The sequence below is a fragment of the Sordaria macrospora genome, chromosome 2, assembly GCF_033870435.1.
Source record: "Sordaria macrospora chromosome 2, complete sequence".
Taxonomy (NCBI): Eukaryota; Fungi; Ascomycota; class Sordariomycetes; order Sordariales; family Sordariaceae; genus Sordaria; species Sordaria macrospora.
In genome coordinates, this window is record NC_089372.1 from 3,046,748 (window position 1) to 3,278,245 (window position 231,498).

The 231,498-nt window shown below is 52.3% G+C and overlaps 60 protein-coding genes and 4 non-coding genes across 64 annotated transcripts; 35 read left to right on the forward strand and 29 right to left on the reverse strand.

Annotated features, from left to right (window-relative positions):
- Positions 1-2,267: 2,267 nt before the first annotated feature.
- Positions 2,268-4,144, reverse strand: SMAC4_03943 (uncharacterized protein; the record flags this gene model as incomplete). Its single annotated transcript, XM_003348049.1, has 2 exons — positions 2,268-3,443; positions 3,506-4,144. The coding sequence occupies 2 exons, from the start codon at positions 4,142-4,144 to the stop codon at positions 2,268-2,270; spliced, it is 1,815 nt and encodes a 604-aa protein (XP_003348097.1).
- Positions 4,145-10,363: 6,219 nt separating this feature from the next.
- SMAC4_03942 (uncharacterized protein) lies at positions 10,364-14,985 on the forward strand. Its single transcript, XM_003348048.2, has 4 exons — positions 10,364-11,380; positions 11,609-12,784; positions 12,846-13,385; positions 13,438-14,985. The coding sequence occupies exons 1-4, from the start codon at positions 11,369-11,371 to the stop codon at positions 13,666-13,668; spliced, it is 1,959 nt and encodes a 652-aa protein (XP_003348096.1). The 5' UTR covers positions 10,364-11,368; the 3' UTR covers positions 13,669-14,985.
- Positions 14,986-16,740: 1,755 nt separating this feature from the next.
- SMAC4_03941 (uncharacterized protein) lies at positions 16,741-19,991 on the forward strand. The gene is made up of 3 exons (XM_003348047.2): positions 16,741-17,055; positions 17,139-18,320; positions 18,387-19,991. Exons 1-3 carry the CDS (start codon positions 16,855-16,857, stop codon positions 19,119-19,121), a joined length of 2,118 nt encoding a protein of 705 aa, XP_003348095.1. The 5' UTR covers positions 16,741-16,854; the 3' UTR covers positions 19,122-19,991.
- Positions 19,992-20,245: 254 nt separating this feature from the next.
- On the forward strand, positions 20,246-20,334 carry SMAC4_13248. The gene is given in 2 exon segments: positions 20,246-20,282; positions 20,299-20,334. It is a non-coding gene; the product is annotated as a tRNA-Phe (tRNA).
- Positions 20,335-21,057: 723 nt separating this feature from the next.
- SMAC4_03940 (uncharacterized protein) lies at positions 21,058-23,193 on the reverse strand. The gene is made up of 4 exons (XM_003348046.2): positions 22,675-23,193; positions 22,455-22,522; positions 21,903-22,285; positions 21,058-21,795 (listed from the first exon to the last, which is right to left on the reverse strand). Exons 1-4 carry the CDS (start codon positions 23,018-23,020, stop codon positions 21,153-21,155), a joined length of 1,440 nt encoding a protein of 479 aa, XP_003348094.2. The 5' UTR covers positions 23,021-23,193; the 3' UTR covers positions 21,058-21,152.
- A 495-nt stretch (positions 23,194-23,688) lies between these two features.
- Positions 23,689-26,931, reverse strand: SMAC4_03939 (uncharacterized protein). Its single transcript, XM_066090025.1, has 5 exons — positions 26,624-26,931; positions 25,709-26,274; positions 25,231-25,506; positions 24,299-25,168; positions 23,689-24,233 (listed from the first exon to the last, which is right to left on the reverse strand). The coding sequence occupies exons 2-5, from the start codon at positions 26,105-26,107 to the stop codon at positions 24,150-24,152; spliced, it is 1,629 nt and encodes a 542-aa protein (XP_065946116.1). The 5' UTR covers positions 26,108-26,274; positions 26,624-26,931; the 3' UTR covers positions 23,689-24,149.
- A 5,716-nt stretch (positions 26,932-32,647) lies between these two features.
- On the reverse strand, positions 32,648-40,552 carry SMAC4_03938 (uncharacterized protein). Its single transcript, XM_003348044.2, has 4 exons — positions 38,605-40,552; positions 37,668-38,502; positions 37,397-37,485; positions 32,648-37,344 (listed from the first exon to the last, which is right to left on the reverse strand). Exons 1-4 carry the CDS (start codon positions 39,034-39,036, stop codon positions 33,493-33,495), a joined length of 5,208 nt encoding a protein of 1,735 aa, XP_003348092.1. The 5' UTR covers positions 39,037-40,552; the 3' UTR covers positions 32,648-33,492.
- A 1,258-nt stretch (positions 40,553-41,810) lies between these two features.
- Positions 41,811-43,348, reverse strand: SMAC4_03937 (uncharacterized protein). The gene has a single exon (XM_003348043.2). It carries the CDS (start codon positions 43,029-43,031, stop codon positions 41,853-41,855), a length of 1,179 nt encoding a protein of 392 aa, XP_003348091.1. The 5' UTR covers positions 43,032-43,348; the 3' UTR covers positions 41,811-41,852.
- A 157-nt stretch (positions 43,349-43,505) lies between these two features.
- SMAC4_03936 (uncharacterized protein) lies at positions 43,506-45,341 on the reverse strand. The gene is made up of 2 exons (XM_003348042.2): positions 45,092-45,341; positions 43,506-45,019 (listed from the first exon to the last, which is right to left on the reverse strand). The coding sequence occupies exons 1-2, from the start codon at positions 45,179-45,181 to the stop codon at positions 43,604-43,606; spliced, it is 1,506 nt and encodes a 501-aa protein (XP_003348090.1). The 5' UTR covers positions 45,182-45,341; the 3' UTR covers positions 43,506-43,603.
- Positions 45,342-45,487: 146 nt separating this feature from the next.
- On the forward strand, positions 45,488-47,471 carry SMAC4_03934 (uncharacterized protein). The gene is made up of 4 exons (XM_003348040.2): positions 45,488-45,836; positions 45,917-46,957; positions 47,011-47,209; positions 47,270-47,471. Exons 1-3 carry the CDS (start codon positions 45,734-45,736, stop codon positions 47,067-47,069), a joined length of 1,203 nt encoding a protein of 400 aa, XP_003348088.2. The 5' UTR covers positions 45,488-45,733; the 3' UTR covers positions 47,070-47,209; positions 47,270-47,471.
- Positions 47,472-47,505: 34 nt separating this feature from the next.
- On the forward strand, positions 47,506-48,898 carry SMAC4_03933 (uncharacterized protein). Its single transcript, XM_024655596.2, has 3 exons — positions 47,506-47,791; positions 47,852-48,660; positions 48,733-48,898. Exons 1-3 carry the CDS (start codon positions 47,750-47,752, stop codon positions 48,752-48,754), a joined length of 873 nt encoding a protein of 290 aa, XP_024511471.1. The 5' UTR covers positions 47,506-47,749; the 3' UTR covers positions 48,755-48,898.
- A 2,514-nt stretch (positions 48,899-51,412) lies between these two features.
- Positions 51,413-53,647, forward strand: SMAC4_03932 (uncharacterized protein). The gene is made up of 4 exons (XM_003348038.2): positions 51,413-52,194; positions 52,262-52,617; positions 52,690-52,800; positions 52,872-53,647. Exons 1-4 carry the CDS (start codon positions 51,677-51,679, stop codon positions 53,477-53,479), a joined length of 1,593 nt encoding a protein of 530 aa, XP_003348086.1. The 5' UTR covers positions 51,413-51,676; the 3' UTR covers positions 53,480-53,647.
- Positions 53,648-53,973: 326 nt separating this feature from the next.
- On the reverse strand, positions 53,974-55,657 carry SMAC4_03931 (uncharacterized protein). Its single transcript, XM_003348037.2, has 2 exons — positions 55,286-55,657; positions 53,974-55,221 (listed from the first exon to the last, which is right to left on the reverse strand). Exons 1-2 carry the CDS (start codon positions 55,610-55,612, stop codon positions 54,226-54,228), a joined length of 1,323 nt encoding a protein of 440 aa, XP_003348085.1. The 5' UTR covers positions 55,613-55,657; the 3' UTR covers positions 53,974-54,225.
- Positions 55,658-60,827: 5,170 nt separating this feature from the next.
- On the reverse strand, positions 60,828-62,792 carry SMAC4_03929 (uncharacterized protein). The gene has a single exon (XM_003348035.2). The coding sequence runs from the start codon at positions 62,735-62,737 to the stop codon at positions 61,022-61,024; it is 1,716 nt and encodes a 571-aa protein (XP_003348083.1). The 5' UTR covers positions 62,738-62,792; the 3' UTR covers positions 60,828-61,021.
- A 576-nt stretch (positions 62,793-63,368) lies between these two features.
- Positions 63,369-65,501, forward strand: SMAC4_03928 (uncharacterized protein). The gene is made up of 5 exons (XM_066090024.1): positions 63,369-63,807; positions 64,034-64,062; positions 64,182-64,308; positions 64,372-64,460; positions 64,544-65,501. The coding sequence occupies exons 1-5, from the start codon at positions 63,641-63,643 to the stop codon at positions 65,131-65,133; spliced, it is 1,002 nt and encodes a 333-aa protein (XP_065946117.1). The 5' UTR covers positions 63,369-63,640; the 3' UTR covers positions 65,134-65,501.
- Positions 65,502-65,577: 76 nt separating this feature from the next.
- SMAC4_03927 (uncharacterized protein) lies at positions 65,578-67,704 on the reverse strand. Its single transcript, XM_003348033.2, has 3 exons — positions 66,695-67,704; positions 66,325-66,596; positions 65,578-66,194 (listed from the first exon to the last, which is right to left on the reverse strand). The coding sequence occupies exons 1-3, from the start codon at positions 66,953-66,955 to the stop codon at positions 66,020-66,022; spliced, it is 708 nt and encodes a 235-aa protein (XP_003348081.1). The 5' UTR covers positions 66,956-67,704; the 3' UTR covers positions 65,578-66,019.
- Positions 67,705-67,849: 145 nt separating this feature from the next.
- Positions 67,850-69,890, forward strand: SMAC4_03926 (uncharacterized protein). Its single transcript, XM_003348032.2, has 4 exons — positions 67,850-68,074; positions 68,142-68,201; positions 68,315-69,124; positions 69,183-69,890. The coding sequence occupies exons 1-4, from the start codon at positions 68,072-68,074 to the stop codon at positions 69,687-69,689; spliced, it is 1,380 nt and encodes a 459-aa protein (XP_003348080.1). The 5' UTR covers positions 67,850-68,071; the 3' UTR covers positions 69,690-69,890.
- A 3-nt stretch (positions 69,891-69,893) lies between these two features.
- Positions 69,894-71,499, reverse strand: SMAC4_03925 (uncharacterized protein; the record flags this gene model as incomplete). Its single annotated transcript, XM_003348031.2, has 1 exon — positions 69,894-71,499. The coding sequence occupies one exon, from the start codon at positions 71,497-71,499 to the stop codon at positions 70,090-70,092; it is 1,410 nt and encodes a 469-aa protein (XP_003348079.1). The 3' UTR covers positions 69,894-70,089.
- A 621-nt stretch (positions 71,500-72,120) lies between these two features.
- Positions 72,121-72,226, reverse strand: SMAC4_13249. Its single transcript has 2 exons — positions 72,189-72,226; positions 72,121-72,156 (listed from the first exon to the last, which is right to left on the reverse strand). It is a non-coding gene; the product is annotated as a tRNA-Met (tRNA).
- A 958-nt stretch (positions 72,227-73,184) lies between these two features.
- Positions 73,185-75,000, reverse strand: SMAC4_03924 (60S ribosomal protein uL13). Its single transcript, XM_003348030.2, has 5 exons — positions 74,961-75,000; positions 74,569-74,704; positions 74,331-74,384; positions 73,995-74,253; positions 73,185-73,920 (listed from the first exon to the last, which is right to left on the reverse strand). The coding sequence occupies exons 1-5, from the start codon at positions 74,979-74,981 to the stop codon at positions 73,782-73,784; spliced, it is 609 nt and encodes a 202-aa protein (XP_003348078.1). The 5' UTR covers positions 74,982-75,000; the 3' UTR covers positions 73,185-73,781.
- A 968-nt stretch (positions 75,001-75,968) lies between these two features.
- Positions 75,969-77,042, reverse strand: SMAC4_03923 (uncharacterized protein; the record flags this gene model as incomplete). Its single annotated transcript, XM_003348029.2, has 1 exon — positions 75,969-77,042. The coding sequence occupies one exon, from the start codon at positions 77,040-77,042 to the stop codon at positions 75,969-75,971; it is 1,074 nt and encodes a 357-aa protein (XP_003348077.2).
- Positions 77,043-79,645: 2,603 nt separating this feature from the next.
- Positions 79,646-80,939, forward strand: SMAC4_03922 (uncharacterized protein). Its single transcript, XM_003348028.3, has 2 exons — positions 79,646-80,060; positions 80,397-80,939. Exons 1-2 carry the CDS (start codon positions 79,745-79,747, stop codon positions 80,669-80,671), a joined length of 591 nt encoding a protein of 196 aa, XP_003348076.3. The 5' UTR covers positions 79,646-79,744; the 3' UTR covers positions 80,672-80,939.
- Positions 80,940-81,061: 122 nt separating this feature from the next.
- SMAC4_03921 (uncharacterized protein) lies at positions 81,062-82,749 on the reverse strand. The gene has a single exon (XM_003348027.2). The coding sequence runs from the start codon at positions 82,253-82,255 to the stop codon at positions 81,080-81,082; it is 1,176 nt and encodes a 391-aa protein (XP_003348075.1). The 5' UTR covers positions 82,256-82,749; the 3' UTR covers positions 81,062-81,079.
- Positions 82,750-84,415: 1,666 nt separating this feature from the next.
- On the forward strand, positions 84,416-88,506 carry SMAC4_03920 (uncharacterized protein). Its single transcript, XM_003348026.2, has 4 exons — positions 84,416-86,039; positions 86,140-86,871; positions 86,926-87,037; positions 87,105-88,506. Exons 1-4 carry the CDS (start codon positions 85,239-85,241, stop codon positions 87,851-87,853), a joined length of 2,394 nt encoding a protein of 797 aa, XP_003348074.1. The 5' UTR covers positions 84,416-85,238; the 3' UTR covers positions 87,854-88,506.
- An 884-nt stretch (positions 88,507-89,390) lies between these two features.
- SMAC4_13250 lies at positions 89,391-89,479 on the reverse strand. The gene is given in 2 exon segments: positions 89,391-89,426; positions 89,442-89,479. It is a non-coding gene; the product is annotated as a tRNA-Tyr (tRNA).
- Positions 89,480-90,227: 748 nt separating this feature from the next.
- SMAC4_13251 lies at positions 90,228-90,333 on the forward strand. The gene is made up of 2 exons: positions 90,228-90,265; positions 90,298-90,333. It is a non-coding gene; the product is annotated as a tRNA-Met (tRNA).
- An 852-nt stretch (positions 90,334-91,185) lies between these two features.
- Positions 91,186-92,837, forward strand: SMAC4_03919 (uncharacterized protein; the record flags this gene model as incomplete). The annotated part of the gene is made up of 2 exons (XM_003348025.2): positions 91,186-91,744; positions 91,854-92,837. 2 exons carry the CDS (start codon positions 91,186-91,188, stop codon positions 92,804-92,806), a joined length of 1,512 nt encoding a protein of 503 aa, XP_003348073.1. The 3' UTR covers positions 92,807-92,837.
- A 32-nt stretch (positions 92,838-92,869) lies between these two features.
- On the reverse strand, positions 92,870-95,308 carry SMAC4_03918 (uncharacterized protein). Its single transcript, XM_003348024.3, has 2 exons — positions 93,999-95,308; positions 92,870-93,941 (listed from the first exon to the last, which is right to left on the reverse strand). The coding sequence occupies exons 1-2, from the start codon at positions 94,997-94,999 to the stop codon at positions 92,930-92,932; spliced, it is 2,013 nt and encodes a 670-aa protein (XP_003348072.2). The 5' UTR covers positions 95,000-95,308; the 3' UTR covers positions 92,870-92,929.
- Positions 95,309-96,523: 1,215 nt separating this feature from the next.
- On the forward strand, positions 96,524-98,490 carry SMAC4_03917 (uncharacterized protein). Its single transcript, XM_003348023.2, has 3 exons — positions 96,524-97,329; positions 97,429-98,090; positions 98,176-98,490. The coding sequence occupies exons 1-3, from the start codon at positions 97,139-97,141 to the stop codon at positions 98,349-98,351; spliced, it is 1,029 nt and encodes a 342-aa protein (XP_003348071.1). The 5' UTR covers positions 96,524-97,138; the 3' UTR covers positions 98,352-98,490.
- Positions 98,491-98,606: 116 nt separating this feature from the next.
- On the reverse strand, positions 98,607-99,365 carry SMAC4_03916 (uncharacterized protein; the record flags this gene model as incomplete). The annotated part of the gene is made up of 1 exon (XM_003348022.1): positions 98,607-99,365. The coding sequence occupies one exon, from the start codon at positions 99,363-99,365 to the stop codon at positions 98,607-98,609; it is 759 nt and encodes a 252-aa protein (XP_003348070.1).
- A 298-nt stretch (positions 99,366-99,663) lies between these two features.
- SMAC4_12728 (uncharacterized protein) lies at positions 99,664-100,620 on the reverse strand. The gene is made up of 2 exons (XM_024655594.2): positions 100,152-100,620; positions 99,664-100,070 (listed from the first exon to the last, which is right to left on the reverse strand). The coding sequence occupies exons 1-2, from the start codon at positions 100,418-100,420 to the stop codon at positions 99,869-99,871; spliced, it is 471 nt and encodes a 156-aa protein (XP_024511469.1). The 5' UTR covers positions 100,421-100,620; the 3' UTR covers positions 99,664-99,868.
- Positions 100,621-101,155: 535 nt separating this feature from the next.
- SMAC4_03915 (uncharacterized protein) lies at positions 101,156-102,580 on the forward strand. Its single transcript, XM_003348021.3, has 3 exons — positions 101,156-101,624; positions 101,751-102,239; positions 102,328-102,580. Exons 1-3 carry the CDS (start codon positions 101,493-101,495, stop codon positions 102,448-102,450), a joined length of 744 nt encoding a protein of 247 aa, XP_003348069.3. The 5' UTR covers positions 101,156-101,492; the 3' UTR covers positions 102,451-102,580.
- A 1,536-nt stretch (positions 102,581-104,116) lies between these two features.
- Positions 104,117-106,621, forward strand: SMAC4_03914 (uncharacterized protein). Its single transcript, XM_066090023.1, has 2 exons — positions 104,117-104,241; positions 104,299-106,621. The coding sequence occupies exons 1-2, from the start codon at positions 104,204-104,206 to the stop codon at positions 106,538-106,540; spliced, it is 2,280 nt and encodes a 759-aa protein (XP_065946118.1). The 5' UTR covers positions 104,117-104,203; the 3' UTR covers positions 106,541-106,621.
- A 374-nt stretch (positions 106,622-106,995) lies between these two features.
- On the reverse strand, positions 106,996-108,228 carry SMAC4_03913 (uncharacterized protein; the record flags this gene model as incomplete). The annotated part of the gene is made up of 1 exon (XM_003348019.1): positions 106,996-108,228. The coding sequence occupies one exon, from the start codon at positions 108,226-108,228 to the stop codon at positions 106,996-106,998; it is 1,233 nt and encodes a 410-aa protein (XP_003348067.1).
- A 1,872-nt stretch (positions 108,229-110,100) lies between these two features.
- SMAC4_03912 (uncharacterized protein) lies at positions 110,101-113,284 on the forward strand. The gene is made up of 2 exons (XM_066090022.1): positions 110,101-112,026; positions 112,078-113,284. Exons 1-2 carry the CDS (start codon positions 110,601-110,603, stop codon positions 112,776-112,778), a joined length of 2,127 nt encoding a protein of 708 aa, XP_065946119.1. The 5' UTR covers positions 110,101-110,600; the 3' UTR covers positions 112,779-113,284.
- An 821-nt stretch (positions 113,285-114,105) lies between these two features.
- On the reverse strand, positions 114,106-115,185 carry SMAC4_03911 (uncharacterized protein). Its single transcript, XM_003348017.2, has 2 exons — positions 114,666-115,185; positions 114,106-114,489 (listed from the first exon to the last, which is right to left on the reverse strand). Exons 1-2 carry the CDS (start codon positions 114,973-114,975, stop codon positions 114,410-114,412), a joined length of 390 nt encoding a protein of 129 aa, XP_003348065.1. The 5' UTR covers positions 114,976-115,185; the 3' UTR covers positions 114,106-114,409.
- A 147-nt stretch (positions 115,186-115,332) lies between these two features.
- On the reverse strand, positions 115,333-118,126 carry SMAC4_03910 (uncharacterized protein; the record flags this gene model as incomplete). Its single annotated transcript, XM_066090021.1, has 2 exons — positions 115,333-117,654; positions 117,738-118,126. The coding sequence occupies 2 exons, from the start codon at positions 118,124-118,126 to the stop codon at positions 115,776-115,778; spliced, it is 2,268 nt and encodes a 755-aa protein (XP_065946120.1). The 3' UTR covers positions 115,333-115,775.
- A 3,678-nt stretch (positions 118,127-121,804) lies between these two features.
- SMAC4_03909 (uncharacterized protein) lies at positions 121,805-123,585 on the forward strand (the record flags this gene model as incomplete). The annotated part of the gene is made up of 2 exons (XM_003348015.2): positions 121,805-122,379; positions 122,462-123,585. 2 exons carry the CDS (start codon positions 121,805-121,807, stop codon positions 123,159-123,161), a joined length of 1,275 nt encoding a protein of 424 aa, XP_003348063.1. The 3' UTR covers positions 123,162-123,585.
- Positions 123,586-124,381: 796 nt separating this feature from the next.
- On the forward strand, positions 124,382-127,549 carry SMAC4_03908 (uncharacterized protein; the record flags this gene model as incomplete). The annotated part of the gene is made up of 3 exons (XM_003348014.1): positions 124,382-125,197; positions 125,253-126,246; positions 126,297-127,549. The coding sequence occupies 3 exons, from the start codon at positions 124,382-124,384 to the stop codon at positions 127,547-127,549; spliced, it is 3,063 nt and encodes a 1,020-aa protein (XP_003348062.1).
- A 963-nt stretch (positions 127,550-128,512) lies between these two features.
- Positions 128,513-131,020, reverse strand: SMAC4_03907 (uncharacterized protein; the record flags this gene model as incomplete). Its single annotated transcript, XM_066090020.1, has 2 exons — positions 128,513-130,061; positions 130,140-131,020. The coding sequence occupies 2 exons, from the start codon at positions 131,018-131,020 to the stop codon at positions 129,257-129,259; spliced, it is 1,686 nt and encodes a 561-aa protein (XP_065946121.1). The 3' UTR covers positions 128,513-129,256.
- A 3,377-nt stretch (positions 131,021-134,397) lies between these two features.
- Positions 134,398-137,826, reverse strand: SMAC4_03906 (uncharacterized protein; the record flags this gene model as incomplete). Its single annotated transcript, XM_003348012.2, has 1 exon — positions 134,398-137,826. Exon 1 carries the CDS (start codon positions 137,794-137,796, stop codon positions 134,398-134,400), a length of 3,399 nt encoding a protein of 1,132 aa, XP_003348060.2. The 5' UTR covers positions 137,797-137,826.
- Positions 137,827-141,643: 3,817 nt separating this feature from the next.
- On the reverse strand, positions 141,644-144,830 carry SMAC4_03905 (uncharacterized protein; the record flags this gene model as incomplete). The annotated part of the gene is made up of 2 exons (XM_003348011.2): positions 144,386-144,830; positions 141,644-144,138 (listed from the first exon to the last, which is right to left on the reverse strand). The coding sequence occupies exon 2, from the start codon at positions 143,969-143,971 to the stop codon at positions 141,644-141,646; it is 2,328 nt and encodes a 775-aa protein (XP_003348059.1). The 5' UTR covers positions 143,972-144,138; positions 144,386-144,830.
- A 541-nt stretch (positions 144,831-145,371) lies between these two features.
- SMAC4_03904 (uncharacterized protein) lies at positions 145,372-147,642 on the forward strand. The gene is made up of 3 exons (XM_003348010.2): positions 145,372-146,377; positions 146,529-146,887; positions 146,963-147,642. The coding sequence occupies exons 1-3, from the start codon at positions 146,242-146,244 to the stop codon at positions 147,008-147,010; spliced, it is 543 nt and encodes a 180-aa protein (XP_003348058.1). The 5' UTR covers positions 145,372-146,241; the 3' UTR covers positions 147,011-147,642.
- A 1,510-nt stretch (positions 147,643-149,152) lies between these two features.
- Positions 149,153-156,071, forward strand: SMAC4_03903 (uncharacterized protein). The gene is made up of 5 exons (XM_066090019.1): positions 149,153-150,265; positions 150,327-154,276; positions 154,342-154,956; positions 155,077-155,259; positions 155,344-156,071. The coding sequence occupies exons 2-5, from the start codon at positions 150,331-150,333 to the stop codon at positions 155,925-155,927; spliced, it is 5,328 nt and encodes a 1,775-aa protein (XP_065946122.1). The 5' UTR covers positions 149,153-150,265; positions 150,327-150,330; the 3' UTR covers positions 155,928-156,071.
- A 3,036-nt stretch (positions 156,072-159,107) lies between these two features.
- SMAC4_06529 (uncharacterized protein) lies at positions 159,108-163,164 on the forward strand (the record flags this gene model as incomplete). The annotated part of the gene is made up of 4 exons (XM_003345927.2): positions 159,108-159,735; positions 159,781-161,000; positions 161,051-161,936; positions 161,988-163,164. Exons 1-4 carry the CDS (start codon positions 159,164-159,166, stop codon positions 163,162-163,164), a joined length of 3,855 nt encoding a protein of 1,284 aa, XP_003345975.2. The 5' UTR covers positions 159,108-159,163.
- Positions 163,165-165,317: 2,153 nt separating this feature from the next.
- Positions 165,318-168,991, reverse strand: SMAC4_06528 (uncharacterized protein; the record flags this gene model as incomplete). Its single annotated transcript, XM_066090468.1, has 2 exons — positions 168,704-168,991; positions 165,318-168,626 (listed from the first exon to the last, which is right to left on the reverse strand). The coding sequence occupies exons 1-2, from the start codon at positions 168,782-168,784 to the stop codon at positions 165,318-165,320; spliced, it is 3,390 nt and encodes a 1,129-aa protein (XP_065946123.1). The 5' UTR covers positions 168,785-168,991.
- Positions 168,992-169,259: 268 nt separating this feature from the next.
- SMAC4_06527 (uncharacterized protein) lies at positions 169,260-170,800 on the forward strand (the record flags this gene model as incomplete). The annotated part of the gene is made up of 2 exons (XM_003345925.2): positions 169,260-169,866; positions 170,089-170,800. Exons 1-2 carry the CDS (start codon positions 169,718-169,720, stop codon positions 170,798-170,800), a joined length of 861 nt encoding a protein of 286 aa, XP_003345973.2. The 5' UTR covers positions 169,260-169,717.
- A 55-nt stretch (positions 170,801-170,855) lies between these two features.
- Positions 170,856-174,010, reverse strand: SMAC4_06526 (uncharacterized protein). Its single transcript, XM_066090467.1, has 5 exons — positions 172,936-174,010; positions 172,714-172,871; positions 172,123-172,654; positions 171,904-172,069; positions 170,856-171,851 (listed from the first exon to the last, which is right to left on the reverse strand). The coding sequence occupies exons 1-5, from the start codon at positions 173,203-173,205 to the stop codon at positions 171,760-171,762; spliced, it is 1,218 nt and encodes a 405-aa protein (XP_065946124.1). The 5' UTR covers positions 173,206-174,010; the 3' UTR covers positions 170,856-171,759.
- Positions 174,011-176,110: 2,100 nt separating this feature from the next.
- On the forward strand, positions 176,111-181,219 carry SMAC4_06525 (uncharacterized protein). The gene is made up of 4 exons (XM_066090466.1): positions 176,111-176,677; positions 176,750-176,932; positions 176,986-180,598; positions 180,657-181,219. Exons 1-4 carry the CDS (start codon positions 176,510-176,512, stop codon positions 180,914-180,916), a joined length of 4,224 nt encoding a protein of 1,407 aa, XP_065946125.1. The 5' UTR covers positions 176,111-176,509; the 3' UTR covers positions 180,917-181,219.
- A 1,637-nt stretch (positions 181,220-182,856) lies between these two features.
- On the forward strand, positions 182,857-186,562 carry SMAC4_06524 (uncharacterized protein; the record flags this gene model as incomplete). Its single annotated transcript, XM_003345922.2, has 3 exons — positions 182,857-183,425; positions 183,519-183,595; positions 183,703-186,562. Exons 1-3 carry the CDS (start codon positions 183,390-183,392, stop codon positions 186,560-186,562), a joined length of 2,973 nt encoding a protein of 990 aa, XP_003345970.2. The 5' UTR covers positions 182,857-183,389.
- Positions 186,563-187,236: 674 nt separating this feature from the next.
- Positions 187,237-191,084, forward strand: SMAC4_12950 (uncharacterized protein; the record flags this gene model as incomplete). The annotated part of the gene is made up of 1 exon (XM_066091182.1): positions 187,237-191,084. The coding sequence occupies one exon, from the start codon at positions 187,237-187,239 to the stop codon at positions 190,660-190,662; it is 3,426 nt and encodes a 1,141-aa protein (XP_065946126.1). The 3' UTR covers positions 190,663-191,084.
- A 6,223-nt stretch (positions 191,085-197,307) lies between these two features.
- SMAC4_12951 (uncharacterized protein) lies at positions 197,308-199,471 on the forward strand. Its single transcript, XM_066091183.1, has 6 exons — positions 197,308-197,633; positions 197,729-197,880; positions 198,053-198,094; positions 198,419-198,513; positions 198,574-199,019; positions 199,084-199,471. Exons 1-6 carry the CDS (start codon positions 197,433-197,435, stop codon positions 199,321-199,323), a joined length of 1,176 nt encoding a protein of 391 aa, XP_065946127.1. The 5' UTR covers positions 197,308-197,432; the 3' UTR covers positions 199,324-199,471.
- A 2,759-nt stretch (positions 199,472-202,230) lies between these two features.
- On the reverse strand, positions 202,231-203,366 carry SMAC4_13252 (uncharacterized protein; the record flags this gene model as incomplete). The annotated part of the gene is made up of 2 exons (XM_066091331.1): positions 202,231-203,136; positions 203,187-203,366. 2 exons carry the CDS (start codon positions 203,364-203,366, stop codon positions 202,231-202,233), a joined length of 1,086 nt encoding a protein of 361 aa, XP_065946128.1.
- Positions 203,367-204,997: 1,631 nt separating this feature from the next.
- Positions 204,998-206,514, forward strand: SMAC4_09851 (uncharacterized protein). Its single transcript, XM_003343090.3, has 4 exons — positions 204,998-205,458; positions 205,533-205,781; positions 205,846-206,277; positions 206,373-206,514. The coding sequence occupies exons 1-4, from the start codon at positions 205,055-205,057 to the stop codon at positions 206,464-206,466; spliced, it is 1,179 nt and encodes a 392-aa protein (XP_003343138.2). The 5' UTR covers positions 204,998-205,054; the 3' UTR covers positions 206,467-206,514.
- A 2,456-nt stretch (positions 206,515-208,970) lies between these two features.
- SMAC4_09743 (uncharacterized protein) lies at positions 208,971-210,130 on the forward strand (the record flags this gene model as incomplete). The annotated part of the gene is made up of 1 exon (XM_003343476.2): positions 208,971-210,130. The coding sequence occupies exon 1, from the start codon at positions 209,021-209,023 to the stop codon at positions 210,128-210,130; it is 1,110 nt and encodes a 369-aa protein (XP_003343524.2). The 5' UTR covers positions 208,971-209,020.
- Positions 210,131-211,948: 1,818 nt separating this feature from the next.
- On the forward strand, positions 211,949-212,092 carry SMAC4_13253 (uncharacterized protein; the record flags this gene model as incomplete). The annotated part of the gene is made up of 1 exon (XM_066091332.1): positions 211,949-212,092. One exon carries the CDS (start codon positions 211,949-211,951, stop codon positions 212,090-212,092), a length of 144 nt encoding a protein of 47 aa, XP_065946129.1.
- Positions 212,093-213,122: 1,030 nt separating this feature from the next.
- SMAC4_13254 (uncharacterized protein) lies at positions 213,123-213,350 on the forward strand (the record flags this gene model as incomplete). Its single annotated transcript, XM_066091333.1, has 1 exon — positions 213,123-213,350. One exon carries the CDS (start codon positions 213,123-213,125, stop codon positions 213,348-213,350), a length of 228 nt encoding a protein of 75 aa, XP_065946130.1.
- A 1,544-nt stretch (positions 213,351-214,894) lies between these two features.
- SMAC4_09417 (uncharacterized protein) lies at positions 214,895-215,578 on the reverse strand (the record flags this gene model as incomplete). Its single annotated transcript, XM_003345477.1, has 1 exon — positions 214,895-215,578. One exon carries the CDS (start codon positions 215,576-215,578, stop codon positions 214,895-214,897), a length of 684 nt encoding a protein of 227 aa, XP_003345525.1.
- A 2,369-nt stretch (positions 215,579-217,947) lies between these two features.
- On the reverse strand, positions 217,948-218,862 carry SMAC4_09416 (uncharacterized protein; the record flags this gene model as incomplete). The annotated part of the gene is made up of 1 exon (XM_003345476.1): positions 217,948-218,862. The coding sequence occupies one exon, from the start codon at positions 218,860-218,862 to the stop codon at positions 217,948-217,950; it is 915 nt and encodes a 304-aa protein (XP_003345524.1).
- Positions 218,863-220,369: 1,507 nt separating this feature from the next.
- SMAC4_13255 (uncharacterized protein) lies at positions 220,370-222,193 on the forward strand (the record flags this gene model as incomplete). Its single annotated transcript, XM_066091334.1, has 2 exons — positions 220,370-221,728; positions 221,880-222,193. 2 exons carry the CDS (start codon positions 220,370-220,372, stop codon positions 222,126-222,128), a joined length of 1,608 nt encoding a protein of 535 aa, XP_065946131.1. The 3' UTR covers positions 222,129-222,193.
- Positions 222,194-222,304: 111 nt separating this feature from the next.
- Positions 222,305-224,852, forward strand: SMAC4_10122 (uncharacterized protein; the record flags this gene model as incomplete). Its single annotated transcript, XM_066091036.1, has 3 exons — positions 222,305-222,619; positions 222,704-223,392; positions 223,553-224,852. 3 exons carry the CDS (start codon positions 222,305-222,307, stop codon positions 224,850-224,852), a joined length of 2,304 nt encoding a protein of 767 aa, XP_065946132.1.
- Positions 224,853-225,827: 975 nt separating this feature from the next.
- Positions 225,828-227,415, forward strand: SMAC4_12960 (uncharacterized protein). The gene has a single exon (XM_066091190.1). The coding sequence runs from the start codon at positions 225,964-225,966 to the stop codon at positions 226,936-226,938; it is 975 nt and encodes a 324-aa protein (XP_065946133.1). The 5' UTR covers positions 225,828-225,963; the 3' UTR covers positions 226,939-227,415.
- An 8-nt stretch (positions 227,416-227,423) lies between these two features.
- On the forward strand, positions 227,424-227,795 carry SMAC4_13256 (uncharacterized protein; the record flags this gene model as incomplete). The annotated part of the gene is made up of 1 exon (XM_066091335.1): positions 227,424-227,795. One exon carries the CDS (start codon positions 227,424-227,426, stop codon positions 227,793-227,795), a length of 372 nt encoding a protein of 123 aa, XP_065946134.1.
- A 752-nt stretch (positions 227,796-228,547) lies between these two features.
- On the forward strand, positions 228,548-228,903 carry SMAC4_13257 (uncharacterized protein; the record flags this gene model as incomplete). Its single annotated transcript, XM_066091336.1, has 1 exon — positions 228,548-228,903. The coding sequence occupies exon 1, from the start codon at positions 228,571-228,573 to the stop codon at positions 228,901-228,903; it is 333 nt and encodes a 110-aa protein (XP_065946135.1). The 5' UTR covers positions 228,548-228,570.
- Between the last annotated feature and the right edge of the window lie 2,595 nt (positions 228,904-231,498).

Below are 231,498 nucleotides of genomic sequence, written 5' to 3' on the forward strand. Positions count from 1 at the left end.
TCTACTCAGTGCTATCCGGCCGTTCAGTGCTTCCGTTTGCTCTAGGTGACTTCAACTTCCTGTTACAAGTTGTGCACTCTTTCGCTCACACATCTACAGTACTAAAAGGTATCTACGAATAGCAAATAGTGGGTGGGGTAAGCCAGCACAAGCCTGATCCAACCAATCACGGCCCGCATTTGCGCCTTTTGATGATCGAAAAAGGAAGGCGGCCGGCCCGTCAGTTCAGTTTGGCGGCGATCAACAAATCGGTAAGATCCGCACAGTTTGCACTCTACAGTACACTTGAAAGCCCAACGGTGACCCCGCAAAAAGTTGATCGACTCCTCTTTTTGGCTTGGCGGCTCGTTAAAGTGTTGTTAGCCCCACCTCCACTACCTTTCCGCTTGGCGCTAGGTTGGATCGGGGACTAGCGGGAAAGCTTGTTCAGACACCGCTTTTGATATTGGACGGACGGTCGGTCGGTCGGTCTGCTGGTCAGGGTTTCGTGTGACAACTCAAGGGCTGGTTGACGGCAAGACGGCGAAATGGGTTTAGATAGAGCTGTGATGTTATTTGGAGTCGCGCAAGATGTGGGATATGATTACATATTAAGGACCATGAATATTAACGTCCTTTGGATGCTGATGGCGACGTAAGACGGCTTGCGCGCATTTTGATGAAGTGGAGACTTTTTGCGAGTACTTATCCGGGCTGATGACGTTTCAGTCCCCGCACATTCATTTTATACAGTACGCTGCACGCGCAAGGATGTTTTTGTACACATGGCTGACCACAACCAAAGAACTTGACGAGAAATTGATATACGACATTCGAGAGACAAGTTTATAAGTTGTGCTTTCTATAGTCTATATGGCATCGCTCTAGCTAAGCATCCTCTCCTCTGGGTGCTGCCTGTCCTGGGTCGTTATTTACGTCCGCGCTCTTATCTTAAATTGCCTGTTTTGGCTAGAAACTGGTTTGTGCGCCTTGTATATAGAAAAGACTTAAAAATTAATATTGAAATTAATTACAATACAAAGATAGAATAACTTTACAACAATTCTTATTTGCTTAGATTTGAATCTGGCAATTTACCTAAAACAAAAGCCCCTTTTATAGCTAGAGTAGGCGCGAAAAGGAGTATTCCAGCCTGGCGTTTGCTGTGAGAAGAGTGCTGGAGTGACTTGCCAAAAGAGGCAATTCAGGATAAGAGAGCGCGGACCTGGATACCGTTCCCCGCCTGTCCCTCCTCCCCAGGCATGTCCATCTCACAAATATCATCAGTATTACAAGTGTCGCTGGCGCAAACTTCGCACTTCTCCGGTTCACCACTTTCCGTGCGCATAAGAAGGAATGATTGCGCTGCTTGCGTATACGAAGTTTTAATCACTTAAGTGATCGCGGTTGCTGGAGCATTCGAGGTGATCATCATCATCGCATGGGTTTAAGTATAATATTGCTGCTCTTATTGTCTTTTGACTGTGTGAGTACACAGCCAGAGAGCTAAGCCAATGTTTGGTAAGGTACACTGTTCAGGAAACATTTTCGCTGGTAAAGACTAAGTGGAAAATACGAACAACCGCCTTGCACGTTCAACTTCCCGATGTCGCTGGCTTCTAGTTCAGGTCGTCTCACTCGGCTTCTTCCATACTCCCGTTCGCCCGTTCGTGCGCGTTGCTGGAACAGAAACATTTTCGCTGCGTAAAAGAAAAAAAAAAAAAAACGATCCTTCAACTTCCCCATCTCTCAGGCATTCAGACCAGAACACATCAGCCCCCTGCTATGGTTGTCTTCAGTTTGTCCGCATTGCTTAAATATCCGACAACGGCGTACCAGAGAAGTGCTGTAAAATCATTTGACAGTCTGCTTCGAATCGATCATCTCCCGAAAAACATATGACATTGGCGCATCTCGCCCATCTCTTCTCACTCCGTCCGAGGGTTTCCCATCTCATCCCTAGTGCAAGTATCAAAGTACCCAAGAAGAAAACTGCACAGCCTCCCATTGCGAAAACCATACTGACTCAAACAAGGACAAAATCAACTGAATTCAGAGGTGCTCAACGGCTGATCGCGGAACGACACGCAATAGATATAACAATGGTAAGAGAAAATGGATAGGTGAATTTAACTTTTGCCGCGCTGCCCAGGAAGACTTTGGAACAGAAAAGAAAGGGGGCCCAGAGACATGATATGAAGCACTGAAGAGATGATATGAGGCACCGAAGAGAAAGCTAGACTTGTGGATGATGAAGCAGACCCGCATTCGGACCATCATTAGCGACATCACCTCTTGCGCTTCCTGCTCTTATCGAGTGCCGATGAATTTGGGACCGAGCCCAGAACCCCCGCGGGGGCGATTAGAGCGGCCGGCAATAGTGTTGCCGGAGCCGACGCTTCCTCCTTGTTCACGGAAACAGGAACACCCATGTGGCGACCATAGCGGCCCTTCCGGCCGTTACCCTCGTCTTCGCTAATGCATTGCTCGGCAGGAATGCCGGCATCCTTGCATCTGCCGCAAGGTCGTTGTCTGTCACATCCCTTCTTACTCTTACGACACCGTTGGCAGCGTGGCTTGGTAGAGAGATCAGGCTGTTCCTCCTCTCCATGAGGCGCCGAGTAGGCCGAGGTTGACACGACTGACTGCTTGCGGGAGGCAGGCATGGATGCGGGTGTCATAAGAACTGGATTCGCCGATGTCTTTTTGGTCTTCGGCTTGGTGGCCTTGATTGGCTTGGGCTTGCTAGTTGACTGTGAGCGTGCCCTAGAGCCGTTCAGGGAACCGGATCTGGGTTTCGGATTCTTCAAGAGTTTGGGGGCGGCCATCGTGCCCTGCTCTACGCCATCTCCATCCTCGTAGTCGGCGTCATCACCGCTCACTTCGGCGCCATCTTGCGGAACTGCAAAGTGGCTCTCCGTTGTCTGGAAGACACTCTGATTCCCAAACCCATCCGTCTTCGTATGCGCAAGCGGCATCTCGTCTTCGCTTTCGCTCTCGCAGTCGCTCGTCGTACCGGTGGAGCAAGAAACATCTGCTCTACCGCTGAACGTATCATCAAGTGTCGAGCCTGATGATCGCCCATGATTTTTCCAATCTCCCTGAAGCAGCATAAGTTGCATCGCGACGTCCTGTATATCTTTGTCCTCTTCCGATACACAGCTTCTCACAGTAGGGTCAGGTGTGAGCATCGTTCTTTTCCCGGTGGCAGCAACCGAGGCATCATAGCCAATGCTACCGCGGGAGCGACGGTCGTCAATGGCTGGCGTCGCATACGTACTAGAAGCCGCGTAGTGGTTGTGGTAGTTCGGCGGGGTTTGTAGAGGACGAGGGTTGCTGAACGGGTTCTGAGTGGCATTGCTGAAAGGTAGGGGGGGTCGGTGCGAGTCATTATGTCGGATGGGTGAGAATGAGTGATTGGAGGTAGCTGCTGGCATCTGTGGGGGAGCAAAAAGCGGCAATTCCTAGACAAGAGGTGTCAGTACTTGACGACAGCTAGTGAACTCAAGAGCCATGAAAAACTTACCGAACTCTCGAACAACTTGGCGCGCTTCCGACGTCCTCCTTCGACGATGTTTTCAACACTGATGTCGGTGTTTCCGATAGGCTCCTTGTTCTTTCCTGACACCGAGCCCGATGCATCATCTCCACTGCTATAACCATTGACGCCGTCGCCGTGGTCACCATGCATGGTCTTGAAGGACCGAGACCGCTTTTTCTTTCCGGCAATGGCAGTTGAGTCGCTACGACGCCCTCTGGTACCATGGGGAGAGTGACTACGGATTCGTGATGTTCGCAGTGTGGTTCTGGGTGTGTAGTGGTTGCTCTCGTCGTCATCGGCATGGTTGTAGCTCGGTGATAGCCCGCGGGGGTTGTCGATGATGCGGACATGGACGGACTGGTGGTCGACAAAGTTTTCGTACCGGGCAATCATGGTGTTTCCTCGCTCGTCCTCAAAGCTGATTCCCGCGCGCTCATTGTAGTATAAACCGTAGAAATTCTTGACAGTGGTAATGATGGACTCGGTGGCGTCGTGCGGGTAGATTGAAACTCGGAGCGGTATACGGGCTTCGTGAAGAACAAATGTGACTTGCTTGGCTTCGGGTGTCGTGCTCATCGTCCGTGGCGACACATTACAGCTGTTAAACCCGTAGGCGGTCGCCATTGATGCGAAGGTTGTCAAGATGTGCTTGGCTCGCGGCTCTACGGTGAACTAATTGCGGTTAGATTGGAAAAGGTAGGGGTCGAGAGTGATACTGGTTCGAAAAGGAGAATCGAGGTTGGTCAAGTAAACAGAAGGGTAGAGATTGGGGAACGAGTCGGACGAAAGAAGGGGGAAGAGAACGATGAGCGCATGGCCGGTATTTGAAGAACGGCCTACACGATTCCGCCGCGCCGACGATCGACGCAGACACGCAGGCCAACTGTCCCAACTGTACCAAACAAGGAGTAGGAGGGAGCTATATGCATTGACCAAGTAATCGCATAACGCTTAAGAACAGAAAATACTCACCAGAAAGTACGGTAAGGGTGGTGGTGATGGTCAACCGGTGGCTTCGGTCTCGACTCTTGCGCACGCAATATCGGGCGAAGCTTGCAATCGTGAGCGACCGGAGCTCCAGCAGCAAATTGAGGATCAGGGACGAGGCAGCGCGGGAAGCGGGACTCGACTCGAAGATGACTTTGAAAAACGAGAGCTTGATCTGGGCGACACACTAGGAAAGAAAGAGAAAGCGTTGACGAGGTCGAAGGTGGGAGGTGAGTGGTTGAAGTAGTAGGACGACCGGGGGAAATCCGCTTATGTGCTGGGAGAATGGAGGTTTGGTCAACACAAGAGCACGCATGTCCGTTTCGCAAGAAACTGAGTCTGCACTTGCAGTCGGACTCGCAACCCCCCTTCACCACCAGGCCTAGCGGGCCCACTGTGCCCTGCCGGTCTGGTTCACTGCAGGTGCCCAAATTCAGCTGTCTGTAGGTGCTTTGTCCCAACGATGGCCCCGCTGACCAAATTCTACAGCGCCAAATGTTGTCAGCTACAGGGCGGACGTGCATCTAAGGTAGGTATTATTTACGATTAGATATGTCGACTGATGTCCATTGCAGGTTTGCGGGGGGGCTTTTGAAAGAGCCTTTTTGCCTGTTATTTTGTGGCTACCTACCTTATCGCAAAGCTTCTAAGTGCGTAGGTAGGTTCGCGCATGCGCATCGCATTGACCCTTTTGCGAACATGGAAATGCGACAGCGTGGAGCTGGTGGAAGGCGTGGACCCCAGCGGCTCCGTTCCACGTTCTTTCCATTCCGACATGTGCAGTTCTTTACGAGGTGAACGGAAGCACTAACATTACGCCTCTATTTCTCGGTGGTCTCATGTTAGGGCAGTGAACGAGTCGGTATCATACAACGTCACCCGCCGAACCTCCTCCCATCGGGCTACACTGACCGGGACGAATTGCCGTCGCCTTTTATTTCTCGGTAACTTGGACAAACTCCCAGGAAGCAAAGATGAAGACGCGGAATCCACGACTCATAGGTAGCAGATGCATATTGTGCCGACCAGAAGCTCCTCGAGGTTTTGGTTGGCTACGCGATACTTACGTAGAGGTAAACCAGAATCAATTGCCTTATTTTGGGTCGCTAGATCAACGTAGTTGTCTTCCGAGTTGCAAACATTGTTGGAACCTCTTCGGTGAAATAGGTATGCGACCTGGTTGACACTATCTGAGAGGAAAGTTGAATAATCTTAAAGGCTTGGCGCACTACCTACTTCTCGAACCGTGAACCTCGCGATATCCCGATTTCCATCTCTACCACTTTGACCTACCTACGGTTCGTACCAAAGGCAGCTTGACTAAGGAAGAGCTTCAGGCATTTTACAGAGCTAACTTACCGGCGAGAAGCGGTGATGGAAAGCTATAGAGAAACCTCCATGTCCAGCGATGACGACGGGGGGAGGTACAACGGTGCATGCTCGGACACTCCGTCGCGCCGCCGGTCTCTGTTGTTTCCTGTCTGGATGCTGGCGAGGGGTCGCTTTATTTATTGTAGGCAGTTGACATTCGTTACCTATTTACCAAACCGACCCTCCCGTCGCGTGCGTCGAGCGCAGGTGGCCACCAGAAGCCACTGGATGAGGATGCGCCAGATAGCCATGTCGATGACCCTCCAGACAGCCGTCGCGAGCGCTCCAGACAGCGACGAACCAATGGCGTCAGGGCCAGCAGTGCCATCCTAAAAACAGGGGTATGTTGCCCGTCTCACTGCAGGTCTCGTAGGGTTAGTAGACCCCCCTTTGATGCTGCGTGCACCAGCTAAGGTAATCCGAGCATTCGACAGACGACTTGAGTCTTTGCATAAAAATACATCATGTGCGTTCACAGTTAGTCGCCTCGATTGCCTCTACATGTGTATGTAATCTTAGAACTGGGCTGGGGTAGGTCCGTATAAAGGGAAAGAAATACCCGAATTTAGCCAAACGGGGGTTTTCTGAATGACGGGGGTCAACTTTTACACTTATTGCCGTGCCTTTACTTTTACACTGTCGCAACCTGGAGATCCATCGCCAGGGTGGTGCCGCGACCTCTTTAAACGGCTTGGAACGTTCGCTTCTGTTCCCTTTTGGGGCGATCAACTTCTTTGCAACCCAAGAAATACTGTGATACTGCCCGAATCCCACACTCGAATGCGCTTCCGTGCACAAGTGGGAAAGTCTGTCTTCAATCTTCCATCCGTCGCTTCACCATAGGTAGACTGATCAAAGTATAATCAGAAGCTTGATTACTAGAGGTATCCATCACCTGCGTGCGTTTCGCCTTGCGCTCCGTCTTCGCCAGCTTTCCCAGGTTTAATTTCGCCCTCAGCGCTCCCTCTTTTGACCTTTCACGTTCCCTTCTTCCCTGTGCGAACCATTCTGGATCTTCCCGCAACGCCGAGCCCACTCTGCATCCTCTCAGTGGGCCAAACAAGTGCTGGTGGAGCTCTAAAGCAATGGCAGATTGGATGCACGGCAGTGCCCTGGACAAAATGGAGCCATTTCGCTCGCCGTCAGGTGAATTCGTATGACAAGTGGAATGCCGTCCATCGGATGGAAGGTGGGCGAACTTGTCGCTGTCCTGGGTCTTTCCAGATGCCGGAAATTCTCACCGGAGGCTTGACATGTCCTTCAAGACACAGCTTGAAGAACTGAGAGGGGGAAAGAGTCCAAACTCGAGATGAAGGCCATTCTAGCGAAATTTCGGGTACAAGAGTCCATTAGCCATCAGAAACAACGGTTGGCGACAAAGTGACAAACGCCCAATTCTATGTGTAAAAGTCAGGACTCGGAACCACTCCCGCATGTGGTGCAGTGGCATGGCGGCTTGGCCTTTTCGATCGAATTGGCTCCGTCTAGGTTCAGACTTGTCAAAAGTTGCAACACAGTGTCTGCCTGCCCGACGGGTTCACCTCCAGGATTTGACACTCCACGATCAATCCCATTCAAGCTGCTAGGTTTTTGCATTTTTACGATATTCTACCCCAACTCAGTCTCAACGGGGTTGTGAGGACCTTGGCTCGGTTGGCGATTAAAATCCATAAGTTGAGTGGACAGACCGGAGACTGACCTCCTGTGTCCTAGATGCGCTGGCAGAGCAAGAAACGGTTTCAAGTGCACCCCCGGGACCATCTACAAATTGCGCCGAATCATCTCCCCTTGTGAAGAATCACACACTTTTTTTTGTTTCTGGTCATTTCCTCTTCGTCATCAGATAATACGATGATCCAGAATCAACTAAATCAAGAACGATCAAGCTGTTGAAAGCCTCTCCGAGTTGTCTACGCCCATCACCTCAAACCCTCCGACTCTCTCATGACTTCGGCTCCGGTATGCGACGGAACGAAGTACCGTGCCTGAACGTATGGGCTTGTCGATTGATACTGTGTGGCCGCGAAATGTAGAAACATCGCTACCTCTACGCACGTCAGCCATTGCAGAGCGTCTCTCGTGCCCATTTGCCGGGATCGAAGTGTTTTCATTGAGTCGTTCCACGCCAACGTGAAGCTCATGCATCACTGCATTGCTGTGGCCTGCATTCGAAGGCGGAGGTTTTCCTGCGGTCTCCTCTCCGACAGGCAATTATTGCCAACGGTTGTCAGCGAGTCACCCCCCTTGATGAACCATTTGGGAGGTTGGTTTAGACGGCGTTTGAACCCATTTTGTTGGAATCCTCACGGGAACAGGCATGAAGCGAACAGATGGGGTTGTACTAAAAAGGCAACGGTGATGGAAATAACACAAAATCGAGGTTAACCGAGTCACCCCGGGGAGGGTCCAGAACTCGAGATCGGTTCTCTCACGAGCCAGTCGGCAGGCGAGGAAGGTGAGGTTAGCTTCAACACAGCCGAGTCAAAAGCATTGCATATTGTCCGCCGTTGTCTTTGGCGACGGGAACTAAGGATACATGGACATCACCTTCCATAAACTTCCCATTCAGTAAGATTCCGTACATGCTGCCCCTCGTGCATTACAATATATTTTAATCAGGTAGGTAACTGTTGTTGCTGAATACCCTCTCCGGGCAGCGCAGACACCGTACACCTCGAGGTAAGAGCCCCGTGAGGCGCGCATGAAAGTTAGGTACTGGAACTTGAGCGAAAATATTCCGAGAAGCACTGCACCCGATGTTTCTCTGCGTCACTCTTTGACATTTCCTGTTTCCTCTCTGTGCGACCACGAGATCAGTCGTTCCTGATATTGGGTGAGGCCAGCACGTGTAGAAGGCCCTGGCTGGCGCGATCGACACCCCGGGTCAAACCGCCCGAGTGGGAGTCCTACACTCGCAAGATGCATTCCGCACTCATTTTGATGTGAATTCGCCACGTCCAGCGAGAATCAATAAGGTCGTCGCCCACAAGAATCATTATTTCGTTTGAACTGATGATAGCACAAAGGCAAAGTGTTTCGGGAGAGGAGGAGAGTTAACCATGGATAAGAACCGACACTCGACTGGAGAGCAAACAGTGAGATAAATCAAAACCACGGTTACATGTCACCATAATTGTTCATCCGCACTGATGTCTATGTCATGAGAATCGGGGGCATTCAAAGCCGTTGTTTCCTCCTCAGGTCAGAACTAATTGACTTCGGAAGGCGTGTCTCATCTTGTCGGAAGCGACCATGTTTGAGATTTCTGTGTCGGCCGGGCGGTCCATGGTAACAGCGCAAGCCACGAGGTTATACACGCGCGCGCGCGCTCCCGCACAAAGGTCGCGGATGCTTTCAAAGAGGTAAACTGTCTTGGAAACGAACAAAGAACAGTTGCGACGGAAACGCAGAAGCTATTCACCTCTTCGTTCAAGAGTTGTCGTTTCAAGGTGCTGGTGCAATTGCGCGGGCATGTTCACTGTGGTACCGAAAGGTGAAGGGTCGTCAGTCGGGTCAAACCCCTGAATTCCCGAAACGAATGGTCCACAGACAGCGCGCCCCAACAATGTCTCGACGCTGGCGCCGGTTGAATAAGCGGGGTGGTATTTTCGTTTGATCTTGTGTCTGTCAATGATGGAATAGTATCCGACTCGCTTTCATCGAAAAGTGAAAGCTTCTATAGTTTTTATCATGAATTGCCATTGGCATTTCAACTTTGTGACTTGATAGGGGCATGCCAAAACAGAGGCAGCATCGCTTCCCATCAGCCCTACCCATAATGAATTGCTTGAAGTGGAAGCTGACACTTCCGAAAGTTTCATTTCAGCGTTGAATCCTCACATGCTTAGTTGAAGTGTTGCAACTCGCAAGTGCCGCGCGCAAACAATTCGAGGTCTGGGCTCGTGTGTGATCGTATCAAAGCTTCATTCGGGTAATTGAAACCACTGCAGGGGAAAGTATATGACGCTGGAAGTGGAAGTCATCAAGAGGGTTGGGTTCATTCAAGATTCCAACGCTCCCCACTCCGTCATCAGTGGCACGTGCAGCCGTGAAGGACTCGCGTATGAGCGGAGAACCCTGTTACAAAGTGCGACACCGAAGTCTTCGCCATAGCTGTGACTCCGCAACCTGCGAAGAGCAAGATTATGTGGACTGCCTGGCTTGATAATGAATCTTAAAGTATTCGGAAACAAGTGAAATTGAAGTAGCAACTAAATTGCGGATGGCGCGCTGTTTGACCTGTTCGTCGCCGGGCGTTGGTTGACGCGTTGAGCGTGCCTGCCCCGCGCCCTGAGGAATTTGAGCGGCATCCCTCCAATGGGATGTTACGTCATGGTGGGAGCGGGTCCGGAAAGGGGTCGGGGTTGCACAGACCAATCTGGCGGTTTTCAGTTTTGTGTTTTAGTGTTTCCTAGGTTACCCCATTCCTATCGCTGTCAATAAACACACAGTCGCAAGCAAGGGAACTGAACATTCCCAGCACGTCGGGACGCTGCGACCGGCCTTGCAAAGACGTTCGCCCACAACAAACCCCAGCACCTGCCCGGGCCCTTTCCCTTTCCCAACCACCTTATCAACTTGAAAGCCTGTCACGCCCGATTCGTCTTCCTCTTGCGACATCCACAACCTCGCACATCGTGGAGCAAGCACCACTGCAGCCCGAGGATCGCAGTGCACCGCCACAGCTAAAATAGCCTGCGCGTCCATTCTTTATTCAGTCACTCGTTTACTCGTTCAGACGTTGAAGTTGGACTTTTCGGTTTCCTGATATTTTCACGTTCGACTTTTATGCGTGTATATCACCTGCAGGTCGAGGTGAAGTGAGCGTTACGGTTACGGTTACGGCACGCAAGCTCCACCGTGGTAATCTCCGCCCTGGGGCCCTGCCCATCAATCCGTCGCCTGTCCCCATTCCTTCTCCAGGTTGGTGCAAGTTTCGCCCGAACGACTTTGGTCAGTTTGGACCTGTCGCGCCGGCCACCAAGTCTCACCAGTCTCGCCAGTCCAGGAAGGATATCAAGTCCCGGGTCGCAGGTCTTGCTCTTCGCGGGTCGTGCTTTCAACTTCTTCAACACGCACTCCCTTCACTTCCTCCGGTCTGAGGCACTGGGCGCATCGCTTCCCAGTTCTTGGCTACACTTTAGGACTCCTACTTTGTTGGCTGTCGTACAGAGCGAGGCGCTCTACTGCAGGACGGTTCTTTCTTCGCCAGCGCTCACAGGTCCTTTTTAAACCAACAGTCGTTTCCACCAACAATAGCCACCAGCCAGCAGCACCAACGCTTCATCTTCTCCGTTGTCTATTAGAGAACTCGGTATAACTTCCACTTCAGCTATTTGCCATCTGGACCACTTTGACCGTCGACCCACGCTAAGCGCGTCGCGTGTTCAACGTCACCCAGCCTTCACCTTTAATACCATCTCTCAAAGTTCAACCAGGCACCCACTCAGCAAACCATCATCCCGTATCTATTTAGTAATTTCCGTCAAGATGGACGCAAAGGTACGTGACTGAACCTCTTCTTCCCCATCAAAGTTCGGCTTTCTCCTTCCTGATCACGAGTTCGTATTCCACCCCACACCTTATCACAGATTACACATCCCGACTAGGCCACACAATTTACCTTCCCTGCTGCAAATCATTGGAGGCCTTGGTATCACCCCAGGAACTCAGTGGGAATGGGGACCTGTTTTCGTTTGCTTGATATACTGACTGGTACCTTCAATCCAGCCCCAGCGTCATCTCTGGGCTCCTCCCGTTCGATACGGCGATGAGAACATCCCACCCGCCGATCCTATTCACCAACGCAAGAGGTCAGACAGCAATATCAAGGCAATGATGACGGTCAATGGCACCTTGAATGCGCCACCCAAGAGGGCTGCGTGCTTCGACAAGAGCAACATCTCGAAACCACTGGCCCACGGCGGGAACAAGGAGTCGTTCAAGAACAGGGTGAAACCGATGGTCACAACCAGCAGCACTCGGGACCTACGGTCGGACGGCAGGGAGAACAACCGCTCGGCAGTGGAGGAGCATTATGCGCGGCCGACGGCGGCCTCCAAGGCAGCATCACACGGCCAAAAGTATCTCTCGACGGCTCCCCTATCATCCCATACTGCCAGCGGGGCATATGGCGGCATTCGCTCCCACAATACCATCTTGAAACCCTCTGCACCGGTCAAGAAAACGACCAACGTTTACCGCGACAACAAACTCAAGGAGGCGAGCACATCGCATGCGCCCACTTCTTCGTCAGTTGATGACCTTGTTGCGATGGTCGACAAGCATATCAAGAATCCACGTCACTACAAAAGCCAGCCGCAACTCAAGTCGGACCAGCAGCATACCCTACACCGGAATCAGAGCAGATATATGCCCGATTACGAGAACCTGAATGACGTAGAGGATCACGACGATTTGGATGACGATTTCGTTGAGTCTTACGAGGACGCGGTCGAGCAACTGTCCAGAGATCTTGATATTCCTGCAAACACCGATGCTGCGCCTGTTGTCCATTCAAGCCACATGTCAATAGCCCAAGCCAGCTATGACCTGGTGCCTCATGGTGCACCGCTCGCTCCCTCGAAGCCAGTCAGGGCCCTTCCCATGCCCCCCAACATCTCTGATCCCGAAGAGTATTCTGAGGACGACGACGATCAAGACCTCTATGAAGACCAAGGATATACAACCGCCCACTCTTATCGATCTCATTGCGATAATACCACAGGAGGACCTACCACACTAGTCGCGCCCAGGATGACATCGGACATTGAGAAGGAACTCGACATCGCAAAGGCGTGGGTTTTAGAGCATCAAACGGAAGATGAGGTTGAGGAAGAGAATTGGGATGTGAGCATGGTAGCCGAGTACGGTGACGAGATCTTCGAGTACTTGCGCGAGCTTGAGGTAGGATACGTCGTTGATGCTTTTTCTATATCGCCGTAACGCTAACCAATCGTTGAATTAGGGACGGATGCTACCAAATCCACACTACATGGACATCCAAACCGAAATCCGGTGGTCCATGCGATCGGTCCTTATGGACTGGCTAGTACAGGTCCACCATCGCTTCAGTCTTCTCCCAGAGACCCTTTTCCTCACAGTGAACTACATCGACCGCTTTCTTTCAGTCAAGGTTGTGTCGCTGGGCAAGCTCCAACTTGTTGGCGCGACTGCCATTTTTGTCGCAGCCAAGTACGAGGAGATCAACTGCCCCTCTGTACAGGAACTAGTGTACATGGTGGATCAGGGATACTCCGTTGAGGAGATTCTAAAGGCGGAGAAGTTCATGCTCACCATGTTGAACTTCGAACTTGGGTGGCCAGGCCCGATGAGTTTCCTTCGCCGCATTAGCAAGGCCGATGACTACGATCTAGAGACTCGGACTCTTGCAAAGTATTTGCTCGAAGTGACTATCATGGACGAGCGGTTTGTGGGCTGCCCTCCGAGCTACCTTGCTGCTGGGGCTCATTGCCTCTCCCGCTTCTTTCTGGCAAGGGGACCATGGGTAAGTCCTCCTCTCATCATGACATGATTGATTGAAAACTTACACGTAACAGACACTCGCTCATGTCCATTTTTCCGGCTACACGCTGGCTCAACTGAGGCCCCTCATCACTACCATCCTCGAATGCTGCCAGGAACCACGCAAACATCACGGCGCGGTATACGACAAGTATTCTCATCAGAGGTTCAAGAGCGCGTCTACTTTCGTGGAAACCAAAATTGCGAAAGGTTTCGTGTTGCCGCTTCAACTCAACGCTTCTATCAGCGCCAGTGCGCAATCATAAACTTGCATGCCTTCCACTCATTTGCTAGGGCATGGATCTTGGACGATGGAAACATGCTGAGGCTGAGGCGGATCATTAACGGCATTGTTAGAGAGAAACCGCAACGATAGCGACCACTCTCGCTCATAATATGTCCATTAGAGGATATGTACGGACAGTTTTGGCGCTGCTTTATCAACAACGGCAGCACCTGTTTCGTACCCCGGGCCCATGATTAGCATATTCTCCTTTCGGACATCCGGTACTGCGGCTTATAGACTATCCCGGCGCTGTCCGATCTAATTATTGACGCTCCACGGGCCCGGTGGTACCATGTTTACGCGAAAAGAAGAAAAAGACTACCAAAAGGGAAACAAAACGTTGATGATGAAGCGACGAAGTACGACATCTTTTCCCCGTTTACCTTTGCAGGTTCTCTTTGCCTTGATAAAAGGTTCCGTTCTCATTTGCACTTGCGGTGTCGTTTTCCACCACAGGTTTTTGGGCAAATTGCCCCTTTTTCTCAGCGGCGTTTTAAAGGAGGTTGGGATTCATGCCGCTCCAACTTTTCCAGGCGCGGTGTTGGAGGCAATCGTCATGCATGGTCTTCTAAGGCTTTTACATCAGGTTAGGGTTTCAGGCGAAAAAAAAGGCAGCTCATTTACAAGGAAACTGGAACGGCGTCTGCTTCAGGGATTCACACCAGAGCGGGATGGATGGGTGAACGGACGGTCGGTCGGACAAGGGGGATGGCGTCGGTGCAATGGACATGATATCTCAACGAGCTTTAGACTTAATTGCAAGTGCATGGTCTTCTTTCCCATGTTCTTCCGGCATTTTATTGTATAGCTTGTTTTATTTATCTTGCTTTGCGATAAAGGCGACAGCTCGGAGCAGCTGAAAAGGGATGGTTCGCATTTTCTGTTCATCTTGCATTTTTATTTTATCGCCTTGGCAGAAGTCGTTGAACACGCCGGGCACGAAAATGGTAGGAAGGAAAAATGGAACTGGGTCAAAGTGAGGAGGACAGCAAAGCATGATAGCATGTTCATGATGTTCTTCTTTGGCTGTTTCTCTCGAAATGCCTTGAGTTTCTTTTTCAACTCTGCGCCATGTCTGGTGTCGGCGAAAAAAGGATTTACACCCAATAGGTGCTAAGGTACTTGATCAATTGGGAAGATGAGCTGGCAGAGCATCATTCCGGGTTGGTACTATCAGCATGGCCTTTAGACCGATAGTCTTACTTATACAAGATGGGTTCTGTAATTCGTTGTTCTGCCGGATGACCTTGTTCCTGGGATGATTAGTTTGAGTGAACATCTTCCTCGTTCCCCAACGCACGTTCGATCTAAGGAACGAAAGAGGTCATATGATTCGTTTCTGAACTCAAAGACAGTAACATAATAACATCAACAGATTCGACGCTGCCTTCGGAGAACGTTTGCTCCTCCGCTTGAGCCACGAAGCAAACAGTGAGCTAACTCCACTTTTATAATTTACGATACTTGAGATGATAAAACGTCGGATTACGGTGTATATTTACTTTCTGCAATGCGGAAGTCGGCAGTTCGTCCCACCATTGTGGTCATCCTGATTGCATACATACGCGCTCTTAGATACCGAAATTTGCAACACGCTTGTTCTTTTGATATTTCTATTCGGTATCAGTCAAGTTTTTCCGAGGTCATCCATCACATGTGTCATAATGGCATTCTTGGCTATTTTCCCATGCAATATCGGGTCGATCAAAAGCGGAATTGGATGATCACAAACCCTCGGCGCCAAAGTTCGATGAATTCACACAAAGTGGATTGTTGATGATGGTGGACGGCGGGGTTCACGATGGAGTCATTCTTTAGGGGTGGGGCTTCCGTTAACTTTCATGGGTGGGGACGAGACCGGAGCGGAGTGGCTGGGGTGGAGTTCGTGGATATTTCCCAGGTTGAGTGGAACCACCGCTTCATCCGCTCAAAGGTTAAAGTTAGGTCCAAAGTTGGGTTTGCTTGGCAAGCGGAAGGGCCGTAAGTGTAAACTCGGAATATCAACGGCGGGAGTGATGGACCTGGCCGAAGCCCGGCCTGGACCGCGGCTTCGATGCTTGGAGTTGAGACGGACTGGAAAGGAAAAAGGAGACAATTTGTTGTGTGTGCGTAAGACCTTCGTGGGTGTTGTGTGACTCGACGGTACCTGGGATGAACAAATCTCGGGACGGCAGGGGCAATCAATCGTAACGGAACGGCGGATTCGTGAAACAGAGGAAGGCACGGCAGGAACCTTCACCAGAATTTGGATCTGGCAACCGGAAAGCCAAGAAGGGGGATGAGGTCTCGGCCACACGTAATTTATAATTGAAATTTTCTTTTGCTTCATTTTTCGTCAACCACCTCATTGCGCGATCGCATTCGCATCTCCAGAGGTCCCCCACCTTCACGACAACAACCACTCCGCATCTCACTCTCTTCCATCTACACTCGCTCTGGAGCGTTACCTCAGTTGTTACGGCAAAGTCATACATCATTCATCACTCTTTTATCGTTGAACAATATCCCAAGCCGGAGGGTTGTGGTAGTCGTGTCGCGTCTCCCTCACCTCACTCTCACTTCGCCAAGGGTCCCAGACTCCAGAGACCTCAAAGCGCACCCGTGGCCTCAGCTGTCGTCGGCAGGATTACCCGCGTGACGAGTTCCGTTTTTTCCTCGATCGAACCGGGGTTTATTTACTGGGTGCAGTCTTCGCCAGCGATCCCCCTCTTCCCCGCCGTGGGCCGTCCAACCGTTGCTCCGTCGCATTGGGCTGCCGTCACATCGTGTCCAAAAAAAACTGGCTCCGTATCCGCTACGGCCTGCGGTCCGCCTGCGATATATCCCGAGCTCGGCCTGCACCTCCACGAGTCCACAGCGCTGTCTCGTCCTCTCTGTCCCTCCGTTCGTCTCCAGCCTCGAGGATTCTTGTAACCCCATCCGAGGCCCCAGATCCGATACCCTGAGACCCACCCGCGCCGACAACTTTGAGGTGCAGCCCCAGTGCGTGTGCGACAATTCGCGACGCATTTCACCAGCCGCAAGCCCGCAACCTTGACAGACGCAAAAGCTTTGACTCTTCGCGCACAAGATCGTCCCCTGCGTCGCATACCTGCTCTCTGCTTGTACAAAGTACCCAGCCTGTCCGCGTACCGCGTAGAGCGCTTCACTGCCACACAGAGTCGCCATGTCCACAGCTGCGGTTAAGGAAGCGGTCAAGGAGACCCTCATCGGCTCCGATGAGCACGCCGCCGCCGGCCAGGTGCAGCCTACTGCTCAGACCAAGGCGCGTTTCACTCGCTACGCCGTCCAAGATTCCGAGACGGGGGAGCTCTTTTTGGGACCTGATCAATTCATCGATGCCGTGGCCCCGCCTCATGAGGATTACGTGAGTCACATCCCAAGAGATTCTGACCTTATTCTCACTTGGCGACAAGTTGACTAACTCGCGCCCACCTTCTCGAAATGTAGCATAAGATCCAGCGCGAGCAATACAGCATCCTATTCAGCGTCGCCGACCGAGCGAACAAGGGCAAGGTGACCCTCTCCGACTGGACATATTTCGAAAACTTGCTTGAAAAGCCCGATGCCGAGTACGAGATTGCCTTCCGCCTGTTCGACGTCGAGCGTCTCGGTACCGTCAAGTATGAAGACTTCCGTCGTCTTTATGAGCTCAACAAGGGGCCCGATAGCATCCCGTTCGACTGGGATTGCGAATGGGCCAAACTGTATATCGGTAGCAAGACTAAGAGGCACAACCTGGACTACCAGCAATTCTCCCAGATGCTTCGTGGCCTCCAGGGCGAGCGCATCCGCCAGGCTTTCCAGTTGTTCGACAAGGATGGCGATGGCTTCATCGAACCCGAGGACTTCGAGCGCATCATTATGGAGACCTCAAAGCATAAGCTCTCCGACCACCTCCTCGAAAACTTGAACACTCTGTGCAACATCTCGCAGGGCAGCAAGGTCTCGTATGCGAATGTCAGGGCCTTCCAGAACATGATTAAGGAAATGGATCTGGTTGAGCTCATTATCCGTAAGGCTTGCGAGAAGAGCCAGGACGGCAAGATCACTCGTACCGAGTTCCTCAACCAGGCGGCCAAGATTACCCGCTTCTCCCTCTTCACCCCAATGGAAGCGGACATTCTGTTCCACTTCGCGAGTGTTGGAAACCCCTCCGGCCGACTTGGTCTCGAAGATTTCGCCAAGGTTCTTGACCCTACCTGGAGGAACCGCCATGTCGCCGAGGCCAGACTTCTGCCCAAGATTGCCCAGACAAAGGGCCAGCAGTTTGCCCACCAGGCGGGCGAGTCGGCTTACAACTTTATCCTCGGCAGTTTATCTGGCGCCTTCGGTGCCTTTATGGTCTATCCCATTGATCTGGTCAAGACAAGAATGCAGAACCAGAGAGGCGCTTCGCCCGGAAGCAGACTCTACGACAACTCCATCGATTGTTTTAGAAAAGTCATTCGCAACGAGGGCTTCAGGGGTCTTTACTCGGGTGTCCTTCCTCAGCTTGTTGGTGTCGCGCCCGAGAAGGCTATCAAGCTGACTGTCAACGACCTTGTTCGTGGTGCATTCACTGATAAGCAGGGCGACATCAAATTGATGCACGAGATCATTGCTGGTGGTACCGCTGGTGGCTGCCAAGTCGTAAGTTCTCTTCGAGTTTCCTCTGTGTTAGCTGTCGACAATGCTAATTGTTTGCGTGTGCAATAGGTCTTCACCAACCCTCTGGAGATTGTCAAGATTAGACTGCAGGTCCAGGGCGAAGTTGCTAAGAGCGTTGAGGGGGCTCCTAAGCGCTCCGCCATGTGGATTGTCCGTAACTTGGGCCTAGTCGGACTGTACAAGGGCGCCTCTGCTTGCCTCCTCCGCGATGTCCCATTCTCGGCCATTTACTTCCCCACTTACTCCCACCTCAAGAAGGATCTCTTTGGCGAGTCACAGACCAAGAAGCTCGGCGTTCTCCAGCTTCTCACGGCCGGTGCCATTGCCGGTATGCCCGCTGCTTATCTTACGACACCCTGCGACGTCATCAAGACTCGTTTGCAGGTCGAGGCCCGTAAGGGTGACACGCAGTATACTGGTCTCAGGCACGCCGCTAAGACTATCTGGAGGGAGGAAGGCTTCAAGGCCTTCTTCAAGGGCGGCCCTGCCCGTATTCTCCGTTCCTCGCCGCAGTTCGGTTTCACCCTTGCCGCTTACGAGCTTCTCCAGGGTGTCCTGCCTTATCCTGGACAGAAGGCCGAGAGGATGCACCAGGGCGTTGCTGACGCTGTCTCCTTGGTGCAGGACAGCGTGGCTGGTGACAGCCCGTACACGAGGTCCCGCAACGCTCTCAAGATCCTCCTGGATCTTGATGAGCATTTTGGTCGCGTTAAACTTGATGCTAATGCGGCTGGTTGGAAGGCTCTGCCCACATGGATGCAGAACCCTCCCAAGACCGCGTAAGGTGGCACTTACGAAGCGTTAGGACCCAACCGCTATCGAAGCTGGTATGGGGGTTATGAGTGTGGCAACTCAGCAGATTGTCGGTAAATGCAGCTGGCAACTGCATGAAAAGAGGTGACCGAACGGGTTTCCGTTACCGGCCTCTATTCCGTTACACTTTATTTGGTCTCGATCAAATAAACCCCATGGCACTCATCGAACGCCTGTGGCAGGGCTAGTTGCGCAAGCTCCACCGACGTTACGCAAATGCACACTACGCCGCCTGAGCTTGTGCGAGTACACCATCACGGTGACCATCTCCCTCCCCTTCATTTATCCTTCATTCTTAGTTTCGGCATATACTTTAGAACGATATTGGATTTGGGCACAAGATCAGACAGGGGTTTAGGTGCACTGTTAGACAAGATGGTGGGGAAAAGGATTCTCATGATATCAGTTCAGCGAGCATGGAGTATGAGAATACAAAACATGAGGCGTTCAAGGGAGAAAAGGGCGATATGGGGTGGTGGCGTGTTTTCATTTTCAGTCGTTTTTTGTCAGATTTCCGTATATGGTCGTATTTTGCACATGCCAATTTTTGCAGCGAAATGCTTAGGTTTTCTTTCACTTGCTTTTCTCAAACTTCGGACTCGTGTTCATATCGGAGACTGCCTTTTGCCCTTTCCCGCTTCCAAAGTTTACTTAGAAAAGGGGGCAAGGAAACGGATCTGTATCTATGTAGACATAGCTTCCGTTTTCTTCGGTCTTTTCTACTCTCGCGTCTTCTGCCCATCATTCTCTCCTCGGCTCCTGTCATCCTCTGTTGGTATTGGCTTATAGAGTTTGACTACCCTAGAGCAATCAGATATCTTCACAGTTCACAACACCTTTTCTTGCGTGGGATAGAGAAAAAAGTCATTAGGGGAGGGTGGGAAGATAAACAGCTAGTAGACTAGGTAGAGACAGAAGCGTGTGTCTTACAATGAAAATCTCTCCTCCATCCTCAAGCTTTGTGCTCATGTGAATAGTAGGTGAGGGGCATGTCTTAAGCATATGCTGAGATCACCAATTGAAACCTGCGTAACTGTCTGTCTGGGTAACAGTTACACTACATAGGCAAATGTTGCGGTTATAACAACCAATCAGCGGGTTTAGCTCAGTTGGGAGAGCGTCAGACTGAAGTCCACTTCACTCATAAATCTGAAGGTCGTGTGTTCGATCCACACAAACCGCAATCTTTTTGATATTTTCTATACCTCAAATTCGTTTCTTTTCTTTTTACATTGAATTTTTATTACGTCTTGCTTTTCTTCGTGGCTCTTGGCTTCTTTCAACTGAGACCCTGGATATATATATTGTCTTATCACGCTAAACTATTTACATAGTCTACCTACCCAGTGGGTATGCGGTGCTGCTTCCGTTCTTAGTCGGTGGGGAAAAACCGTACCGTAGCCGGATGAAAACCCTCCGCTTCTCTATTGCAACGACGCCGTGTCGACGCCGTGCCTTCGATGTTTATCTTCTTCTCGGTATGACCTCACCGTCGATCTTTGATTCCGCTGCGTGGTTCCCGACCGTGCTCCCGCTCTCCAGAATCAAAGATCAATCTGAACTCCCCAGTAGCTCTTCTGCTTCCTTCGCTTGTTCGATCTTCACTGCCAGCTTGTATGTACTCCTGCAGCCGTCCTAGTCGAGATCCTGGATAGATAAGATGTTTGAAGCATTTTCTTAGGTTACAATTTTGGCTCGGTGACATATTCCTTTCCTTTATTTGTCAATCAATAACTTCTTGACTTCATCATTCCCAATGTCTCTTTCTATCAGTCAATTGGCAAACCTTTCCCAAGTAGTCTTAGGTATGCATTTCTTACCACCGCTACATTTTAAACATCACAAACCCGGACATCACTCGACGAACCCGTCTTGTTTCTCCAATTGTTCACTTGGGAGGAAAGATACATTCAAAAGCAAATTTGATTATTAGGAATCTCCAAAAAGTAAATCAATGTGCAAAAAGCATACATGACCACTAACTGTATGTAGCAGAACATCTCAGCTGACCTTCGGACACATTGTAACTAGTTTGGTGGTTACCGTCTCCTCCGATTTCCACGACGCCTCGCTACCCGTGCTCAAAACCGGTGATACAGGACTCAATTCCTGCGAAACCGCGTCACACTCAATGGCGTTGACAGACAATGCATTGCCTCTCTCCGAAGTTTCGTTTGCCTCCGTCAGATCCCCTTCGTCCCACCGACTTTGGCTAGAAGACGTATACAGCCAGCTCCATGAACCCCTTCTCTTGCATTGTGCCATCGCCATAACCATCGGCCTTGTCGGGGTTGAACCGATAGTAGGCGGGCCGTCACCTACTTTACCTTTTGGGGACACAACACCTTGCAGGTTCATCATCTTCCTCGGGGATTGCTTGCAGAAGTGCTGCGCCTCAACGTCCGAATCCACCACGTCACTCTTGCCGCTGCTGTCCGATTTCGTCAATCGTAGGCGCCCGAGGCACCAAAAAGTAGAAATCCGGTCGAAGAACGGCTTAAGAGTCATGCAGCATGCCACAACAACGGCACCGTTGACCTCTGAGCAAGTGAGGTAGGCGATGCTGACGTTGTCAAAGGTGAAGTCTGGTCGAGAAGCCTCGGCGACGAGGTCCCAAAGGCGGATGGTGGATACTAGGCAGACTCTGTTGTTTCGATGAGAGGGTGATTGTTTGGTTAGCAGATTCTCTAATTTCTAATCTTTGCTTGGGGGGGGGATAGAGGGAGAAAGTCACGAAACAGATAGACTCACAAACCACCCAACCCCAGCACCAAAAACAGCACAATCTTCCTTCCCCACCCAACCTTCAACTTCACCAACACCGGCAACGGCAGGATGTACAGCAGCAAGTCCGTCCCGATGTGCAGACCCGTGTTGGCGTACCAATATGCCACTCCCCTACACCTGAAGGGAATGGAAACCGATGCGGGATCCCAAAACGCCCACAAAGGATCGCAAGCAGTCACCACCGTGTACAGAGTCCACACCCCGTTTGTGGCGACCACTATCCCGAGGATCAGGTAGACGAGGTATCGTGCGTGTTGGTAGGAGAGGATGCGGATGTAGAGGAGCAAAATGGAGATCTTGGTGAAGAGGAGGGAGAGCATGTAGTAGAGGATTGTATACCAGCCTGCCTGATTAAGGAGATCCGTACAGGGTTGTGTCAGCTTCGTTGTATTAGGTACACTTGGAAGACACTCACTCCGTCGGAAACTTGGGATGGAGGTACCGATCGATACCCAGAATGGCAAGAATGGTGAAAAGAAGATTGGCAAGAACGAAAGGAAATAAAGAGGTGCGTACCTTTCCCATCGGAATAACCAAAGCGGGATCAACATCCAATGCGTGTTTGCCTAATCCGTAGATGGCTTCTGTCATGGTTGAAGGAAGGTCGACCCGTCAGTACAATGTGCACCTTCTCATCACCATCAATCTGCTCCATCCCCCGCCTACTTCTTCTCTCTAAAATCTCCAGGAGAGCAAAAAAAAAAAAAAAAGGAAGAAACAAATAAAATAAACATACGCTCAATCAACCCCCCGCTAGTCAACCCACTCATCACCAACGCCACCAACAGTACCCAGTCCTCGGCTCCCAGAACCTTCCCCTTCAAAAGAAACCCGCGAGTGTAGAAGCGAAGACCGACGAAGAGGGCCGAGAGGGACCATGTGATGACGGCGCAGGCGATGATGCTTGACTGATGGGATTCTTTGGGGTTAGAGATTAGCTGGGGAGGTGAGATTTGTGTCCGGGATGGCATTGTAGAAAGAATTATGTTGATGTTGTTGGAAGGTTGTGGGGTAAAGGTGTCTCTCCTCTGTTGAACAGAGACTATGAGCAGAGATGGTGATGACAACTGAGGAAGGGACATGGGATGGGTGCTTTCTTAAATGCCCGCTTCTTGGGGAACTTTTTTGTGCGTTCACTATTCATGAGGTCCACTACAACTTCATGGAGGAGGTGAAGGTATGATTGTGTCGGTTTCTGAGGACCTGTCATCATTTACCGAATCTTGAAATTATTCCCTACCAAGAGATATTATCGAGCAGTGCACAGTAGGTAGGTAGAGGGAGGTGGTCGTGGTGATGGTGGGTGGGTGAACTTGATACACCTCCACCGGGTCTACTCTGGCCCGACCAACCCAACCAGGCTACTCACGCGCACCGTATTTTCTGTAAGTGTGTCTGGTTTCCCATCCGTGCTTGCAGGAATGTGATCACTCGCATTTACCCTAGATCACCCACCCACCTACCGTTGGGTTTGACGTCTGTGATGTAACCTTATCAACCGGTGATATAGGGTATGAAAACGTCGTTCAGTACCGTTGCTGAAGATGTCACTGCATGAATCTCCCGACCGTGTGGCCTGGGTAGGGGGCCGGATATAGTCTGATGTATATAAACCGATCATTATGCGTCAATCATCGATTGGGCTGTGTATGTCCTGTTTGCGGTCGAAGATGGGTGGCTTGGGCTGGACCGAGAGGCCAGCAATATACTCTCGGGGTGAAATCACACGTGGACAACAGGACGACCTCTTTGTATGACCGTATGAATCTATTCGAGAAAACAATGAAAAGCTATGTATCTCGGCATTTTTATTTTCTTCTTCTTTGCAGTATTGCATCAAAACACCTACTACGACGATACTCATGCGCGGCAGGTAATGACAGGGTAACGAGAATAGTAGTAACACAGTATTGCAGTCATCGAAGACGTCGATGGCAATGCAGACAACAAGTTGGTGGACCAGACTAGACTAGACCACCTCAGAACACAATTCCAATCCAAGCAGGTTCCTCTCGTAACATCATAACACCTTTTGCCGGCTCATACCATGTCCGACATAGCGATTTGGCCATATACATACTGGCCTCCAAGACTTCTGCTTGGTGGCCAGGCTAATCAGTGAACCCGATTTCGTTTCTTTTTTTTCCCTTTTGGGCAATGACGCTTTCAAAAAAGCAAACCATTCCATATCAAGATAGAATCTCGTCTCTCCTAGAATACGGTGCCGTCACTATCAATAAGGATAGGAGGCTCCTTGGTGTTTGGTCGGCTGACTTCGGCGATTTCACGGCCACCCTGAAGCGATAGTAGTTAGCATTGGGAATTCGAAAATTAGACAAAACAATAGGGGTCGAACTCACCTTCCAGCTGCCAGCCTCCAACATTTGAGCAAGGGTAAGCTCGTTACCCTGCAGCTCCTTCTCCAAGGCCTTGTTAACCTCAACGCAAAGCTTGTCGAGGAAGCCAACAGTGACGCCTCTCCACTCCACAATGACATCGTCACTGGGCTCAAACATGGGTGCCACTTCGTTCTCCTTGGTGCCGGTACGTTCGCAGTACGAGGTGTAATGTGCCAAGCCGCGATCCATATCCTCTTTCTTCAATGTTAGGACACCGAGATCGATGAACAGACCACCGTTGCGATACTCGGGAAGACCAGTAAGAAGCTCCTGGCCAGCAAACTGGATCTTCATAATACTCTGCATGGGCTGCATGAGCGAGTAAGTAAGCCACTGGGTAAGCTTGTGGAAGGGAAGAATGCTCTCCCAGGGCGCAACACCGTTGGACTGGCCAGAGGTGTTGGGGAAAGGAGAAAATGTCGGGCTAGAGGGCGACTGCGCCGGCTGAGGCATAGAGCTGCAGGGCCAAGCATCGCCCAAAGAAACGCCATTAATGGCAGTCCTCGATGGTGGCCAGACAGGAGCAAGGCCGCTCATGAGGACGTTCCACAAGACGGGAAGAGGAACAATCAAGCCGTTCGTTGCCTGTGTCGAGGGGTGGTCAAGGATGTGGTCCAGCATGTTTCCAGGCCGGCCGTCCGCGCCGAAGAACTCTGTCTTTTCCTCCAAAGCCTGGCCCAACCTAATAAGGAGGTGAGCGCGGCCTTCGATACCAGCCATCTCGTTGCCCGGTCCAGACTGCAATCCCTGGGCGAGCTTCTCGACGGTGAGGCTCGCCAGGCCATCCTTGTCAACCTGGTACTTGTTGTTCTTGTTACCAGAAAACAGACCCTGATGTTTGTGTCAGTCTAATGCGCTTCCGCGAATCTACCAAGACTTGGAATCCAACTTACAGTCTTAAACATCTCCAAACTAGCAACGGCAATGCCCTCAGATCGCCTGTAGATCCGGCCGTTCTCGTTGCTCTTGTAGCTCCACTGGGTGCCCGCACCGGCGTCTAGCAATACACTGACAAGGAAGAGATCGATCATGCGCTTGCACTTTTCCGTGTTGTCGACATCTTCAGGGAATGTGGAGAGAAGGTGAGCGATGCGGTCACGGCCGCCGATGGCGAAGTGCTGGTGACGGCCGTGGCCGGGAATGGACGTGAAAGGAGCGTCATAGTCTCTCTGTATCGCAGATTGTTAGTTATCCATAATGCACTTCCAAGCGCAGTGTACCTGTTCCACACTGAAGCTCATGTCGGTGCGTTGTGCGGGATGACCCGCTGTCATCTCAACCCCCTTCGGGTCGCACTAACACCGCAGGGTACCCCGCACAGCCAACAACAACAACACCTCTTCAGAAGAGCAGGAAGCAAAATCGACTGACCTTGATGATATTGGCAACAAAAGAGACAACGTCCTCAAACTTGTGCATGTCGACATCAAAGTGGTTAAGCTCATTGCGCAGAGCCTTCTCGGTGACGATCTTGCAGCGCTCACGGACGGCGCCCAGGCTCCTGAGGTATCCAACAGGGTCGAGCTGCGGGTCGGGAGGCTTGGGAATGTCGATCCGGGGGACGCCCGGGTTGAGGCCGGGAGAGAAGGGCGGTGTTCCTGGATTGCTGCTCATGGTGGCGGCTGATGTTCGGTTTAGGATGCGAGAAGTAGAAAAACCGGGAGACTTGATGCTGGACGAACCCGAGGTGAGGGAGGATTTTGACTGCGATGCGCTCAGCGTCGGCGCCTCCGTCTTCGGCGCCTTATCCCTCCGCGAAAAGAGACCCATCTCTGCTGATCCGGTGGTGAGTGGTGGTGAAGTGATGCGGTTGGCTCCTAGTGGACACAATCGGTAGTCGGCCAATTCCTATGGCTGTCTCGATGTCGATGTTGCACTCTGGTTGCACTCTGAGGGCGTAGCTCGGAACGGGAGTGCGCAATTGGCGGGGTACAGGGCTGTTGATTGGCTGTTAGACACTATCTATGACTGGTTATCGAGGCCTATGACAGTCGCCATGCGCCCAGAGGTGATAAAGGTGGAGGAGGAGGATCGCGGGAGGTTGCGTAGGATGGGTTGCACCAAATCGACGAGACAGATTGGTTGAGATTGGAGCAATGGGAGGCTCCGAGGACCAAGTTGTAGTAATGGATTCTCCCGTCTGGTCGGCCGTCTGGTATCGCCCGTGGGGTATTGTTGCAGTACTGCAGAGTTGCAATGACAGGTGGTCGGGCGATAGTGTAATGATAAAGCAGTAATAGGAAGGTAGAGGCAGGTAAGCAAGAGGAGGAGGTAAGGATGTATTACCTAGTAGGTGAGTGATAGTCTGCTATAATATGACTCCCGTCTCGTCTAGTGTCTACTTTTGATAGTATGCTGGCCGGCCTTGCTGATAAAGATGGTTTGTTGCGAACGAGGGTCGGGTTCGGGTTCGGGTCCGAAGTATGGTTTGTTTTAGTTGACGAATCAGTTGAACGAGTGACTGGTTAGAATGAGAAGAGGAAGAACGAATGAACCTCGACTCGGGGACTTTTTGGTTTTGAATTCAGAAGACGGACACCGGCACCTTTTGTTTCAAAAACTCGCAAAGAGCCCTGGTAGAAAAGGAAAAAAACTAAAAAGACGTGGGACGGGAAGGAGGAATGAAAGAAACTAAATGCAATGAGACGGTCACATGGACCTCCACAGAAACCGACATGGGATGGGATGATGGATGGGGATTGTATGGGGACCGACGGCCTGCAAAAGGGGGGGGGGTGACCTGGGAGAGAGAACCTGGGCGCGAACCTTGACGACGGGAGGTTCGAGGTACCTGCCTGGCCTGCTGCCCAGTGCACCTAGTGGGCGCAGAACCTTGAGTGTGTGTGGGCGCGAGCGAGATGGGCACACTGGCACCGGGGTGGAGGTACCTCCCCGCCCTCTTACAGTACGTTCAAAGGCAGGAGCTTGCCTGAAGGACGGGAGCTTGAACCACCCTCCGACCCTGCAGTCCACAGTCCACGAATCTGGCAGTCTGTCCAGTGTGAAGGCAGTCGCATAACACCTGCAGTCACGCACAGCAGGCGGACCCCTGGACACGGTGCCTGCATTTCTTCCATTGCTGCAGCTGCCTTTTTGCGTGGGAATGCATGCCTGCTGGGTGGGATCGAGTGGACATGCAGTGGGATTGGTGGTCTGTGCTGACCCACCTGGCTACGGGAAAGCAACGGGAGGACGTTCGCTCAGAGTTTTTGAGTTGGGCAGCGAACCTGGAACACCCAGACAGCCTTCGGTTGAGCTTCAGTTTTGCTGAATATTACGACATAGCTCGACACCTTCTGGCTTCCGACGCCCAGTTTCCACCAGCCGAGTGTCAAGATGTAACCGAGTGACGAAAGGGTGTGTGACGGGCCCCTTATCGCCTGCAGAACGAACATCCTTCTATTTGATCGGCCGTTGTCCAGAAGCAGCGACGTCGCCGCAATGAAGCGCAATCATGGTTGCAGTATCGATGGGACCTTTGTCGGACCCGACTGGCCGCCTTGAAAAACTTTTTACTCGAAGCCCCGTCTCTGCCCCGTCTCTGTCCGGGGTGCTGGTGGAAGGTGGATTACATCTGGATTCCAACACAACAACTCGACACCCGCCGAGCGCTATTCTTTTCAGAACTCGTACAATGAACGACTCGAGAGTTCCCGACATGGGCTGATCACCAACCGTTGAGGCCCGTCTGAGGAGGGTCGAAGAGGGCCACAGAGGGTCTGGAGCGACCAAGCAACGACTAAAATAAGCCCCACCAGGCGCTAGAACCACTCGCTCTGCTTGTCGCCAGCGGATCCTGGGCCAAAAAGGCAGTGTTGTCCAGTGTGGTGCTGCGCTGAGAAATTGACGCAGCGGAGGCCGGCGGAGGCCAGCGGAGCGTCGAGCCCCATCCAAGCTCTCTGCTCCCCCCCAAGCCCCAAGCCCGGAACTGAAAGGGTCCTCTCTCCCCCGCGGTGCACGGAACATCGAGATCCTTTCCCGACACGGTTCCTCTGCCGACACTATGCTATATCTCTAGCTTACGGCCTCTATACTGGCCCCGATGCACAATTCTTGTTGGCAAATACCTGGGCCGAGACAGACATGAGAGCAGCCACAGCACTGCCATGGCCTGTCTGGAACTCAGAGGACTGCCCAAACGGTCGAGAACAATGAGCGAGGTCTCTGTCTCTGTTTCTCTGTTGCGGTCCCCGTCTGGTTCCAGCGATCCGGACAAAATGACACCCCCTGCAAGCCACCTGTCCGGGAAGACTTCCAGTTGGCCGGATAGAGGGCAATAAACTCCAGAGCAACTCCAGCGAAACTCCAGTAAACTCCAAAAACAGGGGTCCTGAGTGGGCGCCACGGCCAGGAACAGGCAAGGCTCTTCAGCGGTATCCCGGCTGCCAGCCAGGAACCGAAGCTCTTATGCAGGTACATGTAACCTCAGCAGGCCTCCTCGCACACCACCGGACCGTTAGGATTCTTCGCGACACCTTGTCACCTTCTGGAAACACAAAATGCTCCGGAGGAAGATCCGAACGTGGGCCGGCCCTTTTCCACTTTGGTGCTGTTCAGCTTTCATCAAAAGAGAAACCCGGCACTCTGGTAATGTCAGAGAACACCGTTCCCCGAAAGCACGCGCTCGCGTGAACTTGGAACGAAAAAAGGATCGCCATCACGTTCTCCGTGTACTTGCATTCGCAGAGCGTACAGTCTATATCGAGGTCTACACTAAACGGCAAACTGTTGTTTTGACAGCAACTATCGGGGCAAACTGGCGGCGGCCGTTGCAGTCTATCCAACAGATGAGCTTTCACACCCGCCCACCCTGTCCGCTTGCACATTCAATCAATCTGGCAAACTACCGTGCCGTGTTCACACATGTAGATAGTGCGCCGGTGGGATATGCACGGCACTGCAGTTGCATTCGATCGGAGTGGATTGCTTTGACCGGAATCACCACCAATGGTGGCCCATCCACCCAATAAATTCACTATTTCACCCTTTCGCTCTAAATGCCCACAAAAACCACGATGTTCACACGTGTGCAGCATGCGAGCGTCGCTGTGCCTCCTCCACCGCATCATATGCACGCACATCAGCACGTGTACACGGCATTACAAACATTGAAAAAAATGCACAACACGACCGCCAGGATATCAAGACCACCTCTTCGACTTCACATCACAACCTCATACCATCCCTCGCTTCGTCTCGCTTACTGCGCCAGCCCAAGCACGGATAACAAACCCACCCCCCCCCCCCCCCCCCCCCCCCCCCCCCCCCGCAAAAAAAAAAAAAAAACACCGAGGTCGCTGTTTCGCTACATATCCATGCCCATGTCATCCATCATCGAGTCCTCTCGTTTCGGTTTCGGCTGTCTGACATAACTCGGGCCTAGGTATGGACCATAGTGTGCACTGTACAGCACCGGCTACGCTTTCCATATCTTGGGTCCATCAAGAAACTTCGCTTGCCATACCCTGTTTGTCATGGTGTCTCTGTCGAGACCCATCATAACCCATACCAGCCCATCACAGCCCACGACGTCAGCCGCGGCTCCAGCAGAGACCCAGACCAGACTCCTCCCTAATTTGAGCATTTGCAAACACCATACCTTTTTCGACACGCGCACATCAGCCCTCTGCCCGACTGGCTGTGCCCGGACATCATCTTGATCAAGGCAAAAAGAAAGTGTAATCGGCCGATAAGAAGCTTGCTAGGCGACCCAACGAAATCAGAACCGACGTGCTGGTACCCTAACGGACCTCATCCGTGCCATGCCCTGCACGCGAATCGTCTTTCTCGGGTGCGCCTTCCCGTCCTGAAGAATGGAATCATCAAAAGGTTGTCTATCGAATTGGCATCACATATCAGACTGTTCATATTGAATCACCCTCTCTCTTGAGCAGATCAAGACCGCCAGGTACAAAGAGAAATGCGTGCTCGTTTTCGGTTGGCCAAGAAAAGCAATGTGAGTCAAGACAACTCATATGGGATACATGCCCCAATCATATCTCCCATTCACCTCTCCCACCCATATCTCCCGCTCACATTCACGCACTCTCACTTCGCTCACAGACTTCTGATGTCCATCATCCCACCTCCCCTCCGGGACCGCGACCCTGGTGGGTACCGACCGACGAAGACCCCGGGCGAGCCCTACCGATATTACGTTCCGCGCTCTGAAGGCCGAATGGAGCCCGAACGACATTACATGCTTGCTTGATGTCTTGAAAGCCACACATGCTCTCTCTATACACCACTCAACCGTGATTAGTGCTTCATCAAACCGGGTCGTGAACCCTTCCCCCCGTGTCCATCTCCTAAGCGCATCAGGGCTCCTGGGGATCTACGGAGGAAGCCCCGACTACATCTTGAGAACCACTCGGGACCTCTCCGTCGTGTTGCGCTCTGCTTGCTGCTCTTAACATTCACCCCGCTTGCTGCTCCTAACCTTCACCCCGTGCTCTGTGTTAAACGCTTGCTTTGCGCAACAACCTGCTGCTTAGTACTTTAAGGCGAACTGGAAGAGCAAATACCAAGAGTTCGTCCTCTTTCCCCTCTTTGCCGATGGTATGACTCCACGAGTAGTCCGTCCCATCAAACTGGTAACGGTGGACTTAAATCGGTGGCAGGTGGATATAGTGGTGACTGATCGGCACTTCAAACTTCCCTCTTCAGTAAACCGGGGATATGGAATACCTTTGGTTTCCTGGTCTTTCTCTGAGAAACCCTTGCCCTGAAGATCGGTATTTCAACACGTGTTTTGCGAGAATATCCATTCCGCTTTTTTCTTGTGCCAACTGCTTCCCTGTTGACAATCACCATCATACCACAGTACACCATACCCCTTGGCATTTCCTTATATCGTTTCGAAGCCTCACTTTTCCTGTTTTTCTGCCCCAGCGAGCATTGCGTGACCCTGTCTGTACGTAATACTAAACGGCTTTCTCCGTGACATCATCTTTTGTCCTTGCTACACTAGTAGCGTAGCGCTATTGCTCATGTTGCTCACCAAATGGTAGCGTACCCTGAGGAGAACGAATCCGCCTCCCTACGTACCTTTCTTGATGCAGCAGCGTTGATGGCAAAAGACGATCTTCACCAACGGTATTAACGGCGTACAACCGCAAGGCCCCTAACGCCTTCCCTCCAAAGCACCAAAGTCTAGACCTTCCGGGACATACAATAGGGGTCCCCCGAGTTATGGCGATGGGTAAAAGAAGCTATAAAAAGCTCGGATAGGGTAATTACCCCTTCTCCTGCAGTGTACCAACGACAACCGACGAAGCCGTTGAACCTTAAAAAGTAGCTTTGGTCCCCTTTTCGTCTCTCGTTCGCTCGTTCATGATCAAAAGAAGGGTACGAGGAGGGGTAAAGCATCCGTGCTTTCCGAAGTACGAAAACATTTCCTTTCGGTCGATCGGTCTCTCTCAGTCGGTCGTTCGGCGATTCGGAGTAATCGTAATAATGATTGTTGCTCACACGCCACACGCAGCAAACGATAAGTTGTTTGCTGGGGAGGGACTCCTCGATAGTCTCTGTTTCGTCTTGTCTTGATCATAGCGTGATTATCAATCTGTTTCAAAACCCCCCCAAAAACGCCCGTTTTGGGCGTTGACAGTGTCTCTCCGGAGTTTATTCGTACGAACTCCGGGACGTGCGGGGGAATGGGAAGGGGGATGGGCAATTCATCACGAAAATATCATCAAGGTCAGCCAAGCGTGGAAAAGAAAGAAAGAAAGAAAGAAAGAAAATCAAAAGCACAAACGCGTGTGTTCATGATACAAAAACAAAACGTGGCAAGAGCGGTCGAAATAACGAAACGAGCTATGGAGCGGGCGCTGGAGCGGGCTCACGGGTGACGGGACAAGACACGGCCCGGGCGGGGCCGCCGGGGCGGGAGCGGACGGACGGAACGACCGGAACGGGAACGGGAGGGGGATATGAAAATGAAAAAGAAAAATACGGGGGAGCCGGGGAAGTGAGCGGGAAACGGGAAACGGGAAACGGGGAAACGGGAAGGGGGAAATGGCGAAGGGGAAAAAATGGCGAAGGGAACCTGACTGAAGTGAACGGAAGCGGGTGGCAAAAAGGGGATCAACTCATTATCACACACAGACCACCTAATAACCTACCCTTTATGTTGGGATCATGCTGGTTTGGTGTTTTTCTTGGAAAAATATGGGACAAAACAAACACACAAATGAGAAAATGCGATTTTAATGTAGTCTGGGATGAGGGGATGGAAATAAATCAAGATCGATGAAGAGGAAGAGATTTGCGAGCATCAAGCCTGCATGCAGTTTTGTGGATGGGCTAAGTATTCTATTTGTCTGTTGCCATATCGATCTATCATGCCCGGTAGATACGATGTTACTCATATTCCAACCGAATCAACTGCTTTGTTTATATTGTACCCGCGCATTATCCGGCCTAGACACAATATGAATTAAGTTTCTAGTGATTACCAGTTTCTTCGTGCGTAGCAGTAGTAGTGTGACCAGATCCACCCAGAAACGACTTAGTTGAGGTAAACCAGGCAAGCTGGCTGCATCGGAACAGATTACATCGCTCGAGCAACCAAACACATACGAAGGCGTCGAGAATGAGTAAGGATACGGCTGGAATTTGAGGATGAAGGTAAGGATGAGGATATTGTGCTGTGCCCACCAAGCACAACCAAAAGACAAGAACACAACGCGGATGAAACCAACTCCATCTCCTCCCATCCGTCCGCCTTTCTTAACCGTCGTCACCAACCCATGTACGTGACATAATGCTGCCTACGAGAGACACCACCAGGTAAACAAAGAGGTAAAACAACGCGAACATTTCTTTTTATGCGACCAGAACTGAACCAAACCAACCAACCGAGCCAGACCGACCAAACCGTTACAATGAGAAAGAATACACCACTTTGACACCACTCCGTTTAAACCTTGCTCTAAAATATCATCACTACACGCCGCCAACTAAAACATACGAAGGGACCTGGCAACGACCCTGACAGAAAGCATACATCTCTGTGATCACAACCGATATGTAATCACAACGTAAACGAGCTATTGCCCACTCCTCTTGAGAAAAACAGAGGTCCAAACAAATAAGACGCCAAGGAGGAACGAGAACGGACACACAAAGAATCAGCCATGCCAGATATCGGGATCCTACACCTCCAACAGGTGATCGTGATCCGTCTCCATCTCATGGCGGAGGTGGTGATGGTCAGCCACCAGCTCAGCTGAAGCCGTCGCCGCCCTTCTCCTCTCGTCCTCTTCGTCGTCATCGTGGACCAAGTCGATGAACATGTGATTGTCCGCCACACCTTCGTCAGCAGGCGGGCCAATGCCCATAGGGTCGTTCTCCGTCACCAGAGCGGACGCCGAGGGCCTCTTGGTTGTAGAACTGCCGCTCCCCCAAATGGAGTCACGGAACTTGGCTCTGTTGGCATCTGCGTGGTCCTCGTTGTCGTGGTGATCGCGGAGTATCCGGTCCTCGATGCTGAGTGCCCCGCCGGACGCGCTGTTGTCTCCGTTAAAGTAACTCGAGTGCTGGAGAGGCGAGTGATGGGATAGCGATCCCGCGCGCCCATTCAGCGTGTTGGAGGGCGACACAGAGTCGGGTCCTCGTGAGGGGTGGGCGTGAGAGCTGTTAGTCATCGACAAACCCGGCGTCTGGGGTTGAGCTGATGACTGTCGCGAGAAGTAAGTGTGACCGGGGCCGAATGGGTGCATACCGGGACCTGGACCCAGGCCAATGGTATGAGCCTCGGCGTTTTGAGCTTTACGCTTTAAGCTGTTAGCTCTCCCCCTAACATCTTCAGGCAGGTCGTCCGGGTCTTGTACACCATGTTGTTGTAGCAACTTCTGAAGCTTCGTTGGACGGGGCTTGCGGGTACTCTTGGACTGCTCCAGGATCGGAGGCGCCTCGGGTGCGACGGGATTCCATTTATGCAGTTCCTGTCTCAGATAGTTGGTCTCGTATGCGAGCAATATTTCAGCACCTTCGATTTTCCGGAGATAGAAACGTTGGTTCTCCGCATCGGCAGCGTTCGAAAAACCGGAGCACAGAGGAGAAATGTGTTTGCGGAAACGTTCGGCCATGTCGATGATGTCTTTCAAGACACCCTCCTCTTCAGGCCGGAACGGAAGGTTCGGTATCTCTTCGTACCAAGCGATCAAGTCTTCCAGCTTAGGTCGCGATGCGTCCCGAGGGATCTTGACTCGCCAGTCGCAGATCGGGCAGGTGTACTTGTCGTCCTCCTTCACTTTACCCCGGGCAATCTTCAGACACTTGCCATGATACCACTCACGGCAATGCTCGCACTCGATCATCATACCCGCTTCCACACGGCGGCAGATGCAAAACACTTGTCTCGAGCCACTTTCGTCTTCGTTGTCCGAATCGTCATGCTCCCCATCCACGCTGGGCTCCCTGGATGCTGGCTCAGCGGGTGATCTTGGCGTGTCCTCGACAGTGTTGAAACACCACTTATTTCGGTCAAGGACGTAGTCCATGTGGCTCTTGAGAATGTGCAATGGGGCGTTACTTTTTCCAAAAAGCTTCTTTCCCTTACGCATCCAGTCTTCGTGGCGCTTTTGTTCCTTCTCAAGGTCGAGCGTGCCGGCAGGTTTAGCCTGCAGTTCTTCGACCTTCTTCATCACCTCGGCAACCTCATTATACTTGGGTCTTTGAGTATAATCGGGATCTGCGGAGCGCTTGTTCAGCTCGATGATCTGGCGTTGGGCTTCTCGTTGTTTGTATAGTATCGCGTCAACCACATCCAACGTCCCCTTAGAGATTGGCAGGTTGGCGTGTTGTGCTTGTACCGACAAGGAGTCAAGTTGCGAATAGTTCACAACATCGGCGTTGATCAACTCCCTAGCCTTCTTTTCCCATTCGCGACCCTTTTCAAGCTTTTCCTCCAGGTATTTGATGTTGTCCTCGTATATTTGTATACCGAGGCGCTTTCCCTCATCTACCAACTCTTGCGCCTCATCGAGGGTCATGAACTTGGATCGACTCTCCCGGGCCTTTTCGTCCCATCTGAGTCTCTCCAGCGCGCTGTAGAGCTTTTCTACCTCGGGGATGTCGACGTTGAAATTTTGGCCTTCCTCAAGGAGCTCTTCGACGGTGCCGATCGGCTGAAGGTCTCGTGGGAGATCCAGCATCTTCTTTGCACTCTCCTGGAACGCCTTGATCGCCTCGGCTCGCTCCCGTAATTGTTGAATCTCAGGGCATTCGAACCCGATCATCTCCGCGTCGTCAAGGAGGCGATGGATGTTGGCAACGTTGCGCATTTCCCGCTCCTTTTGATCGTGTTCAGCGTTTCCGACGGACTTTCGGACGCCGACTGGCCAGGCCTTTTCGCTTTTTCGGCGATTCTGCTGTTTGCGGATAGTGTAATTAGTCGCCTCTTCTACCCAGTGGTTACAGCGATCGACGAAAAGTTTGAGGGTGGAAAGCGATGGCAACTCGTAGGGAATCTTCTCGCCTTCGCTTAGCAGATTGCGTAGCGCCTTGAGCGACGGTTTTGCTTCGTCGTCTAAAAGTCTTTGATATTTTTCCTCCCATGTCTCCGGCACATTTGCCTTGTCCGTAACCCTTTTAAGGGTAGATGCCATGACCTCGTCGGATTTCCGATAGTACAGGGCGTGTTCTTTGCCTAAAAAGCGGTCGGATTCCTGAGCATCGCAACATTTATGACTTCCAGCGTGTAGTAAGCATAGTACCATGCCGGTCTTCAGGCAAACAAACCGGGAGAGGTAGGTGTATGCCTTGCAGTAGAAACAAGCATACTCCTCTTCAGGCACGTCCACGTCATTAATGGCAAACTGGATCGGGCACTGCTCGCTCGTTTCTCCGTTGAAAACGCAGGGATGGTGCGGAGACGGATGTTTTGCGTCGAGATGCGTGGCGATAAAGTCATGCTTACCGATGAACTCTTTACGCTGCGCCATCTCCCGCTGATGGATCCGGTCAAGAGCAGGGGCGAGCCATTTCGCTGTTTGGATCGTCAACCCGGTACCCGTAATTCCATCTGCTGCGGCCGATAATAGCTCGTCATGAGAAAAGCATGGTTGCCGTCGGAATGTCTGAAGTCGCTCCACTCCAGCAAGACCGAATGGCTCCCAGTCATTAGGGGCGAAATTGACGGCTTCATTGAAGTTGAAGCCATGGTTAAAACCCGCATGGTATGCTTGGGGGAAGGTGATAACGAATTGACCGGCCCGTTGATCCAGGGCGTATACACGCACGCCTGCCTTCTTGAGCTGTTCGGGTGTGAGCAAAGTGACTAACTGGAACAGAAGATCCGGTTGCGTCTCAAATAGCTCCGGAACCGCTTCGCGCATCGCGGCCTCAAACTTCTCGGCATCCTCGCCGGGAATGCCATACCAGGTCTTTGTCGCTCCAAAATGCTGGTAGTTGGCAGAGTACGCATAGTGATCTTCGTTATGCCAACAAAATGTGGAGAATATCATGCCCACGTATACCCAAGGTACCGTCATGCCAGAGATGTCGGTTTTGATATACCTGAAGAGACTTTCTGGATGAAGGGGCAGGAGGTTCAGGTTCCAAGGATCGGTTGAGTAGGGATTGTTGGGGTTCTTCTCCACCGTCGGGAACCCAGAGCCATGTGTCGTGCAGTGAATATCTGCGCCATACTCGACCTCGACGGTCTCCTCCAGGTCTGCGACTAAGCGCCAGAACTCACGCTCAACGTCATCCTCGGTAACCGGACGGTGGCAGTTGAGAACCGGATCGAATGGCATCTTGTTTTCGAAATAGCCTTGCTTGAAGTCGGCAGCCTTCTCCTGGAACTGCTTGAGCGAATAGAGACCGCCCTCTTCGAAGCCAAACTGGCCGTCTCCGACGAGACATCTTGGGCAATTCCATTCATTCTCTGGTTTGCTCTTAAGAGGGGGGTCCAAGCACGAGCCATGGTAGTGGCTATCGCAGGATTCGCAAACCAGCATGAATGAGCTCTCCTCGCTACCCTTTCCGCATTGTTCGCAATTCTACCACCGTGTCAGTAGGGAATATCCATTCAGACGTTGAGATAAGACCTACCTCTCCCGAACTAGAGTCCTCTCTTGGAATTCTGGGTGCCGAAGGGCGAAAGAGGGACATGTGTGAGCCAGCAACTGTTGGTACCGAATCTGTCATAGAGGTCACGTTAGCATACGAGAGCCATGAAGTGTCCTGGACTCGGAGCACAGATTTTAAATGAAATGAGACGACATATTTGCCTCGAAGACAATGAGACTGTGTACAGCACCACATTCCCTTGGCTCGCGAACATTGACACGCCTGAAGGTGAGGGGAAAATAGTATGACGTACCCTTCTTCAGCCTCTTGCTACGACGACTCCCTGCTTCTCCATCGTCCTTGTCCACTGAGCTTTCCTTCTTGGCGGAATCCGACGTACTGTCGAAGCTTAGTTGCCGCTTCAGTGAAGACGAGCCAGCTGCTGATGTTCGAATTTCAGGAGTATTTTTGGCGGAAGACAGCGGAGTGATGGTTTCTGATGCCGGGGCCAGCGGACGATTTATACTTGTAAACCCTGAATTGATTGCCGTGAAGCCTCCAGTGTTGATGGCTGTGAAGCCACTTTTGACCGGTGGCGCTGGTATCGAGGGGGCGTCTATCATGGTGACATCCCGGTCAGGATCCCTGACATGCCCGTTGACTGCTGTCTCCATGGGGTGCCGAGATGGAGATTCACCACGGAGGTCTGATGGGGTCTGGGCGTTGGATCGCTTCATAGGGCTTGGGGCTGGGCTGGGTGTTAGAGGCCCGCCATATTCCAGCTCGAGTTGCTGATGAACGCCAGGCTTTGCGACTCGCAAGTAGTCTTCGTACGGACAAAGCCATTTTTGATACGAATTTTTCAGCGACGTCGATAGAGACGACATTATCTTGCCGCTATAGCCCAGGTCACGCCCGATTTCCGCCCATTTTTTGAGTTTGCACACCTTGTCGAACCCTCCCCTGGCTTCAACGGCTTTCTTCAACCGAAATAAATCAAGCGGCTTTTTGTCGACATACGGAAGTCGCGTGAGGTTGTTCCCGTGTTGTCTGTGAAATTTCTGAAGGGCGTCGATATAGTTGATATTGGCGCGCGAGCTGCCTTCGATCGAGTTTAGTTCCTGCTTGCGAGTGCGAAAGTGGAAACTCTGTGGTACACGGGTCAGCAAGGCCATCCGTAAAAGTACTTGTTCAACAAGATTGCGTGGTTGCAAATGGCATCACGGCTGTTGACGGGCGAGCGAGCGTACCTCGGTGTCAATTGCAAAGTCGGGGTTCCACGACTCGGGCGGAATGATCTTGCAGATACCATATTTGCTGGCTTCTGGCGTGATTTTGCGGATGTACTCAAAGGGCTCCTTCCATTCTTCCTCTGTTGGGCAATAAGTTGGTGCCTCTTCGAGACCGTGTGGTCGGCTCTTCTTCTTTGAGGGTTCCTTGCACGCGGTAGGCTGGCCGCGTCGCTCCACCGAATTCAGATCGAGAGGTTCGCTCTTCATGAAGCTCAGCGGAATCTGGGGTTTCGGAGGATGGTAGCCGTTGGAGTTGACTGGCGCCGCCTTGGACTTTCCGTTGCTGGAATGGGTGGTAACAGCAGGGGAGGCTCGCGCGCTTGCATTGTTGCTCGACGTTCCGGCAGCCGCCACAGCGACAGACCCGCCTCCAGAGGGGGTGGACACCATGGCGGGTGGAGGCTTGTCTTGGAGGGCGAATTGATAATCACACAAGGCGAAGATCGGTGGTGGGTGGACCGAGACGCAGCAGTAACGTATTGGCGTTTACGGAATCGGAGAGTCTCTGTCTTATCGAAATATCGGACGCATCGTAGAATACAATGTTTAGAAGCTGGTTCGGGCGAAGAACGGTCGACAAGGCGGGACCGCGAAATGATTTAGCGCTGCAGGGAGTTGTGAGTGAATTGAGGTTACGATATTCGGTTCTGCGCTGCTGCTATTAGTTGCTGGCAGGGTCCGCGCGGACAAAGGGCCGTGGGAGAGTCCCGGCTGAGCACAGATTTCCTAGGGAGCGAGCCTTGGAAACCTGAAATTCAGGAGCCGGAGGTCGACCGAGAGTGAAGTGTATGTCGTTCCTGTGTGTGTGTCGCAGAAGGAAATGCAGATCGAACCTCTTCTGTGTTCCTCCACAACCTCAGTCTACCGTGTTAGGGTTGGCTGTTTGTACAAGCACTCCGTATGTATATACCGTGAGTGGCAGCAGAACCAGCCAGGTTCGTTGTTGAAAAAGGCGATTTGGCCCGGAATCTGTTCGGTGACAACCAAGAGGTTTGCCGTCTGAACTATTCAAGATTGCGGTATGGGGTGGACAACTGGATGCGTTCGTAGTGAGGCTGGTTGGTGATTTGTGGGAATGAGTGGATTGACCCGGAAAGATGGAAGGGTTGGCCGAACAAAGGTCCAGATTGTTCGGAATTTTGCTGTGGTGTTGTGTTGTTGAAGATGGGGAGTGTAGGTAGACTGGAGAGAAAGAGAGGGAGTTGGAAATGGAGACGGAGGCCGGGGCCAGGCGGAGACCGGAAGGGAGTAAGTGAAGAAGTGGAAGTGAACGTCGGGTGGAAGAGATGGCCGGGACCTGGACGGCACGAGGCGATGTGAATGGTGAATGGATAGAATGTGGTGTGAGGATGAGGTGTGTGGACGCCTAGACAGTGAACTGATTGATAGCAGCTCCCCCCGGTCCCGCAGTCTAAAAGTATACAGTTTTGAGGGTTGTAGGTGGGAATTGGGATATCAGGGAGAGGGCATGTCGAGTGGGCACATTCCACTTGCACAGGCTGAGACGACCAGTTTGACGGGCGGCGGGAGACGGACGGAAGACGTTCAAATCCAGCAAGGACCACAGGCAAGGCGGCGCTGCGGCAGCTGTCGGGACGAAAGGGGAGGCGCAACTCTTGCAGTGCGGTCACGGTAGCAGCGACGCTAGACATGATGCCGCCCGCCATCCAACTTCAGTCGCGGTCTTCCGGCATCTGGTGGGTCTCCACTAGACCCTTCTAGGCCAAGTACCTCTGTATCTTCCATTTTCATCAATGTCATCGATCGGCTCGGGGCTCCGTTGAAGTACAACCACCAGAGTCGCACCTGGTATATTAAACCGTCTGTCTACCTCAGCCACTCTTATATCAGTCGGGGGAAAGTTCTCTGGTGAAAATCTCATTTGCGGCTGAGGTCAATAATGACAGCCTTTCCGCACTTCTCTAGTTCTCCATCAAGACTGCCCTGACCAGAGCGGTGCGTCGTCGTCGACTGGAAACTGCAGTGCGCTAACATATTAGACGTACCTACCTACCTCTAGAATGTCGATGTGTTGTAGGTATTGTCTCTCTTTTTCTCCGCTTCATCCATCTTGGCGATTTCATGGTAATCAGTCATATCCCAAACCCCCGTAGTCTCATCCACCATCCGTCGCAAACAAAAGTGGGCTCCTGCAAATTGTATGTGTTTGATCCCCTCGAGATATTGGCAGGGGTGAAGGTCCGAGCTGCGGTGTAAGCATCAGTGCACGCCATCGCAACTCCCATGTACATGGAAAGATGAGGAAATCAACATCGAGAGGTCAAAAGCAAAAGAGGTCTGATTCGTTTGAAATCAGAATGCTATGGCCTCGGAATAAGAGAAGGCAGTTAATCGAACAGAAAGAGCGGCGGGTGGTCAGCGTGTGTGCATCTGGATACATATGCTCATGCTTTCTATTGCTCGCTTTAGGAAACCAATGAATCACCACACACTGATAGCAAATATGGTCCGATTCCTTTGGTTCCTCGCAGCTCCTATTCGATTTTGATGGCCCCGTGGCCAACAAAGAAAACCAGTTGGTCGTTTGGTACACGATCCAGTCAGCCAGTCAAAATCGCAATCGATCAAAACATCAAATGTAAGGAGCACGAATCTGCATGTCAGGTACCAAATCCTTGAACGTGAAGAATCATCGTTGGACAATGGGAATGCCGCAAGCGGCCATATGCGCATCGATGTGGGTGGAAGTCCGACTCGGGTTTGGTCGGAGACAAATGTGGAAGGGAAACCAAAGAGGGGACAGCGAGAGGGACTCGATGGACCCGGAAAAGCACTGATTGAACCGAAAAGATTCTGATATCGACAGGGGTTCGAACGTCAGCCGTCGCACCGCCTTCCAATCACACAAGACTTGACGTTGGAAAAAGTGCCAAGACCGCAAGACTGGGGCGATTTCGCTGCGCTGGCGGGGCAGATTTGGATGACTCAGCAAGCACGTGAAACCGCAACCGGCACCTCTCTGTCAACCCTCCGAGCCTCCTCCCAACGACACCTGTGGCTCACCGTGGCTGATTCTGTGGCTGGTTTGATGCTTTGGTTCGATGCGTCAGCTTGGGGTCGACCACTGCAACTTGACGTTTTACGACGCACATGAAGATGGAGTCTCCAGAGTAGAGCTCCATCAATCCGAGCATAATGTGGTAAGGGTATCACTCAATTCTTTAATATCCGACTTCTTTGGGCGACTAGAGATGCGCAATATCGAGGAACTCGCTGTCTTCGCTGGCCTCACTATCCTCCACGATCATCGGCTGAGGAGTCGTATTCACCTCTGTTTTCCGCTTCGCATTGCTTTCCTTCTCAATGGCCTTGTCTTTGCCCTTCGCCTTCACCTTAGCCGCCGCCCGTGCCCTCTTCTTCTTCTTCAGCAGTTTATCTACCTCCGCCTGTCCCCTGATCCTCAATGTCAATTCCTTCATCATATCCCTCCAAAGGACCTCGCCGTGACACTTTGGACACTCGCCTTTGACTGGCAGTATCTCGTCCCCTTTATCAGTTCCAGCCCTCTTTGCTTCCTGCTTCAGGAGACACCGACTCCAGCAATCAATATGCCCCACAGCTTCACAGCCTATATTCGGGCAGATGGCATATAAACCCCTTCCCGCCTCCATTGCTTCCTTACACACGACACAGCCCCCCTGTCTTTCAAACTCAAATATCTCCTGACCTTTGGTGACGTATTCCTTTATTGGCATGTAATCGAGTGGTAAAGCATATATGCCGTGCTTCTTCCCGTCCTGTGCGTCGTCATTGTCGTCATCGTCTCCATCGGCTTCTTCGCCCACCCCTTGTAATGCCGTTGCCAGACCTCCAAAATCCGTAACCACCTCTGCCCTCAATCCTCCATCGCTGTTTTTCCTCTCCCAGACCCTCCACACCTCCTCTTCAAAGAAATGCACCCTCAAACCCCACCTCCCAAAACTCTTCACCCCAAGTAACATCCTCAACGCCTCCATCACCCCGACCAAGCTCTTCCTCGGCCTTTTGAGGTGTCCCGTCTTCCTCCTGCCCAATCCTTTGACTGCCTCAGACCGCTTGTCGGCAGGGATCAGCAGCGACTTGTGCGGATTGTTCAGCGCCCACTCGAATTTCAGCGCGGCGATCATGCTGGGGAAACCGGAGACAAGACAGACCATGTCCCACGGCCGGAGCGACTTTTTGGAGGTGCGGTAGGCACCCCCCTTGGCGAGCCCGTTGTGTTGGGAGAGCCGTCGGGGTGGGTGCGGCGTGGAACCGATGTAGAGGGAGGCGTGCCGGGGCTGGGAGCGGAGGATGTAGACTGTGTAGAGGGCGGGGATGGGTTTGGGTTGGAGCTGAGTGGTGTTAGTGGACATCTTTGCGGTTTCCTTGGATAGTGGTGGCATGGTTGTCTAGTATCAGGTAAGGATGTTGTGATATTGGGCTTCTTGTCGTCGTTCACGTTAAGGACTCGTCTTTTTCGCTGCTAATCCCGTTGGACGATTTGTTGGTCGATACGTATCAAGGTAGGTGAACAGAGCGACGCGTCAGTCAGGGCAGTCGCCAAGTAATACTGAACACTTTCTGATTACTCCCATTGGAAAGTGCGATTATTGTGCGGAAGTGTAGAAAGCTAAAGTGCGACTAATTCTTATATATGAGACTGAAAGTGGTGACCGTGAAGAAGTGAGGTTGTCGTCTTTGTTTACAGGAAGGATGTTGTTCGTTCATGGCCGCAGTAACCCGGAATGGCTGCCCAATGAATTTACGCGCTTGACCTCACCCAGCCCCATTTAGTGGGTCCAAGCTCCATCGCGCCTGCAACATATGACATGGGATTCGAACATTGACGTGTTTTACGGTCATAGTAAAAAATCTTTGGGTACTGTTTTGGGTATTATAGTCTAAGCTGATAAGCAATTTTTAGTCTTCAGAAACCAAGAAACAACCACATATCTCATCCATCTCCTGATGCCTCTCAAAGCAGACCCTGCTTCTGCAAATCGAGATAGACCTTCTCCGGCATGACATTGCCCTCAGCGTCCTCCATCTGCACGATCGAACCCTCATCCACATTGACCTTTCTCGAATCACTCTGAATCTTGTTCCAGAGCCTCACCGCCTCCTCTATAGATGTGATGTCTCGGAAAAGATGTGTGTTTGTGATACCCAGACGCTTCAGGTTGGTGATGTGATTCGTCTCGTTGAAGTGCTTATCGAAAGCACGCCGGCCGCGGTAGACGAAGTTGCCACAGATCTCGCAGGGGAATTCCTGGCCCAGACCGTGCAACCTGTAGAGCCAGAAAGGAATCGGCTTTCCATCCCAGGCCAACGGTAGCTTGAGAGGGTTGTAGATCTTGTCGTCTCCACCATCATCCTCATCTTCCTCGGCCTCCTTAGCCTGTCTTTTGAACGTGGTGTTGTAGAGGTTCTCCAGCTCTTGTTGCCTCTCACGCTCCGTCATGCCCTGCCTGCGTTCGACGTTTACCCTAGTGTCGTCCCGTTCCGTCTTCATGGCGCTAGCAAGTTTCTTGATGCGGAACTCCCTCTCGGCGACCGCCCGCTCCTTGAGGCGATGCGCTAGAGGGGCAGCTGAGCCGTTTGTCGTACCGTTGACCGAGTCTCCGTGAAGCACCGCCAGCACCTCTGCGGCCTTGATGTGCTTCCTGCCCGTAAGATGGTTCTTGTAGACGTTCTCATTTTTAAACTCCTTCTCGCATGCCTCGCACCAGACCGCATCGGCGCTGCTCAGGATCCTATTTGTCGCAGAGCCCTTGGCAGCCGGCTTCTCCTTTCGCCATCCTTCAATGTCATCCTTTTCCCAGGCTGAGTCGAACTCCTTGTCCCAACCACCAAACACCTTTTCGAGATTTTCGAGTGGTCGCGTGCGTCGAATGAAGGATTCCAGATACTCCATCAACTCGCCGAGATACTTGAAATATTGGTCGGTCAACTTGTCGGCCCGCTTCACTCCACCATAACCGGGCTGGAAGTTGTCGAAGACTTCGAGATATTGCATGTACGGGAGTCGCTTCACATTCGGAAGATTGAGGTAGGATTCGTGACTGGCGTGCAAATCGAAAAAGCGGCCGTATGCCTCTTCGCCCGAGAACATGCTTTCCACAAGGAATGGCTGGTCGTCGCCCTGCTTCCGTGGCCGGTACCAGTTTTCCGAGTTCTCCGCTTGCTCATTTGGGTATCGCGAGTGGTGTTCCTTGATACTGGCTACTTGTTTGTAGAATTCCTCGAAGGGATCGCCACTGCCGATCTGCAAAATCTCCTTGGAGCGCACTCCGGACTTGTCCTCGTATAGGGGAAGAAGCTCACGGGACTGATGTTGAATCTGGTCGAGAAGTTGGGATACCTCATGGTCGCGATTGAGACGTTCATGGATCTAGGAAATGCGTCAGCACAGGGTGCCTAAAAAGGCGCATGAACTGGTGAAAATTCGCGTGGAAGGACATACCTGTTTTGGCTCGTCGCGCATACGGTCCGCAATACCCTGCTCGAGGCGCTCGAGATCCTCGTGGATGTATCTCTGTTCTTCTAACAGCATGTTGGCAGATTTTGAACCCGCAAAAGTCCCCTAATAAATAAAAAGTGAAAGCTGCGTGTAGGAGAGCCGGACTTGTCGCGCCGGATGAAGAATCGGGAGTGGGAAAGCTAGTAAGATGTTTCCTCGATTCGAGGTTGTTGAGACGTGCTTTTTCGGCGCCACCAATTGCTTGTACGAGACCAGAAGAACAGCAAGGAAACATGTCGCGGCAGGCAAAAATCACCCGGCAAAGGACTTGGCACAATCCGCCAACTGCCCTGTCAAACATCCCCGCTGTTCCATCAAATAAGGTTGGCCGACGTTGTGCCGAAGCGGACCTTGGCGACTTTTTTTGGTGGAAAGCTCCACTCCAGTGCCGCCAACACGTCCATCGCATCCATCATCAATCACTTGTCGCGCTTTGGTACAGTGGGCTGTTTTGTCTCAGGTGCAAACAATTTCCAACAAGTCTAACACTTCAACATCATCGTCAACATCCGCACCCACAACGTCGCAGCCTTAATCCCGACGCACCCCAGAACCCCTTCAATCTCATACACATAATCGCCCACCATGGCTGACGGCGGTATTGATCGCAAGGCCGATGAGAAGATTCAGTTCTCCACCTCGAAGGAGGTTACGGTTCATCCGACTTTCGAGTCGATGTCCCTGAAGGGTATGTCTTGTCGCATCGTGTACTTTTGGGGTTATCGCGGCTCTTTTGGTCTGACTGAAACTGACTGGTCTCGAAAACAGAGTCTCTCCTCCGCGGTATCTACGCCTACGGATATGAGTCCCCCTCCGCTGTCCAGTCCCGCGCCATCGTTCAGATCTGCAAGGGTCGCGACACCATCGCCCAAGCCCAGTCCGGTACCGGTAAAACGGCCACCTTCTCGATCTCTATGCTTCAGGTCATCGACACCGCCGTCCGCGAGACCCAGGCCCTCGTCCTTTCCCCGACCCGCGAACTTGCGACCCAGATTCAGAGCGTTGTGATGGCTTTGGGAGACTACATGAACGTCCAGTGCCATGCTTGCATTGGTGGCACCAACGTTGGAGAGGATATTCGCAAGCTCGACTATGGTCAACACATCGTTTCCGGTACTCCTGGTCGTGTTGCCGACATGATTCGCCGCCGCCATCTCCGCACCAGACACATCAAGATGCTGGTTCTCGATGAGGCCGACGAGCTTCTTAACCAGGGTTTCCGCGAGCAGATTTACGATGTGTACCGCTACCTTCCGCCTGCCACTCAAGTCGTTGTCGTCTCCGCCACTCTCCCTTACGATGTGCTCGACATGACCACCAAGTTCATGACCGACCCCGTCCGTATCCTGGTCAAGCGTGACGAGTTGACCCTCGAGGGCCTGAAGCAGTACTTCATCGCTGTGGAGAAGGAGGATTGGAAGTTCGATACCCTTTGCGATCTCTACGACACCCTTACGATTACGCAAGCCGTTATTTTCTGCAACACCCGCCGGAAGGTCGACTGGCTGACCGACAAGATGCGCGAAGCCAACTTCACCGTTAGCAGTATGCACGGCGATATGCCCCAGAAGGAGAGAGATAGCATTATGCAGGATTTCAGACAGGGCAACAGCAGAGTTCTTATCTCGACCGACGTGTGGGCTCGCGGTATCGATGTTCAACAGGTCAGCTTGGTCATCAACTACGATCTCCCCAGCAACCGTGAAAACTACATCCATCGTATCGGTCGTTCCGGCAGATTCGGTCGCAAGGGTGTCGCGATCAACTTCGTTACTAGCGAGGACGTGCGCATCTTGCGTGATATCGAGTGTAAGTTCGAACTATCCGACCGTGGCATCTTCTTTTGCTAACATGCGATGCAGTGTACTACTCGACCCAGATTGATGAGATGCCCATGAACGTTGCCGATCTTATTTCTTAAGACGCTCGAATGGCATGTCTCAGGTACACGCTATTTCGAGATGAAAAGGGGCAAGTCGGGTCCAGGATTACTTGGGCCACAAGAGATGGCTTCAAGAGGACAAGACTGAAGTGGGAGGAAAGGGGCATGTCGGCGTTAAGGTATGGTAGCCTTCCACGATCCTGGCTCGTTGTACACATCTTGCTGACATACACGACAAGGACGCCTTACACAGGTTGGACAACATATCTAGGGGATAGCACGCGCACGAGATATCAACGAGACACGAAACGGGTCCGCTTGAATCACAGCCATGAGGTTATTCATGTCAGTTTTATACCTAGCGTGCAGTTTAGTAAGCGATAAGAAACACGCTCAGCCCTACCGGGCTTTATTTCACATGTTCAAACTGAGTTGCATACAGAGCTGTCTGACGTTGCACACGTGAAACATTGCTGCTGTAACATGTCGTTACGATACAGACTAGCGAAGTGCGGGCTGACTGGCGGATTGATTGATACGGTAATTACGAAACGGAACTAAACCCGTCAATGTTGTCATTGTTCTAAGAAGAGTGGAGACTCGATGATCAAAGTCAACAACATCAACCGGACAACAAGGCGTTCATCTCACTCTCCAACACAGACAATAACTACCCACCTAGTTCTTGGATCGCATTACCTTACGCAGTGTTAAAAGCAATGTCCGAAACCGTGACCGACATGCTGAGCCGCAGAGTTAAGGTATCTTGAACTTCACAACCACCTTGAATCTCACTTACCTACCTGCTCACACACACAAAGCTCTCCAATGGCCTCTCCATCCCCCAAATCCAACTCGGCCTCTACATGATGTCTGGCGCCGAAACCACCCGCTCCGTCCGCTGGGCCCTCGGCGGCGGCTACCGCGGCTTCGACGGCGCCCAATGGTACGGCAACGAGCGTGAAGCCGGCCAGGCCATCCTCTCCTTCCTGTCCTCATCCACTGAGAATACCGCTGGTCTCACCCGCGAAGACATCCACTTCACCAGCAAGCTGAAAGATAACCGCACCAACTACGACGCCGTCCGCGCGTCCATCTGCAAGTCAGTCAAGGAATGCGGCCTAGGCTACATCGACCTGTTCCTGCTGCACAGCCCGCTCGGCGGCCACGAAGCGCGGTTGACCAGCTGGAAAGCCGTCGAGGACGCGGTGCTCGCGGGCGAGGTCAAGATGGCGGGCGTCTCGAACTACGGCGCCAAGCACATCGAGGAGCTGATGGCGACGGAGCCCAAGGTGAGGCCAGTCGTGAACCAGATCGAGTGTCACCCGTTCAACACGCAGACGGAGATCAGGGCCGCGTGCGAGAAGTACGGGATCGTGGTGGAGGCGTACGCGCCGCTGGCGAGGGGGATGCGCATGAGGGATCGCACGCTGGGCGCGGTGGCGAAGAAGTATGGGGTTACGCCCGCGCAGGTGTTGGTGAGGTGGTCTCTGCAGAAGGGGTTCGTGACGCTGCCGAAGAGTGTCAAGAAGGAGAGGTTAGTGGAGAATGCGGATGTTGGTGGGTTTGAGTTGGCGGAGGAGGATGTGAAGAAGCTGGATGGGTTGGATGAAAAGTTGGTTACTGATTGGTGAGCTCTCCCTTCCCTCAGGATTATCGATGTTAATGGTGTGCTGACTCGCTGATGATTGATGGTGTTTAGGGATCCTACTGATGCGGACTAAATACTCTTAGTCCGTGTTTACACCTTGCACAGGTATTTTTGTATCTACCAATCACGGCGCCCGCTGCTCGCAGATAAGTCCTACGAAAACCCAGTATCTATCATGCTCAATTCAAGCTTCGGCTGTATTCGCCATCATTATCCATTCCTACTTGCCTTCTATTTTCATGTCTTTTTCCCTTGCTGTGGTGATATTGCCCCGGCCCTATTCGGGAGCCGCAGGTTGACGGAGTCTCCTGCGAGGTGAATCCCTCCTCCTCTGGATTCTCACTTACTTAGGCAGCAGAGCACTGATCACGGAAAAAGATATCCATACCAGTGAAATAGACGTTCGGCTTACGCCGTCACTAATAACGTATCAGTCCGCCAAGCCCGAACCTACATTGCCGACATATCACCGTCAAGGAATCAGGAGTTCAGTCTGGCGGTTGATACGAGCCGAAAAGGAGGCATTCGTGCATTTCCAACCCACATCTGGCGTCGTTCACAAAAAATGGATGTTGGGCGCGTGTGTAGCCATCCGGGGCTACTGGACTACCGCATGTACTCACTCATAACAGATATGCCTCCCGCAGCCACCAAGCTTCTTATAGTAAAGACTGGCCCCCATCTGTAAGCCCGCTGTAACCTCTGGGCGCTGAAAAGTGGGCGGCATGGGTCATCTGCAATCGGCTGGCGTGGCTGGCAGGGGGTGACAGCTGGATGGCGCTCGCTTAAAGACCCATATCAAGTATGGCGGCCCGCTAAAAGAAAATAGGCATATCTGTTATGAGTGAGTACATGCGGTAGGCTGGCTTACAGGTATGTTTCTGATTGTATGTAAAGTGGAAAACCTTCCACATGAGCGGTGAAGATCATCCAAGATCCAGGTGGTTTCGAGCAAAAGAGGAAGGTGGTTCAATGTTCTGGGCGGACAGTGACCTGTTTCACCAGCTTACAATACCGTGTGCCACCTAAAATGCACGGAGTGTGGTTGGTGTTACCTAAACTCGACCCCCAAAAATAAAGGCCTGAATAAGGTGCTGATCAAGAAAACCAGGTTCAGAAAAATGATCAGTCAAACCACCCGAAGACATCCTATCAACTTTCATTGTCATCGAGAGAACCGGTGTGGCAGCACTCATCATCTGCTTCCAACTCGGCTTCAGTGATGTGAGAAAGAGAGCATAGACGACGCATGAAGACGCTGAAGAGATTGTTTAGCTGGGTACCTTATGATTTTTCTCTGCAAAATGGTTGGATCTGGTACGATACGTCCTCATCCCTCTGGCCGGCCGAGGTAGTCTCAACGTTCATGATGCAGTGAAACGTTGTAGGAACTCAAGTTGTCGGATTAAGTCATCCGAAGCTACGGTGAAATTTTCTGCTGTGATGCAGTAGCGTCAGGCTCTTTCAAATGTTGCCGCCAACATGACTGGGGCCCCGCAGATAAGATCGTCACCACCAGAACTTTTCGATGCCCTACTAGATCTTCCGAGAATTGTGGGAGGGTCAAGGCGTCTGCCACGCGTTATTGGTGATCAACGCCATGTGGTGGCATTTTTTTCTCAGCTCATCACCTCGAACGATCTGGAGATATGGTTCCGTTTGTCTCTCCGTCTTCCCCGGATCCGCGCCAGTTCTGGATCTGTGTTCGACTCTGGCCTGTGGTCAAGACTGGAGCATGGCGTTATCTCGGGCAACTCATGGCGGTCCATAATCACAAGTTCCAAACTCCAAAGAGATTTCCACTTCCCCGCAAGCTCGAACTCCATCACAACCCCAGAGTCCCCATAACGGTCTGGACGTCAGCGGCTTTCAGTGGCTGGGTTGATGTGGAAAGCCTCTGCGAGGCCGCTGCGGGAAGTGGTCCCCTGAAGAAATCATGGAATACCATTGGGCCGGTTGGCCTGGGGAACCGCTAGGGAAAACCATAAGCACATGTTACCCCTGTCTTCAGAATCTTGTCCCCAGACACCCCAGAGTGCCCAGGCCCGAGCCAGGTTCTCCTCACTTGTTGATCAACCGCCAAGTCTCGCCCTTTTCTTGGTGCCGGAGCTTGTCGAGCTTGAAAGATATCAAGCAACTGTCAAAGCAAGCAAAGCTTCCCTTGGCAAGCCACTCCCGTCGGCCAAGAGCGGCAACATTGCCTCCCCCATTTCACCAGGATATGTATTCCCCGAATTGGCATCGCGTGTGACCCAAAGGCAAACTGACGGATGCCAAGATAGAGGAGGCTGCCAGATGAAGTAAAGATGTAAAGATGGAGGGAGGATTACTAGGGAAAAGACTTACCCGAACAACCACCGGACACGACTGTCCGGCAAGCAAGAGTTGTATCAGTGTCTTGATATCATTCCCACCCTGCCATCCATCTGGGACATCAACACCCCGACCGGCTGTTCTTCGGCTTGCTCTGCTTGTTGAAGTGGCTGGCAATGGGATCATGACCGGCCATGAGGAACATGATGGCATGCGGGGGATTGCCTGCACATCCCTACCGGAATCTCTCGAAGGTTACCTGGTAGGTCTGGCACATGGCTGGTACTACCACCCAACGCATGTCGGTATCCATCTTGCTTTGGGTGCAGGATGCCCGGTTGTATGAAAGATAAATGCATGCACACTCGCCCCGAGAGGTAACGGAAGTCCGTTGCATTTTTATTTTATTTTTGCACATCCTGGGTGCATATATTATTTTGAGACCGACCGGGAGCAAGTGATCCAGGTTCAAATTGGTGTCTCTCCCATCTCCATCCGGGTCTCGTTTTTTCATATTTTTCACACCTTTCTCTTCGCATTCTCCCCTAGACCGGTTAACAACTTTCGAGTAATTGTTCCGGCTTTAAACAACCGCACTTCGTTGTGGGAGTATACATCCCAGGTATCAGCACCGCGGTAATAAAAACATTTCTTCATCCAGTCGTCAACAAGAGCCTCAACCATGGAATCAACCCACGAGCCCGCCGACCCCGTCGCCAAGGGCATTCTCCCCACTGCCCGGCAGTCATGGAAGGACCTCTTCATCTGGAAGCAGCGCGTCGTCGTGACCAACGTCTACGGCGAGACCGCAACAGAATGGGCAAAGCCCGTACCCCTCAAGAACCCCATCAGCCTGATGGCTCAGCTCTCTGGACGTGACTGGCTCAACTTTATCGTCGGTTTTGCCGCCTGGAGTGCCGACGCCTTTGACTTCCACGCCTTGTCCATCCAGCAGGTCAAGCTGGCGGACTACTATGGCGTTAGCAAAACATCAGTATCGACAGCAATCACCTTGACATTATTACTCAGGTCGATTGGTGCCGCTGCCTTTGGCCTGGCTGGCGATCGATGGGGGAGAAAGTGGCCTATGGTACTGAACATGATTGTGTTGGGCATCTTGCAGATTGCTACTATCTACAGCTCGACTTACTCACAGTTCCTTGGTGTGAGAGCTTTGTTTGGATTGTTCATGGGTGGCGTGTAAGTTTCTTTTCTTCCTCAGCATCCTGTTTTCGAAGATTGGTTTTGCTAACAAACTCCTAATCAGGTATGGTAACGCAATCGCTATGGCTCTGGAGAATAGCCCGGTCGACGCCAGAGGTCTGATGTCCGGTATCCTCCAACAAGGTTATAGCTTTGGATACGTGTGTGCTGCGTGTGCCAACCTCGGCGTCGGTGGCGGTACCGATAGTTGGAAGACCGTATTCTGGATTGCTGCTGGCTTGTCCATCGGTGTTGGCATCATCCGCTGCTTCTTCCCCGAGTCCAAGCAGTTCCTTGAAGCGCGCAAGAAGGGCAAGGCACAAGCGAACCCATCCCAGTTTTGGAAGGAGACCAAGGTGATGCTTCGCCAGGAGTGGAAGATGTGTGTCTACTGCTGCATCTTGATGACGTGGTTTAACTGTGAGTTTACCTCTCCCCCTTCTGCTTTGCAGCCACCCATCGAGCCACTCTAACCGTCCTTGCCATCAACAGACTACAGCCATACCAGCCAGGACAGCTACACAACGTTCATGAGAACGCAAAAAGAAATGGACAACACCGGCGCCAGCCGCGCCTCTATCATCATGAAAGCCGGCGCTTGTGGTAAGCTTACCTACCTAATCAAATATTCTCTCACCGAAATGACGGCTTTCTAACTTGTGATGAACAAACAGTTGGCGGTACTATCATCGGCTACCTCAGCCAATACTTCGGGCGAAGACGCACCATCATCGCCTCGGCACTCCTCAGCGGTTGCATCATCCCCGCGTGGATCCTTCCCACTTCCGAGCGCGCGCTGTCCGCCACCGGCTTCTTCATGCAGTTCTTCGTCCAGGGCGCCTGGGGCGTGATCCCCATCCACCTGAACGAGCTTGCGCCGCCTGCCTTCCGCTCCTCGTTCCCCGGTATCACGTACCAGGTTGGCAATATGGTGTCGTCCCCGTCCGCGCAGATCGTCAATGCCGTGTCGGAGAAGATCCACATCATAAGCCATACTGGCAAGCTGGTCGAGGCATATGGCCCGACTATGGGCGTCGCTACTGCAATCATCGTGATGGGCATCGTGGTTACCACGGCGTTTGGGCCTGAGAAGAGAGGTAGAGAGTTTGAGAAGGCACTGCCGGCTGGTATGAACCTCCAGCAGCAGCAGCAACAGAAAAAGCAGGTGGATGATTTGGAGGCGGGTGATATGGAGAAGATGCCGAGTGGGCTTGATGATGATGAGAAGAGGGAGGCAAGAGGCCAGCACTTGGAAAACGTTGCTGTCCCTGCTAAACAATAAGTGTGAGTGTGGTTTCCATGAGGGTGTTGGCAGCTGTGGAGATATTTCCGGGTATAGCGGCCCTGAACGGCATGCGCATTTTGCATGAGGATCTCTGTACTTGATACCAAATGTTAAATGCTAGTAATTTACTGCCTTTTGCGGGCTTACGTACAAGTCCGATACTGGTTTATTTCTTTGTCAGCTTGAGACCTCGGGCCAACTCCCCTACGTGTTCCCATAACTAATTGACTGGTTTCGTTCTTTGAGCGAAGCGTAGTCGTATGTTTGGAGTGTGGGCCAGTTCAAGACAGATCCCGTCCCGTATGCTAGGATTACCGAGGTAACGAACAAACAAGCCTTATATTTTATGCTCAAGCTTTGAGTTTAGTAATGTTGAAGGAAGGGGGTATCTTGATAAGGCACTTAGGTCACCTTCCGCTAAATGAACAGTTGCCCATCATCTTCCATGTGTGTCAGGTCACGCTTTCATGTCTACATTATACGAAGAAAGATTTTCCATTCAATTTTTTCCCATCACTTCAATACTCTATGATACTATGACAACTGAATTTTACATCTCTTCCAGTGTATTAACTTGGATTTCGTTGAGTGGATTTTCATTTGTATCCTATTCCTAACTCGAGATGCTTCTAACGGACTTGTGGCCCGTGCATTTCTGCATAACAGGCAGGTGCTGAACATATGCGAGTTGCCAACCCCACGTGCAGTCAATCTCTCCCCCGCCTTCTTCCATCACCGTGACTTCACAAGTCAACCTTGACAGCAACCACATTGCTCGACACGAAACCCGTAACAAACAGCCAAGCCTTTCGCCTTCCCCCTTCCTTCTCTGGATCAATAGCCACCAAAACCGCCGCGCTCGCGCTCCTAATCCTGCTCCCATCATCCTCAAACAAAAGTCTCTTCTCCCAAATCTCACCCCCATCAGCTTGCTTGACGGGCTTCGCAAACCACACCATGACCGGGTCCTTGGCCTCCGGATTTCTGGACGTCTCCGCCAGCGTATGCGCCTTGCCCAAACCGGCCACGACAAACCCGCTGTGGTCAACGCCGTCCGCCATGCCGGCGTAAGGGTCGGAGAAGTACGAGGGGTTGTCGATGGTGGAGTCGAATTCGATACGGTTGAGCACCGTGATCATGTTGGACTTTGATGTCGACGCCGATGGAAGCTGGCTGATGCTCAAAACCCCCGAGGCGGCGCTGGCGATGGCCACTTCATCGTCGTATCGGCCGTGGCCTAGTCCGTTGGCGTTATGGAACTTGCCGAGTGCCACGTGGGCGGTGACGCCGGCCAAAGCGTCGGTCTCGGCGGGAGTGGAGGGGGCTTCAAGGGAGAACTGCAAGTAGATGACGTCGGTCCATTTGGCGTTGGCGTACATGTCTTCCACGAAGCGCATGGCGCCGTGGTCCCGGTAGAAGTGGTCGTTGGTCACGTAGAGGGACGTGGGGGAGGTGACGATGAGATCGTTGGGGGTGCGGATGAGAGGATGCCAGATGGAGCGGATGTGAGTCGCAGTTGACGTGCCTATCACATGGTGGAAGACCTCGATTTGGGATCGCGCTTTGGGGACGTCTGCCGGTGGAGGGTGGATGGCTATGACGGGCTCGGGATTTGGGAGGTGGTTGACGGCGTAGATGTACACGGCATTCGGTTGCTCGGGGTCAATAAGGACTTCGATGCCATGGGTGATGAATGGTCCCTCGAAGTTGTCCACGACAAGACGTCGTGATTTCTTCGTCTACGAAAATTGTAAGTGACTCGGTTATGCGTATGAGTGTGGGGATAGGGTGTTTTGGACTTACTTCGGGGTCAATCACATGCAGAGAACCATGGTAGGTCTTGAGGATTGACGAATTGTTGAAGTTGGTCAAAGGGGGAAACCATTGGAAGCGAGTCTCGGGATGGTCCTCACAAGCAGTGAAGAGGGTCTTGCTGGGGCCATGGTAGTGCAAGTCTTCACAATGGACAGTGTCCGAGATGTATACAATGTCCTCTTGTTGGACATGAGTGCTCAGAGGGTTGGTGCGAAGGAAGCCAAACACGACGGCATTGTGGTATATAAATGTGCCCCAAGAGTAGATGGCATACGCCAACAAAGCGGCGGTAACAGACGGCCCCAGCAACTTCATGGTGGGAATCAAATTGGCACGAGGTCAAGGAAGGTGAAGATGGGACCGATGGACAAAATTCCGTACCCGAGCTTTATATGATGGTCTGCCTCCCCTGTCATCTTGGCCATATGCTGACTGTTACCATTGTACACTAGGAACATGATGCTTGGCATGGACCAGAAACGAGTTCACTGCCTCGATTCCTTCCTTGGAATCTCACCTCGGTCGCTCTTGTCAACGGGTTCTTTGTGGCCCCGAGCTGTTGACGGATCGCCCTGCGGGGTAGCTGTACGGAAGCGTAGCATGTTGACACCATATACGCAATAGCGCAACGGCTAGTAGGCTGTCATACCCCCCATGTTAGCGGGTTCGCGTACGCGGGGTTCGGCTATGAAATCCTTGTGGTTGAAGATCTGGGGTGTCGGGTGCGCCGTTCGGGTAGCACAACCTCTGCCTTTTAGCTTCTGAAACCCTCCGGATGTCTGGCAAGACACTCGAATTCCTGAGCCCGTCCACTACACACCTAGCAACATTACTAAAACCAAACATGTGTACGTGATTACATGTCGAAGATGTCGCATATCTTCTTTAGTCCACCGACAACAGCAACAAAGTATGGAGAAGCTTTAGCACAGCTGTCGGGAGGTGTACCTCTCTTGAAATGATCAACAACAGAACTGACCAGACATTGAAGTGTGACAAGCTTCTCTTGAGCCTCAAGCAAGAATTCAACAAATAAGAGTTCAGAAGGGGTTACGCGAGGAAGGGGCCAGAAGTTAGTAAATCGAAGTCAGGCGTGCAGGCTGGGGCCGTTCAGGGACCGGGGATCTGACCTGCCCGAATCTGGCGCTCGTTGAGGATTACGGTTCATGGCTCGATTAAGTTGGTCCAGCTTGCCAAAAATAAGCTCTTAAACATGGTTCGACAGGCTGACCCCACTGCACTGTTGAACAGACCGATGTTGTGTTTAAGAAGGGACTTCACGTCATACCTCTGCTTTGAGATCCCTTTCAGCAAGTTTCTAGACTGCACACTACCAGGACCTATCCAGATCTCTTTGAAGTCGAACGCGATCAATATGAGTAGCCGGGGTCTTTCGAACGTTAAATTGGACGTTTTTGCCAAGAGCAATGCTCATCTGACTAGGTACTACAACTGTGTAGTGGTAGTGATCACGAAGATCCATCGCGATGCACTGATTGAGAGTTCACCGCCGTCGCCCTTGGATGTCATGCAGTCTTCACTACTTACAACTGTACCTGCCTCACTTCTACATTCTCAACTTCCATCACTATTCTGTTCCTAGTTGCTATCCGTTTTGCACGAGACGTTCACCGCATGCACGTGGTTCAGCTTCTTCGGCATGGCGTCTCCCACGGCCCAGCTTCTGTTGGTTCGAATTATTTTATGTGCCACATATAGGCCAATAACGATACCCATCGCTTTGCAGTAATGTCTGCGAAGATGAACTGGGTGGTCGCCCAATTTCCGCTCCTAACACGTGGCATACATTTGTTCTCGGGTTGCCTACGATGAGCAGAAGCGGTAGATAAGTTAAAGAAGGCTGTGTTGAGCTCTTCTCTTCATTAATGCTGAAACATGAATAGGTACCCGTCCGTTGATAGCCGTGGATATCCAGTCCTCAAAATGTCGGAAATTACCTTACCTAGCGATCATTTCCTCATCAATCCCGCATTGCGAGGGATGGAGCCATCCGTCATGCCGTCTTTGGAATTATTCGCTGCAGGAGTAATCCCGTGGAAGCCTGCCTGATTAGCCTGCTAGGAAGAGGTACAAATGGTTCGACGCCATTCTGTAGATGGCCCAGTCATGAGTTGGACCACGGACTTAGTATTCCGGAGGTATAGCCGTTCGAGTCTCGCACCGCAGCCTCGAAAGCCATCAATATGATCGTCCAGCAGGAGAAGCTCATGTAGCCTTGAATATTTGCCTTGTACGCGTAGGCAACTCTCTCTCTTCGCACTTCAACGCTTTCTCACAACACAGTCTTCCACCTAATTTCCCCAAATTCTTGGCCTGCTGCTTCTTCCCGTCTTTGTTTGCATTGGGCACGCCTTCTGGCTGTAGGTCGACGATGTTGCTGTTCATACTTTCAACCGGCTGTGGAAAATGAATGAGGCTGAGCCGAGTCTGTCTCCAGAGACAGGACTGTGGCCGGCTGACCTATGGGAGCAACATGTCTTCGTCATCAACAAGTCGTCTTCCGATACTATACCCTCTCGACGGATATGTTACACCATCACCTCCTTTTGTTGACAAGTCCGCGAAACTCTCCCCATGCATCAAGAGTCGGTGTTGATGGAGACACTGCCCCAATGAGCCTTATCAGGATACTCAATGCTCTGTTAGGGAGAGCGAGAAGTGGACCTCGGACTCAGGAACATCTCAATCTCAACGATGGAGGCTAAGAGAGCAGGTTGGATGGAGCGACGTCAAAACCCTCGACCACATATATTAAGGGAAATCCCATCTCTGGTGGAGAATGGGGAGATATTAGCTTCACAAAGTCAACACTCATCTTCAAACCTTGATTACTCAGCTCAACACCATCCCTAGACAACAATTCAACCCCTCAACCTAGCCACTCTTCAACATGGCTGGCACAAGCAAACCACACGACCTGAAGTTCATCAACACTTTCGAAACCGACTTGGAGAGAAATGCCGCTTTTGGAGAGGGAACTGGCACGGACTATATGAGTATCTCGAACTTTGCCAAAGATGTCGATGCCACTGGCAAAGGTAGGTATCGGACGCATCCTTGGAGCCAATAAAACGGACACTAAACGGCCATGCCAGGGTCATCTACCACTACGACGACGACTACCACCGCCACCACCATCAACGGCAACGGAGCAACACCAAACACGACTGAGCCTCAGGCTAACGAAGATCCTGCCACTGACACTCCGCGTGGACACGAAATTTGCCCAAATCCGCTCCCCTAGTCACCTCATCAGCACTTCCATGGCCCTATGTGTGGCTGCCGCGACTCGGACTGGACCCATGGTGGCATGACGGCTCACGGCCAGGACGAAACGAACGCGCCTTAGCCAGAGCCAACCATGACGGACGCAGGGCACTGGCAAACACGGATGGGAGGCGAACGGTGCCAGTGAATGCCGGCTGGGGCTCCTCCGGGTTTTTGTCATCTGTGGCCTCCGTTCGGCGCGTCCACCAGACCTTCTCCTAGAGCAGCAGAAGATCCTCAACACTTTCAGCAATCCACCGGTCCATTGGCCAGAACATAGGATGCCGAAAATACTGACGGAAGAAAGCCTAAACCCCTGTTATATACAGCGAATCGGATCATCCCGGATTGTTTACTTTTGATCCGGTCACATAGGCAACAATCCTTTTCTCCAGACCCGCGGCAAAAGGTCAATTCCCGCGGACTGGCTCGTCATTGGAGAAAGCGAATGGAGGCATGAAACGAGCCTTGCATCTCAACAACAACACCCTGTTTATCATCCAATGAAGAGGTGGTGTGGACTGGGGAAAGGGGGGCCGGTCGGCCGGCCGGCCGTCGCCAGTTGACCCGTCTCCTAGGACGAGACTTTGGGATCTAAATGTTGAGGAGAGGAGGTATAGGTGGTTTTCATGATGTACCTAACGTGAATTTAGAAAGTTAGACACATATGTTTACCATATGTTTACGCTTCTGCAGATAACATGAGTACTTGAGTGGGTGGCTTGGTGCCTCCGTAGGGTAGCTCATTTTATATCCTGGTTAAACCCTAAACAATCCTGGGAGCTTGGGGGCCGCGACGTGTGTGGCCAATGGGTGCTTTTATTGTTATTTTATTTTTATTCTTATTAGGGTCTGGCCCGCATCTGCTGAGCTCGTCCATATATAAATACTGATAATTTCCCACTTTGCGTATCCTTTTACTCTTCCTCCTCATCTGTCTTGCAAACCACGATAGCGCCGACGTCTCGATACAAGGGCCCCCGTCCTTTTCGCCCCCATCCACGCAGCCACATAGCTCTTACGCGTTCGCGTACCCGGTAGGTCTTTATTCCTTATGAGGTAGAAGATGGGCAAAGCTGAGTGTCAACGGACGGATCATTCACAGGAGATTCGATGTCAAAGGCGAGGGGAAGGATGAAAGGTGCATTGATCTCTGGACCTTCTCCTCAGAGAAGGATCTGCCGGCTATTTGTCAAGGTTAAAACAGCGGCCTATGACTGTGGTGTAGATTCTTCATCTTGATGTACCAAGCCACTGCGACGCGACACCTCAATTTTCTCTATTAACCCTCGGAGGTCTCTGACCGCGACACCGGCTCCCACGAAAGAATCCCCAGGATTATCGGGACTGATTTTTTCCGGTGTTGTCGACATTGATACTAACATTTTCTCTAAGCAACCACCTATTATACCGACCAATTCCCTGCAAAACACAACCAAAGCACCTACCTTTGGTACCGTACACATCATTAAGAACAGCCATGAGTTTTGATATGAACTCTCCAGCTATGGGGTGGACCACGCACATTATTCCATGCATCAAATACATTGCAGAGCTCATCTCCTCGGCTCAGAGATCCGAGGCAGCAACAACAAGGAAAGATACCTTAGAGGTGACGGCAAATATGGGAATGGAGTATGTGTTGGTTCTATGTTTTGCCGGTCTGATGTACCTGCTGGTCCTCACGTTTTTGTTCGTCGTCTGCATTTCGACTTTCGTTTTTGAACTGAAGGAGAAAAGAGAAAGACGGGAGTACGCGGACTCGGACGAGCCATCACCTGATGAGGCAGGTAGGTAGGTAGGCAAGCATGAGTCAACTATGGTAGTTGACGACTGCGACATAAAGACCGGGGCGGTTGGTACGTGTACCAGCTTGTGCGTTCGGGGTAGGGGATTCAGAGGGTGTAATATTTTCTAGTGTCTGGGGAGGTAGGATCACATAATATGAGGGTACTGGGATGGTTAGACTGTTTTCGGTTTGGCATTGGGACATACAGTGAGCAAAATTGTTACCCTTATTACTTAGAATATATATTTCACGGGGCATTAGAGGAATATTCTCCCCTTTTTTTTCTTTTAATCACCTTTTCGCTCCGTAATGATCAAGCGCAAATATATCAACATCCACGATCGTGAAGTCTAATTCAATAAAGCACCGTAAAATGCGCCGAGGACGATTGTAGGTGCGAGAGAAAACAAGGGAACGAAGCTGGGGAAAGACTGGGTAGCAAGCATCTGTGCCCAAGAACAAGGTCCATTTTGTATTTGATATTGACCCCAAGGGTCACCAACTTCCAAAACCGCACATCAATCCTCAAACGCCTTTCCCGCCTTTATGCAACCGCTTGCGCCTGTCCGATTGAACCATAACAGAAGCCCAACGCCCTCATATCCTTTTTTGTAAATTCACTCGCAGAGTACCAACCAGTACACCTCCTACTCCTCAGGCCCGGGCCTGCCATCGAGCCACTTGGACATGTAAGGCCCATCGAGCCAGTATCCGAGCTTCCTGTAGTAGCTGCGCACACCGACACCAGAGATAACGCTGATCTTCACGCTTCCATGCTCGTCCCTCGCGATCCTCTCGGCCTCCTCCATGAGGAGCGTACCAAAACCCTGATGCTGGAACTTCCTGGGGTCTCTGACGTGCAAAGGCACAGCCATACCGTAAACGTGCAGCTCGCGGACCAGACTGGTGGGCTGGCCAACCAGCTCCTCACGGAACGTGTACTTCTCGGAGCACTTGCGCAGACGGAGCAGACCGACCAAGATATCCTGCTTGGGATCCTCGTAGGCCAGGAACGTCTCCCAGCCACCGTTGGCGGTGTAGTCGCGACGGACAAGCTCAATCTGGTTCGGCCTGATCTTGTTCTTGACCTCGTTCACACCAACCTCACGAGTGCGTACATCGCGGCAGGTGGTTCCAAAGTCCTTCATACGCGCCAGAGCCAGCTCGCGCAGATTACCGTTCTCGACGCCGGATGTTACCAACGGCATGGGAATATCACGCTGGACGCGGTAGATACGGGTCCAAGGAGGAACGAGGGCCATTATCCTTGCCACGAGGTCGATCAAGCCGTTGGGCGTGTAGTTCTGATACCTGCCTGTCCTCCACAATTCGTACAGGCCCGTTCCACGGATGACAAGGGTGGGATAAATCTTCAGGCCATCGGTGCGGAAAGCTGGGTTTTCAAAGTACTCCCGGAACTGGTCGAGATCTCTCTCCATACCAACGTTGGGAAGATCGGGCATCATGTGACTGACCACCTTGAAACCGGCATCCTTGGCGAGGCAGAAGGTCTCAGCGACGGCAGCAACGGTGTGGCCACGGTTGGTATCGCGGGCGACGTCTTCGTAGAGGGACTGGACGCCGATTTCGAGACGGGTGCAGCCGTAGCGCAGCATGCTTGAAAGATGGGGCTGAAGACAGTAATCTGGTCTCGTCTCTATCGTGATACCCACGCACTTGATGTTGCTCTGCTCTCCCGACCTTACCGCCTCGTCCACGTTCAAGGTTCCATAACCGCTCAGGGCGTTGTGTAGTTGAGAAATGAACTCGTCTCTGTATGATTCGGGGAGCGACATAAAAGTGCCGCCCATGATGATGTATTCGACCTTGTCTACCGAGTGACCCAACGACTTTAGCTGATCAACTCGTCCTCTCGCCTGCTCGAAGGGGTCGTAGCGAGCCCGGATGGCTCTCATCGATGTCGGCTCATATCCCGTGTATGACTGTGTGCTGTACTCGAAATCGGAGTCTGGGCCACCGGGGCAGTAGACGCAAATGTTTCCGGTATACGCGATATGGGGGCATCGATGGGGCTTGCACATGACAGCCACTACAGCGATGCCCGATGAGGTTCTGATGGGCTTGGCGATGAGTCTGGGCAAGATGTACTTCTTGTAATGTTCGGGGACGGCGGCGATGATGGCGGTCAGTGGCGGGACATTGTTGATCTTGTGCTTCTTCGCAAACTTGGATCGCAGGCTGTTGAGGTTGATGTCCTTTTGCGGACGGCCGTTCTGGGCGGCTTCATGGTCTTCGATGAGCGCGTTCGCGATGTCGGCGCAACACCTCAGAAACCTGTCGTTTTCGGACGGCAAGTTGGCGTCCTTCTTACTGCGACTTACTGTGACCGTTGTTGTCGCCATGTTTGCGCTGTCTGGCTGGCGACCCTCGTATCTCGTTATCGTCGGTTTCGGTATTGGCGTTTAGACAATTATTTGAATGTTTTGGCGGGGCAAATTTCAGGACGCTTGTCGTTGGAGCTGCCGTACTATTCACGGCTGCCGTGGCTGTAACAAATATGCCAGCCGCATGTGCTCGTCTTTGTTCGAATTGCAGAGTGTAGTACTTTGAGGTCATGCACGTGACTCGGTACCAAATTGCGGCTGAACTAGACCTCCAGCCTCCCGTTGTTGAGCTGTCAAAGTGTGGCTTGTACCTCGGCGCGATCTGACAGTTTGACCCTGAGAATCCACCCGGCACCCACTGATACCTTGGCGAGCTCGGCGAGACAGGAAGGTACATTTGATACCGATCGGTACTTCGTGACGTACGGCTGGAGTCGGCTTGGCCGGGTTCCCACCGGGGCAACTGGGTCAGGTTTCTCACGTTAGGGGAGCGGCGGGGTTGAGTGTGGTCATGCGCGACAGTTTTGACAGAACGTTAGCGCAGTGTACCTGGCTGATAACGATGGACCCCATGAGCTTGAATTGCCGCGGACCCTGCCGTGGGCGGTGGGCGGTGGGTGTTTGTGGGTCCGCGACAGGAGCTGTGGCTCGCGAGCGGATCCTGTCATGGTGGCCCGAAGAGCAGTTGGAGACTTTTGACGAGGAGAGGGTTCCGTTGGCTGGCAGTTGGAGAAGCTCGAGCCGTCGACGACCTGAATTTCTACGTGCGATCCCGTGCAAACTGGAAACGAACAACAAAATCCCCATCAACGACATCATCGGCTCCATTGGTCCTCTCGCCCATATTACTGCCCTCTCCCTCCTCTTTCCTCCGGCGCCCTCTTATCCCTACTTTCGCATTCTTCCCCACACACATTCACAATGCAGGCTATCGCAAGGCAAACACGGCCCGCGGGCAAGCTCGTCCAGCAGCTGTCCAAGAGGACCTACAGCTCCAACTCGTCCCCCTATGCTGCGACCATCAACAACTTGAAAATCAACAGCGACACCAAGGTTATCTTTCAGGGATTCACGGGAAAGCAGGGAACGTAAGTTAGAGCTGCCTCCCCTGCCTAGAGCCCCCCTTCTTCCCCGTTTTCCCCATTGCGCCCTGCTTGTCGTGACTCGCGACGCCGATGACACGACTCGGGCGCATCTGGGGAATGCTCCACCTCCACACATTTGCCCATTATCACAAGCTTTCCAAGACCAGGACACCATGGGATGTGAATGACGATGCGAAATTGACTTGGCTGACGTTGGCTTGTTGTATAGTTTCCACGCTCAGGGTGCCATCGAATATGGTAAATCACCACCACCTTCAATACCACCATCCCATCCTTATCTCACGCTTATCGGCACCGATTCTCGGTCGCAAAATGTCGCAAACATGGAGTTCTGACGCATTGCGCCTCTGTTCTAGGTACCAAGGTTGTTGGCGGCACAAACCCCAAGAAGGCTGGCCAAACACATCTTGATCGCCCCGTCTTCAAGAATGTGAGCGAGGCCGTCAAGGAGACTGGCGCTACTGCCACCGCCATCTTCGTTCCGTAAGAAACCTCTCTGGATCACAAGCGCAGAAGGGCATTTGCTAACAATAAATGTGAAAATAGCCCCCCTCTCGCTGCTGCCGGTATCGAGGAGGCCCTCAACGCCGAGATCCCCCTCGCCGTCTGCATTACCGAAGGCATCCCTCAGCATGGTTAGTACATTGGGTCGCAAGGACAAAGCGCAAAAGAAAAAAAGCGAGCATAGGAAGAAAAACGGACTAACAGGGAGTCGCAGACATGGTTCGCATCACCTCTATGCTCAGGACCCAGTCCAAGACCCGTCTCGTCGGTCCCAACTGCCCTGGCATCATCGCCCCCGGCCAGTGCAAGATCGGTATCATGCCCGGTTTCATCCACAAGCGCGGCCGCATCGGTATTGTCTCCAGATCCGGCACCCTCACCTACGAGGCCGTCAACCAGACCACCCAGGCCGGCCTCGGCCAGTCCCTCGTCGTCGGCATCGGCGGTGACCCCTTCAGCGGTACCAACTTCATCGACTGCCTCAAGGTCTTCCTCGAGGACGGCGAGACCGACGGTATCATCATGATCGGTGAGATCGGTGGTTCCGCCGAGGAGGAGGCTGCCGATTTCCTCAAGGAGTACAACACCAAGAACGGCGGCAAGCCCGTCGTCTCCTTCATCGCCGGTATCTCCGCTCCCCCTGGCCGCCGCATGGGCCACGCCGGTGCCATCGTCGCCGGCGGCAAGGGTGATGCCAACTCCAAGATCAAGGCCCTTGAGGCCGCCGGTGTCGTTGTCGAGCGCTCGCCCGCCAACCTGGGCAAGGCCCTCCGTGAGGAGTTCGTCAGACGCGATTTGCTTTAAAGGGAAAGTTTGAAGGAGCATAATTCTTAATCTTTTGAACCTTATCTTTTTTGTCTTATTTTCAGGCGGGACGGATGAATAGTAGCAGCGGCCAGCCAACCACCAGAACCAACCAACCAAAACATTCTGTATAGCAAGGTCAGAAGGAAGCAGGGAGTGTTGAGCGTGTTTCATGTGTGACTGTGTGTTTGGGGATGATGATGAAGCTTGATATAGACATTTTGCCATCCCTCTTGGGCGTGGGAATAGGGCGTATACCGTGGTGCATTTATATCCTCTTTGCTCATCTTGCGAGATTCTGGTTGATAGATAGAGGTGAAATCATGGCTTGGGTGCGGGCGGTCAGGTTTATATAATTTACATTTACTTTAAAATATCTTCCACGGTGCAGCTTTGGCCTTGACAGGCTCAGGTGTGGCGTTTACGTTGGTCAACCGAAAACGCAGTTTATTTACTTGCCTTCACCTAACAGTACCAAGGCATCATTTACATTGTGTTATGGCTACGCTGTGATTTTGCTAGTATCCAAATAAAGGCAGAAGGAAAACCCAAAACAGGGAGGAAACGAAGAATCAGTACTTGAAAGAAGCCAAAAATTCCATTGCTCAGTTGAACCCTTTGCCATCCGTAAAACTCCATATCCGAATGCGGCTGATGCATAGACTAATAACAGAGAAGCCGGGCCAGCCTGTGTACCACCGATCAAACCAGTCAATTACCAGACCCCAGTTGTTGGGTTCTCCATCCTGCGCTTTCACCGTCCGCTATCAAGAGTCTAAATCCTCCTGGTGCCAGAGTGCTGATATGCAATCCCATATTTGCATCCCAAATAGCGCTGTGGTTGTCGCTCTCACAGCCCATCACCCACCCTTTGGAAGATGTGTTGTTACTGCTCGCCGAGGAGCCGTGCGGTGATATCGCCCATATACGCTTCCTCGAGTTCGTAGTCGTTGCCTCCGTTCCTATCAATACCAACGAAGATAAAAGCCTCGACCACCTTGTCAACGTCAAATCCCATGTTGACAAAACGGTCCACCAGGTCCTTGTTGTAGCCAGCATATCTGTGTTTGGTTTGCCCCAAGGTTAGTCATCCCTGACTTCTCATCCCCGAGTTTCCACACTGTTGTCCATATGGCTCTTTGCTTATCTTAGACTGTTCAATGTCCTGGGATGTTAAGAATCGCAACGTACCGGCTGGCATCGTTCCTTGAACCCTCCTTTGAACCTTCGTCATACTTGAGCGGAATCGCTTCCACCCTGGGCGCGCCCGCATACTTGACGGCCCAGTCGTGCGCCGTTCGGGCGAACAGCTTCGGGTTCTCGATCAACATCTTGGCGACCTGGGCGTCCTGGGGATCCTTCGGGTTCGGCGATTCGAGAAGCATTCGAATGGCGAGCAGCGCTGTCTTGATGGTACCGACTGGCGACCATGCTGTGCCGAGAATATCGAGACAGATGGCGCCCTGTGGGAAGAACATGGAGGTTAGTTTAGCCTTGGTGAAACCTCCAGCCCACATCTTGACATAGATCACAAACAAGGGTTACAAGGCAGGGAACGTACAGTGACGCTGCTGATGTTGGGGTGCCAGATCTTCGTCATCAGATACATGGCGGGCGGCTTGAACGGGTACTTATCGGGAATCTGAATGTCGACCTCGTATGTACCCCCGGCGTAGGGCGAGTCCGGAGGGCCGCTGAAGGAGCCTTTGAGGTGCGACAGGTTACTAGAGTTGAGGGGTTCGGCCATGACACCCGATGCCTCTCTGTCATTCCATATGTCCTGTAGTTCCTTCGCAACGCGGCGCTCGCGGGTAGTCGCCATGGTCAGTGATGTGGTGTCGGTGCAGCGGGATAGGTGTATGTAATGTGCTGCAATAGAAGCGAGTAGAGTTTATGGTATGCCAATAAAATCGTAGGAAGAGAGAAATGTTCAGCAGGATAAGTAGAATAATCACTGATAAGATAAACCTTGTGGAGGGGTCAAGGAGGTCCGTGAATAACGTTGCGAGGTGGAAGGGTTTCCAGGTGATGGAGGAGTTGGTAGTAGAACACTCAAGTGAAGGAAGGTTGTCAAGTTTCCATCCACAACTGTTCGAGCTTCACCAAATCGACGGGGGCTCCTCGGTTCTGAATGCGAGGTGAATGCAAGGCTGCAAGAATTTTCGCTGACCAGCTGAGATCCAGATGGTCGTCACTTCCTGTCGAGAGAAAGGAAAGTGCAGAAACGCAACTTCCGTCAGTGAAGAGTTGAGGTGGGGCGCCGCGTCCGTAGAGGTACCCAAAAGTGCCAAGACTCGAAATGCTCACAACAGTTGCCGAGCGTGGTGTGCCTGCTACAGTGTACTAAGGAGATGATACGGATTGTTTGACAGCATCAACCACGCAATGTTTATTTCCTCGGTTTACGGGCAAGGTCGGCTCCAAGGAACACACAGTTGCGACGGGGCAGGATAGAAGCAGGAGGCTCTGCCTCGGACTGCCCGCTGGTCCCTGGACTGGGCCCCTCCCTCGCTCAATGCCGTGGCCATGCGCTGTATGGGAAAACAGCCCGTCAAACAACACAAGCAATGCAACTGCCAGTGTATGGTCATTGAACAAGTTGAATGCAATTGCACGGTGAAATACCAGGAGCGCTCGAACGGCCCGCATCGTGCTGTTGCCCCCGGCAGCTTGATAGCTGCGATGGTCTGTGCGTCAGGTGTGCGACTGGACGACTGACGGATGTCGCGTTCACTGGGGGCCTGAACTGGAGCTCGCCATCACAACCTCAAACGGGCACTCCGCCAACAACGAACTCCAGGACAACCATTTCCATCACTGCCGCCCCGCTCAACGACTTAATATCGTGCGGCGCTCTTACGACTTGATATTATAATTCCAAACACACCGTCAAACCCCCTACCACACTCCCCAGAGTTGCGCAAGGCGAACCGTCAACATGGTCAGTTGGCCGCAACACGGAGCTCAGCTCAAGCTTGCAATGTACCACATACTGACTAGCTGCGCAGGGTCAAAATCAGTCTGGCATGGGCGGAGGCCAGGACCCTTCAAAGTCCAAGAAAGATAAGGTACGGTAGCTTCATCATTTTGATGGTTTCTTCGTTGCGCTGGACGTTGTTATCTTGCGGGACTCGAGCGCTGACATCATGGACATCGCTAACCTCCATCGCCACCAAAACAGAAAGATAAGCCCAAGTACGAGCCGCCCCCGAAGCCCACCACCCGCATCGGCCGCAAGAAGAAGAGACAGGGCGGTGCCAGCGCTGCCGCCAAGCTCCCCTCAGTGTATCCGACGAGTCGATGCAAACTCCGACTGCTACGAATGCAACGAATCCACGATCATCTGCTGCTCGAGGAGGAATATGTCGAGAATCAAGAACGTCTACGCAAGGCAAAGACCGCCAAGGACAGCAACGCTCCTGCGTCCGAGCTCGAGTCTTCCGACCGCATGGCGGACGAGCGCTCCCGTGTCGATGACATGCGCGGCAGCCCCATGGGTGTCGGTGTCCTGGAGGAGTTGATCGACGACGACCACGCCATCGTTTCAAGCACATCTGGTCCTGAGTATTATGTTAGCATCATGAGCTTCGTCGACAAAGACCTGCTGGAGCCCGGCGCCAGCGTTTTGCTACATCACAAGAGTGTTAGCATTGTTGGCGTGCTCACCGATGACACGGATCCGGCCGTTAGTGTCATGAAGCTCGACAAGGCGCCCACGGAGTCGTACGCGGATATTGGTGGTTTGGAGCAACAGATCCAGGAAGTTCGTGAATCAGTCGAGCTTCCTTTGCTTCATCCGGAGCTCTACGAGGAAATGGGTATCAAGCCGCCCAAGGGTGTCATTCTCTACGGTGCTCCCGGTACCGGCAAGACTCTCCTTGCCAAGGCTGTGGCAAACCAAACTTCGGCAACGTTCTTGCGCATTGTTGGTAGTGAGCTTATCCAGAAGTATCTTGGTGACGGTCCCCGACTGGTTCGCCAGCTTTTCCAGGTATGTAAAGGCTTTTTTGAGTTACGCCCTTAAGTATAGACTCTAACATCTTCATTAGGTTGCCGCCGAGAATGCCCCATCCATCGTGTTTATCGACGAAATCGACGCCATCGGTACCAAGCGTTACGACTCAACATCGGGCGGTGAGCGTGAAATCCAGAGAACTATGTTGGAGCTGTTGAACCAGCTCGATGGTTTCGACGACCGTGGAGACGTCAAGGTCATCATGGCCACCAACAAGATCGAGTCGCTCGACCCTGCTCTGATCCGTCCTGGCCGTATCGACCGCAAGATTCTCTTCGAGAATCCCGACCAGAACACCAAGCGCAAGATCTTTACGCTTCACACCAGCAAGATGTCGCTCAACGAGGATGTTGACCTGGAGGAGTTCATTGCCCAGAAGGATGATCTTTCAGGTGCCGACATCAAGGCTATCTGCTCCGAGGCCGGTCTTATGGCCCTTCGTGAGCGCAGAATGAGGGTGCAGATGGCTGACTTCAGAGCTGCTCGTGAAAGAGTCTTGCGCACGAAGCAGGAAGGCGAGCCCGAGGGCTTGTACTTGTAACATAATCGCATATTATCAGGTCTAATTTGCAAGACGTTTCAGATCTGGGCGGATTACGAATGACATAAGGATCTGACAATCCAGCTTTGAGATGGCGGTATTCGGCCATCACTAAGCGTACCTTGGCTTGGGTGAAGATATAGGGATACCGTAGCGTTTTATCATAGCGAAAGATTCAATAAAGGTTGACTCATCTTAGGGTATGTTTTCTACTCCTTGAAGTCTTGATTTGGTCATTCATCATGAAGTCCAGCTTCGTGTCAATTTTGTTATACAGACCATCAAGGCTACGACCGCCTCTCGTCTCACTACCTATGCTTTGCCCCTTACCTCTTTCGCCTGCTGTCCTTCCATACTCAACAGGCGGCGTCTCGTTTATCCGTCTGTGCCTATCCCTTTCTCAATCCTCGTACGCCCATTCATCATCCACTGCCCTGCTCGAACACCCATGATCTCCATTACGTTCTTTCCTCCTTGCCTGCTTATCCACCGTCCTCAAAGTCTCCATCAACCCCATCGCGCCCTCCGGCCAAACCTTCTTACCATCCTTCCCACCTCTCCCTGGTTCCGGCCAAGGCACATCGCCCCTCAAAATCTCCTCTACGCTAATCCCCCTCCTCCCATAGAACTCCGCATTCGCATCCCCCCTCGGCACCACCACCGTGCCATCCATTGACACCCCCGCATACAACCCTCTACTCTTGATATAACTATACACCAGCGGCTTCCCTTCCTTGTTGTCCCTGTCTTTTTCCGACATGGAAGAAGAACCCGACCTCAAAACACCCTCCACGCCCGCCCCGGCCCCCACCGGCCCAGCAACGATGCCTACATCCCCTCCCAAACTCACACGGGAGCGCTCGGCGAAAGCTCGCACCGCCGCTGGTGTGCGTAGAACGCAGATACAGTCGTAGATATCGATACCGGCTAGAAGGCCAGCACCCAGGGAGTGAATTAGGAAACCCGAGGGCGGCGACCATGATGATCCTTTTCCAGACGTTCCACCAGAAGGTAGGCGAGAGATGACTATCCCCGAACCAGAAGAGCCGGAAAGATGTAACCCCGTGCGAAAAACGGTGAAGATGGCTAGGCCGGAGCAAGTGGTTAGGACGCGAGGGGGGATTTGGAGGAGGCTGCTGCTGCTGCTACTGCTACTGCTGCTACTGCAAAAAGACTGAATGATACGTGCAGCCTTGTCGCATTCTTGATCCATTGTCGATGGCCAGAAGGCTTCGGAGCCGAGGGCGTTGGTTAGTTTGTTGATGGGCGTGCCGGCTTTGAGGCTTAGTTGGTGGAGTCGTTCGCTGAGTGTTCGTTTGTCTTTGTTGGGGTTGGTGCTGTTGTTGTTGATGTTGTTTGACTGTGAAGAGGAGCTTAGTCCTGTTCCTGTGGGCATGAGAGCTCCTGACATCAGTCCCGCACCAAGACTAGAACCGGGCTGATGTGAGATCACCGGCCTTGGAGGCTTTGGTGGTGGAGGGGGTGAGTATCGACCACTTCCATGATGTTGTTGTGGTGGTGGTGACGGCTGTGTTGTTGGTTGATGAGGGTTATGGTAAGTGTAAGCCGGCGGAGGAGCAGAATTGTATGCTAGGCCTGGCTGAGGTGCCGCTATAGGTTGTGGCGCTACTGGTGGTGTAGAAGGGTGATGATGGTGATGATGGTGTTCATCTCGACGACGCCGTCTCCGCCGGCGATGGTTCGGATCTCCTGAGCCACCATCTCCATAGATACTAGCTGTCTCCTGGTAATAATCGGGATTGGTACCGCCCAATGCGGGTATGCGGCCTCGATCTGCTCGTGATGACATCTGCGGAACGATGGTTTTCTAGAAACAATAGTAGTGTAAAAGGGAACGTAGGTAGTCAAAGATCGTCAAATCACAATTCTCTGTTTAACGGTGGAAATGGCTATGATACAAAGAGGAACAAAGATGCTTGTGTCAACAACGTACGCGTCAAAGAAGCATACCATATCATCTCGGAACCAGTGATCTACGACCATACAAACTGACAAAATACGACCGAGGTTGCCGTCAATTGCGCCTCATCTTGAGGCAGCACCAATGTTTTTCCTTCGCCAAGCAACCCAGGACACCAAGTCGACAACCACTCGTTCCCCAAACCTTCAAAGTTGTGCAGGTCAGCAATTCATCACCACCAAAGACTTCGCGGCAGCGCGGGGCAGTGCAATGATGTCATCGGCTCATCAAGCCTTACGGTGACCGGTGTCTCCACACTGTCCGGAACTTAGGTCTAGGATTCGAATTCGCACCGATGGCTCGTGCATGATTTCGAAATCTGGACCTTGAAAAGAGGCCAGACAGAAAGAAACTGCTTGGCAAAAGAAAGAAAGACAAGGATGGTGAGATGGGAAGGAGAAGTTTCGGGAGAAGTCAACACCGAAGATCGGGCAAAAAAGAGAATGGTTTTGGGACCTGGGAGGCTCGAACTCCCGACCTCAGGATTACTCTGATGTTTTAACCAGATCATATGGGAATATGAGACCTGCGCGCTAGCCAACTGCGCCAAGGTCCCGATGTGAGTTGAGAAACAGCGGCTAAAATTGTGTTTATGTTATCTCCATCGGCACGTTGCCTTCGGAATATAATGCTTAGTGAAGCTTGCAGCTATCATTGTTCACTTTGCAAGCTGAACGTCTGAGAGACGGACCGGTTTTAAAAAGAAAAGTAAAATCATGTCTTGAATGGAAAAGGGAGAAAGGACGACGAACGGTTGAGAAATATTGTAAGGAAACATGATAAGGGGATTGATGTGCATAGAGATTGGGGAGATAAATCAAGAGTGTTGGTTTACACTCATACATTTGCACATGGCAACAGCACTGTTAACACCATTGCCATTCGGTTCCAACTGACGAGAGATACTTCCACATGATTCTGATCTGAAATCTTTTGTTAAATTGCAATTGCACTACAAGTGGTAAAGGTGTGAACCCATGTCAAGCCAGGAACACTATAATTAGCGACTTCTTCTTTTTCACAAGTGATCCAAGTGATTCAAAAGACACAACGTAAACGTAGATCAGGAAAGGACGCCTCCTGGAGCTTGAAGTACATTCAAATTGGTTTATAATGCGAAGTGGAAGAAATACCAGTAGATGTACACCATAGGTGGATGCCTATCGTGTCTGGTTCTGTAGAGAGAAATTCATTTGAAGTAGAGTGTCGTGAAGCGTACGCGTTAACGTCAGTTTGCCCATCGACGACGAGGGACAAAACTACACGTGAACCATACGCCGCGTCTGCTTCATTACTACCCAAGTCTCAGATAAGTGGTTGAGGAGGTTTGTAGACTGCATAAGTTCCTCAGGGAAAAATGAGCCCGAAGTCACAAAGTGATGAGAAGGTCATTATTTGATCAAGTTGCCGTGTGCCTTGATATAATACACTGGGGTGTCGGGTTGTCAAGTTGTCAACTAGACGAAGACTTCATCAGTTAGCTGAGTTGACACTCTTAAACCAATCCAACAGTTAATGCCTAGTAACACAGTTAACACAGGCCTAATAGTGAGCTGTCATAGGCGATATCAGACTTGAAGGTTGGCTGGCAAAGAACTTGTCTTGAGTTGTTGACTAGAGGCCGTAATTGAGGCTTGGAGATAAGAAGTTATCCTGTAGGCACAAAACCATGACATCAGAGGTTTTAGTTCGTAGACTAGTTGGCATTATTTGGCTAAGTACGCAGTAGTCATTCATCGGCTTACTTCAGCATGTTCGGGCTTGTGGACGGGGTGCCGCTGGACGGCATGGTCATCATCTACGAGACGCATAGGTCCCTTTCTGTCATGAGAACACGCCTGGCACGCACCACACAAAGGTCCCGAACTGCATGCTGAACGCCCGGGGGTATTTGTCTTGTTTCTTCCATTCATCCCATGCATGATCTCTCCATTGGTTGTGTGATCTCATCATTTATTCGTATGAGGTCCCAAGCCTGGGACAAACTGCGAGTCGGAAAGCCACTGACTCCTCCACATTTCCTCGCAGATGTTGATGATACCCTGAACCGCGCCAATCTAGAGTGAAAACGCACAAAGGATGAAAAGTCGACGAAGCAACAGTTACTATCTCTAGTAACCGAACTCCTTGAGAGCCTCGGCGGTCTTGTCGTTGACCTTGGCGCTCTTCTTGGCCTCGGAAAGCTGGCGGGCGGCGAGCTTCTTGCGCTCGTAGTAGGCGGCGCCCTTGGCCTTGCGGCGCTCCTCGAGTCTATCAAGCTGTTAGCATCAAACGGCGCGTGGCTTCGGGGGGCAAGAGCTGAGGCTCTTGCAGAACCAACGTACCTGGCAACAACATCCTCGTACTTCCAGCCGACCTCAGAGCTGAGACGGCCAACGGTGCAGAACTTGCGACCGGGCTGGAGTCTCAGGACACGGAGAGCCTGGGGAACGACCATCTTCTTCTTCTTGTCATAGGGGGGAGGGACACCCTCGAAGACCTTGAGGCGCTCAAGGGCAGCGGCGCCACGGGCAGTCTTGTGGGGAATCATGCCGCGGACAGCCTTGTAGAAGATGCGGGAAGGAGCGCGGAAATGGAAGGGACCTGCGGGCAGTCAGTATCGTCTGACTGAGAATGTCGACTGTCGTCGTCGTCTTCGTTTCGGGAGGGCTGTAACTCACCACCGCGAGTGGGGTTGTACCGGGTCATCTTGCGCAGGTACGAGTGGTACTTGACTAAAATGGTGGTTTCGTGTCAGTTTGACTGTTCTCTTCTTTCGGTCCTCTTTGTTCGTTTCGCCCATGACTGCGATTCCCAATCTGTCTTCTTGCTGTGTCCAATTCCAATATCCTCCCAAGTTCGTCCATCGTCGCAGTCATGTCTCTCTCGGTTTCGTGTAGGAGTGAAGGTGTAACGTACGCTTGGCGCGGAAGAACTCGCCAGAGATGTTGAGGGCCTCGCAGCGGACAACAACGATCTTCTGGCCGTTGAGGAGCTGCTTGGCGACGATGCTGGCGAGGCGACCGAGGAGGTGGCCCTTGCCGTCGATGACGACCTGTAAATCAACAGGTTAGCCATCACAAAACTGCTGCTGCCGCACCCTTGCCGTTAAACGGCCCGTCTCGGTGTGCAATGTCCCTGAGTTCCTCCGATTCCATATCCGTATCCATCGCCGTATCGAACATGTCGTCTCCATCTCGTTCGGTGTCGCTGCAGCGGTCGGCAACCTAGCCATTCGTCGCGATACGGATAATGGAACCGGTGGAAACCACATCCATCATAAAATCGGTATTCGGGGATTCGCAACGTACCACAGACTCGAAAGAAGACATCTTTGCCGGGGAAGACTGGGTTGACAAAGAAGGAGGATTAGCGATCTGTCCGTCAAGCTCCGGCAGATCAAATGGGCAGCAAGTCTGGCTCTTACCTCGCGATGGTTGACGGTCTGCGACTTTTTTGTGTGTGCTGAAAATTGCCCGTGTGCTTGGTGTAGTGAGAGATGCACTAGTCCGTTTTCGGAACCGGTGGAGGCTTGCCAGCCAGTGTGGCCTTTTGCTGCCTGAGGCGTTGGGGTAGGGTTAGACCTACAGTCTGCAATTGGTGGGGCTGGTTTTGCTTCGCTTCCCCGTGTCTTGGCACTCCTGTGGCGCGAGACAACCACGCTGATAACCTTATCACGGCCCCCTTGATTCAGTCCAGGTTCCAAGGTGCTTGCAGTAGTTATCTCATGGGCACAATGACGGGAATTATGATCTCATTAGAGCACACTGATAAGTTAATTGCATTTCAAGTCGATGGTCATCAATGTGGTTTTGTGGCCTTTGCTATCTTCAGGTCATCGCATTGAGCAACGTGTGCTCACAGCCAACAGCCTGGTCGATCACCGTCACGTCACGTCACTAGCCATCAAGGTAGTTACCAACGGGTGTTTGGATGCATCGCGAACCGTGAACTGGGATTTTGGGAGGGACGCCAGTCAATTACCATCTATGACCTGGCCAACAACTTCCCACCACTTCTGACCACGCTCTATGCACAAAACGCTAGACTCTCTTTAACTTCCATGTTCTCTTGTCACACCACTGAACACGGTTGCGCGAAAGCTTCGACCTGGAACAGCAATTAAAAAGTGCAAACGAACCGAACATGTGTGGCTGTTGAAGTTACACCAGCAACCTTGATACGCCTGGCAAATGGCTGAAATACCGAAGAAATGTCGACTTTATAACGACGAATCGCCTAAATCCTTCCATGCTCATGCCGACCAAGAAGCCTGAAATGATAAAAGGTTCCGGGCACTGCGCTTATGACCGTCCACACTATGCCTTGAGAGCCTCGTCGAGCGTCTTCAGAACATCTTGGCACTGCTTCACCATCTCTTTCCTCCTGGTGCGAACTGCGACATCTCCTCCCGTTTCGATATCATCAAACTTTAGGAGAACCTGCTGTAGGATTGTCTCTGATAGTTTGAGGTGCTCCTCTGATCTCTTCTTAGGATCCGAAGGAGGATGGGCCGCAAACTGTCGGCACAATGGCAGGAGTGTGTTGTTGAAGTGGGCGGCGATTTGATCGAGCTTCTCGATGGGACCGCCCGGGGCAACCGAGGCCGGGCTGGCGCGAGTGACGCTACCGGCCGAGATAGCAGAGATAGCCGAGACCCCGGACACTCCGGATGCTGCTGAAAAGCCGGACTCGGCTGAAGGGGAGTGGGATCGAACTCGTGAAGCTGCCCTCTTCCGAGGGTCTTCAGTCGGCACTCTGAGACCAACATCTGAAGCACTCTCTTGCGGGCTCTGAGGGCTGCGGGCACCACGCTCGTCTCTGGTCCTGCCTCTGCGCTTCTTGCGGTGCTTCTTGGAAGGCTCTGGTTCACCGCGAACCTCGTGCCCGTCACGATCAACGATGACAATCTCATCGCTCCCCACATCACTGCTGCTCTCGGATTCGCGCTCGCTTATCGTGACCGTGATCTCGCTGTTGTGCTTGGCGCCATACTCTCTGACAGGCTTGTCATCGTCCCTCAAGCGGCGGCCCTTGTAGTACAGACGAATTCTTCCGTGGCGGTCAGAAATCCCCAAGATCAGCTTCACTCGCTCCTTCACATCGCTGACCAAGAGTTTGCCGTCGCCAATCGAATACGCAGGAAACCCCTCGGGGTACACGGCGTTCTTGTAAACAATGTTTAGAGCGTCGTCTTCAGGTTGTTCGTACCTGCTGATAGCCGGAACGGCAGCCGGTGGTGACCGAGTGTAGTCATAGCGTTGACTGTAGCGAGGACTTTCAAGATCCTCGGTAGTGATATAGCTGAAATCTTCCTCAGTCACACTCGGCACACCTCCTTGGCCAACACCCGAGTTCCAAGACGACAAGCTGGGGCGTCCCCACCAAGACATCTTTCCTCCCTTTCTGCCTTTGAATCTCCGGGTGGCGATGACGGGGATGATGCTCAGAGCGAGGAGTGTACCGGCGGTGGCACTGTAGACCTGGTTGGGAGAAAGACCGGTCGCTGACTGAAGATACTCTGAAGCTGAAGCCAGATGCTCAGCGGTCGTCTCGAGATAAGGCTGCAACTGAGTCGGGACTTTCAAGAAGGACGTGATGTTGGCAAGCTGGGCAATCAAGGCACCTGACGATGCCGAATCTCCTCCGGAAGCCACCTTTGCGACTATGGGCTGGTCCTACGACAGTATGCCGTTGACCTGCTACAAAAGAGAGAAGAAAAGGTGGAAATCCGAAAATCTATTATAGTTGATCTGGCCGGTTTGGGGGGTAATTGGGTTGACGTTCTTGACTGGTGAGATTGTATGTTACGGCGCTGTTATCGACTTGGCCGCAGGTGTCGAGCAATCAACGGCGGACAAGATCTAGATGGACAGAAGGGCGTGAGACCAATCGCGAAGCTAGGGCTGTAATTTTCTTTGTTCGTGGGCTGGCGAAGAAAGGTACGAGAGACCAGTTGTCCTTGACACCCGTATCCAAAATCGGTAGGGAAATGACGATTAGAACGACGATCACTGCCTCGGGGTCCAAGGGTCCTTTTTCAGGCTGTTGCGCAGATGCGGGAGTGGGCGTCTTTGGCAACAGAACCGATTGGGTTGGACAAGTCTAGCAGGGCCGGTAAGGTTGGGTGCGAATGGTGTGGATGGTGGCGGACAGGGTGGGAAGACGAGGTTCGGGTTGATGTTTGAGGTTTGAGGGTGCAACTTGAAGTGGACGGTGGCGGTTGTTCGTGTCAGGACAGTTTTGAAGTCAGCAGGAGAGGTTGCACATGGAGCGGGAGCTGAGTCTGAAAGGGCGACCAGGATCCCAACTTTTCATCTGAACACCCCGTCCGAAAGGGAAGAACCCACGGAGCCGCTAAAAGTGGTCCCAACTCCCAAGGCCAAGGCACGCCCGGGCTTTGCCTGTTACTTCTGCCCCGGGGCGTCCCTTCTGCAAACTGCTCCCATTGGAACCACATTAGTATCATTAGGTAATCCATCATGACTTGCACATTCATCGATTGCTTGGCTCCATGGCGTTCATCTCATGAGCTCAACGGCCTCTCCGGACATTGTTCATAGAATCCACACTACTTCCAGACTTCTGCTACGACGACATGGGAACTCCGTTCAAAATACTTTTGGGTCTTTTGGGGTCTTGCATCATGCCTTGTGGTTATGTTGGCTCCCTGCAAGAAGCCGCTTCAGGGCCTCGAATCGGACAGGACAACAGTAAACTCAACGGGATGTCGGTGTAAGTGTGAGATTAGAGACACCAACTCCAGGCATTGCCTCATCTTGAAAAGGATAATCCATCAATTTCGGATAACGTCGAAAGAAAGAAGACGCTAGTTTTCCGTTCAGCCCCTCTTCGTCTCGCTTTCTAGTGCACGTTGGAGAGCTCAACTGGCTGGAAGCTCACCACGAAGTCCATGATCACCGGCAAGCCTTGTTCACACTGCCGAACCAGGAATATGAGCGTCGGGGTCACTCACGTGCATCGCTTCCCAAGACCCGTGGAGCCGCCTTGCCCTCTGCTCTGGGGAAAGTGGACTGTCTGCAAGCCAGGAATTACGATGCCGTGGCGGCAACAAGTCAATGACATGCATTTCCTTTCCAGATGAAGTCATGGCCGGGTCCAAGGCTGCTGACCTCCTGCTCGGCTCACATGCTGTGAATAGCTTCACTGCTCCAATGGGAAACGATGGAAAGTCCGCCTCGCCAGAAATTGCGATCTGGCCCGATTCGAGTTCCCGTTGAGCACAGTGTTGGAGAGGACCGGGCTTGCCAGGCAGGTTCAGGGTATGGAGTGTGGTATTCGCTTCACCAGGCCGGACACTAACTGCTCCGGCCGGCCGTGGCTGAAGTCAACGTCCCGAGTGGAACCCTTGATGGCGGCTAACCTCGCTGTTTTCGGACTGCTCTCTTCTTGTCGCCGCGCCTACAGTGGCATCAAGATCCTGGCATTATCAGAGAAAGCAAAGATATTGCACATGTCTGAATGGTTTGGAGCGATCCGAAATCATTCTGTGGTGCAGCTTTCATTTTCTTTTTTCACCATTTGCGCGGAGACTTGCCGAATCTCAACACAGATATCGTGGCCTGAAGTTTGGGGAAGTGGGGTCATAGGAAAGGGGGAGTTAAGATAACGGCGGGGAATTTGATGATGGCTTTCTGGTGAATCGTGGGTGAATCGCGCGGTGGGAAAGGTCTTTGCGTCATTGGGTTCTTTGTGTCCATGCAAGCTCCCAGGATGAGCCGTGTGGCTCAAGTTGAGACGGCAGAGATTTGAACTGCTGAGCGCGAAAAACAGAGATGATGGCGACATTCGTCCCTCGAGGTCCCTGTATCTGATTCTCAAGACACAATGTGAGACCGGCGAACTTCAACCGGTAGGACTGAACTGTTCTCATTGGTAACGCGGAAACTGGAATTACTCTGCAAATATTCTGCTCGAGTCGGTGACTTTGCAGCATCTTCGCGTGCCAAAGTGTGCAGAAGCCGCACAGTGTCGGGCGTCCCTCATCCCCGATGCTCTATCAAATGACCCAGTCCTTGAACTGCCCCCGATATGAGAGCCTTCCAAAACTGGAGTCGTGACAAATTCACACCGAATGTCGCAATCGCCATTTCCACCCCTCATATCCCGTTGTGCCCACCCTAGCTTGACACACGGTCACACACGCTTTCCAAAAGCTTCGTTTTCCGCAGTGCTTAAGGTAGTTTCCCCCAATTTGCCTTCCCCAACTGTTCTACCATATAAATCCTTCCCCTTCCCCTCTCTGTATATATATATCGCTCCCTTTGGACCTCAACCCCGCGCAACCTCTATGTCCTTCATCTTCCGCCGATTCTTCTCCAGCACAACATCCACCATGTCCGACGCCGCTACTCAGAAGGCTAAGCAGCTCATCAACGACAACGCTGTCGGTATGTGACCGCCCCACGTGTTTAGCTGTCTTATGTGTTCCCCTGCGCACTGGCGGCATGAAGTCGCGCGAGGTCATCAGCTGCATCGGCACGGGCCGCTACACGTGCGCTCCATGTGTGTGCGCGAGTCCGGCGGCCTGGTGCATGTGGCCATTCGCTCGCGGACCCTTTATTGTGTGTCTCTTGCAGAGACTTGCAGTTCCGGTCTTCGGTCTAGCCCTTGTCGCTGAGAGGAACTTGGAAATCAGCTTAACTCCTGTTTGCCTTGATGGCAGCCATTTCGCTGCTCGTCGCATGAAGGAAACCGTCGCTAACGAGTCTTTTCGTCGCCAATAGTTGTCTTCAGCAAGTCTTACTGCCCCTATTGCTCCAACACCAAGCAGATCCTCGACGGTCTCAATGCCAAGTACACCACCTACGAGCTCAACCAGGAGAGCGACGGCTCCGATGTCCAGGATGCCCTTCTCAAGTTGACCGGCCAGCGCACCGTTCCCAACATCTTCATCGGCAAGCAGCACATTGGCGGTAACTCCGATCTCGAGGCTGTTGTCAAGAACGGCAAGAACGGCAAGAAGATCCAGGAGCTCCTCCAGGAGGCTGGTGCTCTCTAAATCGCCCCTGACAGACATTTGTGTTTTGGTGGTTACGAAGAAACATGACGGGAAGAAAGTTGGGCAAAGAGGAAAGCAGCGTTCAAAAGGCTCACGTTATGGGAGACATCACGGAAAGCCCGAATGTGCGTAGCGCAACGGGGCACTGCTTCTAGTTTTAAAATCGCGGGATGGGATATCCAAGGATCTATCATACGGCGGCTGTTCGTCTGAAGCATTTTGCGGAAACAAAAACATTTGAAATACCCTAACATCATTGTCACAAATGAGTGATGCTTCAGTTTACTTGTGATTACCTGCGTGCAAAAAGCACCCTATCCATTATTCTTACATCAAGGCCCATTTTGCTCAAGCGGCATCGTGTCAAATCACCTCAACTAACTGTTTTTCATATTACTCTTATAATGTCTATACCACCTGAGCCGCAACAGTTCCAACCGGCCTCTCTACAAACTCCATGATGCCTTCAACAATGCTCTTCCTCGCAGGCTCGCTGGCAACCTTCTTTCCAGCCAAGTAGTTCAACCACAGGGCACGCGAGACGCGCTCATCATCAACAGTTCCAACCAGCTGTCTCCCTGCCGGCCTTCCCTCCTTCTTGTTGCCGCCATCGTCATATACAACGCTCAACTTACCCTCTCCGTCGCGGATCAACAGAAGCTCCTTCTTGGCCGGAACCTTTCCGCGGTTGAAAATCTGCCTGAAGTGCTTCATCGCCTCGCCAAACTGCTCGTCCCCAACCTTGCCAGCCCTCGCCTGGATCGCGCGCACAAAGCCATCCCTCAAGTGGTGGAAGTCGGTGTCGCGCACGGGGATCACGCGGAAGACGGACCGCGCAGGGATTCCGTCTGCCAACAGGCCGTCCCAGAGCTCTTCGCCCTTTGTATGGTCGAGCAGATCGTTGCGCAGCTGGTCGCGTTCGCCCGGCACGAGCGTCGTGGCGATCGGGTTGACCTTCTTGGTCAGCGCCGACTGCAGCGAGGCCACGTCAGCGGTAGCCACGTAGTAACCCACTACGTAGACCTGGATGCCGACAAAGGTGACGGTGCGCAGGCCGAAGCCCACGAGGGTGTACTCGGTCTTGTCGGCGCCGGTGATGGTCATGGCCAAGCCCGAGGCCCCGCCGGGGGCAATGGCTCCCTCAAAGCTACCGAGCGAGAGCGTGCGCGGGAAGGTCGGGACGGTGCTGTTGCCGGTCGGGACGAGCTCGTGGCCCTCTTCGTCGCGCACGACTACTTTGCGCTCGGCGGCGTTGGTACCGGCCAGAGGGTCGGTCGAGGGCAAGGAGGAGTCAGCTTGGATAGGATTCTGGAGCTCGAGCTTGATGAGGTAGCCGGCGTAGATCATGGAGCTGACGCTGCAGAAGAGCCCCGTCCATAGGAAGGCGCGGCGGTTGCGGGCATACTTGATTTGTTGCTCCGAGAGCTTGTTGACGTCGAGGCGGTTGAGGTGCTCGTTGGGCTGGCTGCGCGGAGGGCTGAGGAAGGTTCGGCGCGAAGCTCCTCCGCCTGGTGTTCGCGTTGCGGCTTTGGCTGCCGATCCAAGGGACCGGGGCAGCTGCTTGAAGGTTGACTGGCGAAGCATTGTCGTGGACGTGGTGGACTATCGCAGCTTCGGGGCTGTTCTGTATGTGCGATTAGATGATCAGTTGAATAAGTTGACTGGTCACCTCATGGCCAAGCTTCGCGCACGATCTTTGCAATTGTGCTGGGTCTAGAAACTTTGAGTTCGGTGATACTAGCTAGGTAGCCCCGTAACCAGAAGACGAGATTGACATCATGGCTTTGGTAGCCGAGCTCCGCAGCGCTAGCGGTGGGCACTCAATTCGAGTTCAGAAGCTTAACAGCAAACCACCAAGTTGCCTTGAGTTACTGGTGAAAACGGTTCAGAAACTGTTACCAGCTGTTAAGTACGATAAGACAGATAGATAGTACGCAGGACGATAACGAATGTGACCTCTGGGCATCGTCAAAAGTGAGGTTACCGATGGCCTTCCTGTCGGACAGACTGAAAGCTGGAATAGGTACTAGTGGGTTGCGTGCAACGGGTAGATCCCTTGGGCATATGCATGCTGGTAGTCATCGATGTTGATCAAGATACGGGTACCTATGGTTGCCAGATTATTCCTATATATGCACATAGCAGGGAAGAGAGAGTTCGGACGCAAAGCCATACTCGTCTGGGCTCACTGGGTCGCCGGTGGCGTTTCTAGCCCAGACGATTATGGGTGGTGATCAAAGGCAAGGAGCAAGCCTCCGCTCCCATGCTCTTTGCCCGCGCTTTTGCTCGTGGTTGCCGAACCCGCAAACAATCCTTTTCCGTCTCCATCAAGCGGATTGCTACCTCCTAGCAGCCTACCGAGAGGTATGCCTATCCGTTTTATAATATCCTCTCCCCTTCCCTTCTTTTGCACATATATTCAGTCTTTGCCGATCACAGAAGCCATATATACACGTGTATGGTAACACGAGGTCACCCCTCCAAGAGTGATACAGCCCGGACAGGGGCAGCTAAGGCGGGACGAGTTGATGTGATAAAACCAGGGTCCTCCGCGGGGTTATGTAGAGATATGCGAACAAAGCGCAGGCCTCTCCAACTGAACGCAAGGTCCAAAGCATCGGCATGAGGGTCGAGATTCGCACATCATTTATTGAGCTTCCACTGGCCAGCCACCGTCGTGCTCTAAGCGCCATGCAGAGCGTCATGGGCGAATAACCGTTGCGCACCTGGGTTCGTCTCGTTCCCGCTCGACCTCGATACAACCTCAATGTGCAGCTTGGGCTTTTGGAAGGATTCTGATATTGGGCTCATCGTCGTCCTTGCGTTTTGAAGTCTGAATGAAGATCTTGAAATGGCAGTTGACACACTCTCGACTCCAAACGACCTTCTTGAGATAGTGTAGGTACATACCTAGAAGTGCCACCATCCCGAGCCCGGTTTTCCGATATTGACAAACAGCGTCCAAACTCCAAGCTTTCAGACCGAAAATTGCTGGGTCTCGGATGGGACGGACAATCAATCGCTACCTGAACCTTGCTGGCCACCGTATAGCCATCGCCCTGTGATGATCAGAGGAGGAAATTGGCTTGTCTTTGCTGACAATATCCGAATTGCCCGCGCCTGACCAAAGATATTGTGATGGTTTGATGTCACAGAGTTGCACCAGCTGATGGCTCTCGAGATCTGTGTTGTTGCATCAATAAGAGGGGCCTACACACAATCTATGTCATGAGGCTGCAGGACAGTCACCGGACTTTGTCAAGTCCAGACCTGCGGGACTCTGGAGTTTGGAGTCCTCCCGTATGTCTCGATGTGTCGGTGCGCAATGATCACGGCTACTGATGTTTGCCTGCTTCCAAACTGTCATGTCTCTTCCCAAGCCAATAGCATGGAAACGGTGATCTGTGGAATAGTAACAAGTAGTTCTATGGGAGCAGGAGACATGCACGGAAGCTCAAGAAACGTGAATGCAAAGAGGGGACAGGGCAACGACTGTACAGCCGCCGACAGACAGCCCGCTGCGTCTATACACCACGCTACCATAGGTAGCGAGGCTAGATAGCGACAGGACTGGCGTATATCGGGACCTCCACTGCCCATCCCCTGAATAGGTAGGAACTGCTACAATGGCGTAACCTGCATGGCGCCTGGCTCGGCGATATCCAAGGTATAGCGGCCCGCCATTCTTGCCTACCAACTGGCCATCAAACCGGGCTAGCCATCACACGTATTAGAAATTCAAAGAAAGAATATGATCCAACCTTCCAGGAAGAATACGAACATCAGGACGAGCTGGAGTTTTACGCCCGACCGTTATGAGAACGGCAGTGACCCGAGAGCGTGACCGGGGAATGGATACTGCCTGCTTGTCGCTCACTGACGCTGCAGCTTTTCCCCACTCCTGTTGCCCTGTCTCGCCTTCTGCCAGCCAGGTTTCGCCCTTTCCCTTTTCCATCCAAAGTGAATGCCCTGCACAGTCAGTGCAGCTACGCCAGTGCCGCTGTTTCCCCCTACCAACAATAAACCCCGGGCCTTGACTTGCACAGCCGGCCATCCTTTCAAGCAAGCGGCCCCATTCACCTTGCAACGCAAATCGCCATCATCGACAATACTTCGTCCTTTCCCCCAACAACGATTTCCATTTTTTGTATCTAGTTGTATACAATAAATAGCACGCCTTTAGGAAAGGAGGCATCGGTGCTACCAACCCATCGGCACCCCATCTCGGCGGCTTCTTGACCAACTTGGACGCGAATCGTCCACCTCACCTCCGCTCACGCCGCCCCGACTTTCCCTCCCGTCTCCCTGAGGGCCATCTCGTCACTCCTAGCCTTCCTCCGTCCGCCCCTCAATAAGCTGAGGCTCCCTTGACCTGGCGTTTGATTGACCTGCGGCCCCTGGCCCCCTAGAACTTTCGCCCACCCCCGACGAGCAATCAACCGATCCTCGCGCCAACTTAATCATCCCTCATTACATCGCCTTGTTTCTTGTCGCGCTCCCTTCTGACAAGTCCTTCAACCCTTTGACATCTCCCTTCGCTTGCCACCAGACTGGCACAGCTGTTATCATGAGGCTACGTGAGTCTCTCGACATAATCGCCGACGACCGGGGAGCACCGATGGTCCAAGGGGACGCGGCTCCCGAAGCCAACCCGGAGTCCGCACAACAGCAGGCTCAAGACGATTCGCAATCAACCTCATCGTCGAGCACGCCTCCACCCGTCGATAATGAAGAATCCGACTTCTATCTCGCCGCGAACGACTCCCAGTCGTCGCTTGGTGTTCCCAACATTGAGGATATGCAAGTCACCGATGAAGAGTGCCGTATAGCACCTATTAATCGCTTGCCCAACGAACTACTCATCGCCATCTTCGTCAAACTCACAACCTCCTCAGACATTCTCCATGTAATGTTGACGTGCAAGTCATGGGCTCGGAATGCAGTGGAGATCCTATGGCACCGTCCAGCTTGCTCGTCCTGGGAACGACACACGACCATCTGCCAAACTCTCAGTGCGCCACGACCGTATTTTGCCTACCGACATTTCATTAGGCGACTCAACCTGTCGGCGCTGGCTCCCGAACTCAACGATGGCAGTGTCGAGTCTTTGGAGATGTGCAGTCGTGTCGAGCGACTGACCATGACTGGTTGCAAACGCATCACGGATGCTGGCCTCCTCAAGCTGCTCCAGAACAACCATGGCCTCCTGGCTCTCGACATCTCTGGCATGGAAGACATCACGGAAACTTCTATTTACGCTGTGGCCGAAAAGTGCCGCAGACTACAAGGCCTGAATGTCTCCAACTGCACTAAGGTCTCAGTTGCAAGTCTGGTGGAGTTGGCGCAGAGTTGCAGATTCATCAAGAGGGTAGGTTCTTTCTGCTACTTCGCGTTCATGGGGCAGTTCTGCCTTTGGTGGTGAAGAATCTGGGTACGAAAGCAAAAGCTAACGTCCTCTTTCCATGCAGTTGAAACTCAACGAGTGTACTCAGGTGACTGACGAGGCTGTTATCGCATTTGCTGAGAATTGTCCCAACATCCTCGAGATCGATCTTCACCAGTGTCGCCTGATTGGAAACGACCCAGTTACGGCGCTTATGTCTAAAGGCAAAGCCCTTCGAGAACTCCGCCTCGCGAGTTGCGATTTGATCGATGACTCCGCATTCCTTTCTCTACCCGCTAACAAGACCTACGAGCAACTCCGAATCCTAGACCTGACGTCTTGCTCTAGACTAACGGACCGAGCCGTTGAGAAGATCATTGATGTGGCTCCTCGCCTGCGCAACCTTGTGCTTGCAAAGTGCCGTAACATCACTGATGCTGCTGTGTTCGCTATCGCCAGGCTGGGCAAGAATCTGCACTATGTCCATCTAGGCCACTGCGGAAATATCACAGATGAGGCTGTCAAACGCCTAGTCCAATGCTGCAACCGGATTCGATACATTGATCTTGGTTGCTGTGTTCATTTGACAGATGATTCTGTCGTGAGACTTGCTACCCTACCCAAGCTCAAGCGCATTGGCTTGGTCAAATGCTCGAACATCACAGACGAGAGCGTCTACGCTCTTGCTAGGGCGAACCAACGCCGACCCCGTAGGGACGCTGACGGCAATCTTGTTCCCGGAGACTGTTACAACAGCATGCACCACAGTAGCCTTGAGAGGGTTCATCTGAGCTATTGCACCAACTTGACGTTAAGGGTAAGTAAATCTGTTTCATATCCATCTCAGTTCTGATACTAATATCTTCGACAGAGCGTCCTGAGACTATTGAACGCATGCCCTCGTCTCACACACTTGAGTGTCACGGGTGTCCAAGCGTTCCTGCGTGAGGATCTGGAGAGTTTCTGCCGCGAGGCACCAGCTGGTATGCCGATATTCCCCCCACCCCCAAGCGATGCACGTTGTGATTCAAAGGCTAACGAAAATTGCAGAGTTCACCGAGCATCAGAGAGCTGTCTTCTGCGTCTTTTCGGGTCAGGGTGTGACCAATCTTCGACGCTACCTTAACAGCGAGCATAATCTGACGGAGCCCACCCGTGGTGCGAGACCAATCGACGGAGTACCGAACCGTGCCGGCCCTGTCTTCCCAGGAGCAGCAGTCAATCCTATGCAGGTCACTCCACCTGGTCACCATGCCGCAGCAGCAGCGTTCATTGACGATGGCGAGCCTGATGCGGTAGATGATGACGATGGCTTGGAAGATGGGAGTGAGATGGTCATAGACACGCAGCCAATGCTTCACAATCATCATGCTGTTATGGGCGGGACTGCGTTTCCTATTCAGGGCGTGGCATCCACAGAACAGTTGCTGCCACCACCACCACCGGCGATACAGCCACAGCAGCACCTTATCACGAACCCTTTCCACTTTGTACCTGGCCAGCCCTTTACGCCTCAGGGCCTTCAGTTTTACGAGGCACTGCGAGCGACAGAATCCAGCATCGTTCATGGAACCCCTTCGCAGGTTCCATTAGTTGGACAAGCGACTGGGCTGGACTCGACAATCACTGAAGGCAACCATCACTCCGGAGCCAACAGGAACTCGCCAGGCACATCAACAGCTCAAAACCCGGATGCGTCGCAGGCCATGGCATCAAATCCTATGGAAAACGTTGAGCTGGCGATACTCACAGGGGCCCGAAATCCTGACGCGAGTGGCAGTGGAGGGGCGCCCGTTTAGAGCGCTATGGGGTATCGCTCTTTTAAGTATTAATACCACTGCTTCTTTCTTACTTGCCGGTGGATGAGCGGATGAGGATACGTTTTATTTTTGGTGGTTGGTGGGATACATAAAATTTTAACTGGAATCCTTCGCAGGCTGTAGCGGAGCGCTTCAATGACTTTATGATTATCACTGTGTGTGTTGATAGAAGACGCCGAGTGGCTATTCTTCTTATACCAAGCTGGGCGTGGCGGTTTTTGAGGGATTAAGAAGCTACCCCTTACATTATTAGGCTAGAAGATTGATATTTATGCCTTTATCTTACTTGCGTCGTTACATGCCCGCCTTTCGTATATGGGTTTTATCTCGTTTGGCCAGGTTTTTGGGAAGCGTGGAGCACCGAGGAGAAGTCAACATTAACAACAAACCGTATGTGATAACACGCGGACCACGGGTTCAATACAAGATATATTAGATATTTCCAACTCCCTCCAACTCCTCAGTACCTACCAATCAATCCCAGCGATTCTTTGTGACTGACCAAGAATATCCGCTGGCACAAAGCCCCTGGTCCCTGGGGCAATGAAGAGGAAGAGCAAGGGAACCGTACCCGGACCGGACAGATGATGTGGATACTACCATCAAACTAGCTCAAAGCCTCAAAAGATCTAGACTCTCCAAGACTTTTATCCTGAATAGCCAATGGCGACAACCCTTTTTGGCACTTGCGGGTACTGGAAGAAGAAATTCGATGGAAATGCGCGACAATCATGAAATCGAATTGCCCATGACATCGATGAGAATTTTATCACATGCAGGAACCTGAACCGGATCAGCAGAATCCGGGGTCTGGGGAAACGGGGCCTCAAGAAGAAATTCATGCAAGAGGAGGTTGCGAAGCTCAGCATATCTTTAACATTTGTCTTTAAGGTCATAGGGCGTGCTTTCTGATCTCTTGAAATGTTTGTTGATGCCGGTCGTCTTTAGATACATTGTCTGCGGCTGCAAAACACCGACGGGAGTTAGTCTTCATAAAGGGGCATTGAGCAAATCTGCAGTTTGGCTCTTCGCCATTGGAATGTCACGCAGTCAGTGGCTATGTCCGAGGGAATCTCTGTGGGCCTGGACTGGCAGCCGACAAAGACGACTGGAGGTGTGAAAGATGCTGGTATGTTGTTTGCATAGGTAGAATCAAGCAGACTGGCCATCTTGTTCATACTTTTCTAACGCCTGACGAGACGCAGGCGATGCTTACCGGTGATGGCTTGAAGAAGTTGACACTAGAGCGGCTATATTTTCGCTCTACACATGCTTCCATTCACTCATGGATTCTGAACATGGACAACGGAACCAGGGAAAAAGATAAAGTCAGGATACCCCATGTCCCAAAAGTAAATCTCCCGTCGTGTGGTGGATCACAGATCTGGATCTTGCATAGTCAGTCAGTGGATCTTGATAGGGGGCTACTGGACTGTGGACCCTGGAGGATAGAAGGAAAGAAGAGAAAACCACGCAAAAAAGGGGAACAAGGACAAAAAGACAAAAAAAAAGAAGTTCCCCTCGACCGGAATCGAGCCGGTGACCTTTCGGTATACAATCTAGTCAATTACAGCCGAACGTGATAGCCAACTACACCACAAGGGGTTTTGTTTGTTGGAGAGGTCGGTCGGAGATAGAGCTTATAGTTCCGGGCTCTGGATGTGAGTTATGGGAGCGGTGCACAACTCCAGCTGAGAAGTGAGAGCTTTTGAATTCAATTGGATTCGAGACCAAGATTGCCTTTGTTGTCGTACGAAGTTGTTACAGAGCTGACCGCCGTACAACTTTATACGTATTGTACAGTTTTTTTTCTGTACGATGCGTATACCCTTCTGCACCACTCTCATACTGCATCTGTACTCAAATTTCGACCATATATACATTTTGAAGCTTCCATACGAAGTTGGAAAATTTATACAATTTTCTGTTCATACAAAACCCTAACTTAGATAAGGCTGTGTGAGGCTATTATGGGAGGGTTGCAACTTTGAAATCTGTACGAAATTCTGCCAAATGGGTGGTTTTTTTTGCGTACAGAGTACAGAAAATGCCATACAGCAGCCTCTATGGCAACTTTGTACGAGAACAAATGCAGTTCAAATATAATTGGAGGTATTTTTAGCTACCTTCACGTGTACCTTACGAGATTCTCTTATATTTCCAATTTCCAATTAGAGCTCTCAAACTTAAGTGAGAAGTTGTGGTAGGTAGAAGATATGTCAGCATCTTCCCGTAGGTGCTCATATTTGTAGACCGTTAGACAAAGTTGTTCTGCAAACAAAACCCCCTTCCAACGAGCGTGGTGTGGCGGTTTCATAATAATAGAATCTGAGCGCAAGCTCACAACCAATAAGGGACCTTGGCGCAGTTGGCTAGCGCGCAGGTCTCATATCCCCATATGATCTGGTTAAAAAATCAGAGTAATCCTGAGGTCGGGAGTTCGAGCCTCCCAGGTCCCATTTCTTTTGCTGATTTTTTTCCCCGATTTCCATCCGTCGCGATTGCCGGGTCTGTCACGTCCTTTTCTTCCCACCTCAATTTTTGAATGGCATCGCAGTCGATTTTTTTTTCTTCGGTTTTTTTCCCTACCACTCTGTCGGTTCGGAACACGGCGCGCATTCAGCAATGTTTCGAGAATGTTTCGCTACTGCACACAAGCCGCCAAATTGGCCATGTTGGTGCAAAAAATGACCCCTTTTGTGGGCCTCAGTTCGTCGTCATAGCAACGAAACGGAACTCTTCGCCGTGGCACTATCGAGGCCTGACTAGATACTTTCCGATTTTCATGACGTCCCGAGGTCAGGAAATGAATCCCAACACCATCAAAATTCCGAATCATCCATCGGATCTATTGCCTCGCTTGTGTGAATGCAGTCAACCATGCCTCGCCGCCAAAGCACTCTCCTGCTTGACGCGCGTTGTTATCAAGCAACAATATGTCGGTTACACAAGTCCTCGAAACTTTAGAGTTTCGACGGCTCGTTGACTCAAACCGAAAGTGCAATTTGAGCATACCGTCCGGATACTATAAAACCCAGCCGGCTATTGTCGAATTCCGGGCGGTAACTGGACCCGTGCATCTGAGGGGAAAGCGGCTCGCCGGCATGTCAGGATCTCGGACTCGGTAACATGCAATATATCCAGCAGATCGATGACCGGTGTCGCTAGAGATGCTACATCAGCAACGAGAGCCGGCTGGCTGAAGGAGGATGGATGTTAATAAATCCACCTTGTCCTCCTGGTTCGCATCTGATTCCTCTTTTCGTCAACACGACTTCATTAACGCTGAAGAGACACGGACCTGCTGCAGAATGTTCGCCAAAACCACTACAACCGCTCACGATAGCTGTTTCTGGGCCGAGAAGCGCATCATAGCCATCTCATTCGTCATCACCCTCTCCTACTTCCAGTATGGCTACGACTCCGCTGCCATCGCTGGTTTCCAGTCCATGCGTGGCTTCCTCGAGATCTACGGTCATGTCGATTCGCACTCGCCCATCGACTATAACATCAGCACCGAAGTCCAGCGCCTGATCCAATCTCTCCTCAATATCGGGAGTTTCGTCTCCGTTGTTGCCATCTATTTCCTGGGCTCGATGATCTCGCGTCGGTTAGGGTTATGGATTGGTTGCGCCCTCGCCTTTCTGTCTGTGTCGATAATGATTGGGGTCGAGAATCTCGGGGGATTATATGCGGGTCGCTTGTTGCTGGGCATGTCGAATGGGTTTCTGGTGCCGTATAACGTCATGTTTGTGAGCGAGTCGGCGCCGAGTTTGCTGAGGGGGCCAATACTCGGGATGACGATCTTGCAGACTTCGCTGGGGGCGCTGTTTGGGATCTTGGTGGACAACTACACGAATGTGAGGGAAGGTTATGCGTCATGGAGGATACCGCTGGGAGTGATGTACATTGTGCCGTCACTCCTGACGGGTTTCCTGTTTTTTCTTGCCGGACACGCCGAGGTTTTATGTGATGAGAGGCGAGGACGAATATGCCATCAATGCCATTCGACGATTAAGGGGCATTAAGGACGAAGGGCTGCTCCGAGCTGAAGTCGAGGATATCAGGAGCGCGTATGAGATGGAGCAGGAGCTTCATGCTGGCGTTCGTCTGAAGGACATGTTCCGTGGTACGGACCTGCGAAGGACACTGCTCAGTTATGGGTGCATCATCGGCGGAACTTGCACCGGAATCACGTTTATGGCGGGGTTTTCGGTATACCTGTTTTTGATGGCTAAGGTCGGAAAGCCATTCCACTGGGTCATGATATCTCTGGTCGTCGCCTTGGCAGGAAATATTTTGTCGTTTCCGGCTATGCGTATGTTCGGTCGTCGGCAGCTGATTATTTATTGTTCCGTTGGGTCGGCTGCCATGTGGCTCGGAATGGCCATCATATACACCGTTTCGGGCAGTCGCACTTCGACAGATAATGGTGCCGGGGCTGCAAAGGGACTTGTTGCGCTGTCAATCGTGTACGGCTGGGTGGCAGGCCTCGGACAAGCTGGCGTGCTGATTGCCCTGGCAGCCGAGATTCCATCGCAAAGATTGCGGTCGCAGACAGTGGGAACTGGGGCTGGAATCAACGCCTTCTTTGGCTGGATGGTGTCGTTCTTTTCGCCCTACTTCATCAACTCGGATAAGTTGAACTGGGGCCCAAAGCATGGTTATATCTGGGGTGGGAGCAACCTGATCTTGGCCGTTTGGACGTGGGTGTTTGTGCTCGAGACAAAGGGGAGAAGCTTGGAGCAATTGGATGAACTGTTTGAGAAGCGGGTGGGCGCGAGGCAGTTTTCCTCATATGTTGTAGAGAGGCAATTGGTGTATGACGTTGTAACATCCCGCGCGGAAGGAAGGAACGGCAAGGTTTCAGCCAAACACTACGTCGAGGACCGGGAGAAAGAAGCACCTGCCTTGACGGAAAGGACGCTCTGAGGGTCAGGTGATCAGACAAGGAATTTTATTTTCCTTCATGTCATTACGGTCCGTCTTCGGGAAATCACAAGATCATGATCTACCCTTGCTAATGTACAAACTCAACCGGCAACTGCAAACTCCTTATGCGGCAGTGATCTCAACACCCTTCAAAGACCCTTCCCTGCGGTACTCCTCCAACACCTCGACATACGACAACATTCCTTCACTCCACCCTGACGATCTGCTCGCTTTCATCATGTCCTTCGGGTCCTGTCTTGCAGATTGCCCCTCCCCGTTCAGATACCCAGGAGTACAGCCCATGATGGACGCAAAATACGGGGCGCGCATCATGACTTGCATTGTCCAAGCCTCTTCCTCCTCTTTCGTGACTTCAACAATAGCTCGCGAGCCGGCACCCACCTTCTCTTCTGCCTTGGCCAAAATGTGTGCAGTGTGCTGGATGCCCACTTCCAACATCGTGATGAAGTTGGCTGTGGCAGCAGTTTGCGGGCCAAAAGCAAAGAACAGGTTGGGGAACCCGCTAGTGGCAACTCCGTGAAGCGTCGCTGAGCCGATGTTCTTCCACTTCTCGTCCATCGACAGGCCTCCACGACCAATAACTGAAATACCGGTCTTGGCCGCCGGGTTACCGTTGCCAAAGGCTGGTGACCGATAACCAGTACTGAGGACAAGAACGTCCAACGGGTCTTCCTTTCCGGCAAAAATGAGGCCGTCCTTTGTCGCCGCTTCGATACCTTGGCCATTTGTGTCAATAAGATGGACGTTGGGCTCGTTGAAGGCTTGGAGGTACATGTCACTGAAGGTGGGCCGCTTGCACCAAGAAGGGTACCAGGCCTTCAGCTTGTTTGCAGTCTCTGGATCCTTGACGATCTGATCGACGCGGGCACGAGCAGTTTCGGCCGTGGGAGTATCCATCTTGTACAGGCGTGCCACGTTCGCGCCAATCGCCTCAGGAGTAGGCTCGATAAGACCAAACCCAGGAGAGCCGATCAGGGCAGAGTATGCTGGGATCCTTGTCCAGCCGTCGTTTACCAGGTTCTCTTCTCCCTCTTTGGTGGCAAGGCTCATGTGGGCGGCAAAGTTGAGCGCGCGCTCCACCTGCCAGCCCTTCTTGGATGCAATCTTGGTTTTCCTGCTGGGTGTCAGCCGTTGCTTATCTTCTCAATGGATCATAAAAGGAGTCACTCACCATTCTTCAGGATCTGTTGCCTTCTGATCACGGGGATGCACGGCCGACGGTGTGCGTTGGAACACATAAAGCTCCTTTGCCCACTTGGCTAGCTGCGGAATGATCTGGATGGAGGTCGCACCAGTTCCGATAATTCCCACCCTCTTGTCCTTCAACTTCTCCATGTCTGGGCTCTCATAGGATCCTCCAGTGGCAGAATAATCCCAACGAGCTGTGTGGAACATCTCACCACCGAATCCTTCAAGCCCAGGAATCTTGGGCACATGAGGGACGTTGAGCACTCCCGAAGCAACCATCAGATACTGGCACTTGAGCGTCAATTCTCTGCTTGGCTCGTTTGGTCCGCGTCCCTCGGTGATCTGGACAGTCCAGAGTTTCTCTTCCTCATCCCATGTCGCTGCCTTTGCGTTCGAGCGGAACAAGGCCTTGTCGTGCAGCTCGAACTGGGTGGCAATCCGCTCAGCGTGCTCGCGTAACTCGGACCCGGGCGAGTACTTCTGCTTGGGCATGTACCCTGTCTCCTCGAGAAGTGGCATGTAGATGTAACTCTCAACATCGCAGTGCAGGCCCGGATACCTGTTCCAGTACCAAGTTCCGCCGAAACCGCCGGCGGCATCGACTAATCTCACATCATCGGGCCCTTTGATCAACCCAGCCTGCATGAGGCGGACGGCATACAGAAGACCACCGTACCCACCACCGAGGACGAGAAACTTATAGGTGGCTCCGTCCTTGACTGTCTGTTTGGCATTGAGGGCGGCGTGGTCGGCCCAGGGATCCTCGGCGATAGCCTTGAAGCGGTCTGTGTCGGCATCTGTGAGGTCGAGGAATTGGGCAGGGCCGTCCGCCCGGATGCGCTTGGCAGCTTCTTCGGCATATCTCTGTTGAAGCTGGAGAAGTCTCATGTCTTCCTCGGTTGGGAGTTGGGAGTGACCGTTGGTGCCGTCAGAGGCGCCATTGGGGATGTTGTCTTTGACACCGTTTGTTGAGTCTGCCGTCATGGTATTGTGGGAAGTATTGGAAGGATTGGAATGATCTGAATACGAATTAGGTACAAGGTGAAGATAATGATCAAGTTATTATATTATGTAGCTGTAGAAGAGCTAAGAGCAATGGATCATTTGTAAAGTCAAGTTGATCACTCCGGCACTCCCACCTATATATCTATACATCTGCCGTCCTAGGTACTACACCGAATCATGGAGACGACCAGATGAATAACCGAACGAACACGGACCGTGAACCGGAAGAGGAACCATATCCCCGCCCGTCAAAAACAACAACTTTTACACCCCGATGTTTCACTCCGTCTGGAGAATAGGGGGTCGTTCCTTGAAAGCGAAAGCGAACTTCCCGTTTCGTATTCGGATCCACTGCTCTTTTTGGTGTGAAACCACCTTCTCCACAACGAAGCCAAGACATCCCTCTCAAGAAGCTGGTGAAGCCATGCTACGCCAGGGTACCGCATTTACTCAATCCCCCCAAAGAACCAAATATGTGGTGAAACCACTATCATCGCGGAAAACAAGCTGATTAGTTTTGAATATGTGAAAGGTCCCAATGTTCACAAACTAAGAAAGCGAGAGCGAGCGGTGTGGACAAGTTCGAAATTCTCACAGGGTTCTTGCTGTGGAGCACTTGTCGATCACTTTGATATAGCCCCAGATTTGGGAGAAGGAGACATGGAGAAATGGAGGTACCTGCGTCGAAAAGAGACGACGATGTTCTTTACCGGTGAATGGACGTTTACAGTTCCTTACCGCTCTACCTCAGAATAGAGATACCAAACGAACAAGGTGCGGGAGCGGCCGGGCCTAGGTGATGGTGGCCAGAACTAAAAAGTTGACATCGGATTCAACAGCCAAAGACATCTGCCGCTCGCTAAACCTTTGCCGCCGCCTTCTTATTCGGTACCTTGCCAACCGAGTTCGAGACTCGATGCACATGGGCTTGGGAGCTGCTACCACACCTCCTCAGCAGGTTTGACAGATTCCTGGACTCACGAACTGGTGGGGGACACGACATCCCGCTTGCCACTTTCCATTCATGTTAGTGATCGTACTCGGTCGGTCCCTCCTCAAGTTTATGTTTTTTGGTCGGCGACCTTCACCTCCTCGCACCTTCTTCCACAAAGCTGAATTAGCCCCCAAGATCCTGCCATGCATTATGAGATCGGAAAAGGTCCTGACTGGAGGCGGCTCTGCACCAGCGTCTAGAACAGGACAGAAAAAAGAAAACAATGACGTCCTTGCTCGTTCGATCACAGATCATGCATTGGCGTATCTTAGTGTTGAGTGCAGGTGATACAGTGCTATTGCTGCCGCCAAGACGGATAATATCTCCTTTTCCCTTCGTCGTTAAAGGTTACATGCAACCTAAGCACCGTCACCTCCCTTTTTCTCGATGTGGAAGTATCACCAAAAGTCTGCTACATATTATTTGTGTTACCACCTCCAAGCAACTATAATATCATACTGAAAGCATCGGGGTCTTGAATATGCCCGACCCGCGGTGTGTAGGAGATACTGTATGAACATGATCGAGGATAGTCCCCTGGTATTGCATTCAACCACCCATGTCTACAATACAATGCTGGTTGTTTGTTAGCTCGCTACACCTATCATACGGGACAAGATCTATCCCAAAGTCTCCTAAACCTTACAAGGACAGTATTTAATGGCTAAGTACAGTTTGAAAAGGTATTGATGAGAGTCAAGAGGGTATATGCAATATAAAATTACGCTTTTGACATGGGGCGAAACGGATCGATTAGCTATGTAAACGCCTACCTAGGAAGAATGACCAGAGGTCTCGCGCTAACAAGCAAACCAGTATTAGATTGCATAGCGTGTAAGTGACCTCCCCCGCAAATAGTCATGTCATTTATGAACTCCGGAGTCCGGACGGGGGGTTCTCCACTTGTGCTTACTCCGTCCTTGACCCATGTCCACGACCAACGACACCTGGTCTTTGGTTAAATACGGTGCTCTTACAACAACGTGGACACAAGCACCTCTCCCGAGTCCCGTCATCTCTTCCTAAACTTTATCTCAAAGTTGCCCTTGAACTTCTGAAGCTCGTTCTCGTACCAGTTCCCATCTCACCAACCCCACCTCGTCATCATAATCATCATCATCACCATGGACGCCAAAACCCTTTACCCGGACTTCGACGACCTCCCCAAGGTCAAAGGTCAACCTCAAGGTTGCGCCTGGGGTCTCTTCGACAAAAACGGCGTCAAGGACGTCTACGGCACTCTCAACTTCATCACCCCCGAGACCGTCAAGGCCGCAGCCGCTGAAGTTGAACATGGCATTTCGGTTTCTCTCAAGTTCGTCTTACCTTACCTTCTTGCGCCTCTTGTTCGCTTGTCTTCTAATTGCAAATCTTGCCTATCTTACTAACACAAACCACTTAAAAAACGAAAAAGCTGGGCCCTAAACGCCATCAAATTCCCCCTAGGACACCGCCAACCTCCCGTGCACACTCCTCTCGTCATCGGCTCCGAGATGGGCATGAAGGGCCTGCTCGGTTTCGACGACTCGCTCACTTTCAACACGCAGTACTCCTCGCAGTGGGACTCGCTGTGCCACGTCACGCATTCGCACTCGGGCGAGACGTATAATGGGTTTGTGCCTACCGTTGAGAAACTAAGCACCACTACTTCCAGCAGTGCCCAAAGCGAAAACGAGGTGCTGCCGACCATCGACCGCTGGCATGAACGGGGAGGCCTGGTCGCTCGAGGCGTGTTGATCGATTGGAAGCGTTACGCTGAGGAGGTCAGGGGAGAGCGGAGCTTCCATTCGTTTGACGGGTACAAGATCACTGTGGACGATCTGGAGGAGGCGGCGAAACACTTTGGCGTGGAGTTCAAAGCGGGTGATGTGCTGCTGGTGCGGACGGGGATGACGGGCGTTATGGAGAAGCCGACGGCGGAGGATTTTGCCAAGATGGCCGAGTCGAAGATGGCGGGCGTGGAGGGCAGCGAGAGGACGGCGAGGTGGGTGTGGAATAAGAGGTTTGCGGCGGTAGCGGGAGATGGGGCTGCTTTTGAGGCAATCGAGTACTCGAAGGAGACGGGACTGGATCTTGGTGAGTTTATGAAGTCTCTTTTTTGTTCTTCTTTTCTTTGTTCCTGACTTGGGGTGCTTGTACTGACAAATGAACGATTGGCAAGTCCTCCACCGATACTTCCTCACTATGTTCGGCATGTCCATTGGCGAGCTGTGGGACCTCGACGCCCTCAGCGAGGCGTGCAAGAAAACGGGGAAGTACAGCTTTTTTCTGAGCTCCGCCCCGCTTAAGCATCCCGGTCTTGTCGCTTCTCCTCCCAATGCTACTGCTGTACTTTGAGGGGCCATTGGAAGGTAATGAAACGTAGAAGAATAACAAATGCGGCTTGTAACTGCCGAACACCAAAATCCGAGAAACGGATAACATGAAAGCCTACCATGTCATCTTGAAGTAGACGTAAATCACCACACAAACAAACATCACCTCTCCTCCAGCCACTCACTCCCTTCCTTTCTTGCACACGAGACTCCGGCCCGCTTTATGTCAAACCCAAGCTTCCTCGCCTTCCGCAGCCAACTACCACCCTCCAAGCTCCTACTCCCTCTTCTGCCCAAAGGGTAGATACTTAGTATGACTCCCCACAACCACCACCTCCCCCCTTTCCCCCCTTTCCCACCCCCCACCCTCAACCCTCTTCCTAATCTCAAAACCCGTAAAACCCAATTTCTTCCCACGTCTAGAAACCCACGCTTCCACCTCGAGCGTATCCCCCTCCCTAGCCGTAGAGCAATAACTCAAATGCATATCGGTGCTCACCCCCGTCGACAAGATCTTCTTCCCGTCCTTATCCACCGCACCGCTGTCCCCAGCAATATCGGCAGCGATAGCCATCCCGCCCGCCCAGTCGCATAGCGCCCCGCTGACGGCGCCGTGCAGGATGCGCTTGCTGTTGAGGTGGACTGGTTGGAGCGTCAAGTGGGCAAGGATGCGGCCGGTGGGTTGCGACACAGCGGCTACGAGGATGATGTCCGAGAGCAAAAGGTTGTAAATGGCCGAGTTGGGCCGGATGGTGTCCCAGACGTGTTGGACGTGGGCGAGAGCAGGGGCGGAGGAGGTGGAGGGCGTGAGGGGGAGGAGGACCGAGGTGGAGAGGGAGGGGGAGGGGGTGGTGAATGGGAGGGTTTCTTCTTTTTCTTCTTCTTCTTCTGCTGGTGCTGTTGCTGGAGAATTGGAATCGCTTGAAGTCGTTGTTTCTTCAGTCTGGGTTTCTGCGGCTTGGGTGGTTGTTGTTGTTGTTGCGGACGCTGGCGGGATGTCCCCGGCAATAGTGAAGGTGTTGCTGTTTTCGGCCATTGTGGTTTATGAATTAGGTGTGATTTGATCACAAGTTCTTGATGATGCGGTGAAATTGATTTTAGCTTCAAAATGTTGCGGCTGTTATGTTGTTTGGGTTTCAATGACGTGGTGCAGTGCAGTGCGTTGTTGGGTTGTTTGTTTCGGAGGTGTGGGGGACGGGCGTCAGGACCCGACCGGAGGTGACATCGGACCTTTGCGGGGCTGTGGTCCCAAACGCTCCGTCTCGGGCCGGCTTACAGCCGTTACCGTTTTAAATGTTTAGCACCGTGCTTGGCAGTGTGTGTGTTCACATCTCCATTTACTTGTGATCAATGTCTTGTGTTCTACCTGGAAACATCTTTGAGCGACGCCGAACAAATGCATCAAAAGGTATGATGGCCTCAACCAGTTAACTCCCCCGCCATGAAACCCCCAACAAAATAATGCTCCCCAGGTAAACCAAGATCTCATCCCAAAACGCCTTCCAAATCCCAGAAATCCATGCTCATAAATCCCTTAAATCAGCAATTATACCCAACAATCCCATCACCAAGCACCACCCCACCCCTCATCATCGACACCCTCCTCCCAATGATGCCGTCTTGCCCGACACTGATGGACAGGTTCTCTTTCAAAGCGCACATCTGACAGCTGCTCTCGTCCAGCGTGAACTGCTTCAGCAGCCCGCATTCATGAACGGACTTGGTCATGTCGCCGGTTTGACTGATCTCTACATTAGCAAACACGAACCCTCCGTTTCCTTTGCCTTCCTCATTGTTGGAGGACGCACAAAAGAGAACTTACTGTATAGAAACAATCACACGATCATCGAGCTCGGAATCCGAAGAGTCGGACGAGTCTGAGGCATCTCCTCTTACTGGACCTCTCTCGGACAGCACCGGGGTCGTTGATGGACTGATAAACGAAAAGTGGGTGGCTTGTTGGCTGTTATGGTTCGATGGGTTGAGAAAGAGGAGGTTGCCTAGGAGGTGACGGTCTCTGGAAGATAAGGAAAAGAAGTCGACTCGGGCGCCGATTCGAGGTGTTGAGGATGGGGTTTCGGGGCCACACATTCTGGGTGAGAGTATGAAGGAAGGTAGGAGGTGGTTGAGGTGGTTGCCCCTTAGTTTTTTTGGGCTCCTGAGTTGGTCTGGACGGGGAAATGAGTGATCTTTGAATCGGTTTATCTTGGTCTTGACGAATATATTGGGATTCTGGTGCTCTTCAGGTTCAGTGATCGACCTGATATTGGTGTATTGATACGTCTTCTATTATTCTTAGAGTTGAGGACCTTGATGGATATATATATCAATCATCAAAGCTCAACCCCTTAGGAAGGCCATCAAGGTTCTCTCCACCACAACCATTGTTTCCGAACCAACCATCACCAACGACGACCAGCCCTTGCAACATCTTGCTCATTCAAGTCCGCATAACAGTTGAGATATGCCTGCAAGAGGACGTTGCGAGACGTTCACTCACAGGGTCAAGCATACCACGTGTGACGTGCGGCAATGGGTCCAGAGGCCGATAGGCGTCTAGGAAGGCTCGTGGATACCAGTTCGTCCCATCTGGAAACCTTCTCAATACTCGGGATGAAAGGAAGATGTGAGACTTGGATGACGGAAACAAGCTCAAACTACCGCTTTCACTTTGCTCTGCCAGTTGTAGACAGGTTGCAACGGCCCGTTGACGTCTTTGAACGAGAAGGTTTTGCGGCCGGCGGACACAAGATCCGCGGTCAATTGAGCACGTTTGCGCGCGAATCTGGAACTGTTGTGACCGCTGCAACGCCCTCTGTAACGGCAGGCGTGGCAGGTACCTGTACCTTGATGGAGCCAAGACGTCAGGGACGTTCAACCGCGCAGGACGGCAGGAGATCATTCAGTCCCACTTATCGCTTGGCAAGTTGTTTAGATTGACCAATCACAGAAGGCATTGGAAACGCGACAAGTGGAATCAACAACCGAGTCCACTCCACTCCTCAACTTCCACTCATCATCCAATTGTCGACGTTATTTGGTGAGCACCTTGACGGCCGCACATCGTGACACTCAATTACTGTCATTCGTCATCGCAACTTCCATCTCGTAGGATCAGACGAACTCAAAAGGCAGGCGCGTGGTTAACAAAGAGTCGGTCAAGATGGTCAATCTAGGAAATATCTGGCAAAACCTTCTTGCCTCACAAGCTCCTCTTCAATCCATGACAGGAAACGCAACCACCATGTCTGGCCTCGCGACTTATACGCTGCCACAGCTGCCGTATGCCTACAATGTAAGCCATTGAGGATGCCTTGTCGTATGAAATGGTGTCTGTCCTGCGACCAATGCGGCATGGAGATGACGAGTAAGGAAGAACAAGAACACCATGATGATGTCTAACACCAGCATCCCTATCTAGGCTCTGGAGCCCTACATCTCGGCCCAGATCATGGAGCTTCACCACAGCAAGCACCACCAGACCTACGTGACCAACCTCAACAACGCCCTGCAAGCCCACGTCGCCGCCATCACCTCCAACGACATCCCCGCCCAGATCGCCCAGCAGCCCGCTATCAAGTTCAACGGCGGCGGCCACATCAACCACTCGCTCTTCTGGAAGAACCTGGCCCCCGCCGATACACCAGAGACCAACCACTCGGAGGCGGCCCCTTTGCTGGTGGCCGAGATTGAAAAGACATTCGGCAGCTTTGACGGCTTCAAAAAGGCCTTCTCTGCTGCGCTCTTGGGCATCCAGGGTAGTGGCTGGGGCTGGCTCGTCAAGGAGTCTACTTCCGAGAACAGCAGCAGGCTGCGCATCGTCACCACCAAGGATCAGGATCCCGTCGTGGGCAGCGGTGAGGTGCCCGTTTTCGGGGTGGACATGTGGGAGCATGCGTACTACCTTCAGGTTAGTCGGTTGTTTTTGTTTTTTGTTCTTGTCCTTGTTCCGTGACCCGTCCCACCATGACTGACACAGTTTACCCCTCTTTTTGCAGTACCTGAACGGAAAGGCCGCGTATGTTGAGAATATCTGGAAGGTGATCAACTGGAAGACGGTTGAGGGGCGATTCCAGGGTAGTCGTGAGGACGCCTTTGCAGCCCTCAAGGCTCTGCTATGATTGTGGTCGTGGTCGTGACCTTGTCGGCTTGACGGATTTGTCGCCGCTATTTTCTTCCTTGCGTGTCGACAAATTTCAGGATGTTTACTACTCGTTTACCAGCGACTCATGAATACAATGTCTTTTTCCTTCATTTTTCTTTTTCCCTTCGCCCCCGTCTTTGTTCCCCGTCACTGCTTATCTTCAACACCTACCTACCCCCACTTGGGTATGACTATCATGTTTCAGCGCCCCTTTCGAGTACGGTCCCGAACTTCCAGAACTCTGTCTTGTCTGTGTCCTACAGCCACGCACCAACCTCTTGAGAAGACCTGAGCAACAGGAATGACAAGCGTGCCCACGGGCTAGAAAGAGCTTACACGGGTACGATAGCAAATAGCTGGAAGTTTCCGGTGTTTGCTACTCCAATTTTCCGTTTCACGAACTTCTATCGGCTCTTGCTCATCCCTTTTATATGTCACCGACCCCCTGACATGTCAAAATGCACACTCCCATTGTGGCGAACGCCCCAGTATGCAAGATCTCTTTGACAGAATGCACCCCGGGCTAACTCCCAGGACGGACGTCACGGAGAGGCCTGGCTGGTTGCCTTCCCGCTCCGCAACGCATTTGATCGGGACTGCAGGCTTGCGCTACCTGCACAACGGCAAGCTACGTAGCATGAGCTGCAGGAACCAGAAGCTATACTGACTGACCAGGGATGAACTCCCAACTTTATAGCTCCGAATGACCGAGACAGCCTCATCCCATTTACTTTTCTGTTCTCTTCCATTGACTACTCACTGATAGGTAGTATCCTCGGTTGAATTATGTTCACAAGTGCCACGTCTGTGATTCAGGAACAGGACAGCAACACCTCGTGCGTATGAGACAACTTCGTCCTATATCATAACGTATCATGGCATCCGAGCACGGTAGCACTGGCCTGAGGTTTTCTGGATGGAGATGAGACACGATGCCAATATTTCACCAGACAACACACCCCCACATGGTACAATCCAGAGCCCAACTATCCTCCCTCCTCTTCGCATCCGACGGGACGAAGCGGGTGCTCATCCGGAGTCACATACAATCACACAATCCCGCTATTGCTCAATGGGTCACTGGCAATTAGGCGACTTTGCGCTAGACCTCCTCATGCACACAAACTACAAATCGGGAATTTTTGTCAAGATGACTTCCATTTGATGCTGGGGTTCGGACATTCCCCTGCTGTGCTTGGCCACGCGGTATACCCTGGATAAGGGCCCGTGTATTGGTGAGTAAACATCTTTGCGGTAACGATGGCACCAACATAGCGACTAAAAGCCAAAAAAAAACCAAAAAACCATTGTTAACCGGTACAACCAAAGGGTTCCTGCTACCCAAAGCATCACAAACCAAATGACAGGCTCGGAAAGCCGCATCTGTTTCCCTCAAGATATGTTGTCTCCCCGTCATTGCATGTCCTGCGGCCGGGGCGAAGGCCTATGGCCGGGGACTCATGCTGTCCTTTTGATGCCGGCAGCCGTATGCTGATCGAGTTGATCGACAGCACAATGCTGCAGAAAGACAGGAGCGAGCTACCTGACAAAGGATATTTGGGAGTGTTGTCGTGGATCGGGATGGGCATGCGGAAGGGTTTAAGGATAGATATATAAAGCTTAAACTATCATGAGAGCATTCACCTTCCGTCAGCACGGCCTCCTTATGTACTTCCACTCTTGGACTGTTATTCCTTCTCTCCTAGCCCCCAGGGTGAACTGTAGCCACGATGCTTGCATTTGTTCATCTTGCCTTACTGGGCATAAGGTACGTGCTATTCCAGCGTCAAAGAACTGAGAGATTAGAAATTAACATTGAGAGAAGCTTCACTGCCGTCAATGGCATGCCTAACAGTCTTGGGCGGCGCCAAGGGTATGGCCAGAATAACGGAGAAACGTGCACGACAACCCACACCATAACGGTTCCTGTCACCTTGGTGGACTATACCTACACAACTATCACAATCTCCGCGGATACAGGAGGCACACCAATTTTCCCATCAACTGTCACCGTTTACTCTGGCTGCCCGAGCTCCTTGAGCAGCATCCCCGGATTGTCATCCGATTCTGCCAGCTCCTCCCAAAGTAGCAGCACACCGACAGGATCATCAACTACCACAAGCCCCAGCCAACCCAGCTCTAACGCCACGTCCAGTTCTACATCAACTGCGTACACTTCTACCGCCCTTCCACTCTCCTCCTCGTCCCCTTATGGTTCATCTAGCAGCGGCACCGCCTTCCCGCCCGGCGACTCAACGACACAAACGGGCTCCCCGTTGTTTGGTAACTCAACCACATATGCCGGTACATCGACTTCATCTGGGGATATTCCCGGAACAGGCTCAACGGCTGTGCCAACCGCAAGCAGCTCCACGGAATCTTCCAGTAATAGTTTATCCTTGACCGAAACTTCGACCTTGAGCACTCGTCTTCCCATTCCAACTAGTCTTTTCAGTTCTTCTTCTGAGACACCATCTACCTCAGACTCATCTTCGGAAGCGACACCCTCTTTGGGGACCAGCAGTGACAGCAGCGTGATATCATCATCTTCGTCACGAGGATATGGCTCGATCAGCTCGGCTTCTACCTACACGAGAGACGATGTTGACGCTACACCGGGCACCACCCGCACCATCCACCTTACCAGCACCGCAAGCACAACGACCATAGTGGTAGATGGGTCCATAGTACCTGGGACCACAGTCATCGGGACCATATTCACCGGGAGCACAGCAACTGGTAAACCCAGTGTCGGCACATTTGAGACGACCGTGACAGTGACACAAGTAGTCACCGCAACCGTGGACATCCCGAATGAACTGGCAACTACCGTTACCGACAATGAGACAGGCTTTTCTGATTCTACGTCGGTCGTGGTCATGACTTCCACGGGCCATGTTATTGTCACCATCACGCCCAGCAGCATTCCTTCTGCAAGTATCCCGGAGATTGACACAAGATCGGTGGTGGTCCTCACATCCACAGGCCATGTCACTGTCACTGTTATGCCTGGTGTCACCTCTGCAGGTATTCCGGATTTTGACACAAGCGCAGCAGATGCGCTTTTCACTACTACCAACTCTGCTGCCCCGTCGGTTGTTGAGGGTGCCCCGGCGAGCTACAACGAAAGCGAGGTATCTTACCAGCCCACTACCAGCTATGAAGCGACTTCTTCATCTTCAATTGCTGGTAGTGTAACGTCAGCGGACGTTACGAGTGAGATGTCGACAACTGAATATTCGACCAGCACACAGTCGCCAGAGTCTGTAACTGAGTCTTCAGCAATATCTGGGAGTTCAGAGTCTACCACGACCTCCCCAATTTCCAATCCAGTCCCAGTACCTTCGACCACTACACAATCAACAGATTCTGTGACCGAGTCAACCACGACGCCCGGGACTTCAGAGTCTACAGAAGTCTCAATGTCCATCAGCTCAACCCCATTGTCACCGACCAGCGATTTCCCTTCATCGAGCAAAGGGATTCCTTCGACTAGCCTCCCTGGTAGTAGCACATCTTACTGGTCCACTGATGACAGCACACAAGCTTCATCCGCCACTTTTCTTTCAGCTAGTGACACGTCAACTCCTACTACAACACCTCTACCGTCGTCCTCAGTCACCGAGACACTCATAGCTACTGTTACCTCTACGTGGTTAACGGGTGTTCCTGCGCCCTCGTTTACTTCAGTCTCACCATTTACTAGTCAAGACTCCTCAGACTCGATCCCAACACTCTCCACATCATACGACAGTAGTTATAGCTTTACTCTTCTCGTACCTACTTTTGAAACCTCGTCAGAAACGACTTCCTTCGCCAGTCAGACGTCGTCGGGGATCCCTGAAGAAGGGGCTAGTTCAACTGCCGCTGTTACGGGATCAGAAACTACATTGACGACGCCATCCCCAACAACGCTGTCTACGGTGTCGGTCCCGTACTCATCCCAGGTTTCTGGTGATGACTCGACTGCGACCTCTTCGGCTGAGGAGAGTGAAAGTACTAGTTATGGTGCGGAACTGAGGAAGATTAGTGGACGTCAGGACTTTGGGCGGATTCAGAGAGTATAAGGTGATGGGTCTTGGTTTTATAAAGGTAGAGATGCCCTTTTTTTGTTTCTTTTGACTGCGAATTTGCAGTGTAGTGGTTGTTGGTGAAGATAAGAAGGAACAAGGAGAGTATGGGTTCAAACTGTACTTGCGTTGCTCAAGGATGTTTCCAGGTAGAACACACAAGACATTGATCACAAGAAGGGAATAACAGATAAAGGAAGATGTGAACACACAGGCAAAATTTCCCGTCTACATGATGGTTGAAACGTAACCGAAATCTACCCAACGAAAATTCCTACCCATCCTTAACGCCAAATGCCAAATGCCAAATGCCAAATGCCATGCCGTGCCGTGCCGTGCCGTGTCATGTTATATGCCAATCATATACCCACAACCCAACTTTGTCGCTCATCCAAGAAAAGCATAAAAATGTCGGAAAATCAACCATCACCCATCATCCGTCCATCATCTTCTTACGCCTGAGTCTCATCCCAATCCGACCATCTCCTCACAACCTCATCAATATCCGCCACCGCCGCCCTCGTGTTATCCACCTCAAACCACTCCTTATGCTCCTTCCCGCACGAAGGGCACTTGCCGCGGTCCATAACCCTCAGCCCGCGCCCCTGCAGCTCGATGTGGATGAGCCTCTCGACTTTGTGGCTGTGCGGCATCTTGCGCATCACGTCGCTGGTGCTGGACGACGAAACATAGGGGTAATATCTAATCAACGAAATGTTGTATCCGCACTGGCGCTGCCACTCGTTCAGACGGCGCTGCACATTGTTGGCGCGGCCGATCTTGAGCAGGATCTTCTTGTTTTTCTTCTGTGCGCCGCCGCCGGCACCGCCCCTGCCGCGACTGCGAGGCTCATCATCGTATGAGGTGGCGTAACGATCGAGAGCGTCGCTGGCCGCCCGCCCGCGGGAGGTCGATCGCGATCGTGGGTTGGTGGTGAGCAGGGCCTTGGCGGCCTCGTGCGGCGGTGTCGCCGGGTCGCTTTCGGGCGTCAGCCAGAAGATGTAGATGTAGCCGGCCTCGTCTCCAGCAGAGAAGCCCTTGGCGAGTTCCTTCATCAACAAGGAAGCTGTCTCGGGGGAGGCGGAGTGCGGGATCAGGGACATGAACTGTGCCGTCTGGGAAACGTTGGAGCCCGCTGGGGGTCGTTGGCTCGACGAGCTCGGTCGCGGAGAGACGCCATTGGGCGCCAGGTGGGAGGGCCGCGAGGATCCATGGTGCTGTACGGGCTTGGCTTGTGGTCGCGGCGGCGGAGCTTGTTCCTCGAGCTCGAGGTCTAGGGGGATGCTGAAGCAGCAGCACCAAAGCGAGGAGCTCTTCTTTTGCTGCGCCGGTCGTGGAGGTCTTTGGTACTGCGCTGATGGCCGTACTTGGGCCGAATTGGTCTTCATCAAGCCCAGACGCTCAGCTAAGGTGTCGAGACTAGAACGCTCCTCGGCAATGGCGCCGTGGGTTGGTCGGACGGGCCCGGGAGCCGAATGGGCAGCCAGGCGAGCCTGGTCTTTGTGCTGGTGGCAGTAGAGGCGCTCATCGGTCGGGTCGCTGACCTTTACTTTTCCGCCTTGAGGGAGACTGTTGGGGCGTCTGCAGGGCCGGCCCGAAGACGTGATTCCGCGACATGTTGTTGATGGGTTTTTGGAGTCGTTTCTGCCAAGCCTGGCCTCGGGGGTGTTTGTGAAGATGGGCATGGTGGAGGCGGGTAGGTCGGTTAGGCGCAGCCCGTAGCGGAGTTCGTTGTCTTTGACGGTCGAGTCTCGCGAACAAAGGAATTTGTCTCTGTGTCTGTGGTCGAGACAGGATCGGGCTTGAGGGGCAAGACAGATAATGATGAGGATATTGATCAAGAGGGAACTGAAGGGCTGGGAGAAGGAAGACAGAAAAAAGAATATTGACCTTCTTGTGACCCCATCCCCAGCCCCCAGATGAAAAGACCCTTGCAACAGCGCCCAGCTTGATCCATCGCGACCCGCATCGTTGGCAGTGAAGAGACTGGGGGCCGGCGGTTATTCGCTGCCCTAGAGGCTGTTGATCCGAACTGCCCATTCAACTGATGGAGCACCGCCTCACAGCCTGTGTTCGCTCTTGCAGGGCACGTTGGTTCAGGGTCCACACTGATTCATCACCAAGCAGGAGCGCCCCAGTTGGGTTGCGACCCAAGAGGCCTCAACTTCCCCGTTACAGTACTGGATTTTCCAGCGATCTCCCCAGTGAATTCAGGCACCGAAACGCCCGCTGATGTCACGTCCCAAAGCATCTGCCATCCAATCGTCCCCCTCTTCCCACTTCCCCGGAATCGACATGTTCAATGACAACACATCTCGTCGTCAATTTCCTTGACCGTTTCTTGTCATCGAGGACAGAAACAAATCGGATTGAGCGGCACCATGAACCTCATTCTACCGCGGCTACATCATTCGACCAACACTGCAATCTTTGCGCGCATGGTGAAACAAAGACCATGCAGTGACTGACGGGACTCGACCGACTCGGAATCTTCAATTGGAATGAGGGAAGCACAGGAACATTCCATCCGCCAAAAATACCATTCACCTTCTCAGAAAAGTCATCATGGTCACCAACGGACTTCAGCAGCGTGGCCTGACACATGGCTTGCTGTTTCTGACAGAATTGTTCGGTACATACCGGTGACTATGGAACTGCCAAGTCTCGTGATCTGCACTGCACTCTTGGCACTCAGGCACAAGGAGGTCATATACTTACATAATGTGCTACTATCCTAACTGCGACGCTGCCACCATCAACTTCCTTCCGACCGGGAAGCATCTCAGGATAAGCAATTCAAAATGTTGAAGCCTCCAAGCATCTAGTACGCGAGAAGACACTATTATTGTGCTTCATGTTTTTTTTATCTTACCACACCGGCTGAATGCAACACTGAAGGAAGTTTGTTCTTGTTGTCGGACCTCCCCATCTTCTCAAACACAACGCGAGGGAGGCAAAGGGGAAACAGGAGATGGCTTACTCTTTTGGTGTTGACTCTGAACACTTGGGTATAATCCTCCAGAGTTTGCCAACATGTCGCTGCAGTCTAATATGTTCTTGCTTGTTCTTCAAGCACCAATTTCTGCGACAACAACGATGTTGAACTATTGCTCATCAGCATCTCTCACCAAAGGACCACTTGACCGAAAGGGTCAAACCCCGAGCCCGAAGCTTTGTACAGTACACGATACTAGTAAGCAGTTGTACTTCTCTCAAAACTGCCGAGACGCGCAGTCAAGCGGTGCCGGGCCCATCTCACTCCCGCCAGAGTTCTTTCGTGGCCCAGAAGCCCGAGATCAGATGAGTCGCTCCTTCCATCTTCTCCGGGAGACACTGACCGGAAGACACGCTTTCTACCCGACGGGACCGAGCCAAGTTCAAATAACGTGGAAGGCACCGGATCTTGCACATATTGGCTGTTAGGTATCTTATCATTCTGCCCTAATTCCTGCACCGGTTCAGCATTTCTCACAGATCGTCACATTCAAGTCCTCTTCCCGACACCCACACTTGGCATTCCGCCTCTCAAGCTTGTGATAATGACGCTGACTGAATAAACATAACACATACCTTTTTTTTTTTTTTTTTTTTTTTTTTTGAATTATACTACAGACCATTGAAAGTTCTTTACTCTTCTCCCATAGTGACAATCGAGCGCTCGAGAACATCATCCCTTCCATATTTATCTTTCCGTACTACACGGACCCGACCCCTTCTCGCCAGCGTTTGCGTAAAGGACCTCGTCTGATTTTGTTGCGCAATTCCCGTCCCTCATCTACCCCACTCTTACATCCTCCCCATCGCAAATCTTCGACGCAAGCCCCAGAAGCAGATCTTGAGGTCCAGCCCAGCGTCATCGGCGAGTACCTCTCTCACCGTTCTAATCAGCGACTCAACGACCGAAAGAACGGCAGCGGCAAAGCACATGGCCACAAATTTAAGATTCTCGCATCACTAGATCGGTGATGAATACCATTCAACGATTTCTGCAACACGTCTGAGATCATTCTCAACCCAAGAAGTCGCGATTTAACCTTCGCTGCTCCTACGTTTCAAGATGTTCGGACTCACCTGGGATGAGCAAGCACAGCAGCACCTTGCTGAAGAGAAGCGCCTTGCGGAGGAGCAACGGAAGAAGCAGGAACTTGAACTCGGAAGCCAAGACGACAGGAGTGCAATTGGATCGGCCATTACGCGACGTTCCTCGTCCACGGCGGATAAGTCTGGTGCCACGAGTAACTCAAAGGGCAGCGCTGTATCGAGGCTTAAGAAGGCCTTCCTAGGCACACGTCTGTCCGACAAATCTGACGACAAGCTGCGGCCAAGCTCTTACTACGGTCCTTCCTCGAGGCTGTCATCCTTCTTTGCCGAGAACAACTACATTACTTCTGGCAACTCGTACCAACTGGTCAGTGATGAAGTCAACCACACTGACGAGCGTCATAAGCTATCAAAGAATAATGCCATGGAAGACCAGCGCAACGAGCTATCAAAAGAGGATTCCGTGGATGACCAACCGAGAAAGCCCGCGTCGCCAAAGAAAGGCCAAGACAACACAGCACTGGAAGCACTGGAGGGCTTGAAAACGCCTCCATCCAAGCCGCCTGCTTTTGTCATCCTCACGACTCCTTCGACGCCGGAGAGTTCTGGCAGTCGCACTTCCAAGGATGACCCATCGAATGCAACACTTATCCAGTGGCTGAGTGAAGACTCATATATAACGAGGACAACCACTGTTACATACGAGCCTCTAGGGGACGCTGACGTGAATGACCAGGTCATGGAAACCACCATTTCGGTCGATCCCTCGCCCTTTGCCGCGGCCAAGAGTTCAAAACCGCAACCTTCACCCCCATTCGTATATCCTCCGGTACCAGCTGCGGCTGATGCGGTTCCGTCATTCTCATCTCTTGTCGACAACTGGTTCACCGCACTTCAGAGCCCCAGTAAAGCCGTCTCACCGAGTCCTCCAAGCGCGAATAATAGCAACACATCCGGCCCAAGCCCCGTCAAAGATTCGGCCGAGGCTCATGCTCCGACTTCAACCCAGGGCTTCCTTTCAGTTCCCAAGACCCCAGGTCTTCCCCCAAAATCAACCAAGCGCAGAGTAACCGACGCGGATGTCTGGAAGCCACCCAATGATTGGGGATGTCAATCTACTGCCGAGATGTTGCCAAAGATTAATGAAAAGCCGAACAAGCAAAAACCCAAGAACAAGGATGTGGCAAGAATAGAGAAAGACGTCGAGGCTATGGCAATCTCCAGCCCCGAGAAGATTTTATCTCGCCTGGCGCAAGGATGGGGCGAGCCGTCCGACACCGCGTCACACATGCAAGAGGAGCAAGATAGAAAGCGCTTGATGCTTTCGGTGCTCTGCGACATGTGCCAAACTACTATAACTCCGGGGGACATGGCGATCCAATCGCACCAAGACGCTGTTTACGCTCCAAGGCACAAAATCCTCGCCCTATTCGAGTCTGAAGGTAAGCCTACTTCAGTACCGAACACTTGCCGTTCCCTACTAACCTCCTCAGCAACTGCTTCCTATCTAGCTGCAACTTACTTAGAGGCCGCAATCACCCACCTCTCGCTCTCTCCGCTACCACACGATCTTTTTCCAAATGTACAGCCACTGTTTGCACCACCTAACAAGGCGTCCATCTCCTTCGCAGCAGACTCTTTCAACACAGTTCACTGCCTTTCACTGCCGTCACTGGTACCAGCCCACGAGATCCTCGAGGTTCTTAAGCAAGTCCACCGCTGCCTTGCTCCGAACGGCGTTCTGCAGTTAGTGCTGCTTGACCCCTTCCCAGTGGCAAGGCGACTCGGCCCTCGCACAAGAAAGTGGTTTGAGAAACACATACTCTCGAACCTGCAGTCACAGTCTCGCTGTGTCAGACCAAGTGCAGTCTTCCCAGGATTTCTAGAGGAAGCGCAGCTCCGAGTCCATGAGGAAACATGCACCAAGACAAAGTTCTTGGCCATACCCCCAGATTCCACAGATGTGTTCAATGATGATCAAGAGCGCATCCAAGAGGAGCTCCGAAGCGTTGTTGGCAGAATGCTGTGGCAGGAGGTTTGGGGGAAGATGGTTACTGGTGACGATAACTGGTGGGATGATCCCGAGTGCGTTGAGGAGTGTTCTAGGCTTGGGACCTTCTTTGAGTTCAGCCGGATTGAGGCTGTCAAGGTCGGCAATACCGAGGCTTTGGGGGCTTTCAGCGTCGGTTGCTGATGCTGAAGATGGGATATACTCAAGCTTGCAACCAGAAGAAGAAGGCAAGAACCAGCTTTCAGCGTTGTGCGACAGGTACTTGGGCACATTGAGATCTTTTCCTGAACTCATTGTCCGTTGTCCTGGGAATCCAGACCAGTGTCTTTCCCTTTCCATGTCTTTCTCTTGTTCGTGTCTTTCTGTCTTCATGTTGACCATATACTTGCTTTCATCTTGCTTTGACGAACGTCTTGATACCATGTTAGGCAATGTCGGTTATGAATAGGTGTTTGGGTTGGATGTAATAGCTGGTGAGGGTGAGAGAAATAGGGTACATATGGATCATGTCGGTTGTTGCGGAACAAACCGGAGAGATGTTGTATCTTGACAGTGCCATAAGAGGACGTGGCGTTGACTTTTGCCGGAGTAACTTGTCGAGTCATGTAAATAACTAACCCTTAATCAGTAATACCGTTGTGACATCCATCCTCTCCTGTCGACTGACATCCCCGTTTAACACTTTCCCCTGCCGACAATGGTCGATGTCGGGGCAGGGTGTCATATCCCCAACAAAGCCTGGATGGACACTCAATCGTCACTCCCGCTCAACTATCTTGTTTTCTCCCAAACTACGGCTGATGAAGATTGAACGCACTGTAAGAGTTCTAATTCTATTGGCAAGGTAATAATCGAGATTTCATCAACCAGACCAGTCACTCGTCAACATAGACGCACATAACCACGAAAGCTGATTTTGTAAAATCAAGGGTTAGGGTCTGCTTATTGTCATAAGCGTTGTTAATATATCAGTGTATACTTGGAGTGACATTTTGTACCTGGGCTGCGAGTATCAATGAGCTGAGCTCAAACGCTGGCAACACGTTTTCTTCGGAATGCAATTTGATTGACTGGCAGGTACCTTAGATTCGCCTTTCCTCCTTTTCCCAGCCGGGCTTGAAAGCAACCAGTCTGCGTAGCAGCAGAGTCGCCATTCTGAAGCGCCCCATGTTGACCTGTAGTGCCACGGCTCTCTCATTCTTTGAGCTCCATCCACAGCAAGCATAACTTGTCGAGCCGAGAACATGACGGAATGAATGGCATGTGCCAGACTACAAGTGACCTGTCTGTCTCCGAGACGTATTGTTTGGTAGATATGGGTATGGTGGGGGGTGGTGGGGGTCGTCGTTATGGAGCCATCGAAGGAAGAACCCGGTCATCTTGTGGTCAGGTCGGTTTGATCCAGAGGCGGGGGAACACGGTGCGTCTGGAACGAGACTTCGGTCGAAACCTCTTCATTTTCGCCCTCAACGGGGCCCCTTCCAGAATCGGATGAACTCGGGGGGGGGGGGGGGGGGGGGGGGGGGTTGTTCATGATAACGGGTTTGGTCGATAAGGTAATCATCCGTATCTATACCAAAGAAACCAACCCAAGCCTTCTTCCTCTTTCCACTGCTGCAAAGGGTATCTTGAACGCTTCTCCTCTTCCTCTCCTAGTTTTGCTGATGGCACATTTTCCCCCTCGTCTCCATCTCGCATCATGTCGTGCCTTGTTCTTCTTGATGATCCAGATCCCGTGTAATTATCCCCCAACGCCAGTTGTTGTAAATGCATGGTTATGTCTGTGTGGTGGTGTGCTTTGCTCAAAGGGGATTTTAAGAAAAGTCCATCTCGACCTCCTTGGTGGCGGGGGTCTCCTCGGCCTTGGTCTCGGCGCTCTTCTTGCTGGTCTTGCCTGTGTTGTCGCAAACTTGTTAGCTCGAGCCCCTGCAAACAGTGATTACTCTGCGCTTCCTCTCCTCCTTCTGGCCATCTCTCCCCTTCCTCCCCCCACCGTTCTTCCCCTCCCTCGTTTCACCCCATCCCAAGCAAAAAAGAGTATAATATAAGAAATGAGAATCGTGTACTAACCAATACCCATCATCTCCTCCACCTTCTCCACCTCCATCTTGCTCAGTCCCTCCTTCTCCATCTTGCGCCTGATGGCATAACCCATCTTCTTCTCAAGCTTGCGCTGCGCCTTCTTGCCAAGCGCCTTCTTAGGTCCGCTATTGGGAAGCAGACCGGGACGGGCGCCGCGGTTCTGGTCGTCCCTGGTGATCTTGTGGATCTTCTCCATCTTGCCCTGGGCAGACTCCTTCTGGCGCAGCTTGCGAAGGGCAGCCTTCTTCGCGATGAGGCGGTTCTTGGAGGGGCCGTTGGGGTTGCGGACGGAAGGCATTTTGGCGGTGGTTTGGCTGGTTGGTTCTGGGGTGGGTGGTTGTTGAAAAGCTCGAGAAGGGGGCTGGGGATTGGGTGGGAAGACTGAAGAGAGGTCGATGTGTTGTTGAGAAAGTCAAAGGTAGGAAGGAAGATGGGATGGGGAGGCAGGGAGGTTGGAGATAAGATTCAGATGGATGGCAGATCTGAACTGGACTTGAGGTTCGTCCGGTGGAGGCGACCGAAGGAACAGAAACAAAAATTTTGTGGGGATCGCTGGAGCCAGTGTGACGTTGATGCATGGCTTGGCGGTCTAGGGGACTTATAAGTGGGGCTCTACTGTGACTGCTGAAGAGCCGCTGAGAAACAGTTGAACAGTGCTGGAATGGGATGCTGAAAGTTCCCCTGAGTGGAAGTAAACAATCAGGAGGTGTAGGTAGTGATGGCTTGATGTCAGTCTCTTGCGCAACAAACAACTATTGATTAGATTAGGACGATATAAGGACTATATATGGTGGTGACCAGCACCTTTTTTCTTGCTCACGGAATTTCAGGGCGGTATACAAAAAAACGGAAAAACAGACAACGGCCTCTCCAACTGCTTAACTAAAAAAGTCCTCCCATCATAGTGATCCCAAGATCTTCCTTTCTATATTTCATCAGCATCATGTCTCATCATCAAGATTAGAAAACATCGTAAGTAAACATGAAGAGCGAGATGGAAGAACAAAGACAAGCACAAGAAAGCGGACGACAAATCCAACGAAGGAAAAAAAGACAACAAAAAAAAGCAAAACAACTTCCCCTCCCCCTTCCTGGAAATCAAATCAAGATCGACACAGCCGTATTCCCCGGATCTAGCACCATATACGGCAAACTCCCCTTCTCCATCGCCCTGCTATTCTCCCACACAGTCGTCTGCGTCTCCCTCAGCCTCTGATACAACCTCTCACTAGCCTCCGCAACCATCTTTTCCCTGCGTCCCTGCTTGGTCTTATGAACGCGCCACATACTCGCCGCGTAATTCAGCAGTGACCGATCCTGCGGTGCTCTGAAGCTTAACAACCAGGGTACCTGCGCCGACAAAAGCCATTGGCGCTGCCGGTTAATGGGCAACGAAGCAACGAGGTCGTGTTCTTTCATCTGCTGCAGCTCCGAAAGGGAAGTAGGCGGCGCGGTGCACAGCATAGGCGGTTTAGCAATGACGAAAGCCTGGTAGAAATTCTGGAGGTAGTTAACGGCCGAGTGGAACGAGGTGGCGGTGTGGATGCACATTGTTACTGCGTCCGTGAGGGAGTAGAGGTCTCTGATCTCGGGAAAGGAGGACATGTGAGCGCCTCCCTGACGCATTTCGGCGCACCAGGACTGGATGTATTGATCTTGAGCGACGGATTCGTCTGACGGATAAGAGAGGGCGAGCATTTCGGAGACGTAGGACCGTAGGACGGTCCAGAGGGCCAGGACGTCCTTCGCGTAGGCGTAGTTCCGGTATTTTGTGCTGGAAGAAAGACCCGAGGCTGTGTTGGGGAAACCACGGCGGGCGAGGTCGTTAGGGACGTAATTCCCTACGAACTCGTAGGTGTCGTAGGCGTGGCGGATGAAGGAGTGGCATTGCTCGGGCGAGATGCCGACTATGTCGACGATGACTTGCGGGACTAAAGTGGCGCGGGCCGCGGCGTTGACGGAGAGAGTCTTGTACCAGTGAGGCGAGAGGAGGCGGTAGACGGGGTGTTCCATAGGTAAGGACCGGTTGGTGCCGACGATGATGGCTTCCTCGACCAGGTGGGCGAGCGTGAGATGGACGGTCAGCTCGTGGCGCATCCAGTCGGTCACTTGGGCGCAGGTTTTGGCGTAGCGCCAGGGCCAGTCGGTCTTTTCGGTCCGAGTCGAGGCATTGGGAGTAAGACGTTTGTTGAATATGGTGACGGATTGTTCTACGGAGCCGCGGTAGTCGATGCAGATGGCGACCGGGTGGAGCTTGCCGTCGTCGTGAAGCTGGAAGAGACTGACGGCACCGACAGACCAGTTGTCGTCGCTGCCGGGTTGTTTGTGATGGAGGACGGCAGTATGGTCGGAGACACCGACGGCGTTGCGGAAGTAACTCCCGTCTTGGACGAAGAGAGATGCTGGGTCCGCGGCTTCCAGGGCTGAGATCCATTCGTTGTAGCCGCCAATTCTCGCGGCAGTGAGGAACTCGCCGATCCATTGCTTCCCAGCTTGCGTGATGGTCGTAGGGTTGGTACCAGTAAACTGCTGTTCGGCAAAGTGGCGGTCGCTGTACCAATCGTCTAGGAGACCGATATTTCCACCGCTGGCAATGTCGGTGCCTATCTTGCGATGAAACCTGTTGTAGTCGTCGACGTCCTGGATGGTGATGCCCTTCTCCGGTTCTCCTCCATAAGCAGCAGCGCGAGCCTTTTCCAGCAACCACTGCTTCGTCCGTCCAAGAAACCCATCTTCATCCGGAATGAGTTTCTGCAAGATGACTGCTGTTTCGAGCAGACCGGCAGTGTTGAAGACGCCAAAGACCGTGTAGTTCTGATTGACCGGGATATGCTGGAGATGAGGTGGGAACTCGGCAGGAGTTCCATCGGCGTTGTTGGGATATGGCGTGAACTGGTAGATGTTCCTTTGCTGTTCAAGTGAGACATATCTGGGAAAGGTAGGTTCAATACCGAGCACGTCAAAGAGAGAGTTGAATCTACAGGGGAAGTCAGTTCAACATCTTGGTTTCTTGGCAGACGGTGTTCACCGCCTCATAACTGTAACCACACATCAACTCACCTTTGTTCAACACGCTCATACGCCTGTGTCAAGGCGAGCTGTGTACCCAGATATGTTCCTTCACGGACATTTCCTTCTGGCTCCTTGATGTTCTTGGGATCATTGGGATCAACCTCGGGATACAACTTCAGATCCAGCAGCTCACTGTGAAAAATGCCTGGATCGAAGGACGGCAGGGGACAGTCCCCAACTGCCTCGGGCACAACCTGTTTCAGAAAGTCCTTTTTTGCTGGATGCTTCAGGATTGTCTTCTTGTCTGGTCTGGACGCTGCCTGTGTTGCTGTGGGGACAGGCAGAGACAGATCAGGAGCTGGGTTCTTGTGAATAAGTTTCTTCACGAAAGCGACAGCTCGGCGAGCCAGTGATCGTTTCGGGCGGGAGACCGCCATTGTGATTCTTCAGTTTCCCTCAGGGACCTTTTCTCTGGCGTGCAATGTGTGAGGGCACACAGATCCAGCTGTTGCCGAGATGGTATGAAGTTGAAAAGAACATTTTGTCGAAGCGGTGGACCACAATTCGGACTTGGGCTACCTGATTAAGGTTGGGCGTGGTCTTGCAAGATGACGTTAATGCGGACACCGCCCATTTGGCCATTTGCGTGCCACGCCCCGCCTCCCAGAAGTTTAATTGTGGTTTCCGAATAAAAAAAACATCAAAAGACGAGGTTGGGAAGCTTGGGATTGCGGAGTACCCAATCCAGGTACCGGTCAACCGGCCTAGCGATGTGGATGAGAGGCTGCCAACACAGCAGGGTCTACATGCATGAAGCATGAACTGCGTGATTTTGGGTCGCCGGTGCCAATGAGCGTCCATCAAGCTATGCCCATCTGGGTGGAACCATCGTTTGAGGCGCAGATTTTGGGAACTCGGCTATTGTTTTGGAAGCCTCAAAGAATGGAAAAGGAAGGGTTCTGTTCGTCGTTGTTGGGCGGATTTGGCACGGGTTGAAAATGTTCCAGATTTGAGTGCATTCCCAGGTTTGGTACTGTAGGGCTGGGGAGAAATCGACCGTGGACTTGTCTTGGCCAACCACGTATCATTGAACAGCTCCCAATGGCTAGCGCCATGATTTCATGGCTGATCGGGCATCTCCGTGCCTCAGCCGGAAGTCATTGGCCAATTATGTTGCTAGGCATTCATTGTTGCTGGTCCGTTGCTGGTGTTGACAACTTTGACATTTGTTTACTTGGTGACCTCGAATAACCAATGACAGGACTGTATAGTAGGTACTTCGTTAGTAACATATTTGGTTGTGGGAGGGCACTTTAAATGTTAGTGTTAGAGTACCTTAGCCCACTGAGTGATTGGGCTTTGACTCCGCCCAGCCTCTTTCTCATCCCCATCCGCCTAACGAACTGACCGACCACATCAAGGTCATCTCAAGCCCCCAAAATCATATTCGTCCATTTTGTACGCTTCCTGTACATGTTGGGTCTAACCTGAGGAAGTCAATATTGGCCGGCCAAATAGTTCCCTGTGGGAGCTGTATCCGTTTCAATCCGCCCACTACCCGACCTCCAGACTTGTCGTTCAGCCTGATTAGTACGGACGACGCACAACGGACGATGCCTCGGATTTGCCTCAACAAGTCGATAACCTACAATACAAACGGGCGGGAGTCGATGCCAGCGGTGTGCTTGCTCCAGTCGAAAATGATCATCTGGCACCATCCAACAACAGAACCGCCGCCGCCATGACTGCACGATATTGCGACGACTGCAAACGTATCGACTTCGACAGCAACAGTGTCGATAACGGAGTGACGGTTCCCTTGGTAAATGTCAAAACATGTCCTATGTGCTCCTTTTTCCACGCTTATCTTGTTCGCCGAGGTTTCAATTTCTCAGATTCAGCCAAGTTCGAGTTGAAGAGGCGAGATGGAAGAGGGTGGGTGATCCATATGATTCCGGATTGGTTTTACTCCATATCCCAGGAAAGACTGGGCTCCTACTTTAGGCTTGTCTATATCCAGGATGCCCGCGACTCTTGGCTTCCTAAAGAGGGCGAATTCAAGAAAAGGATATACCCACACTTGGTCGATTATGGTTTCATTGCAAAGTAGCTTGATGACTGCGACAAGTGCCACGGAGACGTTTGCTTCAACAGCCACTCAGATGCCGATCTTATTCCGGGGCTTCAGTTCATTGACTGCACTGCCCGGCGTATAATACCGGCATCCGGGGCTGTTAGTAGCCCGTACCTGACGCTAAGCTACGTCTGGGGTGCGGCTTCAGGAAGCACATCCGAGCATAACCATAATTGCGGCAGCTGGAGAGGACGCGGAGTATGGCTTGCCGGGCGTCGGCTTGAGGGCACGCAATCCACAATTGCGGACCGATTCTGTGGGTGTGTGTACTGGGGACTGGCTCCCACGACCACTCATAGCATATCACGTACCCAAAGAAGATATCAAATGGTCTTTCTGGAATACTCGAGGTTGGACATACCAAGAAGCTCTCTTGTCCAGGAGGCGCCTTGTCTTTACCGACAACTTTATATTTTTCCAATGCCAGAATATGGTTTACGAAGAAAGCCAGGTGACATCAAGACCAGGATTGGGTCGAACTTACGGGGACTTGGTTTTCCCACATCTCCAACATTTCGAAGACCACATCGTGGGATTGAGCGCAATCAATGAGTTCTCAAAACGCGATCTCTCTTTCGATCGAGATGCTTTGGATGCCGTCAGTGGCATCTTGAACATATATCGGTCACAGAGTACTCGTGACAGTGGTGTCGCCGTTTTGTACGGCGTGCCTCTGACACTCTGGGGTAAGTTTCCAGAGGAGAGACACAAGAGCCTTTGCGAAACAAGCGTCCTAATCCAGGGTTTATCATGGACGGGCATTTGGGAGGAAAAACCCATCGGTATTCGGAGGGCTGAGCTGTCTTCGACAAAGCTAGAGCGGCCACGGAGGAGCGAGTTCCTGAGCTGGACCTGAATTAGATGGAAATGTATCTCCGAGTACGAGTTGAATGTGGCTACCAACACTGGCTACGATTATTTTAGCTCATGGAAAAATGCCATCCGGGTAGTGTGTGAGGACGGTCAATTGGACCTGGCTTGGGAGGAAGATGCGGATAAAATTCTTGAGAAGTCAGTCGTTGGCCTGAACCCAAAGTTCTTGGACATCAAGGGGACAAGTTTCGACCTGAGCCTTGTCTGGGACCCCGAGATTGGTGGTTGGAAGTTTATTGAACCGCTGCCCTTCAAGCTATGGAGCCGGCGTGGTATTTGAAAGTATCCTATCCCACCGGACACCTTGGAGAAGGCGAAGGGAAAGTACATAAACTTGTTGCGCTGCTTCTTTCGCATTTTGTATATGAGTCGGAGCCACAAGTAGGGAACGATCGCGAGGTGATACACAGCATGAGACTGCTGTTACTTCAGCCAGTTAGGTACAGCGCTGGAAGATGGATATATGAGCGCGTAATATGTTCAGCGTTCGAACTGTGCTTTCTAAAATCGTAATATTGGTCGTTGTTGCGAGAATTTGAGGCCGGGCTTGAGGAGAAAGAGTTGCGACTGGGTTGAGTATGAATCGAGATCTTAGAGGTATTCATACCTAGTAGAGGTAGGTTCAACGAGACAGACTAGCAGAGAAGGAGGAGCGATGAGAAAATGGAGTCAAGTTTTGGCTTCTTCAACATGCCCTCGCGATACATGTCTGATACAATATTTCAGCTTCAATGACATGCCCGACAAGGGACCCCACTGTAGAGCCCTATGGGTACTCTGTCGGCCAGCGATAAGCCCCACTGCAACGTCCAGGGTCAACTGCTGATAAGGAGACCACCAACGACACTAACACCAACTAACACTAGCTCGACAGGTGCCAACGAACACCACATCTCAACCCCTCTTCTTGTCGTTTCTGCTCGTTTTCAGCTGCTGCCTTTTATTTAGTTTTTTTACCCTCTCACTCATTCGTAGCTGCTTCAGTTCCCCGAATATACACTCGATTATTCAGGAACTCGCAAGTTCCACCGGCGCAGGCGCCTGCCTCATTGGATTCTTTGTTTCTTCCCGTGAGCTTTTCACTTGCTGCTAGAGCGCCGCTATCACAATGAGCGACAGCGACACCCAACCCTTGTTGCGCATCCTCACTGCCATAATCTTCATCCCCTCGCTCCCACTCTGTATCACTCATGGCGTTCTCTCACACAACCCCATACCGGCCGTTGGGCTCGCTCCCATGGCCCTCTCGGCCGGCTACTCGGTGTTGCTTTTGACCTACCGCCGCCGCAGCAAGCACAAGCAAAACAACCGTCGGAGCATCGGACATGTGGAGGGAGACAACGATCTCGAGTCCGTCAGGAATGGAGACGAGGCTGGAATTAGCTCCAGTGAACCACTCATCGAAGGTGGAGCGGAAGAGCCGGCATATGCGGCATCGGAAAGGTCTCAAGCAGAGCTGACAGCCGCATGGGAGGAAGAAGCGGAGGAGAAGAAGACGCCTCTCTACGCTCACACCATCTTCATCTTCTTCGTCGACAGCATCCTCGCCGCGGGCGTCATGGTCGTTCTCGTTTTCACGTGGATCAACACACAAAAGGGCCGAACAGGGATCAACAATCCAGTCTTGGGCGGCAAGCTGGCCATGTTGGCCGCTTACGCCACCATTCCTTTGTTGGCAAACTTGTAAGTTGTTCCCCCTCAATTCTGAACTTCCTGGCCTCGTACTGTACAGACAAAACTAACATCCGTCGCTCTCCCCTCTGAGAAGTCTGATCCACACCTACCTCGCGCTCCGCGGTTTCGCCATCGGTCTAGCCCTTTACCCGCTAATCCAATATGCCGCCTGGCACACCCTGCCACCCGACTGCCCTAACTGCAGCAGCCGTCTGCGCCCGGCCGCTCGCCCGAAGATCCCTTGGTATGACTTCGTCTCGCGACCCAGCCGACCGACTTTCAAGGCACCCAAGTGGTGGTCCCACCATCAGCAGCGACGGACGGTGGTGGATGTGGTGGGCGCTGGTGGCGTCGATGATGATGCGACAGCGAGACTCTTCGTGAGGAATGAAGACTTGGAGAGTGTGAGCCATCTTGGAGAGGATGTGGTGGCGGTTGAAAGGTATAGGGATGAGCCCGACGCCAATGGGGATGCAGAGGTGGAGAGCGTTGAGGCGAGGAGTTATAGGGATGGGCCTGAGGGCGAGGACAATGACCGCCAGGAACGGGAGCAAGAGGGGCAATTAGAGGGGCAGGGCGAAGAGGAGCAGGAGCAGCAGAAGAAGGGACAGGTGGAAGAATTGTTGCAAGTGCAGCCAGAAGGCCAGGAGGAGGAGGAGGAGGAGGAGGGTCAACAGAAGCAGCACCAGCAGCCTGAGCAACAGCAACAGGAAGGGGACAATGATGCAAGCAGCGAGAGACTCGAAAGGGTTGAGACCCGCGACCGCGCTTTGACACCTGCTCTGATCTAAGCAGCTCAAGGCAAGGGGTGAACCGGAGAGAAAAACAAAAACAAATGCTCTCTGTTATTGCGCGGGGTGCTTACGGGGGCGAACAAACCCGGCGAAGACGGGTTGGATTACGATGTTACGACGTGCAAGAGCACACTCAAAATGTTGGACATGGTCACCGCGTGGTGATGGAGCGTTGAAAAAACGGAAGGTCTCACGTGTTACAAAAAAATGCTTTCTGTTTCTGCTTCTTTTCTTTCTTTCTTCGCATCTAGCATGTCTCGCGCGAGCATTTACGGATCGCATACACGGTAGTTCTTGACGGCATTTAGTGCTAGATACCCTCCTCGGTTCTGGTTTGGGACCCGCTAGATTTGTCAAGATTTCTTTTACATACACACGTTTGGTTGTCGAGCAGGTAGTCGGACAATGTAGACCGAAAAGTTGGGTGGCAAAGCAATGCGTCCTTAGTGTGCTACTGTATCTGGAGTGAGAGTGGTCCATTCGTGAGGCCTGATATGGAGAAACACACATCTTCATGAAGTGAGGTTCTCGACAATGTTTTGGGCAAGCACATCAAGTAAATAAGAGGGAACTCGGATGTTCGGACTAAGGCTGACCGAGGGAAAACCCTGAAACGGTGAAGGGAAAGAGGGGAATTTGGAGGTCGTTATTGGCAAGGAGAAAAGGAAGAATCTCCAGACTTTCGCTTTCAATTATGATGCTTATGGACCAGCCTAAGAAAACGAAATAAGGAAAGGGAAACAAAGATCTGGTGGTCGAGATCCTCGGCAAAGCTCACCGACCTACGCTGATCACGATCCCATTTCGAGAAGGAGCAACGTCATGAGCAGTGGAAAAATAATTCCCCAAATCAATTTCTCCCGTCTGCATTCGCGGTCCGTCAACCACTGCAGAACTAAACTTGGTTGGCTCCTCTTCAACCGCGACTCTGCTACAAGCGCAACAATACCATTCGACATTGGCCATCGCGAATCCCCTCAATGCGACACTGCCGACTTCATGACCAGTCTATCCCAGGAAACACTCCGAGTCAACGGAAACCAATTCAAAAATCATGAATGATGATTGGGATTACCTCGACAGAGACCCTCCGGGGGAAGTGATCGTCAGTAGAGGTAACTTTTTCGAGACTTCAAATACGGCCGGACTCCCATTTCCGGGAAAGACTGCAACCCTTCATCGGCTTGGACACTAGACATTCAAAAGGGCAGTCTATGATGCGCTTCATCAACAGGGCCCTCAGGTCGCCGGCCTGTGCCCTCTTACTACTATCGTCAGGTCTTCAGTATGTCCTAGGAGCTTCTAGCCCATCCTCAGCTTGGCCTATTCAGGGCAACGACCTCCAAGACCAGATCCAATGGGACCACTACAGCATCATCATCAATGGCGAACGACTGTTCCTTTTCGGCGGCGAGATGCATCCGTTCCGATTACCAGTTCCTGAACTATGGGAAGACGTCCTACAGAAAGTCAAGGCCATGGGCATGCGCATGATCTCCATCTACACCCACTGGGGATTTCACGCTCAGACGCCCGACCAAGTTGATTTCGACACCGGCGCACACAACCTGACCCGCTTCTTCGAAATGGCCAAGGAAATTGGTCTTTACGTCCTTGTACGACCAGGCCCGTATATCAATGGCGAGTTGAACGCTGGAGGACTGGCACTTTGGTCGACCACGGGCGCCTATGGAGAGTCGCGGTCCAACGGGTCGGCATTCACCGAAGCATGGACTCCGTATCAGACTGGCATGTCCAGGCTCGTCAAACCGTTCCAGCTCACCGAGGGCGGAACGGTCATCATGTATCAACTGGAGAATGAATACGGCGAGCAGTGGAAGGATGTTGAGGCCAAGATACCGAACCCGAAGGCCGTGTCCTACATGGAGAAGCTGAAGGAGAACGCCATCGAGAATGGAATTGTGGTGCCTAGTGTACACAATGCTCCTAATGCTAATGGACGTCCTTGGTCGAAAGACTATGACACTGTCGGTGCTGGAGGAGATGTGGATATCTACGGTCTGGACAGCTATGTGAGTTTCTTCTCCAAGCGATTTCCTTCGTATGGTTTACTAACAGAAATACCAGCCCCAATGCTGGTCTTGCGTAACAGAAGAATGCGGAAACAACATCAAGCCGTTCGCTGTTTCCAACTATCACGACCACTTCCAACTCGTATCCCCGAACCAACCGTCCTTCATGCCCGAATTCCAAGGCGGAGCCATGAGCCCCTGGCTTAGCCCGGCTGGTGGATGCGCCGAACGAACTGGAACCGAGTTCGTCAACTTCTATTATCGCGACAACATTGCCCAGCGCATCACAATTCTGAATCTATATATGATTTACGGTGGTACAAACTGGGGTTGGCTGGCGGCTCCTTTCCTGGGGAGCAGCTACGACTATGGTGCTGCAATCTCCGAGGATCGCAACATTGGCGGCAAATACTACGAGATTAAGAACTTGGGTCTGTTCACTCGTGCTGTTAATGAGCTTGCCTACACGGACCGTCTCGGTACCGGCATTAACTACACGAACAATACGAACATATTCACCACTGAGCTCAGAAACCCCAAGACTGGTGCTCGGTTCTATGTTCTTCGTCATTCTACGACGTCTTCGGCCTCTGAAGAGACCTTTGCCATTAATGTGACTACAAGTGTGGGAAGCTTTTACGTCCCCAAAGTCGCACCATGCCCCAAGCTCATTGGTCACGAGGGCAAGATCTTTGTTGCCGACTTTCACTTCGGCAAGCATACGCTTTTCTACGCAACAACAGAGGTCTTGACCTACAGTGTCATTGATGGAAAGACAACACTGGTGATGTGGACTCCTGTCGGAATCTCCGGGGAGTTTTATCTCAAGAGCGCCAAGAAAGGTACGCTAGCCTCCAGTAGCAAAGGTCAGACGGCCGTCTTTGACTGGCGGGATAAGGGTGTGCTTGTTGGTTTTATCCAGCGTGAGGGTGCGACTGTGTTGGAGTTCGATAACGATGTTAGAGTTGTCCTTGTTGATCGCAAGACTGCCTACAAAACTTGGGTTCCTGCTTTGACCAAGGATCCTAAGGTACCCGTGGATAAGACTGGTGAGTTCAGATTTCTTCTTTGGCAAATATCAGTTGCTAACGAAGCTTAGCCATTGTCATCGGGCCACATCTTGTTCGTTCAGCGAGCGTGCAAGGAAACACCATCTCCGTCACTGGAGACTCCACCAACGCGACCGATATCGAGGTGTTTACGTTAAGCCGCGTCTCTACTATCAAGTGGAATGGAAAGCAACTTCGAACCACAAAGACCAAGTATGGCACACTCAAGGCATCTCTCCAAGACCCGGCAAAGCTCTCGGTCCCCAAGTTTGGATCATGGAAATCGCAAGAAAGTCTTCCTGAAATAGCCGTGGGTTATTCCGATGACGGTCCAGCCTGGGTCATCGCCAACCACACCACAACACCCAGTGCCACCAAGGGTACCGTGCCTTACCTCTTCTCGGACGAGTACGGCTTCCACACAGGCATCAAGCTTTGGCGTGGTCAGTTCTCCAGCGAGTCCGGAGCTACGGGCGTCTACCTCAACATCCAAGGAGGAACTGCCCATAGCTGGTCTGCCTTCCTCAACGGCAAATTCCTGGGCTCTTACACAGGGGACCCAACAGTGGCCGCCAGCAATGCAACCCTCACGTTCACCAACGCAACAATCTTCACCAACCAAACCAACGTCCTCTTTGTGATGCACGATGACACAGGCCACGACCAACTCTCCGCAGCCCTCAACCCGCGCGGCATCCTCAACGCCACTCTCCTCACCTCCAACTCCGGTGCTACCCCCAAGTTTAACCTCTGGAAGTTGGCTGGAACAGCAGGCGGCTCTGATGCGAATCGCAGTACCCTCGATCCTCTACGCAGCCACTACAATGAAGGCGGTCTCACCGCCGAGCGTCTCGGCTGGCACCTCCCGGGCTTCGACGACTCCAACTGGTCCGACACATCAGCCTCCCCAGCGCAAGGCTTCGCCGGCCCAACAGTTCGCTTCTACCGCACTTCCCTTCCTCTTAGTGTACCCAAAGGGCTAGACGCCTCCTTCGCATTCAAGTTCACGCCCGTGGACACTTCCAACTTGAACTATCGCGCGTTCTTGTATGTCAATGGATATCAGTTCGGACGATATTACCCTTCTATTGCTTCCGAAAACGTGTTTCCCGTGCCGGCGGGTGTACTTAATCATGGAAGTGATAATGTTATTGGTCTTGCGGTTTGGGCGCAGACGGCAAGGGGCGCAAACGTGGATGTTGAGCTGGTGACGCGGTACGCAGTAGAATCGTCTTTTGAGAGCAGATTTGATGGGAAGTATTTGCAGCCGGGGTGGACTAAGGAGAGACTGAATTATGCGTAGGTGAAAACATCGGGAAGAATGTAGAATGGATGGTGGTTGTCGATTTCGGGATGGATTCTGCGACAAAAAAGAGACAAGCTCAACGACAAGAACAAGACTCGAACGTACGCCTTAGACTCCTCCGCTATTCCTCATCTGGCTACCCTCCTTCTGTTCTCTCGTCTCTGATTCGTCATACTTCACATGATGTCGCACAAGCTGCGCACATGCAACCACCTCCGCCAACGTGCCATCAAAACGGTAGGCCTCATTTCATGCCCACCAGCTCACTGCGCTCTTTCCTCATTACCTAAGTACGCAAAAAGGAAGAATAGTAAATAGAAAATCGTAAGTCACAGTCCGGAGGCGTACTCGCGGCTTATACTATTTTACCTTTTGCAAAGTATGACACCTAGCAGAGATTTAAATCCACTTAAGGTGCGCGCAAAGAAAAGGTAAAGGAGGTATAAACCGTAGTGTGCGTCCCGGGCTGTAACCGTTGAGAAAGGGACGGATTTGGTGCTTATGTATGAACCACGGATCAATTTGGGATTGAACTGGGGACAGCCTGTGCACGAGGGTGGGACAGGGTGTAGACCCTAACCCTCTTTTCCATGGGTGTTCCGGTCTCGCTGCGTTTATGAATTCTGGGGTCACGATGAAAACATGTCTCTTTGCTCCTACTTGATTGACTGTGTTCATAAATCAATCTGACGATTAAGAGACTTAATAAATCTTTTAAAAAAATCGATAGCTCAGGTTTACGGTCTGTTGGGACCATGGCTGCTAATGCAGGCAGGCAAGCGCATGAGTGTCCATAAGCCACAGGTACCTATGGACTCATCACTCTGCAGCCTCTGCTAAAATATCAAAACTCAGGTGGAAGATAATATCCATGTGTGTGTGTGTGTGTATGTGTGTGTGCAGTCGACAAGGGTGAAAGACAAAAGTCAACGAGGTGTAGCTGTTTTTGGTTTTCACGAGCACTGGTGTCAAATACAGTATGTATGCAATTATTCTCCCCAAGTATCAACACTATACTAACACAATTGTACAATCTTCACGAGGGCCCTTCTTTGACCACTGTGGTGTCTCTTCCTTCTAATCCCATCATTATCTCAAGTAAAGCGACGGAGGCACCTCTCTCTCTCTCTCTCTCCTTCCTCCTTCCTCGGTTCTCCATACAAACCAAATCGTACAATAATAACAACAACGGACTCTCTTTCCTGGGTATCATGCGTAATGTGATCATGCTTGCAGGTAAAACGCAAAATGAACCTCCAGTGTAGTACCTGTAGCGAAACGGAGGGAAATAGAACGGGGAAAGAAAAGCTAGCTCTACCATGACTGTTGGGAAAACAAAAAAAGAAACCACGCCAAAGCCATAGACGAGTGGATGCTTCTAATATACACCTTCAACACCTGAAATGCAAAGACAAGCAAGATACAAGTAAACAGGGGGGAAAAAGAAGAAGAAAACAAGGAAAAGAATGAAAGGGGTAAAGGGGGTTGCTTTAACTGCGGGCGCGATAGCTTGAGCTGTCAGGAACCGAAAGAGGAGCTGAGTGACTCCTCCACGCCGATGGCCTGCAGAAGAAGAATCCGGAGGCGGTCTTTAGGCATCATCTCGGCCTCTTGAAGATCCGTCTTTCGGACTAGCATCCCCTCCGGAATCTCCCCCACATTCTTGGAGGACATCCGCCTCATCGCCTCATCACCTCATCTTCCCTAATACGCTGGCGACGAAGACGCACCCGCACCCGCCACCGACGCCGCCACCGGCGCCGCGGCCGTCATCTGCACCGTCGGCGCCATATTATTATTGTTCGTCCTCGGCGTCGGCACTGGCGACACCGATACAGGCAGCGCCATAGCCTCCGTAAGCGCCTGCAGTTTCTGCACCAGTAACGTCGTCTGTTGCGTGTTTTTTTGGACTTGTTCTCTTAGTTCCTCGTTTTCTTGTCGTAGACGCTTGATTTCTTCTCGCAGTTCGGACGTCTCACCGCTACAACCATCTAGGTCATCGCGACGTCGTTTTCGTTTTAGGGATGTTAGAAGTTGGTGGTGGGAATGTGATGGACCGGGACCTGCTGATGGGGTTTGGTGCTGGTGGTGGTGTTGGTGTTGATGTTGGGCATGTCCGCCGAGCGTGTCATCACTGGTTGCCTCGTCGGATTCGATGTCGTGCATGTTGGTGCAACCATTTGATAACCCCATACCCATCGCCATACCCATACCCAGGCCCATGCCCATCCCTATCCCGCCGTTTGTTGTTGTTGGTGTTGTGCCATCAGCATTATGGGTATGGACTCTTCGGAGATGCTCATTGAGGTTTTCGAGCCGAGAGAACCCCTTGCCAGTGGCGCGCTTGCAGCTTTCATGCGGACAATGCAACGGGTTTTTGGGCCCGCCGTGCTTGCCGTGTACTTCGCGCTCGTGACGCAGAAGGCCGCCGGAGTAGGTGAAGCCTGGTAGCTTCTCGCAACCTACGGCGCCGCATTTGTAAGGGCGGTCGTGCTTGTCCATGTGTTTACTGTTTGTTTGAGAAGAAATGGATGGTTGGTAATTTTCTTGATAAAGGGAAAGGGGAAGGAGGGAAGGGAAAACTTACTTCCACTCGCATTTGCGACCGAATTCCTTGATATCCTCCACACAACCCGGCCACAGACAAACGAACTTCCCCTCGGCATTCTTCGTAGCTTGACGAACTGGTTTGGGGATAGGCTTAATTCTCCCTGATGATGGTGCTACTGGTGTAGTTGGCGACTGCTGCTCCTGAGGATGTTGTTGTGAAGGCGGCGATGGCGCAGCCGCTGCTGATGTCAAAGGTTGTGTTACTTGTGTATGCTGATGTAGATGTGGTGGCAACTGAGGATGTACAAGAGCCTGCTGCTGCTGCTGTTCCAGTGGTGATTGTTGTGCCAGCTGAATAGGCAGGGAAGCTTGAACGGACAGTGAGCTCGAGACCGACACGTCTACCGATACCGATACTGGTGCCGGCTGCTGCTGAGATTCGGGTTCCGGGGCTGAAGCAGCAGTGAGGTAGTCGTTGAGTCGCGGATCCGTACTCTGAACGGCGGCACCGAATGCGGCCCCTGCTGCTGCTGCTGCTGCATGCGCGTTGCATGTGGCTCGGGCAACTTCCACCAAGTCGCTTGAGAGGTCGCTCACAACGACATCATTCGCGTTTGTGAAGCGATCGGTGTCGGGTGAGCCATGGTGTTGCTCAGTGAGATCTTGATGCTGGTTGTTGGAATCGTGAGAGTGGTGTGGTTCGTGAGATTCGTGGGGTTGCTGGTGGGTGTCATGAGCTTGTGGGTGAGGGTGGTCATGAAGGGAGTGCTGTTCCAATTCTTGTTGCTGGGTATCATGGGTGGTTTCTGAATGAGAGTGGTGTTGGTGTTCATGAGAATCGTGGGTGATGTGGTCGTCAATGTCCGGGTAATTCTCATCCTGGAATAACTCCCGTTCTTCGCCATAAACGATACTCATGTTCGTTGACTCTGAAAGTTTCACCGTGCGCGACGGTGAACTTGAACACGGCGTTGGGGAGAAGTTATGCGGTTGCCTGCGCCCAGACGGTATCGGCTCCTTCCTTGTAAGTCAGCCGTCAAGGGACGTTTTGTGAGTGGTGAGATTGCTTGATCGCAGATGTCGAAACTTTTGAGATATTTGTGAGAGTGCAAAATCTCAACAGCCGATGGCTGGACTTTAACGATCCTGTGTAATAATCGTATCCGAATATCGAATCGGCCTTGCCCCCCGCAGTCGGCGGTGCACCTTGTCTCTTACACCCCTATCTTGTTGATACCGTATCAATGTCAATATTGGCGCTGGTTGGACAGGCGACGGAGGTTGATACCTCAGGCAGGTAGATTTTGCTTCAGGTTGTGAATTTCGATAACGTCCGAGTGGACGCTCTCAAATTTTTGGAGGGGTTCGGGTGTTGTGGCTCGGTTCCGGCCCGCTGACGCACGACACGTGGAAGGTGGTATCCGACAGCTGCTGGACAGCTGTAAAGTTTGGGGCTGAATGCTTCGAAGAGGCCTCCCACGTGATTCGGAGCTGAATTAATGTTAGTGCACCTAGTACTTTCTGTAGCTTTCATGATGCTTACCATGATGTGATGACAGCGCAACCTTCTAGATATATCTCTTTCAATCTTTCATAAGAAGACCACGGAAGTGAGCCGCAACCCGAATGCTGCCCAGGTAGCAACCCAGACAAAGACTTTGGAGGCAGCCGTGAAGTTTTCGCTTGAGGGTGCACGCCTCACCGCGGAAAGTGACTCACATGGGTATCACGCACTAAATCGTCCATGGCTGAGAAGCCTGAGATTTAACGAACGCGACATCTCAATGGCCATGCCAGGTTGACTCGGTTGACAGCCCATGGCGCAAGGCTGCAACGTCGTCCAATCCCAATATCTCCCGAGATTTTCCATTACTAGGTCGCTGCCCAGTTCGCCCTTCGCAATCCATGGCCCAAATGTAGACCGTCGGGTGTGGCTTCCACGATGGCCACGACGCTGTCCTGCGGGCATCAGCCTCATTCTCAGCTGTGAACCCGTCTCTCTGGCCCAGTCGGATAAGTGACTGCCAAGGCATCCCAAACAAGTGATCTGCAATTTGAGGACGGGGACCTGGTATCGAGACCATGCTAATGTCGGTAGATAGGTATACGGCGAGAAATTCCATGGTATGCCCAAGGCCGAGTGTGTCTTGGCCGGCCTGAGTTGGAACACCGAAATGCGGAGCGCTTGGGTTGCTTCTCGTCCAAAGACTCGACTCTTGGTGGATGGAAAATATCGGCTGGTGCCTGCTTGCCAACAACTCGGTTGCCAATACCAGTCCAGGAACCGACTTCACTGCACGGGATTTGTCGAGGGCTGGCTTTTGTGGTGAGCATTTGCCGGAGCCTTCTTGGCGTACGCGAAAACACGTCCCTGGACACCAGTCGTCATCAGATGCCGAAGCCGTTGCAGACGAGTGTGGCTCTGCTGTGTTACTCGTACCCTGCCTGGGATGTAGTGGGAAAGGGTTAGTCTGGAACAGGCTACCGAATGGACGTCACATCCGGGTCATCGCCAAGGAGGGCCTAGGGGGAGGGAGAAACTGACCTAACAACATACGTGAGGCACATCACATGGCTGGTAGGAGATGGTAACTGGTGCGAGACTGACCAAGTGAGTGAACGAAGGTTTCTACTAATGGTAAGCCGCGTTGCCCAGCTTGGCCGTATCGATACTGCGCCGTAAAGTGAAAGCTCACACCGGGGTGAGTCACCGAAATCGCGGGAGTGATCTGAGTGAGACTGAGCGGCCGATGAGAATGAATGAGATGTATCACCGTGAAGTTGATCTCTATGCGGGTCGTGGTGAAGGAGTGTGATTAGTCGTGAAAGACGGCGAGGGTGATGGCGCACTTGCGTAGGTACGGCCTGTATCTTGTCTTCTAAGAAACATCGCCGCCGACGTGACGCGTCTTGTTTGCAGTGCCTCCGCGGTTCACGGAAGGAGGATGGTGGTGTGGTAAGATCCCGGTGACGATCCAGGCAGCGTAGGCAGGTACTCGGGTCATCCCGCAGTGACATAGGTAATCAGTCAGCAGCTTCTAATCCACGTGCTTTCGGTCAGCCATCCGGGAGACGAGGCCGAGATATCCGAATCATGGTGGTCATAGTGGTCTATGTGGCCGGCGAGGTTGCCTTGGTTAGCTTGGTTGGTATGACAATAACGTGACCATTGCCTAGACTTAGCTGGTATTGGATGTTGTGCTGGAGGCAACTTGGCATAGTCGCCTCCATGGTCGTGTGCGCTGGCTTAAAGGGGCTGCCTAATCCATGATGGCAAGTTGTGTTCAATATTGCCGTGTTGCTGGCTAAAGTGCAGAGATAGTCGACTTGCCGTGTGACCGAGAGTAAGGGCTCGGCCTTGGTAGGACAAAATGTGGATTTAATGAGCATTTGTTGGAAGTCTGTGTACGTTAACCTTCAGTTAGCGTGTGATGAAGGACAGATTCGAGAATCAGAACGGGATGTGCTAGATGATCCTCTATTGGTGAGTTTAGACCGAGTGTCGTTTTGATGTGAGGAGCATGAAAGCTTGCCGTAATCAAATGAGATGACGAAGCCTCGTGAAGACTTGATGATGCGAGAACCTTGATGGGTCTGTACCACCTGACGGCCTTGTCATTTGGGAGGGAAAAGGCAGGAGAAAATGACACTTCAGTTCCCGCCTGCAAAATCTCCCGTCCAGAAGACGGGAAAGAACGAGTTACACGACTTTGTGACACTCCGATCGTTTGTGGCTTCTCCAAGGTGCAGTCGATTCTTGTCTGCCACTTCCCGGGCGATAATGCGATCAGCATATCTTTTTTTTTTTTTTTTCCCAGACATAAAACGAGGCCGGCAACGCGCGTGATCACCACTGACAAAAGTCGGGCACGACTAAACAGGACGATATCATGCAGGGAATAATCACCTCCTCCATTACATCAGCTAGCATCGAGCTCAAACTATATGACCTATAAATATACAAACTAACTAATAACAAAGAAAGGGGAAAAAGAAAAGTCGTTACTTCATATCATAAAACATCACATTTTTCATAACATCGTCATAAAATCATCATCATCATCATCACCATCTGTCCATCCGTCCGTCCTGACCAAGCCCATAACCATCCGTGTACTTGTATGCAGCCGTTGTCCCCGGTCTTCTTGTCCCCATCCATCTATCGTTCGTTCTATCCTAATGGCCATGCCATTTCATGCTTTTTAAACGTCTCAGACGTATGAGTCCGACCAGGCAATGGTACGGATCCTTCTATACTTTTCCTTCCACTTCTCAAGATGGCCCAGCATCTTCGCTCAATTTCCCCTATGTCCCATAACACTCGAACTGATCATCAACGGAACATAGGCGCTCCCGTTGCCACTAGTCCCTCTGCTATGGCCGCCAGCACTGCTCTCGAGACTTCCATGCCCGTACTTATAGCCGTGCTGGTCTCTGTGGTCATCCCTCCTCTCTTCCCTTCTTTCCTCCCTTCTTTCCCTGTAGTCTCTCTCCCTGTGTCTTCTTCCCGCATCATCTTCACTCCTCCGCCCACGGTGCACCACTGTTTCGGTCCCAGCCATATGAGAGATCCCGGGGGTACCATTTCTGGAGAACCCTGGCGTCCCCGCCCTGACGATACCGAACAACCCTTCCTTAAGTCGTGCTCCAAAGCCAAGAGAGGAGGAAGTAGCGCTGTTGTGATGAGGGGGAGGAGGGATGGTAGGCGGGGCGCAAGTGATCCCGCAATCAGCGTGGTGGTGGTGGTAAGGGACGCTGAAAGCCAACATGTCCTCGTGGTCACGATCACCAGTTACAGCTGAGGTGGGAGCCGACTCGGCGGCGCCGGGTCTTGCGCGAGAAGCGTTGAGGGCAGCCATTACGGCCGGTGAGTCGTGCCCGTGGTGACCGGAGTGTTTGCGTCTCTGACCAGTCGACGTACCGGTCTGGTGGTGATTATGGGAGTTGGCGCGCTTCAAAGGGAACGGATTCGGAAGTTGTGGTTTGATGGAGTGCGAGTTAGAGCGCTTAGGCGGCTGGGGACGCGCCGTTGGCTGAGGAGGTTGATCGATGGATTCCCTGGTGGAGGGCGTGCCGTAGGGGCCGTGAGCAAATTCTTTGCTGAGCTTTTCGAGGACCTGTTCCCTGGCCTTTTTGAGGGCGGCGGCCCGGTCTTGCTCGGATTCCACGTGGGCCTCGAGATCTGCAAAGAGAGACGGCCCATCGGGATTAGACGAAGTGGAGTCGCGGAATAGGAGGGTGCCGACAGCACCGCCCCGGGCATTTTGTGGTCCACTGATGCCGAGGAGGGGACCGGTTTTGGAGGATGGGTCGTAGACGGTCGGTGAGAGGACGGCGGGGAAAGGGTTGGCGTTGAGAATGGGGGCGGTGATGTTGAGTCGGGCAGCCTGAGGAGTGTCCAGAGATGGACGAGGAGAAGGGCGATGATCTTGCTCGGTCATCCGGGGAGGAGAGCGAGGAGGGGTGGGCGAGGAATAGCCCGGTGGTGGTGGAGGCAATGCTTTGTCTTTGTTGGACGCACCACTGGCAGATTGGGGAGGTGACGGTGGGAGTCGCTGGGTAACGAGTTGTGGTGGCGTGTAGGGTGCGTTCTTGGGTTGAGGCGGCTGAGGGACGTCCTCGTCATCGACACCGCTAACTTCCGACAAGGTCTTGAGTTCAGGCAAAGTTGGCAGAGTCGTGACCTTGTCATCCTCCGGGTAGTCTCGGCGGTGATGACGATGCTTGCTGCCATGGCGAGAGCGTGAACGAGAACGGTGCCTATCGCTCGACTCGTCACGGCGGGAGTGCTTGGTCTTGCTTCGACTGTGGCGTCCTTTATCCTTCTCCTTTTCGGTGCTGCGGTACCTCCGCTCATCGTCACTGGCATTTTCACGGCGCTCACGGTCCCGGCGACGCGACTCACTGGCCTCCTCTTCCTCAGTGATGCTGCCATCTCCGCGGCGGTGCTTCCCAGAGCTCTTTTTACGAAGCCGCTGCTTCTTGATCCTCGTGCTGACAGACATGTTGGTGCCCATTTGCAGATCGGAAACATCCACCTCCTCCTCGCCCTCCTCGTGGATCGTGGTGATTGTACCGCTTCCTCGTTTGTCGACTCCTCCGCCGTCATGAATGACAATATTGGTGGCCAGACCGCTCGCGGCAGCAGCGGTCACACCCCTAGCCCACTCCTGCACTCCCACCTCCAATTCATCCACCCCGTCCTCTAGCCATCCTCCGTTTACCAACACCGTCTCCAAGTCAGCATTCAACAACTCCCTTGTCATAGCCGTAGCAGCCGACGACTCCGTCAGCAATGTCTCACAGCCGTCCGTTGTGCTCGACAACCCGCTCATCTGCCTCCTCTGACCCTGCCTCATCACGCTCCCGCTTTCGACACTCCCGCTAATCGATCGCCTACACCAAATGTCCCCCTTCTTCCCGCCCTTGGCCCTCCGTTCCTCCTCGTCAAACAGCGGCTTGAGTGCTTCGTCCCAGGTTCCCTCTCCGACGAGCAAAACCTCCTCGAACTGGAACTCCTTTACTGTTCGCATGTGTCGCTTGACTAGCCCGTTCACCTGACTTGCGTTCATCGTCGCGTTTCGTACCGACAAATACTTGAGACGAGGCATGTCAATCTCTCTTCTCATTGGCCTTTCCGGTAGCGGGCTCATGGAGTCCGTCAACTCGTTGAACAGTTTCTTTCGCTGTTTCTTTCCTCCAGCTGGCGCGAAAAGAGGGTCTTCGCCCAATGCTATAGGACAGGGCCCCTTCTGGTGTCCATCCCACGTGAAACTGAATTTCTCTAGTCGTGGAGCAAACCAACGGATGAACTCATCCATAATCTTCAGGTGGTCCAGCCCGGGCGAAGTAGGGTGGTAGAAATCCCAGCTCTCGACGCTGATGTATAACTTCCGAATCTGTCGCCAGCGGCGCTCGGCGGAAGGGGAGACGCCGTATCCGGAGCCGGGGGTGTGCCGGAGGTAGTTGAAGGCTGTTGGGTGGACGCCCGACAGCGACAGTTTGGAAAATTTGGTGAGCGGGGCCCGTTCCAGAGAGATGCGCAAGCTGATTAGGGCGTAGTCAACGCAGTCTCTGCGATACCGCTCCTTGGGGTCCTGGCCGGGGGTTTTGATGGTGAGGTGACGCATGTTGGGCAAGTGACGAATGGCGTTGATAAAGGAAGGCACGTTGGAAGCGGCGTGGAACAAGGGCGGGTACTGCTCCGTGAGAATCTGACCCAGTTCGGTGCTTGTGAATTTCGGCCTGAACAGCGCGGCGGTCATGGAGGTGATAGGATGATAGAGGAAGGAGATTTCATGGCCTGTGGTCGGGTGGATTAAAGGTGGAAGAAAAGTGGCGTCCGAATGAGGGAAGGAGAAGGTGAGATGCTCGATGTGGTGGCCGATTCGACTGAGGGCGGAGATGCGCGTCTGCTTGGTGAAGGTGTTGGCTGTGAAGGTTAGATGGGTTCTCAAGAAGAGCCGCTTAGTGAGGAGAGCAGAAAATGTTGAGTTGGTGGCGCGGACGGCGCAGAGGTCACTCTTGTCGAGCAGGTCGAAGAGTCTCTCGCGGATGGTCTCGTCTTTCCACAGGCAGTAGAAGTCTGCTTGTGACTTGGTATTAGGTGCCATGTTCGCTTTTGCATGTCTTGGACAATATGATGATGTTTTTGGGTGTGTGGTACGGTGGTTTGAAGATGACTGGTCTGGCATCACACCTTTCCCATTGTACAAAACTTGGAGTGAAGAGAAAAAAATATGATTTGATCAAAGACAGGTGAGAAGAAGGATACGATGGGTAAGGGAAGGGAGGCTTTGGGTATCTCAGATGGTGGCGGTGGTCCACCGGTGTAAGTCGTCTCTATCCAAAAGACGATGATGGTTCCCCCAAAGTCCGATGTCGTCAGAAGAGGCAAAAGTCGTTTTCGGTTCCAGACCTTGTACAACAGAAAGGGATATGAAGCCAAACAAAACCAAGAGAAGAAACAAGAAGGACTTTCTGTTTTCCCAAGAAGAGTGGAGGAGGACTCGAATAGGGAGATATACCCCACTGGTGACACCTCATCACCGACCGACATACATGGACCTACCACTCGGTATGTCTTCCCCTTTGAACTACACTAGTAGTTAATCACGTATCTTTCTTCAACCGTGATTTGGCGGTCGGCCGGTCGCGCATTTCCCCCATCCCATCCCAGTAGTTGATCCTGCCCCATTCATCCACTCTCCCATGGATTCAATCATCCCACCAACAGTCGCTGGCTCCGACTCCGCGAATCGATCAACCGTGCAAATTATCCCATTCGACCACAGGCCATAGCCATGTCCATGTGCCATTTGACATGCCATGCCACAAAGACTACCACCTCTTACTGCATCCAGGACGTAAAGAATGGACCATACATAGCAGGCCATAAGTTGAATACCTGTCAAGGAGACTATCCATGGAGCAGGAAGCATATGCCAACCATCAAAGGAAGGCCATTCAGACGGTAGACGGGTGTCTTGACTTGGATATCGTATGGCTGTCAGTGACCTGTTTTCAGTTGCAATCAAAGTGCCGTCTCTCGTGCATTTGCAGATGGTTGCAAGAATTCTGGGGCGGCATTTCGGACGGCTGCACCATGCAATGTCGGTCGGGACAGGAACAAGTGGGTGGGAAAAAATGGATGGGGACGGAATGCGAGAGGCTTCGAGAAAGACTTGAGACGGCTGTGACTGTGCAGTCTTTTGCTCCGTAGACTCCGTAGACTCCATTGCGAGCGCGACCTCCGGCCTGGACTTGATTTGGACGATGGTCGTTGGCTGATGGTGAAGTGTGTCGTTGCTGGTTGGTCGTTGTCTTTCTTCCGGGCCGCGCCGACGACTGTGAGTGGTCAGACCGGATCAAAATGTTCAAATAAGGTCGCGCCCCCCGCATGACACCAATGCAGCCTGTCTGATCTCTGGGGCCTTCTCATCCAGTCGACCTCACCAAGAAACGGGATGGTGCTGCAACTAGGGGCAACCGATTTGATCCAAAGGTGTGGTGGCAGTTGGTGGTGGGGAAGACAGAGAAAAGTTGAAACAATGAAACGAAACATGATGGGGGAGGATTTGGCGATTCAATGCGGTAACCACCGTTGCCAAGAGTGGACAAATGCTTAGCGGAATCTTAACGTTTGCGACACATTGATGGGCGATCATGAGATATCCAAGCAGAAGACTTTTGGAATTTGCATCAACCATGAAGAAGGAACAGCGAGCAAGTATAGTCTTGATGTTTTGGCTGACAAAAGAAGGGCATAATGCGTCGTTTTTTGCCGTCTGCTTTTCGATACCTGGTAGTTGTACAATAGTCAGCCAGTTGCTACTTTGGAGAACAGAGTGGTGGTGTGAAGCTTATCGATAACAGTCGCATCCAACCAATCACGCACTTACAATTTGACTTCCTCGGCACCATCACCCGTGCTCCCGTCTTGTCCGTCCATCCGTCTCCGTCTCTCTGTCAACGCACACACGCCGCTCACGACAGCGGGGCATTTCCGTTCAGTCCATCTGGGCCAGACAGTTGACGTGGATCGACAGGATCACATCGCGCCAGGGGTTGAATGGAGAGTTCGTTCCGCTCCGGGCCCGCGCGTGCGTGTTTGGTGAAACGGGATGGTCCGGGACTGGACCCTTCTTGCGGCCCCGCTCCGCGGTTGTCCCTGGTTGTAGGGCACAAGTTATCAGGTACACGTTGGCGCCCAAACGTCTGCGATTAGGCACATGTCAGATTTTCCTGATCAGTGCTGCTGGTATAAAGAATCCGTGGCTCGCCTTGCTTTCTGCGGTTGGGGTCGCAGTTAAGCGCTGGGTACGGTGGTGACTGTGTGACTCTCTGCAAGAACACCGTTATGGAAAGCATTCAACCGAGTGCTGGTGATGTGGAAGAATTTGTTCGGATCGGGATGGCCTCGGACATCTCTCGATGACGAGACTCCAGCACTCTAGCGCTCCCCAGTTGGCTGCTGAGTTGTCAGCCCCTATGGACCCGGGGGAGAAAAGATCAAACACCTAATCAGCTAATGTGTTAGCAAACTTGGAAGATCTGGACAGCTCTCTGAGTGTGCTGGTTCTTTTTGGTGGTTTGATCCACGGGGAGACTCCGAGACGCAAGTTCACCGACGGCTGCGCCGGCAGATAAAGGTGGGTGGGCGGGGTGCCTCTTATATGTACAATCCATCAAGACGTGGTCATGTCGAGAGAGTGGGGGAACAGAACGGTAACGGACTGCGCAACTCGACCGCGTTTGGGTAGTAATTGAATCGACGATTTGTTCATGGCTGGCTGAACGGTTCCGACTGCTTGACGACGTCGTTGTGCTGAGTGTTGTGATTCCTCATCTCCAAGTGGGGCAGACGAGATAGTGAACATGAAGTTGGTTGACCGGTACAGATGGATGGCGTAGTAAGACGGAGAAACTAAACACAAAGAATTGGAGGACCAAAAGATTGAAGACGAAGAAAATGAAGGCGTCCCGTTCAACCCCCGTCACAAATGGAAGCAAGCGCTACCTCCTATCTGAATGATAAGAAGATTCACTGCCTGTCCGAAAATGAGGATTGTATAAACAGGAAGGACCCAAGTACTACCTACCTCTACAGTAGGGACGTTTCATTTGGAAGGAAAGAGCTACCTCAAGGAAAGAGTGCATCATGGTGCACATTCGTCCGTGGTTCACGAAATTAGGGGAAGGTGCTCGTCATTCATCAGTTGCTCTTGCCGTTCCACACGATTGACAGACTGATGACCGGGGGAGTGAGGACCAGTCGGGTTGCACAGATTATCAACTTTCTCAGATTGTGAAGAAACTTTTGGGTTTATTGCCTCATTCGGGGGGCAAAGGCTCACTCACACTTTCACCAAGAGAAAGCCTAGAAACACTCCACGAAAAACCTACATCCACTCTAAATCGAGGCCAACAGAAGACTTTTCTCGACCCTAGACCTCACATGCATCCCGAAAAATGCATTTACCTTGTGAAGAAATAGATATCTCTTTTTCCTCTCGGAACTAAGAGTGGGTATAGGTTTTTCTTGGAGTGCATCTAGGTTTTCTCCTCACCAGACTTCTCTCTAGGGCCAAGAAACAGCCGTAATAAAGAAGCCAGGAGAATCTTATGTCTGTATTTAAACTCACAAATGGGGTGGGTATGGGAAATGAGCTCGATGGGATCAATCGCTTTTTTGTATTCCGTTCCCACGATGAACCGTAATTCAGCTCTATTGTAACTTGATATGCACCCATGCGCTTGTAATAGTATCTCAGGCAACCGATGACCAAATCGTAGACTGATGATTTTGAGCAACAATGTACAGCAGCTCTGTTGCGTTGAGGGAGGGATGGCTTGACAAAGCCACCTCCAAACCACTCAACTTCGCTGGTAGCCTATACCAAGGCCACCGCATCCAAGCAATAACGCCGTTCTTGTCGGCGCCGACTGAAGAGCAATGTCAACCCGGTCGCTGCCGTGGCGAAGATATCCATAAGGTGAGACAAGATCATCGCATCCAAGAGAGCCCACGTCGGTGCTTGCTCAGTGATGTCCCCTTGACCACTGGTTCTTCCCACCTCTGCCCCTCCGGCCGCCGCCAAATCCACCGCGGCCACCACGACCACCTCCACCAGCACCACCACGCCCACCACCACGTCCGCCGCCGCCAGGGCCATTTGTAAAGGTATCGCCTCCCCTGCCATGGTTATAGCTCTGGAACTCCCTCAGTCTTTGCGGAGGGGGACCAGGCGGAAGCGGCGGGTTGTGTCTCTGTCCACCAGTACCGCCACCGTTCTTGCCGCGTCCACCACGGTTACCACCAAAGTTGATCTTCCCGTGTTGAGCGGACCCAGGTCCCTGATTCTGAGTGACGGGAGGCCTAATAAACCCCTCATCTTCTTCGTCCTCGTCGTCCTCAAAGAAGACATGTCTCTGCGGGGCAATGCTGTGTCCAAAGTCTGGACGACCGTTGCTGTCCGCATCCCAGTCCGCATACGGATCCTCTTCTTTATAAGGCGCCAACACAGAGCCCTTGGGCATCGGCTGCAGTGCGATGGGGATCTTGGCTGATTCCGGGTCGATGTAGAGCTGCTCCACGTTGCTCTTGCTCCACGTCTCCCACGCGGTAATAGTAGACGGGCGCGCCATGTTCATGCCGCAGTCGGCTCCATAGTGACCTGCGTTGCCGCAGCAGTAGCAATAGACAGGCAGAGCCTTGACTTTGGATGAAGTGAGCGGATCGGGCTTGTAGGTACGCCAGAGCTCAACGCAGGTCTCTTCCAGGTGATCGGTAGAGCCGCAGATGGCGCAATCCATCTGGTCGCGCGGGAGGGCAAGCCTCTCGGTGCAAGACTCGGCGTCGTGACCGAGTTGCCTACACTCGGTGCAGCGGCGGCGGGTGGGACAGGCGTAGTAGGGGTGCTCGGCGACGGCGCGGCACCACCGGCAGGTGAGGAGGGGGCATTGGGAGGAGCCGTGCGAGTAGGAGGCGCATTCGACACAGAAGAGCTGGTTGTGCTCGAGACCGCAGAAGTATTTGTGGCGGATGTGCAGGTCGAGGTCTTCGTTTCTGGGTGTTGCGGGTTGTGATAGTTGTTGTTGCTCCTCGTTTCTGGCGGCCACCGCTTGTGTGCGCTCGCTCTGCTCATCGGCAGCTTCTTCTCTCTCTTCATATTTTGGAGGTTCCACTGTCTCATCTTGAGCAGGCTTTGGGCTGGCTGCCGTAATAGCATGGTAAACGGCTTCAACGTCCTCGTTGTGGTCAAGGAAGAAATTCCTAGCAACGTCCTTTCCGACGGGAATTTTGTTCTTGCCCACAATTTGTCTGAACCAATTACACCAGGTCGTCCAGATAACGCCCAGGAGCTCCGGTGTATCGGAAGTCAGAAGGTCTGGATTCAGGTTGATGAACTCCTGAGACCATTGAAGGAATTTGGTCCTCCAAAGGCGATTGTTCTTCTTCAGATTGTCCAGATCCGACTTGGAGTCCAACGGTGGAATTGTCAGATTCTCGAATCTGGTGCCTTGGAGGGTGAATTGGGTCCAGCTTGCCTGAGCAAACTTTCCCTTCTTCTTCAGCTCCTGAGCCTCTGTCTTTGGCTCCTCTGGCTCTTGACCTTCTCCATTGAGTGCTTCAGAGATGACCATTCCGAGTCGTTCACTACTCTGCCTTGTCAATTTCGCCTGCTTGATTCCACCAGCCACCTGATCGTAACTGCAGAATTTTTGATCCGCGTGGTCCTGCAGCCACCGCCCCCAAGCCTTGTACAAGAGATCGGGGTTGTTCATCTTTTTGGCCTGAGCCTCGTCCATCGTGGTCTGGGGCCATCGGATGTTGTGCCTGATAAGGGCCCCACAGAATTTCATAAAGCGTTCCTGCCACGACTCTGGGTACCTTGGTCGGGCCTTGAAGTTCGCGAAGGGCTCATGAGGAGGAAGGGCGAGCCAGCCATCCACGATATTTTGGTCTGTCGGCGATGAGCTCTTTGGACGCGTTTGGTTTTTAGTCTTTGTGCTAGGTGCCGCCGTGTGTCTCTCTGGTGCGGTCTCTGGCGAGGGTTCCTTCTTTTGCGACTTTTTGCGTAGGCTTTGTGATGTGCTCAGCGATATGAAGGATGTCCGCAGGCCGCTACTAACGCCGCGGTTCCAACCACCTTGCGCTGGCGTGGTTTCGGCTCCAGCCTCGTTGTCCTTGGGCGACGCTGCTTCAGACCCGGAAGGCGACTCTCCTATCTCGCCCTCCTCGAAATCATCAGCCGGCGTGTTGGAGGCAGCCTCGGCATTTTCCACCCGGGCCTTTTTGGCTCCCGATGCATCCGATTCATCGTCGGCCGGCCTTTTGCGGCTGGGCGGTGAACCTGGAGCGCTCATTGTGGGTTGGGGGTATCGATATGTAATAAGTGAAACTAGAGACAGAGTGAGTGTCTGATGAAGTTAAAGTGAAGTGTGGCTGCAAATGCCAGTGTCGAAATTTTAGTGGGGCAAAACGCCACAAAAGCAAATTCCTAGACCTAGACCAAGAATGGCCAGATTCGACCCTGCTTTCCATGGTAGTTAGCTTGGTTTCCAGTGATGGAAGTGAGCCGAACAAAAGCATTGAAGCTGAAAGCTGCATGTAGATTCCGATATTCAGGAATAAAATGAAGAACAAACCCATAAAAGAGTTCGGATGGTAGGGAGAGGACTCTCAATGGTGAGTACGTCCTGTGCGCGATGGTGACGGGATTGCTGGATCGCGCAAAGGGTCTGAGACAAGACGCCTCAAATCAATCATAGGTGGCTCACCTTGTTCCTCAAAAGCTGAGTGCTTAAAATTGATGAGCTGAGGTCGATATGAAGGACTGAATGAATAGCAGCACCGACTGACCGGTACCACCACCGCGTAAATTGAGCCGGTCAGACACAGGGTCCGTTCCGGGACAGTCGTCCGGAATGCGCTTGATGATGCCGGGGTGCTGACAGCGAGATGGCGGCTCTGCAGGGCCGAGATAAATAGGAGGGTTGATGGCGCGAAACGAATCTCGAAAGGTGAATTTGACGTTTTGCAGTTCGCGTCGAGCAAGGATTGGGATTGGAGTGCGACAGACCTTAGGCGTTGGGCCGAGTAACAATGGCGTCAGGGTTAAGAGTGAAGGGGCTGCGTTGTTTTGGACTTGACCTGTTAGACTTTGAAGAAGGTTTACTACGAGATCTGACTGTGTGCAGTGCAAGCCGAAATTTCACAATTTCGCAACCTTACACGATCTGGTATGTACCGCGCTGTCTTGTTCGCAGTGTGTGACGCTAGAGGTAACAGAGAGCACCGGGGGACCCCTTGTGGCCGGGGCGGTCTAGAGCCCCGTCTGGTAATTTTGGAGAATATGATACCAATGATACGAGATCCACAATTCAAATGCTCAGCCTCCACCAATGCCTGCTGTGAGCTGGGAGCCCGGTTGCAGCGAATTGCCAGTTGCTCGCCTGCCGCCGCAGCCTCAAGCCTCACGTGGGGAGAGACCCCTTTCATCTGTCGAGTGGGAATAAGGGTGTCCGCGGGATGCGGGACGGCGTTGGAGTCTGGAGAGGTACCTGGGGGTCTCTCTTTTGGGGATGCGTGGCCTCTTCCTTGACTATTCCTTGCCATTGATTTCCTCATGTTGATGATTCGTATTTCACTGACTATCCTTGCCAAGCAGACCTGTCGGGTGATCTCCAAACTATAAGCATTTCGTTACCAGAGTCTAGCCGGTAATTCATTGAAGCTGAGTGCTTGAAGAGAGAAAAAAGAGAGTCCAGACTCCAGAGCACCACTTCAGGCCGGACAGGTACATGTAGACAAGAGAGGACTTCCCCACTCCCGAGTGCCAATCCCGGTTGCTGATTCGCCCGTCTGTGGATTCCTTTCTCCAAAGTTAACAACATCGGCCATTGGGACAAACGCGGAACTTGAATACAACCAGCACCCCTAGACTTGGCCCTTTTAGCGTACAGGGCCTACCTTAAGCTTAGCACGTCCCCTCTCTCCAAGTCCAGTGTCAACCTCTTCAAGACCGGCCTTGCTTCACCCCGACATTCTAGATTCATACCGACAGCATTCGTTCATCTCGACAACCGAAATCTACCAGACGGCGCCAGCATCGATTACGCCGCCAATACCAGATTAGCGAATATTCCAACTTTGTCCCCCCCCCCCCCCTTTTCCACCTTTTCTATTTTGGTTGACTGGCTGGTTTCCTTTCTCCAAAATCCAAAAAGCCAAAAGCCAAAAAGCCAAGTGACATCATCCCACCTCGACCGACAAGTTGCACCATCCTCGCCTCACCAACCCAAAGACGAGTATTAACATCGACCGGCCCTTGATCCAAAGTCAATTTGCGCTTCTGAATCCCCAAGAGATTCGGTCTCCGTACTTTACCCATACCTTCTCCGAACGAAGACGGACCAGCGACGACCACGACAGACCAAGCAAGTCGGTGATCTTCGCCTCTCTGCGCAAACACACACACCCTCCGAAACTTTCTATAAACACACCGACGACCCTCTCCGTCGGTCTCAATACCGCAAAGTTGGCTTCTCCAATCGTCCTCCCACGCACCGTCTCTTACGACGTACCCGCCACCAACCTAGCACCGCGTCGGGACTCCTTGACATATCAGAACACAATGGCAGATAAGGGTGGCCGCAGGAGGAGATCTAGTAGCATTCTCCAGGTCTACCACGAGCCTCTTGAGCCCGTTGAGCAGCTGAGCGATCAGGCTGCCCTCCCCAATCTGAATGCCAACTGGGTGAACGCAAAGGGTAATGATCCTCTCCCGTCTCCCCTCCAAGAAGCTTGTCGTGATCCCTGCCCTGTCAATCAGCCGCGGGGTGCCACCAAACAAGCCCTCAAAGCTCCTAGCCTCCCATGATCTTATGTCAAAAGCTTATGCTAACCTTTACTATAAAACAGGCGCCTGGACAATCCACTTTGTCCTGATCCTCGCCCTGAAGATCATATACGACATTGTCCCCGGTGTCTCACAAGAAACGTCATGGACGCTGACCAACATCACGTACATGATCGGCTCGTACATCATGTTCCACCACGTCCGGGGCATCCCCTTTGAGTTCAACGGCGGCGCCTACGACAACCTGAACATGTGGGAGCAGATTGACGACGGAGCCCAGTACACGCCTGCCAAGAAGTTCTTGCTCAGCGTGCCCATTGTCTTGTTCCTGCTCAGCACGCATTACACCCACTACGACCTGACGTACTTCATCATCAACTTCTTGGCTGTCATGGCGGTCATCATTCCCAAGTTGCCTTATGTGAGTTGTTGGCCTCTTCTACCGGCTTTGCCTGTTTGGCTAGAACACATTACTAATTACTTATCCCTATTACAGAGCCATCGTATGCGTGTTGGTCTCTTCTCTGGAGTCCCAGAGGAATAGAATCCCCCCGATGAGCAAGACAAAGATAAGGAAGATGGGGAGACCGTGCCGGAAGGGAGTCAAAAACATGATGTCTGGCCTCCTGGAACACAATGCTAGGGCCCCCATTTGGCAAAAGAACACCTGTGGGTTGGTCGATGCGGACGTCGGAGGATTGAGGCTTGATAATCTCTTGGGGACATAGAGGAGGAGGAGGACCCAGTCCAGGCAGCGGCACATGCGGGCTACAGCAGAGAGGAAGCACGGAAGTACGCCAGCAATCAGGCTTCAAGGCATTACATGTTGAGAACCACTCTCCGGGCGGGACAGGAAGGAGACGGAGAAGATCGGGTCGGGATTTAGGAGATATAACACAACGCACAACACACATGGGTCAGGTCAGGTTAGGCAAGGTCAGGCTAGGGTAGGGTACGTTAGGGTAGGATAGGGTAGAGAAAGAGGAAGTTGGTTCCGACCGTCGGAGAAAGAAAGGTTCGAGCATGGTCAAGGACTGCCTGGTCGAGGAAGGAGAGGGAAAAAAAGACAACATGTGGAATGTTTGTGCTACTTCCGGTTTTTGGTTGTTTTTTTTAAAGTCTAGGGTTAAATGTATAGGATCATCAGCGTCACGATTTTACACTGTCCTTTCTCTGCGTGTTGCTTGCTACTTTTCTCTGTTTGTGACTTGAAGTGCTTATATACGTTAAGTTGAGTTAGAAGTTGTACTTGCCCGAAGGGGGTTCGTAAAAGATAAAAGAAAACCGAAGACGGATTCAGAATCCAGCTCACACCTCAAGCCGGCATCAATAAATACACAAGCCCAAATCAAAGCGCCTGCGTGGAAGGAAAGAGAAGACGATCAGGGTTGTTCTCATGAGCAGAAGATCTTGGCATTTTAATTTATGATATGATGATTATTCTTCACCTACTTCGTCAGTGTTATTGCTGTCTCTTCGGTTGTTCGCTTACGACGTCTTTGTCTGCTTCCTTCAGTTATAACAGAGAACCCGGTCAGAGTTAACAATGTTGTCTCTAGATCGGTGGATCTGAACCGTTATGTTTTTATTTACTACCTATCTAGACTTGTCCAACAGTAAGGATTTATCTGTTTAAAAGTTATTACCGTACCCGTTGGTGAGTTTAGTCAAGTCATCCTGTTACTAGTTTCCCCGACTCTGCTGCCACCGGGCAACGGGTAACTTCCAAACTCAGGTTGACCTGATTTGGCAAAGCCAAGTTTTTGTCTTTTCTCGGAAAAGTTCGCCTTGTTAAAACCGAGCAAATATCTCGCTTGCTTGCTCACATCCGACACTTCGACTGGCGACTCCTAGCGACTCCTGGCTTGTGAGTAAGTAAGTGGCTGTGGGTTGGGGTTGATCGATGGGGCAAAATGGGATCTTGTACTCGCACCTCTTAAACCGCTCCCAACCGTGAGTGACGATGAAAATGACCACCCGCAGCAAGCATGGCCGTTTCGAGGTCTTCCCTGTATTATACTGTAACTGGTGTGGGAAGTCCGTCAACGTACCGATACCTAGAAGATACGAGACCGAGGACAAGGCCAACATGAGGCGCATGCTCTCTGACGCTTAGACAGTAGTGTCTCGTGCCTCGTGTCTTGTGCTTGATGCAAAGTAGTATGCACACTCACTTGGACACTTGGATACATGAACACATGAACAGTTTAAGCCTTACGGCGGGGGTAAGACGTGATGTGGCGATGGAGGAGTCTCTTTAGTAGGTAGTGTTCGGAACTTGAGCTCGTGATATCTGTCTGGACTTGAGCTGACGACGTCTTCTCTTGGGGAAGAACCTCCTGACGTTCCAGTCACCTGGGTTGCTGTGATGTACATGCAGTAACATGCTTGTACATGTAAATATACCAAAGCAGGCTTCGATGCAGGTCCTGTTGACAGCTCTGGTGCATCGACTACCCAGGCCCGAGGCATTGTAATAAACACCTTGATGTCTACTCTTGGAACAATTATTTCCCCTGAAGATGATTTCCTTCATGTATATGCATGATTTGGCAGGAGCTTGGCCTTCCTAAGTCGATAGCTGCAAGATGTGTGAGGCCACGTCCTTTTTGTTCGTTGCCCCCCCCCCTTCTTTTTTTTTTCTTTTTGCGGGATGTTACTCACAGCTCGACGACACCTCACCTCTCACCTCACCTGCCCTCTACCTCAGCAGGAGTTCTTCATCGGGAAAACGACGGCGGTCACAAGGCTTTGTGGATGCTTCCATCCCGTGCCAGTGGATTCATTGCTCGAAACATCATCATGTAGGTATGTACTGTTTGTTGCTCAGAGAAGCCAGCCACTTGGGACGCTGCAAGGACACTCAGTCCGCAGTTACGGAAGACGCTGACCTTCCTCGGTCTCCTCGTCGTAACTAAAACCTGTGCTGACAGCTGTTGACAGAAGCAAGACTTCAAGCCAGCCGGAAACACTCCAGGTCAGTAAGCTTCGAGGAGGTGGAGGAGGAGTCATCGCTGTCTTCCACGAGGACACTCAGCCCTCGTCAACATGCAAGTCTTTACCTACGCTTGATTCCTGGCGCAGGGAAACCTGTTCGCTTTCTCGTCAACGCATAAGCATATAACATACCTATGCAACAAGCCCAGGTCGCGAGAGGACACTCGCCCCCTTCTCGACTGTTCGATGCTCGATTCCAGCTTACAGTTCATAGAACCACGCATACTCACGCAGCCAAGCCACCCAAACAGCCTGGATCCTACCGCAGGAACTCGTAAGCCTCAAGGTGATAGATGGTTCACAGAACGCAAGCGAGGCAGGCGACGCGAGGTGAAGAGAGAGAGACTTGCCCAAACTTACCTATGCCACTCACCTCACCATCGCCCGATCAATGATCCAACTTACCGGTTTCCCCAGCCACATGCCCGTCCGACATAAAGCATGAGGCATCAGTCAAGAAGAAACAGGTGATTTGTTCTTGAACCAACTCCCAACTTCCCTCTCCCAAGTCCCAAAAGGCCGTGCACGTAGAGATACCTCTAGCGATAGATATAAGACCCTTCCCATTCCTCCTTCCCCTCCTCAGATAGAAATCTCTTTCCTTACCCTTCTTACCCTTCTCACACTCACTCACTCTCTCACACTCACTCTCTCACACTCTCTCACTCTCTCTCGCTCACTCTCTCTCGCTCACTCTCTCTCGCTCACTCTTGTAGGAAAAAAGAGCAAAGGATCCCTTGTCTTGTGTGTGCCAAGTTAAACAGTGCAGCTACTACCTAGCTTGCACGCACACTAGGTCAAAGTACGTTCTCCTTTGTCTTCCCCTTCTCGAGCTCTTGCTAATACCTAATCCACCACCACAGAGCCATGAAGTACTCAACCACCTTCATTATCGGAGCAGTCACGGCTGTCTCCCAGCTCTCCCAAGCTGCCCCGACCAACAACAACCGCAACCACGACGACAGCAACAGCAGCAACAACAACCTCGTCACCCGTATTGCTGGTAGCAGCTCTCTCCCCACCGCGGCTCTCGACCCGCTTGTCATCCTCTCTCCCGATGAGGTCTTCCCTATTCCCCAACAATTCAACAACAACAACGATGACGGCGGCAATGATACCGATGCCAATGCCGTTGTGAAGAACTCTCCTGGCAAGCCTAGCAACCGTTTCCATCGGGAGAAGCCGTCCTCTTCCTCTTCCTCTTCCAAGGAGGACTACGGCAAGGACTACGGCAAGGACTACGGCAAGGATCACGGCAAGGATCACGGCAAGGATCACGGCAAGGAGGAGGGCAAGGGGGAGAAGGGTGCTAAGGCTTCTTCAGCTTCAGCTGCTCCTGCTGCTCACTCTGCTCACTCTGCTCCTCCTAAGCACTTTGGTGGCCATCAGCAGCCTGGACTCATTGAGCCTTCCACTGCCAAGTCTGACAAGACTGCGTCGTCTACCCCCGTCGCCACTCCTGTCAATGCCACCGGCGGCTCTTCTGCTTCTGCCACCGACAAGAAGGAGTCCAACTCCAACGAGGTCAAGCCTACCGCGACCAACAAGGAGGAGGCTGAGGATGCCAAGTTCACCGTCCACATCAACTATCATCCTCACAAGAGCAGCGATGACGAATTCTTGGACTACCTCGGCGATGTCTTCGGTGGTGGTGCGCCGAGAAAGTTCCTTGACAAGCTCTTGGAGAAATTTGGATCCAAGGAGGTCGTGGTTTCGGCCGGGAAGGAAGCCCTGGCATACTTGGGGATTGCTGTAGATGATGGCAAGAAGGACTCTGACAAGAAGGACTCCGACAAGAAGGACTCTGACAAGAAGGACTCTGACAAGAAGGACTCCGACAAGAAGGACTCCGACAAGAAGGACTCTGACAAGAAGGACTCTGACAAGAAGGACTCTGACAAGAAGGACTCCGACAAGAAGGACTCTGACAAGAAGGACTCTGACAAGAAGGACTCTGACAAGAAGGACTCCGACAAGAAGGACTCTGACAAGAAGGACTCTGACAAGAAGGACTCTGACAAGAAGGGCTCTGACAAGAAGGACTCTGACAAGAAGGGCTCTGACAAGAAGGACTCCAAGAAGAAGGATGTGTGGGAGTGGATGTTAGAGCAGGAAGAAGCTAGGCTTGAGCGTTTGAGAGCCGAGCTTCAGTATTTCCACGGCAAGAAGCCCGAGGACAAGAAGGAGGACGGCAAGTCCAAGGACGAGAAGGCCGCCAAGGAGGAGTCCAAGGGCGACAAGAAGTCCGAGGATAAGAAGGAACCCAGGGACGAGAAGAAGCCTAACGACCAGGCCCCCAAGTTCGGCCACGAGCAGTGGCCCAAGAAGGAGGGTGAGAAGCCCTCTTTTGGCGGCCACAAGTCCTCCAAGGAGGACGAGAAGTCTGGCGACAAGAAGGCTTACGGCAAGGACTCTGACAACAAGGAGGACGGCAAGAAGGCTTACGGCAAGAACTCTGACAACAAGGAGGACGGCAAGAAGGCTTACGGCAAGAACTCTGACAACAAGGAGGACGGCAAGAAGGCCGACTCTGGCGAGAAGGCCGACTTTGACAAGAAGGCTTCTGGCAAGCAGGAGCACGGCAACAAGGAGCACGGCAACAAGGAGCACGGCAAGAAGGCCGACTCTGGCAAGAAGGATGAGGGTGAGAAGTTCTCTTCTGACGACCACAAGTCCTCCAAGGAGCAGGAGAAGTCTTGCGACAAGAAGGAGTCCGACAAGGAGGCCTACGGCGAGGAGTTCGGCCAGAAGGAGGACGACAAGAAGGCCTACTCTGGCGAGAAGGCTGACTCTGACAAGAAGGCTTCTGGCAAGCAGGAGCACGGCAACAAGGAGCATGGCAACAAGGCCGACTCTGACAAGAAGGCTTCTGGCAAGCAGGAGCACGGCAACAAGGCCGACTCTGGCGAGAAGGCCGGCTTTGACAAGAAGGCCGGCTCTGAGAAGGAGGCCGGGGAGCACGGCAACAAGGAGCACGGCAAGAAGGCCGACTCTGAGGAGAAGGCTTCTGGCAAGCAGGAGCACGGCAACAAGGCCGACTCTGGCGAGAAGGCCGGCTTTGAGAAGGAGGCCGGGGAGCACGGCAACAAGGAGCACGGCAACAAGGCCGACTCTGGCGAGAAGGCCGACTTTGACAAGAAGGCCTCTGGCAAGCAGGAGCACGGCAACAAGGCCGACTCTGGCGAGAAGGCCGGCTTTGACAAGAAGGCCGGCTCTGAGAAGGAGGCCGGGGAGCACGGCAACAAGGAGCACGGCAAGAAGGCCGACTCTGAGGAGAAGGCTTCTGGCAAGCAGGAGCACGGCAACAAGGCCGACTCTGGCGAGAAGGCCGACTTTGACAAGAAGGCCTCTGGCAAGCAGGAGCACGGCAACAAGGAGCACGGCAAGAAGGCCGACTCTGAGGAGAAGGCTTCTGGCAAGCAGGAGCACGGCAACAAGGAGCACGGCAAGAAGGCCGACTATGAGGAGAAGGCCGGGGAGCACGGCAACAAGGAGCACGGCAAGAAGGCCGACTCTGAGGAGAAGGCTTCTGGCAAGCAGGAGCACGGCAACAAGGAGCACGGCAACAAGGAGCACGGCAAGAAGGCCGACTCTGGCGAGAAGGCCGGGGAGCACGGCAACAAGGAGCACGGCAAGACGGCCGACTCTGGCGAGAAGGCCGACTTTGACAAGAAGGCCTCTGGCAAGCAGGAGCACGGCAACAAGGAGCATGGCAAGAAGGCCGACTCTGAGGAGAAGGCTTCTGGAAAGCAGGAGCACGGCAACAAGGAGCACGGCAACAAGGCCGACTCTGGCGAGAAGGCCGGCTTTGACAAGAAGGCCGGCTCTGAGAAGGAGGCCGGGGAGCACGGCAACAAGGAGCACGGCAAGAAGGCCGACTCTGGCAAGAAGGGACACGGCAACAAGGAGGACGGCAAGGCCGACAACGAGCACAAGGCCGACAACGAGCACAAGGCCGACAACGAGCACAAGGCCGGCAACGAGCACAAGGCCGACAACGAGCACAAGGCCGACAACGAGCACAAGGCCGGCAACGAGCACAAGGCCGGCAACGAGCACAAGGCTGGCAACGAGCACAAGGCCGACGACAAGAAGGGTACCAAGCCTTCTGCCAACGTCGACCACAAGGCCCCGCCCGCTACCTCCGTCGCTCCCGCCCACAACAACCATGGCGAGGCCCAGAAGCCTCAGAAGTCCAATGACGAAGACGAGGAGCCTGACCACGACGATGATGACTCCAACGATGACGAGGAAGAGGAGTCTGACAACGAGGATGAAGACGATGGCCAAGATGATGACAATGAGGACGGTGAGGACGACAACGGGGACGACGGCCACGGAAACGGCCACGAGCACGGCCACGAGCATGGCCACGAGCACGGCCAGAAGCACCGCCAAAACCACGGCAACGCTGATGACAAGCAGGACTATCGCGCCGCCAAAGACTACGACAACTGGCTAGACTACGTGCACTCACTGGACCCCTCGGACACCAGGAGCGCCGTCGAGGCCCTCCGTGATCGCTACGGCCCCTTTGCTCACTATCCTCCGGACAAGATCCAGCGTAGGGACGGCGGGGGTGGTGGTGATGGGCAGAACCAGGGAAACAACCAGGGCTTTGGTGGCTTTGGCGGAAACGCTGGTGGCTTTGGGGAGGGATATGCTGCTTCCGGTCAGGGGTTCCAGCAAGGTGGCGGTGGTGACGGCCAGCAGGGAGGTCAAGGCAGCCAGGGTGGTGGTGATGGCGGCCAGCGACGGGTCTTTGGCGGCATTGATGCCTCTAGGGATGGCCGTTTTGGTGGAAACGGTCATGGTGAGTGAAACTCCTCTTTTCGGGAATAAAAGGGACGTGAATAAAACGGACTGACAAGTTGGCAGGCAACGTCGCCGGTTTTCCTGGTCAAGGCGGCCAGGGCGGCAACGAAGGCGGCAACGAAGGCGGCAACGAAGGCAGCAACAACGGCGGCAACAACGGCGGCAACAACGGCGGCAACAACGGCGGCAACAACGGCGCCCAAGGTGGTCAACAAGGCCAGGACAACCAGAACGGCGGGGGCCAGGGTGGTCAAGGTGGAAACGAAGGCGGAAACAACAACCAGAATGGTGGTGCCCAGGGTGGCCAGGGCGGTGGTCAAGAGGGCCAGAACAACCAGAACGCCGGCGGCCAGGGCGGTGGTCAAGAGGGCCAGAACAACCAGAACGCCGGCGGCCAGGGCGGCAACCAGAACGGAGGTAACGACGGCGGCAACAACGGAGTGAACAACAACGTTGGCGGTCAAGGTGGTGAAAACCAGAACCCTCCTTTTTACCCTCCCAAGAATGAGGAGGAGCAGAAGGCCGATGGCAACCAGGGCGGCCAGGGCGGCCAGGGTGGTCAAGATGGCCAAGAGGGCGGTGATGACCAAGATGAGGATGGTGGTGAGGACGATGGCGGAGACGACGATGGTGACGAGGGCGAAGATGAGGGCCAGGAGGATGGCAACAACGAAGATGGTAAGGCAAATCCCAACGAGCAGACTGATGAGCACAATGAGGAGGGCGAGGATGGCGGCGAGGATGACGACGAGGACGGCGAGGAGAACAAGGCGGATCAGGCTAACAACGCTCCTGTAGTAGCTCCGGCCCCTGCTCCTGTAGTAGCTCCGGCCCCCGCTCCTGCTCCTCAAGCTCCTGTCGTCGTTCCAGCTGCGGCTCCGGCTGCGGCTCCGGCTGCGGCTCCGGCTCCGGCTCCTCAAGGTGCGCCTGCACCTGCTCCCGCTCCCGCCCCGGCTCCCGCCCCAGCTGGTATCCCCACTGGTGAGCTTGCCCATCCTCTCACTATACATCCTCAGCCCGCTTCAAACCCTCCTCAAGAATCATCCACTGACACATCCCCCTTAGGTGCTCCCGCTCCCGCTCCCGCTCCCGCTCCCGCTGGCAACCCCGTAGCCCAGATCGCCGACGGGCAGATCCAAGTCCGCCCTGCCCCTCAGGTCGGGCCCAACGGCAACGTGGCTGCTCCGCTCGCGTTCCCCAACCCGAACTTCAACCAAAATGCGCCGCAGGGACCGCAGAACCTCCCCTTCTTTGCCCCTGGCGCTAACGGCAAGCCGACCAACAGCGCGCCCGACTGGAAGGCTTTGGCCGAGAAGTACGGCATCCCCGAGGCGAATCTGAACTCGAACGACGGCTTCTTTGATGCGTGGGGATCATGGCACGGACCGCAGGATAAGAATTGGGAGGAGTGGAAGGGCAAGGGGCAGCAGTATGTTCCTGGCTATGGTGCTCCGAACGGGGTGGTCGGCAACAACAACAACAACCAGAACAACAACCCGCAGACGCCGGTGAACCAGCCGAACGTGCCGGTTCCCGTGCCACACAACCCTGTCGTGGCTGGTAGGGCCGCCAGCGTGAATGGTGGTCAGTTCTGGAAGACGGTGGTTACCGGGGGTTTTGTTGCTGTTGTGGTTGCGTTTTGCTGGTAAATCCACTTGCAACTGAGAAACCGGAAGATGTTGAGAAAAATGAGGTTGAACAAAAAGGACAGAGAGTTGGCAGAAAAGAAAAACCCCGAAAACAATACATTGGTTGTTGGAAGGATGAGAATAGTGTAACCTACACGGTAGTTCTAGGTGTGAAAATGGACAATTCTTGTTCAATTCTGGCTCCTTTCGGTGAACCTCTTTTTGATCTGTACGTGAAGCTTGAACGTGTTCAGAGGGGAGAGTTGATGGAACCTACCACTCAAGAGAAAGATGCCATCCGTTGAAAAACACGAACAGAGAGGAAGTATGGGAGGATGAGAAATACCGACTGGCAACGAATACTTGGCTTCATGATGAAAAGGAGTATTCAGTCGGACTGAAAGATGTGACGAGTGGGCTATGACAAGGTATTGTCGAGCGTAGTGTTCCAGAAGAATCGGGCTCTGCCGATGGCCAAATGGATCAGGGCGGTTGCCAACGACGGGAAGCAGGAGGATATGGAAATTGCGGGTTTGAGCCACGGAACTGTGGTCCTGGGAGGAGACGGGAACGGAAGGGAATGGATGGAATGATGAACGTCCTCGAACCCTCTGTGAAGTCGGGTATCGCATTGCTGGTGAGTTCTTTCCCAGGAATGGGAATCGCAATCTCAACTAGGTCACATCTTCCAAAACCATAGGAAGTCACGATGCGTGGTGGTGTCGTTCTTGGGCAGTGACAATCCGACATGTAAAGGTGAAACATGGATGGAAATCGTCATGAATTGCTTGGCTTCTCGCTGGTCGGGGAAATTGATCCGGATCGGCCTGAAGTTCAGGGTTAGGGTCAACATAGGCCGGAGACCAACAATTTCATCGAAGCACCGAGGTGACTGCCTGCCGTCGGTGTGTCCTTAGGTAATCACTGACCGACGGCAGACAACAACGACGCCGTGGAAGGAAGAGTCGTCGCGGCCAAGCAGCCAAGAAACAACAAAAGGAAGGTGTGAGTGGGGGCCGGGCGGGATACAGTGCAGAGGACTGCGACCTAGCCGTGAAAAGGCTAGGGCCTAGACCGAGTGGATGCATCGGTTAACGCTCCCGTTTGGGCGAGAATGAGTGTCGCTCATTTTGTCTGGGGAGCTGGGGGTCTGGGGAAGGACTGTTAATGTGTTGTTGTCTGTTTGCTTGTGCCGGCCCCGTCTCGGTTTAAAGACAGGAGTGGAGTGTTAACATCCACTATAAAGCAGCATCAACAGTGGAACATCCACCTGTTACCTACCTAAGGTACCTACACTCTCAGAATGAGGTGGCATCTCGAATGGAAATGTACCACGGATTCAGCCCCATAACGTCATGAATCGAGAAACCAAGAAACACACAGCATGGACAACAAATCTTTTCCCATTAGGGAATAACCACAATGAATCCAGACCGCGGCCATGGCTGGTTGATGTGCCATCGTGTCAAATCTCGGTGCTGTCAGGGGAAGCTCCCAGGTCCAGGTCCGCCTCAGGTCCATCCAGGTACCCCAGTGGTAGCACCAGGCTATTCGACACTAGCACTGTACTAACAGATGGATGTGGACCCCGCTAATCCCTAACAGTCGAGAACGGGGCCAATATTGTCACAGTACCATGAGTGCATCTGCCAAGGCCATCGACCGGACGAGCACCGCAGTCATCTCGACTTTCTTTTTTTCTCGGTCGGTGTCGAGTGCAGTGGTTTCGTTTTGTTCAGTGTTTCCGTGTTCCTTCTCTTCTCTGCTGGTCTGTTTCTCTGCTTTTGAAAGTTATCTACTCTGCCACCCACCGGCACGCACTTGACTGTCACTTCATCTTACCAAGCAACACAAAAGCCAACCGTACACTCGGTAACTTTCGACTTATAACACAAGAGAGGTATAATACACAGCAGGTACCTTACAGTTCATAGACACAAGTTATAAGACAAGTGAACGGAGAGAACACACTGTACTGACCGGTCAGAACTCCAAGTAGTTGTAGAGAGTACCTGTCCCAAAACAGCCACTGTCACCACATTGAATGTCGAGGTTACCTCTACGGCGACACTGTTAAAAAAAAAAAAAAAAAAAAAAAAAAAAAGTCAGACACAGTCTCCCGGCTTGGAAATCTCGATCAGATTTGCTGTTACAGCCACTCAATTTGCCAGCATCCCCCCATTTCCGTCTTTTGGGTCCGAGCCGGGTCATTGGTTTTGAGACAGTGCCGGTGGTTGAGCTGCTTACCATTCGCTGGCCCCAAAGCCTTTCTCCGGGACATTTCCACCGTACCGTACAGTTGAGAAGGCAACCCTCCATCATCCATCCATCCATCCATCCATCCATCCATTCCTTCCGTCTCATCTCACAATCTCATACACGTACACCCGACCACCACGCCGACTCTCCCGAATCCCGTTGTCCGTCTCCATTCCTTCCACCCATCCTATTTTCCTCCATTTCCCTTTTCCACCCTCTCTCTCCCGTCCCCAGTTTGGTCATTTGTTGTTGGATTGGACGAGGTGAGCCACACACCGCCCGACTTCACTTCACCCAAACCACAATACTACAGGCGACTGGCCGACCCCCCAGCCCAGCTCCAGAAGCACCAGCCTTCCTCCACTTGCCACACGATCAACAACGGCGGTGCAGCATCCCTTGGGAGTCTAGGCCCGGCTACCTCTCTCTCACCTACTACCACTACCCATTCAACAAACCTTCTTCAACATAGACTCGACGACTATCCATCTTGGTATCACGACGGATTCTCGGCGCCCATCTAGATCCTGAATACAACAGCTGCTTGTCTCGTCTGTCGTCCCCGACCCAAATCTGAGACCCGGATCGATCAGCCAGCTGGTCATTTCCTTCTCCAGTTAGAGTACCTCGCATCAAACAAAGCCAGCCTGCCCTTGTCTACTCAGTCATTCTAGAAACTTGGATCCAACCACAACCACAACCACAACCACAACCACAACCACAACAACAACAACAACAACAACAACAACAACAACAACAACAACAACAACAACAACAACAACAACAACAACAACAACAACAACAACAACAACAACAACAACAACAACAACTATCTGTCCAAGGACTTCCACACATATCACAACACAACCAGCACGCAGCGCATCCAGACCCTTTCCCCCCAGACTGGATCGAGAATAATGCATGCATCGCCTCGGCCCCGTCCGATCCCCCCTCGGTAGTCCCTCATCCTCGTCTCCCCCCCGCACGCGACTTCGAAAATGAGGATCGCAATTAGAGAGCAGCTCGCGGCTCTCGTCGTCTTTGCCGTCCTCCTCTCCCTCGCCATCGTCTCAATCCCCGTATGGATCTTTGTTAACAACTTTGTCATTGGCGTCAAGACGGATGGCCTGGCCTTGTCCGCCTCTCTCAAGGCCTCTCGCATCTCTTCCGAGATCGATCTAATCCAGACAGCATGCATCACCATCTCTACACGACTGCTGCTCCAGAAGGCCTTTGAGAACTTCTACACCAATGACTTTTTCAAAAACCAGACGGCAGACGTCTGGAATCAGGCTCGCGAGGATCTGGCCAGCGCGCTTTCCACCAGCAATGTGTCGGGTCTATTGCAAGCAAGATTATACAGTCGCAACACGACGGGCGACGCAAGTGGCCTTCTCAACATTACCGGCCAAGCTGCCGTATCCCACCCAGTCTATCTACCTTACAAATCCCCAACCGGTGAGGCCATCAAACTTGGCGATTCCGAATATGGCTTCCCCCCTATGCTCTATCCGAATATCACATACGAGAACAAGAAGAAGCCGAGCCCTTACAGAGACAACACCAGCCAGTTCTCTGCCACCATATTTCCTGGCGTCTCGTTGGGCAACGGCAGCGAAGGGAACGGAATTCTCCTGGGACCGCTTGTAGTCAACGAGTCGTACGCCCTTGTCTCCATCACGGTCCCTGTTCGAGAGAATCAATCTAGCAAATTCATTCTTGGTTACATGACTGTGGTCGCCAGCGCGAGGCAGCTCGTTCAAGTCCAGCAGTCTAGTGAAGGTCTGGGCGAGACTGGCATTGCCCTCTTCATCGGCCCCGTCAATCCCTGGAACCACTTCAACGCCAACATGCCTGCGAGCAACCAGTCCTACGTCCCACCCCGTGATGAGTTCGCGAGGACGAACCAGGTCCACTTCCTGTTCCCACCCGCTCCCAACCCGGGCCAAGAAGACCGCCACAGCGAACACAGCTTCGAGTCGGGTGCTTATGATGCTCCCTTTGATCTGACCACGTACGAGGCGGTGCTGGATCTTTTTGTCGATAGAAGCACCGAGACCAACTACGCCATGAGCAAGATCTCGACCAGGAACGAGCAGGGCAAGAAGGTGGCGATTGGTGCTGCTCGGCCACAGACCTCCCTGATTTCCTGGGCAGTGGTTGTGGAACAGGACAAGCGAGAGGCGACGGAACCGATCCGTACGTTGAGGAACATACTCCTGGGTTGCGTGTTTGGTACCGCGGGGCTTGTCCTACTGCTCACCATCCCCTGTGCTCACCTGAGCGTCATGCCGATTCGCCGGTTGAAGGAGGCCACCGAGAAATCGATTGCACCACCGGGCTACGAAGACTTGTTTGATTCCGACTTTGATGAGGAGAACCCTAGCTCGGGCGGCACCACATCGGGAAGGTCCGAGAAGAGTTGGCTCAAGACGTTGAAACGGAGGATGCGCAAGTCGAAGAGGGCGAGAATGAGAGCTGCCGCTGCACAGGATCCGCATCGCCATGCTTTCAAGATTCCCGCCAAGGTCGAGGATCATAAGCATTACATCACGGACGAGCTGACCGAGCTCACGCAAACTTTCAACGAGATGACGGATGAGTTGTTGAAGCAGTACACTTCGTTGGACGAGAAGGTGGCCGAACGAACAAGAGAACTCGAACTCAGCAAGAAGGCCGCTGAAGCTGCTAACGAGAGCAAGACGCTGTTTATTGCCAACATCTCCCACGAGCTCAAGACCCCTCTAAACGGCATCATGGGCATGTGCGCTGTCTTGATGGAAGAAGACGATGTTCTTCGCATCAAGCAGTCGCTCAAGACCATTTACAAGTCAGGTTAGTATCTACCCCCTACTTGCTTGGCCTTCTTAGACTAACCATAACAGGCGATCTTCTGCTGCACTTGCTCGAGGATCTTCTCAGTTTCTCCAAGAACCAAATCGGCCAGCAAGTCAGCCTGGAACAAAGAGAGTTCAGACTTGGTGAGATAAGATCCCAAATGCTGGCTATCTTTGACAAGCAGGTCCGCGAAAACAAGATCACCTTCACCGTCAGCTTTGTCGGCACCGACATTCTCGAGAGCAGCCCCGAGCGACGCACCAGCATTGAGAAGAGACTTCCCGCACTTGGACCCCCTGGTGTCGGCCGTCTCAAGGACATGTGTCTCTGGGGTGACCAGCATCGTATTCTCCAAGTCATCATCAACCTGGTCAGCAACAGCCTCAAGTTCACGCCGGCGGGAGGCAGGGTTGAGTTGAGAATACGCTGCGTCGGTGAGATTGAGCAACCGCAAGACGAGAGTAGGACATCGTCGTTCTCCAAGAACTCGCACCGTCCAGGTCGGTCTCGCCATAGGGTAGGTTCGGGATCCAGGAACTCGCAATCTTCAACGGGGGCGCCACACTCGCCTAATCAGAACCAGGGCAGTGGCACGGCTCTTTCAATCAACCCCATGGACCCCAAGTCGACGCCCCATGTCCAGATCAGGGAAAGGTCACCGACACCACCACCGCCGAATGCCAAGTCATTCATGTTCGAGTTTGAGGTTGAGGATACTGGCCCGGGTATTGCGGAGCATATGCAACAGAAGATCTTCGAGCCCTTCGTTCAGGGTGATCTCGGTCTGAGCAAGAAGTTTGGCGGTACTGGTCTGGGCCTAAGTATCTGCTCTCAGTTGGCCACCATTATGGGAGGGACGATTGGGCTTAAGAGTACTATTGGCGTTGGAACGACGTTTACGATGAGGATACCGTTGAAATATGTTCGGGATCGGTAAGTCTCCTTTACCTCTAGACGTGACACGTAGCATGCTAACGAACCCAGCGCCTCATCAACCGCCTCCAGCTCCTTAGCCTCCCGCCCACCGTCCGTCGGCTCCCTCGACGGCGAAACCATTCGCAACCCTCTCCCCAAACAATCCACCGTTGACATGCACCACGGTCACGGCCACGGCCACTCCCACAGCCATTCCCACGGGCACAACCAACACTCAGCCGCCCCACCAGCCGCCGCCTCCGTTCTCGACACCCAACCCCGTCTCGTCGGCCTCTCGCAACCCTTCTTTGCCACGACGCCCAAACAACCACCAACCACGACTACCGCCTCAGGTGACGTCGACGACAAAATGGCCGCCCTCGACCGCGCCATGGCTGCCAAACAACTCCAATCCAGTTCCTCCACCTCCTCCGGCCCGGGAAAGCTCCGCGTCCTCGTAGCCGACGACAACAGCACCAACGTGGAGGTCGTCTCCCGCCTTTTGAAGTTAGAAGACGTCTACGACGTGACCATCGCCAAAGACGGGCAAGAAGCCTACGACCTCGTCAAAGCCAACATGGAGCACAACCTGCAGTTCGACGTGATTTTCATGGACATCCAGATGCCGAACCTGGACGGGTTGCAGTCGACGAGGCTGATCAGGAAAATGGGATATAGTGCGCCTATTGTCGCGTTGACGGCGTTCAGCGAGGAGTCGAATGTGAGGGAGTGCATGGAGAGCGGCATGGACGAGTTTTTGAGTAAACCGATTCGAAGGCCGGCGCTGAAGCAGGTGCTCAAGAAGTTTGCGACCATTTATGAGGAGCAAGGGGAGACGGAGACCGTGCCGAGTGTTACGGATGGGAGTTTGAAGGGTGATTCTAGTACGGAAAAGAAGAAGGATGACAAAAAGGAAGAAAAAAAGGATAAGAAAGAGGGGAGAGAGTGGAAGGGTCAGAAGGATGGCAAGGGCGATGGAGCGCTGCTGGTCAACGGGACGACTACCCCGAAAACGGCGAGTAGTACTACCGTTGGTGGTGGAACGGCGGCGACGAATGGGTCGACTACTACGGCGACGACGACGACGACTGGGACTGGGACTACTGGGGCCAACATGACGAATTGGGCGCCGACGAGACCCAAACCGGTGGACGCTTACTCTGATGAACCGTCGCCGAAGAGTCAGCCGAGGAGTAATGGGACGACGTCTACTACTAGGGGGGATTATCTCAGGGGCGGGAGGTAAATCGGCGTCGGTATCGGTATCGGCAGCGGTATCCGTATCAGAATCATCGGCGGAAGTTTACATCGAGTCAAGCAAAGTTGATTGCACATGATGTCTCTTTCTAGGGAGTCGTTGGTTCGAGCCTGAATAATTCCCTTCGGATTCGAGGTTCTTACGTTGTGTTAATGATTTGTTTGGAGGATTTGGGGAATTGGTTCGCTTCCATTATAAAAACACGGGGAAAGCGCGCGAGCGAGCGAGTAATCGGATACACGGGGTACAACAAGCAACAAGTGAGCGAAAGTATCAATCAGCATGGCGAGGCGTTTCGGTTTTTTTTGGTTTTTTTTGGTTTTTTTTTTGGGGGGGGGGGGGGGGGGGGGGGGGGGGGGGGGGGGGGGGGTTTTCTCGAACGATATACATTGGTTCGGCAAATTTTTGGCGTTCATTTTTTTGGTTTTGTTTTCCTTTCTCTTGCTGCTGTCTTCACACAACCAAGCAAGCTTCCTTGAGGAGGAGGAGGAGGAGGTTTGTTTGTTCTATTTATCACTACTCTGGTTATAATACCCTACCTATCTACCTACCATTTCTTTGCTGCTGCAGCATATCCAAAGCGGCCGGCCTTCTTTCCTAGCCTTCTACCTTGTCATCTGGCGGATAACAAAAAGTTTGAGCAAAAACACACGCAGCACAGTACTAGCCGGGCCGGGCAAACCTGTGCGTGAGTTTTAAGTTCAAGGTTCTAAGTTCGGAATAGGCGGGGAAGAAGGAGGGGATGTACATGCATATACATATAACATATACGGGAGACGTGATATGGGTGAGTGAGCAGCAGATTATTTATTTATTAGTATATACCCGGGGTATGTAATGATAGAATGGTTGAATGAGAATTTCGATGGAGACAAAAAGAACATACATGAAGAGACAAGCACGGCTTTCTTGCGGTGACCTGTGACCTGTGACTACTGTGATGTGGTATAATGTGCAAGTCTTATGCTCTCTCCTCTTCTTCCAAGACCTATGCGAAAAAACATTCTACTTAATCAATTTTTTACTTGATGCATTGTCGTGGTCTGAGACCCTGCTGCAGGTATTGTAGGTGTTGTCGTGATCTGAAATCCCGAAAGTCTCAGTCTCCCAGTCTCTCAGACAGATAGGATGGACGGATAGGATGGATAGACAGATACGATAACCGGTTACACGACACCGAGACTACAGCATGCTGAGCCAGTCTGGGCCAGTGTGCAACCTCGGACGTCATGGCGGCGAAAAGCAGTCCAAGTCGGCCCAACAGCCCAAGATATACATCTAGACTATAGTGGGCGGATTATGATTGCTCATGAGTGCAGAGCGGGGTGCAAGAGGGATAACAGGAAGACATCCATACCGCAATACTTGAAAGGAATAAGTGAGCGAGGAAATGGCCGACTGGTTTACGTCTTTGGCTGGAAACTGTAAGGTTACGAGACACTGGCGCTCTGTCGTGCTTTTCGGTTTTGGTTAACTACTTGTAATATACATGCAGCATACTTCAAGTACTTCAGGATCTTCAGGTATCTACTTATAAGCATACGCTCTGTGCTTTTTTAATAAGCATTTTGCTTGTTTGTTTATTTTGTTTGTTCGTTTCTTCCCCGTCCTAACAAACCCAAGGTAGCGAGAAGGTGAAGAGAGAGGTATCCATCTTTAGCTATTCCCCGGGGGTTTAAAGCCTCGAACTTTACCATATATAGAACGTGAAGTAGGCTTTATTAACTTATTATCTATAGTATCCAACGGCGGAACGTCTATAATTCCAAGTTAGGTGAACGGAATAGCGACCTGAAGAATTGAAGACAGCAAAGAGGCTGGCCATCTATCGGACATGAACAAATGTAACTGAGAAATTTCTACATACGTAAGGTGGCTTCTTTTAGGTACCCTATAGACAATACAAGTATACACCAGACTCAAACCGCAGAGCGAATACCTAACTGTCTGTCCGTCCGTCCTACCTTTTGTCTTCCCCTGCCATCCCCACGCCACGGTCACTCCAGCCTCGTAACCTTTTATAGCCCTTCCTTGACCGAGAGAAAGAAAGTCAGAGCAAACACGCACGCCACGCTATGCCATGCCATACCACAGGCCCGTAACTAACCCGCTTCTCAAATCCCTACGGAAACAAAGGGCTACTACTGCAGAAGAATAGACTCCTTATCCAAAACTCCAAACAGCCCCTCAATCTCCTTCGCCACCTCCGATAACTCCTCCGCCACCTGCCCCGTCACCAGCGCATAAGCATAAAGCAGGGCATAATCGCGTTCCTCCAGTGTGACGTGCGCCAAAGGGTTCATGTGTACACTGCTGGCTTCCAAGCTCTCATCAATGCTTCCCCTCAAGCTATTATTCCAGCTCCCGTTCCCCGTGTTCTGGCCGAAACTAGTAGGTCCGAAACTGAGACTGGAAGCCGCTGTGACGTAGCTGTTAGCTCGCCCAGCAGCTGTAGGTGACTCTGGGGCCCGGTCTCGGTCAGTGTTGAGGTTTTGCAGGGTACGGGAAGGCATGTGTTCCTTTCTGAACAGAAAGATCTTGGCCAGGAGCTTGTCGCGCTGCCCCAAAACGGAGGGGATGGCGTCCGTGAGGGGGTATTCGAGCATGAGCGAGGAGGCGAGGACCTGGAAGACGTGGCAGATGCGATCGCAGAGTGCTTTTCTTTCCTCCGCGGTGTACAGCAGCAAGGCTCGCTCGCCCTCGGTCAGATGGCCCCTGCGTTGCGTAACGAGGGACATCGCGTAGAAGGCGTCGAGCAGGCGGCTGGCGCATTGCATCAGGCGGCTGGCCTGGGCAGCGGGGAAGGGCCCGCGGAGCTGGAACTCGGAGACGGCGCTGGCGCGGAGGGCGTCGAGGCGGGCGGCGTATTTTTTCAGGGCTGTCATCTCGCCGGATTTGAGGTAGGAGCGGCTGCAGTCGCTTCTCAGAAGAATGGCGAGCGGGCCGCGCTTCCAGATCAGACCCATTTGCAGGTAGAGCATGCTCAGACCTTGGTGGAACTTCTTGCGGGCCGAGATGGGCCAGATCACACGGCAGACAATCAGGCCCCAGAGGATGCCGGCGGTAACAGCAATGAACCTGTGTCGGACGATCTCGCCGATGATGGGATGCGAACCGCCTTCGTCATCATCGTCGTCGTCAACCTTTTGGGAGAGGGAGTATGCGTAGAGTGTTGAGACGTTGTAGGCGAGCAAGGTGATGCGCCCCAGGGGAGCCTGGCCGCGCGCTATCATAATCCAGAAACTCCAAAAAGCCATCAGCCAGCCGAGGACAATCAGCCCCAAAGCATTGCCGTGGGTGACGTTCCAATTCACGTAGGCTGCTCCTGCGCCAATCATAGTCCCGAGGAACCTAGCCCAACCAGTAGTGTTGGCTGCGCCCACGGTCATGGAACAGACGATCATGAAGGAGAGGAAGCCCCATTCGCCTCGCCAGTGTTGGTAGGTGTCTCTCGTCTGAGGAATGAAGGCGAACATTGCCCACAGGATGGCACCAATACCGACCTTGAGACCGAAGCGAACATCGTCTCTTGCCAGTCTCCTCATCAACCGAAGCAGTTTTTGGGACAGCGTCGCCACGACCCTACTCGACTGGTCTTTCGCTGCCTCCCAGTTGTACGTATCCCTCCGTTGGACCATCGAATCAGGAATGCCCTTGGGGATGGCTGTCTTCTTGATCGGCTTGATCAAGCCCTCTTGCTCCTCAGGCACCTGGTTGTACGGCAAGGCAGGAAAGAACCGACTATGGTGATCCTTGCTCCTCCACCAGACAAGCCAGTGCCAGCTACGCCTCTTGAATTGGCTCTCATGCTTCAGGTCATCCAGCACGTCCAGATACTTTTGCATTTCCTCCGCAAAGGACTGCAGGCTGAAACTGAAGTGCCCGCATGCTGCCGCAACTTCTTCAAAGTCAGCTTGTATCTGTTCCGATCTCGTCCGGTCCATCTCGAGGTACTTGTACAACTCATGGAGGGCTCTAGCTCTCGCATCGTTAAATAGACCCAGAGCATCAGTAAGACTCTGGCGGAACTGGTCATTAATCAGGATCTCGTATTTCGGGGCAGATCCAAAGGGTGGATCGCGAAGCACTTCAGAGAGCGTGTAGGCTAGTGACTTCATAGAAGGTCCCAAGAGTGCAATAAAAAGCTCGAAGATCTCGCCCGAATTGCGGAATGAGGGTGCAATAGACACATCAGAGCGGCGTCTGTTGCCAGGTAGGACTCTATCATCATCACCTTCGTCAGAAGCCTCCCGAATAGCTTGCAGAACCGATGACCGGTCCTTTCCACTTTTGAGAATGGTGGATGCCGTCCGCTGCATTCTGGGTGACAAAAGTGGCTGGTCGGCCTGTTCGAATGACTCCTTCAGTAGGGCAAACTGTGTGTTAGCTGCACTTCTGAGCCCACCGATGGACTGAGCGAGGGTTTCCATAGACTTGACAACCGCTCTATCAAGCTGGTATATCTTTTCCTGGCCCAGGAAGTACCGCTCAAACTTTGCCTCACGCAGATTCTTAGTCAGTTGCGGGTATACCGACTTGTACGCAGCTGACGCGGCATTGAACTCTCTTGAGAGGAGCTCATCTTCGGCTCCGCTGAGGAAACCATGAGTGATCATAGCAAGCATATCTCCCAGGGCAGCGGAGGTCTGGGTCATGGACTTTCGGAGCAAGTGAACGGCAGAAACGCGCCAGACAAGCAGATTGACCAGGGTAGTGATGGTGATGCCCATGACGAGCATCTTGAGGATCTGTATGATCTTCTGATTGGAGAAGACGCTGGTAAGCACAGCCGTTTCCTTGGTGACAACACCAATGATGGCAAGCGAGGCCAAGGTAGAGCCCACATTGACCAGCGGGTTGTTCATTCTCTGCTTAAGCCAACCAATGAAGCCAAACCCGCCACCAATAAAGATAACCAGAACCAGGATGTGGGCCAGAGCAGGATTGCCCCAGACATTGCCAAAGAGAACCGAGGTGCACATGGACAGGATGGAAACCACCTGCGCGTAGGCCACGGCAACGATAGCAATGAGAATAGCCTCTATCATGGAGCCAGCGGACCTCGCCGGGTGAAAATAGACCGTGATGGTCGCGACTACATGCTTGCCGTCCGGTTTGCCGAGGAAGTCGGAAATCGGGGCCAAGAACGTGGCTAGACTTGCGATCGTGTAGGCCAGAGTGCACTTGAGCACTCCGCGGCCCGTGGGGGAGTTCAGCCATCGGAACCCTCGGACCACGCCCGCTCGCAGGTTGTGCGCCGCGGCACGGGAGCGTTCTGAGATGGACTGTTCCTGGTCCGAAAAGACGGGTAATATGGCCGTGCTCGCGGACGCGCCATTCCCGTTGAGAGAAGCCTGTATACTTCTCCTCCGGAGTGGTAGCCGTAGGGTAAAAGTGCGTCGAGATTGCTCGCCTGTGGAGGGCTCAATAAAGGTTCCAACGCGCAGTTTCTGTGTTTTCAAGACCTGTCAGAGCCGCAGACGGGATAAAACATATGGAGCATGCGGGTAGAAGAGGTGGGACGAACGCTTCTCTTAGAGGCCCTGCGACCGGCCGGAGGACCTTGAGGGTAGGGCGGTGTGTTGTTTGACGGGGAAGGAGAGCTCATTATGATGATGGTAACGACACTCTCAAGTTGGTTTGCGCTCCCGGTTCAGGTTCTTAAAGCGCATATTCGGCGCTGTCTTTGTTCGGTTGATCCCACCGAAGGAGGGTAAGCAGGTAAAATGCGATCGCGACGGCGCAATAGGGTTAGTCAATAGGGGCGGATAGGTATGGTTCTTAGGTAGGAAAGAAGTCAATGGGAACTATTCTGATGTTGAAAGATGAAAAAATAGAAAGTGACGAGCAGGTTCGGTGAAGGCGGCGACTTGGCGCCCATGAGGTGATGAAGTTGATTGGTTGAAGAAGTGAAGGATGAAGCAGCTCATGACCCGTTCCGGCGCCAGCGGTTGGTTGTCCCGCTGCTCACTCGCTCTTGCCATTCATGCTGCCATGCTGTGTATGTGTGAAGCAAGATAAGTAGCACTTGCCGATTGTCTTGGACCCTGATGATCCGGAGTCCGGACTCGGAGTTTGTCCATCATATGTTAGATTGTGATATGTATATCTCTGTTGTCTTTTCATCCCTCAACCGGATTGAAGATTCTCATGACGTCCTACGTTGCAGCCCCGAGAGTAAACAAAGTTTGAACCTAACTAGAATAGGTACTTTTGTCAGTAAACAGCAGGGTTATTGGCGGTGAAGTGGGGCTGATGAACTTCGAGCTGTTAACAATTGTTATAGGCGGCAATGCGCTGTAATGATAACGTAGCGGCGATAAGTCATTGTCAAAACTCCAGGGCAAGTCGAAAGTTGAAACATCACTGGTGCCCGCTAGTTATCACGACTTCCAGCCTTGGCGCCTCAACCACATTAGTAACGAGAGAGCTGAAATAAACAGATACCGTGTTGGTTGACTGACTTTGGTCCCGGTTTCATAAGCCAGCCTCTGGGAGATATCCCACTCAGCAAAAACCTCCAACAGTCTCAACCGTCTTTATGCGTCGGACACTTATGATGAGCAACATGGTTACCAACAACACTTCGAAACGATTCTTTGCGCCGCTGAAAGAGCCCTTCACGACGGGTTCAGGCTCTCAGCTGCGCAAGCTGGAAGGTGTGGTCTTTGATATGGATGGGACATTATGGTATGTGTGTATTCTTGTGTGGAATAACTCAGCTTCACTTGGAAAGATCTGTTGCACCACTCGTCAACAACCCCATCATCCATATCTGAGAACAAAGAGTCACACCCACCCTCCCTAAACCCAAACCTCACCCTCCATGAACATCACCAGATTATCAACACCAACCTCCTCACCTACTCACCTCAGCCCTCGTATCTAAACTCACACTAACACCCCCTCCAGCGAACCCCAAACCTACATGTTCTCCCTCATGCGCCAATCCCTCTCCATCCCCAAATCCGTTGACATCCTCGAATACATCTACTCCCTCCCCACCGCCTCCGCGCAAGCCGCCGCCATGGAATCCATCCGGTCCATCGAGCGGGACGCCATGGCCTCGCAAGTTGCGCAGCCCGGTCTTGTCAGCCTCATGACCTACCTCGATTCGCGGGGGATCCGAAAGGGCATTTGCACCCGCAATTTCGATGCCCCCGTGCATAACCTGCTAGAAAAGTTTTTAAGTGGCAGTGTCTTCCATCCGATTGTCACCCGGGAGTTTCGCCCGCCGAAGCCCGATCCGGCGGGGATTTTGCATATTGCTAAGGCGTGGGGACTGACCAGAAGGGCGGGGAGGGGGGAGGGGGCGGGTGTGCCTGTGAGAGATGAGGAGGGACATGAGGATGCTGATTCTCAAGGAAAGAATGGGAATGGGGGAAGTACGAGTACAGAAGAGGGTCTGAAGAAGACGGAGGAAGGGGAGTTAGTGGCGGATGCGAGCGGATTGATCATGGTGGGGGATAGTATTGATGACATGACGGCTGGAAGAAGGGCGGGGGCCAAGACGGTGTTGTTGGTTAATGATGTGAATAGGCATCTGGTGGATCATGAACATACGGACTTGGTTATTGAGAGATTGGATCAGTTGGTTGAGGTTTTGGAGGAGGGGTTGTTGTAGGGTATTAGGGTAAGGGGGTGACGCGGGAGGAATGGTGTTTGTAGACTTTTCACCGGAGGCAAAAGGCAGATGGACGTGATGGATGATATTCAGACGAAAATAGAGTTCTAGGTGGTTTTTTGCTTGAATAGCTGTGAACAAATGACTTTCTCGTGCCCTTGAGATAACCAGATACCCCATCATAGACAGTACCCATTTCCTCAGCAAATGCAAAACGGACATGGCATATTCCTTCCCGACTATTCGGGCTAGATATGGATCGAGAATTTCTCACACATACACTTTCCTCAGATCAAATAACCACAACCACCGTTTTTCCCCTCCCTGTAAAAAACCAAGATGTGACCCAACCAAATCAACCCCAACCCATGTCCACACCATATCTGCCTATCTGGCCAGCACCCTAGTTCTGCTCTTCAATATGCCATTTCGTACCATTGAGGTGTGCCAGCACAGTCCAGGTAGACCCGCCGACTTCTCCAACGACATCTCTACCAGGCCGTCGGTCTTCAGGCGTGTGCATCAACGACATCAAGCGCATTCTCAGGTAGTCAACGTATTCGCAAATCAAGACAAGGGGGATAAAGGGAACAGTGCACAGCTACAAAAGAAAAGGGGGACTTGAATATTATTTATGCAAAGAAACACCCTCTCATACGAGTACGACAACTGATCCACCACAGGCAACGCTCAACTTTAAAATCGGCCGGTTGGAGGCTGCTGCATTGCGGCTTGCCGGCGACTTTCCCTCTGCAGTTCCTCCGCTGTAAGCTGTCTTCGCGGGGGCGGCGGCGGCATCGGCTGGCCCGGAGGCCCCGGTCGGATGGGTAGGGCGAAGCCCGATCGGGTCGAGGACGAGGAACTAGTATACGAATGGCCGGTCGACATGGATGGTCGCTTTTCGGACGGAGGAGGAGTAGGCGCCTGCTGCGGGTACCTGGGCTGAGAGCCAGTCGTAGCTACTCGCGCTCCCAGTCCCGGATGTATAGGCGGTCCACCTGTGCGGCCAGCGCTGTCTGTTCGGCTGCGTGGCGGGGGTCGGTTTGGTACGCTGCTATGTTGGTCACGAGGTGACACCATAGTCCCCAGAATGGGAATCTCACCTGAAGTGGGTGTAGGTTCATCGCTGGACCTTAAAAGTTCTTGCGTTGTCGGAGAGAGTTGGGGCTGGAGATGAGACTTGCGGTTATCCCGGTCCATCAGGCTGCAAGCCCACTCTCTCAGGTCGACTGGGGTTCTCTTTGCCGCTTGTACGAAGGGATCGCGATCCTGAACTCGGAATTAGTAACTCTATCGCAAAGGAACAACAGGAAACAACTTACAAAGAGCTCTTGGGGCGTCGGTCGCCTCTCAGGTTCCTTGTAAAGACACTTCTGGATCATGTCCTCAAGAATTTGTGGGAAAGCGTCGCTCTTGGGTAGCTTCGGTGCTGGCTCGTGAACAATTTGTTGGAGAAGGTCGAGAATACCGGCGGGAGCATTTTCAGCATCATCCCCAAGCTGATCACTAGCGAACGGGAACTTGCCAATTGCCAACTCCATGATCGACAAACCGAAACTCCATACATCGGACTTGACCGTGTACTTGTCACCCTGAATTCTTTCAGGAGCCATGTAGGTGGATGTGCCCACAAAGGTGTCGGCGACAGAGTTGACCAGCTCTCCGGAAACACCAAAATCGCAAAGCTTGATGTGGCCCTTCGAGTTGACGAGGATGTTGGAGGGCTTGATGTCTCTGTGCATGATGTGGTGCTTGGAGTAAAGATACGTGAGGCCACCGAGTGTAGCTTCGGCGATCTTTCCGAGAACGTCGACACGAACGGGACCGAAAACACGGGAGATGCGGTCGAGCGAACTGCATAGCTTTGGTCAGTATCTATGCGCAAAGAGCACCAGGTCTAGGAGACAACATACCCAACATCCATGTACTCCATGCACATAATCACATCGTTATGCTCGTTGAGGAAGGCGCCATAGAAGGTGACAATATACTCGGAATGGCAGCCGTGCATGATCTGAAGCTCGCGGACGATGCGCTTGCGCATCTCCTTCTTGGCCTCAACATGGATGACCTGTTTATGGTTGTTAGCAGAGCTTACACCGCAAAGCTGGGCAACCTTGGTCTTTCCCACATACCTTGCGAGCCATAACTGTATTTGTCGGGATATGCCTGACTTTGCTGACGGTGCCTCCATTTCCAGCTCCCAACTCCTTGATCAGCTCCAGATCCTCAGGCCTGAGATCCAGGTTGAACTCGATGCCAATCTCTAGCTGGGCATTGTTGTCGTCGTCTTTATCCTTATAAAAGGTCTCGGCAGTTGGAGGGGGTTTGGGGGCGGCGGGAGCCAAGGCAAGACCTTTGACGTTCTTGCGCTTCATGGAGCGCGGGGCGAATGGGTCGGCCATGGTGTAGGTTTAAGCGTAATCGGATACGCTTCTTCTGTTGCGGTTTTGTTCGGAAAGAGTGCGCAAGTGCTGGTGCTCTCGTTTTCTATATTTGGGTGTCTTGGGAATAGTCAAGACAAGGCCGGAATGAGTGAGGGTGGGAGGAGGCGATCAGATATGGAAGCCCAATGCGATGCGATACGCCACTCGTACGGAGATGAGGTGTGGATTCCGAGGTTGACAACCGTCAGGCCAGAATGTCAGTGCTTGGGATCGGGCTTCTGTTTATTGTTGATGTCAACCCGAAGACGGGGGGCCGAAGAAGCAGACGAGCGGCAAGACAATCGGTTCGAAACTGTCGTAAAAACCAGAAGCGATGTTTAAAAAGGGGGCCGAGAGGTATGCAGTTGGGTGATGATAATAACCCTCTGATGTCGTCGTCCAGTGCAACAGTCGGACAAACACGCGCTCGCTCTTCAGCTGACTGGGAAGGACCGGCAAGACTAGAAGTAGACGCTAGAATAGATCGCAGAGACAAATCGCTTTTGGCGGGGATTTATTCGAAGAGGGGAAGCCTTAGCCCAGGCGGTGAAGAAGAGAAAAAAAGACGAGTCGAAGGTTAGGCCAACATTTAGATGGGAAAGAGGTTGAAAGTGTACAGGCCGGTAGAGGGAGGTGGTAATAACGCTGGGTCCCGTCAGGTCTCGCCGTCCATTGTTCTCGTCACAGTCTGGGCTCAAGGTGGGGTCCGGCTGTGATGAGAGGATGAAGAGGAGGAGACAGCACGGAGCCCAGAACAGAGCACGGCCGGCGATAGTGCTCAGCACTGGCACAGTGGTGTGCAGCGGTTCTCACTAACGCCGTCACTGCAACCCACAACAGTCCAGTGCAGGGATCAACTGGCGGAACGTCCGGTCCGCTTAAATCCACTGTATGTCCCAAGCCCAGCATTCACGAAGGTCTTTCATTGGCCATGCAAGAAAGATGATAGGATTGAGGGCTTCTGTCACTTCTCAAAAGTTCTTTAGACGCCGTAGGGTTTTGGAAGCGCAATCAGCGGTATTGGGAACGATTTTGGGAACGGAGACAACCAGGACACTGGTGTTCCAATACTTGTAAGCCTGCCGACGGAATGGCCTTCAATTGCAGGCGTTCCATTTTATATGAAGCGGCTTCATTTCCTTACTTTAAATTGGGTACTTAGAATAACCTCCGAACTAGAGTTCACGGGAACCAATTGTGGTTTAGTGAAGGTGAGTATTTAATACCGTGGAGCATTGCAGTAGTGATGTCGATGGCACAGGAAGTCACAAAATGGCTCGTGCCTCTTGGTGGTTTTGCTGCAACTTTGGTGTGGGCACAGGGGATTTAAGCAAAAGACACAGCGGATTTAAGCGGACTGGGAACGTTTGGTCTTAGCGGACAAAGGAGGGGCGACCCAGAAGTATGTATCTCGTCGATCCCTGAAAGCAAGCACAAGGCTTCCTGGTGATGGAAAGAGCTTGGCACTACTGTGAACACTTCATATTTCAATGTAAACAAGACATTATGATGCCTTTCTCAGAACACTGAGTGGTCTCTTTTTACCAAAACCAATGGCGCCATCATGTGAAGCAAAGAGGTCGTCGGGGAGGAATCATTGATTTGAGTTGCAGACAATCAAACCCTACAAAACGGGATGGTGTTTGTCGCATGTGGTTCTGAATCCGGGGATGGCACACACCGTAGTGGGGGGGGGGGGGGGGGGGGGGGGGGGGGGTACCTGTCGCCGAAAGAGCACCCCCTGATACAGTGCGGACATTGTAAGAGACCTGACGAAGCTATTCCCAAGTAGCCATATGAATATTGCCGTCTTGAGCACAATCTATCTCCAGTAGGCCGCAGAGATGTGAAGCTCTTGTGATTCCCTTACCCGAGATGCATATACTCATCGCTATCTCTCATGTCCGTCAGTGAAAGAAGCAGCATGTTGATGATCAAACAATCTTCAACTTAAAGCCTAACCGTAGCACATCAAGCACAGTGCACGCCAAGTTCGTACAACCCCAGAGCTCTCAAGAAGCGCGCCATGAGATGCCAAATAAAGCAAAACACTGTTGTGATTGGGCCTCATCAGAACCAACAGTCGGCTGTTGTCCGAATGAAGCCAGGGATTGGCTCGATATGTGGTTCCCAAATGGTGGCTCTAAGCGCGGATGGCTGGGGGATCATGACCCCGAAGAACATCTGAAACCAGAGATACTCGGTTCTAGTCAAGTGGTGAGTTCCATGATGCGCGGCATGAACGTCCCTCAGGTATATGAACCATACGGACCCCAGAGTCCAAGGCCGGGTGAGATGTTCGTAGGCCGGCGTGATGGCTTCGCATGAACATGCCCAGTGCACTAACATCATAGCCAAAGCTCCGTTGCCAGCTCCCCTCTTAAGTGTGGATGGTGTTGGTGGCTGTTCACGGCATCATATGTTCCGATGATATGTTGACCACTCTTGACTATACAACGTCTTGTCCAGTATAGGTTCAGCACCAATTGCCATGTTGATTGTGGGCACTCCTGGGTGAACTCCAGACTGCTTGGGTGTATCCGACTGCCACGGTCGAGGAATAACAGGGCTCGCCTAGTTCAGAAGCTGACATATAAAGCCATGAAGTTACATCGTGGCGTACTGATAAGAGAAGTGGTAAATTGATGAACAGGTTCGTCAAACTGAAAGGCTGTCAGGTAACTGGAGATATCTTCAACTTCTCGACGTTCGAAGTTGATGACGTGCACGGGCCATGCCATGTGTTGTTTCAGTCCAAATTGAAATGCTGGGCGAGTCGCGGTGAGAGTTTCCAAGAGGAAACAGCAGTGACAGTTCATTGCAGTTGCTACTTGCTACGGCCTGGGCCTTGGCGAGGCTGAACGCGTTGTGTGGCGCGTGGCGTAAAAAGTTGGAGCGTACAGGGGCGGGTGGCCGGGCCTTGGCCGTCTCGCTCCAAAAATTCGGGCCCATTGACGTGCGTGCCCCAACGTGAACTGGCGGCAGGCGGCCAGGAGCGACCAGCACGCAGTAGCAGCCTTCGGTCCAAAGAGGTTCAGGGCAGTCACGGTCAACTCAGTCCTCTCTCTCAGTTGCAAACCACACCTTTTCCCACCAAATCACCTCGCTCTGCACCAAACTTCCTCCCGTATTCTTCTTTCCTTTTTCATCGGCAGCTCAACAGAGACGATTGCTTCCATCGAAACGCTTCAATTTCCAATTCCGACCCTCTTAGGCGGTCGAGAGTTGTCCGAAAACACACCCATTTACACACCACTTTGCGCCACCCAGACCAACCGCAACCATGAGCAACAGCATGCGCGACTTGATTGACGGCGAGGCCGAGCTCGATGACGAAGAGGATGATGAGTCCTTCGATGAGGAGGCCGGCGACCGCCCGAGAAGAAGACCCAATATTGATGATTCCAGCGAAGAGGAGGAAGATGACGAAGATGAGGAAGAGGCCAGAAAGGTACGCCGCCTCTGGTCCAATCCTGCAACGTACCTCCAACCGGAAACACGCTGACTCATCCATCACTTGCAGATCCGCGAAGGTTTCATCGTAGACGAAGATGAAGAGGACGAGGCTGAAGATTCCGACGCGCGCGAACGCCGGAGGAGAAAGAAGCGCCGTAGGGAGCGCGAAGAGGAGGAGCAGCTTGACGAAGAGGATCTCGACCTTATTGGCGAAGCCATCCCTGAGTGGGAGCGGAAACCACAACCCCAGGTATGTCTCCTGCAGCACCGGTGACATCATCCAGTCGGCTCACCTTTTCCCAGCAAACCAAGTTCAAGCGCCTGAAACGGGGTCATAGGGATGACCACCGCCCCACTGAACGCCGCGGTCTTGCCGAGATCTTCTCCGACGAAGACGAAGAGCACGATGATCGAGGCTACGGCCGTCCCAGCGGCCGCCCTCAAGCGGACGAGTTTGATGACTTCATCGAAGACGATTACCCCGAGGATGACGAAGAACGCCGACACCGCGAAGAAGACGAGGAGGTTGCTCGTCCCAAGGATAGGGGCCTTAACATTGACACAACCGGCCTCGACAAGGATGCTCTCGAGGATATGGATGCCATCTTCGGCAATGGCGAAGACTACGAATGGGCTTTGCAGCTGGAGGAAGAGCAGGAGCATGCCGAGCGAACAAAGGAGGATATCGAGTTGCAGGATGTCTTCGAGCCATCGCAGCTCAAGGAGAAGCTTCTTACCGACGACGACAACAAGATTCGGTTCAACGACGAGCCTGAGCGCTTCCAGCTCGATCGCAAGGCTTTCAAGAATCTCCAAATGACGTCCGACCAGTTCAAGGAAGAGGCTCGGTGGATCAGCAACCTGATGCTACCAAGCAAGGGTCTTTCTAGTGAGCTTCACGGCCCGTTCAACAAGGCTGTGGGCAAGGTCCTCGAATTCTTCGTCATTGACGGCGTCGAGGTTCCCTATGTTTTCCAGCACCGAAGAGACTATCTCATCCACGCCAAGAAGATGCGCAACCCGAACCGCCGCGATGACCCCGACGCCCCTGAGTATACCGTTGACGCCGAGAAGCTCCTTACCCAAGATGACCTGTGGAAGGTCCTGGATCTCGACATTAGGTTCCGGTCTTTCCTGGAGAAGCGTAACGCGCTAGAGTCAACCTACGACAAGCTGAAGGAGAAGACGCGAGACGATACCCTTGAAGAGATGATACGCCAAGCACAGACCATTGAGGAGCTCCAGGATCTCCAAGATTACCTAAACTTTCAGTACTCGGCGGAGCTCAAGGACCTTGCTGCTAACGATAATAGCGCACAGCGTGAAATCAAGAGGGCCGGTGGCAGGACAGCTCAGTTTGAACGCATTCGGCGATCCAGTGCCTACAAGTTTGTTCAGGCACTCGGAATAACGCCTGATCGTCTTGCGAAGAACATTCTGCGCGAAAGCAAGAAGGTGACCTCAGAAGACGATTCAAGACTACCGGATGATCTCGCCGACGCCTTGGTAGACGCTGATTTCCCGACCGGCGAGCAGGTCATCAACGCCGCTCGCCAGATGCTTGCCGAAGAGATGTTTGCCAGTCCTCGGATGCGCAAGCACTTCAGGAAAAACTTCTACGGCATGGGTATTGTAAGCTGCCGTCGTACTGATAAGGGTCTACGCAAGATCGACGAGGCGAATCCTTACTACGAGGTCAAGTATCTCAAAAACATGAGCATCGCCGATCTTGCGGTTCGACCGGAGCTCTTCCTCAAGATGATGAAGGCAGAGGAAGAGGGCCTCATCGAAATCAAGGTTTCGCTGGAAAACGACAAGGAATTCAGGCAACAACTTTTCAGTGACTTTGCCTCGGAGAACTTCAGCGAGCTTGCCGACAAGTGGAATGAGCAACGTCAAAAGGTGATCGATTTGGCCTTCGACAAGCTGGTAAAGGTCATTGTCAAGGGTGTGAAAGACTCCTTGCGGACGGCGTGCCAAGATGAGCTGCTCAAAACCTGCCGTGAGCTCTACTTTAAGAGGCTGGATCAAGCCCCTTACAAGCCTAAAGGTATGGTTATCGGCACGACTCCCCGTGTGCTCGTTCTGTCGAATGGCATGGGCGACCCCAACCGTGAACCTGTATCCTGGGTCTCGATGGATGAAGATGGAAGGATCCTCGAACACGGCACCTTTACCAACTTGGCTCGTGATGAGAGTCAGCGTGAGGCTTTGGCTGAGCTAGTCAGGCGTCGGCAACCTGATGTTATTGGCATCTCTGGTTTCTCAGCCGACACACACCGTCTCATCAAGGATGTTGAGGGTCTTGTCAGTGAAAAGGGACTGGTCGGCCCTGAGTACGATGACCCGGAGACAAACGAGTACCGCTCTGACCTGCTCGAGGTGATTGTCATCAACGATGAGGTCGCCCGGTTGTACAAGGACAGCCCTCGTGCGGTTTCAGATCACCCGAGCCTCCACCCAATGACCAGGTACTGCATTGCTCTGGCTAGATATATGCAGAACCCCATGAAGGAGTATGCGGCCCTTGGCAAGGATGTCACCTCTCTTCAAATTCACCCCTACCAGCAGTACCTTCCTCAAGCAAGGCTGCTCAAGCACCTCGAGACGGCCATGGTCGACATGGTCAACCTCGTCGGTGTCGACATCAACGTGGCGATGCAGGACGCTAATACCGCGCATCTTCTTCCCTATGTCGCTGGTCTTGGTCCTCGTAAAGCACAACTGCTCATTAAGGGTATCAACAAGAACGGCGGCGTTGTCACCTCGCGTGACGAGCTTGTCGGTGACCCCGAGCGACACAAGCTTCCGGTCCTTGGCCCTCGCGTGTGGAACAACTGCGCCAGTTTCCTTTTCATCGAGTACGAGCCTACGAACCCTGAGTCCGACCCGCTAGACAACACGCGTATCCATCCTGAGGACTACGATCTTGCCCGGAAGGTGGCAGCCGATGCATTGGGCTTGGACGAGGAGGATGTCAAGGCCGAAACTGACGAGAACGGTGCTGGTGCGATTGTTCGCAAGCTCTTCAAGGATGATGAGCAGGACAAGGTCAACGAGCTCATCCTAGAGGAATATGCGGAGCAGCTAGAACGCGAGTACCAACAGCGCAAGCGTGCAACTCTCGAGACTATCCGGGCTGAGTTGCAGGTTCCGTACGAGGAGCTTCGCAAGAAGTTTGAGAGCCTAACCGTTGACCAGGTCTTCACCATGCTCACCGGTGAGAACCGCGACTCGCTCTGCGAGGGCATGATTGTGGCGGCCAATGTTCGCGTAGTGAAGGATGACTTTGCTATTGTCAAGCTGGACTGCGGCATTGAGGGACGCATTGAGTCTCACGATGTTTCGTATCGCCACTCCATTAAGGATGTGCTCCACGTTGGGCAAGTCGTTCAGGCCAAGCTCATTGATCTCAACCGCAAGGAGTTTGTGAGCAAACTCTCAATGAGGGATGAAGAAATGAGGCGACCATTCCGCAGGCACTTTGACCACGGTCGCGATCAGTGGGATTACAGGAGGGAGGATGAGGACAGGGAGGAGCTTCGCGAGAAGGACAAGACCACGGGCCGTGCACAGAGAGTGGTCAACCATCCTCTATTCAAGCCCTTCAACAGCACGCAGGCCGAGGAGTATCTGGGCAGTCAGCCGTCTGGCGAGGTTGTTATCCGACCTTCTAGTAAAGGTAACGATCACCTCGCCATCACCTGGAAGGTGGCGGATGGTGTGTTCCAGCATGTCGACGTGCTCGAGTTGCAGAAGGAGAATGAGTTCGCTGTCGGCCGTGTCCTCCGCGTGGGCAAGTACACATACCAGGATCTGGACGAGTTGATTGTGGACCACGTCAAGGCCATGGCCAAGAAGGTGGATGAGCTCATGCAGTGCGATAAGTTCCAGAAGGGCTCCCGTAATGAGACTGGTAAGTTCAACTGCTCATTGATCTTGTTCATAACCCAGATGCTGACCATCATTAACAGAGAAATGGCTCACCACCTACATGGACGCCAACCCCAACCGGTCGACATACGCATTCTGCATCGACACCAAGCACCCCGGTTACTTCTTCCTCTGCTTCAAGGCCAGCCGAAACTCGCGAGTCAACGCCTGGCCTGTGCGCGTCATCCCTCATGCGTTCGAGCTCATGAAGAGCCAGTACCCAGATGTTAGAGCCCTCTGCAACGGCTTCAAGCTCCGGTACCAGAGTGAGATGTTGAAGCAGCAGTCAGGAGGCAGATAGTGTTGTTACTTGTCTGGGATCACGGATGCGGCCGTGATTTGCAATTAACGGACTGGGTTTTCGATGGGTTTTCGCTTGATTGTTCATAGGGTCTCGGGTTGCAATGGAAAACAGTCTCGTTCTCTCTGTCTGGGGACTTTGAAGAGGCAGCGCATTTGTTCATTGAGGGGTGGACTTTTTTACGTATTTACATCAGATTGGGGTAGTGGATCATGAGACCTTACCAAAAAGCCGATATGGTTATTGAATGGTTGACAGGGAGAACAACGTAAGTTTTGAAGTATAGTAATGAAGAGTTGCAAAAAAAAACGAGGCAGATAAAGTAACTGTGATCTGATAAAGTAGTGGTATCTAACCAAAAGGGGCCACAAAGACAAAACCACCACGACAACCACAGCGACACTGAATGGACGTTGAGGGAGATAAATCGGTGCTTCCTCTTCCAAGGAAAGAGAGTCTCACATTAATCGTTTCCTCCCCTTTCATTTTCAAGGGTATCGGGGTGTCAAAGCTGCTACTCATACTAACATTAAGAGCGCGGTCGTACGCGGATGGATACCTCCATCGGCGCTTTTCGCCAAAAAAAAAAAAAAACTTCACCAAAACGGTCGCAGAGTATAGAAATAGAAGTGAATTATCGCAACTCTCATTGTATGCTTCCGGAGCACTTTCAAAACGCCGGCAGTGGTGTTGACAAAAATGGTTGATGCCTGATGGCCGTCCAGAACAGCCAAAGTGCTAGGTACAGCTCCTTTTGGTTAGACACGATTACTTTATCGATTTATATAGTTACTTTATCCGCCTCGCAGAAAAAGGACCACTGTACATATCTAGCATGGCTTGGAATGATTGGACATTGTTTCCTTACCCTCGAAGTTCCATCGTCTTGATGTGCCAATGCTCGTTTACAACTCAAGACATCGGATGCCTTGGCAATAGGTAACCGAGAAAGTCGTTCCAACAGGTTTCTCTGTCCATCGAAAGCAATTCGTGACCTCATCGTGCCTATACGTGGAAAGGAGGACTAGCAAATTATCAATCACTATCAAACTACTAGAAATAGATAAAAAAGACATGTGGTCAAATTCGGTGATAGTAAGTCCCAGCAAAACACCGAACCGTTCGAAAGTTCGGAAACAAAACGGGCGCAAAAAGACCGAACATAGGATGACAGATGACAGCACAAATGCCGAGATTGCCGACACTTAACAGCCCATTTCTGACCAATGAAAGCCATAGGATCATGTAGTGTAAGCTGTGCTGTTATAAGGCTGAGCGCTAGGCAACCTGCCATCCAACGTGGCAGGGCCGTTGGGGTGGCCATGCATCACGGTATGCCATGTTTCTCAGTGCGAGATTTGCAGATGCAATGTACAAACCCCCGGAAGCCGTGAGAACGGTAAGGCCAGCGGGCCGGGCGGCGACGGACGGCAATCGGAGGTTGCATGAAATGGCCGATTCCATATTGCCCACTGTCGGGGCGGGAGCTCCGGTCAGGGTTCCATGAGGTGAGGTGGGTTCCATTGTTTTGTTTCCCCCTGACCCTGAGGTGGAATGTTCTTCAGCGCCGGCAACCACCAGCACAGAGCAGGCGGTCTGAACTCTGAAGTGGAAGTTCCTGAACACAATTGATGAGCGGGCAAGACGGGCAAGACGGGCAAGAAGGGAATGCCCCTGTTGGTTGCCAGGGCGCACTTAGTTGTGGACTTTGCTCCAGTACTGCCCGTGGTTGGGTTAGTGTTAGCTTGAAACCTTGAGTTGACTTGCTAGGTGGCTTTCTATCTAACCTAGTGGTTTTCTTCTATGCTAGAAGTGTGCTCCTGCTTTGAGCAGACTATATAGAATCCTTTAAATTGCTCTCAGAGCCATTCCAAGCTAAATTTATTGACTTTGAGCTTTGGGACGACATTCTATGAGTAGCAAACTAACAGACACACTAGTACTGGATGTACCTCTACGATAATTCCAAGGCTCCGCTCCAAGGTACCGTCTACGGGTTCCTGCTGTCTGACCGAAAAGGCACTGCCTGTCCGCGCTGTCACTGCCACTGCTGCCGCTGACATCCCCCGAACCGAACGTGGTCCCAACCTCTCTCCCCGACCTTCACCACCTTTTCCCTCCTTTCGATCGCACAACATCAACAAGACCCCTAGTCCCATAACACCGCATTGGATCTTTGGCTAATGGGTCGCTTCCATCACCAACCCATCCATTGATCAAGGAACCTCCGTCTCCGACTCTGCAATCCTCAACGCGACTGCTTGAAGAGGCGGACAGGCAGGGAGGCTACACTAACAAACAGCTCGAACCTCCTACAACCGATTGCACCTACCTACAGGGCATCACGATCAGACCTCGACTTCCGCATCCATCCTCACTATCGCATTGACGATTCGTCCGAGCTATACCCTTTACCTGCATACGCGGCCATATATAGTACGACACTTAAGCTCCTGATCGCAAGTCTACAACCATGGCGGGCATCGAGCAGCTCGAGATTCACAGCAAGGTACGCTCCCTGACCATGTCCAAGCTAAGCTTCTACATATATACTTTGCGAATGGGAGTTGCTGACCGACGAATCACTCTTCACCCCCTATAGTCCTACATTGTGCGATGGGTCAAGGTCGAGGAAGGCCACACGATATCATGGAGTGTTCAACCACACAAGAAGTCCATGTACGAATACCTACAAATCCCATAACACCTCCCCGTCTCGTCCCTCTTCACCGACTCGCTCCAGCTCGGAACAATTCGCTGACCATTGCAAACCAACACAACCACAGAAACTTCGCCATTGTTAAGCACCCAGGAACTGGCGGTACAGCTGCCGGCTCCCAGACCTTCGAGGCCACCGCCACCCCCGAAAACCCGCCCACCGAGGCCGTCGTCTCCGATGCAAAAACAGGCCTGTTCAGGAGAGATGCCAGCACAGCGCAAGATCAGCTCGCCAAGAAAGGCTTCATACCCATCAAATGGCACGGCAAATGCGAGGCCGACAAGGTTACAGTGGGAACATACGATGTCACCAGTGCTGGCATGTACGGTCTCGTCTTCGACAACACCTTCTCCAAGCAGACGTCCAAGACGGCCACCTTCGTCCTCCTGACATACCCGACCGGCGCTCCACCCCAGACTGCCCACCATCTGCCTACCGTACAAGCAGGGTCCGGCTCCAATGCCAGCAGAACAAGTCTTGGAGCCGGTGCTACTCCACGAATTGGCGCCGCCAACTCCGACTCGGTCGATAGTCTACACAGCCATGTCGCCGGTGGTCGCAGCCGTGCAGTCTCGAACGCGAGGAGCGAAGGCGGATTTGTACCGGGCGCCACTTACCACGTCGGTGTACTGCTCAAGAGACGTCGCAAGAAGGGCCAAGGTTTTGCCAGGCGCTTCTTCTCCCTCGACTTCACGACCTGCACGCTATCATACTATCACAACCGCAACTCGTCTGCCCTGAGAGGAGCTATCCCCTTGAGCTTGGCCGCCATTGCCGCTGACGAGAGACGGCGCGAGATTACTATCGATTCTGGCGCCGAGATCTGGCACTTGAAAGCGTCTGGTCCGAAGGAATTCAACGACTGGGCCAAGGCTCTGGAAAAGGCCAGTCGCATTGCCCGCGGTCTGGAGACCCTCAACAACGGCGCATCCCTCGGCGTTGACAGACCGGCTTCGCGACCCTCCACCAGCGTACCCAGCGCACAGCAGGAGGACGAAAGAGAATGGGCGCAGGTTGAGTCCTTGGTTAGCAGAATGGCAGGAACAAGAGATGCTCTCAGACGGCTGGTTAAGGATATGGCTGCCGAGAAGCAGGGGCCTCTTGTGAGTCAGGCCTCGTTGCTCTCACCTAATACGCCAACGATTGCGGAGGACTCAGAGACCTATTTCACTCCCTCAACGGAACCACGCAGGCCGTTCTGGAAGCGCAAGACCAGCAGTGCTTCCCCGGGTGCGCAACCAGGCGTTCAGGCGGCGAATGGAACTGCGCTGGCGGTGCCGTCGCCAACCAGTGCGACGGCCGTTAATGGCGGCGCCGGCGAGGAACGGAACACCTACGATAATTGCGCGGCTCTCTTGAGCGATTTGGATTCTGTTGTCATGGAGTTTTCACAGTTGCTGTCTAAGAATAAGCGCCGAAGACTCCCCACGCAGATGATGCCCCCTAACATGATGCCCGCGGCATCTAGAAAGAGCTACGAGTCTACTACGTCTACTATTGATGAGTTCTTTGACGCTGAGGCTGGTGAGACGGGCGCCGGGGGACAGAACCAAGTTATGATCATTCGTCAGAGCGAAGAGGACACGCCTGGCTCAGACGCGGAGGAGGTCGATATTCACGACTCTTCATCAGTTTCTTCGGTCGAGGAAGAGGAGGAGTTTGAAGGTGTCGGTACAGAGAACCATGACAGTCTGTTCCCCGTCAAGCCGAAGTCTCTTGCGCCATTGCCTATCACAGATACGGTCACCAGGCGTACGACTATTCCTGCTGCCAAGGTGCCGCCTCCCAGTCTCATCGCGTTCGTCCGCAAGAACGTGGGCAAGGATCTTAGTACGATCAGTATGCCTGTTTCTGCAAACGAACCTTTGTCACTGTGCCAGCGCATGGCGGAACAGCTTGAGTATGGTCAACTTCTCACGGAGGCTGCCAAGAAGACTGACGCCAAGGAGCGTCTTCTGTATGTCACTGCCTTTGCTGTCTCTCAGTTCAGCAACGGTCGTGCCAAGGAGCGTGCTACGCGCAAGCCCTTCAACCCTCTATTGGGTGAGACCTACGAACTGGTGCGCTCCGAGAACGAAGTGCCCGGCGGGTTTAGAGTGCTTGTCGAGAAGGTGTCTCACCGCCCTGTCCGCCTCGCCGTGCAAGCCGACAGTGCTCTCTGGTCTTTCTCCCAGTCTCCCGCTCCTTCCCAGAAGTTCTGGGGCAAGAGCGCTGAAATCACTACTGAAGGCCGTGTGCGCGTGAGCCTGCATCTCCCCGACGGCACCGACGAGCTCTACAGCTGGCACATCGCCACCGTCTTCCTTCGCAACGTCGTCTACGGCGAGAAGTACGTCGAGCCAGTCGGCAGCATGAACGTCAACAACGAGACTTCAGGCGCCAAGGCCGTCGTCGAGTTCCGCTCGTCCAAGGGCATGTTCGGTGGCCGAGGCGAGGAAGTCCATGTCGAGACGTTCGGGCCCGATGGGTCCAACACCGGCCAGACGCTCACGGGCACTTGGACGAGCAGTCTCAAGACGGCCCCCGGAGGCAAGGAGATCTGGAAGGCGGGCAGTCTCGTTCCCAACGCCGCGAACACGTACGGTCTTACCACCTTCGCCGCGTCGCTCAACGAGATCACGCCATTGGAGAAGGGCAAGCTGCCGCCTACGGACAGCAGGCTGCGTCCCGATCAGCGGTTCCACGAGCAAGGCGATTTGGATTCTGCTGAGGAGTGGAAGGTCAAACTGGAGGAGGCGCAGAGACAGAGGAGAAAGGAGATGGAGGAGAGAGGAGAGGAGTATAAGCCGAAGTGGTTCGTCAAGGTGGCTACGGGCCAGGATGGCGACGAGGTGTGGAAGTTGAAGGGCGGGAAGGAAGGGTATTGGGAGGAGAGAGCCAAGGGGGGTGGACAGTGGACCGGGGTGCTGGATATCTTTTCGGGGTAATATCTGGTGAATGGTAATCTAATGGGAGTCTCGAGGAGGTAATATCTAGTGCAGTGTACTGAAAAGCCAGCCAGCCAGCGTGCTAAGAGCGAAGCATGTTATGCGTTAGTCTTTTTTTTTTTTTTTTTTTTTTTTTTTGGTTACTATATCTCTATTAGTATCACTATGAATCTTGAACGAACAAAAAGGGGGTTTGTTGACTGGCAAGTGCAGTGATGGAGACAAGCCGTGATGTCCGGACGAATCCACCGCAGGCCGAGCCCATGCCGTTGCAAGTCCCGCGGGAGAAAGTGGGGAAAATGGACCGGGCCCGATGGAGGAGACGGAATTGAGCCAAATTTTTGAAAAGCATCCCGCGCTTTTGAAGAACATCAAGAGTGGCCCGTGCTCGCCGATACCTCTCAACTCTTTCCGATTTCAGTCACTCTTTGGCCACGCATCTTCTCCACGGTCCTTTTTCCGAGTCTACATAGCCGACCGAGACGGGATTGATAATACGACCATACTTACCACCTGACTACGATCACCGAAATCCCGCGACAACCACATAGGCAGACGAAGTAGCAGTACCCTACCACCCCCGAAACCAGCGCAACGCGACAACAACTCCGAACCACGATCAACCACGGCGGCCGCGAGGAAAGCGCCGTACGGAAATGCCCGTGTTATAGCCAATGTCCCTGGGAGTCAAACAGCTATGGAGAGTCTTGTCGAATTCCAATGGCGCTCGCGGGCTCTCCCTGATTCCTAGGGAGTGTACCCCAGCACTAGCAGCTAGAGCAGCTCCCACCACCACCACCACCACCAGATCTACTCTTCGCGCCCTCCACCACAGCCCCAAGTTGCCGCCTCTTTGCGACCAACAGTCTCAACCTGACCCTGACGAAGACGAGTTCGAGGCCGAGGCCGAACCCAAGGTGCGCCGGCAGGATGATGCTATTACTGAGGTACACGACTCTGGTGAATACCCCGCCCCCGCCGCCGAACAAACACCAACAGAACCATCACGAGCATCATCACAACCACCGCCCCGAGAAGCTCAAGAACAACAAGCTCAAATACGAGCATGGAACGTCCAAGACTACGAGTACCATTTATCTCCGGCCAAACCTAAGCGAGCTCGAGGCCCCAGTCTGGTCAACCGTCTAGCCGAGTTTCCGGTCCGAGCCCATCCCGCGCTCGAATCCGTCTTCGTCAGACCCGTTACCGAATATCCCGACCAGTACGAGGCACGAGGGAGCGTGAGGACACACATGAAGGACAATGCCCGCCAAAAGAAGCTGTTGGGAACGAGAGAGTCTACCAACCGGGTAGATTGGCGCGCCACCCTCCGAAACCTCCTCCAATGGACACCCAGACACCTGCCCGAGCAGTTCGCCGACACCGTCAAGGTGATTATACCCCGCGAGACCGCCACCCGGCTATTGTCCGACAGCGAGTACAGCATGTGGGATATCAAGTCTCGGACCGGCTGCGGGATGGTGCTATACAGGGTTGGGGACGCCGGTTATGAGGTAGGGACTGAGGACGACGACCCGTACTTGATCATTGACGGCCACCACCACTCGGTGAACACCGCAATCGACGAGATCTTGAGCGTGACAAGAAAAGTCACCATCATCTCCCGGACCCGAGACACGGAGGAGGTGCTCTGGGACGGCAAAGTAGACGGCGAAGACCTCTCCCTCCCCGCACCCAGCGTGGTCGTTTCCGCCCGCCGCATACCCTCTTCGCGGGCGCCTTACAACGTGAATATCCGCGCCGACGAGTTCCCCAAGCCGGAAGAATGGACCCGCAAGACCTTTGAGGAGTACGTCGACGCCCTGATCAAGTCCCACATGCCGTCCGGCCTGGCCTCCAAGCTCTACCCCGAGCACGGCCGGCACGAAATGGCCGTCATCCAACAGCTTGTCGCCGTCTTCAACGACGAAAGCGCCGCCCCGTTCGTCTCCAACGCCGCCTTCAAGATGGCCCTGCACTACATGACCCGCGGCGGCGAGACCTGGCGGCCCGAGATGCTTTCGCTTTTCAACTACGCCCAAAGAGGACGCATGCTGCAGCTCGACGTCGAAGTGTTCAACATCCTCGCCGAGGCCGCCGTCAAGACCCGCTCGCTGTACCGCTTCAACTGGGTTCTATACCTGATGGCCACGAGCGGGTACCAGCCCAACCTGCGCACCTGGATTCTGGCCCTGCGCATGTTCGAAGCAGAAGAAGTCAAGCGCTACGTCCTGCAAGCCATGAACGACAGGGGCCTGTTCAACGCGCACGGCACCCCGCGCATGATCGCCAACGAAATGGCTCCCCACGACGCGTACCGCGCCGTCCAGCTGCGATGGGACGTGCCCACCTTTTTGGCCAAGCAGGACGAGCTCTACGGCGGCGGCGGCGAGCGGAACTGGGTGTCTATCGACGTCATCAACAAGATCATCCACGTGTTCGGGTCCTACTCCAAGTTCGCCGAGATCCGCGAGCTGCTCGATCTGATCTTCACCGGCAAAAAGCTGGTTGCGTACCCGGACCAGGTCACGGTCAACACCATACTCGCCCACTGCAAGGCGCAGAAGAAGCTGGATTTGGCGGTCGAGTTCATCCAGCTGTTTGAGAGGTACAACGCCGTCAGCAGCAACAGCAGCAGCAGCGAAAAGCCGCGGCCGCCGTTGAAGCTGGATACTATGGCTTGCGACATGCTCTTCGACATGGCACTTTGGCAAAAGAAGCCGCACGTGTTGAGCACCATCTGGCGGTATGCCCACCTGGTCAACGCTACGAGCTCCGATATGCGGCGGAGGGGGATTGCAATGATGGCGATGGACGAGACGGAACTGAAGAAGGAGAAGTTGGTGAGGAGACTTAAGCTCGGGGATGAGGAGAGGGTGCAGTTTCTGAGAAATCTCTTGCTGGGCGAGTTTATTCAGGCCAATGGCGGTGAGGAGACATGGGGGAAGGTTATGGCTGGCATGGCCAAGGGAGAGCAGGAACGCCAGCGGGAGATGGAAGAGATGGCCGCCGCCGAACGGGATGGTGAGATGCCGACCTCGTTGGGGGATTGGTTCCAGTCTCAGCTTTCGGATGAGTCTAACTCAACAATTACCCCATCAGCAACATCATCAACATCACCACCATTACCGTCAGAGTCCAGCCCATCCAACCCATCCGAGTTTACCCCCAACCCAAACGTCCCCAAGCTCCAAGGGCCCGAAGAACCACCAACAAGATGGGGCGCCCTCTACGGCTCCTTCCGCCGCTGGTCTTTCACCACCCAATTCCTCCACCTCGACCCATCCGGATCCATCGGTTCCCTCCTCGTGCAAGCCCTCGACCGCGACCGCGAGCTTCACCTGGCTCTCCGGGACCCGGAACTAGGGTTCGACATCAAAGAGCTAATGACTCCCATCCAAATCCCCACCAAGCCGAGAACCGAACCGGCCTTTGAGGAAGTGGGCAAGTTATTCAAGTATACTAGTACTAGACGGGAACTACTTGAACGGAGGGCCTCCGCTGCCGCCGGTGGGATGACGACAAAGAGGGAAAGGGAGGTATCGACAAGGAAGGAGCGTAGGAAGAGTGGTCGTGACGTGGGGGATGCGGATGCGAAGGTTGGTGAGGTGCAGGAGGCGATTAGGAGGCAGGCTTTGGATAAGTGGTTTGGTGGTGGTGGTGGTGGTTTTGCTGCGAAGAACAACGCCAATGTCGTGCTTGAAGAGGCGGCAACGACGGCGGGGGTGGTGGCTAAGACCAAGCCTTCTTATTCTTCTTCTAGGTCGAAGAAGGTTACTGCAAAAAATGATGAAGAAAAGAAGGCAGCAATCTCAAGCTCATCAAGGACACCTAACAAGCCAACTGAAACACCAGTACCCGCAGAAGCGCAGAAGACATTACCACCGCCACCTACAACAACACCACCGACACAACAGACACCCACAAAATCATCATCATCAAATCAAGAAATAAAGACAAAGGAGGAAAAAGCCGGCGGCGTTGAACCACCATTATCGAAGACGGCGCTGTCCGCATTGTCGGCGTTGTCATCCTCAGAGAAGAAGACAAAGGCAAAGAAGGAGAAGAGGGTCAAGTGGAAGGATCTTGCTGACCTGTAAAGGCGAAGAGGAAGAAGAACCGGTAGTGTAAAATAGCGTTTTGTAAAACGGTATATATATTGGTCATATTGGGATTTCACGGGGGAGCGGAACAGAACAGGATGTCTTGGGATGGAAAGCTTATCTATCTACAACTACGCGATATCTATGTACTGTATCGTAGAAACGGGGCGGTCTGCGGGTCCCTACTTGTATGTATATAGCTGGAAATAGGAGGTAATCGGACTTCCTACTTGGTGCATGTGTGTCATGTGTGGCTTGGGGTGTAGACTTCTCCAGGCAACGTTTAACGCTCGTTACTAGAAGAAAAAGGGAGCTCGTCTTTGCAACACTTGATTTTCCCACGTCTAGCTCTAGAAATCGTTTGTGTAGGGGGAATTAACTTACTAGGTAGGCAAAGGTACCTGAAGCAAGGAGATACACGCTCACTGGTCTTTAAAAGGACACATTCACTCACTGTTGTCTCCGAGGTCTGTCTCCGTCATGTTCTTGTCGGCGTTCGTACATGCGGATATCGCCAAGAGTAAAACAGTGAGATCTATCGACTCGGCGCTGCTAAGAAACTATGGAAACCTAGCTAGGATCCAAGGGCTGCCAGCACTGTTCTTGGCTTCCACTTCGCTTAACGCTCGAAAACGCCGTCGGTATCAAATACTACTATACGGGCGTTCTCCCCCAACGTAATAGAAGAATCAAGCGGGGAAGGGCTTCCGCTCTCGAATCCTGCCCATCCTCCACTTCTCCAGTCCTGCCACACTAGCAAAAGTTTTCCGATCCTCACCTATGGTCCTATGGTGAGGTTGTCATCAACTTCAAGCGATGGATGAGCGATGGATTGGTCGTGGCATTATGCCATGTCTTACTTAGTAGAGGAAGTGAGGTGGATGAGAAGGATTGACGGGGTTGTCTAGGAAAGAGTCCAGATACTACCTACTTTGTGAAAAGAGGTTTTTTACACCTCGGTCAATAGTCCATGGCAGGATATATAAACCGTAGTTGTCCCCGTCCCAGCTTCATTAATGCCACTCACTCACCCATCCCCTATCTCTATCCCTCATCCTCCTTTCTCAACCCTCTCTCAACAACCAGAGCAACATCCCTCAAGATGGTCACCACAAAGTCTCTCATCGCCCTCGCGGCCCTCCTCCCCGCACTTTCCCTCGCCGCTCCCACCACCACCACCACCACCTCCTCCTCCTCCTCCTCCTCCTCCTCCTCCTCCCCCTCCTCCTCCTCCTCCTCCTCCTCCCCCTCCTCCTCCTCCTCCTCATCATCATCATCAGAAGTCAAAACCACGAAACCCTTCACCTTCTCCTCCTGGGTCGAAGACCTCCTCAACCCCGACCCCTCCGTGGTAGCCCTCACCCCAGAACAGGCCATCGAGGCTTATCACGCTTCCATCAACTCTACCTCTCCCACTACAGAAGAGGAGATCACCAAACGCGCTGGCAACCCCGTCTGTCTCAACGGCGCCGCGCGCGTCAACATCGCCGACGCCGTAGCCGTGATCAATGAGATGGCCTCCCAAGGAGAGAAATATTACACGATCAACGCGGAGTGGACGACTTTGTGGATGGCGGGGGCGGCGAGTTTGACGGGGGTGTTGGCTGATACGGTGACTGCGCAGAGGATTTGGGCGTGAGTTTCCCCCTTTTTTTTTCTTTCCTTTCTTTGTAGTTGTTTCTGGATCAGGGGAGTAGGGACCTTTGCTAACTGTGACTGTGATGGATGGATGGATGTAGGAGACATATCGCCCAAACTGGAGGCCGCATCATGGATTATTGCACTTCGGATGGAACGACTGGTGGAATGGAGAATGGGTATGGCAACGGGTTTACGGTTATTAGGCTTGATAATAAGTGGAGATAGGAACTCTCGTCACTTTTAAAGGGGAGGGAGAGGAAACAGCGAAACTTCTTGAGGCACTCAGTCGACAGAGGAAGTTGCCGTTGGCAAGGGTGGAATGAAGGGAGAGGGAGACAAAACTGGTAGATATACTGTAGGTATCAAAAATGTCAACAAACTACCCTGATACCCACTCATGTCCATGCCTTGGTTTTTCGCTCGAGTTGCAAGATGATGATTGATATGGATAATTGAAACAAGCAAAACTAAATGAAGAAAGAACCAAAAAAATTAACATACAACACCAGGAATTCGCTGGTCGTCACCGACCCAACTACTAGTCTGGCCCTCACTAAGCTTGTGTATGGGAGTGAGAAAGATATCAATCGGGTCTTTTAATCACGTGATAGGGTAAAAAAACTGAACAATCACCTCCCGTATCAAATTGTTCGTTACGGAGGCATTACGGTGAGTGTTGGAGGCGGCGCTAAAGAGATTGATATAATTGGGCGGATTATGAGCAAAGTAGACTGTCCTGAAACACCGAGATTGCACCTCCAGGTTGGTCTTACTATTGCTAGCGCAGCCGCCCCTTTATAGAGAATCGACTGGCTGAACGAGCTTCAGTCCCGTTAAGTACACGGCCACACCATCCAGGTGCATGACTGGGTATGACTCCTTGCCCACGGAAGCAAAGTCCATCCATACTAATCCGGTCGTCGTCTGAGTCGAAAACCGGATATTCCCACATCTGGCTGGAGCTTTGCGGATGGCCTCGAAGACAAAACTATGATATTTGCTCGGACGATTTCAGACGAAGGTCACCTTGATATATTGAATACCGACGGCGTTTATTATTGTCGGTAGGGCCGACATTGCAGGTGTGCCAAGCCTCTGACATCTAACCCAAACCAGTTCGATTTTAACACCAAGCATTCGAGTCTGAAGGAAAGTTTCGCAACAAAATTGCCCTACAGGTCTTCCTTTCCTCGATCCATCCATCCAGCACGTTGTATCTGGACCCTAGTTCAAGACTGGATCTGCCGGGGTAAAGACTTGCTCCCCCGACGTCAAATTCCGGATAGCTAGACTTCCGAACCCGCCAGAACTGTAATGAGCGCGTTTGGATTGGATTGCATCAGCGCCAGAAACGGCTTACGGTTTTGTAACAAGTGGAAAGAGCTTCCCACCTTGATTTTCCATCTTAGTAGAATTTAGACCTGGGTTAGCAGGTTGGTAACCCATTTCTCTTCACTTTTTAAAGCCGCCAATCAAGCATTTTCCCCATCATTGCTCCCCATCGTCTCGGGATGACAAATTAGGAGTAACGGTCTGGCCTAGAAACTACTGGAGCGGTTGATCGTTCCATAAGGGGTAGTTGCATTCGCTGTTATACAAACTTCGGTAATGCGCCATGGCAACTCGCCTTTTTTGCACCAAAAGTACAGCGGGCCTACCTCGCATAGTCGGCAAGTCAGTTATTAATGTAAGTCTCAGCATCATTTTGACCACCAACACGACAATGAAATTTGAAGGGGCATCTTATGAAATCAGAGTGGGACAGAGCCCATTCGAATTCAAGTTAACTCGAACGGAATACACAATTTCAGCTGTTGTTTTGGTGGTGTTATCGCAGTTCAGACTTAGAGGGGTGGATGAAGATTACCATGGCGGATTACCGAGTTCAAAGTTTTGGAGCATGTGTGGAATGTGACCGAGTGTTGTTCCTCACCCTGATTCTGCGGTGGTTTGGACCAGGGAGAACTCCAGCATCCAGTGTTTTCTCCCTTGTCGGAAGAGGTCGTAAAAATCACGCTAACAAACAAACCAGGGTTGATTTGGCACTGATAGCATTCCATAAATTGGACGGCTCTGCATCTTGGACGTTCCATCATCCTCACCCATACCTAGCTCCAGTGAAAAGAGTTCGCAGATTCGACCATGAGTTCTCCGGCGAAAAAGGCTCAGTCGCCGGCATCCGAGTCAGCTTCGCCAAAGGGAAAGGCGAAGTCTCCCACGCCTGGTCCTGCGTCCCCTAGCTACTGCAAGAGCATCATCGGCGGCACCCAAATCCCCCACACCTGCTCCCGCAACTCCAGCGGCTGCGAGGGAGTCCACACCGGCACCAGAAACCCCTGGGCTTCTATCTGGCGCTCATTGGCTGGAGCAGGTATGCTTTCTTTCTCTATGCTCATTGCCGCCCTTTGCTTAACGGTTAAGATTGCCAGGCTTGTTACTGGCACAAGTCTCACACGCCTCATAGGGTCTCCCGACAGCGGACCCAGAGAGTGACTGGGACTCAACCCTAGGAAGCGATACTGAGAGCTCGACTGCCTCGATTACTTCGAGTATCCTCCACTATCGTACTCTTAACGGCCACACTTATCACAGCGATACTGTTACGAACGGAGAGTATTGGCAAGTCTTCTTTGGAACCTGGGGAACTGTGTTGTAGCGTTTCTGAAGCTAACTACCATTTCATGATACAGGGGTCCCAATGATGAGAAGCAGAATGAGATGCTGGACATCTAGTGAGTAGACGTCAACGATCAAACTCTGCGGTAGCTTCCTGACCCACACTTAGCCATCATACGATGACTCTTGTCTTTGATGGTCACCTGTATACGGCTCCAATTTCAGATGACCCTAAGCATGTTGTTGATATTGGCACTGGAACGGGTAAGCCATGTATTTAAGGATCCCCAGGGATGAGTAACCAGATAGAGGCACTGACTCAATGTATAGGATTGTGGGCTATTGACTTTGCTGACAAGTTTCCCGACTGCACCGTGATCGGTACCGATATTTCGCCGATTCAGCCTACCTGAGTACCCCTAATCTATGCTTCGACATCGACGATTATACTAAAGAGTGGACCTATAAATCTAGCCATTTCGATTATATCCATATGCGCTGGCTCACTGGCACTACTAAGAATTGGATTGCTGCATATAAGGAGGCTTACCGCTGCCTGGAGCCTGGTGGTTGGATTAAACACATCGATGCGTCGGGTATAATCTACTCGGAGGACAATACTATAAATGAGGAAAATGCTATGGTTCAATGGGGCAAGATTTGGCAGGAGGCTGGAAGAAAATCCGGAAACCCAGTTGATCTACTCGAAAGGAATTTGCAGGAATGGGGCATGGAAGAGGCCGGTTTTGTAAATGTTACGAAGAAGGATTACCCGGCAAGCTGTACATCCAGTTGTTCTCATCCCATAAGCTGTTTGAAGGGCTTGTCTCTAATAACGACGAAAGAAAGCTAACCAGAAACATCTTTTACATATCAGATCCCGGTTTCGCAATGGCCGAAGGATGAGAAGAGGAAGGAGCTCGGCCAATTCTTTTACCTCGTCTACACGCAAGATCTTGAGGGCCTCTGCCAGTATATGTTTGGCACCGTCAGGGGCTGGCCACAAGAGAAGATTGCTGTTTACTTGGCCCACCTGAGAGCCGAGTTGAAGAACATGAGCCTTCACGGGCTCATCGACTTCCGCGTGGTTTATGCGCAAAAGCCGTTGGATGCTGAGGATTGAGGTGCGGCTGGACGAGATCACCGGCCGGAGCTGGTTGTTCTACCACAGTAGGCGGTTGGATTCGGAGCAGCTTCATAACTGCTTCTTTAAATAGTCTGACATGTGTCTCGCACGTGGATCTAGCGGCCCTGGCACACAAATAATTTGACGTTCTTGATAAATAGCTAAAGATAAAGAAGAAAGAGGAAGCTAGTCTACATCAGATGAGAGGGATGACATCCTTATATGCAATAACAGATGGGATGGAAGAATGAAAGTGCATGTGATCTGACACATGTCTGGCACCGCCATGACAACATGCGTGGTGGTTGGATGTTCGGGTGACGCTCGCAAGGGTTTGACAGGGCAGATCCCAGATTGTGCGGATGCCTTCAGCCTTACCCGACCTCTACCATGATGCAGCCACTCTGGTAGTTCTTAAGCTAGTCAGCCACCCCTGTCTTGGGAAAGCTGACAACTTCGTAGAACGACGTCTGCCATCCGCCATCCGATCCCGCTTCCAGATTTCGACTCCTTTGTGACGGACCGTTACAAGCACAGGAGTATATCGCTGGGAATAAGAACAACGATAATAGTAGCCAAAAGGTACTTATCGATTGTAAAAGCTATTGCTTGCTGAAGGACCAGAATAACGAAGGCTGGGAAGCGGTCTTCTTATATATTGGTCTTCAAACCCGTCCCGTAGTCCCGTATTTTCGGGACTACGGGACTCTGGCTTCGCGCTGCCTCCTATTGGTCAATCTTTGTAGGTTACATAAGAGGTTTCTGATTGGATCGTAAATCCTTCCTCCTGCTGTAGAATACGAGTACGTGCAGGGTTGTAAAAGTATAGCCAGCGAGGCAAATAGAGCAGGAGGTAAGGGCGGTAGAAGAGCACCGGAAACAAGAACCTATATATAAAGCCAGATCAAGGCACCAATGTAGAGCGCTTCGTCTTTATATTTTCCAGGACTTTTTGGTGAGGATAATTGTATGATGTTCACTACGGCGAACTTTGGCAGGCGCGAACATAACTCTATCATTGGCTATATCCAATCCACATAGTCGATTCACAATAGTACGCAGTCGATTTATCCCGCCCAGCCACTGCGTCAGCCAGCAACTCCCACATATTCCCCAGTGTCTTTTTGGCCAGACACTGTAGTTATATCACATAGCCTAATATCAATTTTTGAGCGGTGAAGGGCAGTTGATATCCGCTGTGACATTTGACAGCACTGTGTCACATTTGAACACTGTAATGAACCGAACCAGGTGCCTGTCATTTTGGCACTGGCAGCATTCTATAAATCGGACGGTTCTGGCACCCGCACCACTTCTTGGCCGTTCCATCTTCTTCACCCGAACTTGAATTTCAGGTAGAAGATAAGATATCCAAGATTCGACCATGAGTTCTCCGGCGAAAAAGGCTCAGTCGCCGGCACCCCAATCACCCACGCCCGGTCCTTCATCCCGGTCTCCCGCTGCTGCGAGAGAACTCACGCCTGCTCCCGCAACTCCAGCGGCTGCGAGAGAACCCACGCCTGGTCCTGCATCTCCCGCTGCTGAAACAACTGGCCCTCTTCCTGGATCTCACTGGGCGGAACAGGTATGGCCCTCTCACGTTCCCCGTCGCCCGGCCACAAGCCCAGTCATAATCGGAATCGATCACTGACATACTTCTACCTTACTTACGCACTATAGGGACTTCCGGAGGAGGAGGAAAATGATGGGGATTCAACCATTGGAAGTGATATCCAGAGTTCGACTGCTTCGATTAGTTCGAGTATCCTCAAATACCGTACTATGAACGGCCGAACTTACCATAGCGATAGCGTAACGGATGGAGAGTATTGGTAAGTCTGTTTGGGATTACTCGTCAGGGCTCGAAGCGCCCAGTCCGACCTCCGCATTGGGTATATGAGGTGTCGTTTCTAGCCCAGAGTCCAGAAGAGTATGGATGAAGAGAAGCTCTGCGCATGTGGGAGGAAACACCAACGCTAACGAGCATTTTAAACTTTCATGCAGGGGCCCCAACGACGCTAAGCAGAATGAAATGTTGGATATTTTGTAAGTGAAACATGCTTCCCACCATCGGTTTGATCTCTCAAAGACCTATCATGCATACCTTTATCCGAGCCACTCAATCTGTCTCTCTGCCTCTAAGGCCCCATGAGGCTGCTGAAAAGCTGTCAGGTTGCGCTACTATTATTGTCGACCTGTCGTCGAATCTCAGCATCCAGGATCGAAGACTTCCCTTCGACCGTCTGGATTTGGGACGTACAAGCTGCAGTAGCTCTCCTTTTTCACGAGAGCGTCAGCACCCTGTCGTAGCATTCCCATGTCCGCGAGACTTCGAGTTCTTGTAGCTAACCAAATATTGCCCACCTCTAGCCATCATGTGATGACCATTTGTCTGGATGGCAGGCTTTATGATGCCCCTCTTCCCAAAAATCCTGAGAATGCAATTGATCTTGGCACAGGCACAGGTACGCCGACTTTCTACACTATCTTGGTGGTTGTTCCTTAAATACTAACTCGAAATTTAGGGCTGTGGGCAATCGATTTTGCCGATAAATTCCCGAACTGCAACGTCATGGGTACTGATATCTCGCCCATCCAGCCCAGTTGGGTACCCCCCAATGTCCGTTTTGAAATCGACGACTACAATAAGGAATGGACCTATAACTCTAATTTCTTCGACTTCATCCACCTCCGGTGGCTTACCGGCACCGTCAAAGACTGGTCTGCTTTTTATAAGGAGGCTTACCGGTGCTGCAAGCCAGGCGGTTACATCGAGCATATGGATGGTTCCAGCGGTACTGTTTGCTCAGACGATGGTTCCGTGAACCCTAAGGTTCATGCCCTGGGCCAATGGGGCCCCATGTGGGAGGAGGCTTGCAAGAAGATTGGGCAGCAACTGCTCAGCAACGACATGATGGAGAACGGAATGAAGGAGGCCGGTTTCGTGAACATAGTAGTGAAGGATTACAAGGTAAGTTCTCCGCTTCCCACAGCGTCTGTTTATCTCAGAAACTCTAACTACGGGATACTTGCAGATCCCTCTTTCCCCATGGTCCAAAGACAAGAAGTTGAACGAAGTTGGTCTGTACTTCTATGTCGCTATGAACCAGGACCTTGCTGGTAGTCTTCAGTTTATGTTTGGTAAGGTAATGGGATGGACCACGGAGGAGATCAACATCTACATCAAACATTTGCAGAAGGAGTTGAAGGACACTACCCTTCATCCGTACTTCATCTTCCGCATGGTGTATGGCCAGAAGCCATTGGATGCTTAATGTATGGCTGGGCACACCGACCGGGGCTGGTTACCTACCTAATCTCCCACGATGGGCGGTTGGATACCTCTACCTTAGGACAAGCTTCATATCTCTTTTTCTGTGAATAATCTGAAAACAACTTACTAGTCAAAACCTTGGATGACCGTCACACTTGTTTTATAGGGTTGACCCCAGACCGGGCATGTGCCTTCAGCCTTACCCGGCCTCCACCTGCATCCAAATGTGCACTAATACTCTTACACCAATGATTGCAAAGGATTTGCTAGTGTATGTTAGCGCAAAGCTCCCCACCGGCTTGTCTTCCTCGGCTCAGCTCGGGTATGTCTTTTTTTCGACGTCCGGAACATTTAGTCTCCATTCACGACGTCCCTCCAAGTCATTACATTTAGCGGCGAAACCAAAGAGCGTAATATCGAAAACATATCTACCATATTGACAGCTTCATGATACCCTGGCGTCTTCCCAATAGCGGTACCATACTGTGACGAACCGTTACAAGCACAGGAGTATTATCGCTGGGATAGAACAATAGAGTAACAGTGTAGTAGCCAAAAGGTACTGGTAGATTGTGATAGCTATTGCTTGCTGAAGAACCGGTAACAAGAGGCCGGGGAAGGCCTTCTTTTATACCGGTCTTCATGGACCCGATATACTGGACCCGTGGACCCGGGCTTAGAACCCGGGACTTCGGGTCCTCCCTTCGGGTCCGATCTGATTGGTCGGCTAGTCTAGTCTCCATGATTGGATCGTAACACAAGGAGGTTTGGTGCGTACTAAGGTACGTACCAAGCCTTGTTGCTTGAGGCCTCAGGGTATCTATATAGCGATCTTCATACATGTGGATCTTCCTGAGTGCCTTCAACCATTCTACTTCCTTCTTCTGGCGCCGATCCTCGTTCGGTCGCTCTGATCCTTGCTTGGTTGCTGTGATCGCTTCTGTGATGACTGGGGATTGCCTCATCTCGCTTACTAGCGTCGTCGGCAGTTTGATGGTTGGCTCGCTAGCCTGAAGGCGTCGAGAGGGGCTTGAGTGAGCAATGCTGGTAGCTGAGAGTCTGGCCAAAGTGAGGTTGAGCCTCGCGGCTTGCGGCCGCCGGGCATTCATGAGGCTGATATCAGGCATTGAGACTCTGCTAAGCCTCGGCAACCCTAACCCAGAACTATGGGCAAATGTCCATGTGACATCATCAGTGAGTTTACCGATATCAAGCAACTGCTAGAATCAATGCGAGATGCGATCAAGGCGTACCAATTTTTCTTCGTCACTGGCAATATTCTCCATGGCGATATCTCTCCAAACAACATCATCATCAGGGACCTTGAAATAGCAGATGGCTTCAAAAAACATAAAATAGCAGCCCAAGCGGAGCGCGACAAATAACTGGCATGATCCAATTTATAACGATTAAAGTATTATGCAATATAAATCACACATATTGTCATGACCTCAAATTGTTTTTTTATATCCTTCTTTAGATGTGTGGGCGCCAATCGTAGTGTAATGAATCTTCTAGCAACAAGAAAGCGCCTCAGGAGAGCGTTTTTTAACCATGGGAGATTAGACATTTTTGTCAGATTACTATAAATAAGAAACACAACATGTTTGGTACTTTTAAAAGGATTTTGGAGGATTTCCAAAGAAGCTCAAAGTTTTGGAACCGCTTTGTTGGAAGATTAGGGATATTCTTTTTCCTTATTACAAAAATAGAATCATTATCGGAACTCCCAAAGGAGATCCAGAGCAGCTCTACAGACCTATCATAGCAGGTTATGATGAGGCCATCAGCGAGCTATAGAGATTACAACAGATAGGGGGAAAGGCGATAGAACAGGTGGTTAATTTTGACTTAGACCTTACTGTCAAAAAGAACCGAGAAGGTGCCTCCAGAGCAAAGGGCATAACCGGTATACGATTACACTCCATATCGATACAATACGGAGGAAGCGGAGCACATCATCGGTCATGTGGAGGGTAAAATCGACCAGGACATCGATAATGTGCAATAAGAATTGGAAGACAAATTGTTTAGCGAGGCGCAGGAGCTTGTGATGGAGAAGACAGAGGAGTAGCAGTCGCAGTTGTGGGCCGACATGCAGGACGACTTGATGGAGAAGATGCGGCGGGAGATCAAGGAGGAACTGATGGCCGAAATGAGATGGGAGTTGGTGGCAGAGGTCAAGACGGAGCTGTTCAAGGATATGGTGCAGGCGATAACGAGGGCGGCGTGCGGTGATGATGGTGGAAAGTCTTGGACGGGCATGTCACAAAGCACATAGAGCACGGATTGTACTCAAGTGAGGCACGCTATCGACTGGTCCGATACCCTCATCTCACGATCTCACAAATGAACAGGATCTCTTCCCCCTGCTCCACGGTAAGTTGACTGGTGGCCTCCGGCCGCGAAACTCACCTCGGTCAGACTCTTAGCTACTGGCACAACTTACCCGAACCCCTCTCGCGCCATCAAGCTAACCGAGCCAACCCTGGAACTGCCGATAGCGCTGAGCATCATCACGAGGTTCCCCTCATATCACGGGACGAGAGGGCACCATTAGGGGTGTAGTGAGATATGCGTTGTTGTGCGAAGGAGAGAAAAAGAGGAGGACTGGCTATATGGGCGAGAGCCCAGACAGGCCAGTCCATGTGCGCGGACGTGCAGTGCGACAATGTCACAGGCTAACCCGGTGATAACGTGGCACCTGGACCGCACAGGCACCTGCAAAAGGAGAGTCAAAGGATGGAATAGCCTTGATTCTTCAAAATAAAATACGTCATCTTGACAACAGCAGATGATACCAGAATCTACAAAATTCCTATAAATTTACCGGTTCTCCCAAACCCTTCTGGTGGCACGCTAGAAAAAAGAAATAAAGAGAAAGAAATTAAGAACGGCGAGGAATACATTACATGTCTTGCGAGACGCTAATAAACCAAATCAGTCCCGATGTGCAGATGAAGGATATCATCTGTCCCTGGACATAACAACTAGACGGTCGGTAATTTGGTGGCAGCCAAAGTACGTTCTGGCCGTTGCAAGTAATCCAAGACCTATCCTTTCCTAAGGCATAGCCATGGCTCTCTGGAATTTCTAGTACAACTTGGCTTTTGGTAGTTTCTGTAACTATGTTAATACGTCCAATATTGGTAACTAGGTAGCGACTAGTAGGGTCAAACGAGATATCAGTTATCAGAGTACTAGTAGGAATCGTTTGGAGGCAGCTCCCCGATGCCGGATCCCAGATCTTGATCGTTTCGTCATCCGAACCGGACGCAAGCCGCTGGCCATCCGGCGAGAAGGCCACGGAACGAACGTAGCTGCGATGGCCTTCTAGGGTCTGGAGGCAGCTCCCCGATGCCGGATCCCAGATCTTGATCGTTTCGTCCCACGAACCGGACGCAAGCCACTGGCCATCCGGCGAGAAGGCCACGGAACCAACGGAGCTGCGATGGCCTTCTAGGGTCTGGAGGCAGCTCCCCGATGCCGGATCCCAGATCTTGATCGTTTCGTCCTCCGAACCGGACGCAAGCCGCTGGCCATCCGGCGAGAAGGCCACGGAGGAAACGTTGCCGCGATGGCCTTCTAGGGTCTGGAGGCATGCATTCCAATCTAATTCCACAGCCGGCTTAGTTCGAATCCATTCAGGTTCTTCTGCTCTGAAATTCCTCTTTATCCAGCTATTCCTTGGAGCAAATACAAGCGCTGATATGTATGCTTGAAGTGGAGCTTGCTCTATTATTGACTTAGCAGCTAGAGCAAACCGGTAAGCGTCCCACACAAGCTTTGATAACTGCGACTGATCATCACCTCCCTATATCTTCAGTTAACTAGTTCCTAGTGCGGAGTTAGACTTGTACTTACTAGTAGGCTCTCGAGCTTTCTGTGACGAACCGTTACAAGCACAGGAGTATTATCGCTGGGATAGAACAATAGAGTAACGGAGTAGTAGCCAAAAGGTACTGGTAGGTTGTGATAGCTATTGCTTGCTGAAGAACCGGTAACAAGAGGCCGGGGAAGGCCTTCTTTTATACCGGTCTTCATGGACCCGATATACTGGACCCGGGGCTTCGGGTCCTCCCTTCGGGTCCGATCTGATTGGTCGGCTAGTCTAATCTCCATGATTGGATCGTAACACTTTCTAATAGCAACAACGCCCGCAGGCATAGCTTGGAGTAGACTTAGAGCTTCCAGCCAGTAAAGATACTTTGTCTTGAGGAATGTACAGACAACCCCATTATCCTGTAAATGATCATGCCATTTTGTGTTCGTGTCAGAAACTGAGTCACACAAGTGATCAACCCAGTAGACGCACGAGTACCGCACCGTCGCTAGCGGGTCCAGATTCGGTACTTGGACCTTAACTCTCGGAAATCCCGGTGCGCTTAAGCCGTATATGTCGCGTCGCAGTGTTGTAGACATGGCATCAAGTGACGTCGAGAAGATGGTAAAGTTCATATCTTCTTTCCCTTCAGGGAAGATCCACTTGAACGTCTCCTGAGAAGCTTGGTTGCTAGCTTTATCAGAGGCATTGCCAAGTAGAAAGTCCTTGGCTGATTGATGGACAAAATAGATAGTTCGTTCTCGTAGTGTTAGAAATGAACCACAAAGCCCTATAATTGTTTCTAAAGACTCGAAATCGTTGCAAGTGTCATCAAGCTCGTCGGCGAGAGTGGTTAGTTCTTCAAGGCTGATTGGCCGGCGAACAATTGTGACAACAGCAAGAATATGCTTGCAAAGATCAGATTCTTCGAACTGGCTCATATCCTCTCTCATCCGCGCATATAGAGCATCCAGCCCAGATGGAAACATGCGTAGCTTTCTTAGGGTAAACCCTTTCTGGACCTTTTCAAGCGCTTGACAGACTAACGCCACCCAAAGGAAGGTATCTTGCGCGTTGGAGCATAGGTAGTCCTGAACAGTCTTTTGTATCCTTGTATCATACTTCTTTAGCCCTGCTAGGTCATCCACCTTGTGCAGGATAAATGCATTGACAGCCGCTGCGACGGATTCCGCATTTAGCTCCAGGGAGACCTTCACTTTATCTGCGGCTTTCTCCAACCGTTCTTCAATTTGCGGCCAATTACGGCTTGAGACGATCCACTTGACTTGAGATCCAGATGATGATTGCTGAGCAATTAAATCGAGAAGTTGTGGCAGGTCTGGTGTAACGCACTCGTCAAGCGCGTCAATGACTAGGTAGGTCGTTCGGAGGGTGTGGTACCCTGGAAGCCGTAACTTTCGAATTGTTACAAAACGGTATAGTAATTACACCGTACCTGAACGAACAAGCTTCACTAACAAGGTTGTCAATGATTTTCAACTGAAACTCTTCCTAACTAGACATCGACTTCATCTCCGGACATGTCACAATCCGCTTCGGCCCGGGACCGGTCACTTTGGCTAGACCCAACTTCTCGACCCGGCATCACCATCTGCGGCCTTTCTAGACTTCTTCCTCAGCATCACGTTGGATCCGACATGCTGACATGCCGACATGCCGACCCCCTCCAGGGCTCACATCTTGAATTCTTGATCCGAATGGGTCACAATGTGTCTGGAAGCTTTGGCCCTCGACTCCTCAGCTTGAGTCTCTTCTATCCCTACACGGCCCTCCTTCGGCCACGTCTCGCGCTGGCGACCTTGGTCCGCCTTGATTAACTGAGAGTGAGGACAGAGATTGAGAGGACCAAAGTGCAAACTGAAGCCTTGTGCTGTCTCTCATCACGGTCATGATGCCTCCCTTCATGTTTGTTTTGAGACCCCTTCTTTTGCTAAGCCTCGGCCTTATTGTCCACACTACATCGGCCGCTGTTCAGCTGCTGAACTTTACAGCTACAGACCTTCCAGGGCTAACCTCAACATGTCGTTCAGTCATCAACCAAGCCATCAACTGCGACCCCGTCTTCCAAGATGTTGCTCGCATTGGTCTTGATGTCATCAAGTTCTGGAACGATGACACCCTTGACAAGCTTTGCACTTCCACCTGCGACGCCGCTCTGTCTACCTGGATGCGCAGAGTCCAAGGTGCTTGTGCCAATCAGTACTTCGCCGTCGGAGAGGGATTCGGCCAGTCGCCCGCTGCGTACGTCGAGCAATACTATGAGATCTACCGAGCTACTTGTGTCAAAGATGCGTAAGGTTCCCGGGTTTTCACGTGGTCAAAACTTCAATCTTGTGCCAACGACTGACAAGAAGTGTGTCTGGCAGGTCTGGAAAGCTATGCAACGCCGTCTTCAGGGACGCGGCTAACATCGACCCGCTCAACCAAGTCGTGACCGCGACTCCGAAAACCTCCTTCGAATGCAACTCCTGCTTTCTCACCATGCTCGCCACCAGGTTACAGATGCCTCTGGCTTCTAACCCTGCCTGGGAGAGTGCCTTTACATATCTCACCTCGAGCTGTGGTATACCCTCCATGACACCCACTCCTCCTGTACCCTCTACATGGATTGTTCCGTAAGCCGTATCTTGGACATGCTACTCACCATTTCTTCTAACTGACTGTGGATATGTACTTTAGAATAACGACGACTGGTACAGCTACCTCTACTGCTAGTGCTGAACCCACAGAAACATGCAGTGGCACGAAATACATCCTCAAGGCGGGAGACACCTGCCTCTCCGTGTCAACCTCCCATGGCATGAGTACGGTCAACCTGGCCGTTGCCAACCACTTGTCGGCTTTTTGCTATGATTTCCCTACAGAGGGGACATTGTGCATACCCACGGACCGACAATGCACGCCATATATTCTAAAGGAGGATGATACTTGCGTGAGCATTGCCGATTCCATTGATATATCCTGGAACAGACTGGTATCTTGGAATCCTGAACTGGGAATCAACTGTGACAACCTCCAAGACTATGTTGGCCATGTCATCTGCAAGTCCAACCCCGGAGGTGGATGGGTTGATCTCAATCCTGAACCGACTGAGAGTGCAAGCGCTACCATGTAAGTTCTCTTTCCCCGGGCCTCCCACGCAGGTGTTTTTTTTTCTTGGTTCACCGCATCATCTAACCAAACACGCTGCAACAGCACAGAAACAGACACCAGAAACTGGACCCCGTTTGGCACCGCGGATTTACCTGCCGAGACCGCCACAGCCACCATGACCAGCAACTCGACCACGGCTCGGCCTAGCATGATGCCCATTGCCAACGGCACCTTGATGGATTGCGCCCACTATCTCAACCCGCCACTCCTGCTCGATTCCATTACCCGAAACACGTCAACCAGATGTTCGGATATTGCGCGTGCATATGGCGTGAGTGTCAGCGATCTTATCGAGTGGAATCCAACACTAGAAGGCACCAACGAAGCCTCGTGTGAAGTCAGCACAGACTATCGCTACTGCGTGCAACACTATCTGCAGGAAGAACAGGCTACCAAGTATTGTATTCGCAAGGAACTCGCGACGCCGGGGTACACGTGCAGTCAGTTTTCCGGAACTCGGGGAATTGACATGGCCGAGTTTGTGGCGTGGAATCCTAGTGTGGGACCCGACTGCGGAAACTACACAGCAGGTAAGTGTATCTTTGGTCCGTTCTTGTGGGTGGTCAGTGTGTGTGCTAATCTTGTTGTTTTTCGTCACGATACAGGAACTGAATACTGCGTGGCCGTCTGGAGATACCGCCAGCCAGGTATCATTTCCAACTGCAACAAATTCGTCATGCCCAACACGACCAGTTGGATCAAAAAACCGTGCGAAATCATCGAGACAAACTTTGGTCTCAGCCATGCCCGCTTTGTGGCTTGGAATCCCAAAGTTTACCAAGACTGTGCGTATTTTTTTATTATTTTTTTGTTCCCCTTCTCCTTCTCGTCTGACCTGCATGCATGCCGCGTCTTTCAATTTCTAACATTTGCCATCTTCTTCCCTTTCAACTACAGGCACCGGTCTCTACCAAGATTACGAATACTGCGTTTCTATCCCCAACTACCGACCAACTTACAGCACGGTTGCAACCGCGCGTGTTACTCAGGCTGCTGTTGCTGGCTTTAGAGTTGCTAATGCTGCCAATGCTGACGATGCGGACTTGTCGTCGTCTGTCATCTCTGCGAGCTTTGTCTTGTCGGAAAGTGGTAGATCTACTACTGCAAGTTCATCGGCAAATGTTGCGGTGACCAGCACTTCGCAGCAGCAACAGGGTCAAACTAATAGCGCTACGCGGGTTACGGAGAGCAGCAGTGTGGAGCAGAAAGCTACAAGTAGTGTAACTGCGGTGGCTACCTCTAGTGAGGTACTCCCTGATGTGCGGATTCGAGATTAGAAGGAGGAAACGTACGGTTGTCCAGTCGGATATTCTGACTGTGTGCTTTGGATAGTCCGATTGTGTCGCTTCCTGTTCTCACGGGCTTCCCTAAGGTTAGGGTTAGTTAGCGGATTGGAATCGAACACAGTCGGATTATCCGGGTCGACGGTTGTAGTGTGGTGGTTATATAAGCTAGTGCTAGGTCCCAGTTAGAATGTATTGAGGTACCTTTGTATAGACGTCTAGGCGCCGGGATACTTTGGAGCTTTTGATTTACCGCTGCACATAGGTACATGTATATACATCAATGCTTGAAAGTTTGTTAGCGCCAGACTTGCACCGTCTTCGACAAGGGAGAGGATAAGGGGGATGACAAGGGATTTAAGACTGCTCATTGGTCCAAACCATAGCAAAGGCAGGCCAAGACCAACAACTGATGGTGTCCCACACACAAGCACCAAAACTTGACTCCATTCACAGCGGGAAATAACGAACCAGAAGCTGTTATACCAGGACTCCGGCACGTTCAGCCTATGAATGTTAAGAGAGCCCTCCATAAATACCACGCTAACGAACTTTCCAGCATTGATGTGTACGTACTATATGCCAAGCCAGACTACCTCATGTATAAGCGGGTACACTAGACTAATTCAGGGAACTGTTCCATTGTCACACTGCCCATCTTCGTTGTCCCGAGAACTCCGACAGCTCTGACCAGGGCCAGCTCTCAGTTGATGAGGACACAATAATGGCTCAGTTGAGCGAGCACACGTCCTCCCCCGACGCAGTCCGCCGCTCTAGCCGCCACAAAACGCCCTCCAAGAGGGCCACTGGCTTATGAGGTGGAAGTTGGCCACGGCCACGATATTGAGAGGTGTACGGTGGACTTGGACGAGCTAGTTCACTGAGTAAGGAGACGCGGGGAGGCTTTGTGGGAGGAGGAGGAGAGGGAGAGAGAGAACGGGGAGGAGTGATTTTGCCCTTTCTTATGTCTTTTCCTTTGTTATACAGGTCTCGCCATGGACTGGCGGCTCGCTCATCGGGCGATTAGACTGGAAGTGTTGGGCCGCGTTTACGCAATGGGCAACACATGACTTACACTGGCAATAGGCCTCGGTTTGCCCTCGGGTTAATGGTTCTGGTGGACAATTAAGGGACTGCTCCTACTTTTTGTACGCTAGACTCACCGATGTGGCACGTCTCATGCCCTACGGGAGGCGGAAGTAGACGTTAAAAATAACAACAACAACAACAACTGCCCATCTTCGTTGTTGCAAGGTTGCAGCAAAGCCACGCAAGCAAGCAAGCAAGAGCTGCCAGACATTCATCACACAACTAAGACAAGTTGGAAATCGTGGGCACTGCTGCAAACTCGGCATTTCCACATGCCGAGGCAAATTGTGTGGCAGTGCGGAGTTCTCCCATGGTGTGGAATATAAGACATGTACTGGCGAATGCTCGGACCTGCGTCCACGAGACCACGACTCTACTACATAATCCCCATCAACCACTTTATGCGAACCAAACGAACAGTCTGGGGAGTTTTAACTCTCTCGGTTGTCACGTCTGCCTTCTTTTACTTCCGTTTTACTACAACTACCATCGATTTCAGAAAACACAACAACATCTTTTCGTGGGGACAGGCACAACAAGCACAAGCACAACTTGAAGCCGGCAAAATGGGTTGTCATTCTCCTTCCGACATAGTGCCGCAAACCCGCGATGCACTGAGCCGCGAACCACACTTTTGCTTTTACGTCGGCACTCCAGACCTGCTCGAGCGCCGCAGCAATGAAAAGGCATCATACATTCTGACCTTTAAAGAACAGCAGCAGCAACAGCAGCAGCAGCAGAATTCCTCCTCCTCCTCCTCGTCCAAAGTCCTCGTCCTCCTCGACGGCTTCGACAAAACCCGCACCTTCTCCCCCGACGTCAATGATACCCTCGGCGTCGAATTCCACTGGCGCGACCCCACCTCCGATCTGCCCTTCGTCTCGCCGCCGCGCATCTACTTCGTCTTGGACCTTTGCGAGTCCAGCCGCCAACGCTTTCTTCCTTCGCTCATGTCCCTGCTCGGGCTGGCGCTGGGTCCGCAAACGGTACCCTCGCAACTAGATTATGTTGTGCATGAGGACTTCCTTGCCGCGCTGAACGCCATTGACGCGGACCCTACGGGCAAGGGTGATCTGGCGGCTAGTTTCGCCTCGTTGGCGTCGGAGCTTCCACCAAACTTGTCTCCGCTGCACCCCGGCGCGGACTCGGCCGTTCTAAGGGAGTTCTTGCTCGTTTTGGCGGATAGAACGGTCTGGTCCATGTATGGCAGGCTTAACAGCTCGGCGACGAAGCAGTTCTTCGAGCTGGTGAAGATGCTCGCTTCCTCGGGGGGACCGCCACCACCACCAGAGACCAACAACAACAACAACAACAACAACAACAACAACAACAACAACAACAACAACAACAACATCCCCAGACGATGGAGCGGCACTGGGTCCTTGCCTTGTCTTTTGCGACCGGAGCAAGGATCCCCGTGGAGAGCTTGCACGGAGTAAGGTAGGTACTGCGGTAGCCGCCGGAGGCTACAATAAGGTAAACACTTCATGCCTCCCGTTGTGGTAAAGCAGAAGCATTTGTTCAAGGATGCGTTCCACGGCAGGCAGAGTATTTTAATGACAGGTTCAAAGGGCAAAGACGTGAGATTCAAATTATAAGTGTTGATGATTGTGATTGGTAATCTAGACTGGGTAGTGTAGGTACCTTAATAATGAGGGTGGTCAGCTTAACCTTTGCAGGCCGTGACCATAAAGAAGCAAAGGCCTAAAAAGGGTTTGAAGGAGGCTCGAAAGGTCTACAAAAAGGTGCAAAAGTTCTGGTGCGGTTGCCAGTGGCCCCAGTGGGGCAGGCGCAGGTGTAGATTGGCGGTCAGCCCTGTAAACACCAGAGCCTCCTGTCCACAACAGAGACAAGCTTGAATGCCCAATATAGGCCATATAGCACTTGTCTTTTTTTTTTTTTTTCCTTTCCTTTCCCGCCATACGAGAACTTTGCCAATATGGTGGACGGGGTTTCCACGCCACGATTAACCAAACCAATCCTGTCCGAGAGCAGCTTCCCATTGCAGATTTCCAAGACAGGTGTCCCGCTTTTTCAAGTGTGACCGTATCGGAAGGTTATAGATATCGGCGCTCAGGTTCTTAAGGTAATCCGGATCGCTTGCGTCGAGCTGGCGTTTAATCCTGGGCTCCAGCGGATAAGTTACTATCTCGCCCGCTGAGGATTCGGCCTTAAACTGGCCGTCTAAGAACTCGAGTCTTTTTTTTTTTTGAGGAGCGAGGTTGAGCCTTGCGGCCTGCGGCCACCGGGCATTCATGAGGCTGATGTCAGGCATTGAGACTCTGCTAAGCCTCGGCAACCCTAACCCAGAACTATGGGCAAATGTCCGTGTGACAGGTGGACCGCCCCGCTGAGACTGCCCCACATCCTGGTGCCTGACTAACCATGGCATTAATCGTTTGGTTGCCTTTCGGCCTGCTTCCTGATTTGCTTATGTATATCACACCATGGCGCGCGCTGGTAGTCTGAGTCGGAGGTTGTGGATTGACCGAATCACCTCGCCGTCCTACGAACCAAAGTTGGTGTAGAAAAGGGCTGTGATTCTGTGGTGATAACGGAAGAGGAAAACCTGAAACCAGGGCAGGCGAAATACCCATGAAGGGAGTGCCGGTGAATAGGAAGCGCGTTGAATGAGAAGCGCGTTGAATGGGCGCCCAGGGCACCGGTTGATGTGAGTATGTAGTCTGCCATCGCCGTAACAGATTATAGGCACGGTACAAGGCGGCGTTTATCGAATTCCACTTTCCCGACGCCAGGCTGTGCCTTACATTACGTCCGAGAGAATGGGTCCATATTGGCCCAGCCGCATTTGACCTTCTAGGCTCGAGAGGTATCATTACTGCATTCTTATATGGCTACTTCTTCGGCCATGGGTTGAGCAGGGGGAATTTGGAGCTCAGATTGACCTCAAACTGGTCTTCGTTCGTAATCACTGACAAAGACCAGGGTTTATTACGCCACGAAAGCCTCTTCTCTGTCTCTCTCTGTCTATTCTTATGCCTCTATCCGTCTCCTTCGAGCTCCCAAAGACTGGAAGAGATAAAAGGGTAATCCCCTACGGCGCCTGTCCGCTCAAAGCCTCCCGAACATTACCCTTGCATCCCCTGCCTTCAACCCCCTATCTTCTTCCTCCCTTTCCCTCCCTCTTCTTCCCTCTTCCTCCCTCTTCCTCCCTTTTCCTCGCTATTCTTCTAACTTGCTCTTCCTCTACCTTCCCTCACTTATTATCATGGAACCTGGTCTATTTACTAAGAAATATGACCGCGACGCCCCTCCCGGCAGCCAGGAAAGCACCGCCACGTCTTCCGACGAGCTGCCCAGCCATGGCTCCGCACCCTCCAGCCCCGAGAACTCCGACAGCTCTGACCAGAGCCAGTCCCCAGTTGATGGGGACACAATAATGGTCCAGTTGAGCGAGTACGCGTCCTCGGACGACGCACTCCGTCGTTCTAGCCGCCACAAAATGCCCTCCAAGAGGGCCGCTGGCCAATGAGTGGACACTCAACCCCCTCTCGTGATAGCCTGAACAATTCCAGACTGCGTGTCCTTCAGGCTAATGTAGCACGAGCACGCGACACGCACGAAATTGCCCTCCAAGCTGCTAGTGAGGCTGGAGCGGACGTGATTATGATTCAAGAGCCACGGGCGTGGTTCAACGAGGGCCGCTTTGGCATTCCCGGGCACCCCCTCTACGCTCTTTATACTCCTGTCCGCACATGGACAAACGAGACTGCTACACACCCACGCATCGCCACATATGTTCGCAAGGCATTGGCAGCGGGAGGATTCACACTCGGCCATACCAGAGATCTACTATGGGTAAAGATGCAGGGTGTCACTTTCGTTAATATTTACCGCCGGTCAGGCGACGCTTCGGCCCTCGAGCTACTGCAAAATTGGCAACCGACGACAAGGACACTCCTCGCTGGCGACTTCAATGCCAAACACCACTCCTGGCAACCTGGCGCGGAGACATCGGAAGGTGCCACGCGAATTGTGGATTACGTTACAGAGCATAGGCTGGATCTGCTGACAGCCCCTGGCGTTTCTACCCACAACCGTGGCAATACTATCGGCCTTACCTTTTCGAACATACCGCTCTGTTCATCAAGGACTGCTCCTGAAGCGGACTGTGGCTCTGACCATCAAGTTTGCATCACGGACATTCCCATCCAACCGGTAGAGCCTCCACGCCGTCGGCTGATCCTTCGTGAAGACCCAGAGGCTATTAGGCTGTATGCCGAAAACGTCTCATTTCTCATGGGTTTGGTCCCGCTCCTCCGTACAGGCGAGGACTCCCCGGAAAGACTCGACGAGCTCGCCGAGGCCCTCTGCAACGTCCTTACAGAGGCCCTCCAAATCTCTTGCAAGCCCTCGAGACCTGAGAAGAACGCAAAGTGGTGGAATAAGATGTGTGCGCAGGCCTCTAGAATGTTCCGCAACTATCGGCACAACAACCCGAATCCCACCCCCCCAACGGGTAGAAGCTCTTCGGCAAGAGTTCAAGATAGTAGTCAGAGAAGCGAAACGGCTGTTTTTCGACGACCTTGTCACAAAAGCGCAAAACGACAAGGACATCTTTCGAATCGTGGCGTGGCACAAGCCTCACGACCGAATGGAGGCTCCTCCACTAGTCATCAACGGGCAAACCGTGACTGAACCGGAAGCCAAGGCGGAGGCCCTCCGCACGGCCCTTCTAGAAAGGAACAGCAAAGAGGAAGATCTTGAGACTGGTTGGGTACCTACGGTACCACGCCGTCGCCTCCCCTGGTCGTCCGTCGTCCACGTGGACGAAGTCTACAAAACCCTTTGCGGTTCTGGCAACACGTCCCCCGGCGCCGACGGCATTACGGTCCGCATGTTGAAGGCATCCTGGGAATCTATTAAAGACTCTGTCCTGCGGCTCTATCAGGGCTGCGTCGCTACCGGCTACCACCCCCAAGTCTTTCGACGGGCGGAAGTGGCTATGATACCAAAAGCTGGCAAGGACCAAACTACGGCCAAGGGATGGCGGCCCATCTCACTCCTGTCCTGCCTTGGAAAAGGCATTGAACGCCTTATTGGCAGGAGGATCGCTTGGACGGCTATTTCTAACGGGGTCTTAAATTCCCAGCAGGCTGGTGCCCTCCCAAAGCGTTCGGCCATTGACATTGTGGTAGCTCTGTTTCACGATATCGAAGCTGCATGTTACGATCCAATCATGGAGACTAGACTAGCCGACCAATCAGATCGGACCCGAAGGGAGGACCCGAAGTCCCGGGTCCTAAGCCCGGGTCCACGGGTCCAGTATATCGGGTCCATGAAGACCGGTATAAAAGAAGGCCTTCCCCGGCCTCTTGTTACCGGTTCTTCAGCAAGCAATAGCTATCACAATCTACCAGTACCTTTTGGCTACTACACTGTTACTCTATTGTTCTATCCCAGCGATAATACTCCTGTGCTTGTAACGGTTCGTCACAGTAATGTAATCATTTCAAGCGAGCAGGAAAGGCAAGGATGGAAAATTGCAATGAAAAGTCTTTGGTCTAGTCTTTTCGCTTAGTTTTCTCTCCGTGCCGAGTGCCATAACAATTTGTTCCAGCCTCGGACCGGACATCAAGGGAGAATCACGTGTCGTTGGGCGACTTCTACGGGTTAGGACGGGATTCCTCCAACCTGCGAACTTGTGAATGAGAATTACCTAGTGTATAAGCTTGATTTGAATTGTCAAGGCGAAATAGTTACATGATGAGTTTGGAAAAGAAACATGTGCCTATAATGTTTGGATGACAAGATATATGTGGACTTCAGAACATGATTATTGCCTTCAGCTTGCTGTCATTTCAGTGTTTCGTAGCCTGACAGCGACTGATTTCAAAGAACACTGAACGGAGAGGTGGAGATATATGTATAAGCCTCATATCATTTTGTTAGGTACCCAATGTCCTGTTTTCCCGTCCTTCATCCAGTTACCCATGTCTGCCTGGATACATGCTTGCCCGATTGGATGCTTTAGCGTCAATTGCAGGTCATTTCGATCTGGAACCAAGTGAATGTCGTGATGAAGTCACCGACTCCCAAGCTTGTCATGATAATCGTAGAGCCAAACGTGTCTCGGCGTTCTGGACCGCGCTGGCAGTGGTGGAGACTCATCAACGTAACTCCTTCCAAATTGGAGGGAGCCTCAGGTTTGTTGAGTGAAGAGTCCAGGGGAGTTGAGTAGCTTATTTCCATCGCCGGGCGCTGACGCCGCCGCTGCTTTGGGTGGCGGTGCTAAAGTTGCTGGTGCTGGTGCTTGTGCTCGTACCGACGTTACTGAGGGTGCTGGTGCTGGTGGAAGAAGTAATTTGCGGTAGTGGTTGTGGTTCCAACACGACGCCATCCTCGTACTCGGTCCTGAAAATATTGATGAACCCGTTCCCGCCACATATGGCGGTTGAGTCTCCGCTACAGGGCACGTTGCAATCTCTTGTCTCATTTCGCGAGAATGTCCCGAGAACATGGGTGCCGCACCAGCACTGGTTGCCTTCCTTGACGCCGGCGAAGGGATAAGAGCGGCGAGAGCAAGAGTTCTTGCACTTGGAGATAGATAGGTGCGCATCACCCCCGGCGGCCGGGGTCAAGTTCTGCTGGAGGATATATGGCTCATCGGTGTGTTCAACGAAACAGCCCGCTTCTTCCCACGCAGTCGGGGAAGGCGCCAAACTGGAAGTGGTGGTGGTAGTGGTCGCGGGCGCGGATGCAGTTGTGGACATGCTGGCTGTGGCCTCGTACCGACTCTTCATGCTGCTCCATCTCGACCAGGTTTGGACGCAGTAGGACATCCACGTGTACCAGTTGGAGCAGTCGACGCCGACCGATGGGTTCCATTCGTTGAACAGCTCGGGAGGAACTTTAAAACCCAACATCCCGGATGTACTCGCACGATTTGCCGTAGACGTTGTCGTACCAGTCGCTGCAGTCCGCCGGCTGCCGTATATCTGTGGTCTGGCCCGGCGGATCGCAAACGACTTGGCGGGCGAGAGTTGCAATGACGAGAGTAATGGATGCCTTCATAATGTGATAGTGATGCTAAAGGATGAGGTTCAAAAACCATGAAAAGAAAATTGGACAAGAGGTGAGAGACGGTGGTCGGGAGGAATGGAGGAGGCAGGTAACAGGCGGGAGAAGGGAGGAAAGAAACGAATGTGTATATGTCAATAGGAGCTACTGGTAGTAGGTGGATGTAGGCAATGAGAGTTTGGCGAATGGACTCAACAAGTGGTGCCCTGGTTACCACCTTTACGAATTGGGTAGGTACTTGACCTACATAGTACTGTACCTCTAGATCTGAATCTTGACATGACAGGCTCGGACTTGGGATTACTACCCTCACAACCGAGTGACCTGAAAAGTTGATGTACAAGGATAAAAGTAATGGGCCGGCCCGCATTCAAGCTAGTGCAAATCACTGTGCGTGACACCTTGACAGATGCAACCTCAAGAGCTAACGAACGCTAGGCCCGGGCGTTGCAATGGAGGCTCCACTTCATCGGACACATAAAAAGTCCCTAGACCCTCTGTGGAACCGGGCCGAAGCGAAGACTCCCCCGGGCCCGTCCCGTCTGGGGAGCTGTCAGGGTCCTCTTAAGACGTAAGTAAGGTACCTCTAGTACCGTAGTACCTCTAGGCTCTAGGTACAACATCGGATGGAAGACATGGCTGACCGATATCGTGTCCTGTTCCAACCTCGGGCCAACAGCATTTTCGGATTCACCCATAGAGGTACCGTATAGAGGTACCGTATAGTTTCGGGCCATTGGGTTTCAGGGTTGGAGGGTTAACTGTGAGAATGGACGCATGAAGTACCTTAAGTAAAGGGTTAACGGTTGTGACAAGGGCAGTATTCTGGGCTTGGAACAGTAGTTCAATTCAGCTGATAAACTACTTTGGTCTCGAAGGCCTTGTTGGTCCTTTCAACCTCTAGAGGAAGGTTGGGCTTCAAGGCCTTCTTATGCCAAAGGGAAACGGTACCTATCTAGTATGTACGGGTCCTTGTCACCTAAGGCTCCAAGGCATCTAGCAATCTGCATACATGTAGGTCTTTCTCGTATGACACCAGGAGTGTGGTGTATGCCCGTTTAACAGTGTGGCATATGCTCGTTTGACAGTGTGGCATATGTCCGTGTGACAACGGTAGAGAAACATCCCAACCCTAAAACCCAATGGCCCGAAACTATACGGTACTGACCCTCCACAGGTACATACCTCAACTGAAGTGCCGAATTACAGTACTCTACTCGGTACACCGTAGAGGTATGTACCTTACCTTGGCAACCACGTACGTACCTGCATTAGATCCCTGCATCCGTTTTAAGCATCTGCAGGGACTGCCGCACTGCCCGAGAGGCTAGAACAATACATGAACATAACGTCGGGCCACCACGAGAGCACTCGGCTGGAAGAGGAGCCGTCAAACCCTCAAGGAGCTCATGTAGGCAGGTATCCTCAAGGTAGTCGTCCCCCTCTAGCCGTTGACATGGAGACGAAACTGGCGACATACTTATCCTCGGGCGCTTTCCACGTAGAGGTACCTATTCTTCCTCTCTTTCCTAATAGCTCCTAGCACGCTGATCCGCTTCCAAGGGGACACACGTCGCATTATGTGGGAAATGAAGCCGTGCTACGTAGCGTTGTCATTCCGTCTGCCTCGGCTCCCTTCTACACTCGCCGAGAAGCCCGAGATTTGAGCTTCTACCGGTGACTGGAGTCTTCGCTAGTGATTTTGACAGCGGTAATATGAGCTGTACATCTGGTCACATTTGTAGAGAGTGGACCGTGGGTCAAGAGGCTCCAATCAAGTTTACACTCGGCCTAAGATATTGCTTCTCTAAACCTGTGCTTGGTGAGTCAGGCGGAGAGGACCTCGGCCGCATCGCCAATAATCCTGATCTAGAGCTCTTCCGCGCAAGGGAAAGACGAGCCCTCTTCCAGGTTAGAACGCACACGGACATGAGAACAAGGGAAATGGAGAGGCTGTATACTGCTAACACTACTCGTCAGCTTCTACCCACCAGCAATTAATCCTCCTCACTGCCTACTTGAACAAGAAAGAGGCAAAATACTTGGAGGAAAACACACATCCCTGGTTGTCGACATTAGTAACGGCGTTTTACTTCCAAAAGGACGTCCAGACATAATTATCTATGAGCGAGCTAACAAAACACAGTAATGGAAATACAGCTAGACTGCTTGACAGCTACATTCGTTGACCCGCGATGTTCCAAAGCCCGACTCCTCATTTAGCCCTGCAGCTCGCGCTCTCCTTTGCGCTCTCGGTATATGCCTCGATAACATTGCGATGGCGGGTTGCAGGGGTGTTTTTCTTCCCATTCCTGAGAGCGTAATACCTATCGAAAAAATCTTTCAGATCTTTCCGCACAACGTCAGCGTTTGAATTGCCTTTCTCATCCACCCTCGTATTCTTCGCAATCGTAGCCTCCTGATCTATTGTGTCCCAGCTCCAGCTCTCATTTGCCGGATGTTTGCCAATGTGCTTGATCTCAAGCTGGTAGGTTTTTAGCTTTTCATCTTCGTTCGCTGCTTTAATGAGATGCGGCCCATGATCTCCAACACGCGCCGTCTTGATGTCCTCTCTGATTTGGTCAAATTCTTGCCAGAAACGCGGATCCCCGACGCTCCCATGCTTCTTGTAGGTGTCGTCTACCGTTTTGCTGACCATCTTGACGAACTCTGGATAGCCTACTGCGGAGCTCTTCATCATCTGGTGAGGAGGCACTTCGGGGGAACCTCTCCCCTTGCTGAGTTTGAAGATGTTTATGGCGGTTTTTTGTACGTCCAGTTTGTCGCCTTGGAACACACCCCATTTTGTTTGGGGTTTGGGTGCTGCAGGGTTGTTGGGGTCTTGAGGGGCGGCTGAAGCATCTTGCTGCAGGAAGTCCATGAATTCGTCGAAGTTGCATCGACTGCTGGATTTACCAACACATGGAATCCATGCCTCCTTGCATGCTGGAGTTTTGAGATTGGGTTTGAAATTGTTGCATCTCATGCCAATTGTTTGGTCTGCTTCGGCATTGAGTCCGTCAATCTCGTAGGCCTTGAATAGCCAAATACGTTCGAGGCCAGACTGGTAGCCTCCGGCCCAGACAGTGACCAAAAGGTGGGAAAAAGCGAGGGGAAGAAAAGCCCGCATGATAAAGGTGAACGCAAACTTTAGCTGACACCTGTAGACAGCTACGGTGTCGATAAGAGCCGAAGAAGAAAGAAGCGGAAGTATGTAGTGGGCGTTGAATTCGCAAAGAAACACGAGATGATGAAGAAAATGGGAATGAAGCATGCCCGTTTCATGGCACAGCAGTAGTCTTTTAATAGACCTTGCAATCATGAGAATGAATAAGGTATAGAGAGGGGTGTCATCAGCAGGGCTGATCTGAGAGCACCGGCTAGAGATGCGAAGTCGCCATCGGGATACATACGACGTTGTTCTCTAATTCTCAGTCTTGTGTTCATGGTCTTCACCTCGACTGAGGACTCTGCCTAACTGTTAGCTTCTTTCCATCCTCGGCTAGCAGAATATGACCCTCGAGGTACATGTAGAGGCGCTCTCTGCCACGTATCTCTAGGGAGTCTCATCCTGGTTCAAATCAGGACATGGTAGTTAACCAGGGCATACCTTTATCTCACCCTTGTCTCTCAAACAAGGGGGATTGGCAGGCTTACCGTCGGACCCGCACTGGAGTAATCCACTTATGGAGGACTCGATGCTACTTCTTTTCACCACACATTTCACAGACCGCAATCTCCCATCGGACGGACGAAATCAGTTGAGGCACGTAAGGCCAGTGTGCCCCTTGTGCCAACAACGTTTTTAACGTTCCGAATTCGGTTGAAAATTTTAACCGAGGAGTTCATGTTCCCAGGGCGCTGCACGACACTTGTAGAAGTAGGTACCCCTGGCACATCGAACCAATTTCTCGTATACATGGGATGGAGGTATTGTGGAGGTAGGGAATACTCCGAGATACCACCAGTACTTACCTCAACTTACAAGCTCTAAGTAGCTTCTTTGCCTCCATTGCCTGGATGTAGGTATTATGTAGAGGTACCGATCCACCTGAAATTTACAGAAGGAATAGGTACCTTCGTATTCAAGGATGTGGCCTCTGTTGTAGTCCAGGAGTTTGGACTCAGAGTTGATTATTTGAGTCTCCCAGGCAAATATATACCCATCGTCCATCGCATATGCCAAAGCCGGATCATATACTGTTCGATGGATCATCAAGGCAACTTCTATGTCCAGTAATATTTGGGAATCAGAAGGAATGCTTCATGCTCTCTCATCTTCTTACTTCACTCTTTACCGGTTTTGTAGCACAAAAGCAACAAACCCGCCAGCGCTTTAACCGGAACTCTCTTAGCCCCTCGCCATCATGCGGGCTCCATTTTGCCATCTCTTTCTCTTTGCCCTATCCGCCTGGGCCCAAGCCTCTGCTTCTGATATTGGCATCGCATCGCAGAATCAAGATTATACGGATGATCTTGATGAGTGGCTAGCAGCGACCGAGCGGATGTCTCCAGAGGCGCTCAAGCCATGTCCTATATTTTGCAGCGCGGCTGGGAACAGCTCCTCTACGGACGGATGGTTCCTTTTCCCGGATTTCACCAAGCTGGCGCTATGTAACGAGACCATGCTCCTCAGCATGGCCGTCCAGACCGAAGTCGAAGAAGACAACCCTAAAGCATCCCCCGGTCAGCCCGTCGTCAGGGCTTGCTTGGCCGACTATGAGTCAAAGTTGAAGAGCGCCTTCGTTCCCGAGGACGGGAAAGCCTCTCTTTGTACAACCGCCAACCGAGTGCTCGAAGAAGCTTCCGTCTATATGCACCACCCGCAACTTAAGGATGATGATGGCTTCTCGGTCAGCCAAGCCGTGGCTGCGGGGCATCAGATCGTCAACCGCCTCGCCCAGCAAGAGCCTTCGTGCACGAACAATGCGATGGAGTTCGGATATTTCCAGTCGTCAGCAATCGGCATCTTTGCCGGAGCTGAAGTCCACCAGCACGGAGTCAGCTCGGTCATCCTGCGGAAGCTGTTGGAGTACGCACAAGAACAGAGCGTCTCAAGAACAACTGTTGTCCAACTCTGTGGCGCGGATGGCCGAGGCGCGGACTACAGCATTGGTGTCGTTGCGACAAGTTCCAGGAACCTTCTTTTCGTCCAAGAGGTTGTAAGAACGTGGGCCAACGGCGGATGCATTTCCCAGGCCGATGCCGGCGAGGACTGGATTAAAGTTACCCTCCGTATCCCTGCACCAGCCGACACCATTCCTTCATCCTCTTCCCTCTTGACGAACGGCACTCAAGGATCCAGTAACCTCACCACCAGAGACATCCAAGCTCATACTAATGCCCGCAGCCAGGCTTACGCCCACGCTCATCTTCATGCGCATGTGGTGGGTGTACGTTCTGGAACGCATCTCAGTGTCAGGGCCGACTGCAAAACCACTACCGTCCAGACAGGCGACGGCTGCTGGGCTGTGGCCAATAGGTGCGGGATAACTCAAGCCAACCTGGAAAAGTACAACCGCGCCAATCTATGCAGTACTCTTGTCAAAGATGAAAAGGTCTGCTGCAGCAGTGGGACCTTGCCCAGCACGTTGCCCGCCGGAAATTCGGACGGCACATGCAAGACAAAATCCGTCGTGAGCGGCGATGACTGTGGCTCGCTTGCCTCCAAGTGCGGCATCAGCGCAGCAGACTTCATGACGGCCAACCCCAAAACCAATCTTTGCTCAACCCTAGCAGTGGGCCAACCGGTTTGTTGCACAAAAGGCACTATGCCCAATCTCAAGCCCAAGCCTGATGCGAACGGCAACTGTGCAGTCTACCAGACCAAACAGGATGACAGCTGTTATGCAATCGCAGCTTCCCGGGGCCTGACCTTGACCGAGCTGGAGAGTTTCAACAAAAACACGTGGGGCTGGAATGGCTGTAACCTTCTCTATCCGGGTTTCAACATGTGTATGAGCTCGGGGAGCCCCCCTATGCCTGCCAGTGTCTCTGTAAGTTTATGAAAAAGTTCCTTCCATCGTGTTTGCCTCTTCTTTTACGTGCAGGCAGGACCATCGGCTGCCTTGCCTTCAAACCTCCCTTAGCTCCGTCCTTCTACCGCCTCCAGCCTGCATGTAACTAACTTGTACTTTCTACCTACAGAATGCTGTATGCGGACCGACGGTTCCTGGCACCCTGCAACCCACTGCAGGCACAAACTTGAGCACTCTCAACCCGTGTCCCCTCAACGTCTGCTGTAATGTCTGGGGCCAGTGTGGTCTAACTGACGACTTTTGTGTCATCTCCAAGTCTGAAACTGGTGCGCCTGGAACCTCTGCTCCTGGCAAAAATGGATGTAAGTGCTCCCTTCATCAGGATCTTGAGGTCTCCAAAGCCTCATCTCGTACCTAGTATGGGCGGGGTCGCGGGCGAATAGAGGTATGCTTGGGATGGAATAGCAGCTAACTCTGAGGCTTCGAATAGGCATCAGTAATTGTGGCAGAGACATTATCAAAGGGCCAGCGCCAGCAGAGAAGATCAAGGTTGCGTATTTCGAATCCTGGAACCTCGGCCGCGACTGTCTGAACATGTGGGTCGACCAGATCGACACAAGTCAATACACGCACGTTCACTTCGCATTTGCCAATATCACACGAGGCGACTACAAGCCTGAAATTACCGAGCCATGGACTCTAAGGCAGTTTCAGTACTTCAAGCAAATGACGGGCGTCAAGAAGATCATTTCCTTTGGCGGGTGGGACTTTAGCACCGCCCCAGAATCCTATTCCATTCTTCGGGAAGCTGTGTTACCTGCCAACCGCGAAAAGTTCAAGAACAATCTTATTGCCTTCATGAACGAGCACAACCTGGATGGAATTGACCTCGATTGGGAATATCCAGGGGTAAGTGTCACGCGATCTGCATTTTCAAGCCAAACCAAGATGGGGAGCACGAAACTAACGTTGAACAACCAACTACCAATCTAGGCTCCTGATATTCCGGACATACCTAGCGATGACCCCGTGAATGGTCTGAACTACTACCGCCTTCTTTCCAGTCTGAAGTCGGCTGTTGGACCTTCCAAGTCGGTTTCGTTTGCCGCACCGGCGTCCTACTGGTATCTTAGGGCGTTCCCGATCAAAAACATGGCCAGGGACCTCGATTACATTATTTATATGAGCTACGACTTGCATGGCCAATGGGATTACGGCAATAAATGGACTTCTTCCGGATGCCCGACGGGAAACTGTCTGCGGTCGCACGTTAACGAGACGGAAACACTCGATGCTCTCTCCATGATTACCAAAGCCGGCGCGCCATCGAACAAGGTTGTGGTTGGAGTGGCCAGCTACGGCCGCTCGTTCAAGATGGCTGAGAAGGATTGCTCGAATGAGAATTGCTTGTTTACGGGATCCTCCCGCCATTCCGACGCGGCGGAAGGACGCTGCACGCGTACAGCGGGCTACATTTCTAACGCAGAGATCAATGAGATCATTGCAACGGGTAACGTCCGGAAGTTGTGGGCGTTGGAAGGTACAAACTTCTTGGTTTACAATGACACGGAATGGGTGGCCTTCATGGATGATGACATGAAGGCCACGAGGGCACGGGTGTACGACTCGTACAACTTTGCTGGAACGACGGACTGGGCCGTTGACCTGCAAAGATTCAGAGAGTAAGTGGTTAACTCATGAATTTCCTGTCTACGAACAACCGCTCGTCTCTACCCTTCCCTTACTGTCACAGACACAGATCACCTTGACTTGCTAGCTCTGTTCTCTGTCTTGTCTTCGGACGCTACGGGGAGGCATTTATGCTAATGGCCTCAATTACAGTGGTTCGAATCTTGCCGACTACGACGATTATGACGACTATTACGACGATGATTCCTTCGAGTTAGACGACCTATACGCCGATGAGGGTGCCTATGAGAAGTGCTACAGCAACAGCTTGGCAACCCTGGACAGCCTAGAGAATTCAAAGGGGCAGGTGCCAAGTCACTGTATCACCCGGTACCTCGTCCAAGTCGAAGTAGCGACGTACAAAACGGCTTTGAACAAGTACAAGAAGTTGATCGACAATGGGTACGACAAAAAGTTCAAAATATACAAGGACTATGTTATCGAGCAAATCTCCAGCCAGATCAACAGCTTCATGGCTACAGACAAGGCGGACAAATACTTCAAATGCAAGGAGACATATACAGAACGCGGCTGCTGTCCCCCAACGAGCTGCAAGTGGTGTACAATTAGACCAGGAGGGTGCAACAACACGCCAGGCTGCACCAACGGCGAGCACACGGTCACCATGGACAAGTGTCCCAAGTACGCTACGAGCAAAGAGTATTTTGACACCACGCGGGTTCCCAATGCCACATTCACTCTGACGGACCGGGAGGGTTTCTTCACCGATATTGCCAAGGAGTACGGTATCGATGAGTCGTGGATCGTGTTTGGGAAAAGACTCATAGCAACACTAAACGGCTGCCAGTACGGGGACGGCAGCGAGGCGTCGTTGGAGGAGTGCAACAGGTATTTCTACAATTTTCCTGTACGAGCCGACCCCGGCAAAATTGAGGTATTCAACCCAAAGGACTTGATCGGAGGCTCGTTTCGCCAGGCAACCGACATGCTCCAGCGGTTCGAAACCATGCAGATTATTGGAGAATATGACGGACTCTTGGATTGGGACGATTTGGTGGACGCTATGTCGGTCCCCGCGTTTCTTGCCGAGGAGGCCCTCACGAACATGGAGTCAGTCATCGAGACGGCCGAGAAAGTGGAGGAGATGAAGCGCAAGGCGTTCATCCTCAACTTCCTTGGCGGCCTTCTGTTTTGGATTCCCTTCGTGGGACAGATCCTCGGCCCGGGAATGAGGACGGTGGGATTAATTCTGCGCATGATTGGAAGGGTTGGTGAGGCCGCCATGGGTATTTACGACGTGGTCAACGACCCCGGCAACGCTCTGGGAATTATCCTGAGTTCGCTGATAGGCGCCGAAGTGGGAAGAGGCGGATACAAAACTGCTGCAAGCGCGAGAAGAGGCATGAGTCCCAAGGAGTATAACAATCTCGGAAACGTCAAGACAAAGCTAGATAGGGTTGAGAACATTCGGGGTGGCTTCTGCAGTTTTTAGGGTAGTTAGTACCTGGATGCTCTGGCCGTTGACAAAATTTCATTGAAGACCGTTAGGGTACTTGTCTTTGAACAGAGTTTCTTAAGGGGATAGGCTGAGTACGCGTAATAGAATGAAGGCCATGGGAATGATGACGATATTGACCATCATGCCAGCAATGTAGAACTTTTCGTTTTCCCCATTTTCCCTCCCGATTGTTTTGAAGCGGGAGATAGGATAAGGAGCATTTTCAACGCACGCCCGGGCTCCTGCGTCCATGGCTCATTACCTTCGACCTTATGCTTCACTCTGGACCTAAGTATAATGGTCATCCACCTGATAATCTTTATCCTTGAGAGCAATTCGTGGAAGCTCTGGGACAAGGAAATACAGCGCGGCGCTCTTCGTGGTATTGGCCCCTGGAAGTGCATATTGACAAATCACAAACCTGCATAAATATTCTAGTTTCCTTAGGTAGAGGTAGTTATTGCACAGCCAGACACGCTCGAACAACACTGACTCCACCGAAAGCCAACTCCGTACACAAGGGCATGCAGCGGGCACCAAAACCAGACTCCATTCACAATTATGTACTGCCGACAACAACGAATTATGCAGATGCTTTTCAGGCCAGACATAAACAAGGTGCCTCACCAGTCTTAACTCAGAGTGGTTAAAGTTCCATCGACCTTCTTCTATTTTCATAGTGCATTATTATTGTCAGGTCCGGTCCAGTACGGAAACGTCCAGTCTAAGCTTCACCGTAACTTCGGTTAGAACGGGCACACCCAAGTTCCCTACCACTCGGCACTGCGACGCTGGATTAGGAAGGTGTGATAGTGCACCAAGGTGACGAGACGGAGGTAGGACCGGTCCTGGATTATGGGAAGTGGGTTTGCATGCATGGCACGGCTAGTCTACAGGCTTGACTAATCTCGACGCCACTCAGGTCACGCCCGCAGGGTTGGCTTAACCCTATTTCTTTACCTATTAACCTTTACCAGTACCATCATCACACACCCCACAAACTTTCGGCCTACAACTTAGAATCACACACAGAACAACCTCGCAATTTTCTTTGAATTTTTTTTTATCTCTATTCAACCGGCCAGCTTGACACCAGCAGCTCGAAATGGCAGCTTCGTCTCCCCGTTTTGTAGACCTACCATGGGAGATTCGATCTCAAATATGGGAGTATACGGCCGAGCCACGCACAGTCGACGTCAACATCACCCGCTCCGCCAAGCCAGTCACCGACGAACTGAGAGCCAAATTCAATCTTGGTCGCGAGCATGCACATCCCTGGATTACCATCACCCGATTTCGGTCACCCACCCCTGTGCCTGCGGCCCTGCACGCCTGTCGAGAAGCGCGCAATCACCTTACGACAAAGGATAATGGTGGTTTGGGGCACTACCAGAGGGTCTTCCACCAACTGCCCCCCGCGTCGTGGGGAGTATTTGTAGGCATCCTACCACTGCACAACCCGGACTTCCGGCTTTTCCTGGGCGTGGACCCGGAATCGGAGTCGGCACGTTACGTCTGGGTGAACTTCGAAGTCGACCTGATCAACATTGGGAAAACCCGTTTCGACGCCTTTCCACAGTTCTTCGAACACAGCATCAGACGGCTCAAGTTCGAGAGCGCATACGACTACAACAAGTTTAAGTACGACAGCCATCTCGAACACTGGGTCAACCTCCAAGAGATCCAGATCGTCTGCACGGACGGGATAGAGAAATGGGTGTTGCTGGAAGATGTGTGGGGTCTCTGGAAGACAAGAAACGTCTTGCTGATCGATGGCAAAACCAGAACCGGAACCGGAACGGGGGGCGAGGCCGAGACGGTGACATCTTACTCGGACTTGGCTGCTAGGTTTGATCTGGGTGAGCTGCGGGCAGCCAGGTACAGGAAACGAGGAGCAAGAATTAACCCTGACACTCATGTGCCGCTCGTACCTTGGCTCCCGCCGAGGTGGCTGGAAGGAGAGCACTTGTATGGTCTTGAATACTACTACGATAATGGCGAGGAAGAGTGGAAAGAGCGGGTTCTTGAGCCGGAGTCGGATTGGTATGAATATTCAGATCTGGAACAAGACACGGATTAGCGATGACTCTGGAAGTTTTGTGCGTCCAGGATGGTTGGCGAGGGTTTAAAGCACGGAAGACCGCGGAGGGGGGAGGGCTTCAACTTTCCCACGTACCTAGTCTCTACATATAGGTACTGGTAACGCCAGTATGCCAGCAGCGTTGGATGATGGGTATTGTACATTACTTCACACGGTCAACTTATATCTTGAGGCCCTTCTGATGTTCACCAAAGCTAATCACACCTCCCAAAAGCCAAACACACCTTCCAAAAAGCCAACCATACCTTCCAAGTAAAAGTACAAAGTATATGGAATAGGTGTCAGGGTGAATAAATGGCAGGGGTAAGCATCTTGTGTAGTGTATGCCTAGCCCACTCACACCTTCCTCCTACAAGCAAAAGTCTTGGCGCCAAGTGTTAGTGTTAACGCTTGGTTGCCCGCAAAATTCTTAACGACACCCAAATCGCCGTTTCTACGGTCGATATCTAAACAGTATCGACGAAATGTCTACGCCTTCGCCCTCTGGGGCCCCCAAACCACCGCCGCCGGCCATAATACCGGTTACTCCTTTGCCGGACATCTTTTGCGTCCCGCCCCCGCCCTCCACGACGGCGCAGTCGGCCAAGAGAGCCCGGACTGCGGACGAGGAAGTCCGTCAAGCACACGCCACCACCACAACCAGCACCACTGGACCCATCTCGTCCATCGCTGAGACCTACATCTCCGAAGCTCTCGCAAAAGCGGAAGTCCGTCATCTCACCTGCCCACGCCCGCGAGGCCAAACACCTCGCACGGACCATGACCGCCGCCCTGCAGAAAAGCTCTGCATCTCCAACCCTGTCTACCCCAGACACCTCCACCGCCCCAACAGGTAAAGGGCCCGCCACATTCGCACAAATAGCCGCCAAGGGCGCAAACTCCGCCTCGGCCTCCCGCTCCATTCCCCGCTCCAGCCCTATCCGCAAGGCTGCCCCGCCTCCTACACCGCAGAGTGACGGCCGTGTCTTCCTACGATTTAATAGGGATTCCCCTTTCGCCAACAACGATCCCTTCATTATTCCCAAAGAGGTTCAATTTCTTCTCAGCCTCGCCTCCACTGACATCCCTGGTTGCCACAAGGTCCCCTCTGGTTTTGCCCTCGTGCCCAAAGATGACGCTATCCGCCAGACTATCCTGGCCCACAAAGATAGGATTGGTGCCCGTTTCGGCTGCATCCAAATCGAAGTGCCCAAGAAATGGGTCACCTACGCCGTCCAGAATGTGCCCATGACGATGCGGCTCGGCACCGCCCCTATCGACACTACCACTACCATTAAGGACGAGGTCCTAGTCCAAGCCGGCCAAGAGCCTGTCGCCCTTCGTCCCTCCCAGTACTATCGTCCTGGCGAGGCCTACGCAACCTGGCTTATCTCCTTTGAAAGGCCTGTCTCTCCTTTCCGTCTTTTTGACGTTAGCAACATTAGCCGCCTCGTCCAGAAACGCCGGCCACTAGACCAATGTACAAAATGCTTTGAGTGGCATGGCCGTAGAGGGTGCGTTCGCGCTGCAAAATGCCCACAATGCGGACATGCTGCCCACGGTGAGTGTGACCGTCACACTCAATGCGCCAACTGCCGTGGCCCTTTTGAGTCCACCCACGCCGAGTGTCCTATGCGCCCAAGACGCCAAAGAGATACCGTCATCCGCCCGACCCCTCAACAACAGCAGCAGATCCGCTGCGAAGGCGGCACCCTTTTTACTAAGAAATATGATCGCGACGCCCCTACCGACAGCCAGGAAAGTACCACCACGTCTTCCAACGAGCTGCCCAGCCTTAGTTCCGCCCCCTCCGGCCCCGAGAGCTCCGACAGCTCTAACCAGAGCCAGCCCTCAGCTGATGGGGACACAATAATGGTCCAGTTGAGCGAGTACACGTCCTCCGACGACGCAGTCCGTCGCTCTAGCCGCCACAAAACGCCCTCCAAGAGGGCCACTGGCCTATGAGGTGGAAGTTGGCCACGGCCACGATATTGAGAGGTTTACGGTGGACTTGGACAGGCTAGTTCACCACGTAAGGAGACGGGAGGAGGAGAGTGAGAACGGGGAGGAGTGATTTTGCCCTTTCTTATGTCTTTTCCTTTGTTTTACAGGTCTCGCCATGCACTGGCGGCTCGCTCATTGGGCGATCAGACTGGAAGTGTTGGGCCGCGTTTACGCTATGGGCAACACGTGATTTACACTGGCAATAGGCCTCGGGTTGCCCTCGGGTTAATGGTTTTGGTGGACAGTTAGGGCATGGCTCTTAATCTTGTACGCTAGACTCACCGATGTGGCACGTCTCATGCCCTACGGGAGGCGGAAGTAGACGTTAAAAATAACAACAACAACAACAACAACAAAAAAAGCCTAGCCCACTCAGCTGGGCTTGGCGTAAGTGGAACGGTGCACTCAACGGCGAAGGCAATAGGGAAAACGGTTCTCGAAACGGGGGCAGCGTTTTCAGCTGAGTCATCAAAACCCCTGTCCACAACGCCTCCCATAGATAATCTTCCCCTCAGTGCTCTTATCTATGGGAGCGGAAAGGAAAGGAAACAGGTCTTTTAATCACGTGGTAGGGTCAAAAAACTGAACCACCAGCTCCCATATCCATGTCGTTCGGACGGAGGAATTGCGGTGAGTGGGGTGCCGGCGCTAAAATAATGAATATAATTGGGCAGATTATGAGAAAAAATGACCGTCCTGACACTGTGAAGATTGCACTCGGTCAAGACGAGTCGATTGGCTGAGAGAGCTGCATGCCAGGGCTACGGAACAAGGTGACGGCGGCGTTGAGAGCGACAAGGCAACCACAGCTCTAGGATCAGAAGCCGGCAGCTAGGGTGAGATGGCTTTAAGCCTGGGCGGGGGCCCGTGTCAGCACCCCCGCCCCCTGGCATACTTGCATGGGGCTTGGCTCGAAGCGAGGCTGGAAGCCTTGATATCAAGACAAACGCTACCTCTGGTTGCTTTTTTGGCATGTCCTCCATTGCAGCATCAAAGCTGCATTTGATCTTTGAAAGACGAAACGTTGATGTGGCACGCTGACATCAGGCTTGATTTACAGGACGTCGCTTTGAATGCAGGTTTGTTTGATTGTGGTTTGGTTCTTCGGCGTCTTCCTGTTCCGCAGCTTTGCCCCGTATGCATTAACTAGTATACAAAGATGTTGGCGGCTGCGCCAACCGTGTTGCAAGCTAACTACTATGAATGGTTACGACATGCCAAAACAAACAAACCTGCATTGAATCGCAAGGCACTCGGGTCTTTTTCGGGAGAACCACCACTGATTGATTCCAATGACTCCTTGGCCTTGCTGTCCGGAGATTTTCTTCGCTGCCTCCGCAACCTGTCAGATTTCAAAAGGTGAGTCTGGCACCTCTGGCCATCTTCCATCAATATTAGCGGTCCCAATCACCTTATTTTGGACTACTGCAGTGGTGTTAATGTCATGTGCAGAACCGTAACAGATTTTGGTGAAAATTGCACCTATTCTTATTAGTAATCTGAACATCTCATTCACGGACCTGAGCTAGCTAACTAGGGAACCCAATAGTTTCCAGCATCACGTGGTCTATCACGCCAATGTCTGGGTCCATAATTAGTGGGTCTTTGTTTACTCCAACTCTCCTTTCAATAACCAGCATTGTTTGTTTACCATCTTCATTGCCCATCCATTTTCCACACAATTAGCAATTCCCAGCACGTCCTTTCTCAAAATGACTCTTTTAGAAGAACAGAAGGAGATCATTTCCGAACGCCCGCTCGGTGATACACTTGACCGCGTTCGAGACAAATTGCGCGACGCCAACGAAGCCGACGATGCGTACCGGGAATCTATTGCATCCCTCTTAGGGGCGCTTGTCTTGTCTCCCGCAGCATTCAAACTACCCTCTTCTGACGGAAACGTTGAGGTGGCCGACAAGCTATTTTACATACGAAAGGATATCCAAGGAGGGAAGATAGCGAATCTCGACCCATTTCGCCCTCTCGTCCGCCTTGTCGTCGACAACTCCAACGACACTGCCATTTGGGCTGCCGTCTTCAGTCTCCTCGACACCTTGACTCCCCGCACTCCCCGTCTTCGCCCCACAGTTCCGTCTACGTTCAAAGGAACGCCTGTCAAGACCAGTTCGAATCGGCTTGCTGATAGTGCAACGTGCGAGGTGGTGGAAAAGGAACTGTTCCACGAGATCAAAAACTGCACCTTCCGCGGTGTAGGGGGTTTTTTGGACAAGTTCTTCGACCTCGAAAACTGGCGCAACGAACAGAAGGCAATGTTAGAGAAGATCAAGACAGCGCATAACGGAACGAAATGGACGGGCTTCCCGGCCACTCCTGATGAAAAGCCGGTCTGGGAATGGCTTTGCTCCCTGGAAGAGCGCTTCCTAGCCGGGGCACCGAACAAGCTCCATACCACCGCATCTGCCCACCAGTTTAAAGAAGGGAAAGACCAGATGGATATATTCTTCCAAGCGTCAACTACAGAAGCGGGTACCCTTCATGAATACAAAAACATTCTGGTTGTTGGGGAGCAAAAGAAGTCACACAGTGAACGCAGGT

Excerpts from the sequence above, each read along its gene's own strand:
- SMAC4_03942 (XM_003348048.2), top strand. Across the intron at positions 12,785-12,845 it reads AGTACTTGCGCGAGCTTGAG|GGACGGATGCTACCAAATCC; the intron begins GTAGGATACGTC and ends TCGTTGAATTAG. Across the intron at positions 13,386-13,437 it reads TTCTGGCAAGGGGACCATGG|ACACTCGCTCATGTCCATTT; the intron begins GTAAGTCCTCCT and ends TACACGTAACAG.
- SMAC4_03941 (XM_003348047.2), top strand. The coding sequence starts at position 16,855 with ATGTCCACAGCTGCGGTTAAGGAAGCGGTCAAGGAGACCCTCATCGGC. Across the intron at positions 17,056-17,138 it reads CCCCGCCTCATGAGGATTAC|CATAAGATCCAGCGCGAGCA; the intron begins GTGAGTCACATC and ends CTCGAAATGTAG. Across the intron at positions 18,321-18,386 it reads CCGCTGGTGGCTGCCAAGTC|GTCTTCACCAACCCTCTGGA; the intron begins GTAAGTTCTCTT and ends CGTGTGCAATAG.
- SMAC4_03940 (XM_003348046.2), bottom strand. The coding sequence starts at position 23,020 with ATGTCCCTTCCTCAGTTGTCATCACCATCTCTGCTCATAGTCTCTGTT. Across the intron at positions 22,523-22,674 it reads TAGCGGGGGGTTGATTGAGC|AAGCCATCTACGGATTAGGC; the intron begins GTATGTTTATTT and ends CAACCATGACAG. Across the intron at positions 21,796-21,902 it reads GTGCTGGGGTTGGGTGGTTT|AGTCTGCCTAGTATCCACCA; the intron begins GTGAGTCTATCT and ends TCGAAACAACAG.
- SMAC4_03939 (XM_066090025.1), bottom strand. The coding sequence starts at position 26,107 with ATGGGTCTCTTTTCGCGGAGGGATAAGGCGCCGAAGACGGAGGCGCCG. Across the intron at positions 25,169-25,230 it reads GTTTGGAGATGTTTAAGACT|GGTCTGTTTTCTGGTAACAA; the intron begins GTAAGTTGGATT and ends CACAAACATCAG. Across the intron at positions 24,234-24,298 it reads TGGAGGCTGGCAGCTGGAAG|GGTGGCCGTGAAATCGCCGA; the intron begins GTGAGTTCGACC and ends CTATCGCTTCAG.
- SMAC4_03938 (XM_003348044.2), bottom strand. The coding sequence starts at position 39,036 with ATGGTGTCCACCCCCTCTGGAGGCGGGTCTGTCGCTGTGGCGGCTGCC. Across the intron at positions 38,503-38,604 it reads ACTTTGCAATTGACACCGAG|AGTTTCCACTTTCGCACTCG; the intron begins GTACGCTCGCTC and ends CGTGTACCACAG. Across the intron at positions 37,486-37,667 it reads TAGCAAGAGGCTGAAGAAGG|ATTCGGTACCAACAGTTGCT; the intron begins GTACGTCATACT and ends CCTCTATGACAG.
- SMAC4_03937 (XM_003348043.2), bottom strand. The coding sequence starts at position 43,031 with ATGCCACCACTATCCAAGGAAACCGCAAAGATGTCCACTAACACCACT.
- SMAC4_03936 (XM_003348042.2), bottom strand. The coding sequence starts at position 45,181 with ATGCTGTTAGAAGAACAGAGATACATCCACGAGGATCTCGAGCGCCTC. Across the intron at positions 45,020-45,091 it reads TGCGCGACGAGCCAAAACAG|ATCCATGAACGTCTCAATCG; the intron begins GTATGTCCTTCC and ends CGCATTTCCTAG.
- SMAC4_03934 (XM_003348040.2), top strand. The coding sequence starts at position 45,734 with ATGGCTGACGGCGGTATTGATCGCAAGGCCGATGAGAAGATTCAGTTC. Across the intron at positions 45,837-45,916 it reads CGAGTCGATGTCCCTGAAGG|AGTCTCTCCTCCGCGGTATC; the intron begins GTATGTCTTGTC and ends TCTCGAAAACAG. Across the intron at positions 46,958-47,010 it reads CATCTTGCGTGATATCGAGT|TGTACTACTCGACCCAGATT; the intron begins GTAAGTTCGAAC and ends CATGCGATGCAG.
- SMAC4_03933 (XM_024655596.2), top strand. The coding sequence starts at position 47,750 with ATGTCCGAAACCGTGACCGACATGCTGAGCCGCAGAGTTAAG. Across the intron at positions 47,792-47,851 it reads TGCTGAGCCGCAGAGTTAAG|CTCTCCAATGGCCTCTCCAT; the intron begins GTATCTTGAACT and ends ACACACACAAAG. Across the intron at positions 48,661-48,732 it reads GAAAAGTTGGTTACTGATTG|GGATCCTACTGATGCGGACT; the intron begins GTGAGCTCTCCC and ends GATGGTGTTTAG.
- SMAC4_03932 (XM_003348038.2), top strand. The coding sequence starts at position 51,677 with ATGGAATCAACCCACGAGCCCGCCGACCCCGTCGCCAAGGGCATTCTC. Across the intron at positions 52,618-52,689 it reads CTTGATGACGTGGTTTAACT|ACTACAGCCATACCAGCCAG; the intron begins GTGAGTTTACCT and ends TGCCATCAACAG. Across the intron at positions 52,801-52,871 it reads CATGAAAGCCGGCGCTTGTG|TTGGCGGTACTATCATCGGC; the intron begins GTAAGCTTACCT and ends ATGAACAAACAG.
- SMAC4_03931 (XM_003348037.2), bottom strand. The coding sequence starts at position 55,612 with ATGAAGTTGCTGGGGCCGTCTGTTACCGCCGCTTTGTTGGCGTATGCC. Across the intron at positions 55,222-55,285 it reads TGCATGTGATTGACCCCGAA|ACGAAGAAATCACGACGTCT; the intron begins GTAAGTCCAAAA and ends CAATTTTCGTAG.
- SMAC4_03929 (XM_003348035.2), bottom strand. The coding sequence starts at position 62,737 with ATGGCGACAACAACGGTCACAGTAAGTCGCAGTAAGAAGGACGCCAAC.
- SMAC4_03928 (XM_066090024.1), top strand. The coding sequence starts at position 63,641 with ATGCAGGCTATCGCAAGGCAAACACGGCCCGCGGGCAAGCTCGTCCAG. Across the intron at positions 64,063-64,181 it reads TCAGGGTGCCATCGAATATG|GTACCAAGGTTGTTGGCGGC; the intron begins GTAAATCACCAC and ends CCTCTGTTCTAG. Across the intron at positions 64,461-64,543 it reads CGAAGGCATCCCTCAGCATG|ACATGGTTCGCATCACCTCT; the intron begins GTTAGTACATTG and ends AGGGAGTCGCAG.
- SMAC4_03927 (XM_003348033.2), bottom strand. The coding sequence starts at position 66,955 with ATGGCGACTACCCGCGAGCGCCGCGTTGCGAAGGAACTACAGGACATA. Across the intron at positions 66,597-66,694 it reads CCAACATCAGCAGCGTCACT|GGCGCCATCTGTCTCGATAT; the intron begins GTACGTTCCCTG and ends TTCTTCCCACAG. Across the intron at positions 66,195-66,324 it reads TCAAGGAACGATGCCAGCCG|ATATGCTGGCTACAACAAGG; the intron begins GTACGTTGCGAT and ends AACCAAACACAG.
- SMAC4_03926 (XM_003348032.2), top strand. Across the intron at positions 68,202-68,314 it reads CAAAGTCCAAGAAAGATAAG|AAAGATAAGCCCAAGTACGA; the intron begins GTACGGTAGCTT and ends CCACCAAAACAG. Across the intron at positions 69,125-69,182 it reads TGGTTCGCCAGCTTTTCCAG|GTTGCCGCCGAGAATGCCCC; the intron begins GTATGTAAAGGC and ends CATCTTCATTAG.
- SMAC4_03924 (XM_003348030.2), bottom strand. The coding sequence starts at position 74,981 with ATGTCTTCTTTCGAGTCTGTG. Across the intron at positions 74,705-74,960 it reads TGTCTTCTTTCGAGTCTGTG|GTCGTCATCGACGGCAAGGG; the intron begins GTACGTTGCGAA and ends GTTGATTTACAG. Across the intron at positions 73,921-73,994 it reads TACGAGGATGTTGTTGCCAG|ACTCGAGGAGCGCCGCAAGG; the intron begins GTACGTTGGTTC and ends ACAGCTTGATAG.
- SMAC4_03922 (XM_003348028.3), top strand. The coding sequence starts at position 79,745 with ATGTCGCAATCGCCATTTCCACCCCTCATATCCCGTTGTGCCCACCCT. Across the intron at positions 80,061-80,396 it reads CATCAACGACAACGCTGTCG|TTGTCTTCAGCAAGTCTTAC; the intron begins GTATGTGACCGC and ends CGTCGCCAATAG.
- SMAC4_03921 (XM_003348027.2), bottom strand. The coding sequence starts at position 82,255 with ATGCTTCGCCAGTCAACCTTCAAGCAGCTGCCCCGGTCCCTTGGATCG.
- SMAC4_03920 (XM_003348026.2), top strand. The coding sequence starts at position 85,239 with ATGAGGCTACGTGAGTCTCTCGACATAATCGCCGACGACCGGGGAGCA. Across the intron at positions 86,040-86,139 it reads GTTGCAGATTCATCAAGAGG|TTGAAACTCAACGAGTGTAC; the intron begins GTAGGTTCTTTC and ends CTTTCCATGCAG. Across the intron at positions 86,872-86,925 it reads GCACCAACTTGACGTTAAGG|AGCGTCCTGAGACTATTGAA; the intron begins GTAAGTAAATCT and ends TATCTTCGACAG.
- SMAC4_03918 (XM_003348024.3), bottom strand. The coding sequence starts at position 94,999 with ATGACGGCAGACTCAACAAACGGTGTCAAAGACAACATCCCCAATGGC. Across the intron at positions 93,942-93,998 it reads GCAACAGATCCTGAAGAATG|GAAAACCAAGATTGCATCCA; the intron begins GTGAGTGACTCC and ends GACACCCAGCAG.
- SMAC4_03917 (XM_003348023.2), top strand. The coding sequence starts at position 97,139 with ATGGACGCCAAAACCCTTTACCCGGACTTCGACGACCTCCCCAAGGTC. Across the intron at positions 97,330-97,428 it reads GGCATTTCGGTTTCTCTCAA|CTGGGCCCTAAACGCCATCA; the intron begins GTTCGTCTTACC and ends AAAACGAAAAAG. Across the intron at positions 98,091-98,175 it reads GGAGACGGGACTGGATCTTG|TCCTCCACCGATACTTCCTC; the intron begins GTGAGTTTATGA and ends ACGATTGGCAAG.
- SMAC4_12728 (XM_024655594.2), bottom strand. The coding sequence starts at position 100,420 with ATGTGTGGCCCCGAAACCCCATCCTCAACACCTCGAATCGGCGCCCGA. Across the intron at positions 100,071-100,151 it reads CGTGTGATTGTTTCTATACA|TCAAACCGGCGACATGACCA; the intron begins GTAAGTTCTCTT and ends TGTAGAGATCAG.
- SMAC4_03915 (XM_003348021.3), top strand. The coding sequence starts at position 101,493 with ATGGTCAATCTAGGAAATATCTGGCAAAACCTTCTTGCCTCACAAGCT. Across the intron at positions 101,625-101,750 it reads AGCTGCCGTATGCCTACAAT|GCTCTGGAGCCCTACATCTC; the intron begins GTAAGCCATTGA and ends ATCCCTATCTAG. Across the intron at positions 102,240-102,327 it reads AGCATGCGTACTACCTTCAG|TACCTGAACGGAAAGGCCGC; the intron begins GTTAGTCGGTTG and ends CTCTTTTTGCAG.
- SMAC4_03914 (XM_066090023.1), top strand. The coding sequence starts at position 104,204 with ATGCTTGCATTTGTTCATCTTGCCTTACTGGGCATAAG. Across the intron at positions 104,242-104,298 it reads CTTGCCTTACTGGGCATAAG|CTTCACTGCCGTCAATGGCA; the intron begins GTACGTGCTATT and ends CATTGAGAGAAG.
- SMAC4_03912 (XM_066090022.1), top strand. The coding sequence starts at position 110,601 with ATGTTCGGACTCACCTGGGATGAGCAAGCACAGCAGCACCTTGCTGAA. Across the intron at positions 112,027-112,077 it reads CGCCCTATTCGAGTCTGAAG|CAACTGCTTCCTATCTAGCT; the intron begins GTAAGCCTACTT and ends TAACCTCCTCAG.
- SMAC4_03911 (XM_003348017.2), bottom strand. The coding sequence starts at position 114,975 with ATGCCTTCCGTCCGCAACCCCAACGGCCCCTCCAAGAACCGCCTCATC. Across the intron at positions 114,490-114,665 it reads GGAGGAGATGATGGGTATTG|GCAAGACCAGCAAGAAGAGC; the intron begins GTTAGTACACGA and ends GCGACAACACAG.
- SMAC4_03904 (XM_003348010.2), top strand. The coding sequence starts at position 146,242 with ATGGCAGATAAGGGTGGCCGCAGGAGGAGATCTAGTAGCATTCTCCAG. Across the intron at positions 146,378-146,528 it reads CAACTGGGTGAACGCAAAGG|GCGCCTGGACAATCCACTTT; the intron begins GTAATGATCCTC and ends ACTATAAAACAG. Across the intron at positions 146,888-146,962 it reads TCATTCCCAAGTTGCCTTAT|AGCCATCGTATGCGTGTTGG; the intron begins GTGAGTTGTTGG and ends TCCCTATTACAG.
- SMAC4_03903 (XM_066090019.1), top strand. The coding sequence starts at position 150,331 with ATGAAGTACTCAACCACCTTCATTATCGGAGCAGTCACGGCTGTCTCC. Across the intron at positions 154,277-154,341 it reads TTTTGGTGGAAACGGTCATG|GCAACGTCGCCGGTTTTCCT; the intron begins GTGAGTGAAACT and ends ACAAGTTGGCAG. Across the intron at positions 154,957-155,076 it reads GGATGGCAACAACGAAGATG|TAGCTCCGGCCCCTGCTCCT; the intron begins GTAAGGCAAATC and ends ACGCTCCTGTAG.
- SMAC4_06526 (XM_066090467.1), bottom strand. The coding sequence starts at position 173,205 with ATGGCCGACCCATTCGCCCCGCGCTCCATGAAGCGCAAGAACGTCAAA. Across the intron at positions 172,872-172,935 it reads ATACAGTTATGGCTCGCAAG|GTCATCCATGTTGAGGCCAA; the intron begins GTATGTGGGAAA and ends AACCATAAACAG. Across the intron at positions 172,655-172,713 it reads ATGGAGTACATGGATGTTGG|TTCGCTCGACCGCATCTCCC; the intron begins GTATGTTGTCTC and ends AAAGCTATGCAG.
- SMAC4_06525 (XM_066090466.1), top strand. The coding sequence starts at position 176,510 with ATGAGCAACAGCATGCGCGACTTGATTGACGGCGAGGCCGAGCTCGAT. Across the intron at positions 176,678-176,749 it reads ATGAGGAAGAGGCCAGAAAG|ATCCGCGAAGGTTTCATCGT; the intron begins GTACGCCGCCTC and ends CATCACTTGCAG. Across the intron at positions 176,933-176,985 it reads AGCGGAAACCACAACCCCAG|CAAACCAAGTTCAAGCGCCT; the intron begins GTATGTCTCCTG and ends ACCTTTTCCCAG.
- SMAC4_12951 (XM_066091183.1), top strand. The coding sequence starts at position 197,433 with ATGAGTTCTCCGGCGAAAAAGGCTCAGTCGCCGGCACCCCAATCACCC. Across the intron at positions 197,634-197,728 it reads GATCTCACTGGGCGGAACAG|GGACTTCCGGAGGAGGAGGA; the intron begins GTATGGCCCTCT and ends TACGCACTATAG. Across the intron at positions 197,881-198,052 it reads GTAACGGATGGAGAGTATTG|GGGCCCCAACGACGCTAAGC; the intron begins GTAAGTCTGTTT and ends ACTTTCATGCAG.
- SMAC4_09851 (XM_003343090.3), top strand. The coding sequence starts at position 205,055 with ATGATGCCTCCCTTCATGTTTGTTTTGAGACCCCTTCTTTTGCTAAGC. Across the intron at positions 205,459-205,532 it reads GCTACTTGTGTCAAAGATGC|GTCTGGAAAGCTATGCAACG; the intron begins GTAAGGTTCCCG and ends TGTGTCTGGCAG. Across the intron at positions 205,782-205,845 it reads CCCTCTACATGGATTGTTCC|AATAACGACGACTGGTACAG; the intron begins GTAAGCCGTATC and ends TATGTACTTTAG.
- SMAC4_12960 (XM_066091190.1), top strand. The coding sequence starts at position 225,964 with ATGGCAGCTTCGTCTCCCCGTTTTGTAGACCTACCATGGGAGATTCGA.